General features: G+C 38.3%; 29 protein-coding genes, 1 long non-coding RNA gene and 2 other non-coding genes across 68 annotated transcripts in view; 20 read left to right on the top strand and 12 right to left on the bottom strand.

The window, feature by feature from the left end:
* The window catches only part of LOC6564343, a 46,879-nt gene extending 31,217 nt beyond the window's left edge, over positions 1-15,662 (top strand). The window contains exons 5-14 of the mRNA XM_032737025.2: positions 3,783-3,893; positions 4,032-4,893; positions 10,463-10,553; positions 10,611-11,668; positions 12,290-12,466; positions 12,533-12,725; positions 12,798-13,062; positions 13,123-13,300; positions 13,970-13,981; positions 14,045-15,662. Of these exons, the coding sequence (XP_032592916.2) occupies positions 3,783-3,893; positions 4,032-4,893; positions 10,463-10,553; positions 10,611-11,668; positions 12,290-12,466; positions 12,533-12,725; positions 12,798-13,062; positions 13,123-13,300; positions 13,970-13,981; positions 14,045-15,224 (4,127 nt within the window). The 3' untranslated portion in view covers positions 15,225-15,662. The remainder of the gene's footprint in view (positions 1-3,782; positions 3,894-4,031; positions 4,894-10,462; positions 10,554-10,610; positions 11,669-12,289; positions 12,467-12,532; positions 12,726-12,797; positions 13,063-13,122; positions 13,301-13,969; positions 13,982-14,044) is intronic.
* Positions 203-2,095, top strand: LOC116805497 (trichohyalin). The gene has a single exon (XM_032737730.1). It carries the CDS (start codon positions 271-273, stop codon positions 1,876-1,878), a length of 1,608 nt encoding a protein of 535 aa, XP_032593621.1. The 5' UTR covers positions 203-270; the 3' UTR covers positions 1,879-2,095.
* Positions 15,663-17,602: 1,940 nt separating the features above from the next.
* On the bottom strand, positions 17,603-21,508 carry LOC6564344 (cleavage and polyadenylation specificity factor subunit 6). Its single transcript, XM_001990705.2, has 4 exons — positions 19,850-21,508; positions 19,737-19,781; positions 19,513-19,676; positions 17,603-18,313 (listed from the first exon to the last, which is right to left on the bottom strand). Exons 1-4 carry the CDS (start codon positions 21,381-21,383, stop codon positions 17,783-17,785), a joined length of 2,274 nt encoding a protein of 757 aa, XP_001990741.1. The 5' UTR covers positions 21,384-21,508; the 3' UTR covers positions 17,603-17,782.
* A 1,302-nt stretch (positions 21,509-22,810) lies between these two features.
* LOC6564345 (photoreceptor-specific nuclear receptor) lies at positions 22,811-23,732 on the bottom strand. Its single transcript, XM_001990706.3, has 2 exons — positions 23,081-23,732; positions 22,811-23,022 (listed from the first exon to the last, which is right to left on the bottom strand). Exons 1-2 carry the CDS (start codon positions 23,730-23,732, stop codon positions 22,811-22,813), a joined length of 864 nt encoding a protein of 287 aa, XP_001990742.3.
* Positions 23,733-24,842: 1,110 nt separating this feature from the next.
* On the top strand, positions 24,843-34,886 carry LOC6564346 (serine/threonine-protein kinase Pak). Of its 2 annotated transcripts, none has more exons than XM_032737729.2 (8): positions 24,843-25,327; positions 28,744-28,954; positions 29,019-29,173; positions 30,268-30,433; positions 30,637-31,269; positions 32,792-33,570; positions 33,647-33,865; positions 33,932-34,886. In XM_032737729.2, the coding sequence occupies exons 2-8, from the start codon at positions 28,807-28,809 to the stop codon at positions 34,013-34,015; spliced, it is 2,184 nt and encodes a 727-aa protein (XP_032593620.1). In that variant the 5' UTR covers positions 24,843-25,327; positions 28,744-28,806; the 3' UTR covers positions 34,016-34,886. The 2 variants fall into 2 exon arrangements, with proteins under 2 accessions (XP_032593620.1, XP_043071175.1); XM_043215240.1 differs by lacking the exon at positions 24,843-25,327 and adding an exon at positions 28,160-28,178.
* Positions 34,887-36,721: 1,835 nt separating this feature from the next.
* On the bottom strand, positions 36,722-43,141 carry LOC6564347 (transcription elongation regulator 1). 2 transcript variants are annotated; one of them, XM_001990708.3, is made up of 8 exons: positions 42,770-43,141; positions 41,119-42,698; positions 40,721-41,054; positions 40,495-40,645; positions 37,903-38,307; positions 37,472-37,836; positions 37,069-37,398; positions 36,722-37,006 (listed from the first exon to the last, which is right to left on the bottom strand). In XM_001990708.3, the coding sequence occupies exons 1-8, from the start codon at positions 42,952-42,954 to the stop codon at positions 36,880-36,882; spliced, it is 3,477 nt and encodes a 1,158-aa protein (XP_001990744.2). In that variant the 5' UTR covers positions 42,955-43,141; the 3' UTR covers positions 36,722-36,879. The 2 variants fall into 2 exon arrangements, with proteins under 2 accessions (XP_001990744.2, XP_001990745.2); XM_001990709.3 differs by lacking the exons at positions 36,722-37,006; positions 37,069-37,398; positions 37,472-37,836; positions 37,903-38,307 and adding exons at positions 39,601-39,767; positions 40,008-40,196 and having other exon boundaries at positions 42,770-43,076.
* A 393-nt stretch (positions 43,142-43,534) lies between these two features.
* LOC116805434 lies at positions 43,535-44,766 on the top strand. Its single transcript, XM_032737298.2, has 4 exons — positions 43,535-43,652; positions 43,707-43,963; positions 44,046-44,183; positions 44,320-44,766. Exons 2-4 carry the CDS (start codon positions 43,787-43,789, stop codon positions 44,710-44,712), a joined length of 708 nt encoding a protein of 235 aa, XP_032593189.1. The 5' UTR covers positions 43,535-43,652; positions 43,707-43,786; the 3' UTR covers positions 44,713-44,766.
* A 403-nt stretch (positions 44,767-45,169) lies between these two features.
* Positions 45,170-47,820, bottom strand: LOC6564110. Its single transcript, XM_001990710.2, has 3 exons — positions 47,701-47,820; positions 46,788-46,923; positions 45,170-46,726 (listed from the first exon to the last, which is right to left on the bottom strand). Exons 2-3 carry the CDS (start codon positions 46,920-46,922, stop codon positions 45,320-45,322), a joined length of 1,542 nt encoding a protein of 513 aa, XP_001990746.1. The 5' UTR covers position 46,923; positions 47,701-47,820; the 3' UTR covers positions 45,170-45,319.
* Positions 47,821-48,328: 508 nt separating this feature from the next.
* LOC6564111 (general transcription factor IIF subunit 1) lies at positions 48,329-50,432 on the top strand. The gene is made up of 4 exons (XM_001990711.2): positions 48,329-48,444; positions 48,515-49,431; positions 49,554-50,123; positions 50,201-50,432. The coding sequence occupies exons 1-4, from the start codon at positions 48,421-48,423 to the stop codon at positions 50,400-50,402; spliced, it is 1,713 nt and encodes a 570-aa protein (XP_001990747.1). The 5' UTR covers positions 48,329-48,420; the 3' UTR covers positions 50,403-50,432.
* A 680-nt stretch (positions 50,433-51,112) lies between these two features.
* On the top strand, positions 51,113-56,699 carry LOC6564113 (E3 ubiquitin-protein ligase RNF13). Of its 2 annotated transcripts, none has more exons than XM_032737076.2 (9): positions 51,113-51,464; positions 52,794-53,162; positions 53,222-53,400; positions 53,489-53,583; positions 53,929-54,122; positions 54,198-54,393; positions 54,464-54,811; positions 55,121-55,271; positions 55,336-56,699. In XM_032737076.2, the coding sequence occupies exons 2-9, from the start codon at positions 53,049-53,051 to the stop codon at positions 55,706-55,708; spliced, it is 1,650 nt and encodes a 549-aa protein (XP_032592967.1). In that variant the 5' UTR covers positions 51,113-51,464; positions 52,794-53,048; the 3' UTR covers positions 55,709-56,699. The 2 variants fall into 2 exon arrangements, with proteins under 2 accessions (XP_032592967.1, XP_032592968.1); XM_032737077.2 differs by having other exon boundaries at positions 51,131-51,210.
* Positions 56,700-56,895: 196 nt separating this feature from the next.
* Positions 56,896-79,481, bottom strand: LOC6564114 (transmembrane and coiled-coil domains protein 2). Of its 2 annotated transcripts, none has more exons than XM_001990714.3 (10): positions 79,186-79,481; positions 62,751-62,939; positions 60,441-61,085; positions 60,220-60,284; positions 59,647-60,155; positions 59,450-59,570; positions 58,390-58,494; positions 58,178-58,291; positions 57,924-58,099; positions 56,896-57,842 (listed from the first exon to the last, which is right to left on the bottom strand). In XM_001990714.3, exons 2-10 carry the CDS (start codon positions 62,893-62,895, stop codon positions 57,716-57,718), a joined length of 2,007 nt encoding a protein of 668 aa, XP_001990750.1. In that variant the 5' UTR covers positions 62,896-62,939; positions 79,186-79,481; the 3' UTR covers positions 56,896-57,715. The 2 variants fall into 2 exon arrangements, with proteins under 2 accessions (XP_001990750.1, XP_032593015.1); XM_032737124.2 differs by lacking the exon at positions 79,186-79,481 and adding an exon at positions 78,951-79,094.
* A 484-nt stretch (positions 79,482-79,965) lies between these two features.
* On the top strand, positions 79,966-81,952 carry LOC116805423. Its single transcript, XR_004365164.2, has 3 exons — positions 79,966-80,107; positions 80,723-81,039; positions 81,935-81,952. It is a non-coding gene; the product is annotated as an uncharacterized LOC116805423 (long non-coding RNA).
* Positions 81,953-115,072: 33,120 nt separating this feature from the next.
* LOC6564115 (histone-lysine N-methyltransferase, H3 lysine-79 specific) lies at positions 115,073-126,832 on the top strand. 2 transcript variants are annotated; one of them, XM_032737764.2, is made up of 8 exons: positions 115,073-115,608; positions 115,974-116,557; positions 116,617-116,789; positions 117,307-119,362; positions 119,447-121,266; positions 121,794-122,033; positions 122,103-122,573; positions 124,156-124,422. In XM_032737764.2, the coding sequence occupies exons 1-8, from the start codon at positions 115,330-115,332 to the stop codon at positions 124,338-124,340; spliced, it is 5,808 nt and encodes a 1,935-aa protein (XP_032593655.1). In that variant the 5' UTR covers positions 115,073-115,329; the 3' UTR covers positions 124,341-124,422. The 2 variants fall into 2 exon arrangements, with proteins under 2 accessions (XP_032593655.1, XP_043071194.1); XM_043215259.1 differs by lacking the exon at positions 124,156-124,422 and adding an exon at positions 125,108-126,832 and having other exon boundaries at positions 115,074-115,608.
* Positions 126,833-129,205: 2,373 nt separating this feature from the next.
* Positions 129,206-135,899, bottom strand: LOC6564271. Its single transcript, XM_032736993.1, is given in 5 exon segments — positions 129,206-132,447; positions 132,580-133,551; positions 133,700-134,150; positions 134,343-134,585; positions 134,639-135,899. Coding segments are annotated over 5 exon segments (4,137 nt in total). The 5' UTR covers positions 135,403-135,899; the 3' UTR covers positions 129,206-130,740.
* Positions 135,900-136,613: 714 nt separating this feature from the next.
* LOC6564272 (zinc finger and SCAN domain-containing protein 12) lies at positions 136,614-138,409 on the top strand. The gene is made up of 4 exons (XM_032736916.1): positions 136,614-136,841; positions 136,900-137,603; positions 137,673-137,807; positions 137,866-138,409. Exons 1-4 carry the CDS (start codon positions 136,698-136,700, stop codon positions 138,170-138,172), a joined length of 1,290 nt encoding a protein of 429 aa, XP_032592807.1. The 5' UTR covers positions 136,614-136,697; the 3' UTR covers positions 138,173-138,409.
* Positions 138,410-138,625: 216 nt separating this feature from the next.
* LOC6564273 (cytochrome P450 CYP12A2) lies at positions 138,626-140,621 on the bottom strand. The gene is made up of 5 exons (XM_001990720.3): positions 140,537-140,621; positions 140,087-140,466; positions 139,911-140,027; positions 139,407-139,845; positions 138,626-139,340 (listed from the first exon to the last, which is right to left on the bottom strand). The coding sequence occupies exons 1-5, from the start codon at positions 140,594-140,596 to the stop codon at positions 138,738-138,740; spliced, it is 1,599 nt and encodes a 532-aa protein (XP_001990756.2). The 5' UTR covers positions 140,597-140,621; the 3' UTR covers positions 138,626-138,737.
* Positions 140,622-141,436: 815 nt separating this feature from the next.
* Positions 141,437-142,468, top strand: LOC6564274. The gene is made up of 2 exons (XM_001990721.3): positions 141,437-141,491; positions 141,640-142,468. The coding sequence occupies exon 2, from the start codon at positions 141,677-141,679 to the stop codon at positions 142,376-142,378; it is 702 nt and encodes a 233-aa protein (XP_001990757.2). The 5' UTR covers positions 141,437-141,491; positions 141,640-141,676; the 3' UTR covers positions 142,379-142,468.
* An 82-nt stretch (positions 142,469-142,550) lies between these two features.
* Positions 142,551-145,487, bottom strand: LOC6564275 (ATPase family AAA domain-containing protein 3A homolog). Its single transcript, XM_001990722.3, has 5 exons — positions 144,937-145,487; positions 144,306-144,780; positions 143,414-144,238; positions 143,154-143,352; positions 142,551-143,088 (listed from the first exon to the last, which is right to left on the bottom strand). Exons 1-5 carry the CDS (start codon positions 145,148-145,150, stop codon positions 142,987-142,989), a joined length of 1,815 nt encoding a protein of 604 aa, XP_001990758.1. The 5' UTR covers positions 145,151-145,487; the 3' UTR covers positions 142,551-142,986.
* A 258-nt stretch (positions 145,488-145,745) lies between these two features.
* On the top strand, positions 145,746-148,679 carry LOC6564276 (protein asunder). Its single transcript, XM_001990723.3, has 4 exons — positions 145,746-146,317; positions 146,445-147,474; positions 147,844-148,134; positions 148,224-148,679. Exons 1-4 carry the CDS (start codon positions 145,792-145,794, stop codon positions 148,411-148,413), a joined length of 2,037 nt encoding a protein of 678 aa, XP_001990759.1. The 5' UTR covers positions 145,746-145,791; the 3' UTR covers positions 148,414-148,679.
* A 47-nt stretch (positions 148,680-148,726) lies between these two features.
* LOC6563748 lies at positions 148,727-149,562 on the top strand. Its single transcript, XM_001990724.3, has 2 exons — positions 148,727-148,841; positions 148,897-149,562. Exons 1-2 carry the CDS (start codon positions 148,775-148,777, stop codon positions 149,415-149,417), a joined length of 588 nt encoding a protein of 195 aa, XP_001990760.1. The 5' UTR covers positions 148,727-148,774; the 3' UTR covers positions 149,418-149,562.
* Positions 149,444-154,007, bottom strand: LOC6563749 (nucleolar protein 6). Its single transcript, XM_001990725.3, has 6 exons — positions 153,926-154,007; positions 152,482-153,860; positions 152,308-152,418; positions 151,003-152,243; positions 150,533-150,936; positions 149,444-149,906 (listed from the first exon to the last, which is right to left on the bottom strand). The coding sequence occupies exons 1-6, from the start codon at positions 153,956-153,958 to the stop codon at positions 149,508-149,510; spliced, it is 3,567 nt and encodes a 1,188-aa protein (XP_001990761.2). The 5' UTR covers positions 153,959-154,007; the 3' UTR covers positions 149,444-149,507.
* Positions 154,008-154,854: 847 nt separating this feature from the next.
* Positions 154,855-194,266, top strand: LOC6563750 (casein kinase I). 23 transcript variants are annotated; one of them, XM_032736798.2, is made up of 13 exons: positions 156,274-156,868; positions 156,987-157,226; positions 177,465-177,661; positions 182,182-182,292; positions 185,050-185,198; positions 186,291-186,405; positions 186,471-186,739; positions 187,664-187,834; positions 188,543-188,620; positions 189,199-189,279; positions 190,698-190,796; positions 193,481-193,587; positions 193,783-194,106. In XM_032736798.2, the coding sequence occupies exons 2-13, from the start codon at positions 157,201-157,203 to the stop codon at positions 193,850-193,852; spliced, it is 1,473 nt and encodes a 490-aa protein (XP_032592689.1). In that variant the 5' UTR covers positions 156,274-156,868; positions 156,987-157,200; the 3' UTR covers positions 193,853-194,106. The 23 variants fall into 23 exon arrangements, 21 of the variants coding, with proteins under 21 accessions (XP_032592695.1, XP_032592699.1, XP_032592698.1 ...); XM_043214821.1 differs by having other exon boundaries at positions 185,047-185,198; positions 193,801-194,106; XM_032736796.2 differs by having other exon boundaries at positions 185,047-185,198.
* Positions 194,267-198,267: 4,001 nt separating this feature from the next.
* On the top strand, positions 198,268-200,844 carry LOC6563751 (zinc transporter ZIP1). Its single transcript, XM_001990727.3, has 2 exons — positions 198,268-199,920; positions 200,503-200,844. The coding sequence occupies exons 1-2, from the start codon at positions 198,645-198,647 to the stop codon at positions 200,709-200,711; spliced, it is 1,485 nt and encodes a 494-aa protein (XP_001990763.1). The 5' UTR covers positions 198,268-198,644; the 3' UTR covers positions 200,712-200,844.
* A 3,139-nt stretch (positions 200,845-203,983) lies between these two features.
* Positions 203,984-247,337, bottom strand: LOC6563753 (extracellular sulfatase SULF-1 homolog). 2 transcript variants are annotated; one of them, XM_032737112.1, is made up of 11 exons: positions 245,683-245,795; positions 244,943-245,107; positions 235,117-235,162; positions 209,745-210,716; positions 209,353-209,679; positions 208,318-209,011; positions 206,109-207,085; positions 205,729-206,039; positions 205,047-205,247; positions 204,868-204,970; positions 203,984-204,795 (listed from the first exon to the last, which is right to left on the bottom strand). In XM_032737112.1, the coding sequence occupies exons 4-11, from the start codon at positions 210,590-210,592 to the stop codon at positions 204,681-204,683; spliced, it is 3,576 nt and encodes a 1,191-aa protein (XP_032593003.1). In that variant the 5' UTR covers positions 210,593-210,716; positions 235,117-235,162; positions 244,943-245,107; positions 245,683-245,795; the 3' UTR covers positions 203,984-204,680. The 2 variants fall into 2 exon arrangements, with proteins under 2 accessions (XP_032593003.1, XP_001990765.1); XM_001990729.3 differs by lacking the exons at positions 244,943-245,107; positions 245,683-245,795 and adding an exon at positions 246,616-247,337.
* Trnaf-gaa lies at positions 221,036-221,108 on the top strand. The gene has a single exon. It is a non-coding gene; the product is annotated as a tRNA-Phe (tRNA).
* Positions 221,235-221,307, top strand: Trnav-aac. Its single transcript has one exon. It is a non-coding gene; the product is annotated as a tRNA-Val (tRNA).
* Positions 223,730-225,846, top strand: LOC6563752 (putative polyol transporter 2). The gene is made up of 3 exons (XM_032737116.2): positions 223,730-223,879; positions 224,178-224,350; positions 224,417-225,846. The coding sequence occupies exons 1-3, from the start codon at positions 223,771-223,773 to the stop codon at positions 225,548-225,550; spliced, it is 1,416 nt and encodes a 471-aa protein (XP_032593007.1). The 5' UTR covers positions 223,730-223,770; the 3' UTR covers positions 225,551-225,846.
* LOC6563846 lies at positions 227,169-229,071 on the top strand. Its single transcript, XM_043215119.1, has 3 exons — positions 227,169-227,352; positions 227,562-227,773; positions 227,830-229,071. The coding sequence occupies exons 1-3, from the start codon at positions 227,169-227,171 to the stop codon at positions 228,967-228,969; spliced, it is 1,536 nt and encodes a 511-aa protein (XP_043071054.1). The 3' UTR covers positions 228,970-229,071.
* On the top strand, positions 230,524-233,294 carry LOC6563847 (probable metabolite transport protein CsbC). The gene is made up of 3 exons (XM_001990731.3): positions 230,524-230,789; positions 231,702-231,874; positions 231,938-233,294. The coding sequence occupies exons 1-3, from the start codon at positions 230,612-230,614 to the stop codon at positions 233,063-233,065; spliced, it is 1,479 nt and encodes a 492-aa protein (XP_001990767.1). The 5' UTR covers positions 230,524-230,611; the 3' UTR covers positions 233,066-233,294.
* Positions 247,338-247,411: 74 nt separating the features above from the next.
* On the bottom strand, positions 247,412-249,368 carry LOC6563848 (serine/arginine-rich splicing factor 1). Its single transcript, XM_001990732.2, has 4 exons — positions 249,079-249,368; positions 248,589-248,958; positions 248,190-248,305; positions 247,412-248,111 (listed from the first exon to the last, which is right to left on the bottom strand). Exons 1-4 carry the CDS (start codon positions 249,240-249,242, stop codon positions 248,003-248,005), a joined length of 759 nt encoding a protein of 252 aa, XP_001990768.1. The 5' UTR covers positions 249,243-249,368; the 3' UTR covers positions 247,412-248,002.
* Positions 249,369-249,532: 164 nt separating this feature from the next.
* Positions 249,533-255,329, top strand: LOC6563849 (alpha-protein kinase 1). Of its 2 annotated transcripts, XM_001990733.3 has the most exons (6): positions 249,536-249,954; positions 250,678-251,108; positions 251,170-251,908; positions 252,627-253,948; positions 254,639-254,810; positions 254,867-255,329. In XM_001990733.3, exons 1-6 carry the CDS (start codon positions 249,814-249,816, stop codon positions 255,134-255,136), a joined length of 3,075 nt encoding a protein of 1,024 aa, XP_001990769.1. In that variant the 5' UTR covers positions 249,536-249,813; the 3' UTR covers positions 255,137-255,329. The 2 variants fall into 2 exon arrangements, with proteins under 2 accessions (XP_032593005.1, XP_001990769.1); XM_032737114.1 differs by lacking the exons at positions 254,639-254,810; positions 254,867-255,329 and adding an exon at positions 254,139-254,279 and having other exon boundaries at positions 249,533-249,954.
* Positions 255,330-255,643: 314 nt separating this feature from the next.
* Positions 255,644-259,300, bottom strand: LOC6563850. 8 transcript variants are annotated; one of them, XM_032737122.1, is made up of 4 exons: positions 258,760-259,300; positions 256,770-256,924; positions 256,483-256,688; positions 255,644-255,834 (listed from the first exon to the last, which is right to left on the bottom strand). In XM_032737122.1, the coding sequence occupies exons 1-3, from the start codon at positions 258,861-258,863 to the stop codon at positions 256,507-256,509; spliced, it is 441 nt and encodes a 146-aa protein (XP_032593013.1). In that variant the 5' UTR covers positions 258,864-259,300; the 3' UTR covers positions 255,644-255,834; positions 256,483-256,506. The 8 variants fall into 8 exon arrangements, with proteins under 8 accessions (XP_032593013.1, XP_032593012.1, XP_001990770.1 ...); XM_032737121.1 differs by having other exon boundaries at positions 255,644-255,793; positions 258,760-259,293; XM_001990734.3 differs by having other exon boundaries at positions 255,644-255,936; positions 258,760-259,276.
* Positions 259,301-284,589: the final 25,289 nt, after the last annotated feature.

Genomic DNA, 284,589 nt, shown 5'->3' with positions numbered 1-284,589 from the left:
GCTCAAAATTCAAATTGAATATGAATATTGAATGCCATCAAGTTGGCTTGGATATATATTAACAAAAGTGAATATTGAATGCCATCAAGTTAGCTTTTGCGAATAGTACACAAAGTGAAAACGAAATGTGAATATGAAATGTCATCAAGCAAGCTTTTAGAAATAGTACTCGAAGTGAATAACACCCACATTCACACAAATTAAATTGACAATCTGATTGTGCTGCGTATATTTTTCTATTTATTAATTTGGCAACATTCCCATTGAGAAATGCAGAATCATGGCAAGGGTGCCGAACACTTTTGGTTCATGCAACTCACAGACCGGAAGAGTCTTCACACACAGATTGGATTGCTTGTGAAGAAGGCGCAGGAGACGGCTAGCGAGGATCTGCAGGATCGCTGCCGCCGACTGAAGACGCTGCTCGACGAGGAGGACAAGGGATTTGAGCAGGAGTTTGCCAGCAAGGTGAGGAATCGCCTCGACGAGAACATCCGTTTGCGTCAGGAGCAACTGCACGAGATCAAGGAGCAGCGCGATCAGCGCCATAAGAAGTTCGTCGACATGAAGCGAGTGCAACAGTTAATGGTAAATTGCTATGAGATTCGCGAGGCGTTGCGCCAAAAGGATTGCAACGAGACCAAACTGTGCCAGGAGCAACAGATGCAGGAGAATCTGCGCAAGAAGCGACGCGAATGCGAAAGGGACAACTATTGGCTGAAGCTGAACGAAAGGCGCTGGGCAGACTACGATCGTCAGCAGAACTGTGAGATGCACACACGCGAACAGGTACAGGAGCAGATCTGTCAGGTGCTGCAAGTGCAGCTGGCCGAGCATGAAGAGAAGCGACAGCAGGAGCGCGAGGAGAAGCGTCTCGATACGATCAAGGTAGACAAATTGATTGAGGAATTGCGTCTGGAGGAATTCGACGAAAAACATCGGGCAGCCAACAAGGATAAGGAGAAATACCGTGACGAACTGCTCGAGGATATTAGACGGCACAAGTGTGAAAAGCTCGCCGAATGGACGGCGGACAAGGCGGAACATGAGGAATTCATGCGGGAAACACAACATCTCGAGGCCGGGGCCAAGAAGCGCATCTGGTGCACCAAGAGGGAGCTGTGCCGTGCCACACACGAGTACATCGCCTATGTGCGACGGATGCGCAACCTGGAGCTGGGCATCGAGAAGATGATGAACGATCGCATCGATGATCTCTACCACGTGGACACCTGTTGCAAGAACAACATTGCCGAGCAGACACGCCTCAAGGGCCTGCAAGCGGCACGCTGCCATGCACAGCTCAAGCAGCAGATCTGTGAGGAAATCGAACGCAAGATGCGACTGGAGGCCGAGCACCGTGAGAATGGAATTATCGAGAATCGATTTGTGCATCCACCAGTCACACGGGAAATGATCCTCTGCAAGTACGCAAAAAATCGCGCCGATTTAGACACCCAAATCGTTGAGATGAAACGCATTCGGGCCGAGGAGGAGAAGGCTTTCGAGCAGAAACTGCTGAAGGCCGTCGATGATCCAGAGATTTGCATTCAGTTAGCAGCCCAGTACATGGAAAATGGCACAGACTATCTGCCATCGCATCCCAACTGGAAGATCCATGCCTGCCCCAAAAACAAGTATGTGCCCAAGGCGCCCATGGACCAGCAGCAATTCGATGCACTAATTGCAAGTGCGGGCATTGACAAGTGTCCATGCCCAGCGGCTGCTCGCCACGATTGCGCCCTTATGAATCAGGTGTGCCCCAATGCACCACCGAAAGCACCAGCAAAGAAATTAGAAACCGGAGCCGGGGACAGCGAACCTCAGACCCATAAAGATTCATTCAAAAGCTGCTTGTGCAAGCCACATTTTGCATAAAAAAAATTGTGTTTTAAGACTAGCTTTGAATCAGAAAAAAATACTTGTTTATTGTTAGTATTGTATCTAATTCCTATAGATAATTAGTCTTAGCTACTGATGTATATAAAAAATTATTTCATCCAGCACTTCAAAATAATGTGCGTCAAATACAAAAATTATGTGCTGCAATTATTTGTAACTGGTAGAAGGAATTAATGATAATAAAATAATAAGTTTTCCAAACTAGAACTCACAGTAAATTGCGTATTTAGGAAACGTCTTAAGTCAAACTTACCAATAGTTATTGAATCCTACGGAATCAGCTAATAATTTAATAATTTGCACAATTTCTTGAGGCTTATTCTTGACATGTTAGGATGAATTAGTTAAGCTCCACCACAAGTGCATGCGAGAAAGTTATTATTGATTACATAATGGAGTCTGTTGTAATCATTACAGAGTACTCGAAACGCTTCATGCAAGGAATAATTAGTAGTACAACGATTAAGAAAAAGTGGGAAGAAGTAACGAGCCGGTCTAGAGGGCACAGAAAAATATAATTGGCTCATCAACGCAGCTGAATCGATTTCACCAATTAGTAATTTAACTACAAAGCATAACAAGATGATTAGTTAAGGAGGGAAGGTTAATAAGGATCAGTCTATTTGTATATGGAGGCAGTACACACCAGTCATAGCGACGAAGAGCAAAAAGTAAGAAACCCTTCTGCACAGATTCCAATCTACTTTGTTGAATATGATATTGCGGAGACCACACACAAGATCCATATTCCAGAATTGTATGTATTTTATTCTATGTGAAAAGTGTCCTAGTCGTATATGGGTGATCAAATTCCTTTGACCAACGCTTAATAAAACCAAGAAAGGCTTTGTTGACAGTGAATTTTATTTAATATGACTATCGAATTTAAACTTATATTTCTTATCCGATATTGATAAAGCTTTTGCAGTTAATCAATAAGGTGTAAGGCTATGTTAAATACCAATTGGAAGATGATGTCTTTACAACTGTCTTTTATCGATTTATATCGATATCCGTGAATCTAGGGCAGCTATCAACAAATCAAACTAACTTGAACTTGAACTTATTTTCCATTATTGAAGTTTCTAGTTCTCACAGTCTCTGAGTTCGGCTTGTTCAGGTAAAATTGCACTGGTATATTAAATACAGATCCAAATTAGGACACTCCAAGCATATATTTTTTAAATCGATAATTTGAATTATGTTTTCCCAATTACACATAAGCAGAGTCTGGCATAGACTCAATGTCATAATCAGATTCATGTTAGGAAACACAATTATACATATAATTAAGTGCAGTATACCACTTTACAATACTAAAACAAAAACCTCCATAAACTGCAAAACTACTCCAGCTCACTTGTTCGAAAAATTGCACATATAAATTAATTTGCTGGAAAGATTTAATCAATTTTGCCCAGATTAATTCGCCTTAGGCACATCTTTTCCTAAGCAAGCCCAAACTGTCCCACTCCAGTTGCAAAAGAACTCAAAACAATTTAAGCATTCAAGTCACTCAAAAGTCCTTGATGCCAATTACCCAAACAACCTCCTGTCAAACCAAATTGCAAGCGTCTCCCAAGGATTTTGTGCAATAGAATTTGAACATGAATTTAGAGCAGAAATCGTATTGCTAAATTTAAATGCCAAGCCACAGGCTATTATCGCTTGAATTATAAACTAGCCACAGAAAAACCTGCAACACTCTCAATTTGAGACTCAGTAAACTGAAATAATTTGAAATGCTGTCTGCAACATGCTGCATGAAACGCGAAAATGGAATTTGGTTGCGTGCTCGCATCCGTAAACTAACCACAGAAATTGTCACAGCAGCTCAGTGCCCCACTCAAATGCAGTATGCCAATTCTCTCTATTTGCAGACGACAATTGGGGTCTACCACTGGCCATTGCATCCAAGTTGCATTTACCGTATCGCATCGAAGTTGGCGACACAATACGTGACCTGCATGAGCAGGATAAGCCGGGCAAAGGTACGTGAGTCTATTCTCTGGCTTATTGTCAGTGAAATTTGGCTAGTCGAAAAGATGAGAAACCAAAAATTAGCATACAACCAAACTAATCACCTCTCTTTCTCTCGACCTCTCACATCTGCCACTGTCTGACTTTAGCAATTATTATTACGGCACCGTTTAACGATGCCAGCACGCTGCGTTGGCTACGCAACTCCAAATGGGCAAAGGAGCAATCGCTGGCACAGCAGGAACAGCAGGAGCAGCAGGAACAGCAGCATGCCAAAGTATTGCTCATCGACATTGTGGCCAGTTCATTGAATGTCGAGCATCGACTCTACAAATATTTGGCACACATCAATGCGGCCACTCGCAAGGGGCATGGTAATCGTAATGGTAATGGTTATTGGCCTGGCAACAGTAGCAGCCAGCAACACTCGGGTCTGTTGACCAGCAATCTGTTGGTGCTGACACTGCTAAGCGATAAGCATCGCCACTTGCTAAATGCGGCCGGAATTGAGATGGGCATGGTGCACAATTTTCGCACACCAGCAGCAACGGACCAGCAACAGCAGCAACAGCAGCAGCAGGATGTGGGGAGTGCTGAGCAGGCCCCATTGGAGGCTCGTCAAAATGCCAGCCTCGATAAGCTGCTGCCCTTTATGAATCTGTTCTCGCTGTACGATCTGTTGCTTTCGCACATTGCCAGCGGGGGCAGCGGAGCAACGGGGACAGCCACACCCAAATACGATTTTGTTGTACTCGACATTGTTGTGGATGCTGCACTGGCCACATACAAATGGCGACCGTTGCTCATACTCGAACAGCATGGCATCAAGGGTATGGATGGCCGGGGCAGTTATATAACGCACTCCATTCAGCCCGGTTACGATGAATGGCTGCTGGTGAGCACCGTTCAAATGTGGCATTGTGGCGCCATCTGCTGGACAATTGCAGCCATTTGCATTGGCCTCCTGCTCATCATTGTGGTTGCCAGCGTCGCGGCTGGTGTTGCTGTCAGGTGAGTGACTTACAAATACCCTATATTCTATTGTATTGCATATCATTTTCAGTGTTTAAGACACTAAAAGAAATATGTAGGTCATAGTTATTATCTATAATATCAACAGAAATCAGTCTCAGACAAATATTTATTTTTCTTAAAATGCTTTAAGAATGTTATTAGAAATCATTTTTTATATATATATTATAATATCGAAACAATTGTTAGTTTTTCATTTAATCTAAAATATATTGATTACCATTGGTTTGTTACCGTTAGAAGATTTTGAAACTCAATTCACTGAACTGCGGTATTCAGAAATAAATTAAACAATCAATTCATTTCCTTTGAATAATTAAAATATTTGTATCTAAGAGTATGATTTTAAAAACATATATTCTCATAACCCAACTCAGTTTAAGTAAAAAAGTGTTGAAATATTATTTCATTAATAATATTCTCATTTTTGCTGGCTTAATTTACAGTAGGGTTATCTGTATAAAATTTGTGACCTTGAGACAATGAACATTATTCAATTTTACGTCCAAGCTTTGAAACCGAGCCAAAATGTTTTATTACGAGTATTTATACCCTGTACCCACAAGAAAGATATTTTGAACTTGTGCTAAAGTATGTAAAAGGCAGAGTTCAATCTATCGATAACTTTCCCCGTTTTGCGAATATCGATTTTTAACAAAACCATAACTATAAAGATATATCTTTTTAATCGAGCATATACATATATACCCGGATATCAAAGGTGCGTATGGTTGTTGCTAGGAAAGGAATTGGATTCAGGGTATCTTCCAGTTAAGCTCTCTCGACTGTAGCATTCTTACCTGTTTATTTTTTTACCTTTTGGCCTTATTTAGCATTTTCGGAGCAGATTAGCCTAATCAATTAGCAGACCTTAAAGGCGGTTTCAGATTTCGAGAGCTTCCCACACACAATCCAGGGCCATTAACCTGAGCGCAAAATATTTGGCGCGTGGCAATTTCCATATTAATTTTCATCATTAGGATTTTTCTCGCTTTCGCCCCCTTTTTCCCAACGGGGAGGGGAGAGGGGGCCTGTTAATTGCCTTATGTTATTGTAAATTGTAGAGGCAAAAAGTTAGTTAGTTTGGTTTTTGTATAGAGCATAATTAGATAGCTTTTAATGTGATTAAGTTAGCCCGAACACCGACAAGCTGTCATTTCAGGCATGCGCCAAATGAATAATTTAAATTTATATCTGACTCAGCAGACACAGACATTATAAATTTAAAACGAAATGTGGAGTTAGTGATTTCTTGACATACATCCCATTAGCATTATGTCACTTTATAATTTATATTAGTCCTTGATCAATTGTGTTAATTGCTCGCATCAAACAGATGCTGGTTGGCAATGCTCTCGTTTTGCGCATTTTAATTTGCATGCATATAAAAGCATTTAATCCACATTACAAATTGGTTAGCCAGCAATCATTTACAGAAAATCAATACACAAACCGCAGATGAATTACACCCATTCAAAGAGGGTAACCAACTCACTCACACACACACACACACACACACACAAACACACACACACACCGAAACACACACGCACACACACACGCATAGGTCGTCCATTTTAACAAGCATTTAATTAATTACTTTCATCAAAGCGTAGCATAAGTTAAAGCAACTCACACTCGAAATGCTTCCTGGCAGTTGACATTTATTCACCGCAATCACACACACAAACACACATTCACACACGCCAACACACGTTAACATTTCCATGGACACCTGCAATAAAAAATAGGTGAGAACGCTGCAATCGGGGGTATCCGACTGCTCAATACTCTGATATCTGTTTAATAACAGCTGATGGCAAAAATGCTTCTTGCAAGGAGCTGCCTCAACTAATAATAATAATAAATGTGGTGACTCTAACTCTTTTACTTTCTCCATTTTTTTGGGACTGTTATTTTAATTAGGATATTAATAGAATTTACCTTCCAAATTTAGTAAAAGTATCACTTAAATTGAGGGAGATAAACGCTTTCAAAATGTTTTGGTCTGAGGTGTTTTACAAATCTTTGGCAGAGATTATTATTCTAAAATTCGTTGCCTTTCTTGATTTTTTGGGAACAGTTATTTTTATTAACAACCTGCAGAAGAGATTATTAAAATCTACCTTCCAAATTTGGTAATTGTAGCTCTGAAATTCTGGCCTAATTGGGTTTTTTTCCATTTTCCCCTATTCACGCTACAAATTTCGGATCATTTTGCATTTAAATACCCCCAGAAATCTTATAAATATTTCTTATTTTAAAATATTTATTTTATTTTATTTATTTTTTATGGCCTACAAGTATAAGTAGAAACTCCATAATAACCTAGCTTCAGAGTTTAGTAAATTTAGCTATAATTTAGCATGCTATAATAAAGTGGGCGTGATCATATTGATCTTTGAAGAACTTAACCAGCAATTTACCCCATACGTTTAAGAGACATTTAAGAGACGATTCGCGTTTATCGATAACATATCGACTTAACAGCATTTCATGCATAGCAGATTATTTGTGTTTAAGAAACCTCTAGATTCAAAGTTTTTTTACACTGTCGCTCCGCATTGGAAAATACTCTCTTACCCTTGCTAACAGAGTACAAAAACAGTGTTAAGTGCGGTTGAACAAATCATTTACTGTTTGACAGGTTAAGAACTCTGCCCGCGGTAGTTTGAGTTACGCCCACCTCGCAAACTGAGCTCAATTATATTTGAGAGTGTTAGCTTAAAGTTAGCTACATGTTCAACTTTAAATCGAAACAATCATAAACCCACAAAGTGCAACTCATGAAGTTTTAATTAGCGTGTGGCGCACATAATAGCAAAATGAAAATGTCCACGGACATCAAACCGGAAAGCGTCAGGATAAACAACAAAAAAATACATGCAAGCTGAGGAGCACCGATTAGTGAATACACTTTCAAGCCGGACCACTGAGACCTAATATTGAGAATAGTATATAAATTAGCTATTGATAATAATGATAATGATAATAATTTAAAGTCTCATTGCAAAAAAACTGGAAAGTGCTTCTGCTAAAGATAACTTAACTTAAATGTACAACTAAAAACGACAACTAGAGTAATGTTTTGTGGCAACAGCTTAAGTAGATAATAGATGCTTTCAAAATAGCGCAAGTCATCTTCTGGCAGCAGCAGAGGGTGTGAGGAAGTAAGGCAGACGTGCAGGTGTTTTTATGCTGAACGATGCCGTTGATTATCCTGGCCTGGTTAACACAGCACAGGTAAAAATGTTGTCTATGATTAAGGCCGAAAGCTGTAAGGCGTAAATAGAAAAACTTTAATGGCTTTGGGGCTGGCTACTTAACTGGCGTTACACGTGTGTGTCGCCCTCAAAGAGTTTCGACTTGGTCTAGATAATGCCCATTAATGCGCATAATACATTTAACCTTACTTGGGGCTTTTGGCCACGTGGCAAATTTCCTTGTGGCTTAACAATTGTTGCCTGAATTTGCGCTTTTCCTGCCACCGAATGTTGTATTGCCCACCTTAATGTATGTATGTATGTCTTTACGTAACTAAATAAAGTTTTTATGCTCCAAGTGCCCACAGGGTTGACTATGCTAATAGATGCAGATTGCAGCATGGGCAAAGGGTGGAGGTGGCAAGTAGTCTGTCTGATTTCAAGCTACAGTTAATTGAGCAAACTGAAAAGTAGTTTTAAGCTCTTGTTTTTGCTACGAAAAGTTGCTCCAGGTCAAGCTTGGTGCTTCTGCCCCCTGACAATAGAAGCCAACTAGGTTGCTTGAAAAAACAATGTAAATAAATCAAGGAGCCATTGATAAGTTAAAAGCTTGATAAATGTTGATAAGCTGAGAGAAACTTGAGAATTATTTACATAAAATTCAATTGAAAGAAGATATATTTTCTCAGTGAGTCATGGGATTGCTAACTTCAAGCAGAAATTGATATGAACAAGTAAAAAGATAGTATTTCTTAAGATTTTTAACATTTTTAGTTAAATACCTAATGTGGAAATGTGAAATATGAAATTGAATTCCTCGTTATAACTGCACAATTAATAGTATATATTTCATTTGAAAAGTAAACAAAAAAAAAAACATCTTTAAAGTGTATTACTTATTATTTTGGTATTATAATATGAGATCCCTGTGATATCTCAAAATATAAATATTCTTGACCAATATGTTTTTATAAAACTCGAAAGTTATCGACAGGTTGACTCTGGTCTGCATATAATCTTAGCTTTTTAGCTACGAAATAACTAGTCGCTTATAGACGGTTTTTTTGCACACTCTTCATTAAACAATGTTTCCAATTTTTAATAGCTTCAGGGTCGAATAATTTACATTTACATGTGCTATTATTTATTTATTTTATTATTTCAAATTTCATAAAAATTTCAGCTTTCAGATTCAAATCAGCGGACTAAATTTCTTGGTTTTAATTAAGTCAACTGTTGAAATGTTACCTATAAAAAAGTAGCTGTTTACTCTGCATAGTTGAGGGTAAAATGAATAGATAAATAAGAAATTAGTGAAATGAAAGCGTTCAAACTTAGTCAAAGATAGATAAAATGAGTGAACCAACTGTTTAAACACTAATCGTGACTAGCTGCTCCGCTGCGTATGATTATATGAGTAAATAATGTTTCCATAATATTTTGAAAACTCTAAAAGACTTTCTGCAGCTGTGTAAACTGCTGGTTTTACGTACATGTCAGTCAACTAGAAAAAAGCCACATAAAAACAAAGTGTCTTAGCCATCAGTCTTGTCAATCTAACTCAAAATGCGAATTCAAATGCTGATCTTTTGCTGTGCCACTTTGGCCATGTGCCTCATAAAAAATGCTGATGCCGTGGCCTGTGTTTCAATAGCTCCAAATCTACCTTCTCAATGCACTGATTGCACCAATCCGACAAATATTGGACATGTTGACTGTACAGTGACAACTAAAGCAATAACAACAGTGAAGAAAACAACAAGAAAAACAACAACAGAGCCGACAATATATATACCCGCCTCTGAATGGAGAAAAATGGGCGTAATTATTAATTTTGGAAATATGGTGCTTGAAGCAGATTAAATTATTGTCTAAAGTCGAAAGAGTTTTGTATCCACTTTTTTGAGACAGTGTTTTTACAACTCTTTTTTAAAAACAATGCAAAAATAAAAAACAAATTTTATACAAAAACTCAAATAATCCTTAAATTATCGTCAGATCGATCTTAGTTGTATTTTATAACTTCACATCAACAAATTTATGAACAAGACGATCTCAGAGACTATAAGAGAGAGAAAAAACCAAATTTGATAAACAAGTTCTCAGCTTTTAAAACAAAATATTTCTAATTCTGTACCTTGACCTTAATAATGGTCAACACGAAGGAAAATCGTAATTCCATATTTACCAAAGTAAACAGCAGCAAGTGAATAATAAAGTTACATAACTAAGACGTATACGCTTTTGAATAGTTAAACACTTAGATTCAGGGTTACTTATTCTTACAGTTTTCAATTTAGTAAACATATTTAATATTTTCTTGCCAAATTGTTCTCAATTGACAGAAACTACTTTTTGCGCAAAAGACTCTCGAAGGGACCGAATAAGATTGTGCTCTCGGCCAGTGATTTTGTGTTTCCCGTGGATTCGCGACGAGTAAGCAAAACGTTTAACTAAGTTCAGAGTTCAAAATGCAAGAGAGAGAATTTGCAGGTGGACGAGGGCATTGAGGCGATGCTTTGCTGCTGGCTGCAGCAGCTGCAGGAATTCGGTGGTCCCGAAGTGGATAAGCCAGATCTGCTCAAGGGCTCCATTGGCTCGTTAAAGAATTTGGGTTTTGTGATACCAGGCGCGGCGCCAGCGGGCAATAGCGGTGGTGCCATTGCCGCTGGTGGTGGTGCTGGTGGTGGCGCCACAACAACGGCTGTCAATGGCAAGAGTGGCTCGTATGCGGCAGGCAGCCTGGCGCGCCACAAGCCGGCTCACCTGGACATGCGAGCGCGCTACAACGGTGACCTGGTCCAGCTGAAGGAGATCCAATTGAATGGCTCCGCAGAGTTGCGCTCCAAGGCCATGGATCTGCTGGTGATGGCACATGGACTGCGCCACGAAAATATCAATCCACTGATTGGCTGGCTCTCGGATCCGAATCGCACGGCTATGGTCTTTGACTATTGTTCGCGGGGCTCCTTGCAGGATGTGCTCATCATGGACGAGATCAAGCTGGACTGGTCCTTCCGGCTGAGCTTACTGACAGATCTGGTGCGTGGAATGCGCTACTTGCATGCCTCACCGTTGCGCGTCCATGGCGCCCTTACATCCAGGAATTGTGTGGTGGACGCCAGATGGGTTCTCAAGATCACCGACTATGGGGTCAGCTCCTTCTATGAATCGCAGGGCCTGGCACAGCTGCCACGCAGCACCAAGGAGCTGCTGTGGACGGCACCCGAGTTATTGCGCAACATGAAAACACCACTGCAGCCACAGCATCATCATCATCACCATCATCATCATCAGCAGCATGGACGCATTCAGATGGGCACCCAGCTGGGCGACGTCTACTCCTTTGGCATCATCATGCAGGAGGTGGTCGTCAGGGGCGAACCCTATTGCATGCTCTCCCTCTCGCCGGACGACATCATTGCCAAGATCAAGAAACCACCGCCACTGATAAGGCCCTCGGTCTCCAAAGGTGCTGCCCCACCAGAGGCCATCAACATTATGCGACAGTGTTGGGCGGAACAACCAGATATGCGACCTGACTTTAACTCGTAAGTCTAACAAACAATTTAAATATAGTTTTTATGCAACTTGACGTCATTGGTCTGAGTGAAAGAGTCATAAAATTAAACGGATTTTTTACATACATTTTTGGTTTCTATTTTATTAAGTCTCATTCAGAGTTATTCATATTTTCTTAAGAAAACGAGGCTTCCTATTGTAGCCTAGAATAAACATAGTATTATATTTAGACTGAATACAATACTGAATCTTTTTCTGGCTATTGCCTCACATTTTGTAAGAATTTGTTTATTAAACTACCTATAATTAGACTTTTGAGCTGTTCAACAGAATAGTTATAAATTACATTTGTGTAAAGTCAAATCCTCTCTTGAGCAAGGTTCAAAACTGTCGTGAAAAATGTATGAACAAAAAAAAAATAATAACAGTGGAAACTGTCTCAAGGCTAAGCCGATTGTCAAAAACCAAGGCTATTTGATCCTGATTTTACCTCTAGAATAAAAATGCATTTAAAGTAAGGAACGCAATTCTGAGTCAAAGTCTTGATAAATTTATATACAAAAATAATACTAATGGAGACGGTTCTAAACTTTCCGATACCATCAGAAGAGATCTTTAATTATGCCTGTTTATATCTATTTAATCGACAGCGTTTACGAGCGCTTCAAGATGCTCAATCATGGACGCAAAGTGAACTTTGTGGACACAATGTTCCAAATGCTGGAGAAGTACTCGAACAATCTGGAGGAGCTAATACGCGAGAGAACGGATCAATTGGATATTGAAAGAAAGAAGACTGAGCAGCTGCTAAATCGCATGTTGCCAAGGTATTAACTGGAGCCAAAGGACAATCAATATTAACAATAATGAAACAATTTTGTCCATTTTCACAGCTCGGTTGCTGAGAAACTGAAAATGGGTCTGGCTGTCGATCCAGAGGAGTTCTCCGATGTCACAATCTACTTTAGCGACATTGTTGGTTTTACAACAATCGCCGCCCATTGCAGTCCCGTTCAGGTTGTGGACTTGCTGAACGATCTCTATACGATATTCGATGCCACCATCAATGCCTACAATGTCTACAAGGTGAACAGCGTTTATAGAATAATAATTCCAATAGAGAGCAACTCAGATTTCAATTCCCACGTTTATTTTCAGGTCGAAACGATTGGAGATGCTTATATGGTGGTCAGTGGACTGCCAGTGAAAATACCCGATCATGCCGAGCAAATAGCCACCATGGCGTTGGATCTGCTCCATCAGAGTGGCCGCTTCAATGTCAAGCATTTGCCGGGTGTGCCGCTCCAGCTGCGCATCGGCCTGCACACGGGTCCCTGCTGTGCCGGCGTTGTGGGTCTAACAATGCCACGCTACTGCCTCTTTGGGGATACCGTGAACACAGCCTCCCGAATGGAATCAACAGGTATATACTGAAGACTTTAAATATGTTGTGCATATGAAAATCATATTCCGTCTCTGGTAGGATCCTCGTGGCGCATTCATATGTCGCAAGAGACTCGCGATCGCTTGGAGGCCCGTGGTGGATATTCAATTGAACCACGCGGACTCATCGATATCAAGGGCAAGGGCATGATGAACACATTTTGGCTGCTGGGCAAGAAGGGCTTCGATAAGCCGTTGCCTGTGCCTCCACCTATTGGGTAAGTTCATTATAATTAGGCTAGGATTGTTACGATGAGATAAATTTATCGATAATCAGTAGTTAAAGTTAAGGTCAGCGAGTCCCGACTTGGAATATAATATAAAAGTTTTAAAACATGTTTAAAAATGTAAGGTTATGTTGAAGAGAGAGAGAGAGAGAGAGAGAGAGAGAGAAGAAAGGAGAGACACCTCATCTGTTATAATTAATTTTTATCATATCATATTTAAGACAACACTAAAAACTATATAGCATATAATGCCCACGATATCTTAATCTTATTAAAATCTCTTGCAAAAATATATTAAAATTACTTACTTTAAGTACTTGTAAAACATAAGAAATCATGTGAAGCATCACGACTGCTTCAGATCAATTCACTTACACCTTAAACAGCAGCTTTTTGTCTCTTTAGATTATATTTTGTACATCCTTAACGCGATTAATGATCTACCGATCAAATGCAAGCCATAACTGAAGCTCTCTCTCACGCTTAGTCTTATTCTACTCTTGAGGAAAAAGATTTGCAGAATAATAGGAATTATATATGTATATAGAAACACTCATTGTGTGTATATATGTATTTATATATGGATAAAAAATATACCGTTACTTTAACTGTAACTTGACAACATTCTTTTGATTCATTTAATACGCACCACCAACTCAGGGAGTCGCATGGGTAGGTAAACGAACTCAATGACTAAACTCTTAATATGAAGCTAATTCAACATTTGGATCATAGGCTGGATGAGTCGCTTATACGCAACTCGATAACATTGAAGGCGCAGGCGAATAAATCGCGCACCAGCACAAATCCGTCATCATCGCAAAGCTCATCGCTGGCCGGTGAATCTGTGGAGGTCAAGGTGGAAATAACGCCGCCTGCGAATTCGGAGATGTGCTCGAGCCAGCTGCCAAACTCATATTCGCTGGACTCCAACTCCACCAATACCATTAGCCCCAATGCGACGCTGTGCCCCGAGTTTCCCAACAAGACGCCGAGCAGCACTAGTCCACAATCCCGTAAGCTATCGGAGCTGACGCCGGATAGTCTGCTCAATCCGAATAGCTTTAATCGTTTGCCCAGCTCGACGGGCGGGTCGAGTTCGCGTCTCTACAAGAAGATCGAGGAAATGATGGACCTCAGCTCGCCGTATAATCACTACAAATGCCTCAGTCCCAGCGAGAGCAATCTCACCCAGTTCTACGACGGCAAGTATCTGTTTAGCAATGCGGGCGGCAGCAGCGTCGCTGGTGCCAATGGACCTGGTAGTGGTGGCTGTTCCATCGCCGGCAGCACCTCCAAGTTTGACAGCAAGCCCGGCTCCAGCCGGCTGCTGCGTCGCCAGTTCAGCTTGGATCGCGACGATCAGCAGTCGAAGGTGTCGGAGCAACAGCATCAGCTCTCGCTGCAGGCCAACAACTATGCGGCACTAATCAATGCCAGCAAGAGCTCCATGCTCGACATACCCATGCTGCACGACGCGTCACGCAGTCCCAAGGTCACCTTGGCCCGCATCCACAAACAGAACTCTACCTCCATTGCCCAGGATCTGGAGAAGATCGAGGAGATACCATTGTCGCCGGCCTCCTCGCAGCATCACAGCAGTCTCGATAGCAATCTCAATCGCAGTCCACCCTCCACACTGGAAGTCCAATCCCCAACGCTACCATCCACCTCCACAGCGGCACCCCTCAGCCCGCCGCTGTTGTCGGCGCCTTCCTCGCCGTCACCTTCGCGCTCCTTGAACGGCCTCAATGCGCATAGTCGATGCACCAGCAGCAACAACAACAGCAACAGTAACAACAACAACAACAACAGCAGCAGCGGCAGCAGAAGCGATAGTCCAAATGATGCACCAGATAACAGCCGGCGGGGTCCAGAGATAACGCTCAATGTGGAGCAGCTGCTGAGCAGATAGGGCACAGTTTAGGCCCCAGTGCCAATTATATAATATAAACTACAGAAATTAAAGCTTTAGGTCTGAGAATTTTTGAGTGTTGTGATGATGATGTCAAGTAAAGTACCTCGATGCATGCAAACTTGGTTCCAGCTGCGAAATGAAAGTACAATTTAGTTCAAGATTAGTAATGTCCAAAGATCGAACACAATAATGTATGTATTCGATACCGCTTTCCAAATCTAGTCAAGTTCAATGTGGCACTTTAACCCCTTAACGTTTGAAATACATTTTCCGAATGTAGAATACAAAAATTCATTGAGAATCTAGTTAAAATTAGCGCAATTGATATTATTCTACAACATGAGTTCGCTTTATAGAGAAAGTGTGTTTGCTCAATCATGTTCCAAAATGAATTATTTTATTTAAAAAGTGTTTTCAATTTATAGTAAAACATTATCCCCGTATAAATTGAAAATATTTATATCGTTTATTATTTGCAAACCAATGTTCGTTAAAATTAATTAAAATTATATCTTCTATCTATAAGAAGTTGTATTGAGTTGATTCGAGAGCCGATTGCAGATTTTTATCCTATTCATAAATAAATTTCAGTTTGAAAAAGCATTTTTTTATATTAACTTAACTTCGCCGAAAAACGTTATTTGGGTTTATAAAATCTATTTATAGTCGGAAAATTTTAAATTTTTGAACGTTAATCGGTTAAACATGCCAAAATTATTTGTATCTGCTTCGTAAGTCTAGAAATTTGGGAATGAACCCAGCGTAAGTTAATTAATCAATTTTGTATAAGCCTAATCAAATGTATATTTAACTATAATCAAAGCATGAAACTCCTGAACTGAACTCAGCAAAAAAAGAACAAAAAAAAAAAAACAATATCTAATCAAAAAGTTTTGAGGGCTGATTCTTTCATCCACTACTCGCATGTGTTTTCAATTCTACGTCAAGTTCCTTTCAGATCTACAAATACCTATATATACATGCAATATATGTATGTATTTGAGTAAGTAAAATATTTAAGAAAGTATTTGATGAAAAGCATAATATCAAATAAGAATTATATACGTGAATTTAGTTTTCTAAAGACAATCGTTAATAATTTTATAAAAACCAAAAAGAAAAACCAAATATATATGTATAAAAATGAAAGCTTTTATTTATTGATCTACAGTAGTTGATGTTATTGTCTATATAAGTAATTTGTAGCAGCTCTACAGTAGTCTAGTCGGATTCTAAACCATTTATAATCTGTGTCAAGTATTAACTGATATGATAGCGAACAGCTAGAAAATCATAAATATCAGTTATCAAATATATAAGGCTATAGCTAATTGAACCGGAATATAATTCAAATTTAAATCGATCCCACTAAACTAAAATATTTTGTAACTTATATAGGCGTAGCTCTAAGATTAAACAAAAATAAACTGTTCATTTCAAATGTTTCTAAATATTTTATTCTACTTCTGTTCTATGTTCTATGTCAGTAATTTATCATTACAGAACAATTTTCTTTTCTAATCATGACACTGTCAATTATGTCGAAGCCAAAAGAGCATTAACTTTCTGTATTCTGTTCTGTATTCCAATTGTTCGAAACGCTTTTGTTTTTAATTGAGCTGTGTTTGTGTTCGTGTTAATTTTCTAAATACGAGTACTTACCTTTAATATTGGCATGAATACTAATAAACAGAAATCTCAAAATAAAACTACATAAATAAATGGAAAACGCAATTTTTAAATCATTTTACTGGGAAACCTGGAATTAATAATATAAATCACTCTTCATGATTTTATATCCACTGAAGATTAATAGCCACGGGTTCATATAAAGATAACTTTTGAAATAAAATACTGATAAGAACAATAAGCTTCCAACTATATTTTATTCCTGCCTACATTTTTTTAATTTAATATTTCACTCAAAACTCATCATTCGACCGATTCTTCATACGACAGCTATACGATAGAGTAATATGATCCGAAATAAGAAAATACGGTTATCTTATTATAGAAATAGGCGGACAAATGTCAAGAATATATATACTTTTTCGGATCAGAGACGTCTCCTATAATGCATTATAAGCTTCACGACATAAAAATAATAATAAACTATAATAAATCAATATAAATTTCTTCACAACACATTTATATAGAAATACTTTCCAATTTTCCATTCTTTCAGAATATATAGGACTGACATGAACTTCTAATCTGTATACATTAATTAGCTAGAGGAAAATTCTCGCTTACGATCCGCAAACAAAGCATCTTTAGTTACATGACAGATACAAAATTTAGAAGAGACATCGATTTCCAGAAAATATAAACAATGCTGAAAGTGTAAATAAAATTCGACTTAACAGTTGCAACAGTTTGCTTAATTGGTAGGATTTTATTATTGGAAGTGTATTTGCAGTGTTGTTAGCATTTTGGGTGTCTGTGTGTGTGTGTGTTTTGTGTATAAGTGCATAGGTGTGTGGCTGCGTGTGTTTGTGTGTGTGGGCAGCTCAGAGAACGGTCTGCTCGTCTTCCATATAATACCTAAATAAATGCTATTCCTCCTCCTCTTTGTCTTTGCGATGTGATTTTTTCTTCTCAGTTCGACTGGAAGAACCGGAAGTTGAGGAGCTGCTTTGCTTGCTATTCCGCTCGCTGCGTTCCTTTTCGCGTGACTTGGATTTCCGGCGGCTCGATTTTTCCCGGGATCGCGAACGAATCTCACGTCTTGAACTATCCTTCTCCTTCTCCTTCTCCTTGTCTTTATCCTTATCCTTATCCTTCTCCTTCTCTTTCTCCTTATCTTTGTCCTTCTCTTTTTCCTTCTCCTTCTCCTTCTCCTTGTCCTTATCACGTGAGCGACGGTCGCGCGTGCTGCGTTCCCTATCGCGCTCCTTGTGCTCGCGCTCCTTGCGCTTCTCCTCCTTCAGTATGTGCAGATAGTCCTCGAAGTACTCCTCGCGATAGGCCGATTCCAGTGCCCGATATCGCGGATCCGTTTCAAATTTCTTCTTAATGTCATACCAGCGCGTATGGCGCTCAATGTCGTGCCGCTCCCGCAGCATGTCCAGAAAGTCTTTGCGTAGCTACCGAAAAAAATCACACAATTAGAATATACATAAATAATTTTCAAGATTTTTGACTACAGCTCATTAAAGGAGTTATCAATATGACAATAATTTGTTTTTATATTATTATTGTCCTACAACCTAGTTCGATATATTCTGAGCCCAGTTCGATCCTTACTTAAGCTCAACAGCTAAATTTCAATATATGAAAGGCTTAACAGAATTTAAGCCTTCTAGAATACTCATTGGATAGAGAATTTTGTGTTTTCAAACATGAATTTAGCATTAATTTAGAAATCAAATCATGATCAACCACTTAGATTGTTCTAGGAGAGAGTGTTCGACTAGGAGTGATTTTATTTTGAGCTTTAACTTGAATTCCAACAAAAAAACAACAATTTTTAACTCAAATGCAGCGTTAATCATAAAGCCAAACCATGATCTAAAAGCTATTGCATTTAGAAATCTGTTCAGTTTTGACAAAGTTAAGGCTGTGGAAAGTTTCAACCCTTTCTCTAATGACAAGAACTCAACTCTTAACCGATCGTCCCTATCCTAGCTATATGACATAGAGAACTGATCCGATTCACTTTGACATATTTTAAGTTGCATCAAGTTGGCTCTAAACTGGCTCTGTTTAAGTTGGCTCTAGATACAAACAGACGAATGGATATGGCTATATAAAGAATATATATATATACTTTAAGGGATCGAAGACGTCTCCTGCAAGTGCATTACGCACTCAAACTAAAATATTGCATGAGTTTCACCAAAATAATAGGAACTCTCTGAGAGATGGTGCTGGCTACATCGACATGGATCTTGATGATCTATAATATATATATGCTTTATGGGATCGTCTGCTTCAGTGCATTATACGAATAATATGGAATAGTATCCAATGAACTACAAATTCGCCAAAATTATAAATTCTACATTTACAAATTTCCAGCGAATAAAACTCTATTAAAAAGACTGCAAAAGCTGTAAAAGGTAGCTCTTTAGTTGCTGAGATCGGGTTACTCATGCAGACGGACCTGGCTAAATCGACATGGCTTTTGGATGATTATCATCAATATCAGTAAAATAGTTTCTGAAGTCGTCGGATATGCTTTCTGCTGCCTGTTACAAACTTTAACACAGATTCAGTATATCCTTTTAAACCACTTTTAGTGGGTATATGGCCTCAATCGTGGAATCTCTTGGGGATTCTATACCTGCTCTTTTTTTAGCTGCTTGTCCTTCTCACGTCGACGGCGCTCGCGATCATCATCATAGCTATCGGATCTGCGATCTGAGGAAGACGACGACGGCATATTGCTGTTGTTGCTGTTGCCACTGTTGCTGCCACCAACTGGCATGCGTTGCTGTGGTCCCATATCTGCAAAATGAAATTAAATCAGTTTAGTGTTTTAGGAGTCATCCTCCTCGGCATTCTTACTCATGTTGTGCGGCATGCGTATCATGCCTGGCGGTGGACCCATGCCTGTAGTGAGAGGAATATATATCATAAATAAATAAATATGAATTGCATAGGAATGGATGAGCACTCACCCATGTTGTGCGGCATGCGCATGTTGGGCGGCATCATGCCGGGCGGCGCATGCTGTCCACGTAGCTGTGGCGGCGGTCCGCCCATTTGTGGCGGCGGTACATTCAATTGTGGCGGCATTCCCAGCTGCGGCGGCGTCTGCTGTTGCTGCTGCTGGGACGGATGGTGTGCGGGTCCTGGCGTAAGTTCCTTGATGCCGGTGGGCACCCAGCCGGCATTGTCATTGCCCCACTGGGACTCCTGTGTCGGCTCGTAGCCATAATCAAAGGGTTCCGGCTCGTGGAAATACGGCTCATCGGAGGCGCCTGGTGGCGGAAAATTTGGCGCCATTGGACCAGGGCCACCGCGTGAATACTCGCGACACTCGGCCGTCATCACCTGTATGGCGTTCTCCTTGACACCACCCGTTGTCGAGATGGGACGTGGCGGCCGGGCCATCATGCCCATGCCGGGACGTGGCTGATGCTGCATCATGGGTGGCATGCCTGGCGGTGGCATTTGCATGGCTCCATCACCACCCATCACCATTAGCGGCTGCTGCTGCTGTTGGTGCTGGTGATGATGCATGGAGCCACCCATGCCCATGGGTCCTCCCATAATGAGGTTACCGCCAACGCCACCCCCACCGCCGCCGCCTCCTCCGCCGACGCCGCCAGAGATGTTGCCACTGCCGCTACTGCTGCCGTCAGGCATCATCATGGAGGCGGCACTCTGATTCACATTCTGGGTGAGACTGGCCAAACCGACGCCGCTCTCCGCAACCCTAAAGCGCTTCTGTCGCTCACAATAGGCGCGCCACGTCTCCTCGTTGAAGCCATAGTTAAAGTAGTCGGTGATATCAGCGCCGGGCTTTCGCCACGGCTTCTCCTCTAGCGAATCGATGCTGAACTCGTGAACGGCAACACCATTAATTGTGCCCGCTCCCTCGAAATCCTCGATGCTGAATTTGCCAGCCTGGGCCGATGGTTTCGCCTTGTCCGCCGCCGTTGCGCCCGCCAGCAAATTGGGTCGCTGCTTAATGTTGTATGTGCTCGGCGCTGACTTGATATCGCCAATGACCACATTGATATCATCATCCGAATCATCATCGTCATCCTCCTCCGAACCGGAACCATTGCGCTCCTTGCGCTGCACCGTTGTACTGCTCGTCCCCTCCTCCGTCATATCATCGGCCATCTCAGCATCGATGTCCGGCGAGCCGACTTCGATTCGATCATTTGATGCGCCAGCGGAGCCAGCATCTAGGGCGGTTGCCGGCGCAACGCTGGCTTTGCTGTTGTCCGTTGTGTCGGGCAGCGCCTCCTCGTCCTCCTCCATTTCCTTGGCGGGATCCTCAAAGTCGTCGGCGAACTCGAGCAGCTCCGCCTTGGGAAAGGGGGGCAGCAATCCAGCCGTTCCAGGCTTCTCGCCGGTCACCGCTGCGAGCGCCTCGTGTTCCGCCGCCAATGGATCGCTGCCGTTTGTCATTTCGTTGGTCGTTGAGTCCGGATTTGAGGTGCCGTACAGCCAGCTATCCTCATTCGTATCGTCGGCCATTATTGTGTGCTCTACTTTTTGTTCGCGCGCGACCACGAGTTATTTTTTTTTTTGTTTGTTAATAGAAAAAAAGAAACTTGCAAATGCCGAGCGGCTAACTCAGGTAAACACTGTTTATCAAACTCAAAGACTTTTTTTGCGATAATTTCTCATTAGTGCGTTCTGGTCACACTGGCACACATACTGAAAATTAGCTCTGCTTTATAATTCCAAATGTATCGCTGTGGAATGAATGAAAATGGAACAGAACAAATCAGATGTTAAATTGGCGCGAATTTTGAAATAGTTCAACATAAATAAACCAGTTTTCACGTGTAAAACATCGAAATTTGTGTTTTTTAAGCTGTTAACTGAAGGCCTTTTTTCTGCAACAGCTTGTGTGAATTGAAAAAATATTTCAATTGCACAGGCGTGAATTTTGAAGTAACTCAACATATTTCAGTTAGTCTTTGAAAAAACATCAAAAATTAATGTTTTTAAGCTGCTAACGTAATTAATATCTGTATATTTTTACTAATGAAACTTTGATTAAAAAATTTACTTATTCAAAAGCTAGTCTAAATTGAAAATATGAAGAAAAAAAATTAAATATTCAACAAAATCAATTAAGAATTTCAATAAATGTGACTTTTACGTATGAAGAGTTTTCTTATACCACAACTATGAATTGAGAAAATATTTAAGTTGTGCTGGCGTGAGTTTGAACTAATTCAACATATTTATAGCAGTCATAGCATTTAAAACATCGAAAGTAATGTTCTTAAGCAGTTTATTTAAATAAAAACTGTGGCTTTTTACTTGTAAGACTCCAATTAAAGGCTTTTTGTTTTCAACAGCAAGTATGTAGTGAAAATATGAAGAAAGAAAATGTTTCAAATAATTCAATATATCGAAACGAGTCTTTTGATTTTGATAACTTCGAAATTAATGCTCTTAAAATGATAATATAAATAATAAAAGCATAATAACATAAATATTAGTAATATTTCGATTGCACTGGTGCAAATTTAAGTTAATTCAACATTTTTAAAGCTGTCTTAAATTTGAAAAAATTGAAATTTACATATTTAAGTTGATAATTTAAATAATCACTGTGTTACTTTGCCTTTGTTGATTTAATTGAGAGCTTTTCTTATTCAATTATAAATTGAATATATGAGTTATAATAACAATTTCAAAAATTCCAAATATTTAATTCAGTCTTAACATCGACAATAATTTAGATAATAATTGTGCTTTAATTGAAGTCTCTTACTGTAAACATAAAAATTTAAATAATATGTAAGTTATATAAAGCAGATTAATATTAATCATAGAAATAGTCAACATTTCTTTGTCGCATTTCAATCGAAATATATTTTTCAATCCATAACTCTTAAATTTGTACATTTTTATTTTTCAAAACTTTATTAACATGATTTCTACACTCAAAGTGTTTTCAGAATATCTCGCACAACATTCCGGAACATGCAGGAGAGGGCGCAATCGTAGCGCCGCAAACAGAGTTGCCGTAATCCGAGCAGCAGTTGGCCAAATCGCAGCCAATGGGATCGGTGCAGCGTATAGCGGGCCAGGGAGCAGAGTGCTCCATTCGAGTGTGCCTCCAAAATCACGGCATAATCCGCATTGAGGGCCAGTTCTGCAAGGATATCATTTATCAGAGACAATTAACTGTAAGTTACCTAAGTTGTGCAAACCTTTGCGGCACAAGATGAGCGTCTCCAGAAAGTTGAGTTCCATGAGATCGGCACGCAGCTGTTGGGCCTCGGCTAGCAGCCACTTGAGCTGAGCATCTCCACAGGTGTCGATCATGGCGCTGATGTCGAGGGACCAGTGCGAGGCACGCAGAATAAAGCACTCACTCCACACCACCTGCAGAATGGCATCCTGCTGCGCTCGCTCCAGCAGACGGAACTGTTCGTTGAGCTTCGCCTGGCGCAGACACGTGACCAGAATTTGGGCGAGTATCTGAAAGTGCAGTGTCTGCCCGCCAGCAACCGGAGGAGTAGGCGACGGGGTTGATGATGTCCGCGCCAGCAGCAGACGACGGCAATGATTCGAGTTGCTCGGTTGCGATTGGTGTTGGGTGCGTGGACCACGCTCCTCCTGGACGGCAGTAATGTTCATACCGGCGGCGAGACAGCGCTGGAAACGACAGAAGGGACACCAATTGCGACGTGCCTTGTCCACGACACAATTTCCCTTGCCAGCAATGCAGGCATAATTGTTGCCCTTGCGTACGCTCCGCTTGAAGAAGCAGGAGCAGCCATCGCAGCAGGAGACCCCATAATGTTTCCCAGAACTCTGATCTCCGCACACCTGACAGCCATTGTAGAGGGACATGGACATGCCAAGGATCTCGATGCAACTGAGCGAAAAGGACGAGCTATTGGCGGTTTTTATAGTGTGTGTAGTATTTGTCCACAAATGATATGCAAATCAAAGACACTTCAGCTCCACATGATTTGTGCTTTTTATTTATTTAGCGAATTCCTTTGCCAACGCCCACATCGCTGGAGGGGGGCGTAACACGTCAAAAGTGACAATCATCGTGTTAACAATTTGTAAACAATTATTGTTGTGCTCTATGATTGGTCAGCGCCAGCCGGCCACTTGAACTCTGAACTGACATGTTGTGTAAACAATAATAATACAAAAAAGGACGCGTCGCGTAACGTCAACGTCCAATATGACAATTAGGGGTTGTAACCAAATTTCTTGGAGTATGAGTGCTGCTTTTACCCCAACTTAAACATATTTATTTGTAAAATACTTAATTGTATGTCAGGTATTTGCCCGCCTATTTCTGAAGATAATTTAAATGGCTCAAGACTATTTATCAAATATAAGTTTAAATTGTCAACTGGCGCTCTTGTTTTTAAATGCGAGTGTTACCAGCATCAAGGGTTTTGCTATGATTTTTTCATATATATCGATAACTAACAGCAAGCCAACCAGGCTTGAGCAAAAAATTGATTTATTTTTTAAAAAATAATTAAAGTTTCTATGAAGACTTAGACAAAATAATTTATTTCTTAACTGATTGAAAATAATGTTCAAAAATAGTTTGGCAAACCATTTTGCTTGTTAAGTACCATTTCAAATTGTAAAATTAATCGATATAGTCTGTTCAAGATTGTTTTCCAATTGGGATAATATTGACAGAACTTCCCTAATGTATTTACTTCTCCTTATCAAAATGCTTTGCCTCTACTATTACTTTACATATTTCTAGAATCTTTTCTTTGTTAAGCCGCCCAGCAGCAGTTGACTGCATTTACGACTAAATCACGACACCCGTTTAAATAATAAATAAATTAAGTGATTAGTAGAAATTAAATGGGAGAGCGATGGTAAGCATGCTGTTAATAACATTGCGACAAAAAATGTAAAGCGTAGGTCGCGCATGTTACGAGCGACATTTTTTATGGGGTATTTTAACGACAACCGCTTGCGGTCACACCATTTACATGTGTCATGTTTTTTGTATTTATTACAAGAAACTTTTTTTAAAATAAAATGTAAGCTTTCGTATCGCCAATAAGCGGCAACAACGCGCGTATTTAAGCCACACAAAAGGTCAGCCAGCAAGTCGCGTCCGGATCCGTTGTCAAAACCAAGTGTTTGCTCCAGTTTTGCATCGCCTGCTGCCGCAGCGCTTTTCTTTCTCTCTTCCCATGTCGGCCATTTAAATCCAGAAACTACAAAATATTAGTGAAAACGCGAAAACGTGAAAAACACAAAAACGTTGCGCGGGCAGTTTTTGTTACACACAAATGCGCCCAGCAAAAGTGCAGATGCAGTTGTAGTTAAAGTGAAGCTCATCTAAATTATCAACACAAGAAGAAGAAAAGGAAGCAGAAGAGTTGCTTAGAGAAGGAGAACGAGGGGAAGTTGGGGCGGCTGCTCAAATTGTTTGAACGTCGGCAAACAACGGTTCTGCTGTGAGTTAGTTTTGTGTTTCTATTATTGCCTTAAGTTTCATTCATAAAAAAAACGCATACACTGCAACAAATTCCAATTGGTGGTGAATGCAGCTGTTTCGTCGACACCTCAGCACACACACACACACAGACATACGCACACATGTGGATTGATTTTTCCAACATTCATTTGAGTGCGCGCCGTGTGTGTGTGTGTGCCGTCCAAGTGGTTTTTATCTCATTTTAGTTTTGGATTATATGCGATTAATGCATTGCTGCTGCTGCTGTTCCATATCCATTTTGGTGTAAAAATAAACCGCTAACCCAAATCAAAAGAACAAAAAAAAAAATATGTAGAAAATGTCAACAAGCGTGTGATGCATACAGGGTGCCTACAAGCAACACCCACCCCACCCCCACACGCACGTGCAGCGTGAAGCGCCAGCAGTGCAAGCAAAGAACTCAAATAACAGCGAGAACAAGCAAAACGTGCCAAACCGCACCAAATAAAAAATACATTTAAATGTATATGCATGTATGAGTGTGCGTATGTGTGTACACACTTATGCACGTAATAATTATAATGCTAGACTGGCCACACTTTGCAGTCAATTTGGCATTTAACGGTTAGCGGCCTCTGCATTAACGGCATATGCCCATAAATCTATTTGTATTTGCCTAGGCCTAACACCGGACAGGTAAAACGTAAAACGGAAAGCAAAGCGCCAACTTGCAACACAAAAAAAGTAGGAAAGGAAGGGAAAAAGAAATAGTGGAAGACACATTTCCGCTCGGTAGCGAACAAAACCAAAATAGACAACAGCGCACAGTGGGCGAGAATTGTTCCCTTTTTCGATCATTTTGAATTATTGAAATACGATTTAAGCAAAATAAGTAAATTGCAATGAAAAAAACATATATTTATTTAATTAATTTGCATAAATGCAATTGGTGGCTAATTTTAGCAAGTGCATTTTTCTTATTGAATGAAATCATAATACCAATTATAACTAAGAAATTTATTAGCTGTGCATTAATTGTATAAATATTTTCTGTGCTTAAGCACGAAAATTCGAAATTAAAATATAGAATTTTCAAATAAACTTTGATATATTATATTTTATTAAAATATAAAAGATAATCACTTTTAAGGTATGATTACTATGACTTTTAGCATATTTTAGAATTTTTCATAAATTAATTGGAAAAAATATATTGTATCCATTTAAATAGTTTGATGATCCCACAATGCATTCATTGCTGACGTTGTCGTTGTCTCTCTATATGCCTGTGTGTGTGTGCGTGTGAGTGTGTGTATGTTTGTGGCTTCTCTCAGCACTTGGAGGCAGCGCACTCAATGCACTTGTAGTTGTTGTTGCTGTTGTGCTGGTGTTTTCTTTTTTTTGTTGCAACATGCACCCAACTACACATATATTTATGTATGTGTGTTGGTTGGCCCACTTGATCAGATATAGGGGTAACGAAGGGGGGCAGTTGGGCGTCTGCCATTCCACACACTAATCTGAATGCGGCAAGTGTTGTTGAGTTTCCTGTAGTGCTGTCGCTCATTAGGGAATAATTTGCATTAGCTGCAAAAACTGTTTGCCAGATATATACACATTGAACATATAAATATATATATATCTGCATATATAGAATTTATATATTGATTTTACTTGAACTTCAACATCATGAGCAAAAACAAATTATAAAACAGTATTTCATTTGGCAGCTCCCGACGGCGAAATACCCTGTTCTCAACACCAAGCAAAAATATCTTTTGTCAATATAGAACTTACAAATTATAATCAATATTATAATTTTCTTCGTTTTTCTCTCTTTCATATTATTTGTTAATTTCTAAAAATATTTCTTACTTTTAAATGCAAAGTTTTCTACAACTATTAAAACCGTTCAATTTAAAATGCTGTCAAACTTTTCTCTATTTCTAAAGTGTATTTGATTATCCAATATACTCTATTTCTGTGGGACCAGGTTACATAAAAAATAAAAACCCAACAAAAAAAACAACAGAAAATGTAACCCAGTTCTTGGCGCCCACTCGCCGCACTCAGGAGTTGTTTGGAGTAGCCGGCATGGATAAGGAAGGGGAGTGGCTGGGCGCGGGGGGAGCTTATAAACCAATAATTACCTATCGACGGTGTTCGTCATCATTGCGCTCTTGATGATGTTGGGCAGACGGCCAACAAACACATATATGCACATACAATCTACACAATGGGGAGGGGAGGGAAAAAAAATACCTTGTTTGCTTACAATTTTCACACCCCCGTCCCCCAGCAAAAGGCTTGCATGCTGTTATTGTGTTTGCTGCTCTGCTGCTGCTGTCTCTCAGTCGCTGCATTGACTTTTGACGCCTGACGTTGATAAATGAATCATAAAAGCAGCGCAGTCAACGGCAGGCAGTCAGAGCGCCACCGGCAAACTTGCACGCAAACAAGGAACTAGTGAAAACGGAGAGAGGGAAAGAGGGAGAGAGAGATAGGGCAGACAGGGGCGCTCTCAGCGTGAGTGATATATTTTTTGTGCCCACACATTATTTATCTCTTTCACATTCTGAATTGAGATTGAAAGGCGTGAGTCGCATTATTGTTGTTTTTATTTACGTGCTAATCGATAACAGCTGTGCCGCTATTGCTCTTGTTATCGCCCAAGTTTTCTCCGCTGCCCACGACGATCGTCCGTCTGCTGCGCTCTCTTTCACTCTCACCATTTGTCGAGCAGAGTTGTTGTAGTTTTTCTGCTGCTTCTGCTTCTGCTGCTGTTGCTGTTGGTTTTGCCGCCGGGCAGTGGCAGTGACACTCAAAGCGAGTCCGAGCAGCAGCAACTGGCAGTCAGAGTCAGTTCGTCGGTCAGTCCATATTGATATTAATTACATTTGTATATTTATTTTGTGTGTGGGTGTTTTCTTTTTTTTTTATAAAAAAAAAACAAAAATATGGTTTTTTGTGTGCCAAAAAATAAAATTGTTCAAATGAAGAGCACACAATATTTGAAGTGATTTTGCAGATAATCATAAAGCACAAAAAACAACAACAAAGCAGAACTCAATCGCGATATATATATATATATATTATATTTACTGAATATATTTTATAAAGAGTGTTGCTCACTGTTCTTATGACTAAAGCTAAAGTTGTATGAAAATATGAGAATACAACAAAAAAAAGAGCGTAGAAATGAACAAGTAAAAGGCAACCGTTGAAATCTAGTTAGATAAGCGTTGTTGCTGTAGATAAAAGGCCTTGTCCCTGCCCTTGCCTGTGGCTGTGTGACGCATGCCACCCAATGGATGAAAGAATTTGTTGTTGTTTTTGTTGTTTTTTTCCTTTTGATAGCAGCAGCGGCAGTAACTCAACAAGTTGAGCATTCTTTTAACATTGATTGTGTTTTATTATTGTTATTTATATTTGTAGCCGTAGCTAGCTTCTTGCTATCAATCCAGGCATTTCAATAGACAGACATCAACAGCAGCAGAGATGTCCAGTGAGGAGGATAAACCACCAGCGCCGCCAGTGCGTCTAACCAGCAATCGTGGCGGCGTCGGCATCGAACGTGTTCCCCTCCCCGGCAGCGGAGGAGCGGGTGGAGATGCGCCCTCAGTTGACATGCGTCCCTTGCCGAAGGGTAAGTATTACCATACTCAATCACATATATATTTATATATAGTTATTTATAATTGCCTTCAAAGAACCCGACGACTCGGATCGCAAGAAGAAGACGCTGAAGAACAAGATTAAAGGCTCGAAACCCTCGCACATGGATTCCAAACCAAATATCTCGTATCCCACAAACTTTGAGCACACCGTGCATGTGGGCTTCGATGCAGTCACCGGCGAGTTTACGGTGAGTTCATGTCCCCATTGCAATTGTTACAATTGACTATTGATTTAGTTTGTTGTGCGCTTTGCTTCCTGGTCTCGCAATCATTATTGTTTTATGGCCTAGCAAAAGCGTTATCACAAATTCGATTGCCAATCTATCTTTTGCCAGTTCCAATTGAAAATCAATGCAAAAAACAAGAAACAAAAAAGGAACTAAAACATTTCAATATGCATCACATTAAACGTAAAACTACAATTCAAGGATTAACTAAAAAAAAAACCAAATGTTAGTTAAAGTTAATTGGAATTTGAATAGCTTTCAAAACAAAGCGAAACTTGCAAAGATTTCTTAGGAATAGTATATGTAAATTGCTCTATGTTCAATGTTCAGCGTGAAAATCTAAAATCTCAGTTGATTTTAAGATCAAGATTCGACATGAAATTTAACTATTTACTCCAATATGATGGTAACTTTATTTTTATTGTGATTATAGTCAAATTTTTGCCAGAGCTCATTTCTTTTATGGCTTTTACGCTTCTCAGAATCATTGATTGATTTTGTTTGATATCATGCCCCCTATTTAAATACTTAATTGTACATTATGTAACTTAACTCGCGATATACCAATTTTGTATTATTCATTATTATTTCAAGCTGCCAATGAAAGTAAGTAAAACACCTCGTTTAAAGCAACGGTACTTGCCTTCATTAGTTTTCTAAGCGAAATTCCAATCATCTATTGTTGTTCTTCAGTTGTGTGTGTTTCAATCCATTTCCTTGTTTTCTGAAATCGGCTCTTCCATAGTTACACATTTCGTTTAGATTTGTTCCTTGAAGTTGTTTCTTTCTTTTATCTACACTAGTCTAGTCTACACCAACAAACCCCTCAACACACCACACACTTCAACTATCACTGAGGGCGCTGCGCTTAAGTATATATATATATTATGAATATACTCCCAATTAATCCCAGATATATACAAAACCAATTCACGCTTCTCCTTGCTGTTCTTCTTTCTCTCTCTGAGTGTGTGTGTGTGTTTTTGTAACTGGGTTCCTTTTAATTGAAATTGTTGAGATCTTAACCGACTAATTGGTATTTCTGAATTTTACAGGGTATGCCAGAGGCGTGGGCGCGTCTGCTGATGAACTCCAACATCAGCAAACAGGAGCAGAAAAAGAATCCACAGGCCGTGCTCGATGTGCTCAAATGGTTTGACAATACAACCAAACAGAGGCCAAGTTCCAAGTACATGACAAATGCGATAACGACGCATTCAGGTGAGCTCTTCTGCATACGAAACCCATTAATAATAGTTAACTGAATCAGTTCTTCAACAATCCCCGTTAAGAAATATATAAAAAAAAAAATAAAACAGTTTAAATTCAATGAATATTCATAAGCAGAACATTTTGTTTATAACTGATTCAGTGAACTAAAAGTTGTAAACATTTGTTATTAACATACTCTACTCCGATTTTAGGCTCATCGCTGAGCCGTGTGAGCAGCAGTAGTCCCAGCAGCACGCCCACAGACTCGGAGCTGCATGGCTCGAATAGTGGCGGCAACTTAATTGGCGTCCAGCTGGGCAGCATGACACTCGGCCCGAATGCCAACAATGTGTCCGCAGCGGGGCAGTTGCTGAGCAATCACTACCAACAGCAGCAGCATTTGCTACAGCAGCAACAGTTGCAGCAGCAGCAGCAACAACAGCAGCAGCTACAACAGCAACTGCAGCAGCAGCAGCAGCAGCAACAACAGCATCATCATCACATTGGATCAATGAGTCAATCGCATTCGTACAATTTCGTTGGGCACACAGCCTCCTCAACCACATCCACATCGCAACATTCATCTGCCAATGAGAACGACATGTATGTAGATATGGGCGCAGCGCCGCAGCCGGCGCCGCCGCCAGTTGCCTCGCGGCCGGAGCGCACGAAGTCCATCTATACGCGACCCATTGAGGAGCTGCAGCCAGCGCCAATGCCAATGCCAGCGGCACCGGCAACAACACCCGCAACGCCACTGCAGAACCACAAAGCGACGGCGGCATCATCACCTCTAATTCTTAACAATGCCACAACGACGCTGGACAAGAACAAAAACAATGAAAGTGAGTTTAAATGTCTGTTAGCTGTCAGGCAAACTCAGCCAAATTTAGCTCTTGATTTTACTAACAGTGCTTTGCAGTATGTAGGAATTAAATTGCTTTATTCAAATGCCTCAGAAGTCTCGATCATAATCCAAATGTCGTCTGCGGATTATTTTTGACAGTTTTTGCTCTGCTTAGAATTTTTTATATACATATATTATTATTTAGGCTATTGTATACTATAGTATCCGGGCACTAGTATCTCTCTTTCTACTCTGAACCCACTTAAAATAGGAAAGGGGATATAATAAATATGAGCAAAAGTAGGTAACAGGTAGAAAGAAACAGGTGTATATATTCTTGATTAGCAGTAATAGCCGAGTCGATCTAACCATGTCCATCTGTGTGCCGAGTCGATCTAAGCATGTCCGTCTCACCTAATATAAGATAAATATAAATATCGATATAAATCGATTATTGCTTTCAGTAATAGACTCAATTTTAAAGATATAGCATACCAATTGAAATAACCAGACATATATTAGATCTACATAAAACAGAAACACGAATTTCGTTAACCCAAAAACAGATATATCTCATACATATATATCAACAAATCTCCTACATTTGTATTCAGTAAAGAGTGACAGTTAGCTCATTAAATGAATCAGTTGAAAACCCACTCAATTTTCAATATTTACATTATTTTTGATACCCAATCTTTATAATCATAGTCATATTACAAGTTCTTGCTAACAAATGACAAATATATAGAGTTGATATAGATCTGTGAATACGAGTTTACATAAAATGAAAGCAATATCCATTTAACTGCAAGGGCATTAGGAGACTTCGGAGTGCAGTTCGAAGATGGTTTCAGTTTACCTTGTTGTCTTAGTTGAAGTAATGATGCACTAATGCATTGATGTGTAATGTGTAATGTTAATGTTATTGTCATTTGTCATTTGTATCGCCTCTGTGTTCTGTTTTGTTCTGTTTTGAAATTGCTTTTGAATTGCTGCTAAACAACCAACTGAAACATCAGCAACAAGTGTAACTGCAACAGCAGCAGCAGACTGCAGCTCAACAGCAGCAGCAGCAGAAACAGAAGGCACTGGGGCAACAACAACAACAACAACAGCAAGAACGACAACAACAACAGCTGCTACTAATGCTACTCGTATTTTGTCTGCTATTGCTACAAATGCTACTACTAATTGTCCTCCCACAACTCCTACAACAGCAGTTGCTGCAGCTTCTAGCAGAGAGGAGCGGCAGCTCGTTGAATGCAATGCAGCAGCAACAACAGAAGCAACAGTTCTAACCGCTTTAGCAGCAACAGCAACAACGACTAATCACCACTCTTCTGCTTCCTCCTTTTCATCGTTCACCTCGTTCCATGATGATGCGACGCCGCCGCTGTCCGCCAATGCCCTGCCATCGATCCACTGTCCAACGCCAACGTCTTCCGCACGCAACTCCGGCGCTGTGCCGCCCATGCTGCCCACAATAACGATGGTAACACCTGCCACACCTGCCACAGACCTCTACCATTATCCGGCGGCGGCCAACAACCTCAATGCCTCAGCGTTGGCAGCAACGCCTGCGGCGGGCACACAAATTGCAGTGCCGCAGCAGGCAGCAGCTGCCACAACAGCAGCAGCAACAGCAACAACAACGGCGGCGACGACAACGACGACGACGCGAGCCGCCAACGCCAAGAAGAAGAAAATGTCGGATGAGGAAATATTAGAGAAACTGCGCACCATTGTCTCTGTGGGTGATCCCAATCGCAAGTACACCAAAATGGAGAAAATTGGCCAGGGTGCCTCGGGCACAGTTTACACAGCAATTGAATCATCCACGGGCATGGAGGTGGCCATCAAACAGATGAACTTGTCACAGCAGCCCAAAAAGGAGCTCATCATCAATGAGATACTCGTTATGCGAGAGAACAAGCACCCGAATGTCGTCAACTATTTGGACAGCTATCTGGTGTCGGAAGAGCTGTGGGTGGTTATGGAATATCTGCCCGGTGGCTCATTGACCGATGTCGTTACCGAGACCTGTATGGATGAGGGACAAATTGCGGCCGTTTGCCGTGAGGTGCTGCAGGCGCTCGAGTTTCTGCACGCCAATCAGGTCATTCATCGCGATATTAAAAGTGATAATATACTGCTTGGCCTGGATGGCTCCGTCAAGCTGACTGATTTCGGTTTCTGTGCGCAAATCTCGCCGGAGCAATCGAAACGCACAACAATGGTCGGCACACCCTACTGGATGGCCCCAGAGGTAGTCACACGCAAGCATTACGGACCCAAGGTAATAATAACTTGCAATATATATCTGATAACAAAAAAAAAAAAACGATCTTTTTATGGATGTGAATTGATTTCAGGTCGATTTGTGGTCGCTGGGCATTATGGCCATTGAGATGGTCGAGGGTGAACCGCCGTATTTGAATGAGAATCCGCTTAAAGCCCTATACCTCATTGCCACAAACGGAAAGCCGGAGATTAAGGAAAAAGACAAGCTGACGGCAGCATTTCAAGATTTTCTAGATCAGTGTCTCGAAGTGGAGGTGGAGCGGCGCGCCAGCGCCATGGACCTGCTAAAGGTGACTAAAACTCAACTTTCATTTAATAATTTCATTGTGTATGCTAATTTGTTATAATTATTTTAGCATCCCTTCTTGAAATTGGCACGTCCATTGGCCAGTCTGACGCCTTTGATTATGGCCGCCAAGGAGGCAACTAAGGGCAACTGATTGACAACCAAAAAGCAGCAACTTATTTAACCATTACTAATGAATTACTATTACAAGCAACAGCAGCAGCGACAACAACAGCAACCACAATAACAATAGCACCAATTTATGCGTATGAATGAACAGATGAGAGATAAATGATTAGAGTTTATGATTATTTATATAAACGTATTTATATACATACACATATATATTCTTATTATATACATTATTAACTACTCTATAAAAACAATTCAATGGGCAACTTCAACACACATGTAGCCAAAATACGCGTAGTTCATTATTTAACACCACCATTCGGTTTCCAGTCGATTGCTGAAGTTTAAGATCATTTTAAACGACAACAAGTACTTTGTTTCGCATATATATATATGCAAATATATATTAAAAGCGGTCAGCAAACAATTTATTCAATTTTGACAGTTTTGCTGCTGATTTGTTATACCAAATTATCGGGCATTTTAAATGCCTTGGAAAGTTATTTTAAATAGTTTCGACACAAATTCATTGAACACATTATCGTAAAAAACACTACATTTAAAAATTGGCATTTGCATTTAAAAATCATATGAAACTAATAATAATAATAACTAAATATTATATACTATAACAATTGTATAAAGAGGAAAAGCACCTATAATTTCAATAATCGTTTTTCATTCATTTTCTTTAAGAACAAACTGAGTAGAAGAGAGAAAACACACACACGAAATTCTTGCGCAAAACGCTGTAACACTAACTTTAATCACTTAAGAGTATTATTTAAATGTTTCATTTGCAAACTTTTGCTGCATTCAGTAAAAGTTTCGACTAGTTTCTTAAACTGCTTTATTTAATAAAACAAAACGTAAATATATTTTTTTACATATGAGCTTGTGAATTTTTATTTTGTGCATCTTTTTATTTATTTTTTGTTTTTGTATTTTGTTTTTAGCTGCTATTTTGAAAAGAAATTTGAGCGTTCATTTTGACTTTCACAAAGGATCTGTCCAAAAACAAGTTGCAACTAAATACTACCTTATCACGCTTTGCCCATCGCTCGATTGCACCCAAGACAAAAAAAAATACACACACACACATACAACACCCACATCCCTTTTGTACTATGTCTGTAAATGTTAGCTGTAAATCGACTTCGTAACATTTAATTGTAAAAGAGTTTACCTTGATATTAGAAGAGCCTATATATTTTTCAAATAACAACAATGTGGTTTATTGAGATAACAATATGTAGCAATTTATTGAAATATTATAGACATAGCAAATAGAAAACTAAACAAAATGAAGAGAACCACTCTTAACTGTTCAATAAGTTGGTAGTAGCAACTAAATATAACTAGCAATTAAATAGCGTGTAAAAATGATCGTGAACCATGAGAAAAAAACAAACAAAAAAAAACAGTTACTTTGTGCCTAACCAATAAATGAAAAATCAAACAATTGAAATGCATTCAATAAGAGAAACAACAACAACAATTAATATATAAATAATTAACTAACTGATATAGATTAACATAGCACGTAGCGTAGGAGAGCTAACAACAACAAAAAAAAACAGCCACACAAAAATAATTTGCATTTCAAAATTGATTTAATTTATTTGTGACACTGTCATATGAAGTTTTCTACTCCCTTGATTATTTCTATATTTCAACTTTATAGGTTTTGAGTAAACCATATATGAAAAGCTGAATCCAACAATATGTTTCAACCCTTTCGTATTTTATATTTTAGAATACATATGACAGTTTATACAAATGTGTCCTATTTGCGGAAACCTTTTGAATTACCCTATGGGTGGCACGTAGCATATAATAGTTGGTAGATAAAATGCAATAATGAGAGTGGGATAGATCCGGGAAACAACCAACCAAAGAGATGGACGAAATGAATCATTTTCAAAACGATCAAAACGTTTATTTAGTGGGCTACTTTTTTATTATATCTAAAACACAATTTAGTTGAAGGAAATTGTTTCATTAAGTCTATGTAATTTATCGAAGAAATATAATAATCTTCTCATGATAACTTGAAAGATATTTGGTTATTTATTGATCGGGGTTACATATGAGTCGTCATTGGGAATAGTTTTACACATCCACAACTGTACATGGATCATTACCTCTCGAACGGTCCACAGCGGTCCGATTTGACTAGTTGAAATTTTCGTTAACAGCTCAATAACACCAAAATGATAAATCGAAGAAAACTGTGGAAATTATTTTGTACAACATACACGGTGCGCATTATTTTCGCTATTAGTTCCTAAAACAGACAAACACAGACATTTACATTGAAGTACATCAAAATGTATGGATGTATCTACAATAATTTGAACTATGCACTACGGAGCGAACGTCAAACTACTTGGCGCCGGCAGTTGAAAAACGAATATGAATACGAAAACATCAAATATAGAAATTATTGTATTTTTTAGTATTTAGGAACCAAAAACGAAGGTACAGAATGCATCTGTATTAAACAATAATGGTAGCGAAGAATTGGAATCTAAGTACATGCGTACATATATATAGAAATAGAGTTATGAAATTACGAAATGAAAACGAGTAAACAAAAAACAAATATATATATATAGATACATATATATTTATATATATATATGTGTTCATGACAAATACAAATCTAATATAACGTATTAATGATCAATAAAAATATATATACACATATATGAATACAAAATGGCTTTTGGGCTTTTCTTTTCATTATTTGTTTATTATATAGCACATTGTTGCATGCTCTTGAAGGGATTAATATATTTTATGTTTAGGTGCTACATAAGTTCAATGCTTAACATAAATGGGGCTTGAGTTATTTTGTTTGTTTATGAATATTGTTTTTCGGCTTTACTTATTGCGACGTGTGGACTCGGAGGCTGTTGGCGGTGGTGGAGGACCACGTTTGTTCATCTCCTCCAAGAAGCCCATTAGGATACTGCTGCGGTCCTCCTCCAAATGATCCAGCACCAAGTAGCTGCAACAATATCATACAATGATTAACTAATGCATTTCCGAAGAATCTGAATTTGAGCTTACCGCTTGTCGTTCTTGAGAATGTCCTGGATTTCCTTAAGGTGATTGGCATTTTCCTTGATGAGATCGCTGCTCTTGTGTGTTATGAATTTACACTCCTGCAACAATTCACGCAGCGCTGTTTTGGCCTGCATGGTTTTGTCCTTAATGTAATCGCGATACTCGCGCTCCCCTTTATCTGAGCTGTATTTGAGATATCGCGGATCGTCCTTGACTAATTTCTTGATCTCCTTCCAGGTGCTAGTCAGTTGCAGTGTGCCAATCTCGTCAAGCATTTCGCGGAACTTTTCGCGTTTCTTTTTCATCAGATTGTCAATATGCTCGTTAAAGATTCTGCGAACGGATACACGAGATTTAAGATAAAAAATGCCAATTTAACAGAATGTCGCTGGGATGGAAGACTTACCGCTCACGATCATCGCGATCGAGTGTCTCAATCAATTCCCAGCGATGATCCTTGCGTAGCTGCCGTTTGACCTCCTTCCAGGTGAAATCGGGCGTGCGCACCAGATCCGTCAGCAGCGCCATAAAGTGTCCAATGCACTCGTCGCGCTTGTGATGCTCACGCTCCTTGTCCCGATCACGCAGATGTCCAGCCAGTGTTCGATGCACCTCCTTCTCGCGTTCTCTGATGCTCTGTTCGGCCCGCAGCTTGCGTTCCCGATCCTTTTGCTTCTGTTCGGCTTCGCTTTCGCGCTGACGGGCCATTTCACTATCCTCGCTATCAGCCCGGTCCTCCGGATCAAAATCGTCGCAGTGTTCGCCCTCCTCCTGTAAATTTTGATTTTTGTTTTAGTTTTCTCCGAATCACTTTAATCTTAAATTATCGGTAATTACCGGTGATTCCAGCTTTTTGCGATCCGATTTGCTCTTTTCCCCCTTGTCTCTTGAGGATTTGCGCTCGCGATCCTTTGACCGACTGCGCTCCCTGCGACTCTCTTTGCGACCCTTTTCCTTCTCCTTATCCTTGTCCTTGTCTTTGTCCTTGTCTTTATCCCTATCTCGGCGATCAGATTTACGTTCGCGTTGTCGATCCCGATCCTTCTGGTCACGCAGCTCACGCTCTCGTCGCTTCTCTTCCTTCATGATGTGCAAGTAATCCTCGAAGAACTCCTCGCGATACATGGAATCTACAGCGCGATAGCGTGAATCCGATTCAAATTTCTTCTTGATGTCATACCAGCGTGTATGGCGCTCAATATCATGACGCTCCCGCAACATGTCCATAAAGTCCTTGCGTATCTAAGGATTCGAAAAAGGGAATTCAACATGACAGCCATGCGGAAGAGAAGAGAAATTGGTTGAACAAATGTATTAGTTACGTCTTTGGCAATGATGCGTATTTCACTTAAATCTTAGCTCCAACTTATTGCACTAACTTAACTTGCCTTAACAACTAGATATTCTTAAAACTTATAAACATAGTTACACGCTTTGCCTTGCTGTAAAAGAAGAGTTCGATTAGCGTTGTTTGAGACATAGCTGTAAGCAAAATGGTTGCGATTAGTTTTGGCCGTTTTATCCGTTTTAGAAGAGAATGTCTAGATCAGTCTAGGTCCAGGTCTGATTCGAGAAAACAGACTATAGCGGAAGGGAAACATCATGGCTCAATGAATATTGCTCGTCACTAATTACTTGTTTCCAAAAATGGTGTTTGTTTGGTTACTCCAAATTTATGTTACTGGTGTTAGCAAAAATGTAATAAGTCAGTTTTCAATAGCTTTGTGTTGATTTAACTATTTACAACCAATATTATTGGTGATGCTAATGGTTAAGCTAACGAAAAATTGTTGGTGCAGATAATTTGCAAACAAAATGTACTCAATATTGGAAAAGCGAGACGATCAGGTAGTTAGTTCTATTGTCTATGAAACCAAGAGTTTTGCACAGCTAAGTGAGTAATCAAAGGAATTTAGATTTTAAAAAAACTTTAAGTTCCAAAAAACAATTTACACATTTTGTGGTGCTAATTAAAAAATTGTTTTTAGCATTGATAAGATCAATAAATGACTTCATCTCGATGCGTGAGGGTAACTAATATTAATTTTAAACTAGTATGAAAGGCAAATGGGGATAAACTAGCATTAGCTATGAAAGATTTGTTGTTGTGGGATTTCAGTTGGCCGGGCCAGGGAATTAGCTTCAGCTGGGCCGAAGTGCACAATTCATAAAACTAAAGTAAACATACCAAATACATAAGATACAATATATAAAGAGACTGAGAGCATTTCAACGTTCTGTTGCCGTTGCCTGAAGCTTGTGAGAGCAATGTGAGAAGAGAGAGACACAGAGAGAGAGAGAGAGAGAGAGAGAGAGAGAGAGAGTAGGTGAGTGAAAGTGATTCTTAAATGCAGTTCTCACCACATTGCTCTGCACAGGCTTACATTTGGGGTAATTTGTTGTGCTGTTGTGGACGCTGCCATTTACATAATTTTTTTTTTTTTTTGGTAATTGGTAGAACAAAAAGAAATATTTGTTTAATTAAATTATGCATTATTCATACTGTTTGCTCAGCCTCGAAGCCACCTGTACGCGTTTCGTTGTTGTTGTTGTTGCTGTTCTTGCTGAATGGCTGTTGCTGTTGCGTGCTCATTGATGAGTGGCTGCTTCCGCTTCCAATAACCCAATACAATTGATCATCTTCCCACATCAACATCACATCTCAATGCACAAATAACATCATCACCATCATTGACCATCATCTATCATCATCATCAACATCATTCCAAGGCGACACGTGCGACGCAGGGCGGGGCGGGAAGTGGAAATCACACCAACGATTATCAGGTAATTTTTAGATTTTTGCATACCATTTGATATTTAGTGATTGAGATTGTTTTTTTTTTTTTTGTATTGTTTTATTCCAAATTTGTTTCTTATTTGCAGAAAAACAAATTTTTTTGTTTGTAAATTTTTATTTTTGTTTTTGGTTTTGAACTCACCACACAGACAGATTGCAAGCGTGTGCGTGGTGAACTTGGTGAACTATCAACTTTCTTGGCCTGGAACGGGGACCATGACGACGACAACGATGACGACAGGAACAACGGCTGTGTGTGATTGATTTGGTGGTGTTTGCATTTGTTGTTGTGGGGTGCTGTTTTGTGCTGTAATCGGTTAGCTAGTAGTAGCTAAAAAATTTGGATCGTACCGAAACCACACAAATTGGCAATATCGATCGATTGCAATTGTCAACCGAACCGGTCAGGGGCAATCATTCAGATCAGGGGAGGATCGGTTCATGTTGTCATAATAATTAACAAAAATCAATAACATTATGTAAATACGTTTGTATACAAGTATTATGGTAAAGTCAATAACACATATAAAAATAGATATGGCATATATATGAAATATGGATATATACGTAAGTGGTCACTGGCCAGACATCCGGCCAGACAGACAGCCACACGCGACGCCAACACATACCTGCTCTTTCCTCAGCTGCTTATCCTCTTTCTCACGCCGACGCACCTCAACGATGAACTCATTGAACAAACTCTCCCGCTCGCGCACCTTCTCAATAGCCCGATACCGCTCCTCCTTCGCATTGCGCTGGCTAAACTCCGAAAATGAAGACCTACAATCCAATCACAAAGTAATCAAATTAAATATGATTTCTAAATGCATGCTCAAAGATTTGACAACCACTTACTTGCCGTGCAGCTTGGCTTCCTCCATGAGTTTGCGGAAATCGTCACGTTTCTGTCGCATCTTGTTGCGCTTCTCTTTGCGCTCCTCCTCGGCGCGATCCTTCACATACTTTTCAAATACCTGTTTGCGTTCCTTCGATGTGAGCAGTAAATAGCGCGGATCAAACACAATTTTGTGCAGCTCCTTTTCCCAGGTGCTAAATGCGGACACATCCTTTTCGCGCAGCATCTCCTTGAACTGGGTGACGCGTGTCTCCAGCGGCACCAAAGCGCGCTCCTTGGCCGCTCGCTGCTCAGCCTCCAGCACGGCATCCTCATTTTTCTTCGCCTTGGTAACTGTGGATGGCAACAACCATTACATATAGCTATAAATTTCAATCCGGATGCCCATGCTACTTACATGTGCGCACTCGCTTTGTGGGCACCTCCTCTACGCTTGACTCGGACTCGGTGCGAATTTTAATGACCTCATCCTCGTCATCTTCGGCATCCAATCGCTGCACCTCCGGCTGCTGTGGCTGCGTTTGCACCTGATTCAGCTTCTCCAGTGAGGCAGCATTCTCACCAAGTTTCTGATCTGCCTCAACGGATTTCTCCTCTGCCGTTTTAAGCTGCTCGGGTCGGTCATTGACCGCCTTGTCGACATCCTCACGATTCATCAGATCCTCGGGACGATCCCAGACAGAAGTGCGCGTCGAGGGATTGTAGAAGAAGACCCGAGCATCGCCTGTCCAGACCACACACCAGGGTGTGCCTGCAATCGGTGTGCTCGTCACGGGACGCGATTTGTCTGTTTGTTTCGCAGTGGCTGCTGCTGCCACCGCCTGTTTCTTTTGCTCCTCGTCCTTCTTGCGCTTCTCATCGGCCGCCTTCTTTGCCTCCTTCTCCATGGCGGCTGCCTGGGCCACTTTGTTGTTCTCGCTGTTCGCCTTCATGGCTGCCGCTGCAGCGGCAAACGCCATTTGCGGATCGAAACCGGGACCAGCACCAGGAGGCATATGCATCAACGGATTGGGCAGCAAATGGGGCGGCATGCCAGCCGGCATTCCGACTGGTGGTGCCTGTGGTGCGGCGCCCGAATGGGCGGCCATGCGTGCCGCCTCCATATCGCGCAGGGCCTGCGGTTTTTCCCACACACTCTCGCCGCGTGCCGCATGGAAATAGTAAGGTCGGCCATCGGGCGCTCGATGCTCAGACCATTCAGCTGCACGGGCAATCACCGCCGGATCTATGACGCCCGGCTTGATGATCAAATTCTTAGTGGGCTTATCCTGTGACACTGAAGGCGGCGCATGCATATGTTGCTGCTGCTGTGGCTGTTGTTGTTGTTGCCATGGCGGCACGCCAACGCCCCAGGGCCCGGCTTGTGCAGCGCCTGGAAAGCCGTATGCGGGCGGCGGCATACAGAACGGTGGCGGCTGACCAAAGCCCGGCGGTGGCTGCATACCAGGTGGCTGCTGAAACATCGGCGGCGGCTGTTGTCGCACATTCGGTGGCGGCTGACTGAGCAGCGGTGCCGCTGCATTCGGCGGTGGTTGATTCAATAGATGCGGCGGTGGCTGCGACGTCAAATGCGAATGTCCTGGCGCTGCAACCACAGCTCCTGCTGATGTCGCTGCTGGCACATTGGCACGATCGTTCGTTTCGGGCTTGCCAACTGCGTTCGACTGACGTTTGGCCAGCTCCTCGACCTCGACTTGTGTCATGATTTTGACATTTGGACCATCGGGTCGTGTCCAGGTTGTCTCACGCGTCACAGCATGATAATAATATGAACGTCCGTCTTCGGCTTTTGTTTCGACCCAAATTTCTGGCGGCTGTGCCACCCCATTGACACCCGATAGCGGTTGGGTGTTGGCCAAATGCTGAATCGCCACCGCCGCCTGCTGCTGTTGTTGTTGTGGCTGTTGCGGTTGCTGCTGCTTCATCTGCGTATGTTCGCCAATGGGACGACCGCTGAACGCATTGAACGGCTTCGACCTACAGGAATTCAAGAGTTGACGCATCATTGGGCATATCAGCTGAAAAAGATGCGTTGTGAAAGCACTTACCAATGCACATCGCTGGGCTGATTTTGATTCTCGCTAGCAATTGCCACTCCGTTGGGGCCGTCTTGACAACCGACCCCAGCGCCACCAGATTTGCCATTAATGCCCAGCGGCGATTGTGTTTTTGAGTCTTGCGGACTTGGACATGCTCTATCCGCATCCACGTTTTCTTCTAAACTTGTTTCCATTACACAATTACCACTCACTCTACGCTCTATTCAATTATCATTTACAAGAAGTCCCGAAAATTTTTTCCACAACTTTTTATTGCCGCTATCGATAATTATTCGTTTTCCGACTCTTTTCGTTATCAATTCTAGGTTGTTAGGTGGCAGCCTTTCAAATCGATTTATACCTCAAAACTCATTCTCCACTATTGTTTGTTTATAGTGGTAGCACAACATCGATTTACCACTAATCGATAGCTTCCGATAACAATCAATCAAGCAAATAGTTCCGTTTACAAAAATGAATAAACCAATAAAGAAGTACTTGTGTATTGTTTTTAACCAAACAATTTTTTATTTTCTTTTATCAAACTGCACAACACCAAATATAGTTGCGCAACCACACAATTGATTAAATTTAAAATTTAATAGTGGCATTGTAAGTCGGACCACCTCTAATATTCACTGACATCTCTATGTGCAGAAAGTTTGTCAACACAAAACTAAAGACAAGCACAAAGTCAATTTAGTTTTAATTGTCATAGCGTCTACAAAATTATGCCAACTGTTAACAGTAAGCATTTACACTATATTTAGATAATCTGAAGCCTCTCACATTAGCAATCAACAGTCAACGCAACAGTTGACCCTGTATCACGCTGGGATTGACAAACTTGCTATCGAAATTGACTTGTTTGTCAACAAACAAGTTTGTTTTGGTATCGTTTTGTTGCTTATTTAAAAAATGAATGTACTAATTGAAATTCACTCAGACTTCGAAAACGAAAAGGATGAAACAGTGGAAAAGAAAACGAGGCGCGATAGAAAAGTGGATACGAATTGGTCTGACGAAATGTGCCATAATTTAATTGATTTGGTGGAGTCAAAGTCAAATTTGTGGAACGCTTCAAACAACGATTACAAAAATCGTAAGAAACGAGAGAGCGCTTGGGGAGAAATCGCAGTAAAAATGAATCTTCCAAAGGATGAAGTTTCCAATAAATGGAATCTATTGCGCCAACAATTTCGTGTAAGTGAAATACATTATTAATGAAATAAAGAAAATTTAATTAAATATTAACTTAAATTTTGTTTTTTAAATTGTCAAATAGAATGCTTACAATAAAGTGAAGGAAAGTAAAAGTGGTCGGGCAACTGCTATTCGAATGCCTCCAAATCCTTTCTACAACGCATTATTGTTTCTTCAACCCATTCTAAGAAAGGAAACGGTCGCTCGGACACCAAATAATGTGAGTTTTCTTCAACAATCGACAATAAAATTTTGAAAACTTCCAGCAATTCTCACAAACATTCGAGATTATTTTTTGTATTAAAAATCTAAGAAGAGTTTGTTTATTTTAAATTGTTTTTTTTTTTTCATCATAGATAATGAGCAAAGAATCGGAATCGAGTGTATCACCGTTCACCACTAAATCTGAAGTTTTCCATTTTGATCAGAGCTATGATGATTCCGACCCATTATCATCGCATGAGCCGATTCAATCACCATCATCCAATTCAACTCCAACGCCGAAGCGACGTAAAGTTGCTAAAACTTATGTTCATAGTAGAGCAATGATAAAGCAAACAAGACACGAAGACGAGTTCGAGCTGTGGGGCAAATCCGTAGCTGCCACTTTACGTAATTATCCGGACGAGCATGCTGTGCGTATAGCTAAATCAAAAATGAACCAAGTTATGGCATCTCTCGAGGCTGGAGATCTGGACGGAATTCGGAATATTCCAACCAAATTTACAAAACGAATAAAACGCAGTTAAATATAGCTGGATATACACAACTTTTTTTTATTGGAGTGTATCTAAAGTATATAATTTTAAAGGTATTTTTAATGAAAATAATGTTTACTGATTTATGTTTTTTAAAGAGTTGTAACTGAAGGCGATTGTAGCTTAAAATAGTTATATCAGATAGATTATAATCATTACTTATTTAGTTCAAAATAAAATGAACATCAAATGTAACGTTCAAAAAGTGCCTGAAGGAGATGAATGTGATCAGTATGCTCATAATTATAACCCAGGAAGTGGTTTAGCTAAGTGGCTTACGCTTCTCCGCCAGCGACGAAATATATAAATACTAAATTAATGAAACTGTGAATATATCTGTTTATACATTTATATACATCTATTGAAATTTATTAAACTTAAAATTGAATTTAATCTCGCTTGTTAATTTTTAGCATTTAAAATGCAATATATACGCATGTTTACATAATTGTATTACAAACTATACAGTTTATTTATATTTTTCACTCATACATATGTTTCTTAAGATTCGCTTTACTTAATGGTGTATAATTTATTCCATTAGTGTATTAACATTACTATTATTGTATACAATTACTAAATGAAAGATTGAGAGATTTCACAGACATATATTAGGTATTACGCCATCAATTGCATCCATGCGTAATCGTCCTTCGCGCAAATGCTTGAGCAATGCATCTGCGCTTAGGTCATCTTCAGATGTAGATGCAGGTGCAACTACTGACTTGCAAAGCATTATGTGACGCTCGAAGCGCCAACGTGTTTTGAATGTCTTGCTGCAATATTGGCAGAAGAGGTCCACATCTTGATCAGAATGCGGACTTTCTCGTTTCTTAATTGCTCGTTGTGTGCACGGCTCCGATTTGATGAGTAACTGGGTCTTGTTCTTGCTTTGCAGCTCCTCCTGATGATTGTGCCGTATGTGATTGTACATCTTAGGCATGCTTGTCTTGGTCCGTTCGCATAGGCTGCATTTTAAATACGATTGATATGGCAGATGTTTGAAGCAATGCTTTTGCAGTTCGGACCGTTTGGTTGTGTGCAACGGCTCGTGGCATTGCAGGCAAATGCTTTGTCGATCTTTGATCTTAAAGCTATTCTCAATGAAGTGCTCGAAATTATGCTTCTTGAACACGTGCGTACGCCAAGCATCCATGGAGTCAATTTCCTTGCCGCACTTTGGACACAAAAACGAGATTAGTTTCATCAGGCCAATGGTGGAAAACTCTACATCTACATCCACATCACGCTCTGGTGTTGTTGACAAACGTCGACGCTTATGGGGCGTTTTCATTTCTGGATGTGTTTCTAACTCCGTTTTCATTTTCTTCTTGAGATTATGCACTTCTTCTTCGCCTAGCGCATCGATTTCAATAGTCACCACTTCCTTATTGGGTGCGGTACTTGCATCAATTGGATTTGTGTCCTTATCAGTGTCCTCAAGGCGCTCCTCAAAGAATTCCTGACACAGTGCCTCTAAATCGACTTCATACTGCATATCCTTTTCCTTACGTACAATGTCATCGTAAGCATCCAAGCAGCGATCTAGCGCCTGTTCGCTAGCATTCGGCTTGGCTTTGGCAGCGGGCACTGTTGTCGACGCAGACTCATCGGGATCTTCTGCCTGCAGATCAATGTCCATCAGTGCCTTTTGCAACAGATCATTGCGCTTTCCTGGCAGCTTTACACTTTTCGCATTCGCTGCCTTCTTTTCCTCCTGACTACGCTTCACATGCTTCAACTTTGCCTCATAGTTTTCGATCTCTTTCAAATGCGTCGACAATAGATGATCATTGAGCGCTCGCCGCCGTGGATAAGCCAACTGACAGTATACACATCGGTACGTTTCGCGACGATCCAGATGCATGAAATAATGGTACTGCAGCAAAGCAATAGTCTTGTGAGCATTCTCCACCCATTGGTGGCAAATCTGACACTCATGAAACTGCTCATCGATTTGACTGAAATTGAAATCAGTGTGAGTCTTTTTGAGGTAATCGTGCTTCTGCAAAACAAAAGTACAAATTGAGAAAAACATAACAGATCAATCATTAACAGGAACGTACTGTATTTAAGTGCTGTCGCCACTCGACTTGTGTGCGAAAGGCTTTACCACACTCGGGACATATGTAGATTATGTGCGCATCCAGACGAGCATTCAGTTTGTTTTGCTCATCGGTCAGTACGCTACTTCGCGGCATTCTTAGCGAAAATTATGGCCAAAGAGAAAAGCAAACAAATATTAATTGTAATACACCTAATATTTATGGAATTTGGCTAGTAAGGCTGAAAGTATCGGCGTCAGAGGATGTGAAAAATATCGATATATCGCTGCGTGAATTGCAAGCTCACTTTGGCTGATGAATGATTGAATCATATGTTATGCCTTGCCAGTCGAAAGCACCAATATATCGCTCAGCCGGCTAGCTATCGGCTCAGGGGTAGTTCGACCGCGATATATTGGGCGGCAAGTTAACAAAAAATTTGTATTCTTTTATAAATAAAAAAAAACAAAGATTTCCATCAAACCATCGCTGCTGTGTTGGCTGTGTGGATGTTGTACAGCCTGCGTGTCCCTCCCTTCCTAGTGATTCCTCTAAATTTCCTGGAGAAATTCCCTTTCACAATTATTCCTTTCTCGTTTGTTTCTTATGCCCTCATCTCACCCAATCACATTCATTTACCACCTCATGTTCATTTTTTTCAGACTATTTAATTTACAACTCATGAGATACATGCGACATCGTGATCCCTCACATTTTGTTGGCCAACACTAAATTCGCTTACATATATTTAACACAAGTTCACCTATCTACTTAATTTAAAGCTTACAAAATATTTATGATTTTTCTTTTCTTTTTTTATTTGGCTTCAAAAGTGCGCATCACTGAGTGACAAATGAGCATCACTATTGCATGGGTTAGGGCCGATCAGCTGTCTTTGGCTCACTCTGCCGCAGTTAGGCGGGAACAAACTCACAGGTGTTTTGATTTAATCCGAGATGTCTCCGGGACTCCGGGTTTCGACTTCTTGGTTCCTGAGTCCAGTTGTCCCTGGCGATTTTCTTCTTGATGGCGGCGATGGATAGTTCCGACTGTTGCTGCAGCCGATTTGTATGTTATTTTTTTTTATTTTTATTTATTATTTTTCTTTTGCTCTATATTTATTTATTTTACATTATTTTATTTTATATATAATTACTTAATAATTTATTCACAATTAATTTATTTGAATTTCTTTTTAAATAACTATTTTTGCAGCGCATACGCATGCCGTCTCTCTTTCTCTCTTTTTTTTTTTTTCTTTCTCCTTTTTTCTTCCCTATTTTTCTAAAGATGGTCTCCCATCGATATCCCTCGCCTATCGATCTATCTGCCGACAATAACACATATTATGAGATCCTTAAATTTAAATTCACGGATTATTATATGGGAAAATTAATTGAAATTGAATGCAAGAACACATTATTTTGAAACGTGTAATGGCAAAACGCCAATTTTTGTTAGTTATTAATTTCAAATATTCACAGTAAACAGTAAATATCGATACATACAACAATTTCAAATATTACAAAATGGTAAATTCAGTTTGTTAGTATCGATACACAGATACGACATTCACTTTAAACTTATCGGCCGGGCAGCAATTTCATTTACAGAAGAGAATCAGTCAAATTAATATCAATTTCACAAATTTAGCATGTCAAGTGCTAGAAAATCGTCGGTAAGTGCACTGATAAGTTGATTTTGCTCGACAACTTTTCACATCGAACTCAATTTCATGCCAATCCCAGTCGAGCAGCAGTGGAAGTGCTAGTACCACGTCCGCAAATGCAATAGGGTCGAGCTCCGCATCACCATCGAGTAGCGGCAATGTGCAGGAGTTTAAGATTCGTGTGCCCAAGATGCGCAAGAAGCACCATGTGATGCGATTCAATGCCACGCTTAACGTAGATTTCGCACAGTGGCGCAATGTCAAATTGGAACGTGAGAACAACATGAAAGAGTTCCGCGGCTTCGACGAGGATCAGCCGAAATTTGGTGCTGGCTCCGAATACAATCGTGACCAGCGTGAGGAGGCTCGCCGTAAGAAATTTGGCATAATTGCGCGCAAATACAGACCAGAAGCTCAGCCGTGGATACTGAAAGTCGGCGGCAAGACGGGAAAGAAATTCAAGGGCATACGAGAGGGTGGAGTTGGTGAAAACGCCGCCTTCTATGTGTTCACACATGCCCCAGATGGTGCCATTGAGGCTTATCCGCTTACCGAGTGGTACAACTTCCAGCCCATTCAGCGCTACAAGTCGCTTTCGGCGGAGGAGGCCGAACAAGAATTTGGACGCCGCAAAAAGGTGTTGAATTACTTTTCACTTATGTTGCGCAAGCGGCTGCGCGGCGACGAGGAGGAGGAACAGGATCCTGAGGAGGTCAAACTTTTGAAGGCCGCCACCAAAAAGTCGAAGGAGTTGAAAATCACCGATATGGATGAGTGGATTGACTCGGAGGACGAATCTGAATCCGAGGATGAAGAGGAAAAGAAGAAGAAGGAGCAGGAGGACAGCGACGATGGAACTGGTAAGAAGGGTAAGGGTAAAAAGGGTGTGGACAAAAAGAAGAAAAAACGCGATGTGGACGATGAGGCGTTCGAGGAGTCTGACGATGGTGACGAGGAGGGTCGCGAAATGGACTACGATACCAGCTCCAGTGAAGAGTAAGTTGCAAGCAAACATAATTTTCAATATGGATTTATCATATATGTTTCAAGTTTGACTCTGAGCGTTGTTCATCTTGATGTTGAAATAACAATATTAATTCCACTTCAACTTGTTACAGTGAACCCGATCCAGAATCCAAGATGGTAAAGGATATGAAAGGTGTGGCTGAAGAGGATGCATTGCGTAAATTGCTCACTTCCGATGAGGAGGAAGATGAAGAAAAGAAATCGGATGAATCAGATAAGGATGAGGGCGATGAGAAAAAGAAGAAGGAGAAGAATAAAGATGAGGCCACCAAGGACAAGAAGAAAAAGAAGCAATCGAAAGACGATAAGAAATCAAAAACAAATGGCAGCGATTCATCAACGGATCTCAGTTCAGACAGCACTGATAGCGAAGACGATCTAAGCAATGGACCGTCCAAAAAGAAATCGACTGCCAACAAAGAGAAGGACAAGGATAAGGATAACAAGGCCATCGCAAGTGGCAGCAATTCAAATAAATCACGCTCGGCCACGCCAACTCTGATGAATGACGCGAGCAAACGCAAAATGAACAGCTTGCCAAGCGATCTCACTGGCTCGGACACCAGCAACAGTCCCAGTAGCACGCCAGCCAAGCGTCCCAAGAGCGAGCTGAGCAACTCGTTGCCATCGTCATTTGCCGGCGTTGTCAGCAACAAAGTGGAGTACGTATTGCATTGCAAATTGCGCTACTCGGAGTTTTGTTTTTTCTTTTTTTATGTGTTTGCATATATTTTTGCAGAGATTATGGGATCACTGAGGAGGCAGTGCGTCGCTATCTGAAGCGCAAGCCTTTGACAGCCACTGAGTTGCTGACCAAGTTCAAAAACAAAAAGACGGGCGTGTCGAGCGATCGCCTCGTTGAGACCATGACCAAGATACTGAAGAAAATCAATCCTGTCAAGCATACCATACAGGGGAAAATGTATTTATGGATTAAATGATTATATCGGCAGCAGTTTAAGCTGCTTGTATCAAATATCTTTTACTGCTAGCGGATGAGCAGAAATTTAACTTTAAATATTATCAATACTTATTAAAATTGAATTTTACAATTCAATGTCATTGCCAGCATTCTTCATTCGGTCATTTATTATGTAGCTATCAATGGGTACCCGTAAAAGTTTTTCTTTGCCAAAAATTTAATTTATTACAACAATGGCGCCAAAATATGTGACCAGACGAAAAAATACAATACATATTATGTAGCTTCCTGAGAATTGAAGTAGTCGAACATCCAGAAAACATCGGCAATAATTCCGATAGATTTTGCAATACATATTATGTAGCTTCCTGAGAATTGAAGTAGTCGATTCACAAATACAGAAAATTAATGCAACACTACAAAAATAAAAATAGTCCGTACTAAATCTAGAATATATTCTCAGAAATTACAGAATATTTAATAATATTATCAGAAATTAAAAGATACTTAATAATACGATTTTTATACAATTGTAGAAAACGATGTTAATAATTGCTTTTAGTTGTTCAAAATAAATTTACATCATTTTTATTTGTCTTAAAAAAAGGAACTTGTATAAGCTGGGTATCGAGCTAAATATTATTGCATAATATTAACAGTTATCGAAATCATTTCGTAGAGAGGGAGTCCCCATAAGACACCAATCCACAAAATACACTGCGATTGGTTTGGATGTGAAGTCATCGGTATTAAAATGGTCACACTGAACACTGCGGGCACTGTGCTGACTTCTAATCCACAATACATCTTAAAAAAGAAAAGTTAAGGTCCTGCGAAATGTGTAATCAGCAATATTACAACAATATTCGAGCCATTTGTTAAGACTTGCTAGGGATGGTGCGTGTTGTGTGCGCTGAAATCATAATTAGTTGCAACGCAATTGCGATGGCGACGAGTGCGAGCAAAAGCGAATGAGAGAAAAAAGAGCGAGTATTACAAAGAAAAAATAATACTATAACAGCGACTAGTAAAAGCAAGCAGCTAAATTCATTAGAGTTGTCACAAGAAACAACAAATACAAGTGAGTAGCAGCAGTGCCAATTGTAACGATTGTAAAACTTCAGTATCAGCTGCTTTCTTGGTTAAATTAAATCACACACCAAAACAGACACACACCCACGCATACATTCACACTCACTCATAAGCATGTACGTACATCTGAAAGCATAACAAAAGCATACGCAGTTGGAATTAAGCACTTCTGATCATTTTTTTTTAAAAATTGTTTATGCTTTTTACCTGTTGGTGCAGTTTTGTCGCTGCACGGTCCTGTACGGTGAAAACCTTGACGACAATACTTGTACGTGTGTAAAGTTCAAGGCAGTGTTTGCGTACAAGTGAGTGTGGGTGTGTGTGTGTGTGTATACAGTGGGTGTTGCTGCCTTAATCGTGTTGGTGTGCGTAAGGTGGTTTCAGTGCTGTTTGTTTTGACATGTCCAGCAGATTAGGGGTAAAGGGACAACCAAATTATATGCTTTCAAATGTGACCAGGTTTTATTTATGTTATTATAGCAGCGATTCTGAAGCCAAAAAAGAGTGATAAGAAAATAACGTCAGGCTAGGATAAGCTGCCAGCAACATATATATTAATTACTTGCTGAACTATTTTTTAAACTAACACGAAGTTACTCATGTATTTATTCGTGTATTTCTGCACCGATTGTATTGCGCTATTTGTGCATACAATAACTACAAAGTCACGTTGTCATCAATATTACATTTGTGTAGGTTCGATGTGTTAATTACATGTGAAATTCTTTATTTAATTATACATTTAATACACAAATTAGTGTCACTTTTATGTATGCGAAATTTATTATCAGTTGCGATTTTGATTTGAAATACAATTTTCCTAAATTTACTTTGGGGGTCCGTCCAAATCGGTCAATTAATAGTTTCGTTCTGAACCTTATCTTTTGACTGGCGATGATTCATTTAATTTTGCCGGTTGACCAAAGCACTTCACTTCTGCTGTTGTTTATTTGCAAAGAATTTCATTTGCAGACGTAATGGGAATTTGTGGCAAGATTTCAATTGATACAAATTAAGCTCAATCATAATAATGCTTCGAGTCGAGTTATCTATTAAAGTCGCTGCATAGAATTAAAATATCGCTCAATGTGCCAGCACTAAGGATTTGTAAACAAACATCAAAACAGCTGAGTGCCGGCCACGGGACAAAAGGAAAAAAGCGTAGGAAAAGAAAACAAAATATTTAATGCACACAAACAGAAAAAAAAACACACAAGAACCGATTATCTTATCAGCAGGCAATGCCGTGGCTCTGGTTGACGTTGATGTTTTTGTTTGCATTGAGTTCAGTTTGTCTTTAATGGACTTTCGTTTACAGGCCAGCACAAGCAAATAAAACGAAATAAAACACAGTCAGAGTCAGGCCCATATCCGCCCAGATGAGAAATGCGAATACTGCAAATGGTAACAATTACAAGCAGCAGCAGACGACGCAGCAACAGCAACAGCAATCAACCAAATCAATAACAGCAAATCGACAACTATTTAACAACTGCTCGCAGCAGCAGGAGCAGCAGCAGCAGCAGCAACGCTTTTTGGCTTGAGCAGCAGTAATCGCAGGAGTCGCAGCAGCATGGCTTGGATGCGTTGTCCCACTCTGGAGCTGGCTCTGCTTGGGCTCTGTTTGATATGCCATCAGGAAGTCGTTGCTGGCCATGTCCTCGTCTACAAACGAAATACGTCACAGGCAAGTTGATTTTAATTCCGGTCTCTGATTGTTTTTTAATGCCAATCTTTGCATCACAGCTGATTGAGGAGTTCAATGATTTGCCTTCAACATTCGGACCTTCGATCGTTGGCAATAATCTTCGGGTTTTTGCTGTGCCGCCGGAGCCGAAATATGCATTTGGTTGTGATTATTTAAATTTGCCACCACGCAACAGTGACTATCCCACTGGAGCCAAGTTTGTGGCGATTGTGTCTCGGTAAGCGAACTTCTAGCATTCAAAGCTAATCAAAAATCCAAATAAATATGATTATACATATATTTATATTCTTCTTTTGCTTGCACAGCGGCGGCGATTGCACATTTGAGCGCAAGGTGCGCGTGGCCCAGAATGCAACGTATTTTGCTGTGATCATCTACAACAATGAAGGCGACGAGCTAGGTATGATCTGCACTATTCATATTATTAGCTATTAGCAAGCAGAGACTGCAAGAATAGACTATAGACAAACAAAATTGTAAAGATACCATATCGTTTATAGCTATCCCTTATCTAGTTTATATCTATTAATCAGAGGCCTTGAATTAGTTACTATTTGTTGTTTTCGTTATAGTCAAAAGAGGGGATTTCTACACGAAAGTAGTTCAAATTATTTTGAAAATTTTGCATTGGAAATCTATAAATAACATACATGAATTTCAAATCAATTTTCTGTAACTAATTTAATTTTCTTTAACAAAATACACTAAGCGGAAGAATAAACAATTTGATTATTTATATTTGCAGAACAAATGACCGCCAACAATGCCTCAGGCATATACATACCCTCCGTTTTTGTTGGCCAAACGACCGGCAAGACATTATTATCGTTCTCTACGCCAGGGTTGGTGCTAATCATCAACGACGAGCTGCCCTTCAATATCAACACACAATTGATATTGCCGTTTTCCATACTGATTGCATTGTGTTTTCTCGTTATGGTATGTCGGATAACTTAACTTGCATTGATTTTGTGTCTAACCCAAGCCAACAACTGTTTCTATGCTTTTGTTTAGATAGTCTATATGATATATAGATGCATAAGAGAACAGCGACGTTTGCGTCGCTATCGATTGCCCAAGAGTATGCTCAAGAAAATTCCAGTGCTGCGCTATACCAAAAATAATACGAGAATTAAGTATGAGACCTGCGTTATCTGTCTCGATGACTTTGTCGAGGACGATAAGCTGCGCGTATTGCCCTGTTCGCATCGTAAGTGGAATGTGTACAGTAAATATCGTAACAGTTTCATGAAATTAACAATGTATTCTCTCATTTGCAGCATATCACAGCCATTGCATTGATCCCTGGTTAACGGAAAACCGACGCGTCTGCCCCATATGCAAGCGGAAGGTTTTTTCGAAGGGCGAAATTCGTGCGAGTCGACTTCGACAGCCTTCTTTAGATATCGTCACCGATACTGATGATGATACTACACCACTATTGCAACAACAGCCAGAGGAGGCAGCTGCAGCTGCAGCAGCGGCCAACGCTAGTGGCAGCAACAGCGCCAGCATCAATTCTGCTTCCTCGGCTGCCGGCACAACAAGACACGGCACATTTCGACGTGGCGACACCGTGCGAAATTCCACAGCAGCGCAAGAATATCATAGCTCTGATGATGAAAATGGTGCGTATTGAAGATAATACCAAATAGATTGGCTCTTCTTTTGCTGACGGAACAAATGTTGAAGTCGAAGTCAGAAAAAACCTAGCAAAAGTTCAGCTCCTGTATAAATAACTTAAGAATAACTTCAGTATTTTCGCAGCTTACTTTTTTTTTTGTTTCCGCAATATCTTTATACCTCTTAATGGCACTTTACCCATTGCGCTTGATTAACAATTAAGGGGCGTTTCAATAATTACGTTGCACCATATTTATAGTCATATATTATAAATTTGTTTTATAATTCTTATCATTTCTATGTGTCTAAAACAGCGCTGCTGGAGTCTACCATAACTCAGGCTAATACATCGTCATCTTTCCAACGGCGTGTTAATCCATTTGATCGCTCACCAAATTTACCTGCGCATTTGGCAGATCAACTAAACCAACCACGGCGCTCACTTTGGTCGCGTATTATATCCAGGTGAGTTGTTTTTTCTTACTCATTGTAAGCTTTAATGCTGATAATTGTTTTTATTACTCCTTAGCTTCCCATTTCGTCGTGAGCCGGGTGGCATCAGCGTGGCAGCGCCACCTTATCTCGATCATGTGGTGTCGGGAACAAGCGAGGTGACTGTTCGTGGTGTGGCAGCGATTGACACAACTGCTGCTATGTCCACGCCTTCATCGAACAACATACTAAACCCGAATTTAAGCGGCTCCTTCAAGGATGATGACGATATGCCACCGCATCGTTCCATTTACGAACCGATTGCTATCAATACGCCTGCAACCGAGCTGGGAACGCCTTCAGGTGCTGTCGCTGCTTCGGACTCGGCGTTCCTACAGACTCCCACACAAGGAGGAATAGGAGTTGCAGCGCTGCCGCTTAGCGCCGACGATCGCCAGTTTCTCATATGAAGTAGAGGCGATTTAGTGAGTTTAGTTTTCTAGGCATAGTTTCCACCCACAGCAGGCAAAACCAACTAAAAGAAATCCAATTTTTAGGAATAGTAAAGTAGATGTCGCTTGGAAGCGGCAAATCTGTGGCTGCCCGCTGCTTTGTTTTAAACAATTAACAAATGTTTATCCTTAATATACATATGTAAATGTAATTGTCTTTGTAATCATCATCATCATGCATCATGCATCGTTGATCCTGGATGATTATGGTTTGCATTGCAAAAAAATTACATTCATACATACACACACACATACATAAATATGCGTATACAAATTGTGATTTATTTTATATACCTACTCTTAACCAAATTGGCTTGAATAACTAAAGTCGTACAACACACAAAACTAAAATAAAAAAGAAATTAACATTTATCACCGCATAAGATTGTTTACCTGTTTCGAATTCCATATTCGATTTATGTTGGTTTTTAACACACTCAACTCTACACTCCAAAATAAATAAAAAATAAAAACAAAACAGTAAAATCGCTTGCAAGGAAAATGTTCATACAAATAAGTCAATAAATAGAATTGATAATGTGTAATTATACTATTTGATAAACACTAGTTTTATTAAGCACTTGCAATTTGTTTTCAGGCGTGAATATAATTTGTATAATGTTACTGTATATTATGCTGGATTTATCTAATTTTAAGTTTGCTGTGTAATATATCCAAATTCATCCATTCGTTTTATTTTCTCTGTAAATGGCAGGAAATAATACTTTTAATAATAGCTGCATGCAGCGAAGCAGTTTTCAAAATTTGCTATTTGTTTTTCTACAAATAATACAAATAAAAAAACTGCAATTGATAAAAACCTTTCACAACAATAAATATAAAGATGTGTAAAACGAAATCAATTAAACATAAAGACATAACTTGTGTGTTTCAACGTGTAATCTAAAGTTAATTTACAATAAATTAAACATAATTGAATACAAAACAAGCGTCATAAATGTATTGATTGCTCTCCTTTGCAGATGGTCCACAACGTATGAATCCAATTCAAAATATTAGTAAAACTAAACTGGGGAAGGTCCTTAACTGTTAGGTAAACAGAAAATATAAATGACATACCGAAGTAAATAATTAATAAACACAAAATAACTCCTTGAATCCCTTCAAACTAAAATCGTGTTAAGTAAGCTTCAAATTGCGAATCAAGTTTATTGGAAAATATATCATGTTTAGCCAGGAGCCCATTAAGAACGTACACAAGTTGTTTAAGTAAAGTTGATTCATTACAGTAGCAAGTCACATATTAACATAAATAGTAAACATTTTAACATAAATAGCTATTTATTTAATCATTTTTATCTATTTTTTACAGCTGTTGAAATCATTTTTAATATACTTATTCCCTTGTACTTGTAAATGTAGGCTTTTTAATCGGTTTAGTTGACTTGTATAGGCCACAATAATAATTGCTACACTGTTGCTACAAATGCAATTTGAGAAACCAAAATGAAATGCAAATAAAGTTTTGGTTTTGTACAAATACAAACGATTTTAATGTATACGATAACTATAAATATAGTTCATATATAGTATTTAGATATACATAGTATTTTATAGTATTGAGTAATGCACAGAAACATGTCAGCATTGCAGTTATTAGACTAAACCTTTAGCAGAGCTTTTATATCGAATTTCGCTATATAGATGTATACATTAATGTATATTTATATGTGTATTTGAGTGTGAGTGTGTTTAGATGTGTGCGATATCGTTTTCAGTTTTGTTTGTTTGTACAACTTGTATGCATCTCGCAATTATGCGTGTATCTATATGTATATGTATAATGTATATGTGAGTCGTTAATGTGATGCGCGTTTTATCTTGTAACTAATTAAATGTTAAACTATTACGTTTGTGTATTTATAAGCTATATACAAAATATGCACTTTTCAACTTAATACTATTAACATTAAGAGTCTACGAATTTTTAACATGAGAGGCTCTTCACTTGACCACCAGCGACTGTTTGAGATGCCGCACCAGCCCGGCGCCTATATCCTGCACATCCGGCCACTGGCGTATCACAAAGATTATAAAACAAATCGTCAGAAATGTAGTCAGCACACGAACCCTACAATTACAAGAAAGTTAATTAGTATGATATAAATAATACTAACATATATGTATTGTAATCATTGTCATCTTTAATCACCTCGTTTTGAGAAAGGGCATTATGATGCCAGCAGCGGTGGCAACCAACAGCAGCACCACTTGCAATATCGTTAACACCACATTGATGAGTTTCACAACCAGGGCGCGAGCATTCGAGTTATCAATGCCCTCGACGGTGACATATTGCTGCTGTGACATGTGCTCCATTTTCGATATCTGTGCGGGTGGGTGCGTTTTCAACATTACATTAATTGTCGGCTTAATGTCTCTGTGTGTGTGTGTGTTTGAACTTACCCTTGTTTGACAATTCTCTAGCACCTCGTTGACGTCACGTAGTCTTTCATCGCTTTGGTATTGTACTTTCTCTTCCATGTCAGCAATTGTTTGCTTCAGATTCTCGATTTCATTCTGCAACAAAAGACACAAGTATAAGTACACACATATATATAAATATAATATATATATATATATATAGTTGGCAAACTGCCAAGCGCTACTCAACGAACCTGATGCAATTCCGTCAAGTCATTAATCTGCTCCTCCAGTCCCTCGGCCCGAAAGCGTTCGCCTTCGAGCGTGGAGGTCAAGTTGTTGAACTCCTTTTGGCTCGTCTGCAAATTTAATTAAATATAACGATTAAAAACTGTGCGCTAAATTGCTATTGCACGAGCAGATATATTTAACACCTCTTTTTAATATCACTTCAGTTTATCCTAGGCAAGCATAGTAATTGAAAATCATTTGCGTCCGTCATAATGATTTAAATTCTATGTATTAAATGGTATTTGGTAGTTTGAATAATGTTTTGAATTTGAAATCTCAGATTTCTCCTACACTCAAAAAACTCAAGATCTAAGATTAGACCAGCCAGTTGCGTATATAAATTTCGCAATCTTGGCTGGTCCCATATTCGCTAACTTTGATAAACTAAGTAAATAGTGGCTGCCCAAGATTGAAAATCGATTCCTGCCAAGCGCCGGGCAGAAGCAGAAGTGTTCCTTAAATACTCTTTCTCTCTTTACAGCTTCTGCAGAAGTCATTATACGGAACCTGAAGTCTATTGACATGGCATAGGTTACTGCAGAGCAGTTTGTGCGACTGAGATTATACAGCTCTCTACTGTGTTTTGTATTCATATTGGACCATTTTTGCTGAGCTATGGGACCGCAGTTTGCGCTTCGCAATTTATCATTAGTCCTGCGACTACTTTCTTCCTTGATATTGAGCTTGCTTGGTAGCTAGAGACATACATAAGCCATCCTTATCTGTGAGGAGGGGTAATAGAGTTCCTTTCCTAGGTAACTCATCAACTTTTCAGTTGCCTTCAATGTCCTGGTGAACAGAAACCCATATCAGGCTGATAACATGCTGCTTAGTCATCTCGTGCTCAGATTTGCGACAGTTTTTTACCGATATCGAATTCGACGCATTCAGTGCTAATAGATTTGATTGCCGCCTGTCTATTAATTGACATTGCCTGGGCTGACTTTGAGCCTCTTTGGGCTCCAGAAGAAGACTCCTTTTCAATCTGAAGTTTTTGGAGTAAGCAAATCTAATCGCAATTACCTCAAGGCGTTCGATTCGCTCCTTAAGCTTCTCGTTTTCGGCCTTGCGCTCGGCCAGTTCCGTTAACAGCGACTTGAGCACAATGTGGTACTGACTGGCACCGGACTGACTCTTTCCCGATCTACATTGAAGAGAGAGCCATATTACAGAGATGTTTCAAACACATTAAGATAGTTAGTGCTTCGAGCACTACTTACCCCGCTGGTATGCTTTCGCTGGTGACGCTGCTGCACTCGCTGCCGTTGTCGCTGTTGAATTTGCCCGTGCCGCTGCCACCACCGGTGTTGTTGTTGTTGTTGGTGCCACAGCCAGAGCCAGTTGAGTTGCCAATGCCAGGCAGCTGCGGCAACCGCTCACCAGCCGCTTGCAAAGCATCTGCATTTGCCTGCATGCCCTGCAGCTCGGCCTCGCTAATCTGATTTATGTTGTCCGCACTGCCAAATTTGTTCTTGATGAGATGCGCAAATTCGCGCGGCTTGGACATCACCGAACCGGAGAACCCAGTGATGCCGTCACGTATATTGCCGCCCACATTGCGGAGTCCCTGGCCAACGTCGCGCAACACTTCGCGCGGCTGCCGGTGCTGACTCTTCGTCTGATATTGATGATTCTGCAGATCCTTGGCCCTCTTCGTATAGTTGTCCAGTTTCTTTTGCAGCTGCGAGATGCTGTGTGCGCTCTTCTGGTTCTTCTTCTCGAACACCGCCTGCAAACAGACAACGCCCATTAAAATCCCTTTTTTGGTATTTGTGTTGATGTTTCAATCTTACCTTGATGCGCTGCAATTGTTGTTTGTCGGCGCTGGCAGCGAGTTTGAGATACTCGTTGACATTGTCTAAAAGGGTAAATAATCAAAAATGATTTCTGGTTTTAGATGCATACAAATCGAATACTGTTTATTTTATCAGCTTTCTCTGGTTTTCATGGAATAAATGCTGCTCTTAAAAGTATGCTATGCTAAACGGATTCGATTTGGTCTCGCACTACTCACCATCCCGGGCAGTCTGCTCCTGTCTGATGGACTCCTTGGTGCACTGTATCTTCGTGTTCAGGCGGTCGATGGCCTGCACACTGGAGCTGCGCTCGTGAGTGCGTCGATGATGCAGCTTCTTGCTGCCATCGAATTCATCGGAGACGATCGACAAGTAATAGTCCTCGTTGCCCGATAAACGTGAATCCTCCAGACCGCTGCCAGTGCCGGCGCTGCCACCGCCACCGCCGCCACCACCACCGCCAACGATACCGATGCCACCAACTCCACCACCAAAGTCCGTCATATCGCCACCGATGATGCCGCTGTAGGCGAGCAGACCGCCCTGATCGGAGCCATGTGTGCGTCGCTGACGTTCGCGACTGCGACGCCGGTGCGTGGGGCTGTGGCTGCGAAAGCCGCGCACCGCCACGCCCCCGCTGCTACCCAGGCTGCCGGTCACCGTGTTGCCGCCGCTATAGACAGCCGCCTGTGCAGCTGCCACTGTGCTGGACGAGGCCGACGAATTGCTATTGTTGGCTGTTGTCGACGTTGCTCCTGCTGACGCTGCTGCTGCTGCCGCTGCTCCTGCTGTTGTTGCTGTTGTCGTCGTGGTTGGCGTTGCTATTGCTGCTGGCGTTGAGTCGCCGATGCGCTCCCTGGACACTGATGAGTTGTGGCGCATAGAAAATATGTATGTACGTTTATTGTAGAGATTATGGCTAGACTCGCTTCAGGCTTTCAAGTTTGTCAAATTGATGGATGGATTGGATTGCGGGCGAGAGGAGCGAACGATAACAACAAAAACAATAATAATAATGAATAAAAAAAAGGAAAAGAAAAGAAAAACAACGAATGAGCACACACAAAGAAGGAATAATAATTCAACTCGCTGCTGTTGCTGCTGATTTGGTTGTTGTTGTTTTTGTTGTTGTTGCTGTTGTAGCTGATGTTGTTGTTATTATTATTATTATTGCTGTTGTTGTTGTTGCTGCAGCGCTTGTAAGCTTTTGTGGGTGCATTTGTGAGTGTTAATGACAGCTGAACAGGCAGAAAGAGAGAGAGAGAGAGAGAGAGAGAGAAAGAAAGAGAGACGTACATAGAGAGAAGTGAGAAAGCAGCAGCAACAAAAAGCCAGCGATTAAATAGCGTTTAAAATCGCGTCAAACTGTGCCTTGCCTTGCGCTGTGGGGAAAATAGACAATGTGAAAAATGCAAGCAATGCATGTGTGTGTAGGTATGTGTATGTGTAGATATGTGTGTGTGTGTGTGTGTCTGTTATGTGTATGCAATTGCTGTAAATATTTTCTCCGTTTGGAATACCTCAGTTTTGATATGTATGAGTGCTGTTGGATGTATGGATTGTTGCAGTCGTAGTTGTAGTTTGCGTAGTCAACGTTTATAAAGCTGTTGCGAAGACAGAAAAGAAAAATAGAAAGAGAAACGAAAACAAAAGGATAATCAAAACACACAAGTTATAAGCAAATGCAATAAACGATAAACGATAAGCGATAAGCAAAACACAAAAGTCAGTTATAAATACATTTCACCAACAAATAATCGAAACAATGAAAGCAAGCAAGAAACAAACAAAACAAAGTCAAGCAAAACAAACAAACAAACGGCAGATACATCCACAACATGGCAAAGAGGGCAAAGAGAGCGCTTAAAAGCACACAACACATATTTGCACTTGCCACGAGCTTTTAAGCCATTTGGCTGCAAGCATGCAAACAATATGTTTGGCTGCCATATCTCTAAAGTACTACACAAAACAAGATGAGGGTAAACATAAATAATAAATAAAATAGGGGAGCTTAAGTGCATTGCATGAAGGGAGACATTTGTAACATGGCATAATTGCCCAAGCATAGCTTTGTCTATAGTTAAAGCAATCTAGTAAAACAGGTTTTAAATTAAGACAACATAGGAATTATCAACATATTTCAACTTTTTAAGTACAAAAAGAGGCTGCTTAAATCGATGGATTAAAATGGGCGCGAAAGCAAACACAAATACTAAAAACTCGCTTATCATAAGCATTAGCAGTGGCTGCCAAGTCAAACAAGCGGAAGTGCTAAGTGAATAAGTCGCCGACATTGGTTATCATTCCTAGCAACATGGATGCCACAATTCACACACACACACACACGCACACACAGTGATAAGCCTCTGTTGATGAGCATATCGTCAGAATCCAATTATGTGCCAAGTGATTAAAGCTATTAGACTACATACAACACACACACGGAAACAGTATTATCAGTTATCAGTTATCAGTGGATAGATTATGTATAGCTATTTAAATTTAATATATATTGTGACATTTACTTTGCTCACTGCTTCTGGTGGCTGAGGGGGAACGGCTGAGCCGTAAATTGGAATTGGAACTGGAGCCGCGAGACGAGCGAAGCGACTGCAACGTTAGCTGATCCCGGCACGTGCTCGGACCACTGGTCACTGGCAACGAATCCATTATTGCATATTGCTGGCAATAACCTCGAGCAGTTGCCTCAATAGCTGCAATGACAGAAACAAAAATAAGAAACAAGAAACAAATGCGGTCATTATTATTAAATATTGTCTCTTTCAGCGATTGAGATTGTGCACAGTGCAAAAAGAACAATAACAACAGCAACAGCTCGCAGCAAGGCGAGTCCAAAGTCAAAAGGTGAATCAACTTAGCCCGCTGATAATCCCAATCACAATCATTCAAAAGTGGAGCAAATGCTCGCCCGCCCCGCTGCCAATTTGGCATACCAGGCAGCTGAGTATTTCATAATAATATTTCATACTGAAATAATTAAACAAATTTCAAATACTTCGCATATTTGTGCGCCTGCTGGCAAATTGAAAACGCCAAAAGAGTAACGAGGGCAGTTCTTAAAGTACATATTCTTTGCTCGCTTTTATGATACTCGTTACTCAATATGGAATAATTCTTTTATGCGAGTTCACCTTAAATGTTGTGTTTCTTATCCGTTCTTAACTAAATTTTGTAAAATAAACTTGATCTGTGTATGGATTACGAGAACTTATATCTACAATTCGAAGCCTCTAGCTTAACAACTTCTTTATACCCTTTTCTTATTTCTTTTTATTGAGTTCATTGTATAATAAACTAACTATTTTTAGCATAGATCTAAAAAAAGATTTTCATTATATATTCCACACTTTGAATTAATAGAATTAAGTATGTGTATATAATATGGACATGCGCCTAAGAAAAATCCACCAGGAAGAAGCATTTGTCATATAAATATATATATAACTGTCTGTATATATATATTATATATTTAGAGTGAGTAAGGCTGTTCGATCAATACTTAAACAATTGGCTGTCGTTAGTTGACGTACGGACGCTCAAGTGTCTGATGCCAGATATAAATACAATCTAAAAAAATGTACAAATATGCACCTGATAAGGTTGTTGTTCTTTTTGTTTATGTTCACGATAATGTGATTATGTACATATAGGAGGTATACATATATATAGAAATGTGTGCACCGGAATGAAGCCTTATTTAGAGCGACTCTCGCATTCAATTTCAATTCAAGTGCTGAGCGTTGCATGTCGATGCGATGTGTTGAGGATGAGGAAGCGATTGCGATGATGGCATACAAAGATAACAATTGTTTATAATTTACTATAAATATTTATATTACAACTTTGTTCACCTCCCCTCTCTCTCCTTGTTGCGTTGTGTGTGCTATAATTGTGGAGAAGCATATGCTGTGGTTCCCAATACTTGAGTGGGTCGACAGTATTGTGGGCGACCCGACCCTTTGAGGACTCCCCAAATGCCATAAAAGTACGCTCAATTTTCATTTTAAATTAAGCTGAAAATGTGTGCTTTTTCTATCCCAAGCGACCCTTCAAAGAAATCCAATATACCTTTCTGTTTATACAACTCATTTAGAGTTCTAAACAGACTCGAACTCATTAAAATACCTCAACTGCACAACGTGTATTGTGTTACCGAAAAATAATGAAAATAATTACTCTCGAGTTGGGCTAAAATTAAGTGTGACTTTGAAACAAAAGTGCAGAGGTTCAATTGCTGCCAATATCGGTCAGGTACAAGCAGTTGTGTAACTTGTATTCCTACGACTGATAAATGAATACAAATCATTCCTAAAATAGCTAAACAAAACAATTAAGAACGCAATTCGCAGGCAGCCTTGTCGACAACAAATAACAAAATAACTTTGATAAGGTTCATGCTCTGAGTTTCATCTATTTTTAAATGTTGCTTAAATTTAACACACGCTGATAAAATGCTTTTGTTCCAATTAGCCAAATCCATGTCTCTTTTGTACTCATAAACAGTTGACTTGTCGCAGAACCTACCTCACTCTGACTCACTCCAGGCTATCTCTCCAGCTATAACTATGCTGATGTTTGGTAATTTTCCATTTCAAGCGACTAATCCCATAAAGCTCTTTGACTTGGCACACATTTCAAAAAGTTTCTCTATTTTTACTTTGGCTGCACTTGCAACCCAAATGCTCATCTGCAGTTCACTGCGCCCCAAGCATTAAAGCCAACTCTCCCAAACCAACCACCGACCAGCAACTTCACTCAAAGCCAGCCAAGTCTTACAACGACTTACTCCCATTTTTCTTTTACCTCCATTTCTAATACCCCATGCAGAGCATATTATAAGTTTATAACGCATTGAAGCAGACGGAAGTGATTTCTCCAAGAATATATATATATATATATATATATATATATATATATTATGAGCATATATATAATTTATAGCTTGACTTCGCTGTGTAAGGGTATGTAAACTTCGTTCTTACTTTTTTTATTATTTATTTTTTTTGTTAAATTTAATCATCGCATTTTGTAACCTTTTTTTATGTTGCTTTGTTGTTATTCACCACTCGTCAAATTCGCTTTCTTCGTTGTTGTCTTGTTCAAACAGACGATCGTAAAGAAAATTGAAAAAGTGAATAAGCAGTGAGGGGGGCATTGGAGGGAAAAATAATAATCAAACAAATCTTAAAATGTGAGTATATAAAATTGTGTTATGTTAAGGTTATTGCACTCGGAGACACAGCACGAGCGGGGTGGTCTCGGCTTGAGGTGGGTTTGAGGTGTATGTGCCATTATCACGAGCTAATTAGATTTTGGTTGCGTGATAAGTGGACGTTGTCAGTTAGTCAGCGATTAGGTCAGCCTTGCATGCAGTGCACATGAACTCAGCGAACTAGTTATCAATTGAATGAACGCAACTTCCGCGTGTGTCTCAAGGCTGAAAGGCATTTCTTGTTTATCGTTGTGAATGAGCCATAGTTCAGACAGCGACAGAGATGATAATTTATGCTCAACAAATATATGCATTTAGTTATATATTCGTACTGCATAAGTACACATTGTATATATATATATATACATGTCTTGTTATGTACATGTGTCTGCGATCAGGTTGATTTGCATTTATTAGATTCAATTATGCGCAGTCACAGTCATTTGCTAATGAGTGTCGTCATCTTAGGGAGACTTGTTGCCCACATCTGGTTCTATGTCTACAGATTTGTATTTGCCTGTGTGTGTCTGTGTGTGTGTGTGTATAATACGTATAATAAGTACTCAGCCAACTTGCGGCGCCCGCAAAAATAACAAAAAAACAAAAACCATTTGTGAAGGTCGCGACGGGCGTCGCTGTGTCGACTGTGGCTAGTTTAAAAATACAAAAGCAGCACAGTAGCTGATTATAAGTAATGCATAGCAGATCTATCATTAGAATTACAAAGTGCTAATGCGTCGTAGACGACGGCGAGCCAGAGCAACCAACAGATTACTCTGCCAAACCTCAAAGATGCAATTTTACTCAGTCTCCGACTTAGTCCGCAGAAAGTGTACGCAACTCGGAAATAATCAAGCTACAGTCGAGAAAGCTCGACAAGGACACAAACTGAGCTCAGTCAAAAGAGTTCGAATAGAATAATCCAAATCATTGTATACGTTCATACAAGAATTGCTTTCGATTGCTTCCGTGTAATTTGTTAAATATAAATACATTATTTATATTTATATTTAAATATGATAAATATTATGTCAAGCCATATACACTACCATACAATAGGATGTATCTTTAAAATTTAAAACCGGTAATCGATTTTTATCAATATTGCGTAAAAAGAGTAAGTTATCGATGCAATTAAATAACCTTCCTCTGCGTATGGAACGACAACTTTCAGTCTTAAGAAAGATAAAGTCGCTAGTCTGTTTCGCTTCTTGATGCTTCTCATAAATATATACATAATTCAGTCTCTATCAAGACCTTGGTGTACCTGACTGAAGTAGTTCCAATCCACTGAACCCACTGCTGAGATCACCAATAGAGAGAAGAGGGCCGATTGAAATGATGAAAAACATTTTTCTAAATTGTGATCATTAGCAAAATATCTCTTTTTTTTATTACTAAATTTAGTTAGAAAGCACATAAATTGCGTCTAATAACACTTATGGCCAAAACTGACATGGAAATTAAGGTTGTGAGTATTAACTAACGTGAATAAAATTGATTGTTTTTGCTTTTGTAATTCGATTCGCCATGTGATGATGTGATGGTCGACCTATTTACATTAAGTATACACATAATTAACTTAAGCACTTGACTTATGTAAGAGATAATAGTACAACTTGCATCTCGCTGTGTTGGCCATAACAGTTAGCTAGGTCAAAACATTGAACTTGGCTGGCACGTAGATGGAGACGTTAAATTGCTTAGCCAGCTGCTTTATTCAAGACTCGTTTTGGATGCTTATGCAAAACAAAATGCAAACTTTGCGCAACAGAAGTTCAAGCGGTTGTAGCCATAATTGTTGATGTTATTTCAGCTTTAAAAAGTAACTTAAATGTTTGTTGTGCTTATTATTGCAGGTGTTGAAACCTAAACAGAACAAATTTCCATTAAGTTTGAGGTATATTAAAGCAAATTCTCATTATTAATATTTGAGCGATTTTACTCAATTGAAGGCAATTGAAAACACTTAATTCCCAACTTCAAATCAATTGAAACAGATCAAGCATGTAATGTAAATAAATTAAGTACACAAGCAGCACATAGGAAGTTCATCATTCGACAAGTAAGCACACAAATGAGTGTTAATTAAATGAGTAAAAGAATCAATTGAGTTCTCAACGATTATTATTTAAATATCAAATGACAAGCTCAAAATGAATGGGGCTTAATATCATATTCTATTCATAAATGAAAAATTTCTATTGACAAAATATATATTTAAAGTTATACTTCTCTATAAGGAAGTTACTCTCAAGTTTGAAATAATTCTATTTTCTTATTAGCTTTCAAAAATATAATTTCATAATTTATCGCAGTGGACTAAATGTGTTTAGTTTAATTTAAATATAATTAGCATGTCGTGACTTTTAAGCTTATTCTCACTCTTTTGTTATATGTTATTAATTAGTTGACTATTTTAGATGCGACATGTCGATTGGAGTAGGCGTGGCATAGGCTCTGTGGCAGGTGTCAAACGTGGCTGTGAATTCCCCAGGGGGGGCACAGGCCACAAGAATGTTGTGCAACATTCTGTTGTTATTGCTATTGTTGTTGTTGTTTGCTGGTTTAGATAAGCACTTGAAAATGTTATAAGCGTCGCGTCGACAAAGTGTTGATTATGTAGCAAGTGAGTGTGTTATCACTAAAGAGAAATATTTCGCTTGCATTTCGTTGATATCTTTGCAATTGCTTTTTAATTACCCGCCTTCTTATCAATCAAACATTCCATGTTATGTTGATTTAGGTGGTATTCACAAAATGCTGGCAATTGTGAACATATTGAAAATATGTACAAAGGGTGTGATCAAGTTGTGCATAAGTGTGTAACAGTCAGCAGAAATCATTCCCAATCCCATTAAGCATATATATATTGTTGATCACAGCACCAACTTCCGAGTCGGTTCCGCCTTTCTGTCCTTCTAAGTTCTCGCATATAACATATCGACAACAATATTTAAGCCATGATATGAAAAGTTATAGATTTTTGTTTAGGATATCTTCTCGTCGATCACTCTTGACTCGAACACTCTTATTTGTTTTCAAATCATGTCGCACGATACCAATCACAAGGCATTTGTTGCTCACACAGTAGCCAAAACTGATTCACGTACGGACTGCAATTTCATTGATTGTTAAATGGATATTACTGTGTTTATGATTAATTATATAAAGATAGAGAATTGCGTAGCTGTGTGAATCAGCATTTTAAAGCGAAGAAATGAAGTAAAGTTATCTAGCTGATAAGTGGACTCTTTAATCCGAAAGTGTCTAGTTGCCATATACAAAACCCAAATGAGTCTGCGGTTTCCAAACAAATCGTTAGACACATCTTTCCAGCCGTGCCAGGTAAAAATGTAATTAAATCGTGAAATTCAAGAAAAGTTGGCAACCGGAAAATTTGTTGCTGGTAAGATAAATGGCTGGCAGCATCGTAAATGTCTAATGACTTGGGAGACAGTAGCGGAAGAGCGACAGAGACGGGGACAGCGAAAGTGAAAGAGAGATTTTGTGCTATGGAGATATGATATGCGAGTTGCTTGATAAGTCTGATGATTAATTGTGGAAAAAAATCTACATTTACTACACAGTAAACTGGTTCAGGTTAATTATCGTTATTTTTAAAAGTCTACCAAAACAATTTGAAAAAAAAAACAACAGAAAATCTAAAACAAAATAATTAATCTTATACGTATTTCTTTGCTGTACATATATATTTCGTTTTACTGCATTATGGAACTGTAAACTTTCCAATATTTACCAGCACCTGCCATTACCTAACCCGGCTGGCCATTAAAGTTTATTATCTGATTAGCCCTGAACACCTGGCAAGGGAACGCTTCTATAAAAGCGAAGAAATTGCCAGATTTAGTGGAATATGGCGCTGATTATAAAAACCATGCATTCATTTATGATAACAAGTTTTAATCAACCAAATTTATTGAATGACGAATTTGTTGCTCCACCTGCTGACACCTGATATCAGACAGAAATCGTGCTTCTGTTGTTGCATGATGCATGCATGATTCAGATCGCCAAAGGCAAAGCACCTTTTCTATATTTGGTCACAGTTATTTATTTACTTATTTGAAAAATGAAAACAAAACATTTCCTGTAAATAACTCGAATGCCAACAACACAAAGTGACGATTGTCGTGAGAATCAGTCAGAGTCGCCTCTATCCCCCTATCTCCCCCTATTTGGGGTTTCCATTATGTGGCAAACATCACTCAATGAGCGCCCACAGTATTGTTGTGAGCAAAGAGCCATGCCGACCACGCAGTCTCTGATTGCCCAGACAATCATCTTGACGAGGGCGGAACTACGCGTATCGGTCATTGAAATGAACAATTCATGTTCTGCCTAACAAAGAAACCTATATTATATAAAAAAAAAAAAACATTATTTATCACTCAACTTTCAACGAATCTCAAGCATTTTATTGTTTGTGGCTCCATAAAAGCAACAAATAAGTAAGAAAGCTCTTTTCGAGAGAGCTCGACTTGATCTGTGTGTGGCAGACTTGCAGAGTACTTGCATTCCAAATTTGGAGTCATACTGACAAACAGGTCAAAACTGACTCGCTTGTCGATGGTGATCGAGAATATATATACTTTATGCTTTCTTCTGCTGCTACAAACAATAATAAACAGTATATTCTCAATCGATATGCACACAATACACAATACGAGTTTCTAGAGCACGTTCAACCAATAGAACAATATTAACTAAGAACTCGCTCTATTTGCATATGTGTGTCAGCATGTATATGAATGAGTATATGTGATGATTCACCTTTCAAATCAAACACACACACACACACACACACACCTCGAAAGCAGAAACCAGCCAAAGTTGAGCTGAAAGTTCAGTTTCAGTTTCAAGTCATTTTTGTTGTTGTTGTTTGTGTTGCTGGGTGTTGCTTTATCATCATCACATTTGACAAATGTCGTGGCACACATTAACTGTTTCGAAAAGTTATTGACCCGCCTGCCAAGAGTCAATTAGCTGATCCGACAGTTGACGATGATGCAATGCGGCATCCTCTTCCTCCGACAATTAAAAGTGTTGCCAATGTCTCGTCAAAATTATGCATAATTTACTAGCTCACATATACATATATATATATATATATACAGTTACTACAGTCTCAAATTCCGAATACTTGTGCAATTTATTGTGTTGCAATAAACAAAAAAAAATGAAATTAGCTGACTTTGAAGTGCCACATAAATGGCGTCTTAAATTGTCATTGAGTTCGCTGCTTTAAATCGCTTACAATTGTTTACTTTGGATGCTCGGCATGCTTTCAAAACAATTAGCCATACACACTAAATAATGGGCAATCGAAGGCCAAATTGCGAAAACACTCAAGGTTAATTATACACAAGAGCTGCCGGGAGAGCAGAATATTAATGTTTAGGTATCGAAATATGTTTAGAGAATTCTTGCCTTAAATTTGCTTGCAAATTATATAAAAACTAAAATTGAATTTGAACTTGTTTAAGCAACTGGCATATGCATATGCAGGTAAACAAATAATAACACCCGTCTGCAGCACACCGAAGATTACACACCCTTCGAGTCAATCAGCCCAAAATCCGACTTTCATTATAAATATAAAAAAAAAAATAAACGATTTTTTCAATGAGAGATCTTTGACATAGTCGCCTGATGATTCAGTGACTAGTGAGCTTGATCTGCATAACTCAATAAGCAAAAAGATTGTGACCTTATGGAATCAATGACGCCTCCGTCAATTTATTACAAAATTATTCTGGTATATTTATATATATAAAAAGAAAGCATTGCGTTTAATATAAGGTTTTATTTTTATAGCAAATAAACCACTAAAAATGAATGCAGTTTATTGTTGCAGTCACAAACACTTGAAATAAATAAATTATTACTCATAGTAAATAATTTAAAACGAAAAGAAAGCTTACTTAACTCATTTACTGATTTTATGAACTCACAGTTTGCTTTGAAATTAAAATATATATTCAGACTTGGCAATCAACGCCTACAACTACGTAATTTTTACACTGCGCACAAACGATAGTAAAAAACAAATATATTAAAAAAATAATACTTTAGGAAAATTCAGTTTTAATTGGTTTTTTTTTTTAAGGCTTTTAAGTTGAGTTGTTTATGACCATTTTAAGAGTCTAAACCACGCAAAACCAATTTGGAGAATTAGCCTTGACTAGCGAGAAAGGTACAGTTTCATTTCAGTGCAGTTAGATGCTGTGTGGGTGATTTTCTCGATTTTCTTTCAGCCAACTCGCACAAGAGATCCAAGCATACGCTTATATATATATATATATAGATATGTTTAGCCACAACACTACCTGAGGTCAAGGCTTAGAAGAGCACGTACCTAAACAAGCTTATGCTACTGATTTATGGCCCAAGCAGATGACAAACGAAAACACCCACATGGCCAAGCATTTTTTACTACTTCTTCTTGTTGTTCTTGACCAGTCAGTGGCCGGCAGTCATAAACAAGCCAAACGTGCCAATGGCCAATGTCCAAGACAAATTTGAGAAACTGCAGCATCATTCAACAGCAGCTGAAGCGGGTCGCCTTTTTTTTTTAGAATGTGGCACAAACCAATTGCGCTAATAGACGAACAGACCGAACCGGTTGAATTGGATAACTATCATAGAGGTAATAATTGCCTGTGTTCTGATTACGCTTCGAGCTTATATCTTCAGTCAAAAATTAATGACGGCATACATTTCTCCAGATATGCTGGAGTCGAAGAGTAATAGAAATCAATTCGATTACATGCACTATATTCAGCATTAGCTGATTGAATTGCAATCTGTAATCGTGAAGTGAAATCGACTGGAAAATACTCTTTCCAAAAAGAAAGAAAGTTTATCTAGCAACTATCAGCCGAGTCAAGTCTATAAGAATTAGACTAGAGCTCTCTCGCTTAGAGCATCCTTACTTCTCAAAGTTGTTTATTAATATTTCACTATTTTTGAAAACGAAAATAAATTCGATTTGTTCAAAAGACAGCAACTCAAAATAGTAAAACATTTATATCTATTTAAACAAGTTTAGTTTCTTAATAAATTTGTCGTTTAATTTAATCAGAAATATTCATTCAAATCTGCCTATTCGAAAAACATGTTTCATCAGAATTTCTTTACTTTTGCGGAAATTCGTGCGAAAATCGGATACGTCAACAATATTTTGTCATCTGTGCAGACGATCGAAACATAATTTGATCATATGCAAATACGTTTGCAAGATATATTTAAATCAAAATACTCATTGAATTTCCCCCCCAAAGCAAGAAGAGCCATTTGTCGCGTCAGCTGCGTTGTCAGCGTTGTTTTTTGCAGATATATGCAGATTATACATATATATATCTATATAAAGGCGTATTCATCGCACAAAGATCAACCTGTTTAACATTTTTACACCGAATGTTGAATGAGTGACGCGGAAAAAAAGACAAACGACGCCCCATCGCATGACTGAAATGCAAATAAACACACAAAGTAAAAATAACTAAATAAATAATAACACATTTATAAAAACAAAGCAATAACAACAACAAAAAAAAAGGCAGCAAAACAAAAAACGACATTTTCAGTTATTTTGTCCACATCGTGCTGGAAATACAAAAAAAAAAAACAAACAAAACCGAGAAACCGGAAAATAAAAAACAACACTGCGAAAAAGTTGCAAAGTTTACAAATTAAATATACAATTACATAAAAACATACACATAAGCATATATGTATTTGTATATACATATATACGAGTATGTGTATATATAAATCAAAGCTAAACTCAAGCCACCGCTGGGGAGACCGCCAATGTGGGGTCTGAAACTGATACCCTGAACATGGAAGCACTGCAAACGGTTACAGTGCAAAGGGTATATTGAAGTTGTGCAAGCACATGCAACAGTTAGAGGGTAGCCACTGCGACCCCATAAAATATATATACATTTCTGATTATCGCCAACAGCCGTGTCGACTTGGCCACATTCGTCTGACCATCTGCATGAACAAGCTGACTTTAAATTTGCTATAAAAGTTCTCGCATATTAGAAGCAGATGAAAGATTAAAGATTTAGTGTTCTGATTGATGTACAACGTACCCAGAAATGTCATTAATCAACGCTGTGCAAAGTTCATCAAGATCGGCGAAGAAACACAGCTGTTGTTAACCAAAGCATAGTTTCATATTGTACAAACCACAATCAGTCAATCAGTCTACTATCTACGAGTATTTAAAAGGTCAGCTCACTCAGTATCTCCCAGTCGAGCTTGTCTCGCCCGCCTAAAGCAATCCAAGTTGCTGTTTTTTGTTTGGTTTGCGGCCCCAAAAAACAAACGATGCTCATAATGACGAATCATGTGAGTAATGCCTGAGTTGAGTAAAGTTGTTGTTTTGCCTTTGCTGTTGTTTTGCTATTGTTGTTACCCTTTTGAGCTGGCGTTCCGGCAGCCGAAGCACATTAATATTCTTAAATTTGAAGAATAAGTTAAGTCTTCATATCATTATTTATACGCATATCACTTAATAATGCTTATCTCTATTAATCTCAACCGAATGAATTGCACTTTTCATTCTTTTGCCAGTCACATACTTGTCGTACATTAAAAATATACATTTATTATTAAATTTTTAAGTAATTGTGTTTGGCAAACAAACACACGAAAAAAATGTGAAAGATCAAATGTTCCCAAGGGGAATAAACTTGAGTGCAAAAAAAAGGGAGACATTATGAACAGTTGGAGAGAAAAGAAAGTTAGGATATGGCATTTAAACAATAATATATAAATAGGAAAAAGTATGAAAGTAATAAGAATAAAATTTGTTATTATTCAAAAACTGTCTATCAGGCAATTTATAACAAAAACATCAATTCCCCCATCATTTGAAAAAGCAATTAAAATTCATGTTTAGTTTGGAAAGTTTATTTAGGTTTCAGCTAATATTTGCTATTTGCATTCAATTTTTACGCTTTATCTTCTCGCTTTTTATGCACATGTGTAGAAAAACAAAATTATTGATTGACAAACGAACTTGGCCCCTGCGGACTTCGCCTTCAATCGAATCAACAACAAACAAGCAAACGGAGCTGCCCCTTTTGGGGGCATTGCACAAAGGTGAAAGTGAAAAGTGGCTGCTCTTGTTGTTGTTGCTTTCACACACAAAGTTTTACAATTTATTTATTTTTTTTTGTGGTTTTTTTTTACACAAATTCGTTCAATTTGTTTGAGTGCATAAAGTGAGCAACGGAAGTTGTTTAAGTTGAGTGGCCCACAAGCTGCGTGTTGTTGTCGTTGCTGCTGCTGTTGTTTTTATTATTGCTGTTGTTGTTGTTGTTACTTATAAGGTCAGTGTCAGATTTGGTCATCTACTAGATGACGAGCGAACGTTGTTTCTGTTGCCGTGTGAGAATCGTGTGCGTGCTGATGAGTCACAAACCGACAATAATTCAGCGGCAATTAAGATGAAGGCACAGTTCGCAATATATATATGTAAATATATATTTACACGTATCAATGTATGTAGATAAGTAGAATCGTAAGAACTTGAAATACCTTTGCAGTGCATTCGATTGAGTCATTAAAATGTCTCAAGGGAAGCCAGCTGAGCAAAAATACAGCTAAGGATGAATAAATATAACCAAATTAGCAAACTGTCTTTGTTAACGCATTTTTTCGAGCGTTTGAAAACGACTAAATATTTATATAAATTGAAATGAAATATTATAAGACAAAGTAAACACACTAAAAATCAAATAAATGTTCGTTAAGTCGTACTAAAATTTACTCTTGTGAATAAAGATACACTTTGCTTATAGATAAATATTTACTTCGGGACAAAGTTCTTTGTTATTCATTGATCGGTCATCCGAGCAATGTTTTTTTAAAGTCAGCTCGAATTTGCTTTATGGAGTTTAGATCAGAAGATGCTATGGCGATAATCGAATGGTCTTGCTGGTATATTTATGATCGTTTTTCTGTTCAAATTATATATCCGACACATTACAAGTTAAGAAAATCGAATTAAGCTTCTGGTTTATTTCTGCATTCAATATTCGACTTACCTAAACCCAAAAAGCCAGCAAAACAAAGCTGAGGCCAACAGAAACACAGTTGAATTGATAAGAGTACCATTTGTTTAGCCGGCACTGTATATTTACGTACTGAGAAATTAAAGCCGATAAGCGGATTGAACGAGGGCGGTTCTAGTTATATTTAAGTCATTACTTTGGCAAAGTAAGGTTTGAAAGTATTTAACGATTAGTAAAAAGAACAGTCGACTTCTTATGACTTAAGCAAAATCTTAATGCTCGTTGATATCCAGTTGGTTTGTCAATTTTAATTGTATCAAAATTAATTTGTGTTTAAATTCATTCTTGATACGAAAACAGACTCAAACTGATTTTTCTTCTTTTTGTACGCACCTCGGCATAAATCTTTTCGGGTAAGTTCAATTTCCCACGAGAAAAGCTGATTAGGAAAACAATCAAAAAGGTGGCAATTGCCGATTCTGCAGAGTAATTTGAATAGATGATTTATTTATTTATTTATTTATGATTTTTCTGTATATAAATAGACACTAAATATTTTTCATATGCTTAGACATCATTTTCTATGAAACCAACCATTTGATATAATTATAATGTTGAATCAAAATAGAATCCATCAGTTGAAAGGACCCGCATTTTATTTACTTGATTAATAGTTGACTTCTTAATGTTTTTCAAAACTCAATACTAACATTAATTCAATGCAATTACAATTGTTGCTCAGTTTCACAAGATAAACTCTCAACTGATCGACGCTCATCAATCAAATTCAATTATTAATTGAATAAGCCCTCAGTTTCAGTTTCAGTTTCGATTTCAATTTCAGTTGACTTTCTGTTAGTTTCTCTAATAGTCTATTAAACCCTGCCCTCGTTCAACTCATATTTAGTGGTGCATTATACAATAATTTGAGCATAAGGCCAAATAAAGCACCAAAAGTCACGCAAATATTTGCCTATCTAATTAATTTTGCATAATTTCGCTGCGAGAACTGTGTGTTTGCCAAAAATCACAAACAAAAAAAAAAGGAAAAGAAAATCGAGGTTTTTTTTGCAGTTTATTTTTTTGTTCTTGAACTTTTTGAACGATTAAATTGTTGTTGCCTTTGTTTTTGAAATTGGTTTGTTTTCTTTTTTTAACGCACACTTTTGCCATGTTTTCCCCACACGTTGTTGGGCGTGTGTCCAAAAAAGAAACAGACGCAAATGAAGGGGCACCAATACTACATTAGAGAGAACAAGAGAGTGGCAGAGAGGGGGAGGAAAGGCGCCGCAGGAAGAAGAGGAAAGCGTACACGTGCTCTCCCAACTTCCAAAATAAACAATAAAAACGAGACAACAGAAATTGCTGCGACCTGGCAACAGTGGCCGCACCCAAATCGACAGCACACCTTTTACGGCATTAGTAAGTTGCCCCTATATAATATTTAATATTTCGCATTTTTCATTTTATGATTTCAATAAGGAAATTAATTCATGAGATATCCCATATTTGCCTCTAGTCTTCTTCGTGACTTTAAAAAGTAGCAGCTTGGATGAGAGTCTAATTTTGGATTTGCCAGTGAAATTTAAAATGAATTCATTTGTGGCAACTCTACTAGAAAAAGTGACTTGTCATATTTCTAATCTTACATTTTGATAACCTGGGGAAAGTGTATTTTGTAGTCGGTAGAATGCCACATAGGAAAGTCTGAAAATATGTATCATTTTTGTTTTCACGTTGAAAGTATTATGCATTTGTTGCTGGGTGGGGAATCTCGTGCGGCAAAAGTGAGATAAGCATACCCGATTAGATTTGTGCAGGGCAAGGTTTTTATAGAGAATCACTTCTGTTACATAAATTCGATTCATATTGGACAAGTTGCTAGGTCAATTTATAAAATGTGATTTATGTATAAAAATGTTTACGTATATCACTTTCATTCTTTAATAATATTTATGTATATGATATTATTTGATATATTATATATATATATGAGTCTGATTATTTTTCACTGATTATTTCTTATACTTGAAATCGAACTGTAATTTAATTATTTATTAAAGTTATATCGAATGTACTTAAAGGGTATCTGTTGCTGCGACTTTCATTTTTGTTTCCTAGCTAATGTTTTGGACGTCACACTCTTCAAATTATCACAAATTTGCTTTTAATACATATGCATAAGTAAAAGTATAAATATGTCTATATATATATATATACTCGTATATATATATATGCGTGTGTGTGTGTCTGTGAGTATGTATTTATCTACTTAAATCTCATTGTAGCACTTTTTGGCCAGCCGAGCAGCTCTTAGCAACTAAAATGATTTAATTGGCTGCCATTCTCAAATCGAATAACCAAATAAATGTCAAAAGAACGCATATATAACATATAACATATTGTGTTCGATGAAATATATGAATTCCCCAAACACACATACATACACACACATGCACATACACATACAGACGTGTTAATGGCCGCCCAAAACAGCATGAGAAAAATCTTTGGTGGGAGAATCATAAATAATTTCATCAGTTGTCAGGCGAAGAGCGACAAATGGTCGGATTAGTTGAAGGCGAAAAGATGAGAAGCATACACACACACACACACACTCATACATATATATATATATATATATATATAAGCACATATATGTTTGTGTATGTTTATAAATTAAATAATAAAAATAAAATGTACAAAAATTGCGATGCTCGGGCAATGAGCAAAAATAGCAGCAGCAACTAGCGCCCGTAACAACAACAACAACAACAACAGCAGTAACAATAAATAAATCTCTTCGCTTGCTGTTATAATTTTTATTTTTTGTAATTTAATTCAATTGCAGAGTGTTGTTGTTGCTGTTGTTATTGTAACTGTTGTAGAATAAAACGGTGCCTGGCTCCAAGAATATTAGCAACAACAACAACAACAAAGGAAGAGTAATCAAAAGAAAACTGACTTGAGACAGCTTCACAACACACACTCATACATAGCTATGTATGCATGTATGTTCTGTACTATTTACACTCGCATTGAGAGCAACTGCAGCTAATTCAATTGAGAGGCACTCGAAGATGGCGCGATTGTCCAATCAGACTGTGTATTGCATGCATTTCGCTATTGTGATGAATTAAATTGAAGTTGTTATTAACTGTAATTGTACGACCCAGGCACGAAACACAGATCGAGTGCAAGAGGGCGAGAGGACGGGCGTAGAAGAAGAGCAGACCAGAGAGATCTGGAAACAATACTAAAAAAATGCAGTACCCACATACACACACACGCACGCATGCATGCACGCACGTCTGTGAATGTGTGCGTCAAAGGTACAAATCGAGTTTGCCTATATGTGTATGTCGTGTGTGTGTGTGTGAATTCGTCTTAGCTACATCACGAAAAGCAGCGATTATAAACAATAATCGGCACGCACTCACCTTTGGTCCCTTGTGGTCGATGTGTATGTGTTGATTTGCTTTCGCTGCATACAATTTTAACTGTGACGCCCTTTTTTGTTTGGCACATGAACACACACACACACAGATCGACACACGCACACAGATAAACTCAAACACAACACTCACAGAGCAACTCAATACCTGAGCAACATGAGAACAAAAATCAAATACATATATTTATATTTATATATACATGTGTGTCTGTGTTTATTACCAATTATTTAAAATTTTCACTTGTGTATTCGATTTTCTTCAACTTTTCATTTGCAATATTTTTTTTTGGCCTTTTTCTTTGCGCTCAAAAGTTGCGCTCTGTGCGCATCACAAAATCTGCCGCACGATTGCCATTGAAGTTGGGAAATAGTATTGATGTTATTATGATATTATGTCGTTAAAGTCTTGGCTGCACGGCGCGTCGCTTTTAAATATTTCTTTAATACTATCTGGCTGCACTCAAAACTTTGAGCCAAAAAAATTTGTTATGCATTTCTGCTATGCGGACCGCAACGTGAGCTCCTCTCTGCGCTAGTAATCAACACACACTAATTACTATGTCAATCTATCGATATCGTTAAATAAACTTTCAAGAAGCAACCCTGTTGGTGCTGGGAAAAGTCAGTGTTGATAAAGATTCGATGTCATCCATACAGAAGCTGTGTGATATGCCAAGCAATGCCCTTAAATGCATGTTCATTTGTAAAAGACAATAACATAGCTATCTGAACAGTGTTATTAAATTAACTAAAGTATTCGTTGGTTGCCCAATTTGATTATTTTCAAGAAATACATGTTTTTCATGTTCAATAACAAACTAGTATTTTTATCGGTCATTTTTAGTAAATGTGTCTCATAGAATGTACGGTCACACTGCCATCCGTCTCTCTTTTTCACATTTTCTTTTGTGTTTTGTTTCTCGCTCTCGCTTGAACGGTACGGACGTGTACTGCCGCTGCGCGTGTGTGTATTTAACTTGGCTTAAGGAAAAAATACTTAATTATACAATACAAATGTATTTTGTTCTGAAATATGCAACAAATTGCATTCAATACACCAGTGCAGTGGGTCTGACATACATACACAACGTGCGGAATGGCAGGGAAATGCATCAATAAGCAAAATACATCAAGTTTAATTACGTGAGTGTTTTGTATGCAGTGCACGCGATAGAGCGAGTCAGCAAATCAGTGCTCATCATAGCCGCGTAGCCGTGTGAAAGAGAAGCAGCGCATCTAAATTGCTTGTGCTTCTTTTGCTGTAAATGTGACGACGAAAATGGCTTAAAGAAAAAAAGTAAAATATTCGGAGTCGACACGCGTGTGTTTGTGTGCTGTGTGTTTTTGTCTGTGTCTCTGCCTCTGTGTGTGTGTACGTTTCGAGTTCGAAATGAAATTTACAACAAATTGAAATACAAATTGCCCTAAAATGTTGATCAAATATATATATGCAGCATGAGGCAGCAAGAAGCAAAAGAGAAATAAGAGGCTGCGTCGTCTGTTGTTCAATAAGTGCAAGAAAAAAAAATTAGAAAAAGCGGTTGCCGCCGCCTCTGTCAACGTCGACGTCGTCGTCGTGTGTACGTGCGAGTGTTTTATATATATATGTGTGTGTCTATAATATCTGTGTGAATGTGTTAGTGCGTATATATGTATACAAAAGCAGCAGCAGCAGCTGAAATTTATTATCGCGGAGAATATCGGAAATTAAAATTTAGCCAAGCAATGTATTTCAATTATTGTGTCTCTTTTTTGCAGCGCATGCTAAAGCTAAATAATAATCACTTAACAACAGCAACAACAACGAAACAAATATAATTTAAGTGTAAAGTTGAAGCAACAAAACAAACTCGAGGTTTCGCCAATTCGTATTTTTGCATGTCGTCTTATCATCAACAACAACAACAAGGCGTAGTTTCGCCCGCCGAAAATGTCACATAACTGTAATTACGAATGGAATAAGCGCTAAAGACTGATCAAGATAAAAGTACTACAACAAACAGATAGAGAGAGAGAGAGAACGACCAGCAGAGAAGAGTTGGCTAGCGGAGATTGGAGCGAGGGCGGCGTGAAATGTGAGTACCACCCTCTCTCTCACACTAGACACATACATGTTTATGAACTGTTTCCTTTTATTTTTGTACGCGACATATCAGTAAGCGGTTCTCTCTTTAATTTTTTTTTTACATTGCCTATGCATTCGCGATCTGTCGATCAAATTGAGCGGAAATGAGCCTCTTTTTCTGTATATATTTTTTTATGGTTATGTGTTATAAAGTGGTGGCAAACCAGCTGATAATGATGAGCGGATGTGGGAAAGACCTGAGTGGAAATGGGCTAAACTGTTGCGAATGCGGCAACACTTTTATTTCTTTCAGTGTGAGAGGGAAAAGGTAAACGCGAGTTTGATTGCAACATTTAACAATTTACATGGAAAAGTTCTGTTACGCTGTCAATCATATATGAAATCCAATTAAAAGCCCAAAACAAACTAAGCAACAAATGCCAAAAGACCCAAGTACACACACTCACACAAAACACACCAAAATAAAACCAATTACGGCAACTAGTTAGACTTGCTCGCAGTGTTGTCAGTGTTGCTTACTTTTGCGAAGCAAAAACGGCTAGTTTTAGCGGGAAATTAAAGAGCGAAAGTGTTTCGGATTTATAGTATTGCCAAAATCAAATACAACAATTCAATACATACGTGGTTTTTGTTTTATAATAAAAATTAAAAAGAAACACACACACATATTTGACTTGGCAACACTGATCACAACACACACACACATGCGAGGCAATTGGCCATTTATGTTGCTTGATGGCCGCCTGCAGTCGCCTGTCAATTAAACGCTCGCAAATCGTTCTCCTTTTTTCTCTCTGTTTATTTTTCTATGCAATGCGTTTTTATTTATATTTTTTTTTTAGAGTGTGTCTCTTTCTCTCTCTCTCTTTCTCTCTCACACACAGGCACAACCCACGCAGCAGCATGCGTCGCCGTCTCCTTTTGAAAAGCCTTCAGCTTGGATTCAATTCTCTTTTCCTTTTTGGTTGGCTTTGCTTTGTTTGCAGCGGCTGCAAAATTCCAAGCCGAAAGAGAAATCCATAAAAAAAGCGTACAAAGCACAAAACAAAACCCGAAGAAGCAGACAAACAAAAAAAAATAAAAAATAAAACGAAAAACAACAAAAGAGAGCGGACAAAAAACGTGGCAGCAGCTAAAAAAAATAAGTTGCTCTGTTTTGTTGTTGGTGTTGTTGTTGGCGTTGGATACACACCAAAAACAGACAACGGCCTCAGTCGGCGTCAGCAGCAGCAGCAGAAACTTTACTTGCGCTCCGCTGCCTCCATTCTGTCTCCTTCTTTGTGTTTATCACTGCGTGTGTGGGTGTGTTTGTTGTCTGTAATGTTGCTTTGTTTTTTTTTTTTGCTGCTGCTGTGGTCTCTGCGCGCTTCGCTGCATTCGCTGCTACTGCGGCGACTCATCCTCAACAACAACAATCACAATAAACTAGCGAGCTTCAGACTTCAGTTAGATGAATACATATACATATATTATAATTATTATTATTATTACATATATATATATTAATATAAAATACCGTTGAATGTGCTTCGTTTATTATCAATCCATGTTTTTTTGGATTCTTTTCATTCTTAAAAGTAAAATTATAACAAACTAAAATAAAAAATGAATGAAAATAAAGCTTTAAATATGAATTTTGCTCAATGTTTACACGCCCCACAAAATGGAAAAGTGCGCCATATGTTGTAAGCATCTCTTGTTTCTGTATACATCTGTCTATCTATCTGCATATTAGAGTTATGTATCCGTAAGATACAAAAATAGTTTTGCTGTATCTCATTAGCATTTTGGAGGTCTGCCTGGCGTGAACTCGCCAGCAGCAAGCAACAATGCTGTAAAATATATATATTTGTATTTGTGTATATGCAACGAAAATAGAAACCACAAAAACAACGAAAAAGTTTTACACAAAATGCATTTGTAACAAAAATTATATAGGCGGGGGTGGGTGGGGGTTCGTGAGGGAATAAATCTCTGCCTGCTGCTGCTGCTGCTGCAAAATGTTGTTGACTGTTTAGAATTTAAAGTTAAATTTAGACAGGGGACAACATGTAAAAGTCAAAAACGCAGCTGCAAACAAGAATCGAGACTGAAAACAGAGCAGCAAAACTTTGAGGAACTGCGAGAAAAACAACAACAACTACAACATAAACAACAATCATTGAAATCCCATTAAAAAGGCAAAGCTCATAGAATATGTATGTGTGTGTGTGTATCTGTGTATTCATATATATATGTGTTTGTTGAGTGTGTATACAAATGGTTAGTGTTGCCAGCCAGCAGAAGCTGCTTTTAATTTTTTCTTTCTATTTTTCTTTTTTCATTTCTATGCGCATCGCGAGTGACTTTCTATGTGTGTGTGTGTGTGTGGGTCTCTTTTTTAATTGTTTGTATTTCTTTCTATTTTTTTGACAGTTGAATGAACTGTGAGCAAGCACAGCAGTAGCAACAACAACAGCAACAGCAAGTCTGGCATTTATTGTTGCGTTATTATAAAGAAGGAAATAAATAAATAGAAGCAATAGGCGAAAGGAAAACAGAAACAAAGCAAAAGCGGCATTAAAAATAAACGGCTCGACCCACCAAAAGAGTTGTAATTGAGGTGTGGGGTAAAGAGAGAGGGAGAGAGAAAGAGAGAGATGGAGACGAGTCAAAGCAAACCAAAAGTGTGGCTGCAAACTAGAAAGAAAAAAATCAGGAGAATAAAATACAAATGCATGCCGGTTGGAATTGGGAATGCTTTGGAAAAAGGAAAGGGGGAGGAGGGTTTAGATAGATAGATAGAGAGAGAGGGAGATAGGATGCGAGCAGACGTTAAATAAAGTTTACGTAAAGTTGCCAGACATATTCAATTAAAGAGAGTGTAAAGCATGAATGCAACTCTGTGTTTACAGAGATGAATAAAAAAAAAAAGCATAAAAGATATTCACACAATACAAAGAACCAATAGATAAGGGTATTATGCGGCATGAATATGCCAATGTGCATCCATACAACACACATGCAATGTGCAGCAACGTTGCCAGTTTTCTATTCAATGCAAAAATAAGTCGTGCATTTTCACTCTCTCTTATTTTCTTCATTTAGAAAATGCATTTGTTTCGGAAAATCGATTCGATTGCTCATGGAAAAAATCTTTTATTTTCAATTATCCATTTGCCATAATATTTGAAAGTATAAATGAGCGTTTAATTGCTTCTTTGTCTTCAATCAGCTGTTGGATAATCTGACTTCTTCTGTCTTTAATTATGCTTCGAATATGGCGAATATAATTGCTGTTGTTGTTGTGTGCTTTTTTCTGCTTCCTCTTTTGTGAAGTTACTCCAGTTATTGGCGTTCACTCGTTTCTTCACTCATCTATTCAATCAGCTTCAATCAATGTCAAAGCGAATGAGCCCCCCTCCGCCCACCTCACTCAATCTTAATCTCGATTCTCTTTCTGTCCTTCGCTCTACTATTTTTGATTATCGTCATTAAGAAACGTTTTGTTGCTTAAACCATGACGAGTACAATGCCCGTTCCATTCCACGGTATTCCACGCCATTTCGTTCCACTCTCAATATGGAGGTCAAGTTGCGCAGTTTTAGTCGCTCGAGAATCGCACGCGGTTTGCGTTGAGGTGCTAATCGATCGACATTTGTATTTTGTTGGTTTCTCACGCTGCTCGCTGTGTGACAGCGATATAGTTTCTCATATATCACACCTGCCCCAAGCAACGAGCTCTCAATTTGAGACTTTTGCTAATGTTGCAAATGTCTCTAGTTTTTCACGTTAAAAATTACTTTTCGTTTTTACCTTATTTGTTGTTTCTTTGCTTTGACAGCAGCTGCCAGAAATGAGAATAGAAATGTGCTCGAAAACGGAGCCAAGACAAACTGGCGACGCTATCACTCAAAGGGGAGACCTGACAATGGGGCTGCTTTATTTTGGGGACGCTTTCCTGGGCCAAAAAAAAAAAACTAATAAAGTTGCCTTTTGTGTTGTGTCCCTTTTTTTTTGCTGTTTGGCACGTGTTTTCTTGGCAAGTTATGCTCTATTTTTCAACGGGTTATTAATGGCATATTGGCTTTTCCTTTCTGTTTATCTTCTTCTTTGTCTTTTATATTTATTATTAAATTTGCGGCAATGTGGCAATATCTGTTTGTTTATTAGTCCTGTTGACCTTTGTTTTTTCTGTCCAAACGCTATTTGTTGCCATATTTTCGTTTCATTGAAAAAATGCCATGTAAATAGAAACAGGCAGAATTGATTGGATTTGTGCCTTGTGCTTTGGAGTCCAATGTTTGCTCGAGTTGCGTGATTGACTGTAATATGCCGAGTGTCCTTTTTAGGGTCAAAGTTGACAAGCTGACGCCTTGACAAACAAACAAGCCAAGATATAAATAGCAATTTTAATATAGAATGCCCTAAAAATGGGTAAAGAATTGTGCAAAATTGTGTATTAGGCACAAGGAAGCATTTTCGACCACCTTATGTATATATATTCGTGATCAGCATTAACAGAAGAATCGATTAAGCTTTGCTCCAATAATCTATCTTCTGACTGTCTGCTCTGAAATGACCTTAAGTGCCAGAGACTTGCTGTTTAGAATTTCATTTTATCAATGAAATTGATACTATGCAGACCGACATCCAATGGAAATAAAGATATAGGGTTCTAATAATTTGGGATAATATTGAACAACTGTAGAAATTGTATAATGATCGATAATGGATAAGAAACACACACTTTATGAACCAAGACATCTTTTCATAATAAACAAACTACTCAGTCCAGCTGGGTGCAGGGTAACTGCTAGTCGAGTTCTCCCAAATAGAGCAATCTTACTTGGGTCGTATCAAGTTTCGATATTAATATATTTTTTGATATATCGAATATAAGATAAATCATATTTTTACCAAGAAAATCCATTGTCATATACATATATATAATATATAAAAAGTATGTATAATAGACTCTTGTCATTACTTCGATAATGTTGCATATTTATTCACTAAAAAAAGTTTTGTTTATTTTGTTAGTTTCCTTATCCTTCGTGATTAATATACAGAAACTAAGAAAATATTGTCTATTTTGTGTGTTTTATGTGACTTCTTGTCAACTTTTGGGCTGAAAGAGGCACATCGAAATAAAATGAGTACAAAAAAAAAAGAATTACTGGCAATTAGCCCGCATGGCAACTTTGGCAAAGTCAAAAGATAGGCAAAGACTTACTTCACTTCACACACAAATAATGCTCGTCGATGCGAAAGATAGCAACTAAAGCTGACGGTTTGCTGCTGCTGCTGGCAAGCTATCCATTTGGATCCATTGTGGCGTGAAACGGTTATAACTAACGTTAGACACGTGTCCATGTATATATCCATGTGTGATAGTTATGCATACACACACACACACACACACACACACACATACACATACAAGCATGCATAAAATAATACCGTAAACATAAACACCATGTGAACCGTCAACGTGTGCTAGCAAACCCTAATAAAACTACCCACCCCCTCCTTCCCCCTCACCATCACCTGCTCTCCTCCTGAGCAGTTGAAATGCTTTTACATGGCAACAGAACAGAAAATCGATGGGAATTTACCGTGCGTCTGTCACTCTATGCATGTATTTGTGTGTCTGTTCATACTCGTATATACACATACACACACACACACATACAGACATATCTACGTACTTCATGTATTATGTATTTTGATGTACATGCGCAAAATTCCCACATCATAGAGAGCACAAGAAGAAGAGAAGAAGAAGACTGTGCAACTTTTTTTCGTAGACAAAACAAAACAAAAAGGCAGCCATCGACACAAAATAAGAAGAAAAAAGACAACATCAGCAGAAACAACAACAAAATGGCACAGTGGTCGTTAAACAGGAGTAGCAAGCAGAAACATACAATTTTGAGAATACTTTCACTTCGAAGCATTCGTATATTTTAAAAACCACTATTTAAAAAACCATTATTTTAAATTATGAGTTTTAAAATGCATAAGTTATTAAGTTACTAATTCGCAGCTTAAAGACAGCTCTAAGACCACTGTACAACAAATAAACACTAAAGAAAGGAAAAAGCAGAACAGAGAGAGAGAGAGAGTGAGAAAGGAGCACAGCTTAACACCCACACCCCTTACTACCCCCAACCCACGGCCGCAAGGCGTTTGCTTCAAATGCTGCCTACGCTTTGACTTTGTGAGCCGTCTCGCTTCGTCTCTCTCTTTCACGTCTCCTCTCCTCTCGCTCTCTCTCTCTCGGTGTGTTATCTGCTCTTCTCTTTCATGCTTTCTTTCTATCTTTTTGAAGCCTCCCACTCAACACTCTCGCTCTCTGCCCGCGCCTTGCTGCTACTGCTGCTGCATTATTTTCATTTTCAACTTTTTCTTGTTGACTGTCGGCGTCGCGGCCCCCTCAGCCATCACTTGGGCGGCGACCTCATTTAGAGGTAGGGTGATTCTCTCTCTCCCCAACCCAAAACCCCCCATGTCGTTTAGGGCCGCAGCTGGCAACGCACATTTTGATAACATTTGTGATAAAATAATGCGGCAACAACGCACAAGCGGCACTACAGGGATAGAGTGAGGGGGATGGGGAGGGGGGGAGGTGGTTGACGCAAGGGGCCAAAGAACGTGCCAGGTCAGTGGGTGGCATGGCGCAGACAAGACGCTAGCCCAGGCACTGTCTAAATGTATATGAATATATATGTGTGTGTGAATTTGTTTGTGTGTGTGCGAGTTTAGTAACTAGCATTTTTATTTTTTGCGCTCGTTTTTACTTTGGCATTCTTTGTGTGCAACGTTGCCAAACTTCAGCTCGATAGCTAAGCCAAAGCAGAAGTCGTCTGTTGCCCTCTCGCTCGCACACAACGTCAATAATTTTCATTCATTCTGAATGAAGATGAACGCGCGCTGGCGCCCAACCCAACATAACAACCCCCCCCCCCCCCTTTCTCCTCTCCCCCGAACTCCCCCTCTTTTCAACCTCTTCCACTCTTCGTGCCTTAATTTAAGTTGATGCTGATGCTGCTGCTGCTTTGCTGCTTTAATTTGTCCGATTTATTTAATGTCTGTGATCTGTTTACCTAATTGGAGTTGTCTGTTGTCAACTTTGACAACATTTTGGCTAATTAAACATTTGCTGCAAATTTACCGTTTTAGTTTGTCATTTGACACTTGACACTTGCGATACCTACACAGGTCGTCAGGTGAGCAAAACTTTTAAGCATTGCGTTTTTGCTTAAAGCTCCGAAAGTCAGAAAGAAAGTAAGTACAATTTAAAAAGGTTAAAGGGAGATTTGTGCAACATTTGTGATTGAAATTATACATCAAAATACAGTTTGGCATATTGAGAACAGTAGGTCGACTTTGTACTAAAGCTGAACTTGGCTTTAAGTGTCGGAAATCTGCTATTTGAATACAACTTTCTTTAAATAGTCTGCTTATTGCCCTGCTAACTGTAAACTGCGCTGAGTTTAAAAATATATAAATATGTTTAAAATATTGAATAATATGTTATTTAAATTTTGTTTGTCCAGTTTCGTTTCGATTCATCTAAGCTCAAAATACACATAGAAACTTGAGAGATACACATAATTATGTAATACTTTTCTTACATTAAACTTTGATTTTAACACAGAGTTTTTTTATTTTTCTCATAATTCTAAGAAATAATTTATAAATGATAATAAATAACATCAACTAGAGTTAAAATCCTTTTAAAACTTAATGCTTGATTAATTTACAAAGAGTTCAATAAATAGCAAATATTTTATCACACACCAAAACCAAAACTGAATCGATTTCCATGTTATATTTATTAATTCTGCTGTAAAGCTGGCTGAAATGTATAAATTTTTAGAAAATCGCTTTATTATATAAAGTTCAAATTCATGGTAAACTTTCTTATCTCTTATCATTTGTCTCACATTCCTATGCACAAATTAAGTCATAAATCAAATGCAATCAATGAAATCTGGTCTAATTATCGTCCCGGGTATAAGGATAATATAAAGTAAAGTAAACCTTTAATTAAAACACCTTGTTCCTTAAATCCACAGCTTTAAGCCGAAAGATGTTAATGCTGTTAAAAAAAAATAGCCTGACAGGCCACGCCCTATGTATAATGGGGGATATCGCATTACCAACCCCCTTCCCCCACTCTCCCCTCTAGTATATCAAACATTTGACAATTCACATTAAATTAATGCGCCACAGCAAAGGCAAAAACTTCAAGCACAGCCACAGAAACAATAACAACAACAACAACAACCTCATAAAGTCAATAAAACCAAAAAGGCAAACTCCCCCAATGCACACCCCCTAGCCCAACCCCGGAGAACGTCAGCCGACGCCCCAGTCAGTTCAAGTTTCGTCCTTGCTGTGAAATTTAAATGCAGACGCCATTTCTATTACTCCACACATTAAATTATACCACGCGCTGTTGCCAAACCATATCCTGGCAATACACCAACCCCCAACCCCAGTACTCCCCTCCCCCAGTACAACAACTCAACCCAACCCAACCCAAATGGCAGTCGAGCCGAAAATAAAATCATGACTCGCACAAAAAGCAAACGGAGAAAGAAACAAGAGGTGCTGCTGCTGCTGCTGGCGCTGGTTCTGCTGCTGCTGCTCCTTGGCTGCACCCAAAACGAGGCGCGGCCCCACAGGCATATATATATATATATATATATATATATGTATGTAGTTGGCTAAAAACCTACCATGCCCAAGCTTCAAGGGTTATTTACAAACACACACACATACACACACATATATGTATATATACAATGTTTATATATATATTCTTGTGTATATCCACATACATATATTAAAGACGGCTTCTATAGTTAAAATGTATTTTTGCCAGGCACCGCCCCAAAAAAAGAAGAAAAAATCATGTTTCTGCGAGTAGCACATTTTAGAAAGACACCCGAATTTGGGGGACAGGAGAGAGGGACCGATAGAGCGATAGATAGAGAGAGAGATGGGCAAGAGTAGGTGCATGATTATTTTTCATGCTTTTTCTCATTTCATTTTACTGCCTGCCTGCTGCCGCCTCGCACAGAGCAACTTTCACAATGCGGCTGCCTGTGGGGGTTGCTTGCTGCTGGCGTCGCACTCCAACCACCCCACCCCACTCCACCCACTCGCTCGGTGTGCAAGAAAAATTAAATGAAACAAGCAGAGAAGAGGAAAAGCAAAGAAGAAGCAGTAACAGAAGCCGTCGCCTCACGTGCGCCTAAAGTTGCTTTTGTTGTTGTTCTTGCTTGCTTGCTATCTCTCACTCTCTCCCTCTCTCTCTCTCTCTCTCTCTGTTTGTCCGTCGCCTAATGGCCGCCTTGCCGGCCCAACACATTGTCTGCCCTTGATTTTATCGATTTTTGCGCTCTTTGCTCTCTTCTGCGTGTTTTGTTCGCTCTTCTTTCTCTCTCTCTCTCTCTCTCTCTCTCTCTCTCTCTCTCTCTCTCTCTCTCTCTCTCTCTATCTTTCTCTCTCGCTCATACCCAAAATGATGGTATGCTCATAAAAGCGCGCGCGCTTCTGTTTTATGCTAAGCTTTGCTATTTCTTTGTTGTTGTTGCTGCTGCCATTAAATACAGCTGCGGTCAAAATAATAGTAGTGCACACATATGCTTTGTCAAATGTTCAAAATAATACTTAAAATTTGGTTATCAAATTATGAACACTTCATTTCAACACAAATAATTAACATAAGTAAAAAGTAAAAAATTTGTTAGCAAACAAAAATTAAAGTCCATAAATTTGATAATTTTTATATTTATTAATAGTATTTTAAAACAGTTCAGAAACAAAACATAATTTGTTTAGCGGAATTAAATTTTTCTTCATTTTGAAGATTTTGAAGTGGTCTCGATTTTATCAGCATAAAATAAGTACATTTTTATTAAATGCTTTAAGAAGCAGCACAACTATTATCTTGACCGGAACTGTATATATGTCTATGTATATATATTTATATATATGTATGTGTGTATGTATGTACGTACTCCGGCCGGCTGCTGTCGCTTGCACATTATGTGCTTTTGGCTTTTATGTGCTGACTGCTCTGCTGCGTTGTTATTTATTGCATTTAAACCCAAGTCCACCCACCACTCACTCAAATTGCTTCTTCGTATGTGTGTATACAGATACAGTTGAATGTATATATATATATATATATATATACATATATATATATTGCGTGTGGCGTGGCTTTAATCTTTCGCCGACCAATTTTGTACCATTTAAATTTACTCTTATTTCAGAGTTCCACTTGTGTCAATTTTTGCTGCATTGAAAGCTTAAATTTTCAACTCGACTCGCTTTAACTGACCCACACCCACTCACCCACCCACTGTACACCCACCCAGCCACACTGAGTTTATATTGCTGCTGCTGCTGTTCTTGTTGTTGTTGTGCGAGGTCGTCTTTTGGTCTTCTCAATTAATATTAAATTCTTTGGCTGCAATCTGTTTGTGATTCTGTCTGACCATTTTGGGAATTTATTTATACAGCTTTGCAACTATTTGTGTGGTTTAATGTTTATGAGTGTTTGCTGTGTTTATGTTGTGTGTATGTATTTTAGAACTTTAATTAAATTAGCATTAAATTTATGATTAGTATTAATTAATCTATGAAATATCAGTAAGAGAAGACTGAGTATATATTGTTAATTGCTTTTCTAATATCTTGTATTTCTACAATATAATATTTTGCGAGTTGGGCAGGGCCAGGAATTATATACATGTATGTCAAACTTTGAAGGACATTAACAACAATATTATACTACACATTTGTTGACTTATCGTTTTATCGATTTGCATTTATGACTGTTATAGATTTCCTAGCCCGGAAGTGAGTGTAGCAAACCAATATTTAAGGAATATATATATTACATGTTTCAACTCAGCTTTAAGGAATATGTATATATATACTCATATATATAAATATCAGCTTTCAGTTGGCACTCTTCAAAATGAGTTCAGTTCAACTCGCACGCACAATTGAATGTATTATCTTCCCATTGAACATAAGTCTTAAGTTATAAATTATTACTTGTTTTGCAATTTTTCTAATGCACTTGGAATGTGTTTCTGCATTAAGAACCTTTTAGAAATCCATATAAATCAATATTTCCATTAAAAAAGAGCACTTTGCTGTTTGTTTATTCGGTTAGCAGCTCTTTTGATAAATTATTTATTTATTCTAAGGGGCGCAACCATATTAAATACGCCACATTCCACATTATGTGTGGCTAAACTCAAAGGGTGTGTTGTAAGTTTGAGTAATGGGAGAATTGAAAGTGAGCCAAGAGAGTAATTTGGGACTGTAAATTCGATACGTTAAAAGCAAACATATGATAAATTGATTGACTAATAGAAATAACATTAAATGCAAAGAATTTGACAACATTAGCGATTATCGATGAGGGAAAACGTTGACATTTAGTAACTAGGCTGCACAAAAAAATAATAACTGGAATATGCCAGATCATATTATATGATGAGCGAGGGCTTCTTTTTATACGAGTTGCTCTACAAATGAACAAAAAGAACTCTTAACTTATTCACTAATCATCTACTCGCATATAATTAAGAACTCTTCCGACCACTCAATCTGTCTCTTTCCCTCTCTCTTCCAATTATTGTAATCAGTTCCCTTAGGTCATCTGCTCGTCGGTCTGTTAAATTCCATGCGACAATAGGAACTGTCTGCATGCAGAGGCGGTATACGCCCATTTGTACCAGGAAGGCTATTAGCACCGTTAAACTGTAGGCAACAAAGTGTGTACAAATACATATGCATTAAGTAGGTACTCCACTTCGTGGCTCAAACAGTCTTTAATTTTTTGTATTTTTTACGGCATTCCGGGGTGTGGCTGTGCGAACAACAAAATGAATGGTCGTAAAAGAGTTGTCGCGTGCTTAGACGTCATGAATTTAACAACTGGCCGAGAAGTGCTCGTAAACCACAACCCCCCTTCATCATCGTCGTAAGGTTTAACTCTTTCTGTCTATTCTCGGGTCACGTGAGATTTAAACATAGGAAATGTCCTTAAACTTTTAGCACTCAATTTGTTGTTATTGTTGTTGTTTCTCGTTTTTTTTTGTGTTTTCCGTTTTGCATTGTCAACAACTTTTGTTTTGTGCAATTCTGGGCGACGCTCAGTCAGCAGCAGTCATTCATTCGACTCGTTCGTTTAGCCGGCTAGCTGCCGGCTGACAAGCCCTTTTTTCACGCTGCCACTTTTATTTATGCGATAAAAATAAAGCGATAATAAATGGTGGACAGCAAGCGCCAAGTTATTGCACTCACTCACTTTGCGCGTCATGCTCTCGTTTTGGCTCTCTCCCTCTCTCTCTCTCTCTCTCTCTCTCTCTGTGTCTCCCTCTTTCGCTGTGTTTTCGCTCAGCAACAGCTGTTTGTTTGGCTGTGTCTTAAGAAAGTTGTTGCACTAAAAGTTCAATTGCCTTGCCCTCGTACCGGCCACCACCCCTACCCCTACCAGTGGCCCTGCCCGGGTCTCGACATCGACTGCGCTCTCCTCCACGCCTTCTCTTTGTCACCCTCTTTCGCGCTGCATTTGCATTATTTATGTATTTACATATTACCGTTGAATGGTTTTCGGTCTCTGCTTTATTTCCATTTTGCATGTGTTGCGCAATTTCCCGTTGCTAAAAAGTGCAAGAGCGCCTGAGTGAAAGACAGAGAGAGAGAGAGAGAGACATCAAATTGAGCGGCATTGAGGGAGTTGTAAATATCAATTCATGTGTGTGTGTATGTGTTTGTTGTAGGTCAGGTCCAAAAGCTAAAGCTAGGCAAAATGCAAAATGAAATGAATGAAATGAAACCGTAACGTGATCATCAAGCAATAGAATTATAAATTCTTACAGGGAAAATAACTATTGCTGTTCATTCAATTTAATTGGACTCATTTTAATCGGGAAATTACAGTTAATTATTCTCGATTCTCGATTCTTAGTTAACTGCGTTTATCAACTGACCTCAGCCCGATTTCAAGCCAAGTCCAATTTGCATAAGGGATGGGTCCACCAATTTTCCTTCCTTAAGTTTTGAAATGATGTATCATTATATATGTAAAAGCAGCCCTGAGTAAATATTCATTGATTAGACCTACTCGAGTTTTTTATACCCTCTTTTTTCTTACATAGCGGTCCCCTTTCGAAAATTACTCAGGTGCGTCAAACTCGACTCTTCTCAACTCTATTATTAGCACACAAACACACAAACACTCACACTCAAGAAACCTCGATTGCTTACTTTCCCATTTGTAGTGCTGTGTTACCAAAGTGAAATCTATTTTGTTTTTTATGTTTTCGCGCCTTTCAACACCCTGTAAAAACCGTATTTTTATGTTAGTTTTGAATGATTTGTAAATACCATAATAAATGATTTCTCATCGTGAAATTGCATAATGAAAGTAAATTGCAATGTTGTATTTGAAATAATTGTATAACACCTAGCTAGATCATACTTACGTAAAATAAGATATGGCATGCAGACTATAAATTCTTTTGTTATCTACAGAGATACAGATATCTCGGAATTGGAAAAAATTAATTGATAAAATGAAATAAATTAAAGCTGATCAAGAATAATCAAATATACTTTATGGATCGGAGACTCCGGAAATTATTGTAATTATTGTAATCGAGCAAATCGGACTTGCCCGTGTAGTAAATTGAATGGAATTTTTCTAGTTGTATTTGAATTTCTTATTAGTCATTGTTGGTTTGCTGCAAATCCGTAATTTGTCATTTTTGATTAAATATGCAGTTTTCGCTGAAAAACGATGAGTGCTTTAGAAAGCCCCCTTGGAAGACGGAACTAAACAGGTTGCAATATGGGAAAACTCATTGGAAATAACACTGCGGAGGGGTTGCCCTGATTATCCGGATTGACTGATTCAACTAGCTTTGAATAGCCGCATTTTAAATGATCTAATAGATTTTCTAGCTATCCAAACTCTCAACACTTCAAAACGTAAGAATATTTCATTACTGCTGACAATTGTTTCGATTCGCGAGGAGGCAAGACTTCCGTAAAAGATAATCGTGGCTAATCCAATCAATTCTTATCAACGATTAAACAATCGCATGTGTCACAAAGTACTTCAGAGGTTCGTTCCGCCTTTGCGATAGGAACTCAAATGAAAAAAATAAAAGGTAAATAAAAACAACAAATAAATAAACTTATTAATATGGCTCAAGTGCAAACAAGAAGAGTGGAAAATGCTTTTTGTTTTGTGGATTTAACACTCGGTTCGCTTAGCACTCGAGAAATTCGAGTAAAACGAATGGGGAAACGATTCTCCCACACGAAACTAACGGTAACGTAAACAAAAACAAACAGTACACTTTATGCTGTGCCACAATTACTACACACACACACATACATGCGAATATACTTTTGGGTATTTTGTACATATAAATAAAATCTGTGTCAAATAAACTTTGCATGTTTACGTCGAATTTTTCTGCAATGCCATTTTGTTGACATTTTTGTTATTATTGTTGTTTTTACTGTTGATGTTGCTGTTGTTGCGTTTTGTGTCTCATTTTGTTCGTAAGAGGCGGCGGGGATTGATGACCCGATTTTAAACGGACCGCCGCATGATTCATGAAGCGGTTCCAAGTTCAGACGAAAAGAAATGTGCAAATAAAATTGCAATAAAATTACATTTTATGTACTGTGTATGTAATGTGTGTGTATATAAATAAATGTATATAGGCGGCGGCAATTTTGTGTGCGTGCCAGCTGCAAATAAATAAATATATATGTGCATTCACCGACACTGAGCAAAAAGAAAGAGTGGCAAATGGGAACATCATGAGCAACAGTTAATTTTTATTGTTATTGCAAGTCGCTGCTGCTGTTGTTGGTTTATTATTACACCGGCTTGCAACGGTAAATATTAAGTGACGATTACAGCACACACTCTCTCTCTCTCTCTCTCTCTCTCTCTCTCTCGCACACACACACACACACATATGTGTCGAGAATAGACAGCAATTTAATGTGACAGGTGCGCAAGCGAGACGACACTAGAGGAAGAGAAAACTTGTATGCAACACTTTAATTGAAATGCTCTGACCAAGCAAAAGACAAACAAACCAAACACAAACCATAAAAGCAAAAGCAAAGCCAAACGGGAAAAACATGCAGAAGCAATAACAAATGAGTGGAGGCAATCATCGTCTGATTGAGCATGTGTGTGTGTGTGTGGAGTGCAGTGAAGTATTAGTATTAGTATTAGTGTATTAGTCGTGGACAGGTTGCGTTATTTTGAAAGTGGCTGACAGAGAGAGAGAGAGAGAGTGTGAGGACAGCGGGCATAGAGGAGACAGAGAAACACACAAAACTCCAGCTCCAACTCAAAATTATTAAATTGCAGACGCCCAGCAACGTGTGTTGTCTGTGTACCTGTCTTTCTCTCTCTCTCGCTCTCTCTCTGTGTGTGTGCGTGTGTCTGAGTATGTTAGACAGAGCGGAGGTGTGTGGAAATCGAGCGGAAGAGTCACGCACACTGATGAACACAACAACAGACAAAAGCGCTAAAAACAACGTCTGACTGCGAAACGAGTTGAGTTGCTGGAGTTGCTGTGGGGAAAAAGAGCAAAAAAGGAAAAAAAGAGAAGAGCGCCATACAAAAACGTGAGCGCATGTATCAGTGTATATGTGTGTGTGTGCGATAAAGGTCGTTGGCCATGCGACGTCGTTGAAGTCGCACGACTACGCCAGGAAACAACAGCAACAAACAACAACAACACGTTGGTTGGCAGAGAATAAATGTGGCTAGGCAGCAGCGGCGGCGACGTATTTAGCCTAAGGGCGGCATTAAATGTATTGCAGGTTTCTGCTGGCCAACACACACACTCACACAAACGCTTATTGTAGACTATGGCTAAAAGTTTATATGTCTCTGTGAGTGTGTATTTACTATAGGCGGCCTCATCAGTTTTTAGCTGCATTTAAAAATACTAAAAACACGTTTTGTGCACAGCCTGCGTCAAATAGACAAAACGAACAAAGCGTTGAGGGCAAATGTGGGCGGTTGTGCATATATGTGTGTGTTTATTTGTTTGCGATTGCATTGGTTGCTGCTGCTGCTGCTGTTTTGCCTTTAAGGCCGTTATCATCTGCCCTGTTGTCTGTCGCCTGCTGCCACTCGTCGGTCAGTCAGTGCGACAAGTTTAGTGGGCTTTACAATTGAAACAGAGACAACGAACTGATTCGGTGAAAACAACCAACGAATGCAAAGGAAGTGGAAGTGTGAATGTAGCTTTAAATAATTCAATTATAAATAGATTTTGAATTATTTATGTATGCTTGGGAAAAATCTATCTGTGGATTATTGTTGTGCATTTGAGAAAACTAATGGCGCTCAATTGAATACCATTTGCATGATCTAACACAAGTGTTCCTGGATCGAAAGATAAATAAAAAAATTAAAACAATATTTAAATCATTTCTGATGATTGTCAGAGTTGTTATAAATTTGAAATAAAATCTGAGTTGAACAGTATTTTAATTCCTTTTGAATTTGAATACTTTTCAATATTCATTGTTTCTTATAGATAGAAATATTGATGTACAGAAATTATAGTTTGAGAAAAGTAAATTGTTTACACCCTGCGCATCCATTGAAACCAGTTGCTTTAAGGTAAATCAACTGTTTATCTATAACTATAGAACCAAGAACATCAACTCTGTTGGAATTTTAAAAACTACCATCAACATTAATTTACTTTGTTTATTCTTAGAAAGATTGGTTTAGAAACTGGTTAAAGTGTTGACCAAACCGCATTTTGGGATGACCTCATGCGTAAATTTAAACACTTAACTCAATTTAGTTAATTATAGTAATAGACAGGGAAGCAGCTGTTGCAAGTTCACAGCCAATACCAAAACGATTAAGGGTTGACCTTTTGCGAAGTGCTTAGATTTAATAGTATTGCATAAGCAGCCTTCGCCCAATCGCATTGCATAACATTGCACAAAGCACAAATAATTTAATACCCCTGTGAGAGACAACGACAATTACAGCTAGAACTTGTTTTACTACTGTATTTTGCTTCTATCTTTGTTGTCATTTCCTTATTTAACGTGACACTTATAAAAAATTGCATTGAAATTGAGAAGACAGCGCTGATTTGCTCTCTTTCACCTCTCCTCCTCTCTTTGTTTGCCGTATATCTATCTTAAGTGAAAATGAACACCTGCTCGTTGTTGGTGTTGTTGTTGTTAGAGCTGTTTGTTTTCCTTTTCTTTTTTTCTTCTCTTTTGCTTATTTTTTGTGTGTAGTATGTTTGTTTGTTGTGGCGTACGTGCCTGTGCACTTCACTCACTCAATGCAGTTATGCAGCTATTACGTCGTCTATGCTCAGATACACACATATGCACACTCATGCACACTCATACACACACTAATAGACACGCACTGCCGAACACCTGTCAAACGCATGTAGGCGAACGCACACAGACACAGACAAAACTCACTCTAATGCCATCTACACCCGTCCCGCTTGTACGGCGAGAGGAGGCCACCATCAGCAGATGCTTTTTGTTTCATTTTGTGCGCTCTTCTCGAGCATAGAGTATGTACCGCTGCCTTCTAATGTTGCTGTGTCACGTTCTTCTTATGAAAATGTTTGAAATTCTGATTGGATATTATGTGCACGTAGATGTATAAACCGAAACACACATGCATACGCATTCAGCTCAGCCAAATGTCTACAATTAATAATGTGTGCGTTGTTGCCATATTTCACGCGCTTACTCACGCAATAGCATTAAATTGAAACAGGTTTTGTTTTTTGTTTTTCTTTTTGTTTTCTCAGACAGCTGGAAACAGAGCAACGAGCGGCTGAGCGAGAGAGAAGAGCGATCATGATCCATGATGGTCATGATATTATCTTGTTGGCTTTGCCAGCCTGCCTTTCATTGTGTTTCACTTGTTGTGTCTTTTTGGTTTTTTTTTCGGCTTGGCATTCTTTGTTAAATATGTTCACTGACCTTTGCCGAAATTTCCAGTTTTTATTTGTTTTTTTTTTTTGTCTGAACGACTTAAATTTGACGACGTTACATATGTTCAAAAAATACACATAAATATTTTTGCTATCGGTATTTCTTCTTTTGTTGCCATATTTGCTTTTGTTGTTAATCATTTACTACGAAAACAACTGTGAACAAGAGGAAGTAGCCGAGGAAGAAGAAGCGTACGGCATTATTCACGCAAATGACCTTCAACTTGATTTTTAATTAAGTTCAGTTCAATGAACTGAAACTGTCAACGACTCGTCGCCATCGTTGCCGACTTTTTCGATTGTTTGTATGTGTGTATATGAGTGTGTGCGTGTGTGTTTTATTTAAATGTTTTCTCTCTTTTAGCGTTTACACAATTGTTGAATGTTTTTGCTTTCACATACATATTTACCGTATGAAAACACTTCAATTTTACGTTCTTTGTCCTGGTTTTTGGTGTGTTTGTTTATTTATAGCTGTATACTTTATGTATGTTTAATGTGAGTGTGTGTATGTGTATTATATTAAAGAAAAAAAACAGACAGCATGACAAATTTAACTGTAATTGCTTAGTGTAAGAGATAAGTCTATATTGCATTAGAATTGTGTTTCTTTTTTTCAAGTCAGTTAAAGTCAGTCGACACAAAAAATACAGAAAGTAAAAATTAATTAATTTAAATGTAAAATAAAATTTAAAAGTATATATATAAATTTAAAATAATATTTCTGGCGGTGTTTAAATGCAAAATGGTCCAAAATTTGTTGCATGAATTGGGGAAAACCCAATCAAACCAAAAAATAAGTAGTTTGAATTAGTTAGTTAGTGGATAGGACATTTAAAATTCAGTTCTTAACTACAGTAATAGAGGTCTCTCAATTGATTACGTGATAGAATCTGTTGTAATCATTACAGAGTACTTGAAACGGTTCATGCAACGAATAATTAGTAGTACAACGATTAAGAGAAAGTGGGAAGAAGTAACGAGACGGTCTACAGGGAACAGAAAAATATGATTGGCTCATCAACGCAGCTGAATCGATTTCACCAATTAGTAATTTAACTACAAACATAACACGACGATTAGTTAAGGAGGGAAGGTTAATAAGGATCAGTCTATTTGTATATGGAAGCAGTACACACCAGTCATGGCGACGAAGATCAAAAAGTAATCTAATCAAATCTACTTTGATAAATATGATATTGCGGAGACCACACACAAAATCCATATTCCAGAATTCTACGTACAACAGAAGCGAAAAGTATCCTGGTCGTATAAGGGTCATCAAATTTCTTTGAACTACGTTTAATAAAACCAAGAACTTCAAAGGCTTTGTTGACAGTGGATTTTATTTAATGTGACTATCAAATTGAATGTTCATTCATTCAGTCTATCGAGTGGCATCCCATCGAGCACATTATTATGGCACAATAATTATTATTATGTTCATTATAAACTTCTTGGATATTTAACTAAGCTAAACTCTGTGTAAACGTTGCCATATTTATCTTGATGCTTTGTTGTGTGTACACAGTGACTTTGGACTGTTTAATGTCAAACTTTGACTTTGACTATTTTCTTGGTTTTATCTTTACAATCGATAAACTGCCAAGGGCAACGTTGTCGCATTTCACTTTAATGGCATTTTGTTTTTATCTGGCATCAGCTTAAAGCTTTCTTCTCCTTCAACTGTTCAACTCATTGTTCGCTTTTTTTCCTTCTTATTATCTATCATAGCTCATCTCGGGCCTTACAGCATCCAAGTATGATGTGCTAGTCATAATTTATGCAATGTAATCGCTTTTCCCCATCTACCCTACCTCCTCGCCTTTCGCAGTCTTACCATACTTTATCGCTGCTCGTTATACATAAATTTTAGTGGGTTTCCTTTTTCCCGGTATTTTTTTTTTCATCTGGCGCAAACAACAAATTTTTTTCAATTTACATTTTTATCATAATTCATTCGCCTTTTTTTGTCTCTTTTTCTTTTGGACGTCACTGCAAAGTGCCCAACAGCTTTTGTTGCGTTTCTCCAGTTTCAAGTGCGTTGCTCCCCCATCCTCTAACGCCCACCCCCCACGGCGTTAGACAGATTTTATTACCAGCTACCATTGCTACTTACCCGGAAATGCTTGTCGCACCCTTTCCACACAATAAACAACTAAACACATAAAAAAAAACAAACTCTGGCAACCCTCTGCGCAGCTATGTAGGATTTTTCTGCTTCTTTTCCATGGGTATTATTATTATTCAGGTTTGTGTTCGCCCGACTTGCTGGCTGGCAACCCTTGTGGCAGGTTCTTTCGTATCCACTAAAAATTGTTGCATGTCAACTCACCCGCACACCACCACCATCACCACACACATCAAGCATAGTTTTTTTTTTTTGTTTCCCATATAAATTGCCACAAGGAGAGTAGTTTGGGCAACCCACCCTCCCGCGGAGCAGACCAATCCTAAGCTAAATCCGCTGGCAGGAAGGATGTTTCAATTTCTATTTTGTTCTACAATTCTCTTCCCGGTTTTTATCGGTCGTTTGTGCTCTCAAAAAACACAAAACCTCCCCAAACCTCCCCCGGTCCTGCATCGTCTCTAGGCCTTTGCTTGTGAAAATTGGCAACGTCGCATTGCTCCTTCTTTTTGACGCTTTTGTTATCGCTGTATATGTATGCGTATGTGTGTGTGTACTATAAGGACTTTTCGTTGCGGATTCTTTTGCTACCTCCGAGTCTATAAATTAGATGAGCTTTTTATTTATTTAAGGCCCTTTGCAATTTCTTTGAGTTTAGCTCGAAATTGTTTCGTTTGTTGTTGTTACTGCTGTTTTTCTGTTTTTTGTGTGTTGTTTTTCATTGTTTCGCCAGTCAGTTTTTGTTTTCTTATGTTTTTGGCTTTACGGCAAAACTTGATTGGGTATTTGTCTGGGCTGGTTACGTGCCTGTAACCACGTACACGAAATAAATCCGCTTGTACAGTGAGCTCTGCATTTAAATTACACGTAATTGGAATAGGGTGGAAACTAAATTAAATTAAATTAAAGAAGAGCATCAATTTGAAAATGGTATTAAATTAAAATTAAATTCCATATGGAGGAGAGGAGGAAAAGATACTTTTAATAAACCAAAAATGTTTATAAAATCTATCAGAAAAATATCAACTTTAGCAAAATAGGGTTGCTTTTTTAGTAGAGCAACTAACTAGATACTTGTTGTTAATTATTAACTGGCTGTTGCCATAAAAATACTTCCATTTAATTTATAATTTTCACATTTATTTCTGATTTCACATTTGCACTCTGGTTTTGTTCCCAATTGGATTTGTTGCACTTTCTATGATGCATGTTTATATCATAGAACCTATCCTAACTGCCGCCGCCGACCTTTTCCTTTTCGTTTTGCGTTTGCAACACATTAAAGCCCGCAAGCGTTTCGTTTTAATTACTGACCCATTTTTGCCATGTTCCCCGACACGTTTCATTCATTGCACTGGCTGGTTGGCTGGCTGGCTTGCGCCGTTGCCGCATTTCACTGGCAAAAGCTTAAAGCGCCAAGCGGCTTAAAGAGCACCTCAAAACTCAGTTTAGATTCGTATGTGTGTCTGTATATATAAACATTATGTGCTGTGCAAGTTGGAAAGTAAATATAATTTTATATACGCAATGTACATGCAATTATGCAAATTTACATAAACATAACCTACTAACTAAGCACGCTATTGAAACAAATGCAAGCGCAGGCTAACAGTATACCCCCCCCCCACCCCCCCACCCTTTCCACCCAGTTGGTGGCGCCCTCTTGTTCGCGCCATCTCTGTCGGACACACACACACACCGCAAATAGTTGACCTCATTTTTTAGGACTGTGCACAATTTTACTGCAACTTTTTTTTTTCACATTTACTGGGGCGCCGCCTGGCGGGCGTTTTTGTTGTCGCTCTTTGCCTCTGCCTGCCCCGCCTCGCTTCACGCCTATCGAGCTGCGCTCATTTTGCATGCATGCATTTGGCAACTCTGTCGCTGTTTCTGCTGACGTTGCAGTTCGCTTCAAGCTTCAAGCCAGGTTGGGTGGATGGGTGGAGTGGGTTGGGTTGGGGGTTCGTGGAGGAAGCGCTGTCCTACATTTTTGGGCTTTGTTGTGTGTTTGAGCCCTTATATATGAAAATGCAGGCAGGTGGCGCAAAAAGCGTTTGCATTGCTTTTCAAACAAAACCGTCATTCAGGCAATGCACTTTCTGCTTCTCCTTCAGATACATAGTTGTTGTTGTTGTTGTTGCTGCTGTTACTGTTGCCACATTTCATTCACAATAACGCAACAGAAGATTTTTTCCATTTGTGACTGCTGTTGCTGTTGCCGTTGCAGTTGCTTTTATTTCACGTCCTTGTGCTAAAAACTCAACGTTGGCAGCGTGTAGGCAGAAAGAGGTTGAAATTCTGCAAAAATCGATAAAGCAATTAATGCAAAAAGTGGCTGGCAACCCCCACACAACACAACAAGAGTAGCTGTAACAGAGCAACCCTGCGTACAAAAATAAACAGCTAACCAACAACCATACAACCAACCCAACCATCCAGCCACCCACCCACAAAAAAAAAAACAAAAGCCCAACCCAAACCAATTTAGCAGCGAGCGCATGTTTTTCTCCTTCCATCTACTTCCTCATGTTCTTCTATTTGTTTTTTTTCTTCTCTTCTTGTTTTTTGTTTTTGTTTCTGTCTTGCACAGCGTGTTTATTACTTTCAAGCTGCTGTTGTTGTTGTTATTGCTGCAACCCTCGTTTGGCGGCGTTGCCATGCGGGCTGTATTTGCACTGGGTGGCCACATCAGCCTGAATGCGTTAGAAAAGGAAAGCAACAGCATTGGATACGCTAAAGCGCGCGCTTAACTTTAATAAACACTGCTTATAGCCACATAAGTGTCTATGTGTGTGTGTGTGTGTGTGTGTGTGTGTGTGTGTGTGTGTGAATATGACTTTAATATATTTTAATTCATATTGTTACTTCACTTCAGACACTGGCAATCCGCCCCTTAAGTAGCTCTCTCATTTCATTTTTGACTTTTCCTGTGGAAAATAGACAATTTTATTGCACACTCAAATTATATGTGTGCTCCTTTGGGTTTTTCCATATACATACTAAAATAAATATGTTGACACAAAAGTAAAAATAAACATTTTCAAGCTTGTATTTGTTGCAAAACTTGTTCCACGAAAAGATATTGCTTGCAGTCTTCTGCTGCACTAATTCATTCAGCATTCTTTTGGTTTATATTTTGTGAAAATAATGTTGCTAAATCCGCACATTTTCTTTGTTTATATTTTGGGATTTTCTCTGCTTGGTTTGCGTGTCTGTCAGTAATATTGATTAACTTTTTGCCACGTTGTAACAACAAAATCCCAGCTAACATTCATCCAATGAGAGCTGTCAACGCTGCTCAAACTTAAAGTATATATAAAACCCCAGTTTGTTTTTGGCTTTTATGGTTGCTGTGCTGTTGTTGTTACTGCAAATGACAAGTAAATTTTGCCGGTGCCCTGGCATAAAACCAAATATGAGAAAAGTTTTTGTTGGCCAATTCCCCCATATGCCATATGAGTGTGCTGCTCTGTTTCCCAGACATGGATGGTGCCAGCAGGAGGCATCCTTGCCACCGAAAAAGCGCCAACAACAATCTGTATTGGCACAGACATTTTATTTATTTTTTTGTTGGCAATGTGCCCAAAGTAACGGCCAAAACATACAACTATGCAACTATATTATGTGCTTGCACACATATGTCTGTGCCTGTGTGTGTGTGTGTGTGTGTGTGCGTTAGTGAAAAACCTACACAAATACCCTGAATGCAATTAATACTCGTTTGATAAGCATTCGGGCTTCAAATGTGATATCAATAGTATCGATTTGAATATAGTTTTATCGATAATAATCGGGAAGACCCACATTGTTAATATTAATGAAATAAATTGATCTTTTTTGTTGTTGTAGAATTGAAACATTCTAATTGAGTGTCAAAATTAGAATTCATATTTGAATCCATGTTAACCAATATGAATAAACTGATTTGTATCTACATAAACAGGGCCTTAAAACATTATTAGCCATCTCAAGAGAGCGTATTCGTTGGTCTGCAGGACCTGTGACCAGTGCTCCTTAGGCTCTCTCTGCACATGCTTGTGTGTATGTCCTACAGAGTTTGTTTCTAACGACCCTTGGTGTATGTGTGTGTGTATTCATGATTACTTACACAGATATATATATGTGTATATATACATAGTCTGTCAGACTTGGCCCAAACCCCAATTCAGCTCCTCCTACACACACACGCACACACAAAGGACGTCGTCAAGTTTTTATGCCTTTTGCTGTGGAAGTTTTCAACAACTTTTTGCATAATTCAAGTTAACACACACACACACACATAGAAACAGACACACACCCCTCCCATAACGCCCGGCACTTACCACCCACATGACTTGACTGTATACATATATTATAAGTGTAGCTCGAATGTGTTTGGAAGCCCTCTGGCTTTAGTTTAGTTATTTCTTATGATCATCATCATCGTCATCATCTGTAGCCTGAACATTTTACCATTCCCTCTTCGCACTCGTCTTTGTTCGCATTTTCTACATTTTTCCCACGTTCTCAATTTCGCGCGTGTGTATGTGTGTGTGTGTGTGTGCGTGGGGGTTGGGGTTGTGAAAACTCAACCCCCAAGTCAAGTGACTTGCCTTGAGATATGGCGCTCTTACATTCAGTGTATGTGTGTGTGTGTGTGTGGGTGGGCTGTGTGTGTGTGTATCTGATAATGTTTCACTCCCGCCCGTTTTATATCTTTTTACTTTTACTGCCATCTCGCTCACTCACTCTGACTCCATCTCTCTCGCTGGGTGCTTGGCGCGCTTTAATATTGCAATTCAGTTCGTTGCTTTAAACCATTTTGAAGCACAAAGTGCCAAGTTGAAGTCCAACTTTTGTTTGTTTGCTGTGCTTTTGTCAAATGTTATGTTTATATTCGATATATATATATATATATATATATATATATATATATATATATTCCATTTATACCCATTTTAATGGAAGTTGAAGTTTTCTTTTATTAAAGTTATGAATTTAGGCAAGTTTTAATGACAAATAACAGGCACTTGGAAAAGCTATAAGACAACTATGGAAATTTGAACATACATTTATTTGATTTAATAAAAAAAACAACAATTTCATTGTGCACACTTATTTTTATTGGAGTTTAAAGCCAGAAGTGTGACTTAGTTGGAACTGTCTAACCAACTGTACTAGATTTAAGACGATTAGCTCAGAGCGTAGAGTGAAGAGAGTGCTTATTATAATGGGGATACCCGCACTGCGACCTACTAGATCTATTGTTGCCCCAAGTAAAGAGAATAGAGATGCCACATTAAATCGTTGAGTTAATTATTTGACTTGATTGTCGAAATTCCCTTCGGTTTCTTAGATCATGTACATTTCATTGTGTAAAATAATACAATATTAACATATATTCTTGTATAATGCTGAGCTTAAAGGCTGTCTGCAGGGAAAATCCTATTTTATACTCAAGAAAGGAACCAAATTGAAATTGAAGTTGGCCAACAGATATATAAATTTTTAAAGCAACTCGACAATATCTAGTACTAAATAGAGGTTTCAAAATACGAATCGAGAACATAAACAATAAATTCAATGATTAATTCTGTGAATTATTCATGCCATTGCTATTTATATATATTTTGACCGCAACTTTGCAAGTGTAATTATTATGCAGAACAGTCGTTTTGGCCATGTCTCTTGTCAATTCTTGCACATGTTGGCATTAAATTTTCCTGTCAAAAGCCGTGTGTTTGTCTTTCTCTCTCTCTCTCTCTCTCCCTCCCTCTATCTCTCTCTCTGTTTGGCCCACGTGCTATTACCTGTTGCCTGACGTCAGTTGATGACTGCCCGCTGCACTTTTGTCAGTCAATGCAACTTGCAACGGGAAGCGGCAGCTGTTTTCGGGGCAACCGCAACACAAAGAGTATAAGTGGAATCCTTAACCTGGTTGCTGGAGGACGAGAAATTATATGTTTACATACATTTGCAGTGCCATGAATTATCTTAAACAAAACGATCGACTAGCAAATACCCTTTATGGCAGACCCATATTACAGCTAAATAATCATTCTGATAGCATTTGCTGCATAACTTTCTAGTTTTTCTATGTGTATAAATAATATATAATCTAAATTTTTATTCAAGCGCTGTCAAACATGTATTTTATTTATTTTATATTAAAATTTTTTTACGAAAATTAATTGCTGGGCTTTAATCCAATTTTCTAGAAAAACTTATCAAATTAGTATTATAGAGACTTTGATAAAAATATATAAACTAACGACCAGATTGTCTTATTGAAGTTGAAGTATGCCTCCATAGCTTAAAGGCTTTTAACTATGAACAATTATGAACCACTCAATTTGTTTCGAGTTGCAATAAAAGTGCGACTTTATTTGCACATGCAAATGTATTGTGATAGCTAAATATTAAATATATATTTTTTTATATATAAAATAAATATTCTATCTGCCATTTAATACCCTCTGTTTGTGTTTTCTGCCCAACAACACTTTTTATCAGCCAATATAAGTCAGCATGTGTGTATAGGGTATGTACAAAGAGGTTTTCCCCTCTGGCACGTACCAAAAATGATGTTGCCACTGCACTTTGTGCTCTCGCATCCCCTCATCGCCACATTGCCCCCCTCGATTCGATCTGTGCCGATCTCAGGCAGCGCAGGTGTTTGACTTGTTTGCTGCAAGCTGTTAAATAAAAAATTCAATAAAAATACAACTTCCAATTGCGGTTCGCTGTCACATGTTGGCTGTCATTGTTGTTGTCTTGTTTTGTGTACTTTGGATGACATCAAGTTATATGTATATATATATGCACATATATATATATATATATATATATATATATGTATATGTGTATATATGTTTGTGTGAGCAAGTAACTAGGTCAAATAATTTATCTTATCAGAGTGGCGTTTGTTTTGTGATTATTATTAGGCCGGCCGCAAACATTTGATGGCCTTAAATTCCAACAGGTGGCGCTCATTACGCATTACGTAAACACCGACATAGATAGATAGACATACTCTGGGCGTAACAATAAATTTATTATAAAGCCTTGATATTTTTTTTAGTCGCTTCTCATTTGACTGATTGAGTATTAAGTATATAAACACTACGAAATTGCATTAAGTCAGCACATTTAAGCCAGCTGACAGTTTTTGTGTTTAAATTTCGTTGCGAGTGTTGCTCAATGGCAGTGATAATTGCAAAGGCAGTGTATAAAAATGCATATGAAACAAGATTTGAAATACATGTGTTTCATTATGTGTACATATATATATTTATATATACATATATACATTTCAGTTTCTATAAATAAGGAGGCTTATCAGTAAATGGAAAGAAATCAGAGCGTTCTAATTCTTTTTTTTTTATTATTTTCATATATCATTGTGTACATAATACATATTGATTATCAATATTGAGCGCATGACCTCAATGATACCTTGTAACGTCAGTCAACGCCACACAAAAACAATAACAACAAGAACAAGAACAACAAGAACCATAACAAAGACAAAGGCAATTCGAATGATTTCCTTACAATCATATTTCCAAGGAATAAGTATGAATGTATATACACATAGATACATATATATATATATATATATATATACATAATATAGGAAATTGTGTTGAAGTTTATTTCGCAGCTGCTGGTTGTGTTAACAATTCAATTATTGCATATTTTTGGATTCTTGCGGTGCATTTTTGAAATAACCCCATACAAAAAACCACAATGAACAGAAGGGAATGCATGGAAATGAAACAGACGCAGTGCTGCTCAAACTGTGGAATGTAAAGCTGTTTGCTCCTTTGTTTATCATTTGTACGCTAAGTGTTTTTACACTGAGCAAGAACTTAGCGATTTGATTTGGATTGGAAGTATTCACTTACGCATTGGGGTTGACCCCAAAAACAACAGCCTCGCGCTAATTATCAAAACAAATCGAAAACGTCAGAATTTGCGTAACAACAATTACAATTATTAAGTACTGACAGCGAGAACAACAATTAGAATATCGACAAGAAACAAAAGCAATGCAAACCAAACAAATTAACGTGAAATCAAAGCGTAAACTTATTTAACCTTCAGTCATGCAATCTCTCACAACAAACACGTGACCATGAATAATATATTGCTGCCTGTGTGTGCATGTGTGTGTGTGTGTGTGTGGATGTAATACTATGTAATGTGTGTGTGTATGTAGAACAAAATATAAAATGTTATTGTTAGAAATTGCACGAGTAAATTATGAAACTGACAGCCAACGATTAAATAATACAATTACACCAATAGTAGCAATAAGTGCGACAAAGAGCGTGCTGTAACGGCATTTAATTGGCATGTTAACTAACTGACATTCACACAAACACACAGACAAACACACACACACACACCAACACTGGCCTGGCGCTTTGGCTCGACGCAAACAGAGAGTTGCGCTAATTTTAATTATTTGTCGCAAATGACCTTGACCCACAGTGTGTTCTCAGTGTTCTCACTCAGTGAGCGCTGAGAGCGTTCACGACAAAGTGAGCAATCCAAAATAAATTATAAAAATAGCAATGCACACGCTAAAATTAATGACAAATAAAAAGAACAAGAGAAAGAATTTTAAAAACAACAAAAGCATTGGAATTTGTGCTCATTTTGTAGTGCGATTTATTTTCATTGTTACTTTTAGTGTTGATATGAGCAGCAACAGCAACAACAACAACAACAGCAAGCAATAACTGAAAAACCCCAAAGCAAAGCACAGCACAGACTGCGTGGCAGGCGAATAGTCGTAAAACAAAAAGAAGGCGAGAAGGCCGCCAACAACAACAATAACAGCAGCTCAAGCGAAAATACCAAAACACACAGTGTGTCAAGACAGTGCTTGGACATTGGAAAACATTTATATTTTCTAACTTCTTTTGCGAAAAAGTATTATCTTGCACGATCAAATTTCAACAGAATATGGTCACCATGGTCACAGACAAAATGCAAATAAAAATATTAAGAAAATCGCTCAATTCTAACGGGATCGGCCGAAAAGGGAATTGCAAAATTGTAAACAGCCATTGTACAAAGACTATCTTGACAGTCTAAAGAATGTATAGTTTGGGTTTTTAAAATTTCACAATTATTTTAATGAATGAATCTTGTTCATTATTTTGTTAAATAGCTTTAAGAACTCCGCTTAATAGTAGAAAAATTAGAATAAAAGTCAATAATAAAATACTTGTTTTTGCGAAAGAAGTGAGAAATTATGAATATTTTCCTATGCCCAAACACTTTCTTGTCAGACTGTAAGTACATAAATTGTGCATGAAGAAGAAAATGTTAAAAACGTGGGCGTTGGCGGCGCTGCTTGCGTATGTCAGTTGCTAGACTCATACATATGTATAAATATATATTCTCTCCCCATTGAGGAGAGTAGAGAGAGAGAGAGAGAGTGAGCGTTTAGAGTAAGCATGAAGTGCGAGTAGTGCTGCTTTTGAAGTTGATTACAAGCGCGTTCTGTTTTCTGCGAGCAACAGCGTCAAAGTCTCTGTGCTCTCTGTAATTGTGTCAACTACAGCACGCGTGTGTTTGCCTCTGTGTGTGTGTGTGTGTTTGAATGAGTGGGCTTGCAATGGAAATGTGTGTCACGCCTCCGCAGGCATGCAAAACAATTAAGCTTTACATCGAGTATGCTTGACTAACGGATACCCTGAATATAACGGCTGTGGAATATCCGTAAAATTCAAATTCATACAAACAAATGTGCGTTCAGATTTTTTTTTATATATAGCTATAAATTGGGGACTTGCCCAAGTGGTCAACGGTCTGCTCAATGATACGTTGTTTTGTCCAGTACAGGGTATTGCATAGCGTATACAGCTATGACTCGTAGTTGTATTGTTGTCGTTTAATTAGCAATTAGAAATGACAATGGTGCGATAAACAAGCTCAGTTAAAGTCGGACCATTGATCCGAATCATTGGTCCAAATGTGTGTATTTTTGTGGTTTAGTTCCCAAGAGCATTGCTTAAATCATTTTAATACCCTTGTCAATTGTATGCAAATTTATAGGGGTTTTGCTATAGTCCAGATGTTAACTGAAATATAATCAATTGTAATTTAAAAATTCCCTTTTGCGTAAAATATGCCAAATCATTTTAGATAAAGACTTCAATTCAATATTGAGCCAGAACCGTTTCAGCTGCCACTCAACGGGGCGTATGTACAATTTGCCGCCCAAAGAGGTACAGGCCAAACAAAAGTTGCACAAAATGGCGCTGAGACTGGCAAAAGTTTGACCTCTCGACTGCCGCACCGCCAACTTGTTGGCCTCTGTCCGTGTGTGTGTTTTGAATATTAGAATAACGTACACACATTGTATACACACTCACTACATACACACACACACACACACACTAGGAGCGAGAGAAGAGCTTGCTAGCCAATAAAGTGAATCGATTACAATAGGGGTCCCGACAGATGAGAGAGAGTTCAGTCGACGATTGTCTGCCCTTTGATTTTGTAGTTGTTGTCGGGCAATGTTTGCATTCAGCATTTACCACAACGTCTACTAAAAGTGTTCATTGTGAATAGACTATGTATGATGAAAATGTGAGCATCGATGGTCAATGCAAATAAGGAAATGTTAAATCCTGAATTATTTCTCAATTCTCTGATTAATATTCGAATTATCCCAATGGAACACTAATAATTTGTGGAGTTCTAAAATACCATCTTTTAATTTGAGTTTTATTATTTTAACAGTCTGGAAGAACCTATGTTTTTAAAATGCGTTTCTGAAATTAAAATGATGCTTTTGTTATTTCATTTAAAACAATAATAATTAGTACCAGCCTTAGCTGGCCAATGACGACATGATTCAAGTACTTTCAGCAACCGAGAATAACTTTAAATTGGGTAAATTGCTATTAATATATATATATATATATCTATATTTATATATTGTTTATATATATATAGATAAAAGCCTAAATTGTAAAAAGAGAATTTGGTTTGCAGTTATTCACTAAAAAACCGCCCATTTTAACTCTTGTCTGCAAATACATCAAAGTCGCTTGAACTTTTAAGTGAATTTGGTTTTTAGTCGTTTTATCGATTAAAGCCAAGTTTGCTAAAAGGCTGATGTGATGCTGTCCAGGTGGTTACTTGATTGGCAGACCAACAGATAGACACACACATAGTCACATACACACACAGACGTAGCAGACATGGCTGGGATACATAGATGACAACGGTTAACCGCCCAAACAGGATGACTGTAGGTCGTCAGAGGCGATTGAAAATGGGGGGACTGACGGGGCTGCCACATGCAACACTCTTGCTGTTGTTGCTATTGCTATTTGCTGTTGTTGTTGTTGTTGTAACTCTGTCTGTAGTCGGGTTTTCATGGCAACAGAAACAGACACAGAAACACTGAGCACAGGAAGGATACACATATGTAGATATGACGAGACTGGCGGATATTCGCACACGTGCATGCATAACAAATATTAAACAACGGGGATATATGTATATATATATATATATATAACGGCACTTATGTGCAAACATATATATATATATAGATATATACATGTAAAATATAGTTGCTAGACAGGATTGGGTTGGGTTTTGTGGTGTTCGGAACAGGCTGTGTTTCAATACACACACAAAACACACCACACACAAGTGAATATTTGTTGTAGCATTGCGAATGCACAGCCAAAAAGCCATTCAATTTAATGTGGCTCTCGGCTCTTGTCTAGCCAAAATATTTCAACTGCCGAGCAGCGCTTTAAACCATTTCAATGACCCATAGCTTTAATTAAACCAACATTGCGCCACTAGGCACTCGACACTCGCCACTTGCCACTCGCCTTCACCCCCGTCGCCCGCTGCCCATCGCCCATCGCCCGCCAAATCGGCTGAGGGTTGTTATTGATTTTTCGCAGCATTTTCACACACCCCTTTCTCGTGTCTTGTCCATAGACGGCAGCATTAAAATGACTTTAGAAAGCTGTTGTCGGCATGTTGTGCCCATGATGCTAATGAAGTCCCATTGTCGCATTGTGGGACACGCCCACCCGCATGTACACAGCCATAGCAACAAAGACAACGCTCGAGAATTGAATTACATTTAACAGAAAGACAGTCGAAACGTGCCACGCATTTTAAATTAGCATAATAAACATTCAGAATGAGCCAAAGTAAATACAAAGAAAAATTAAATCTGCAAAAAAACAAAGATTGTGAGAGGAATTTAAAAGCTGACTTTTAAAATCTCTCAGCCCAACATTTCAAACAGGTCCTTCTAATTTATGAGCATTAATGTTTAAGAGAAAGTCTATTCAAGGATATTAAAATAATTTAATTTATTCATTTTTGTGTTTTGGGGCTATTGCTGCTAATAATACGTCAGTCTTAAAATTATACTTATGTATTGCTTATTATTTGTATTACAAACTCAAATTTCAATATAAATATTTATAAGCAATTTTAAACAGATAAATAATCAAATCTGAGTACAATATGCGATACAATATTAATGCATAGGCAACGTGTAGACCGTAAAAACAACAGCTAATACCAGAAACTGATTAAATTAGTTATTAGTAAATAGCAATTATATTGTAGCATTACTCTTTTTGCAACATTTCTTCGCTCCTCGCACTCATTTACTGATATCGCAACACTTTCGCATGAGACGACGCTACATGTTTTGATCAGTTTTATTAGTTTTAGTTTGGTAAAACATCAACTTGAAGCACGCTCATAAACAGCATCTCGAGTTTGATTATTTATTAATTTGTTTATTTGTTTTAGTTAACTCGTTAGATTTATGATTTTATCTTACGTTTAATGCATTCAAGCCTCGTTTATTTATGTTCTACCATTTCTCTCTGTTCTATCTCTTTTTTCTTGCAGACCCCTTCAAACAATAAAAAGCATTACAAACAAAAAAATAAAAAAAGAAACACAAACAGATAGTTTTGCAAATAAGCCGAAATCTCAATTTGAAACAAATTTCAACGTTTTGCAACACTGAGGAGAGAGAGAGCGAGAGAGAGACGCGCGCGCATCATGCGTAACGGTAGTTGGCAAAGCGCGCGTGCCGTGGAACGCAGTGAGATGAAACACAACTGCTGGAACTGGAACAACTGCACGGCGATGAAATGAAACGATCGCAGCCGCAACAACAAAAACCACAACAACCACAACAACAACAAGAAGAAAAGCAACCAAAACTGCTTGGCGAAAATGTTGTCGCATATTGAGGAAAATGCATCGTTTTCTTAACATACAGCAAAATATAAAACTACGCAACTATCATCAGTTACTTTTATATTTTGTTGCTGGTCCATTAGCTGCCACTGCTGCTGGAGGAAGACGACGAAGCGAAGGAGTGAGCAGAGACGGAGAACGAGAACGAGAACGAGAACGGGAAAAAGAAAGAGAACGAGATATATTTGCGGGTGGGAGCAGCAGCAGCAGCGCAGCAACAATAACGTAACGATCGTAACGTAACGTAACGCAACGCAACGTAACGTGACGCACACAGAACGCAACTAGAAGATAGATTGTTTTAGTTTATCTCTTTTTTTGTTTTAATAGTTTTCCTTAGCCCAATACAATACACGTACACATAGTTAACCCAACGCTGCCACTGTTCCTAAGACAAAAACAAAAACAACAACAACAACAAATAACCTATCAACGTAATCGTAATCGTAATTGTAACGTCTAAAGTAACGCCTAAAGTAACGTAACGCTTAAACAACACTGCTCCTCTGCCAACGTGTTTTGTTTTTTTTTTATTGTTTTTTTTTGGATCATCAGCATCAAAAACACATCTGCATCAATATATATATATACATATATATATATATATATCCATTATGCATAATATGATACACGATATATGATCAATACTGCGTCACACGCTCATATGCCAATCAATCTGCTGATACTGCAAGCAAATATATATATATATAGTTAACAAACAACAAGAACAAGAACAGGAAGAACAACTGCGAAGCATAAAACAACAACGTGTCGTTGTTTTGGTGTTTCGGTTCGCATTGACCTTTTGCCGCTCAGCTGGCAAGGGAAAAATATGGCAACACCGCAAGTCAAAGACTTGGTGTTGCGCTCGCCAGCTGGCTCCTCCGATACACTCACCTTTGCGTGGCCACTGCAGATTGGACATGGACAGGATAAGCATGACAATGGCATCGATATCATCGATACAATTAAATTCGTATGCGATGAGCTGCCATCCATTTCATCTGCATTCGAGGAAATCAACCTCAATCACATTGACACTGCCTGTTATAAGACTATGACAAATCTTGTCGATCGCTTCAACAAGGCTGTCGACAGTATTGTTGCATTGGTAAGTAAATTAAAATCTCCTCCATTGACTCCTTTGAATCCCCCGATTGCATTATAAAATCACCAAAATAATTCCATTAAATGATTTACGACTTTATCAAATTAACGAAACGTTGTTTTGAATTATTGAGAATTTGCATACTAATACAGAATATATTAATTGAAGCTTTGAAATATTATTGAGCTAGTAGATTTACAAAAAAAATAAAATAAGTCCTATTCAAATTCAGATGCTAAACTTCCGATTGTTACTTTTTACGAGAGTGTTTTAACAGTCTTGTCCAATCGATATTGTTAGCTATCCTTAATCAATCCCCAACCAATCCGATTCGATTCGAAACTAATTGTTTGCATTTGCTCGCACAGGAAAAAGGAACTTCACTGCCCGCCGAGCGTTTGAATAAGTTCGCTCACCCTAGCCTTTTAAGACATATACTGCAATTAGTTTACAATGCTGCCGTACTCGATCCGGACAAACTCAATCAGTACGAGCCCTTCTCGCCGGAGGTGTACGGCGAGACGTCATACGAGCTGGTCCAGCAAATGCTCAAACATGTCACCGTCAGCAAGGAGGACACGTTCATTGATCTCGGTTCCGGTGTGGGACAGGTGGTACTACAAATGGCTGGTTCGTTCCCCCTCAAGACATGCATTGGCATCGAGAAGGCGGACACGCCCGCCCGCTATGCGGAACGCATGGATCTGATCTTTCGCCAGTACATGAGCTGGTTCGGCAAGCGCTACTGCGAGTACAAATTGATCAAGGGTGATTTTCTGGTGGACGAGCATCGCGAGAAGATCACCTCATCGACGCTGGTTTTTGTCAATAACTTTGCCTTCGGTCCGACCGTTGATCATCAGCTGAAGGAGCGATTTGCCGATTTGCGCGATGGCGCCCGAGTTGTCTCATCGAAATCGTTTTGTCCGCTCAACTTTCGCATCACGGATCGGTGAGTGATAACTTGAATGATATAAACTAAAATATAATAATACGTTCTCTTTCTCACAGAAACCTCAGCGATATTGGCACAATAATGCATGTTAGCGAAATACCGCCACTGAAGGGTTCCGTTTCGTGGACCTGCAAACCGGTTTCATATTATTTACATGTTATCGATCGCACTATTTTAGAGCGCTATTTTCAGCGCCTGAAAACCAAGGGCGGTGATCACGAGCATGTCGGTAAGTAAAATTGGGAATGGTAAAATTGACCAGCAAATAACAATCAATACACTCACACACACACACACACATCACACGTTGACTCAGTCACACATCAATCTCAAGTATCAGTCATGATCAGATCAGTCAGTCAGTCAGTGATCACAATCATCGCATGATCACAATCACAATCACCTACGATCAGTCATAATTAATCACCATCTTTTTGTTTCCTTCTGATCTTATGTTAAACTAATTATAAAAAATATAAAATTATAAGTAAATTACAATTTAAATTATAGCTACTAAACAGGTTTTAGGTAATCATTATATATATAGATATATTTTATATTTTTAGTCCGGTTATTAATTAAAGATATATTTATATTTATAAATATCAAAGAGAAATCTAACATTTTCATGTCCCATGTTCAAAAAATTAAACCTAATAAGAAATCTATTAATTCTAGGCAGTAAAAATACGCATTTTTTATGGGTTGTTCGCACTCGATTAATGGTCTAAATTTGTCTCTTGCAGGCACTGTGCGCACCACACGCGATCGCGCCAAGCGTGAGGCAAATGTTGGACAGCACAACAACAATCACAGCAACAATAACAACCACAATAACAACCATCAGCGGGGGGAGTTGCACCGGGAACAGCAGCGTGAGCGGGAACGCGAGCGGGAGCAGCTCTTCAATGGTCCAGCCTCCCAGCAGCGCCATCAATCGCAATCTCCGGCAAATGTTAGCGGTGGTGGAGTAACCGCCTCCAAGACTCGCCAACAGTTGGCAACAGCCCAGCAGCAGAAAGAGCAACAGCAGCAGCAACAACAGCAGCAGCAGAAAGAGCAACAACTGCAGCAACAGATGCAGCAACACAGTCTGGACATGGACAGCAGCACGGACAGCGACGGCGATGGCGAGGTGAATAATGGTAATGGTGGCAACACCACAACCACCACAAACACCACCTCAACATCGAATGGACCAATGACGCGTAAGGTGTGGTCGGACTGGTGCAGCTCCAAGGGCAAGAGTTCGCAGTCCGATGACGAGGAGAACAACAATAGCAACAGCAACAACAGCAACAGCCACCAGGGACGCGTGCCGCCTCGCACTCTCACCACGTTGAAGAAGCGCAAGAAGCTCACACGTAAAGCGGCAATTGCCAGCAAATCGGCAGCAGCGGCGCAACGTGAAGCGGAAGAGGCAGCTGCTGTTGCAGCGGTTGCTGCGTCCGCCACATCCGCCTCGGCCAGCAAGGATTCGAGCAGCAAGGAGGATCAACCGCGGGCGGCTAGTGCGGGTCCCGGTCGCAAGGGACGATTAAAGAAGGGGCAGCGTGGTCGCAAGTGCCTAAAGATTGCCGGCCTCGATGTGCTGCACAAGCAGACAGTGCTGAGCACCTCGTTGGACTCGATGACAAAGAAGCTGCCCGCTGCACCGGGCACCGTTGATCAGCAGCTGACGTCGCTCCTCACCGGTGACATGTCGCACCGGGAACTGGATATACCCACTGCGCCGCAAGACACGCCGTATGCGTTGCAAATACTGCTGGATGTGTTTCGCTCGCAGTATATGACGATGATTGACTGTATGCGGTCGAGTGCGTATCTGCCGCAGGTGCAGAAGCAAATTGCCCAGGAGCAGGAGCGTATGGCTCAGTTGAAGAACCGGGCCAACCAGCTGGACAAGCAGATCAAGGTGCTGATCGATGACAGTGTGACGCTGCTGAAGGTGCGCATGAATGAGCTGGGCATCAATGTGAATTCGCCGAACGATCTGATTGCGCAGGCCAAGGAGATTGTCGGACGGCACAAGGATCTGCAGCATGCGGTCAGCAAGATGCGCAACGAGGTCACCGTTTACGAGAGCGAACAGAAACTGCTGCTCAGCAAGCAGCTGAAGCATCTGCCCGAATTCCAGAAACTCTGCGGCGTCAACAATGGCAGCGGCGGTGGCAACGGCAAAGTCAAATCCGAGTTGCCACAAGAGCTGTCCGAAACGGCCGCCCAAGAGCTGGTGCTCAAGGAGATTGCCAATACATTGAGTCAGCGCAAAAAGCTGTACGCCCAAGTCTCGACCATCGAACAGGAGACGAGCACGCTGCAAAAGACTGCCGAGGATCGCAGCACAGCTGCCGCTCTGCTCGCCCAGGGCACCAACATTAGCCTGGCTAGCAATGCCTCTGCTGCTGCAGCTGCTGCTGCTGTTGCCCCTGCGGCTGCATCGAATGTTGCCCTGCCAAATTGCAACAAGCTGCAAGCGGTCAAATCATCGCGTCGCAGTCGGGAGCATCGTGCACGCTCCCAAGAGTGGCCCGAGGTGCCGGAGGTGGGCAAAATACAGGAGAGCAATCCGGAGGTGCTGGCCCAAAAGATACTCGAGACCTGTCGCCAGGTCGAGGCTGGCAAATTTCAGGCGCCGCCAGCTGCTATCAATGCCAGCAGTGCAACAGTCAGCAACACTGTCAACTTTGTCAATGGTGGCAAACCCAAAATTGAGCTCAAGTCAACGACGTCTCTGTACAAGGATAGCACGCTGATGCCAGCGCCAAAGCAACAGCAACAACAGCAGCCACAACAGCAACAACAACAGCAGCAGCAGCAGTTGCTACAGCAACAACCCCAACAGCAACAGCAGCAACACCAGCAACAGCCAGCGACTACTGTGCTGTTGCCCAAGTGTGAGCTGCCTGGATTGGGTCGCAAACAGGAATCACCCAAGGTGGCAAACTTTGAGGATAGGCTCAAGAGCATCATAACATCAGCGCTAAACGAGGATCAGGAGCAGCGCAGCAAAGCATTGCCCATCATTGAAGCACCCGCAGTGGCGCTGCTCCAATCGCCCGTCTCGAAACGGAGCAAGCAAATGGCCCAAACGACGTCGGCCAACAACTTGCACAACATCATAACCGTGTCGACGCAGGGCTTGATGCATCTGAATGCGAATACGACCATATCGCCCATAACGCCACCATTGCCGGGCCCAAGGGCGGCTGCAGCTGCCTCGACGGCGCCACCACCGCCAGCCAATTTGCCCTATGCCAGCGCCTACATGAGCAGCAAGCAGCACCACCAACACCAGCAGCAGCAGCAACACCAGCAGCAGCAGCTTCAGCAGCTGTCAAGCAAATACGGCCAAACGGTATCGATCAAGGAGTCCAAGTATGCAGCACCACCAAGAGCTGGTTCGGGTGCACCACCGCCACCGCCACCACCGCCTCCCTCATCGTCAGCGCAATTGGCAACGCTGTATGCGGGACACAATGCAACAGCGGCAACAACGGCGACGCCTGCCGATTTGGGTTATCATCGACGACGCGCCTCCGTCAGCGCCAACAGTTACGAGCACTTTATAGCCCAGCACCAGCAGCAGCAGCAACAGGCGCTTATGTTTGCCCACGTAGCACAGCAGCGACTGCAACAGCAGCAGCAACAACAGTCGCATCAGGCACATCAGGCATCACTTGCATTACATCATCATCATCATCAGGCAGCCGAGTTCAAAGCGCCAGCTGAGAATCTGCTGCAGCGTTCAGGCAGCCGCGAGCAGCTAGCGGAGCAACAGCAGCAACAACAACAACAGCAGCTGCAGCAGCAGCAACACCAGCAGCAGCAACAGCACAGCTTGGAGCTGCTGCCTCGGGCCAGTTCGGCCAACTCGGACTACGCTGGTTACCGTGTGGAGCGTCTATCCGTGCGACCGCCAAGTCGTCCCAGCTCGAACAGCTCACAGCCTGATTATACGCAAGTGTCGCCCGCGAAAATGGCACTGCGTCGTCATCTGTCGCAGGAGAAACTGAATCAGCCGCCGCAGGCGTTGCCAACGCCGCCACCAATGGCACTGGCGCCACCAGTGACGGCCGGCAAGACGATTGGGGATCTGGTCAATGGCGAGATCGAGCGTACGCTTGAGATATCACACCAGAGCATCATCAATGCGGCGGTCAACATGAGCACGGGTGCCGGCAGCGGCGTCAGCAGCGCACACTTTATGGAACGCGCCTTTCTCGCCGAGCGGAATAACGATCGACTGCTGATCAATCTCAATGCCCAACGGCCGGAGCGCGTTCACGTGCGGCCCATTGGCGATGATGCGCCCGAGCCGCAGCCCACCAACTACAGCAGTCAGGCAGCAGCGAGCAGCAGCAGTAGCAGCAGCAGCAGCAGCAGCAGCAGCAATAATCTGGCCACATTGGCCCATGTCGCCTATGCCCAGAAATCACAGGTGGCAGTTTCCCGTGCAGCGTCATCGTCATCGTCACGTTCGGCACGCGACTATCAACCGGTTGCTTTGCCGCGTGCGGAAATGAACGGTTGCATTGAGGCATATTTTCACGAGGAGCAGCAACAGCAGCAACAACAACAGCAGCAGCAGCAGCAGCAGCAACAACATCACCACCAGCAACAGTACCCCAAATCGAAGAGCACTGGGGGTGGTGCAAGTGCATTGCGTGCACCACGCATGAATGGTGCCAATCCGCCACTGGAAGGTAAGTGCAAAATTGTGGTTGGGTGTAGCGTAAGAGCCAAAGCGATCAGGGATCGGGAAGAAGGTCCTCACCAACAATTGTAATTTGTATCGGTATTTAACATCTCCTTCAAAACTATAAAGCATTTAATAAAGTAAAACAATAAAAAATGTGAATATTTTTACTGATTTACGTGCTTTATGTTTGAGAAGATATGTGTCACTTGTAGAACATTTAAAAAACAAAACTGTAGAATATATATAAATAATAAACAAACTATTTGTATACCAATCCAAAAATGTAGAAAGAAGACTCAAAATGATGACATCAAACTGTATTTGAAGACACAACAAACTTTTTTTTTTTTTCCTAATTTCCCCATTTTCGGCATTGCTTTAATGTTGTGGCGCCATCTTGCGGATTAAAAGAGTTATTGTTATTCTTGATCTATTCCAGATCTCAAAGTTAGCTCATGTCACTCTAGATGGCGCCACTAACTTACAATTTCTAATGGTTCTTTACTAACAGTCTTCGTTCATTTGTTGCAGGACTAGCTGCCTCGCTGCAGGATCATGTGCGAGCACGCAAATACAAGGAGGAGAACGAGGAACGACAACGACGTGCTGCTGCCGCTACTTCATCTCTGGATCTGGCACCGCATTTCGCGCATCAGGCGCCGCCCGCTCATAGTTATCATCAGCAGCAGCAGCAGCAGCCGCCTCCGACGCAGCAGTCGCATCATCACACAGCCGCTGGCAACCTTAATGGCACGCCACACAAAGTGGAGCGTAAGCTGGAATAAATATATAGCAGCGTATTTAGCCAAGTCACTCATTTCGACATCTTCTTCTTTGCAGTGGGCATAAAACGTAGCTCGCCACTGGCGCCGCATCAGCAACCGTCGCGACCCGCCAAGTTGCCGCATTTTGATCAGCAGCCGCTTGCCCATGCGCATCAGCATCTGTATGTGAATAGCAATGGGGTGCAATCGCTGCCGCCGCCCGCACATGAGGCCAACACCCCGTCGCCGACACCGTCGTCATCGTCCTCATCCTGTGGCAGACGCAGCAAGGTGCTCGTGGAGCCGCCGCTGCTAATGAGTCCCGAGATCAATTCACTGATGGGCGATGAGCGACCGCTGCAGCTGTCGACGAGTAGTCATCAGCAGCCGCACCATCACCACCATCAGGTGAAAGCACATCAGCATGCCCAGCAGCAGCAGCAGCAGCATCAGCAGCAGCAACAGCAGTTGCGAGGCTCCCATCAAGGTAGCCACAGCATCACGCCCACCATTGTGGGCGGCCAGCGGTCGAATGCCGCCGATGATGGTAAGCCATTTGTATGCCCAGTTATAGCAACAGCATCACACACACAAGCATTCCATGCACCACACGCACCACATGCACCACACTCACCACAAGCACCAGCTCATGGTGCTCATGCCACATATCATCAATTGCACAGCTATCAAACCCGACTCGCCACCCAAACGATGGCTCAAGATCTCACCACAAAGTGCAGGCGGTCAAACGTCTCAGCTGCGTCGGATGCTGACTCCGACACCGAGAGTGTCTCATCCTCCAGCTTCTCCAGCTCCAGCTCCAGCTCGAGCTAAAGCAACTCCAGCTAATGCCACACTACACCGCTTCATAATGCATGCACCAATTTTACACATTTTATACAATTACAATTACAATTACACTTTGCATATTATTTTACTGTCGCTATTTACAAATACATAGAAAAATACACAAAAGCAAAAACCAGATTGTTGCCACATTTGAGTTGCGTCTAACGGTTTTGGTTTAACTTATGTTGTGCGTTGTTCGTAGTTTTGCATGTTTTTCATTTATTTTCCTAGAAATATTTCATATTTATTTATTGTTTGTCTTTTTTTTGTTTTTTGTATTTTGTTGTTTTCCTTCTCCTTTCTCACATGAAAATTACAGTTTAAAGCAACAAAAATAACAAGTTTTCTTCGGCTATTTACTAAGAAAAATACGTACAAAAAACGCCGATAATAAAATACATATAAAAATACACAAATAATTAAATATTTATCTATTGTTGAAATACCTTTTGGTTTTAATATTTCAATATTAATTAAAAACTATTACTATTTTGGTTTTTGTTAAATTTTAAAACGATATAGCTAAATATATGATTATCATCTGTTAATATATTTTAAAAGTATAAACCAGATTCCCCTCTTATAAACCAATCAAAAAGAAGAATAATCATTAATCTATAAAGTAGTTAACCTAACCGTGGTTAACCTATGACAAAAACGTGACTCCGATGTGTGATTTGTAAACCGAGTTGATGATGATGATAATGTTTGCCCACTTTATTTATTAGTTAATTAGCTGATGGTAAATGAATCTGTTTCTTTCTACAATTTATAAAATCGATAGATCATGGGCAACGTGTAAATACTTTGTATTCTGTAAATCGAAAACCGCCGAAAAATAAAATAGTTGTAATAAAAAATGAAAAACTGCCGCAACATGCAACATGCAACATGCAACATGAAACATTTTGCCAGCTTATATTCATACTTACTTCAACTTACCGAGTCAGTCACGCCAAATAAATCATTAACTTCATAAGAATCAAAATTACATACGACACACACACACACACACACACACTCACACACATACTCTCAAACGCTCTCTGTAAAAAAAGAAACATAAATCAACATATATATTTTTTTTTACTTGAACATTAACAATCTCCTGTGGAATGTTATTTTTGCATAATTAATTTTCAAATATTTACTAAAAACAACAAATATCGAACAATGGACAACATTAAAAAAAATATAAAAATAAAAATAAAACAAATCGTCGCGCTACTTATCCAAAACTCGACTTTATATCTCTTCTATTATGCTCTACTCCCATACAGTTACCGATTTGGCAACGCATCGTACTGTAACTAATTACGATCCCAGACGTCGACTTCGCACACCGACTTCGACTTTGTCTGGCGCCACGAAACAAACCGCTACCAATTGTAATACTCATAACAATGGATTTGTTGTGGCCGATAGTAGTAGTACCAATAATAACAATAATAATAACAACCATTGATTACCTCAAAAATATCTCAAAGCCAAACCCACAAAAATACAAACGAAACAAAAATCGATAAAGAAAATGAACACGAACACCCCGAAACAAAAAACAAAAAACAAAAAATGCCAAAACCTAATGTTGTTGTTGAGAAGCAGAGTACAAAATACAAAATATCTAATATAAAAAACAAAAAACAAAAAAAAAACATTTATAAAGACAAAACATAATTTATTTTTCGTTGAATAATTTAACCTAACCGAATTTAAAACAAAATTCAAAAGAAAAAAACAAAAAACAAAAACCTTTAGTATATTATATATACACATATATATGAAATTTAAACATGAGCATGAGGTAAGTTCTGTTGCGCCTAATTGGTTTACTTTCTCAACTTTTTTTAATTTCATTTTGCTTTGATTTTTTTTTATTTATGATTTTTAACCATCTTTTTTGTAACACTTTCTAATTTAATTTTCACACGCCGCAAAATACAGCTTACAACTTACTCACACACACACACCTTTAAGCATTCGACATTGCGAGAAAGCCTTCCAAATGTTTAGGGTTTGGTTGCCACACACGATGTGTGTTATCGTAATCGTTATAGCTACCTTTCATTGCTACTGTTATCGCTCAGCACACCTACCCCCAGCCACACACACACACACACACAGAAGCACACCAACACCAACAACAGCAGCAGCAGTTGTTGCTGTTGCCACTTAACTGATTATATATCACATTTGATTGCTAATCAACTGCCTATGTTTTGTCCACAACAGACGATGTGATCGCTGCCGACGAGGAGTCCCACTGGCAGCATCGTGTCAGCTCCGGCTTTGATCGTCTGGTGGCCTTTGCCAGCACTGAGCTGGACAAGACGCGCCGCTCCATTGATGGCGACACGGTGCCCGCCTCGATTAGTTGCAACACCTCACCGGATTCGGGCATCACGCACAGCAGCAGCAACTCGGATGCGGCGCGTACATTTTTGTCCACCTCGTCAAGCTCATCGCAACTGGAGCTGCCCATCAGCATCAACAACAGCAGTAGCAGTGGCAGTGGCAGCAGCAACAGCAACAACGGCCTCTATGCCAGCCAGGTGCATAATCTGAGTCATCATCCCTACCAGCAGCATGGTCATCTTCAGCAGCAGCAGCAGCCAATACAACAACAACAGCCGCAGCAGCAACAGCCGCTGCAACAGCAACAACAACAGCAGCAGCAGCATCAGCAACATTTGACAGATCATCTGAGTGACAGCAGCATGAAGTCAAGCACCTCCTCAACACTGAACGCGAGCAGCTCGCTGAAGACGGTTTCGCCGGTGGACTCGGGCGCCATTGAGTCACCGCCGCTGTCCGATGTGGGCCTGCCACGGACGCCCAGTCCCAGTGCTGCCAGCGTTGCGACACCACCACTGGCCCATGCACCGTCATCGCTGGGCAATGAGCTGCGCATACCGCTCAAGTATCAGCGCAAGTCGAAGAGCGGCTCCGAGAAGCACTACAAGAAGAAGTTCTGTGAGCGCAACTGGGAGTACGACTGCGATGAGCTGCTGTCGTACTCCAACTCCAGTGCACCTGCAACGGCGGCCGATGCCGCTGGCAATGGTCCGCCAACAATGCTTGATCCGACGTCCGTCAGCGTGGCAGCAGCAGCAACGCCGCCAGCTGTGCTGGGCAAATCGGGTAAATCGCCAAAGGAGAAATCGTCGCCGCACCACAGCATCAGTGCGAACAATGCAAATGCGAGTGCCAGCTACAATCATCATCACAAGTCGTCCAAGTTCCGGCCCAAGGGCAAGGACTGGGACTGGTCGCTGGACAGCAGGAGCAACACGGGCGAGCCGACATTGAACGGGGTCAGCGGTGGCGCCACCACAACGAGTAATTAATATAAATTAATTTAGTTAAATTGCTGAACAGAATGAAAAATACGAAAGTACGAAACAAAATGGATTAATGCAAAATGATGAGAATGAAAATCAATCCGCAGCAGCCACATGCGCACGCAACGAAAGAAATTTATGCAAAGTTTTGCTTTATGTTTAATTTAATTTGTAATTTATAATGATTCAATTCGAATCGAGTTGGATTGTCTTCTAAGGTGTAACTAAATGAATTGAGTTTATTTGTAGTTAACTTATTGTATAGCATTGCCTTGTTTTTTTTCTTCTAATGTTTATTTTTGCAAATTAGTGTCGCATATTTTAACTGACCACATATGTGTTAGACTCTTAAGGCACCATCCGAAAACAACCACAACCACAACAATAACATCAACAAAAAGCCCCCATTTTCTGATGAACAATGTTACTGATTTCATTATTACCAAGTTTACTATTATTATTATTATCATTATTACTATGAGTATGATTATTAGTTATAAAATGTATTTAAAATTTATTGTTTAATTGATTTGTATTCGTTTTTAAGTTGTGTGTTTTGTCCTATTATTTGGGAATGTGTGTTTTTTATGATTTTTAAATAAATTCTAAACTAATTACAAACTATTTCCGTTCATTTCAACTTGAATTCCAAAATTTCCAGATTGATTATTTACAGTTTCTTGTATTGGGACCAACACAACAAGCTTCTAAAATCGATCCGTTCCTGTTCGCAAGATGTATGTAAAATTGTCAACGTCGCTTCCAAAAATCCTATTACAAGCAAATAAATTAATATATGCAAATAATACTAATAAGATATTCAAAATGCAATACAAATATTTGAGCATACGGAATAAATGCATCTTAATAAATGCACTTTGAAAATTATTTTCAATTCTGAATCATTTTATTGCGCTTAGCATAAATATATACGAGCGTATAGGACACACACACACATACATACATACACAGACATATAGAACGTTTCGGTGTAATTTCAGCATTACCCAGTTGATACCCTAACCATAATCTAATACACAACTAACACTCAGAAACTTATGTAGCGCAACATTAGCAACAAAGAAGCAGAAAAATGCAGCTAAAGCAGCAAAATGGCAGCCGAACAACAAGTAACCTTATTAATTAATGAATTTTCCACCTCAGCGAAATAACAACAATTTTATATATATTATATACATAGCAGTAGCGGCATATACAACATATATATATATATATATATATATATATATATATACATAAATCTATATATACATACATTATATGTGTATGTGTGGCCATTCCGTTAAGCACTTTTTTATTTGTAAACCAACAGGCATGGAGTCCAACGTGTGTTATATATATATATAATATATATATGTATATATATGTATATGAAACGGGAGACTTTTAAAGTGAAAGTATTAACGGAATCGGTGCGATAATAACAGCAAAAACAAGTCAAGTATCAGGAAACCAATTAAACAGTAAAGTAACAAATAAAAATGATTTACAAGCATTTAACAACAACAACAAATAATAAAATAAATATTTAGTAAACATACATATATAAAATATATACGTAAACCATATTTAACAAATAGTGTTTTATATGTTACAGCAGCAGTAAAGAAAAAGAAAAACATACAATTAATATAAATAATAACACAATAAGGCCCATAGCAATTTAATTGGATTTTCAAATGTGCTATTAGCGTAGTGTAATATTAACATTTAACAAGAACAAGTACATACATGGCGCATAAACGATTTTTATACGTATACATATGTATTATATTTATATTTACCATCATATACAGAGACGCAGGGCCAAGCAAACAAAACCAATACATTTTATAACAATAAATGGCCCTGCAAGCAAGAATCAGTTGTAGCAAATGGAATATTATTTGGCGCTATTAAAATGTAATGTATAATGCATATAAAACAAAATAGTTAAATTTACATAAATAAATGATCATATAAGTATTTAACTAACGATTAAGTAAACGCAACTAATTAATAACGAAAAAAAAAACACAACAAGTAAATGAAAATATGACAAATTAAACAAAAAGCACACGCATATTACAATTAACGGTATTATTATGTATATTTAAAAAATATTTATTGCATATTAATATTATTATTTTAAACTTAAAAGGTTAATAAAAAAAAAGACACGAAATATTAATAAATTGTCTTTTCCTAATGTAAATTAATAATTCATAAATAGAAATTAATTTCCCAGTTGGCTTATCAGTTTTTTCAAATATTGAAATTTTTGATAAATCTAATAAGTAAATATTATTAGCTGATTTATTGCATCAATATGTCAAATGTCACCCTGATCAATCAATGGGAGTATTGATTGATAGTCTGCCGCCCAGTAGTATTTCAATTAAGACCACAATTTATATTTTGTTCCATAGATTTTTATTGACTTTAATTGATTTGTGTATTTCATTCAAATATCTTATAAAAAGTACAATTTGGTTCGTTTATCTTTATGTAACTATTGTATTGTATGCATTACGAATATTTTACGTTTGTTTATCAAAGTATGTTCCCGGTGAAATTATTATATGTGTACTCGTATTCCTAAGGGGCTATTTCTATTTCTATTTATTTAAGGCGGTAGCAGCTTGATGCGGGGATGTGCATATCCAGTTTCTTGGCTTCGTTTGCTTAGCTTAGCTTAAATATACATAGATACAAGCGCGGAGTGATGATTTGTTTAGGATTACAGAGAAATGATCTGCACTTTTATGCCTATGGTTGGGGGTTGTTTGAATAATTGTATAGATACGTATTGAATGGTGTAATTGCTGACTATCCTTAATCTTTGCTGAGACTGCGGTCTCTGCCAAATTCAATTGTTTCCCTTGTTCAATTGTTTTGTAAATGAGTGTATATTTTTATATAAGTATATATATATATTTATATATTTATGTATACGTTGCGATAACTTCGTTTTAATGCATTTGTATGGTTTGTGTGTATATGCTATGGTATATTGTTGTTATGTATGTATATAATTGTTTTACAATAAGCCTGAGGCACAGTTATAATTTTTCTTATTTTTCTTTTTGTTCGCTTTTAATTTTATCAATTTAATTGTGGAGAACGCAAAGATGCTGTAGATGTTCGTACTCATAATTTTTACTTTGTTTTACAAACAAATTAACGCTAATTCATAGCAGGGAAAATCGTTTGTGATTTGATTTGTATAAGCGAAATGTTAAAGCTAAACTTTGTTGAAAGTCGTAGAAATCTAAAAAATAGAATAGGCTAAACAGGATAGAGGGTTCAACAATAAGCATACGAATAACACTAAATGTACGGATAATAAAACGTGAATTTCAGCGGTACATAAGGGAATTAAACCTAAAGAACTATGGACAATAAGAGAGATACCTACTCCTATAATGCGTTAGCATTAAACAAAACACATTCAATAACAAACAAACACTTAATTCTAACTGCAAACCATTGAACATGGTTTAGTGATGGGGTAGAAAATATAATAACAATTAAATTGAATAGAACATTGAAATTACAGAGTAGCAAATACATAGGTTGTTAATAAAATCAAAAGAATGTCGACCAATTTTACACGCGCCTTTAATCAACTTTATCAACTTTGTTTGAAAGCCTGATTGAGTTTCAAATTGATTCGATAACAAATTGTAAAGAATTACGATACGCTATGATACGACACACACATTTACACACTTCATCTTGATCTTGATCTTGATAATTCTTAAAGTTAGAAGCTTGTTTTTTGTTTATTCAGGCCCTCAACACTTATTTGCTTAGAACTATCCTGCATGTATAGTTTTGGATTCTTATTGGTATCGTAAAACAATCTCGATCCCCGACGGGAGCATTTAAAATGTTACATTATTTTATTTCCTATGTGTATATATTTGTTTTTAAAACCGCTGCACGTTGAATTCATTCAGACTTTAAGTTCGTTTCATTTGTAAGGTTCTCTCTTGTTTTCAGTTTTGTTCTCAAATCGAGGGTCAACAGTAAAAACTATTCAACTACAGAAAATGGCAAACATTTTCCAGTTACTTCCCACTTTATAACAATATGCAGCATACACAGTACAGACAGTACATAATTATATATATACAATTACATATACATTTTTATGCACGCACATATAACCATATAACAAGGGCCTGAGGGATAATTGGTTGAGGATGTTGGTTTCAATACCATTGACATATTCATGAATTGCTTTTATGGACATTGTTGAAACCAATTGGAGCTTATCTTAAGAATATATATATATATATAAATGTTATATAGGCGTGGGTGCTGTGCTTTGCTTTAGAATTGCGAAGAGAAAGCTCTTTACAGGAAACACCGATAATTCTACAATAATTACTTAAGTAAATACAACAACAAATTCAAAATTTACAAATAAAGATACACGGACTACGCTTTCAATTTGTAGGCGACAGACAAATAGTCAGAAAGGGGGAGGGAGAGGGAAACAGGCAGATATTGAGACATTTACAACTTGTCCACATGCTGAAGCAGACAGTCTATCACCAGCTCTTCTGGCTGCGTCTCGTTTTCATTCTCTGCCTGAGTTTGAGCTTTCTCTTCGTGCAAATTCTACAAGCTATCGAGTATATTGGCGGCTCCAATAATGGCATCCACATCGCTGCTGGTTGGTGCCACATCATCAATCAGCGCATCGCTGCTGAGTGCCAAAACGGCGTTTGTGGCACTGCCAACGCCGAAAGGCACCATAGCCGGCGACGGCAGGCTATCAATCGTATTGCCATTGATTAGAAAGTCGCGATGCAGCTCGACGGGACTGTAGCGAAAGCACGGAGTCGTTATGGGCGTCGTTGGCATCGATTTTGATATATCGAGTGCCGTTCGCGAACCATACGGCTGACCATTGTATGACACATTGCTGCTGCCCCAATTGAAGGCTGGCGAGATGTTGAATAGCCCGTTGGCATCGTTGCAGTTGCCATTTGCGGTGTTCTGACTACTGTTGCAGCCCTGCAGCTGCGACTGTTGATGTGGTAGCGGTGTGGAGGGCACCGAGCGCGATACTATACCACCAGCACTGCCAGCGCTGCTGTAACCGCTCGAGGAGCCCGCCGATGAGCTGCATGTGGTCGTTGTTTGTATGCCGCTAAACTTGTTAGCAAAACTGGGCGAAATGAGCGCACTGACGTCCACATCATCGTAGATCAGACTAGCCGGCACATCAACATCGTTGGCGCCCAGCTTTAGTGCGCCCACAGACTGCTGACTGTTGCTGTTCTCGGAGAAGAACGCATCGTGGACAATGCAAGCGTTGACAACCGCCTGATTTAGCTGACGATTGTAGCCCGTTGAGGGTGAGTGGTTGCTGCTGCCGCGTTGCAGTTGCGACAGTGGCACAGATTGTGAACGTTGTGTTTCGTTAAGCTCCATACTGGCGCCGCTCAGAGCCAGACTAGTTTCCAAATCCATCGAGTTTTGATTGATTAGCAGCTCCACGTTGTTGTTGCTGCTGCTGTTGTTTGTGGTGCTCTCGCTGAACTGGTTGTTGTTAGCAGCGCTGCCGCTAAACGACCAATTGACGCCCATACATTGTTGCAATAGCGAGGGACTTGGCGGAGCCGAGGCGGAGCTGCTGCTGGGATAACTGTACACATAACTGCGCCTGCGCCTATGCGCCCCAATCATTGGGTCTCCATTGCCGTTATTGTTGTCAAAGTCCAGCGATTGCTGTTTGGTTAGCATACTGGAACGTTGTCGCATTCGTGTGAGTCCAGGACTGGCAAAGCAATTCTGAGTGGGCAGCTTTCCGGCTGTTGTTGTTGTTGTTGATGTGGTTGCAGCTGCTATTGATGTTGCAGTTTCTGCCACTTTTGTTGCTGCTGCTGCGTTGTTTGGGGAAATAGGCAGAAAAATGCAGTTCTTGTTGTTGCCATTGCTGGACGCGTTGCTTAAACTAATCTTGCGTTTGTTGCTGTTGTTGTTATTGTTGCTGTTGTTGCTATATCGCAGCTGCTGCTGCTGCTGTTGTTGTTGTTGTTGTTGTAGCTGATGTTGTTGCTGTTGTTGTTGTTGTTGATGCTTTCGTGACATTAAAGCCAGAGACGCTGAGGCAGAACCCACAACATTTGTTGCTGCTGTCGCTGCTGCTGCTGCTACTGCAGCTGCTGTTGGCAACGGCATTGAGCGACGCATCTGTTGCAGCTGCAACTGTTGCTGTTGTTGTTGTTGCTGCTGCTGCTGCTGATGTTGCTGTTGCATCGCTGCTGCTGTTGTTGTTGCTGTTGCCGTTGCTGATCGAGCATTTGCCATTGCCATTGCATTGGCTAGTGCATTAGCTGACGCAGCCTGTGGATTTCTGTGTTGTTCTGCATGAGCATCTAAGGAATTCAGTTGTTTTTCCTCAGCGTCTCCCATCTGAAAATATTGAAGCAACTCGGTATCCTGCCCCTCGGAATTCTCCTCCTCATCGTCGCCGGGCAGAAAGTAATCATCCAGCTCATGCTTATCCATATTGCATATGCTAATGACGCGCTCCCGCGGCAGCCCCAAATTCTCAGGCAGTCCAGAGTCCTCGGCAGCGGCAAATGCCGCTGCATTCTCGGCCATCAAGCGTCTCGTCCGCATCAAAATCATGTTGCGTGTCGAGACCTTGGGGTTGCTGTTGTTCGTCTCCAGACTGCTTGACGGACTTACTGAGCTGGGATTATTCAATTGGGCGGGCGGGCCCATTGATAGCGCTGTTACATTTACCGGCGAGCTGTCCGGTGGTGGCTGAGCGGGTGGTGGAGGTGTTGCCGCCGTTGTGGTTATCACTGGTGGTATTAGCAGAGCACTGCCGCTAGCGCCACCGCTACCGCTACCGCTGCTGGGCGAGTTGACCCAATTGCCTTTGGTCTGTTGGGCCTTAAGCACTTTTTTGCAGAATATGTTTGTGGTGTTGTACTCTTCCGCCTCGTCCTTGATGACCAGCCCAGTGGGTGACATCGGCTGTTGTGCCGCCGCTTCCGTTTGCAACTCTATTAGCTTCGGCGTTAGATTGCGGACAGCATTGCTCCGTGGCTCCGTGGCCAGATTCATAGGCAAAACTTGCTGATGCTGCTGCTGCTGTTGCTGAAGCTGTGGGGCTGTCGGATAGCTACTGGGCGAGTCTATAATCTCCTGTTTGATCTGTAGTAACTGTTCCGTTTTGTGGTCATCGCTGACCGCTTCCTGACTGCTGCCAGCATCGGTGGCCGCATTTGGCTGATTGCAGCTCGATTCGGAGGAGGTGGAGCCCTTGCGCTTCTTTTTGCGGCGCTTCTTTAGCGGCCCCATGTCCTATTTAATATAAAATATGTATGATTTAGTTTCCGTGGTCTTATTCAAATTTAATCTTTTATATTTTCATAGAAACGTATAAAAACCTAATCGTTGTTATATACTTCATCAAAATTTTCAATTTTCTAAGAGAGAAGAGAAAACTTACCGCAAGCAAGCGCTTCTCTTTGGGCTCCCTGGGCGTATATTTTTTGGCCGCCACTACTGGATTAATAACTGCATTGTTGCTTTTAATGCGTGTGGCTAGCTCAGTGACACTGTCCAGTTTAGTGTTGAGTAGTTTTTCCGCCCAACTGCGCACCACATCCCAGCTGGCGTCGTCATCTGCGCCTGGTACACTTCCCGGGGCGTTGGGTGTGCGCTTTAAATGTGCTGGGGCGGTTTCAGTGGGCACACTGTCATCGATTGGCTCATCCTTGCACAACTGCGGCAACTGTGGCGCCGTCAATTTTGTGGTCTTCCGCATGGCCGCATAGCAGTAACGCGAATTGCCGCGCGTACCCAAACGTCGCGGACGGACGCCGGGGAACACCTGCTTCATTACCTTTCCAAAATCAGCTGTTGACAGCGGCTTGATGTTCAGGCGCTCGCAATAGACGCTGCAAAGCGTAAAATGCCATAATTAAACATTTATTACACCTTATGCGTATGATATAAGAAATAAGTTTGAAATAAACTTTCAGACTAGTTTAAATCTTATATGTTGTATGGCTGGATTTATTAAAGCGGAATCAGCGATCAATATACGATATTTATGAACACATTTAAAGTGCGCCTCTCAACCAACTTACATGTAATCATTGTAAACGTCCTGTTTTGGTATGGAGACCTGAGCATCGTGCTCGAGGTGCGAGCGCACCCAATTAATGGTATGATTAATCTCTGAGCGTGTACCCAACGGATTCTGTGGCTGTCTCAATGGGTCAGTGTCCGAACTCTCGCCCGGTAATCGTAAATAAAGAAACAGTTTCTCAATGGGCTTCAAGCCTGCCACGTTTTCCAGAATTTGCGCAATTTGCAGCTTGGCAGTATCACTAAAAAGGCAATAATTAGTGTGAAGGAAGCTTTATGTTTAATGAATACTAACTCCAAACTGGACTCGATGACCTGCTGGACGCGTCGCATTCGCTCCTCGTCGCTGGTCAGCGCATTCATTACGTTCTCCGCAATTGTGGAGTTGATGACGCCACTGGGTGGGGCAGCGGCTACAGCTACTGAACCGCCTTCACTGGGATGGGGAGGTGGCGGATGTGGGTGCCTCGGCAACGCTGCTGCTGCCGCTGTAGAGGCATTAACATTTATCGCTTGCATTATCTTCCCCAGATCCAATTGCTGTGCGCTCTTAAAGGCATTGACAAAGGCCAAACCAGCATTGCCAGAGGCCGCTGCAAAGGGATTCGGAGTGAGCACGGATGTGGCTCCACTGGCTGCCGAGCCAGGGGCATTCAAATTTGTAAAAGCTGGCGACACAAAGCCGCTTTGGCTGGGAGCAGGTACATTTGTGGATGTGGGCGACACCTGGGACTGGGCGTGTTGCTGGGCAGGCGCCACAATTGGCGCAATGGTCAGCGGTGATAATTTCGCCGTTTGCAAATGGATGGACGGTGCCTGGAAACGTCCCGATGTATACGAGGGAATGTCCGAAATCTGAATCGGCACCGGTAGGGGAACACCACAAGCGCCATACGGATTTGTGTGTGCAACTGTTGTTGTTGCCTCGTATATCGGATTGGAATTTGGATTGGTTTGTTGCTGATGCTTCTGCAGCGTAGTTGCCGTTGTGCCCCCCACTGCTGCTGCTGATTTCGTCGTCCACTGCGCACCACTGAGTTGGCCATGCTTCTCGGACATGTTAGGTGGGTTTAGGCTGGCTTACAACAGACGAGCGCCACCAGCCACCAGACAGCAGACAGCAGCAACCTCTCGGGGTTGTTGCTGCTACTCACACTTTCGCCAATTGCACGTCACTCGCTGCTGCTGCTCCTAATTCTTGCTGCTTGTTATTATTATTATTATTGTTGTTATTGCCGATGCACGCAAGTTTGATTTGAATTGGTCGAAAAGCCTACGCACTAAATGTATGTGTGTATGCGTGTCGCGTGCTTTAGGAGATGAAGATTGCGAAGTCGATAACTGGTGCGACGAACATTTTGGCGACGACGGAAGACACGGATGTTAAAAACGCAAGATAATAAACCATTTTGACTGTGTTTACTGCATGGATAAAGCGAGTGAAAGGCGTATGTACGCCTTTGCCGCCAGATACAATATTATATTTGACTCCTGCAATTCCAATACGCTAGCTATTTTCTAATAAGATTACAAAATATATTGGAATAATCCATTTTTCGCGGAGATAAGAGCTCCGTTCCTTCTGCGTCTCGAAAAATACACACGAAAGTGACCAACTTGGTGTGGACGTAAATGAGCTAAAAAATACCAGATGATCTCAATGTAAACACTGTGTTGCTTTCCGATGGACGTCGTATTCAAATTGTGAGCTATGTTCAAAAATATTATATCAGTATTAAGTACTTCACAGTTAGTGACTATGTTCACTAAAAGGGCTTGTTAATTTTTAAAATCGATTTTTATTGGAAACCATTAAGTAATGGACAACTGAAACATAAACATGGCATATGCTAGTACTTGCTTTTAGTATTTTTCAAGAGCTCGCATACATATCTCCATTTAACAATATGCAATACATTCACCTTTGGCGTTATAAATTATACTAAGCAATTAAATACATTTAACATAAGTCGACTTATAAAAAGTTTTTTAATATATGTATTAGGCCACTTTGCTGTATTGATTTTCATTAATTTAATTGACGGAATTATCATTTGAAGTATTAGAAGCGGTAAATATTCAAGCCTTCGAGCTACTCAATGATACTGCGACTGGTTGAGCTGTGAATTTCAGTTTATTCAATTAATCTTATTTTATTTTTCCTTTGGTCCGTTGGATTAATCTAATTGTTATCGGTCTTTGACAATGTTCATGTTATCGATAGCTCGTGTGTCATTGAAATCGCTACTCAGAAAAAATGGCGATTTCTTATTAATACAGACGCTTTACCTTTACACAACACAGACAACAATTTTAACACTAAAATACTGTTCTAAACAGCAATTAAACAAAAAATGCGCGCTGAACTTGGACCAAACACTTGCCGTGTGTGCTTAGAGCCCAGCCAGCGCTTACAACGCATTGACGAGTCCCGCGAGGAGGATGAGGAGACTCCAAATGAAATGCTAATACTGCTGCTGGGCATTTCATTCAGTAAGGTGAGCAATTTATGTGTGATATGTAATTGCTTATTAACTCAATAACCAAATCCACCAGTTAAATGGCAAATACCAGATACCGGATGGTATTTGCAAGCAATGCAAGGTGGAGCTGAACATGGCTTTTCAGTTTCGCGAGAAAGCTTTGCGCAAACAGGCCGAAATCGAAGACTATTGTCGTGAACTGGGCCTGCTGGATGAAAGTGACGATTATCTAGTGAAGGACGAGTTGGAGTCACAACATAATCAACAAGCTGACGATGATGACATGAATGAGTTGGTGATGAACGAAGTGCCGAGTCCCGAGGGTGATGTTGTCGATTGTGTCCAGGAGGATGAGTTTGTGGAAGTCGATGGCACGAACGACCCAGAAGAGGTTATTACGGATGACATCGAGTACTTGGAGGACAACTATACCATAGAAATGAATCCCGAGCATGATGAAGTTATACTCGAAACTAAATACGATGACACAGTTGCCTCTGGTGATATTAAGCTGAGACGAGGTCCCACACGTATGGGCATGAGCACAGCCAAGTCCGGTCATGAGGAATTGCAACATTCTTATAGCCACGCAACTGGTGGACTTGAAATGAAAGCCAGGCGAGGACGGACCCGTACAGGTCTCAATTCGCTGCGCACTTCGGATGGCACCGAAAAAGGTGGCTACGTCTGCGATGTCTGTGGCAATTTTTACGAGAAGCGTGGACGCATGATGGAACATCGTCGGCGTCACGATGCTATCTGCCAATACCAGTGCGAGTAAGTTTGTTTTAACAATCATAAAGAGCAAAATGTGCATTAATGTCTTCTGCAAATGCTTTGATGTAGACTCTGCGATGCCAAATTCCAGGTGCGCGAACAGCTGCGCAAGCATATGTATTCCCACACAGGCAGCAAGCCGTATAAGTGCAGCTACTGCAGCCGCCAGTTCTTCTATGAGAGTGTGCTAAAATCGCACGAGAAGTAAGTACAAACTTGCCCATTACTTAGTCATCTTTACAATATTTCCATCATCCAACAGCGTGCATCGTGGTATCAAGCCCTATGTGTGCAAGGTATGCGATAAGCCATTCGCATACGCTCACTCTCTGACTAAGCACCAGCTGATACACTCGGACATTAAGCTATATCGATGCGACTACTGCCAAAAAGATTTCCGCCTGCTTCATCACATGCGACAGCACGAGGAGACAAAGTGTCATCAGAATGCTGTGATGCTAGCCGAAACACTAAAGTATGATCGTGAGGAGCAGGACAACGATCTGCTTGCTGTCGATGAGTTAAAGGACGTTAGGCTACGGTTAACGCAGCAACATATGCTTACTTAGATGTTCATACATATGTACAATTAGACCACTGCGTATTGAAGGTCCGTGTACTACTCTTAAGTAGGTCCTAAATCTGATCACATCAAAACATGATTTCACTATTCAACAAGTGTAATAATATTAATTAATTATCTAATAATATGTAATGATAATAAACTTGCAGCAGCGAGAAAGGGAAGTGTCTTTCGACCACCTCTGCATCCCCGTCATGATCGTACGTTCTCGTACGTTCTCTTAAAAAGAATTTTTTCTAATATGTACGCTATTAGCATATTTCAAAATCTGTTTTCGTAATGTTTTACTTTAAGTGACGCGTTGGTCCTGGGTCAAGCAGAGTGCAAATGTTTACCAAGTGATTGGTTCTTAGATGACCACAAAAATGTGCAAAGCAGTTCGAAAGAGTTGCTCTTTGCTCTTTTAACGATCCATTCTCAAAAAAAAAACTCCCAACGATTAAAACTGGTATAAATCTTTGGTATGTGATTTACTTATTTATTCATTTCTCATGGTAATATAGTACAAAATACATATAATCCAATCTTTATGATCGACAGCCGACCATGTTTCAATCTTCCACGTCCGTAAACTTAAATTTCAGAGGTATGTTCGGCACATTAATCAGCACGCTCTTAAAGGCATTGTCTGTGGAATAATTGAACTCAACATTAAAGTTTCGAATTAGTCGTGCGATTCCCAATTCCAATTCCATTTCAGCAATTCGTTTGCCAATGCACATGCGGGGGCCGAATCCGAAAGGCAAGTAGATAAATGGACTGCTCGCTTTAAGGGAATGCGGGCATTTTCCACTCGCAGCTTCCTCCTTACTTTGGCGAAGCCAGCGCTCGGGCAAGTATTCGTTGCCTCGGGGATAGTGCTGTTCATCGGTCAGCAGGCCGTGGGACAACATCATAACTTGTGTTTCTTTTGGAACCTGGTAACCATTTAGTACGAGCTCCGTCTTGGTGACACGACCATTACCCAATGCCAAAGGATACAGACGTAGTGACTCCTTGAGACAGGCGCGCAAGTAAGGTACATTCTTCATAGAGGCTTCTGTGAACTCGGAATCCTTGTTGGGTAAAATACGACGCACTTCCTCTCTCAGCTTTGCTTGTTTTTCGGGATTTTTGGCCAGACAGAGGAGTGCACCAGTAAAAGTAGTGGTCGTCTATAAATGACAATTCATTTATCGAAATTCTTTTTATATAGTCAATTCTGATGCACAGTTTCTTACCGTATCCACACCGGCCATCAGCATATCCATGGCCATGACGATGGCGATCTGTTTGTCGGTTTCCAAGAGTTTCTCCAGCACGCTCTTTTCATTCTCGGGTTTGTTGGATGGCGTATCCTTCAAACGATTTAGAGCCTCGTCAACATAGCCAGTTGTCACCTCCTGGATGTCGTCTAGGGTTTTGATTAACTTCTTGAACTTGGGAGTGGCTATGTAACGCCAAATTGTCGGCTTCATTTCAAGATCTGCCGACAGCTCAAAAAACTGATTAAGATAGTTAAAGAGTTTTTTGGCTTGCGGATTATCGCGATTTGTAGTCATTATTCCCAGGCGCTTGTCCAAAGCTACAACCGAAACGGACTCCAGAGTCCAGCGATTGATCTCATCCTCAAAAGTGTCGGGAACTTCAAAAGTGCTGCTATCACGTATCTCACGAATGCTAATTTCAGTGCAAGTAAATGTTTAGAGATCATAGCAACAAATTAGATAAAACATCTAGCTCACCGCTGCATGAACTCCTTGTTTACTGATGACATTTTTTGATAATATAGACGAACTGCTTTCGGCTGCATCAGTACGGGATTAACAGTGGATCGGAATTTTGACCATTGCTCCGCTTGTCTGCAAAAGGCTTCAATGTTTCTGTGGTATTTCGATATAAAGATTTACTGTTTTCTTACGATGATAAAATGCCCACAGTGCCCTTGAAAAAGTCATCGCGAAGCACGGTTCGATGGTGGTGTAGTACATGATTTCCTGGCCTCTCCGGCCAAGGGCCTTCTGCGCGGAGCACTTGCTCGAAATGATGGGGATCATGGGAAACAAGAAAGTCTTTCCTGCCAAGACCAGGCAATATGAAGAGAGGGCCATGCTCGTTCCGCAAATCCAACATAATATCCGCGGGTCCCATTTTACTGTACTTGCCACCGGGCATCAAATTACATATAAATTTCAGCATGGAAGCCTTTGGTATTTCATTGTATGGGCGCGCCGAATCCCAATTCGCAGGCTTTGCAGTGGCTGTCTCATGATCTAATATAGCAGCACTGGTTTGCTGGCGCTGAACATTTTCATAAGTGTGATCAGATATGAAAAATATGTACATATATACTAATCGTAGTGACACACACCTGCTGTATCGGTAGAGTTGTGCGTATTATTTGTTGAATCTTTAAACGTTGCCCCAACATTTTGGTTTCGAAGTTAATTGCATACTGAGCCCAAATTTTGTGTAAAACGCAATTTATTGTTCTGCTTGGAAGCTTTTTTAAGTGATATTATAGTTGTTGGTAATTCTGAGTTTTTGAGAGAGTCAGTCTATTATGTGTTTGCTATCACCGTGACACCGCAGTCTAGTTAGTGTTTATCTCAATTTCAAATTGAGCTAAAGCTTTGAGAGCAAGCTTTTTATTAATATTTTATTATGGCACAATCTTTCAATTGATTATACATTGTAAACAAAAGCAAGGGTGTTCGCTACTTTTCAGAAAGATTTGAACCGCATTTTCTATGCATATTTAGTTTCCTGTTTATGAACCATTAGTTTTATTTTTTATTATACTTTTTAATACTTGTTTACCAATAAATTTTTTTTTAACCTGTATTTTGTAGGTTTTTGGCGATGTTCTTCAAAGATCGGCATCGACGTCGCCAAACCCCTCGCCCAGAAAAATCGCATATCTTCCGCTGTTTTTAAGTTAGATCCATCATTTGGAAAGTAACCGCCCTTAAATATCGATAAGAAAATGGGAAGACCACGCCCATACCCCCTCCAAAATCTCCAAAGCGATATTTCTGAGAGTGTAAATTGATAAAGTCGCAAATCTCCCGCAATTTCAAAGATAGAATCACCGAGCTTGAAAAGTAGCTTTCTGGTAGCCTTCGTCAAAAATCGGCATATGCATTTTTAGACCACGCCCACACTCGCCGCCCCAGGAAAATTCGCGCGTCTTCCATTAAAGCGCTTTGCGCAATCTAATTAATTAATTAAAATTGACGAAAACAAAAGTTGGTGTTTTTAAATTAAGAACACACTATCATACTTTCATCGACACCGTCGAACAGCTGTTCACAAAATCCACAAAGGTAACAGTGAGTTAACAGTGTGGATTTCAGTTATGCTGTCTCAAAGCCGAGCATCAATATTCCGCTGTACATAATGCTGCGACCTGTTTTACACCGTTTTTTTATATGGATTTTTTCATTATCGATAACTTTTTTCGATCTTAAACAGGCAAATAGATGGAAACACAAGTTTAGTGGCCTTGAAAATGCCACTAAAGCGTACTAAAAATCCAGTTGACAATTATTTCACTTACAACGATAAAATCCGCAAAAGTACATGCACAGTATGTCACTTCGATATGGCTGGCAGGCACTCGGAGAATCTGATGCGTCATCTGAAGCGCAAACATCCGTCCACATACGCCAAGGCGTTGCGCCAAAAGCAGCTCCAACGATCGGCGGCCCAAAATGCGGGCCCCCTATCACCGAAGTTTAAATTCGTATCAGAGCCACAGAAATTGTTAATGAAATCGGAATTCAACGAACCTGGAATTGAACTCGATGACCATGGCCAGTACGAGAGCATCAACATTGTCAAGATGGAATTGCCCGATGAGTTGGAGCAATCGCCTGGCCAACTGCATGATTTCCGCGAAACATTCTCCGACAAAGACGGTGGCAACAACAATATGAGCCAATTTATTGTTACCAGTTTTCCAGACACAGAGACAACATCAGTGAATGCCATTGCTAGTAGAAGCAGTTACCCAGCCACGACTACACCCATTGCCAATCCCATGCAAGTGGCCAGCGATGACGCTAGCTTTCTGCAGCTTCTAGGTCACAAGTTTGGCAAATACAGTCGGAACACAAAATACACGGTCCAATACCATATTAACCGGATACTGTACAAGGCAGATATGGGTTGTTACGGTAATGCCGATGCCTCCATATTACCCGACGTTTAGTTTGTAGGCAACAACTATGTGATCCGTACAAATGCATTACTATTTATTTCATTATTATTAGAGCAAAAATAAAAAAATTGTATATTAAGTTCAAACAAATTCAATCAACAGTTTTGTTTTTTTTTTTTATTATTATTAACGTCTGTGGAAAACACTGGCCAAATTAGAAAACACTGGCCAAATTAGTAGAATTTCTTGGCAACGCCAGCGAGAAGTTTAATATAAATCTCTCACAGTGCTGGCGCGACCAGTTGAAAATTGCTGCTCTTCGCAGTTGGCATTAATTTTAAAGATTACATACAAAGCTTTGGATTTGCAAATGCAATGGCTGTCAAATATACTCTGTACAAGTAACAATTAAGATGCAATGCTATAGTTAAATACAATTATCAGTAGGTAAAACTTAATTGTATCTCTGCTTTCAGCAAGACTTTCAATATTTTTGTACAATTGTAAATGCATTTGGACACACAATGCTACGTATATATACATATATATATGTACACCCTAAAGAACCCAATGAGGCGTTTTGCACTTAATCCTAAGTCCATTTTAAAAACTAAACAATTTCTGAATGCTAGTCAACAGATACATCCAGCTAATCCTGCTCACAGTTTGTTGGCAGTGAGTGTCAGCGGAGGTTTAGCGGCTGCCGAGCCACCGGTTATAGATTTATGATCAGCGCGCTCCTGCTCAGACAACCAGGCCATCTACAAAATACAACAACACATTATGAATTGTATTATTTATGGGTTTATCATTTGTTGGCAGTCACCTTTTGTTTGTGCTGCTGGGCAGCGTCGGTGCATCTGTCGAGCACCATTTTCTCGGTAAGCGTACCGTCCTCAGAGGCGTATACAGCGGCTTGCCAGGAGACGCCCAGCTTGGATATCTCACGGCCAGACATGCCTTCGCAGAGTGCAGCCATCTTAACGCACGCTTGGCCATAGTCAAAGGATTCCAGTTTAAAACGCCTGCAGAACAACAGTTTGATTAACAACTATGCCCACTTATCAGATGGTAATTGAAACTCACTTGGCGCCTGCTGCCGCTGGCTGCAGCACATATTTGTCAAAGTAGAGGCGCAGGAGACGTTCGCGCTCCTCCAGACCGGGCAGCGTAAACTCGACCATCTCGTCGAGACGATCGTTGATTGCATAATCGAACTGCTCTGGCGTATTCGAGGCCAGCACAAGCATGAATTTCGGATTCTGTTCGGATGTCCTATACAAGAATGCATTCAGTGCCGAACGCAAATCCTCCGAAATCTTCTCCGACGAACGCTTGCGCAGAAAAGCATCCGCCTCGTCCACGAACAGCAAGAGACCACGCCTTGAGGTCTGCGACCAGTCGAACACTTTGTGTATGGCCGTCACCCCCTCCTTGCCCATGGGCGCCACATCACCGCCCGTCATAATGGCAAAATCCATGCCAGAATGCTCGGCTAGCTTCTTGGCAAACATTGTTTTGCCCGTGCCAGGCGGTCCGTGCATCAGCACGTTGCGATAGAGGCCGTGATTGATGCGCGTATTTTTCGTGGCGATCGCAATGTCACGCAAACGTTCCTCCAGTTTGGGATTGAGGATAACGCCCTGCAGCGCATCCGTTGGCTTCGCGCGCAGTCGCTTCATAAAGTTCACCGGATGCTTGAGTGCGTCGAGGAACGCAAAACGTGAAGTTTCGCCCACAAGCGTTGGTTTACCAATGCGCGCCTCAATGTATCGCGAGATGACACCAGTGCCACCCTTTGCAGTGTACACGCCCAAGGCGAGCAGCGACAGACCACCGGCTGCAGTCAACACCTTATCCCAATCGGTCAGCATGGCCTCGGCGCCAGCACCAAACACTGCGCCAGCAGTCCTGTAAATTGTGGCATTGGCATTGTGATTAGCCATTGGTGAAATCGGAAATTCGCATGACAACTTACCGTATGCCCTCCAGCACTGTGGTGCGATGCTCTTGTGCTTTCAGTCGAATCTTCTCGAGATTGAGGTCGCGATTCTCGCGATCCACGCGAGCCTTGGCGCGCAGCTCGTGCTCCAGCAGCTTGAGCCGGTTCTTCTCCTTCATTTCAATCTCATGCTCAATGGTCTGACGTCGCATGGCCTCTTGGCGCTGTACACTCTCCTCCTGCTTGCGTAGATTTTCCTCTTGGACGCGCTGCTGCTGCACAAGCTGATCCTCATAACGTTTGCGAGACAATTGATCCTGGTATTGGGCCCGCTGCTGCTGCTGCTTGGTCTCCTCAATGAGCGTTTTGCGCCTCTCCTCATGATCAATGCGCTTCTGTTCCACCTTGGCCTGCTCGATGTGCGCCTCGTATTCTTTAACCTTGGTGCTATATTCCTGTTGTCGTGTGCTCTCCTGCATCTTGGACAACTCCAGTGCCTCCCGCGCATGTTCTGCAACAGGTCACTCACACATTAATAAAAAACCACACACACACATATATATATATATATATATATATGTATGCACACACAATCAATGGCATCGGTTATGCAATATGCGCAAGTGATGATGAAATTGATGTACATTCTTATTGAACACACACTTACTTGAACGCTCTAGGGTTTTGGCCGCGTCTGCTGCACGTTCTAGGGCCGAGGAATCAAAGCGATATGCCTCCATTGCCTTGCGTTCAGCTTTTGTTAGCTGAGCATCGTTTCCACGTTCACCGGCAGTTTTGCCCTCTGGATTATCACCTCCATCTGCTCCACCGCTAAACTCCGGCGCCGGCTGCTGTCGATTTCTTCCCAATAACCAAGACATGTCAATGTGTTATTTGAATTCACTGTGTTGACACCCACTCAAAACGTAATTTTGCACGAAATACTCCAAAATGTGTGTTGTGGGAGCGTGTGTTTTTTCTTCTTTCAAACCCTCATTCGACAACGTGATTTTAGTAGTGATGTAAGAAACACTTACCGATATATGTATCTATATTTGATGACACTTTGTGAATATATCGATACAATTTAATCGACTGTTATTTTAAATTATTCATTCTATTTTGCAGCATACATTTAAAAATAATTGCAAACGTAACAAATATGTTAATGAGAAATTAGTTTATCAGTGTGCTATGTGAGCTTTCTGAATGATATCTGTCATGTTTAATATATCGATGACAATGCCATGGACTGCTTAAAAGCACAAAAATATAACAAATCATTTATAAAAATATATAAGCATTTAACTATGTTAATTATAAACCCATAAGTTCAAACAGTGACAGCGGACCTTTTTCAGCTAAGATATTTAATCGTTCTTCACAGTCACGATAACTTAACCGATAAGAGGATGATTTATCCCATCTCTATTGCAACAGCTGTTGTAAACAAACAATTTGTTCAGCTTTTCGTTTTCACATTCATCTCTTTGCTGCATGCTTAAATTCATATAGGTTAACCATGTTTGAACGCAATGAAAAAACCATATTTGTGTTGGACCACACTCGCTACTTTAGCATATCCAGTGAACAGTATATATCCATGGACTATCTGAAGGGCAAGCCGATGCCCGCCGAGACGCCGGCTGCGGGCAGCAGCGTCGGCACCCAGCTAAGCAAAAGTTTGTGGACCTGCGCCGTTGAGTCGTCCATCGAGTATTGTCGCATTGTTTGGGATCTGTTTCCGGGCAGAAAGCATGTGCGCTTCATTGTCTCCGATACGGCTGCGCACATTGTGAACACCTGGAGCCCGAGCACACAGAACATGTCACACGTCTCGAACGCCATGATGATGGTCAGCGTGCCATCGCGCAGCATTCCACAGTCTTCGGACTATTCGGTCATACATGGCCTGAGGGCTGCCATCGAGGCCCTGGCAGAGCCAACAGATGAGCAACTGCAAGCGGCTCAAGTCGGCTGCAAGAAAATCTCCAACGAGGGTCGTGTCATCTGCATTACATCGGCCCGGGATAATACCAGCATGAAGAGTATGTAATTGTGATCCAGCCGCAGATCGGCATTTTTAATGGGTTCATTAATTCTCATTTAATCATACAAAATTATATTAAATGAATATAAAAATATATTAAGTATATATTTTCTTTTTTGGCATAGGTTTGGAGGACATTTTCAACACGGTGCTGTTGCAGCAAAACGCTTTGGTTGGGCCGCCTGGCAAGAAGGGTCTGTCCATAGATCATTGTCATTTGGTGATATTGAACATAGTTCCATTGGGTGTGGAATCCTTGGTGACGAATCGCAGTCTGCTGGAAATATCACCGTTGCTGGATGTGGAAATACACACAGTACATGCGCCCAACATATCGGACAAGCTTTTGCATCTGATTATGGGACATTACGATCTGGCCAGTACAACGGTGACCAACATACCCATGAAGGAGGAGCAGAATGCCAATTCCAGTGCCAATTATGATGTGGAAATATTGCACGCACGCGCCGCCCACACAAAAGTCTGTGGGCCGGATTTCACGCTGACCACCAGCATAAAGCCGGGCACCTCCTACGAGACAGTTACCCTGAAATGGTGCACGCCGCGTGGCTGTGGCTCCTCCGATCTGCAGCCGTGTGTCGGCCAATATAATGTGACGCCCGTCGATGTCACCTCGCGTCCCAGCTCCTGTCTGATCAACTTTCTGCTGAACGGACGCTCTGTGCTGCTGGAAGTGCCACGCAAAACGGGCACCAAGACAACCAGTCACATGTTGTCCGCTCGTGGCGGCGAGATCTTTGTGCACTCCCTGTCCATTGCACGGTCCGCTATGGATGAGGCGCCCTCGATCACCGATGGCCCTGGTGGACGTGTCGCAGATTATCGCATACCCGAATTGGGCCAGCTGTTGAAGATGTCACGCATGGTGCCCCTCAAAGCCAAGCCCAAGGGCAAAATGTCGCAGGGCGAACATCTATGGAGGCGACTGCCACGCTACTTTCCCAGGACCATGAATGTAACCATACTGTTCAATTTGCAGCGGCAGCTGAGCTGGCTGCCACACTTTCTGCATCTGCTCGTCAAGGAGGATATGGACAAGCAGGACGAGGTGCGCTGCCAACAGCAGATCCATGAACTATACAAAAGCGCATCCCGCGGCGACATGCTACCCTTCACCAACACAAATAATACGCGGTAAGTTCGCAATTCAAATTCCTCGTATCCTCAAGATGATCCTCAATTGTTTGGACTCATTAAAAATGGGCTGGACTATTAAGAAGCTTTGCAAAGATATGTAAAAGGCAGAATGAAACATCTCCAACATCATATTATCAATATTCTTTATCAGCATTAAAAGGATTAGTCTGTAGCAATCTGTAGAAAAAGGAATATTAATATAATGAGATGGGAAATAAAACCAATAAAATGCACTTTGAGCAGATTTTCTGACTGTACTCAATTTGAAAATGATAATTTCAACATTTTTAGAAAATTAAAGTCAAATAATTAAAGGTTTTTCGGCTAACATTAAATAAATTAATCACTTTTAATGCACATTTGCAGACCGAAGATGAGCAAAACCAAGGATCAGTACCGACTTTTCTACAGGGAGCTGGAGCAACTAATTCAGTTGAACGTGCAAACGGTGCATCACAAGAATCTGCTCGAGAGTCTGCAAAGCTTGCGCGCTGCCTACGGTGATGTAACCAACAAATCCGAGCCAGGCGCCGCCCACTTGCGATCCTATACAGAATCGCCGCTTTCGCCCGAACGACTGGAACCCAACAGCACCAGCAGCAGTTCCAACAGCTTACTGAAAGCCAGCAAGCGACGCATGTCCAGCTCTGGACAGCGGTAGGTGTTGGAGATTCTAACGAATTTATTTCATTTAATAATCATTTCAATTATCATTATCAATTATCAATCATTTCAATTTCAATCAGCTCGCTGCTTGACATGATTAGCTCGGCGGAACGCAGCCAGTCGAGTAAGCGACTGGATTTCACTGGACGCCTTTGCACACCCATCGGTCAAACTGCTAAACTGTATCCCGATTTTGGCAACAAGGACAAGGATATACTGACACCGGGCGTGATCCCGTCGAATCTGAAAGACGATTCCATTCGCAGTTAGAACTGGTTGACCAGGCCACCTTAAGGCCCAAGCAGGAAAAGTTAATGTCTAGAAAAAAGACAATGATTTTCTCATCTATTTAATTGTAATTTTAAATGATACATTTATGCGAAAACAACTTGATATATTTAATTTTGTTAAGTAAGAATTTGTGGAAAGGAGTCATGCTATTTATTTATTAGACTCCCTTTAGAATAGTTTTCCACATAGAATGCTTTGCGTCAACTGTTTCTTTCTTATTTTTTTCATTTAATTGGTTATTTAGTCAGTTTGTAGGTAGTAAATAAAAGCAAAAACAAAAAAAAAAAACCAAATTGTTGTTCTCAGTTTCTGTATTTAAGACAAAATTTCAAATCCAAAAATGATTTATAATCCAACAGTCAAGAAGGTGATGCAAGTGTCCGAGGAGGCAGCGCCCGTTGTGCAAAGTAAGCGTCAAATTCTGATAATACTTGTCACATGCGAATGGTTCTTCCCATTTAGTACCCATTATGGTGGGCAATGAGATGTTCGTGCTTATCCAGCAGGACATAAGGCGCATCGAGGACACTCGCCATGTGAGCTACACTCGTTACAGTCCCAATGGCCAGATCTTTCCCTACGCCCAAACATTTGGTGGTGGTTTCTTGCCTGCGCAAAGTCAAGATTGCCCTGATGTCGAGATGCATGATTTACAGAAGACACCGCACCGAATTGTGGCCAATGTCGCCAACCAGCTAAGGTGGTCCAAGATAAACAATTCGACGTCACCATATCCAATTAGTTACAGCGTCGCCACTTCCACAACGGAAATACAGATCCTAAAGAAGGAACAACGGCGAAGTGGAGGTGAAAAGCAGAAAAGTTCATGTGCCTGCAACACCACGGAGACAAAAGCACAAACCACATCGCAGGCATGCAACACGGAGCCCATCAAGACACAGGCATCAACCGATGAGGACTCATGCGCATGCAGTCTGTGCCAAAAGGGAAGCACTGATCAAAAAGCAGCCAATGCAGTTTGACTTGCTCAGTTGAGAAAAGGATGGAATCAGTGATTTTATGTATTTAATATCTACATTTTAGTTCTTAGTTCTTTGTCAAAGTCTTAAATGTTAGCATAATGCACTCAGCGATTTACTTTTTATTAGACGCTTCTTTGAATCTGTTTGAGGCGCGTTTTTCTGTTTCTTTCGCTTCTTTTGCGGCTTGCTGGTGTCGTCCTCGGCCGGGCGATTGAAATAGCGCTTGGGTTCGGTGTGTTCCCGTCGCTCACGCTTCAGTTGCTCCGGTGTGCAGACGCGCAGATAAAAGTCTTTGAGCAGCAGCTTGAAATCCTCGAGCAGGATGTCCCGCGACACCTGCACCTTGCCGCCGGAGCAGGGCGTGCACGCCTGCAGCTCGTTAACCTTGAAGGCTTTCGGCGCGAATTCCGATGCGGGTCGCCAAACAATCGCCAACTCCTTGCCGCCGTGCGGATTGTAAAAGAATGCCGCAAAATCGGAGTACGCCGCCTGTCGGACATATAAAACAATTGATTAATAAATGTGATTAAACTTTGAAGCCATTCAAAATTGGTACGGAAGTACAATAAAATTGTGCAAGAGTATGCAGCAGGCAGAAGGGAATATCTACGAGCCCATCTCATATATATATATATCATAGATGCTTGATTAGCATCAAAAGCCGATTAGATTTGATATCTAAGATCTTTTACAACATAGGCATATCAAGTATATTTCATTCCATAGATAGCAATTAAAGACACTATTGTATATAATATTTTCTGACATATACAAACTTCATCAATATCAACCAAAAAGGGCAGATTTCCAACTAGTTAATCTAAAGGAGCTGTCACAATTTCAAGTGAGCACTTCTGAATTTTAGCAATCAAAAATATAAATCATTTACCTATGAATTTATCGAGTTAAGGAAATAATAAAGCCTAACTTTAAACTATTTTATGTGCAACTCACGATTGCTTGGTAAATTGTTATATGATCAAATTAAGATCGGTTTCAAAGCTGTTTTTAAAAAAAGGAATCTGAGACAACCCTCTTAGATAAAATACACGAGGTATTTATCAGATTCAGCAGCATAAGCTTAATAGCTACACGTTATGACGATGTTTACATACCCTCAGTTGCTCCACAATCCTGGCTAGCTGGTCACTGCCTGCCTGCGGCAAACGGAAATTGCGCTGACTGAATTGCACAAATGGCGAACCGAGATCGTAGCACAGCGTATTCGAGACCAGATCCGGTTTCAACTGTATGACTAGATCATAGCCCTCGCCAGAGGGCATAAACAAATGCGCGGGCCGCACAAATGTCAGTCTCTGGGACAACAGTCTCGTCTCGATCAGCTGCAAGGCATGACGGGCCAAGAGAGTGACCCGAGCCAGAACCGGTTTGCTGGGGCACTCATCGCTCGTCCAGAGGCGACCCGCGTGCTGCTGATCGTAGGCGGTGGCCAGACACAGCAGTGGATAGCTCTGGCGATCGCTGCGAAAACTGTGACCCAAATCCGATATTTGTTGCTCTGCAAAACCAAATTCGAATTCGAATTCGATGAGAAATGAAATGGAGGAGATCTCAGCTGACTTACCCGTCCAACTGTTGTTGAAATTGAGCAGAAATAGTTCCGCATTCCAGTCGGTGTGAGCGAGCAGCTGAAGGAAGCGTATGAAGCCCGTTTGTGGCGAGGCTGTTGTATGTGGCATCTGTCGCTGTTGGAAGAGATGCGCCACCAACAGTTCCGTTGCCATGTCTGGCCACAGACCATTGTCTAGCAGCTGGGTGGCCAGCCAACGCTTGGCAATGAGCACTGTCGCGCCAAAGGCGCCATGCATTTGATACAGTGCATGCAGTCCGCCATTGACTCGAGGCAATATATATTGGCGTCGCTCCAGCTCTCGACTGGCCGGATTGTCCACATAGGTGGTGATGCCACGTTCCGTTTGCTGTTGCTTGAGCAGCGCCAGCTCTTTGGTGTGCGCCAGCTCCAAGAGGAAACAATAGCCCTGCTTCAGCAGCAGCAAACCCTCTTTGGCCAGCTGCCAGTGGAGGCGATGCTGTGCCTTCAGCTGCTTGCCAATTTGGATGAGAAACGCCGTCTTCAGGCTGCGCAATGCGCCCAGTTCATTGGGCCATTTGCCGCTGGAGCCCAGCTGAATGATCACATGCAGCAACTGATTCGCATGCATGCGATCTGCCACCAGACGCGCCTGTGGCAACAACGGCTGTGGTTCGCAATATCGAAAAATAGGTGAAATACCCGATATCGTCACGATATCCAGTGGCAAATCCTCGAGCGAGTGCAGCTGACGGGCCAGCGCATCGTAGCAGTGGATGACGTGTGGTGTTAGTGCCTCCGCATCGGTGTCCTGTTTCAGTTGCAGTTTCGTCTGCAGCTTGGCCACCTTGAAGGACGGCGTCAGTGAGTGGACAATGTCCAGTTCAGCGCCGAGATACTGCACATCGCTGGCCTCCATCTGTAGCTGATGTTCGAGCAGATACAAAACGATTTGGCGCACAATTAAACGCTTCTGGCTGGGCGGATCCGTTGCGGCTGCCCACACAACTGACTCCGTAATGCTGCCATCCTGAAAGCGACGCAATTCCGATTTTTCACCCCAAAATCTACGAAATTCGGCAGCACCAGCGGCATCTTCATTGGTTGCCGGTCCCTTGTCCAGCACCTCGTATGCATGCTCCGGATCAAGGATGAGGCCGAGCTGCAGACAGCGACCAATGACGGGCGCCTGGCTGTCGACGGACCAAGGCGTCGTGGGCAACTCCACAGGCAGAATGGCATGCACCCGCTGACCCAAACCCTTCTCCAACAATCTATGAAAGATGATAAAAGATGAGTTGTTTTCCAGTCTTTTTTTTTTGGAAGCTCTATTCTTACTCTGTTAGCAATTTGAGCAATTGCGGATGGGAGTTGTTGGCATAATCATACTTGACATCCGGCTGTAGATGTAACTGAAGCAGCTGATCCACGCTGCCTGGTTGTGTTATTCTGCAAAGAAAATAATAGAAATAAGTATATATTTATATATATGATTATAGTAACTGAACTCACTTGAGCATGTTGTCCATGCGTGTGTATAGCGGTGATTTTTGCATGAAAATGTGCGTGAAACTGTTGACTTTCATATCGTTAAGGAGCTCCACGGCCAGCTTGGCCTCCGCACAAACAGCCTTGTAGACAGCAAGCGGTAGATTGGCGCACAAATTGTAATAGCCGGTGACATCCATGAAGCACACATCATAGTGACCAGCAAGCATGCTCAGCTGTTGGGGCTGCTCTTGGGCGAGGGTTATGCCTTGCGTCCAATCGCTGTTGGCCAATTGATTCCAGACTGTGCGGGCCACCTGATAACTGCTGCTGGACTGATGCAGCAAGCGCTGCTGTTTCAGGTAGACAATGTAGGCAGCCAGAATGTGAGCACTGAATCCACTGTAGCCGATGTCCAGCTGTCGCTGTCGTAGCCACACTTTCAGTAGCAGTAAACCGTCCTGGAAATTGCGGCGATCCGCAAAGGAGTCGAGCAACAGTTGCTGATTCTGTGCCAGTGTCAGATCAAATAGCACATTGGCATTGTAGTGCGGAGTCGGGGGTAAAGTTTGGCCCTGTTTCCATTCATCGCCGAAGAGCGATGGACGAATGTTGTTGTTGCTGGGCACAAAGCGGTTCAGCTTAAAGATCTGCTCTGGCGCCGTGATAAACAAACGTATTGACAAATGTTTCCCCATTTTACCGGCTGGTGTTAGCTCCAGGACCGGTTTCAGCGGATTATTCGCATGATAATTGTAGGCAAATTGAATAGATGCAAATTCGGTCAATCGCTTCAATTTGCTGGCCATTGTGGCCAAGTAAAGAGCACGCTTCTGGTCGTAAATCATATTGAGGTGATCGTCCTTTTGGAAGCATGCGGCAGGCATTTCCAGTGCCACATCCGCAACAAATTTGGGTCCCATCAGAGTGCCTGTGGCCGCTGCACCAATCAACATTGGCGCCGACGTTGGCGTCACGAATTTAAAGTTCAAATTCTCCTTACGCAGATGCAGGGGAACCTCCAGCTGGCAGGTGTCGAGCAATGCGTTCTCTAGCTCCTGCACAGCCGTCGTAAACGTCTCGAGAAAGCTATCGATGTAGCTACTGTATTTGGGCTTGAGTTGCAGTTCCTCCAGCATCTCCTTGACCTGCAGCTTGAACAGATTGGAATGGAAGAGATTGCGTGTGTCGCGCAGCTCCTTAATTTCTTCCAGTGTTGGCGGCTTAACGCTCGCCTCTGTCGTCTTGAATTTCTTCGGCTTCCCCTCGCCTTTGGCCGCCTGTGCTTTGCGCTTCTGTGCTGGGCTTTGACTTGGCTCATGGAAGCCATCGTCGCTACTGGTGACAATTGCGGTGGCATCCAACATCGTGTCATCAATTGATTTTGCGACTGGCGCGCGTGACTGCAGTTGACATTCACTATTAGAGTTGCTCTTCGGGTAGTTAGTTAAGTATATTTCAAGCTTACCGCCTTTTGTCCACTTGCTTTGATTTTACCCATCTTTTTTTTATTCAATCTGAAGAACAAATAAACAGCGTGCAGTCGACCGCACGTGTTGCCGGATTCGCGCAACTATCGACTACTTATCGATTACATAGTGCACATTGGTACATTCCGGCTTTGTAATTAGCGAATCACCTACAATGTCTTTAATGAAGTCAGTATATTAAGCTATAGATTTTAATGGTTAGCTTGAATCCTTGTAATAGAATTGCTTATTAATCTGGCGAGATTACGTCTGTGTAGCTGAAATAATTTTTTAAGCTTAAATTTTAAAACAATAGTTACAATAACACCCCATAAATTAATCGATTTGTTGGATGCTGCATATCGAATAAGTGAACTTCCGATAGAAATCATATTGCGGTAGCCGTTCGATATATCGAACATCGACATATCCCCAACAACAACATGATTATTAAAATATTAAAGCTGGTTACACTGGTGAGGAGTAATACAAAGCAGACTTTGCAATAGTTATAAAATATGTTTTTTTTCGCGTAGCAAATGTGTAAATGGTGTTTATTAACTTAAGTTATTATAGTGACGATCAGTTACACTTGAGATTCAGAAATACGCAAGTCATCGTCTGACATTTGTTGCTGACTGCGTGAGTGCATGGTGTATACATATCTACATATATACAGATTGTGCTATATGAAAGGTTGGAAGATGGTTTGTAATATCAAAATTTTATTGTAAGAACATTTACAAGTGTGTCAACTCGTCTGGCAAACGATTGTAGAGTTTTAAGACAATTTTTTGTTAGTTCAAAACAAGTTGCCGGCTAATTAGTTGCAAATTTTGTGTTTGGTATTTTTGGTATAAATTGGTAAAGCACTTTTCTACCGTTTTGTCAACTAACTGGTATTTTCTCACTACTTCAAGACAGCCACATTGCGAATCAGTGTTCAATTTGTGCGTGTGTGTGTGTGCAAGGCAGGGGAAAAGTCGCTCCATTTTTCTCGTGCTATCTTGCGAATGCTTGGCTTTTGCAAAACAATTTAATGGAGAGTCGCATAAATGTGTTTGAAATAGTGTTTGCTCAAGAGTAACGAAAGCAAAAGCAGCAAACACAAAAGCGAGCAAAACCACGCCACAAAATACATTTGTATAAAAATCGCAATCCGACTGCAGAAATTGAAAAAGCGCTAGTGTGTGTGTGCGCGTGTAAATGTATTTGTGCGCGCGTGTGTGTGTGTGAGCAATGAAAAATGAGGCGTAGGTGAGAAATATGTGTGCAAAATTGTCGAAAAGGTAAAAAGAAACAAATGTTAAACCACTGAATTTAATTCTAAGACGTTCAATTACAAACGAAACCAAATGACGCGTTGGCAGTGAACAGAAATATGGCCAAATTCGAACAGTTAATTGTGCACCCTGTAAAACTAAAAAAAAACGAAACTTTTGCGTGCCGCAAAAGCATAAAAAAAAAGCAAATGAAATAAAAAAAAATCACGTACAAATTTAGTTTTCATTATGTGTGTGGCCTTCTGGTTTTCAAAAAAAAAAAAAGCATGAACCATTTTTGCCCTAGGTGCAAAAAGTATACGCACTAATTGGCCTAATTTTGATGAACTTCCTTCGCAACGGCGACTGCTGCTACTACTATTTTTCGTAGTGAACTTTTGTCAAGGGCAAGCTCAGAGGTTCAGTGCGCAAATTGTTGGTCGTTGCTTGCTTGCAATATTATTGTTTAACACATATTGTTAACAAACAAACCAATTTGCAGCAATTGTGCGCAACGGAGACAGGCAGGCACACGAAAATCAATGGGCAAAAATTGTATGTGAGACAGGCCCTCTCAGCTTTAAGTGTGACCGTTTCAGAGCAAGCAAATATACTACAAAATACTGTTCTGTAGCCACACCAAACTACATTTTGCACTATTCATTTTTTTTCTTTTTAATATTGTGTTAATTGAAACAATATAATATAGAAAATAAAAGTCTTTGTGGGAATCACGTAAAGTTAGCAATATTTTAGCGATCAGAAGAGGAAAAATCACATTTAGAATACAATTTGAATGAAGTTTGAAAAAAAAAAAATGAAATTAATGCAATGCTTGATTTGTTTGTTTGCTTATTTTGATACCTTTTCAGCAGCAGGGTCGGCCTTAAGGTGTAACAGTAACAAAACAGGCAACAGTGTTGCTGCAGCCTCGAGACAAAAAAGGCAGCACACCAATTGCATTCATTCAACGTGCGCGCGCCAAATACAAATACGAGCAGCTGATTTTGATGACCGGTTAAATTGTATTTGACTACACGATCCAACGATCCACAAATAATAATAATAACAATAATCATTCGAAATAGAAGAATTGTTGTTTGCTGCTCTGCGTGTGTGTGTGTGAATGTGTGTCACATTGGCGTAACATTAGCCAAATACGTCAAATCATACTTTACGAAAATTGTTTGAAATTTTGTGGGGGAAAAATGTGCAAAAGTGTGTTTGTTAAATTGTTAGCCAAAATTATTTGTTTACCTAGTACTAAATAGAACATAACTGCCTTTCTTCATCCAACAATATTACAATAAACAACAATAATAATATTTCGACAGACCGGACAAGCAAAACCAGCGCACAAGTTACAACAAATATAACTACTCTGAAACAAAAACAGTACCAAGGGAAATGCTCAAATTAAATACTTAAATGACAAGCGACAGCAGTAGCACATTAAACACCAATATCTACACCAACAACAACAAAAACAGCAACATCAATAATAATAACAATAACAAAATCCACAACAACAATCAAACACAAAGTGTAACCACTGTTAGTTAACAGCAGCCTAACAGACAAGTAGTGCAGAGGAGAGGCGGAGCAGAGGAGTGCAACAGTGGAAGCTGCTTGGCGTATGCATTGTGGACGCATGCGTGACGCAGCAGTCGCGGACGTTAAGTGAGTGTGTGTGTGTGTGTGCGAGTGTGTGTGTGTGTGTGTGAGTGCGCGCGTGAGTGTGTGTGTGTGTAGCAGCAACAACAACAAAAAAGTAAAGTCCCACACACACATTCAACAGTTTGTGAAGCAGCAGAGCAGCTAAATTTCGCATTTCAACTTCGACAACGTTTTTCGGATTCGGATCAATCTTATCAACAACCAACTATAGCCGTTGCTATTACTTTCATTTATTATCTTTCAAAATTCTGTGGAAAGTGATTGCGTTTTTCACTCAAAATTCGAGAGAGCCTGCCGAATATTTCTCACTAACCAGTATCAGCAACAACAACAACATGCAACGACGCGAGCGGCAAGCTAGGTGAGTATTGAATCAACCCCGAAATTTAAATGCATCCAACAAAACTCTTACAACAAATCCACACATATATTTTGAAGCATAACCATCAACAGAAGGGTTTGTCTTCATGACAGCTTTTCAGGCCTAAATTGTTTGTTGTTCGGTTCCTGCTCCCTTTTGAAAATTGTGTGCTATCACTAAGCAGACAATGTATTGTCCATGTATATTTATTTTTCATTGCTTATGGATATTTTGAGCCAACATTGAAAGGCGCTCTAAATAATTCAAAATCAACATCAGTCCCGAACCCAGTTAAATAAAGACTCCTAATCATCTCCACAAATATTCGATTGAACTTCGATTTCCGGCCTTTCCTTTTGCACCTGAGATTACCAAAAAAAAAGAAAACAAAAAAAACCCGTCCATTAATAAACGAAGCAACACTGCCAAGTGCGATGTGATCATGTGAAAGGTTCTCAAACTCTTGTTTCTTATCTAAAAAAAAAAACTTAAATAACGTTATAAAACGTTCATTATTATGATTTATAAATATGTTCTTTCAGTATGTATTGTGTTATCAGACTGCTGCTGCTGCTGAAAAATATACAAAATGTTTGCCGATTAGATAATTTAAGACAACAATAACAATAACAAACTTTGCGATGCCGAATATCGAATACTCTTAAATAATTATTTCTTTTAATTAGTTTACTTTTTTCTGTGATATTAAAATGTTATAAATATGAAAATGTTACAGATTAATTTAATGTTGTACAGCTATAAATTTAAGTTTTTAAATACTGGCAACAATAAAATTCAACAAGTTGGCAACACTGCAACTCAGCTTTCTTATGTGATTGGCAATTGTACAGCAGACATACTTAAATATGACTTCAAGAATATATATATATATATATATATATAGCAACTAGTGACGTCCAAGTTTCTTAGCACACATACATATACGTATTTATGTGTATTTATTTTACTCAATGCTAAATGTATTTGGCCCTAAAATAGAAACAAAAAAAGCCGCCATTGTGGTCACTTAGTAAAAATTGCCGATACCCACCTGTATGCTCTGAATATTCTACTATTTATAACTGTATATGTATATATGTGTGTGTGTGTGTGTATGTGTGAAAAGGAATCGATGCTCTCTTTTAGATTTCCTCTTTACGCTAAGAGTCGCAACTATTATTTGTGTGTATGTGTGTAATATGTGTATATATATTTATATATATGGCTTTTTGTTTTCATTTTGTTGTTCCGTTAACATTGTTATTTTTAGCAAATGGCATTTCTATTTAAACTTTTTTTGTATTTGATTATATTTCGGCACTATTTGGGGGAGCTTTTATATATCTATATCAACTTTTGTAATGCGATTTCTTGGCTGGCAGGCGACAGTCGCTCGAGGGCTGAATGAAATTTTAAAATGGATGCTAGCCTATTGTAAGGAAGCGGAAAGTTAAGTTACGCAAACACACACACACACACGCACATACAGATAGTGACATATACCTGTGTATGTATAGTCATTTCAGATATCGGCCTTCTGTCCTGTCTCCGCCTGTTTGTAGGCTGGCAAAGCAGTTGTTGTTATTTCAGTTACCTTCTGCCTTATTCTATTGACATTTCTAGGTTGTTATTTGTTGTCTGCCTGTTTGTCTGTGGTTTTATCTCTGATTACCATATTCATTCAGTGGCTGTGGCTGTTCTAAATGTTGCACCATAGCCTGTAGTTTCTTGCTTTTGGTTTTTAATGATGTTCTTTTGTTTTTGGGGCTTTCCCTTTGCGCCCGTAGACAGCAAGCAGTAATGTTTTTTTTCTCTATATTTTGTTGGCTTACGGGGGATTCATAAGTTAGCGAATACAATAGGACCTTGGGGAATAATTGTTTGTGTAGGTTTATGGCTTCAACTGTTAAGTGAGAATACAAATTAATTATGTATATATTTTCTAGCATAGCTGATATATATATTTACAATGCTAGCTATGCTAGATATATATATATATATATATATATATATATATATATATATATATATATATATATATATATATATATATATTCATGTTTGTATGTCCTCCCTTTGACATTGAATATTTCATATTTGAAAGCAGTCTGGTATCTTGGCGTTACCACATTATTGAATGTTAATACTAATTAAATTGTGAATAAAAATTGTAATTTTTCTACTGCATGTGGAAAACATTTCCTATTTTAGAGTTTGTTGTTTTTGTTTTATTATTTTTTTTTTTTATTAAAATGATTAATTGAATTAATTTGAATGCGAGTTTACTGCAGAAATACTTAGATACGAGGGTGAGCTTAAATCCCTCTATTAATATTGACACGCACTCTAAACCTATAATTAGCCAATTGCACTCAAATGGTGAAATCAATAAACTCTTACTAAATTAGCCTAATTAGATTTAGATAGATATGCAATGGTCACGTAAATAGCACAATGAACTCTCGCCCCAGCTTTACAAAGAGACACAAATCAAGTCCAGGCATTATAGCCAACGGACGAACCTCCTTAGAAAATCAAGAGTCAAAAATACTTGGAATATATTCTTGGCAAGTCGCTTACATTTTGTATTTTATTGCTATTGTGTAATTGATTTTACACTTTTAAAAAGTCGGAAAACAAAAAAAAATGGTTCTAATCACTGCTGCATTCGGTATTATTGCTATAGTTTAATTCCCAAAAAAAAAAATGAAAAGAAAATAAGAAAGTGTCACAGTACAAAGATCTTTAAGTTTCTACTTTTAAATCTATGATTTATCGTATTTTTACAAACAGCATTGCTGCACACTTCAGTAAAAACTCAATGCCATAAAATCAGATTTATGGTTAGTAAATCATACCATAGATTAATAGATAGATTATATATATTATAAATATAAGATTCCTATCTCAGTTATATAGTATATATGTAGAACTGTTTATATTCTGTTTATTATTAATATAATAGTTATAAGTGTATTACAGAGAGTATTGAATGAGTTGTTGATGTTATCGATTCGTATTCGACTTTATAAAACAACGACTTATTTCCTCGAAGCACCGACAACTTTACAACTTTAGGTACTCGGGGCTTTGACGACTTCTTATTGATGATCTTAACGCTGCGCTTCACGAACTCAGCTCCTTGTTCTGCTCTTCTTCTACGATTAATGCTAACACTGCTGTTAGATCTGTTAACCAGCGTTGCCACACATCAGCACTGTAATCCCACTGTAACTACTCGTTACATATATGTATATATATAGACAGTCATTCAAGTTTCATCAGAATGGGTTTTAAACTAACGGAGACGAACAGAGCTATGTCGAATCGGCTTGAGGAATATACTAATACCTATTTTGTGTGAATGTAATTACAAACTTTTGTACATCATTAATTATATTCAAAACCATTGCGATTAAGTAATTGCTGGCCAAGGGAATTCAATTTTGTATTGAATGCAAAGAATTTGTGTTGCATCGTGTTAACAGCTGTTGCATTCATTGTAAATAAGAACAACAATATCATCAAACGCCAACATTCAGCTGTGTAAACATTACATACAAACATACATACATACACATGTACAAATATGTCTACATCTGGGTCTCTAAAGTCTGTCGTGAATGATGTTCATAATTAAGTGATTAAATATTTGGATAGTGCGCATTTAAGTGATTTAACCTTCGATCAAAAGTTTATGAAATGCATATTTCATATATATGTATATGTATATATAATGCATATGTATGTATATGTATATGTATAAATATACTTGTAATTATCGGGGCTAAACTCGAGCGAGAGAGCGGGAGAGGCATCTGCGTCTGAGCCGACTTGGCTTGGACTTGAGATTGGGATTATTGAGCTCTGCTCCGCTCAGTCGCTGATATGTGGCGCATTTGACCTCAATTAGAGTAACAGAGAGAGAGAGAGAGAGCCAGCGAGATAGAGATAAAGAGAGTATCAGATAGATAATACTCGCTTTTGTGTGGGTTATTTGGTTGTTGCTCTTGGAACTAAACAAAAAAGTAACAGCAATTGATTAATTAAAATATAATTTATGCTTATTTGTTTTTCCAATATCAAACTCCAAAATAAAAATGCAGATTCACATAGCAATAAGAATTAATACTATTGAACAAAAGAAGAGGGAAACAAGAAAAACACTTTGGTGGAATAAATCAAGTGTGCGTCTCAAGTAAAGGATCGGTTGATTCTTCCTTTTGTGTATCCATTAAAAATGACTGAAATTATTCTTGAACTCAATTTTGGTTCTGCGTTGCTTTTTAGCTGGTAAATTATTTGCTGCAAGCACCACAAAAGTTCCAGCTGAGAATTGAAAAAAATAAAGCTAAAAGCGACGGAAAACTTGACCAACTTGTTAGCGCTTCTAATGACTCAACGTCAACTATCGCAGAAGAAGAAGAGGAATTAGAAGCAGTGCCAGACAGTGATAAAGATGACGACGACGACAGCCAAGACAAATAGAGCGACTGCAGCAAATGAAGGAAGGGGTGGGGTGGGGGTGGGGGGGGGGGGGTTGGCTGGAGTAGTTTTCAAACTTTTCACAAGTGCTCGGCGCGTATGCTTTGCACTTGAAATCTCGAGCAGCGAAACGCTGCTTGAAAGAGAATTGCCGCGAGAATGCAAGACTTATGGTTGCGTATGGACTTCAACTGTAAATGCATTTGTTTTATTTCATTTTATTTTTTATTGCCATAATGAGTGCCCCAATTGAAAACGCAAGCGAAGCAAAAGCAAATTCCGCAAATTATAATTGCAAATCTAATTAAATACTCACGATTTTGTATAAGGCAAAACAAGAAAGAATTTTTGACCGCTTTCACCAGCTTGCCATATGAGAAATAAAATATAATATTAGTCGCTATTTAATTGCACGAAAAACGTTTAAGCGCTTAAAATATGCAAAAAAAAATATATATATATATTTACAAATATGCACGAAATATTCATTGATTATTATATTATTGTTTGTACACAGAATCCTTTAGAAAAAAAAAAACAAATTTCTCAAAAAAATATTTTCTGTACAAAAAATTAGAAAATTAATAGCTGGTACAAATTGACTTCCATAATGTATTATATTTTTCAAGTGAACCAATTTTCGTTGCCTTGGAACAAGGGAGAAAAATAACACTATGCATCAGCTGATCGAAATAAACTTAATTTGGAAACTAAAAGTAATGAAAAATTATTTAATACATGCACAATTTAACGAAATAGGTTTGTCTTTAAGATAGGATATACTTAAAAATATATTTTTTTAAAATAAGTATTTCGCTCTGCTCTTAACCAAGCAAATTATTCAAATGATAAGAATTTATCTTACTCTCAGATCAAAATATAGATAATCATTATTATAAGAATATAAATTGCAATTTATATATAATTTAACTAGACACAATATTTGTGAATTAAGATAATACTAAACTCAAATTAATACAAATATTCAGCAAACAAACAATTAAAATGTCTTATCAGTAAGAGTGTTCATTTAGATTTTGCTATCGTTTGGAAATGAGTCCAGATCCTAAGATTTTATTTTTGTTTTTTTAGTTGGGATTGTGTGTTGTATGACATCTCTTTTGTGCTTACGCCGATTACGTTTGTCTTTCTGTTTATGTTTCTGTTTCTCACACCACAATATTCTGGATTACTCGATAAAGTTGATGATGCTGGCATAAATATTGATATTGACGTCTGTTACGTACGTAGACGTAGACGTTATCATTATGGGAATGTGTTCGCTTGCATAAGTGTTACGCACTGAGAGACTGACTGTCATCGCCGCTGGGCGTCCTCAAGCTGGCAGGCAAGCAGACAGGCAGCTGTCATTAATGAACTGCTTATATCTGTCAGTCACTTGACACTGCCATTTGCCGCTTGCCATTCACTGTGAAGTGCCTTCTGCTAAACTGCTTAAAGGATTCAGCTCTTCTCTTTCTCGCTCTCTCTTCTCTCTCTCTCTCTCTCTCTCGCTATCTCTCTTTCGATGTCGATGTCGCTGTCATGGACACGTAGCTTGATTTAAGAATGTGTGTGTGTGTGTTAGATGAAGATTAGCTACCTTTTTTTTGCGATTTAAAATCTGTTGTAGTGATAATTAAATATTTGTGAGTATTGTTTTACTTTATTCAATGAAATATATGTGAGTTTACCTTTTGATTATTATTTGATTGAAATTTAAAATAATGATATATCACTTATGTGTGCATACATAAAAGTTTGCATTTGTATTTGTTTCCATTACATACTTGTGTCATTAATCATCTCTTCAAATCGTTGTGTGAGTCACACTGTGTGATGCTTTCCTTGCTGGACATTGGACATTTTTTTTATTCTGTTTTCAAGCTTTCTCGTAGCTGTATGTGTGTGTGTGCTACTGCTTGTCTTGCTGGTCGTTAAATCCCATCGATTTGTTTGACAGGCTTTTTATTTTGCACCTTGCCTTTGCCCGGCCATTCGTCCGTCTCTCCATACATACACATGTGTACATGTATCGTCTGTCCTGTTCGCACACGTTGAGCTTTTGGCTTCAAGCATGACTGGCATCTAATTTAATTAGATGAAATTTTCACACTACTGGCTTTTCTCCGTTTGTCCCTTTCTCCCTCGTCTTGTTCTTGTTATTCTCCGACTTCTTGTGACGTCGTTGTTGATGATGCTTTTGCTGCTTTTATTTATGCATTCTTCCTCTTCCTGCACTCGCACGCTTTTCGTCACACATCTCTTGGCAACAAAGGTGTTTCTGTGAATTGAAGCAACACAATTTCCTATATACTACAAACACACAATCACACACACACTTACGCATACTAAACAGAAGCCACCCACTCAAGAGACAATCATCGTTTACTTAACAACAATTGATTTCTGCTCTTATGCACACTTTATTTAACTTTTTGCGCTTGCTACAAGCACTTGCTGCACTTTCTCTTTCTCTCTCTATCTCTCTCTCACTCATTTCTTATGCTTGGCATCATCTGGTACATCTATCCATATGTTTTAACTAATTATTAGCATCTGATGGCCTTAAGCTTTTCTTTCTGTTTTCTGGGCTGTTTCTGAGTGCACCCACGCACAACAATCTCACGCACTTTAAGAGGTATAGAAAAAGGGAGACGGGCAGCGAGTGGGAGAGCGAGATGGACGACATTGACAGCCGCCAACAGCTTAATGACGTCATTGGCGAATAATGTTTGATGGGTCACTCGGTGCGTTTTGTCGTTCCACATGATTCCACCAGTCCACCATTCCTCTATTCGCTTGCTCTACTACAAGAAGAAGAAGTCATGTGCTTGACGTTTTTTATTATTTCTTTGTGTTGTTATTTTGTGTGGACGCTTTTACATTCACATTCACATTTTTGTTTTTTTGCTAAATCCGCAATTTGTCCTTGTTTTTATGTGCCACAGCTGCTACCCACTGTTGGTCGGTCTGTCGCTCTGTCCGTCTGTCTGTTTTTGACCCCCTTTTTGCTACCGGCCGAGGTGGAGGCTTTCGTCAAGTTTTCATCACCATTTGAGTCGTCTGATTATTATTGAAGCCACTTTTCCTGCTGCCACACGCAACTTGCTTACTTGCGCACTGTGTGTGTGTGTGGGGCAGGTGGCAATCCTGCCACTATTACAGTTACTATTCTTGGGATAGCGCAAAATTTAGGTTATGGCCCCCACAACTACTTTCTCACAATGCTATAAAAAAATTACAAAAGTTGTATTTTATGTGTTGCATGTGTGTGTGTGTGTGCTTGTGTGTGTTGTGCTTTGGTTGGTTGGCAACAATGTGACACCGGCCCAGTTGTTTCTTTTCTTTTTTTGTTGCCAACAGAGAGATATGCCAAGTTTTTCATATACATATTTATATATTTAAATGTAGTAAATAATATATTTAATAAATACAAACCGCATCTTTATTTTAATCATATAAAAATAGATTAGTAACTTTTGTAAGTAAATATTATATACAGGGTATATCGGAGTCTAGCATTCCCCCACATATCTGAGTGTTTCACTATTGTTGTAATTTTCTCCGAATTGGCAGAATATCGATATCGATCAATCATCGAGCTTATTCGTAATCAATGATAAGCCAATGATATGAATTTCATTTATTATATGAGTTGCAAATGAAATAAAATCGTTTTTTAAATTGTATTTGAAAATGCAAAACTATATCCATTTATATTAAGGATGCATCAGATCAGAAAATTATTTAGATTTATTGTGAGCCAATTATTTATTACGATTTGTTTCTCTTTTTGGTAAACATTTCAATTTTGTTGCATTGCATTTTCCGTTTTCCATTTTCATAGGCACATGTGCAGCACAACAGCTGCAGCCAATGTTATTTACAGTAATTATCTCACGCGCGACGAGTATTTTTTTAACCTCTTATCGTTGTCGCCCAGTTGTAGATGTCGTTGACCCATGACTTGAACCAATTTTTATTTGATGATTATTCACATTAACAGCAGCTTACGGCTTAAACATTCAACTAATACAAATTAAAATTCATTTTTCTGAAAGGGTTAATGCCATTTATATATACACACACATATCTCTGTTATTGACGTCGCTGTTAAAAAAAAAAAAAAACTAACAGCAAACAGCTGGTAACATATCACAGTTATGTCTGTCTGTGCGACGAGGCCAAGGCACCTGCGCATGAGTCACTCAACTTCAACTTCAGTTGAAAGCTGCAAACACTCTAGTCACATTCAATTGTACTGTACAGATCTCGGCTGCCGGCTTTGCTTGCTTTACTTTGCTTGCTGTATTTTTTTTTTGTTACATGTGCATGTGCATGTGTGTTTGACAGGTGCTCTCTATGTGTGTGTGCGTGTAGCGAGTTTGAGTTGTAGTTTTTTGCTCTGACGCATTTACACACACACACACACAGAGGCACACAGATAGACGTGCTCATAAATGTATACGCACACCGACAACTATTTATCATTATCAATACTTTTGTCGCTCGTTTTCTCTCTCTCCCTCTGCCTATATCTGTATACATATCTCCCCTACGGCGCGACGACAGTAACAGCAGTAGCAGCAGCAGCAGCAATAATTACATACTAATACAAAATGCTCATTTGCCGCATTTTAATTTTCACACGCTCACAGGCACAAGTGTTATTTTTTTCTTGCTTTTGTATCTGCAACAGCAGCGACAGCAGCAGCAGCTAAAGAAACGTTGTTCGAACTCACATTCCCTCTCTCGCTCGCACACTCTCTCGCTCGTTCGCTGCTCTCTTGTCTCTCGCAAATAGTTACTCGCTGGTTTTGTGTGTTTCGTTCATTCGCTCGTTCATCATTCGTGTTTGTTCTCAGTTCGTTTTCGATCGTGCGCCGTAGCAGTTGTCATTTCTTTGCGGCCATTATCGTCGCAGTTGGCTTAAAAAAAAAAAGCAGAAAAAACAAAACAAAAACCAAGTTGTTTTTGCAACGGTCGGTCGCGCGGAGCGCTGCGGGTGTGCATACATACAACAACAACAACGACAACAGCAGCAGCAACAACACTCACAGAAAGAGCAGCAGCAAACGCATGGAGGAAATTCTGTATGCCGTTGCATGCGTGGCTAAGTGAGTGTTGTCTGTATGCGTGTGTGGGTGTTTACCCACACATATGTACATAGATATTGCTGTGTGTGTGTGCTAATCACTTTATCGCTGTGACGTTCTGTTAATTTATGTTTGCTCCAGTTTATTGCTGTTGCTGCTGTTGTTGTTTTGTTCTCTTCTGTCACAGTTTAACTAAATTACTAGTTGGATGCACACGAAAAAGTAGAATAGACAAAAAAAGTATTGTTTTGTTTTGAGTTTTTTTTTTTGTTTTTGCTTCTTATGCACCTGAGTGTATTGTCAAACTGTAAAAACTTCTTATCTGTCTTTTACTAGCTCTGCTGTCACTATTAATGAGTCGTTGTCTCACTCACACACACATGCACAATAGCGTGTGTGTATGTATCTAGTTTTTCTGTTTTGAGTCAGCTGTCTGATTTTTTTTTTGTGCTTTATTTCTTCTGCACAACTTTAACGAGTTTTAAGTGTTATTCTTAGCTCGCCTTCTCTTTCTCACTCACTCGCACTAACTCGAACAGCAGCAGCAGCAGCACTTCTTGCACATTTGTTTATTGTTGATGTTGCTGCTGTTGTTGTTGTTGTTGCTGCCTCTGGTTTTGTACACCGGCAACATGAAACTGGTTTTTCGAGTTATTTATGACTTTTTTTCTTCAATTTATATTTTGCCTGTTGGCTATGCCCGCTTTTTCGGTATCTGTCTCTTTTCTTTCCACACACACACACACACGTAGTCCTCAGACTTTTGACCTGCAAAATAAACTGGATAAAATAAGATAAATAAATCCGTAAAGTGTTGTGGGCGCCTTGTCGCTTCTGCTCCGTTGCTTCTTTAATTTCATAATGTGGCGAAAGTTGCGTCTCAAATTGCAACATAATCGAGTATTACAAATGCTCCCTCTCTTTCCCACTCACTCACTTTAAAACACACACAGGCAGACAGATAAAGGCAAGCGAAACGGATATGACAAATTAAAAAGCATTGTTTTTTTTTTATTCAAAGAGAGCTTAAAACTCTCTTCTGTGGCTGTAGTTGAGCTTTAATTGTCGACAGCGAACAACAAACACAAAACAATAGCAAAAGAAACAGAAACCAAGGTGGAGACTACAACTATTGCTGCTGCTGCTGCTGCTGTCATTGTTGTTGTTGTAGGCTTGTGTAAAGTAGAAAGCGCGTTGGCGTTAAATAATCTCAATCGATGTGAAACAAAAAAGTTTATCTGTGGCAAAAAGTGAAGTGATAAAAGAAAAAAAAAAAGCGAATCAAAATAATGTTTGTTGTTTTTTGTTATTTTTAAGAAGAAAGGAAATGCCCAAAAATAAAGTTGAGCCAATACAAATGATGCAGTGCATGTGCAGTGTGCATTAAATGCAATAACAACAAAAACAACTAGTTGCAATTAACAATTAAACAAGTTTCAATTAAAACAAAAAGAAGAAGAAGCAGTAGCAGAAGACGACGACGACGCGGCCAATCAACAACGAGCTCTCGAGTGAACGCCCGCAGCAGCAGAAGAAACAGCTGTTGTGCTGCTCACAGTGCGAAGCAAGCGCTTGGCTTGGCTCCCCCGCATCGCGTCGATAGAGAGAGAGAGCAGCGTGACGTGTGAGCGAGCGAGCAAGAGAGAGAGGAGAACAAGCAGCAATATTAAAAGCGCCGTTTCACGAAGTTTGCCGGGTTAGTGCAACTACTACTTGCATATGTATGTGTTTTTATATATATGTGTTGTGTGTGTGGTTAACATGTGTTGTGCAGAGACCAAATTTGTAAATTTGAAGCGAACAGTGTGACCAGAGCAGAGATCTCGTTTCTGTTCCGAACAAGAAAAAAAAACTATGCTCAAATTGCAATGTGCGACTTTGACCTCCACACACACACATACGCACGCACACAAACTATTCAAGACAAGATGAGACATGCACACATGCACACACATTCATATTTATATATGTATCTATGCATTTACTTACACACTCGAAAAGTATTGTGCACGTGAGCTTTCTCAATGCCGCCATAAGCATAAGGGGGCGTGGCGAGGAAGGAAGAAATCGAGCGCCAGAGTAGTAAGAAGAGGTGGTGGGTTGGATGGAGGGGGAGGAGTGGGCGTGAGGTGTTTACAATGCTAACGAGCGACGAGAAGGTTGTCTATGCAGGAAGAAAACACTAGAAAGCAAATTACAGACAATTTATATGTATGAAAGTGTGTATGTATATATGTATCCATGTGTGTATAATTGAATTGAGTGGTCGTTTTTTTAGCTGCGTTTTGCTGATAAAGTTTGACCTCTAAAGCTCATTTACTTGGATTTTAGTATTTTGCACGTGTGCCAAATTACGGAATAAACTAATTAAAGCGCTCGCTCGTTGACGACTGGTGGTACGCCCCCACACTCAACCACCGCTGCGGATATATACATACATATGCATATTCATGTATTATGTACACCCATACAACAACAGTAACAAAGCACATGGAGTACAGATGCATATTCAATGTTAATCTAATATGCAAAGGTCAATCGGCCATTGAGGCGCTGTTCACACACCAACACCAACAGACATACACACACACACACTCACACTCATACATCAGCTGAGGCGCTGTGACGTACAATGTGCCTAACCCCAAAAGCTTACCCAAATGCAGTTGGCAGAGGGGCGGCTGCTGCGCTGCTTCTGCTGCTACTGCACTCGTTGCTATTTCTTTTTTTACCGGCGCTCTTTTCACTCGTTCTCGTTAATTTTGCTCATTTTTCTTTTTGTTGAAGACTCTCGCTATTGTTTTGTCTCTGTCATCGACGACGACATTGTCGCTGCCCCTAATCAACGCGCCCTTATCTAGCCAATTTGCTTTTGTATATATATATGTGTTTGTGTTTTATCTTATACTACAGCATTGCACAGTGGGTTGGTTTATCCAAATTGGATATTGTTAAAATATTATTTGATTAAATTGTTTTTTACGTAATAACATGTAAATATAATTAAGCTTAGATAAATTTCTAGTTACTTTTGTTGCCAACACATTTTAGTGCATTATTTTTGCCCCACGGTTCGTTGTCAATGCTTGGCATGTGCTTTTCATTGGATGTGTGTGTGTGTGTGTGAGTTCTTTGCTTATCATTTTGCTCTGCTTGTGAGTGTCTAAGCGTCTAGTTGACTTGTGCTGCAGAGGGGGTTTGTGGGAGGACGCAGGGGCTGCGGTGCAGGGGCAACCGGCTGTTCATTTGCGTTACATGAATCAAAATGTTATTGTTGTTGCTGCTTCGACGCTCGCTTTTTATTTGCTGCTGTTTTTTTCTCAATTTGTGTTGCTTTTTTTTGTTTTTGTTTTTATTGTTGTTGTTTTCAACGTCAAATGCCATTGAAAATGGATATTGGCATGTTATGTGCGGCAATTCGATTATAAACAGCAACAACAACAACGACGACAGCAACAAGAATTACAGACAATAATAATATACATACATAAGTAATAATAGCAACAACAATGAGCATTGTTGGCATTTTGTCAATGGAATTGAATTATAAACGTTTTATTACTTTTTTCTGCTCAACTTTTTGTTGCCTCTAAATATAAATGTGGTCCACGATGGCATTAGCATTTCAGAAGAGGTTTTTTGTTTGTTTTGTTTTTGGTTTTGAGGAGAGTTCTTCAGCGCCTTTCTACGCGTTATTGTTATGCATCGAGATTAACGCCACGACCGTTAACTAAAAAAAAAAAACTGTTTGCCTCAACGCAGATAAGAAAAAAAAACTGTTTGCCTCAACGCAGATAAGAAAACCTTTCCAATTGAGATTAAAAAAATATAAAAAAGTCACAAACAGGAAGGATGTAAACAGTTGGCATTAGTTCAATGTTTGATGACTAGAATGCCAAGTGCAGATAATGAACTTTAATCTATTAGAAACAGCTGCCAACGTTGTTTTTTATTTCCTTTAGATTTATCTGTGATTCGGTTGTTCAATTCTCAAAAAAAAGCAAAAAACAACTTGAAACATTTATAAATAAGCTTAATGCAATAATACAATTCATTAGGGAAAAAAGTATTTTGACTATGTAAAACATTCATATTTTAAATTTCGAATTTCATTTCATGTTTTGCTAAAATGTTTGGTTTTTAGAGCTAGTTAAAAAAATATGGAAAATCGAAACTATCCCAAATTTGCAATGAGGAAGGAAGAATATATATTATATATGTGTGATTTTGACTTCAACATCAATCAAAAAATTATATTGCTTATGTGAAATGTTCAATTTTGCTTTCCACTTATTAAAAAGTCGAATAAAAAAAATGCAATTAGGTTTTAAGATATAGCGTGTCAAAAAAGTACAACTATTTTCTTTGCAAAAAAAAAATATTTTGTGTTTTTGATTTAATTTCATTTTTTCCAACGATTCTTTGTGGTTTTGAGAACTATTTAAATCAAATAATTTAAATAGAAATAATTTCAATAAGTAGAAACCCAAACAATAGCTTTCGATTCTCGATTTAAGTTAAGAAACACAAACTTTAATTTTGTCATCTTCCCTTATTTTTCGTCTGTAAAGCAAAGTATTTCGCAGTCTTGAGATTCCGATTTCAAATTTCAGACCTGTCGTATTCATTTTTGCGTTGATTAAAATTCAAGTGCTGTTTGTCGGACAATTTTAATAAAATTGATTTGAGTCTAAAAATAGAAACAGCGCAATTATAATGCAAAAATGCGAAAGCAGCAGACAAAAAATAAAATAAAATAAATAAACATGAAAATAAAAAGGCGGCAAATCAATTTGGGATGATTGTGTCAGGGATTGTTTGTTGTTGTCGCCGGGAGACGACTGAGGAGCTCAGTTGATAACGACGCAACGAAAGCTGCTTATCATGATCATTGTTATTTTTCTATTCTACCCTGAAATACCATAGAAAGGGTATAATGCAGTTGTACTGCAGTATGTGACAGACAGAAGGAAAACCTAAGATATCTATCTATATATTTTTGACCAACACAGACAATTGGATCGGAATATAAGCTCTTGTTTACGATAGACAAATCAAGTTAGCATTATCTATAACTTTTCCCGTTTCGTGAAGATCAATAAAAAACAAAACTGTTTACCAATGGAAATACAAGTTACAATTGTAACTATAAATCTTTCTAATCGGCTATGGACATACCTTGACATAATATTAAACATTTAACAAATATTCATAAAAAAAAAAAAGGAAATCATATCGCAGTCATTTTCAGTATAAACACACATACACACACAATACGTGCAATCATATTTACGTAGACACTTATGCATACATACAATGAGTGTGTTGGCTTACATATCTAAAATACTTGAGTTCAGGGGTACTTGGGTTCTCCTCTCTCTCTCTCTCTCGCTCTCTCGCTTACTTGTTTATCAGGCTTTAAGCATGTATAGATGTGTGTGTGCTGCTAACAACGGTTTTTTTTCGGGAATTTTTATTGTTGTTTACTTTTTAGCGCCATTTGTTTTTAGTATGAGGTGCTCTACTCCTCCCCCTTCCCCTCTGCCTGCTACCCATCTTCTCTTATATAATTGCTGACTAAAGTTTTTTATAAGGTTTCTGGCTGGGCTTACTGCACATACTGTTTTTGTTTTTTCACTATTGCTTAATTAAATTGCAGAATGAGTCAAAAACTATAGTTTGACAAGCACTGCTCCAACCTGTCAAATCAATAATTTGACAAACTATGCAAATTGTTTTGACTAAATTTGTGACAAAAACAAAATAAAATAAAAATACAAATAGGTAGACGAAAAGCAGTTTGATTTATTTTTTGCTTTTGTTGCTATGAGGGAGGTGTTGACAGCCGCTTCTCGACTTCCAATGGCAATTTTGCCTATGCGCCTATGACGAGTTTTCAAATTCACTTTCGACCCAGCCCAGCCCAGTCCCACCCTTCCACGCCCCTTCTGCGTGACTCTTGTCGCCCGTCTTTTTACTTTCCGCTTTGCGTTGAATATTCGTTCAATTTGCGCTTAGGGTGTGTGTGTGTCGTGTTGTGTTTTTGTAGGTTGTGGGCCAAGTTAACTTTTCCATGAAAGAGTTTTATTTTTAAGCTGCCGGCTTATTTTTAATAATGTATCGATTTGGTTTCTATTTTTGCAATCCGCCTCGATAAGTTTTGTAAGCGAGTTTTCTTTTAACGAAACAATTCAATTTCTTCAAAAGTTGAGTTGTTTTTTTGTTTGAGAATAAAGTGTTGCTGTTGGCAGGAAGTTTTGTAAGCCAAACCTTGTGGAAAAATAAAACTGGCGGATTTACTTATTAAAAAAAAGTTAAATTAAAAATGCAAAATGGGTATGAAAAAAATAAACTCTTAGCAACTATCTTTATAATAAAATTAAACTTTTATTTTCAAGTTTTGTTTCAATATAAATAATAGAAAAAAAACACTCATGGTCATATGCAGTAATTAGATTATAGATAACAATATGTTGGGAAAAAACTATATTATTCATACTTGTAGCTTAAAAAATAATTATATTGATAATAAAACGGGTTTAGAGAATTTACCAAGTGAAACACATTTATTAACTCCTCTATTCTTATTGAGTATATAATATACATATATTAATCATACCTGTAGTTTTACAAATCATTTAAACAGGATTAAAGAACTTGCCAATCTATGAAAATTTATTAGCTTCTCTACTTTTATTGCGAGGTCCCCATCTACAGTTACAATTCGTCGTTGTGAACAAAGAGCGTGTGCATGTGTTGTGTGTGAGGGAGCGGTTATTTTCAGTTGGTCCGTTTTCGCAACCGCAAGCAACAACCTAGAAACCGGTCAATGATAGAGTGTCCCCCGTCAGGCAGAGAGAAAGACGGACAGACAGACCAGTCAGCCAGCTGTGTGCCTTGCTTTGTGTCCCGATCGCAGACTGTGTGAGCCTTTTTTCTCACATTTAATTCATAAAACGAACGGCGTGCAATTTGAGTAGAAGAACAAAGGCAAAGCATATCGAGAGCAGCGCAGCAGCCACAGGAAAAGAAGGGAGGAACAGAGAGAGAGAGAGGGACAGACTGAGAGAGACAGACAGAGAGAGAAAGATTAAGAACTCGTTTGTCAAGCAGCGGCAAGAAATAATAAAAATAAAGCAAAGTAAAACAAACGAATCGAAATTACATGTACAGTATGTCAAGAAAGTATTTGGACACAGGAAAAAATGCGTCTCATTTCTTTTGAAAAAACCCGTATGTTATTGAATTTTATGTTGTTTCTTATTTTTCTACTTTTGAGTGAGAGATTAACAAGATTTATTAATTTAAACAAATGTGAAACTTTATATATTCTTTGGACTGTCAAGAAAGTGTTTGGACTACCGACCTTGGCAAACATATACTGTTGAAATTTGTTCGTGCAAGATATTTTAAATAGTCCACTTGTTAGTAATAAATTAAGAAAAAATAAAAGTCAATAATAAAATACTTTATTTTGCAAAAGAAGTTAGAAAATTTGTACATTTTAACATTTTTCTTGTGTCCAAACACTTTTTTGACATACTGTATATAAAAGTCCTCAACTCAATACTCAATTGCGGAGCTGGAGCTGGAGATGTTGTTTTGTGGAGTTGTTTCGTCGTTCGTCGTTGCGGCGATCGATCGATGAACGGAATTGAACCAGTTTTGGTTGCAGGATATTAAGCCATAAAAAAAACAGCCGACAGCAATAATATCAACAACATTAACAACAACGAGAGAGAAGAGGAGAAAACTCGTTTCTTCTTTGAGTTTCCATTCGATTTATAAGTTCCCCCGCCTTCTCGCTCACACTCATACAGCAAATAGCAATTTGGCTGCTGCTTTTGCAGAAATCTTGTTGTTATTGCTTTGGGTTTAATTGTTATCGGCGCGTTTTATGCTCTTTTTCCTTTACAAGCAGCGCTTAACGGTATTTGTTTTTGTATATCTCTGAGTGTACTTATGCATGCCTGTGTGCATGTGTGTATGTGTGTGTGGTGGGTGTGTGTTTTTTTCGCGAAACTTGTGAGCAGATATGACTAGAAACTGATTTGACAACACTAAAAGATAAGTGTTTTAACAATTGAATTAATTTTTATTTCGCTTTAACGTTTTCCATTTCCATTTCTTAGAACTAGAGTTAAAAAATGTGCATACTCGATTCATTGATCCAAACATTTTTAAAAAATTGAAAATAAAAAATATATACCAATTTTTTTTTTATTGAAATATATATTTTTGACGTATTGTGATGCACAAGCAAAATCAATTACATTGTAAATTTAGATAAAATAAAAGCATTTTCTAAGAAATTAAATACTTCTTGCAAATAATTGTACAGTTTTCAATAATATTCATTTTCAACTTCAATTTAATCATATAAATGACAGCTCAACTTGCTGCAGAGAACTTTTATGCTTATGCTTCGGCGTGCCACATGTGGCATCATCGGCATACGTAACCTTTATCACAAAAATACCTTGACTTGGGGTCAGGGCAACTCACGACAAGAAAACTTTGGCCTTAGTCAAACGTATTGCGTTCCCCTTGAGAAAACGATTGCCTTGCATTCAGGCGTAACTGTGCCAGGGGGTGGTATGGGGTGGGTGGAGTGTGTATGTTGCAGATGTTGCAATAATTTGATTGATTGACCTGACATTGAACCAGATTTGCAGCAGAATCTTTGAAAGAAGGTTCCATTCATGCCACGCCCAAGACACGACAAAAATATATGTATATACATATTGTCTCTCAACATAAACCAGCCATATTGCTTGAAGCGACGCTCACCAAAATGAGTCACCCACCCACACACACACAATCATACATACACACACATTGAATTTTATGCACGGTTGAACACTCAACACATGGATTCATGGTGTCCGTGGAGCTGAAGCAGCTCTTGGTCAAAAGAGTCGACAGTTTCTATGATTGGTTTTTCCGTTTATGTGTTTTTGTTGTTGCTGTTGTTGTTGTTGTAGCTATATTTAAAAATGCAAGCGAAAAGTTTTGTGTCATTGTCCTTTGCCACGCCATGGCAACAACCACTCCAAGTTAGTTTCTCATCTACTCTTTCCTTGCCTCATATCGAAAATAATTTTGTCGTGTTTTAAGGTTATTTATAGACCAGCATTTGATGAAATGCTCTTGACTCGAATGTGGCTTTAGCCAACTAACTAACAGAAATGGAATAATGTTGCTAGGCTATGCGCTTGATTGTTTTCTACTTGTTTGAGTGTTATTTATGTCGAAATTTTAAATTACCTCAAATAAAGTTTTCTTCCTCTTCGAAAGATATAAACTAAATAAGACTTACCCCAGCAAGTTTTACCTTTATGTGGCTCACTAAATCTTAATCTTGATATTTGCAATCGCATTATTTTCTACATAATGTTATTTTTTATGTAAGTTGCCTTATATTGGGGGCTTAAGCAGCTAATCACTAGAACTAGACTCAAATATATTATTGATTTAAAATGCAGCTTTATATTTAGCTTACAAATTATGCGTTTGAGCTAAATAATAACTATATCTTAAAAACAGTTCTCAGTTCTTTAAATAGGTTTGTTGATATTTCATATAATATAGAATCAGTAAGCTTGGATGTTACTCACAGATATATATATATATATATATATAATAAGAGTAAGCTTTATCGAAATATATAAAAAGTTGAGGGACTTGGCTAGTGCTGTTGATCAGAAATATGTATACCATATGGAGTCATAAACGTATTCCTCAATAATAATAACTTTTAACACGTTTGCTGAAATTTGATTTTAGCTTAAACTTAAACATTGTGTTTTTTTTTTAATATTTAGTGTGTTATTCTTAATCATAAGATCAAATTTGACTCTCGCCTGACTTGCTACAATCTTTCTCCTACGCGTCTCTGCAACCTGTCTACAACCTGTTCTCCGTTTACACATGGCTATAGACTATCCTGCTGTATTTTATCAATCTTCATCGATATCGCTGATGAAATAAGGGTATCTAGGATTCAACAAGCTCAGTCGCAATATCGAATCAAGCACAACTACTTATTATAGCCAACACATTTCGCCTTGGGCTGAGTTAAGTGACCCCCTGTGTGTATATTGTTTACGGAGTACAGATTGTGGCAAACACAAACTCAATGATCAGACAGGCTTATAATAGTTGAAAGAGAGCAACACAGAGTGAGAGAGAGAGCCAGTGAGAGCGAAATGTCTGGAAACACGTTGCTTTGCGTTAGTCGTCTCTCTCTCTCTCTCAAAATTGAATGTATCGTAAATCTAAAAACAAATCGTACGTACAATTACAATTACAATTGAAACACAACAATAATCACAAAACAAATCAACAGCCAAGAGAGCGTTTAATTAGTATTCGCGATTGTTAAGTTAAGGTATATATATGTTTAGCAATATATATATATAAATCGCATTGTTTGCCCCAAGTCGACTATAAGTTTCGTTGAATGTCAGTTGTTTTATTTGGTTTGGTTAAACTTGTGATTATGGCGCCCAAGCTGATTGAAAAGTTGAAGACCTACCTAAGGTTGTTGGTTGTTGCATCACACACAGACACACACACACAGACATCTTTGTTTATATTCTTCTTTTAATATAATATTTTAATCGATTGCTATTCTTTTGTTTTCTATTTGCAGTGGTGGTGGTCCACAGACGACAACTGCCGGGCCATCCGCTGGTAATGTGGCAAATGCTACCATTGGTAAAAGCACAAGCAATAACATGTATACCACCCGCCAATCTGTAAGCACCACAACCGGTGTCCTTATGGTCGGACCAAATTTTCGTGTTGGCAAAAAAATTGGCTGTGGCAACTTTGGCGAATTGCGCTTAGGTAAGTTTTTGTTTATCAAAATGTAACAGAATATATCAACAGGCTGCAAATTGCAAGGAGAATTGGAATATTTTGTTTCTGTAAGTTATATATTATAATCATAATAGAGACTGATCTGAAGCAGATCCTAGATCTGAAGGGTATCTGAAACCACTAAGCCAAACGCTCAGATTTTTCATGTAGTCAGTTTAGTTTTTAGTCGACTTGAAGCCAGCCTCTATGTGTTGTCTGCTTAGTTGTAAAACTCCATTACAAGAATTTTAAAATTGATCTAAAAGCAACATTCTTTCTTCGAATGTTTCAGGTATCAATTTAAGCTCAACAATGAAAATGAAAAAAAAAACACTCAATTGAAATTTGATCCCTTGTGCACCTTTAAAACTGTAAATCAACGAAGACAAATTCACAAAGAGGAGAGTTTCGTATGCCAGTTAGTAGGTCAACATGACAGTCACTCTCTCTCGCGCGCTCTCTCTCTCTCTCTCTTCCTGTCTCTACAGAACTTATCATATTCCACATAAAATCTTGCGGCACATTAGTCAGGGCAATTTATTAGTGCAAAAAGAACAGATTGCGCCGGCGACGAGTGTTATTATTCTTTATAACTGTAAAAAAGTTGTGTAAATTCAGTTTATGACTCAAATCTAAAGCCAACTTGTTGTACACTCCCTTCCTATCTTTATCTCTGTCGCGCTGTCGCTGCTTTTTTTTGGCATGTAGGCGATGCGTCGCGAATATTTTGGATTGAGCATTTTCCTTTGTTGTTGTTGCTTTCTTTGCATGTGCATTCGCATTCGCATTCCTTTTCATGGCTGCCAACTGAGCAACAACAACAAAACGAACACAAGACAGCAACAACAACAACAATAACAACAAGTCGAGAAACCACAATGAGAACTTTTTTCTGTCTCCACAATACCCAATGTAAAATGTTCCATTCCATTCCATTCCGCCATCTGTTTTGTCGTCATCGTTGTTCTTGTTGTTGTTGGCCTCTTCACTTCTTCTTTGTTTGCTAAATGCGCTTTTATAAAATTGTGTTTTTCTTGTTGCAACTCCTTAATTTTTTTTTGTTGTCTCCTTGCCACTTCTTTTTATGCATTTGCATACATCTGTTGCAGCTGCTGTTCTTGTTGTTGTACTTGTCATTTTGCCAACAGGTAGTCAAGCATACTCACAGTGCTGCTTAAACTGTTAACTTGTCTCCCTATGAATGACAACTAATTGCGTCTGCCCCAAGCATTATTCTACCCATCTCTTTCGCTCATGTTTCTTACCTGCTGTGTTCTTAAAAGTGCGCTTTGTTTTGCATATTTTCTTTGTCTCTGTTTCTGTTGTGTCTGTTGCAACTCTCACAGCCAGACGATCTTTCAATGTCTGAGCTTTGCTTTTTGTGGTATGTATGCATGAGTCATGCTGTGAGTTACACACACACACACACACACACGCCTACCTCTATTTATAATTCAAATAATGAGCACAAGTAAAAGCTACATTTTTGCTGCTTGGTTTTATAAATGATTTAGTAGCTTTCCATGGAACTACTTATAAGCTAAGCAAGCTATTTTATCCTGCGCAAACTATAAATATATACAAATAGATAATAGCAAACTAAAAATGGCAAATTGTTACACCCAAAAGTAATTTTTTTTAAAAAAAGTCGGTTTTATTCAGACGTGAAAATTACACCAGAAGAGGAAAAGTTGATTAAGCTGTCGATTATCGAGTAGATTCAAGAAGAGTATCATAAAGTATGTTTACTTTTTTCACACTCGCATTCTCATGTTGCACTCTCAGTTTTGGTAGTTTCGATTGCACTGTGCTGCTAACATGCTGTTATTTACAGCGCGCTGTTAACGCACTGTCCCTTAACATAGATCGCAAAATTGGCACAAATTTGTATCGTTGATGACGTCGTGTCTGCTTTGTTGTGATATCATTTTTATAAATTGATATTGTGTACGTACACAAACACACACACGCATTACATTTATACATATATTGCTCATACGCATGGGTTTTTAGAGAATTCTTATGAATTCTTCATACATACAGATATGCAATTATTTTTCTGTTTGCTTTTTATTCTTTTAAGTAATCATTATTTGTGGTTTATTGTCATTTTCTATTTAATAAATTATGTGTATTTATAAACTGAAATTGACTCATAACGTTGAAGAAAACCAAGAAAATTGCCTTTTATTTTATTACATTGGGATCATTTTGCAATAGTCTGTTGTTATTGTTGTTTTTGTTATTATTTTCATTGTTGGTAAATTTCTTTCTTTTTGTTTAGTTTATTTTGGGAGTCTCGTGTCTATTGTCTATTTTGGACACCGCACAAAGCTTCTTTTTGTTGTTGTATTTGTACATTCTTTTATTAACACATTCATAAGTATGAATGGTGTACGCGTATATATATATATAAATATATAGATATATAATTCATATTGTATATTGCGTTAGGTCATGATAGTTTTAGTTACGCTTGGTTTATGGCACGCTTATTAAGTGTGATGAGAAAAATGGGCTAATAGTCATTGTGTTCTCTCTCTGCCTCCCTTCTGGTCCGCTGCTGTTAGTAAAATTGCATCATAGTTTGTTTTTTCTCAATTCAATTTTATTTAGATACACACCCAGATCCATTTTTTATTTGCATATTTAAGTATCTTTGGGTTGTAGACAAATTCTGTTCGCCGTCAATATTTCAAAATGTTATCTATATTTAACTAAAACTCAATATTATGAATTATGACTGCTGCTACCTTGATTTCTTTGCCTATAACAATTAACGTAGCTTTACAGTTTGGCTGGCGCCTCCACAAAATTCAATAGAACATCAAACTTTAAAGTGAAAATCAATAAAATTATTTCTGAAAACTGCCCAAATATAAAAAAAAGTATTGCGTTTAAGGGGATTTATTATGAATTCATAATAATTTTTCTTGTTGTGCTTCCAATAAATTAATGACCAGCTGCGAAAAGTCTTCTGGAGACACAGTCGGGAGGAGATCAAGAGAAAAGAGATGATGTTGTCTTGTTTACTTGCTGTGTGTATTCGTTTTTACAGCAAACACAAATTGGCAGAAAGCGCCGCTAAATGAGAAATGAGAATTCAGCTGGAAGGTCGTGTTATTAAATAAATAAACAAACAAGCCAAGCAGTGGTGGTATACAAGGGGGCGTGGCCAGTTTGTTGAATTGCTCTACATGCAAATCTGCTTTGTTGTAATCAAAATCATGCGCCCTTTTCTCGCACATCAGTATTATGAGTGTGCACAACTCTGTGTGTATATATATATATATATATAGATATAGATATATATGTATGTGTGTGTGTGTTTGCTTGCTTGCTTGCTTGATGACTCTATCAACGACGACAATGTTGTGGTGAACGATAAGCTCTGCCGCCTGTACCACCACCCACCACTCTCCCTCGCTCTGTTGTCCGTTGTCGTGACATAATTTCGCACCTGAGAGACTTTGGCGAGAGAAGTCAACAAATTCTCATTCTCATTCTCGTCTCGCTGTTGTATTTGATTTTCAAACATTGTACAACTAATTAGAATACAGCTCACCTCAGCTGTGGGAATATTACCAGAAATATTCAAATTCTGCGGTTTTTGTTGACAATTTTTATGTGATAATGGTAATGGAAAATGGGCATGGCATAATTATCCATATGTAATATACGTAAATGTACAATGGATGGCAACGCTAGCAGGCAGCTAAACGACGTTGGCAGGGATCGCTTAGAGTTGCCAGATTGGGCAAAAGCAGTCAATTAATTATTTAATACATTTAAATTAAACAATTAACAATTATTGCTAATAAGCCAAATCAAAATCAGGATCAGTTCACAAACAAAGATAAATAATTTTTGAAGGGGTTTCAAATTATCATCTTAAACGTTTAGCATGTGTTTTTATGTTCATACATAAATATTATAAATACATAGTTTTAGTAATTGTACATGCGCTTAAAATATCATTTTTCATGCAACAAATATTTATAATAATATATGCATAGTTATCGAGTTGCAAACAGATAAATTCAGATTCAACTTTTAGCGGTTCTTTCGGGAGAAATTCATGGGGATTTCCAGCTTTCTTTTAATCATCAAAAAAGCGGGTTTTTCCAGAACAATAATTAGTTGAATCTAATTTGAAATATGGTGTTGTCTTAATGGTTAGGTCGTCGCATGTGTTGCTTTGGAGGCGCATCAGTTGGTGGGCGTGGTGCTGAGAATTTAACAGGTATGCGGCGACAACTGCATGCTAGTTTGGTTTTGGCTTGGTTTGGTTTTGGCTAGTTAGTTAGTTACTCAGTTCTGGTCAGGTCTGGTCTGCCAGTTTCGCTCTTGAGCATGATGTGCATTTTATATATGTGTGTTGTGTGGGAGTCCAATCAGTTTTAGGCATGCGACGGGTTTATCTTATTTCTTATTTTTGTATGCTCTTATTCATATTTGCACAACTAATCACATTATATTCTCTCTCTCTCTCTTTCTCTCTTTTGCAGGAAAAAATCTTTACAACAATGAACATGTAGCAATAAAAATGGAGCCGATGAAGTCAAAGGCTCCGCAACTACACTTAGAGTATAGGTTTTATAAGCTATTAGGATCACATGGTATGTTGAATTGAATGTTTCTATTACATACTTTCCCCCTACCCCCCACCAATTACCCCTTACTTAAACACTAACAGCCATAACTAACAATCAAACATAATAAAATTTAAATCAGAAATATGATAATATATATATATATATATATATATATATATTTATATATATATATATTTATATATATATATATTTATATATATATATATATTCCACGCCCGTTTGACGAACTGCTAACCAAAAAACCCTACTACTCCAATAAAAATAAAAAAACTATGTTTTGCACCGTTACCACCTTCGTTAGTTTGACAAAAACAAACTCGTAATATCAACTATAAATAACACTTTGTGAGTGCTATAAGAATATACACATAAGAAGACATGAATAGATTTTCTCAAGCATATTTCGGAGGTCGGTGCGTGAAAAAATAAAAAGTATTGTATATTTTGTAGGCAGCTATATATTATATGCTGTGCTACCATTATATTCATCTGATTTTATACCCACCAACTTAATATGTATATGCTGATTTCTTCAACTCAAAACCTTTTAAAACATTCTTTTTTTACGTTATTCTTTCGCCCCGTTCTTATTTTTCGTTATCTGTTAATTGCTCTGTTTCTACCTTTATACAACCATTTAAAAAAAAAACACGATGAAAATTGTGCAAATTGTAACTGATAATGATAATGATCCCGATTCCTATATATCGATGCTGCAAATCCCATGAAATGTGAAATTTGAAACCGATAACGATGCCGATGCCGAATTATCGATACCAAATAATCATCGTGCGACTACCGATAAACAAAACCCACCAACCGATAAACAAATCGACTGATCTCTCACTCTCTCTCTCTCTCTGTTCCATACAAAACACATTGTGATGGCATGGCACATACCCTATAAAAAAAAAACCAAAAATAAAAAACGAAAACCAATCCGATGCCCGATCCCACAGCCGAAAACGCCCCAGAAGGCATACCACGCATTTATCACTTGGGCACTTGTGGTGGCCGTTACAATGCCATGGTTTTAGAGTTATTGGGATTATCATTAGAAGATCTCTTCAATATTTGCTCCCGTAAATTTTCACTTAAGACTGTATTGATGATAGCGAAACAACTTGTAAGTTAAACCCCCAACAACAAATTTGGCGCATTTCAAATTTCACGTTTGAGCAAAATTTACACGGATTTCATGTGTAGCAACAAACATTTTTGAAAAATTTTTCTTATACTGTATAACAGTGTATATATAACAGTCGTTGACCATGCGAAATCTGTGTAATATTTTATAGCTTAAACTGTTCTACACTTTATTATTTCTCGATTATAAAATACATTTTGAAGCCAAGTGTCTCAACGGCAAGTTATCAACAATTTTATATATTTTTTTTTCGTTTGTTAATTTTTTTGTAAATTGTCTATTAGAAACACAATGAACGCTGGTGTGAAAATTTTAGTTTATGTAGTGTGGAACAAAGTTGGCCAACAACAAACTGAAACCTTTGTCGTAGTTTTACAAATAAGATCTCGTTATTTCTTTTTTTTTTCTTTTTTTTTCTGTTCGTTCTTGGGTTGTAGCTTTATTAAAACCCAAAATCAAAATTAAAAATTGAATTTTAATAAAAACCACCAATTAAATTAAAAGCATGTAAACTAAGCGTCGTAAATAGGCAAAAAACTACTTACAATGTTCCTATGTAAATAATAAAGAACAACTTTCTTTCTATAAATATACATACATATATTTGTATACAAAAAAAAAAAGCAAAAGCATTTTAAAATAACAGTTTCTCGTTAGTTGCTTAAGTTAACGATTTTCCCCTCTTGTTTTTTCTTCTTAATTTCAATTATTGACAAACTCTTCTTGTATGTGCTGATCTTTGAGTATTACTTATTTTAACCAACTTACTAACACAGCTCCAAGAGAATATATTTTTTGCTAAAGTGGTTAACCAACACTTAACTGTTATACACACTCAATTCAACAATTATACACCTAAGTTAAGATTAAGTCTGGCCTGCCGCAGCAGTTAACGCGTTTAACTAGCCTTAAGTGTTATAAATTGAAAAATAATCTAGTTAACTCCCTCCTCCACCCGCCATGTAAAAAATATTAGGCATTTAGTTGACACAGGGTCGTTTAACAGGCTTCCTCGTTTTATATGCTTCGAGAAACTCTATTTTTGTTGTTCTTGTTGTTTTTAGCAGTTTTCCCCTGAAAAAAAAATTATAAAAAAAATAAAAAGAAAAAAAGGTGGTAATCAAAGTAAGACGCGCTAAACTAACCTCCAAAAGAGCCATATATCTCACTATTGTTCGCTCACTCTCTCTTCCTTCTCTCTCTTTCTCTCTCTCTCTCTCTCTTTCTCGCTCTCTATTTGTCTCCCTTTCTCACTTCGACTATGTCTTGTTGAACCCGGTGCTCCCCTCATAAAAAATTAAATTTTGCTGGAATTATACAAAAAAAAAATATTAAATATGTTTTTATATTTGTCTCTCTTACCTCAATCTTTCTTTCTCTTCTCTCTTTCTCTCTCTCTCCCTATCTCTCTCCCCTCTCGATTTTTGCATAAAACAACAACAACAACAAACGAACAAACAACGTTTCCCCCTCCCCACAAAAAAAAAACTACGTTACTTCTGTGCGCTGCCCAACACTACAAAAAAAAAACTTGATTTCATATACAAAAACAAAAAAAAAAAAAACAAAAAAAAACATTGAACATTTTCGAAATTTTTGTTGGCCTGTAGCAGAGGGTGTACCAGAAGTGTATTACTTCGGCCCATGCGGCAAGTACAATGCTCTTGTTATGGAATTGCTTGGCCCATCACTCGAAGATTTGTTCGATATTTGCGGCAGACGTTTCACTTTGAAGAGCGTACTACTGATAGCTATACAATTAGTAAGTACAACCAAAAACCACCCACACCACCACAACCACCAAACCACCCACAAAAATACTACAAAAAAAAAAAAGAAAAAAAATAATAAGAACCACAGCAATTAGTAACGTTTAATTTTGGTTTTTTTTTCTAAACGAGCACGCGCATTTCTCTCAGTACATTTCACATATCTGCTCTCACGTACAACAACACTGGTAGCAGAGCTATGCCCACAATTAACCAACACTGGCCTCAAATTTCACACATCTACCCCCAATTCCAATCCAATTTTTGTTTAAATGTGTGAGTGTGAGTGAGTGTGTGTGTGTGTGTGTGTAGGGGCTGCTTGGGTGAATTTGCTTAGTTAATTAACTATATTAATTTATCACCGAAATGTTTTTTTTTTGTTTATCTCATTATTTTCTTTTTATTTTGCTAACTAACAACAAAAACAGTAAAACGGATGCAGCGGTTTTATTTTCCTTCCACTTTCTTTTCTACCTCATATGTAGACGATATACCATCTGGTTAAGGATTTCTTTTCAATACTTCAATAATTATTTTTGCCTTAAGTTTAGCATTACATCATTGAAGCAATACACATTTTACTGACGCTTATTCTTATTTAGCCGAATTATTCAATATCCAGAATTTAGTTGTTAACTGCCAACGTTCATTGTAAAACAAAAAAAAAAAACAATTACGTACATAATATTAATAATAATAATTTGCATGTACATTTATTATGTAGCTGACTTGGAAGACTTTTGTTTTTTAGTTTGCGTTCACATTAATTTTTTAATTTCAATCCAAAATCGAATCAAATCAAAAAGATACAAAAAAAAAGAAAAATATCGTTGCCATCAAACCAACAACAACAACAATAAAAAACTTCAGCTAGTTGAGACACTACAAATTAAAATTTAATTTAAATAATTCAACAATTCATTTACACATTTCAACAGAGTCTGTCAGTGAGCAAGAAAATTATTGCATAATTATGAAAAATAATTTGTTTTTTTTTTTATAATTTAATTCTGCTCTTTGGGAGACTCTGCTTGAATTTGTTGTCAGACGGCAAGAAACTAATCGAAATTTGTATGTAATCATAGCTCCACCGGATCGAATATGTTCATAGTCGGCACTTAATATATAGGGATGTGAAACCAGAGAACTTTCTCATTGGCAGAACATCAACAAAACGTGAAAAAATTATACACATAATTGGTAAGTGAAAATGAAATTAAACATACATGTATATATATACATATATATATATTTTTTTTTGGCAGATTTCGGTTTGGCCAAAGAATACATTGATTTAGATACAAATAGACATATACCATATCGGGAGCATAAATCGCTGACAGGCACCGCTCGCTATATGTCAATCAATACGCATATGGGACGCGAGCAGTCGAGACGTGATGATCTGGAGGCACTGGGTCATATGTTTATGTACTTCTTAAGAGGTTCACTGCCCTGGCAAGGCCTTAAGGCTGATACACTCAAAGAGAGATATCAAAAAATCGGTGATACAAAACGTGCAACGCCCATTGAGGTGAGTTACGATTGTCTTTCTGCAGATTGCAGACGGATATAGTACAAAATATATATTTGAAGTTATTTCTAATTTCAAAGGAATATGCTACAGCAACATCGGTAGAAAGCATATTATTTTTTATATGTAATCCCTGGCCCCATTAAAAAAATAATATATGAGGAAGTTGTAACAGGCAGAAGGAAGCATGTCCGACACCATAAACCATATTCTTAATCATCATTAAAAGCCGAATCGGTTTACTAATGTTCGTCTGTATGAACAAGCCGATCTCAGAGACTATAGGAAATATAGACTAATTTGGAATACAAGTACTCGTATACCATTTATTTAATTTTACTGATAACTAACTGTCCCCGTTTTGCCAAGATCGATACGAATCGATTTCCAATAGCAATAAAAGACGCAATTTTAAAGATACGGCTTTCTTAATGATGTGTAATATACTTTGATATATTATTGATGATGAGTTGTAGAAATTTTATGAAGATAGGATAATAAACTCAGATTTTGATAAGCAAACCATATTTTCGTATAGATCAAACTAATAGCCTGATTAAATTTTGCCTGTGTAAAATCAGGTCAGGGTAAATTTGGCTATAAAACTACTATAACCTGTATCTGAAAAGTGAAAATATATTTAACAGCTGTGCTCGGGGTATTTCCTAGTAAAAATGAATTTTAAAAAAATCGTTGCAAGTTTTTTATAGATTATTCGATAAAAAGCACTTTCATTATAGAAACTTTAACCTCGGTCGACTTGTCGTAATAGTGCTAAGCACAAATCATCAACTTGTTTAGAAAATCATTTGTTTCGAAATGAGAAACAGTCGCCAATGTGAGGAGAATATTTTTAAACATAATTTTTAAACATAACTTTTGTGCTTTATTCGACTAATATATTTTTTTTGAAATATTTTACAGGTACTTTGTGACAGCCACCCCGAAGAGTTTGCAACATATTTGCGTTATGTGCGGCGGTTAGATTTTTTCGAAACACCCGACTATGATTTTCTGCGAAGACTGTTTCAAGACTTATTCGAACGTAAGGGCTACACCGACGAGGGCGAGTTCGACTGGACAGGGAAGACAATGGTAGGTAACCCAGTTGAAACTGATGAACAGACAAAAATCAACGCGTCTCGATGCTATTATTATTATTGTTATTATTACGATAACATACAAACACACACATTTGTCAAATGGATAATCACATTCGAAATCATGCATCTGTGCCGAATTCTAAATTCATATCTAATTTATAGGAGACCTAAGAAAAGCAAGACATATCCCACCCGTACCCCGTAACCCGTATCCGTATAACAAACTAACTTGAGTAATGCGCCTCCTCATCTAACAATCGAAAACAATCATTTTTAAATATATATGGGCAACGCATGGTAGAGTTAAACAGTTCAATCTCGATCCATGCCGCATGCAACAGAGCCAAAGATGTCTAATCACGATGCAGATGATAATGATGATGATGATAATGATAATGATGACAATGATGGGCCTAAAAATTGTTCACTTCATGTTGAAGCGCGTTTTTATTTCTTACATTCCGTTTCTGAATATACTATATATATTTTTTAAAGCGCAAGTTGCCAACTCAAATTTAATGAGATATACAAAAAACTGAAAATAACAGTGATAAAAATAATAATCCATCCCCACTCCCCCCAAAAAAAAAACAAAAAACTAAATGCTTTCATTTATTGCTTGTTTTGCTGCGAGTTTTGCTTTATTCGATTGCGGACTTTTATATCTGTGTATGTGTTTGTACTCGTATGTGTATGTTAGACCAAGGACCAGCTGGATAAAATGAAGATCATTAAAAATGCGCCGCCCTCGTATGTGGCCAAGAATAAGTCAGACAAGGTATATAAATATATGATCGGTTCTATATTGGTATTGCCAGAGAAAATTTGCCAACTTTCGTGCTAGATTTGCTTGTTGCAGTGTTGGTAAACGCTTGTCGCAAGCTACTCGCATTGTGTTTTTTTTTTATATATTATTTTTATTTTAGTTAAGCACACTAGCATTAAGACCCAACAAACAAACAAAAACTAACTGTAATTGAAGCCATTCTAACAGCACTCTCTTCTTTCTCTCTCTTTGACATATTTTTTCCTATCTTTTATGGTTGTCAACAACTACATCGAACAATAATTATAAACAAACAAACAATCAATCGAAAAACAAAACCAAACAAAACAACTAAAAACAATATAACAAAAAACACCGTTTCATGTGTCTATATGTGTCTAAAAATATAAAAAAAAAATTTAATCGAATCGATTCGATTTACTCTCTACTGTGTGCATTAAATATAATCTTAATCAAAAACTAAATCGACTGCATCCATATATATATATATATTTATATACATATATATGGGATACATATATATATATATATATGTCTACATATATATCATTGACCAACCACGCCCACAGTCAACGCCCGTCGGATCTCTGCAAACTGGCCATGAAGTCATCATTTCACCAAATAAAGATCGTCATAATGTTACGGCTAAGGTAAAGTATTCTAATTTTTCACTCACTTTGCGAGAAACTTCTTTTTAGTTATTTTCTGTCTTAACTTTTGTTTAATATATTCCGGTTAAAAGGCAAACAGTTTTCACATTATCTACTATTTACTAAGCTTTCAATTTTGTTTCGTTTTTTATTTTTGTTAACATCTTTCAATATGTTTATATACTCGAATTCTCTCTTAAATCTTCTTCAACCCCTACAACCTACAACAAACTCTATTTTATTTGATATAAGTGCTCTTATTTTGGTTTCTGCTTTCGGTTTTCTCTTTTACTTAATCAACAAAAACAAAAAAAAAAAAAAAACACGTTTGTCTATTTTTTCACTCAATTGTTAAACGTGATTTGCTTTAGGACGTCTCATATTTTGATTTTGATGAAATTGATAATGATAATGAAGAATATATAATACTTCAGGTTAGAGATTGTAGTTTTGCAATACTATATATAACGTATGCTCTTGATTTTGATATTACTGATTAGCAAAACTAATATCCGTATACGTATAATTTCAGTGAGCTAGCAGGATTAATGTAATTGCTAAACATACTTTTAAAATGTAATGTGAAATTTAGATTTTTAGTTTGTTAGAATTTCCCTTCGAGTATCACATTTGTGCAGCATACAAGAATTGAAGTAATAAATGCAAATTTCTTGCTTACCTTAGATACCCATCAATCTGAATCTGTTTTATATGTGTGTCTAAATATATATACATATGTATGTATGTAGTATGCTAGTAGAGTTGCATTCCAGATGCAATCCTTTGTAACGTTCGTAATGCCTGTGTTTTTCCAAGTTTTCTTAGCAAACTAATCGAATTTGAGAATTTACTGCTTTTTACTTTTTCGGGCCTTAGACATGTTTTTGGTGAACGGTTCTAACTGATCTACACTTTTAGCTACTGTTGCACAAATACACAAATACATAATACATCCTCCCACACACACACACACAGACACACACACAGACACACACATAGAACACACAATTGATAGCGTTGGATTTTGATTTTGGCTTTAAGTGTTATACTACTATAATTAACTTTATTTCCGTTGTATTAACTTAAGTTGTTTTGGCCGCACACACACTCGATTTGAAACGCTTTAGTTTATACTACTTTTGTTGTTAGCCACCAAAATTAGCGTCTAGTCTCTCTGTCTCTATGCAAACACGATAAACGATATTTGACAAATTAATAATTGATCAATTTATGCATTGCTCGCTCCCAAACAAAAACCACAACAAAACAAAACCAAAAAAAAATACCAACCCCATAATACTATCCGACAAACTGCAACCGATCCGATCCGATCCGATCCGAACCAAACTCGACTCAAAACGATATCGATACCGATTCCGATTCTGATTCGATCTCCGACCCAATCAATCCGAACACAGACAAATGCCAAAGGAGGTGTGGCTGCGTGGCCGGACGTGCCCAAGCCGGGTGCGACCCTTGGCAATCTGACACCCGCCGATCGGCATGGTTCCGTGCAGGTAAGTGCAGAGTCCTAGACGAGTAGCCCGAGGCGGAAGCGGAAGGCCAACAATTTGATTTGTAACCAAACACATCTATTAGTAACTTTTCCGTTATCTGTTATCTATCTATATCTATATCTCTGTTTATCGCTCAGTTTTAATATTCAGTTTAGTTTTCTATTTCTGTAAATAAATTCATGATCAATTACTCAACTACTACTCTATACTCTACCATATGGATACTCAATATCTATGAGTATCTCAATTCCTAGGGTCCTAAGAAGTATACATATATAGCATTATTGCATAATTGCATATAATAAATGTTCGGATATTCTCTTTCGTTTGCCGCTCGTTGAATGTGCCTCCCAATTCTATTATAGTGTATATCGATCGTTACATATCCAACAACATATATATACCATACGCATACTACATACTCGCATTATTTACATACATACAATCGTACATAATTCTAAATGATAATGATAATGATGATTACAACAATTACAATATCTATATATATACATATATTATATTCATTGAATTACTCGCAGACTGTTATATTTTTGGCCTTTTCAATTCTAATGTTTTCACTTGATTTACTCTACATTAGCTCAACAAGGTACCTGAATTCAATATATATATATATCCAAAGTGTTTCTATTCTACCTAAGTACTATCTATCGTTCGGTTTGTTTGTTCTCTCGTTGCTCCGTTTCTTTTTTCTCCCTTTTGCAATTTGAAATATCCAGCTCCGATTTGTCAAATGCGGAATGTGTGGAGCTTGGATTATAGTTTTTAAAATGAATGCATGTCAAATAGACCCAAACTACGAGATAAATATTGAGATCGATTCAATTCTCTCTCTCTCTCTCTCTCTCTCTTTGTCTCACTTCGTCACACTCAAATAGAATTTTTGACGCACACTCTGCATGGCGTTAACCAACACTGATCCTGAATAAGCATGTCTTGCAATAGAAACCCACCCACTCTGCATGCATCACATACCCATACAAACCTCCCACACTCACACAATCAATCACACACACACACACACACACACACAATCAAATAGCCTGCACAGTTTTGGAGAATTCGGCAATATTTGGTCAGATCATTATCTCTTCGCATATATCCCATTCATAGGCATGTCCACTTTAAAGGCAGAGACACAACTGCTAAAGAAAACCAAATCAAAAACAAATACCCAAAAACTTATTACAGAGATTGCCCGAAGATTCAAGCTCGGACGATGATAGCCCATTTGATGCTTATTATGAGACAAGCGATGGCGATGATGGGCCCAAGAAATGAGGCATCCACTTATACCACTACTCACTATCAACTACTACTACTACTATTATTACTACTACTACTATTACTACTACTACTTCTACTAGTACTACATCCAGCTACATGACAAAGCCCGCACAATCAAATTGTCTACCCCAAACAATATGCTATATAAGGTTCTATTCACAAAATGTGTAACTAGTGTCAACAAAATGAGCTCTCGAGGTATTTCATGCAATTCCTGTGGCCTGTCCTCCAGTTTGCTATGTCCGTGTGTCTCTGTGTGTGTGTGTGTGTGTGTGTGTATGTCTGTGTGTGAGTGAGTGTGCTTGTGTCTCTTGTGTAATTGGGTATATACAGTTAGAATCAATGGTGGTTTAGTACAAACAAAAGCAGATAAATGCAAACTAGCTGGATATATTAAAGGCAATCTCTGTAGTACGTCCAAGTGTTGCAACAATCAGCACTACTCTGATAATGCCGAGCGGCGGAACTACCACTACTAATACAATTCATTTACAATTTGAATTCGTTAAACCAACTTGAAATACTTTCAAAAACTTTTATCAGACTTTTAGTTGTTCCTATTACTTAAAAAAATCATGCTATATTTATATAATTTTGTTTAATATAAATTGTACCAAAAATTATATGTTTCATTTCAATTTACATTTCGCTTAGATAGCAAAATAAATTTTTAAAATATTTAAAAAAAAAAATCACAAATTAAAAAATAAATTTTTTTTAAATAATGCAAAAGTTAATTTTAAAATAAAACTATTTTTATGTACATAAAAAAATCAACTTTAAAGACGAGTAAACAAAAAATAATAAAACAAAATGAAAAAAAAAAATTTAATTTCTAAAAAACATTTTAAAAATATGAAACCATGCCACGATAACTGTACCTATTTATGCATAGTGCCATTGGTATATATCAGAAGCTTGTACTGATTTTTCTTTTTAACCATCATTGCTAATTAGTGTAGGGTCGTTTGCAGGCCAATAGTAGACGCTTAATATGCCATATCGATATCGATGAGGTCATTTGGAATTTCCAGACACTTGAAAGTCTCAAAATTTGCTCACTTGTAGTGTTGTAGTGTTAGCCACATTTCACTTGGAATTACCACATGGTAGTCGCACAAAAGTAGCAATAACTCATCAATCTCTAGATGGGCCATTGTTTTTGTTCATTTTTTCCGTTAGTATTGTATTTGAACATTTTTTGACTAGCGCTATAAAAACAAAAAGGTTTTATGAAACGTCTTAATATGTATTATCACCAATTAATGAAAATGCAGACAATATGTATACTCTATGTTTAGTGTAAGTGCGTTAAGCGAATGGAAAAAAAACGTAACTAATGCAAATCAATTTCATGTTTTCATGTGTCGTTGTTACAGGTTGTGAGTTCGACAAATGGCGAACTGAATGCGGACGATCCCACGGCCGGACACTCCAACACACCCATCACACAGCAGCCCGAAGTAGAGCTTGTCGACGAAACAAAGTATGCTATCCAAAAAATAATAGATCGCTATCGATTCGATTGTCGATTGTCGATTGTCGATTTATCGATATCACACAATCGACTCGAATCGAAACGAAACGAAACAAAATTGTTTTGTTTTTGGTGTTTTTGCTTTGTCGTTTTAATGCGCATCTCTCTTTTTTTTTTTGGTGTCTCTCTTGTAACTGTTTCTAGTGGTTCCTTATATTCCAGATGTTGTTGTTTCTTTAAACGAAAGAAGAAGAAATCAACGCGCCAAAAATGACTAGAAGGTGTACAATGTAGTCCAGAACGCGAGGCAGTCACATTGCTGCGCGCCACTTCACATTCAAACTCACGGGATAGCGTATTGAATAATCCGAGTCAGGATTACATACAACAAGCAACGTCGCAGCACACGTTGCGTTATCCTCCATCCGCGTCGATGTTGACGCCAACACCAACTACAAATACACCGACACTTCCGTTGTAATTTATATATATAAATACAGAAACCGCAAACAGAAAACAGCAAACAGAAAACAGAAAATAGTTAAAACAAAAAAATCAACAAAAAATTATACAAAACAAATAAAAAAAAAAAAACAGAACCTAAACATTAAACACCACATAAACAAAAATAAAATAAAAAAAACAGTAAAAGAAAAATTGCAACAAAAAAATACAAAACATAAGAAAAAAACACAATTTTATTATTATTTTTATTATTTACCAATTTTGCGTTTATGTTTATTATATAAATTATTATAATTATTAATTATATTATTAATAAAAAAAAGAAAAGAAAAACAAAAACAAACAACAAAGGAAAACAAAAGAAAATGCAAATAATATACATACACAATTATTGCAAAATAATAATTACAAATCTGTCATATTAAATTTCATAACTCAAAGCCAAGGCAGCTCAGACTCGTGCTAAAAAGCTGAGAAATATCCAATTGATCTTAACTAAAAACAGAACGACACATTTACACACAACACACACAACACATAAACACTTAAATATACAGAAACAACAACAACAAAGCATTACATATACATACGTACATAAATATTTATAGACAAACAAATTGTACATTAAAATACGCGTATAACAAGTATTTCATTAAACAAAACAAAACAAAACAAAAAACAAATAACTATTGAACATATGAAAGAAATTATTTAATTGTATATTTATGTGTACGCATATTTCGTATATGACTCAAAAGAACTCTCAACCAACCCACACCAACACACACGCATATACACTAAACTCCCCCCCTCCCCCCATTTGTCTCTACCAGCCCCTCCGGCCCCTCCTGGAACCACACTCGTATCTCTCTTAGCGTAGGCAGCTTTTGTTTAGCTCTGTTTTTGGATGCACTTTTTTCTTTTTATATATATTGTATTGTATCGTATTGTATTGTATTGTATTGTATTGTATGTTTGTATATACGGGTTGAGTATATGCTATTGTACATAATTTTTATAACTATTCGCCGAAGGTGGAACTTAAAATGCGATTCATGTTTTTTGTAGTTGAACTCATTATTTTGTACAAGATTAGTGCATTTATTTGATTAGTGTGTGTGTGTTTTTTAGGTCAATTTTATTTACATACGTAATTTAACGAAATTTAGTAGAAGAAAAAAAAAACAAAACAAAAATGAAAATGAAAATGAAATGAAAATGAAAGATCGCATGCAGTGCAGCTGGAATTCCACACGTAAAGCCTTAAACAAAAATGTAGCACACTCTCCTTCTAGGGCACTATATAGACACTATATGTTTTCCAATAGCTAAACAAAACAAAATACAAATATATGAGAGAAAGAAAAAAGAAAGAAAACAAAAACCAGAAAGTAACTAAAAAGAAAAGCTAGAAACTACTCAAGATCAATCACTTTATAGTTAATGATAAAACTGAAGGGGACAAAAAGAAAAGAAATGGAATAATATATTTGATGAAGGGCAAATAAAAACAAAGTACTGAGCTATTTATTTTGATATTACGTGATACTAAACTTACATCATACTCTTACTACACTAAAAGCTGCCTGCAGCTACGCCTCCCGTACCCAAAACATGCATACAAATACAAGAACAACAACAACAACAACAACTGCAACAACAACAACAAACAACACACATCTATAAAGAAAATCACAAAATAATTGAAATATGAAAAGCTAAAGAAAAGAATTACTTTAAACCCATCTGAACGAATTTGTTTTCCTTGCCCCTCTCCCCCCTCCTCCACCAGCATATGCAGAAAGCGTAAAAACAAGAGCAACTCTATGATATATATTTTAAACAAATTTTTTATACTTATTAAATATACATACTATGACAAGCAAGAAGAAGAACGATAAAAATAGTGTTAACTTTACAACAACAACAACAAAAACAACAAGAACAACAAGCAAATTAAGAAAAGAAAAATATAAATTTAACTTTAAATGTGTTTTTGCGATTTTCTTCAAGCATGGGTAAAAATAAAAATCAAATTTCAAAACATTGAATAATACATCATAACAAAAATCATATAAAACTTACCAAATTTCTTGTATAGCTAAATGAAAATCATTTGTATTATATATGAAATCTAAAACGTAAAACACACACAAAAATTAAAACAAAACAAAAAATATAAAAAAAAAACAAAATTATGCTAAACAACAATAATAAGAAAGCGATATTTCTATAAACAGTCAAGTATAACAAATTATACATACAAAATAATGTACTTTAATGTTGATAAAAGAAACAAGAACATAACACAAGAAATTAAGCGGATGCATTGATAATACATATATATATATAAAGATATATATATATATATTTACCAAATTGATTACAGAAAAAAGGCATTCAGAACAGAACTTAACATATTATACAGAAATCGAGATCGAACAGCAGATGGATGGGAAGGAGTAAAGAGTAAGGATTAAGGAGTACGGAGTGCGGGGGATGTTGAATCGTGTTCGGTTGGCAAGCAGTGCACGCAAAGCCTTTCGCTAATTGCAGGTAAAGCAGTTAACTTTGTTAACTCTGGCAAGCAGTTTTAAACAAATTTAACATTTAAATTTATTGCATACGCGAGCGACAAAAACAAAACCAACAAAAAAAAAAAAGAAACAAAGAAAAACAAAACATGAAAATTATTTAAGTCATTTCCAGCTGAAATGCCTAAGCGCCATTTCAGTTGACAAGTGAAATACAAGTATGTAAAAGATAAATATTGTATAAAAATGATTTATTATTAATTATAAGTAACAAAACATAAATGATTTAAGCGAAAGAAAGAAAACCCCTAAGAAACAAACAGAAAAACAGAAAAAAACAAGCTAAAAATGAAAACAAAATAAAAGGAAATTATTAAAAAAAAAATGCATCTTGTTTAATTTACAGGCAAACCACAATTATCCAGTGTTGATACTAATATATTTGAATTTGATATCTGCAAAAATACTTGGATATATAACGAGTATTAGCTTTCAAGTCATAGTTATTTGTTATAAATTTGTAATTGACCTATATTAAATTAAATTAAATTAACTTTAATTTGAAGAGGAATTCATAAATTTCGAAACTTTTGCATGGTATCAAATCTAATGGGAGTTTGCAATAACTGAACGATCTCTTGATGTAAAATTTAATATATTTTCATGCCTAGCTCAGATTATATATTTGCACAATAAACTTGTAACGCTTATGTAAAGTAGTTGTGTGTAATCAAGAAAAACGGGTATTTAAATTCATATAACTTAATAAATGCGGACGGGAGAATAATTAAGCGAATAAATAAGCGAATGACTCAGAATATTTACATATGCATTTAACTTGTGAGCGTCACTGTTTGTTGTATAATTAAACCTTGCAATTTTGTGGAGTTTCCGGAAGCGTGATCATTTTGTAATTATTTGGAAGAGCTCCGTTAAAGTCGTATTTATAGCGATTGCTAATTATATTTGAAACTGCTTTTAACAAATGTTTGTTGCTAAATTTTAGCCAAGACAAGCACCGCGAGCTTTTTATATTCGTTTCATGCAAAAGCTTTTGGCAAATCGGTAAATTTGAGCGGCCGCTGCAGTCGCAATAAAATAAAGCAGTTTGATCCTAACTAGAGCTAACTAAAGGTCAAATCACCCCCCTCCCTCTCACTCACTCCCTCACTCTCTCTCTCTCTCTGTCTGTTGCGTTCATACTCCAGTGATGCGAAAAGTGAAGGTATGCAATGAAAAATGATTCGCCAATATTAATTCCATTGGCCTTTATGCATTGTACAATCTACTGTGTGTGTATGAGTGTGTGTGTGTGTATCTGTGTGTGCTTATTCGCTTTATGCTTAGCCCAAAACAAATTGTATTTGTTGAACGGCACAACAACAGGTGAACGTTCGAGTATGCAGAAGAGAGCAAGAAGCTTGAACGCTAAGAGCATTTCAGCTGTGTTTACGCTTACTTAATTTGCTGCTCACGTAGCGACAGAGCGACGGCGACGTCGCGACGGTGCGAGAGTTGGCTAGCGTATGTTGCAGTCCAACAGCCCAACAGCAGCAGCAGCAGCAGCAAAAGCAGCAGCAGCGAGCCTGAGCGAGAAAAGCAAACAACTGCAAGATAGACAATCGGCACTAAAAACCGCTGGCAGCAACAGCTTCAACCAGACTCGGTTTCAGCCAACGTCAATCAGTCTGTGCGATCGCCTCAAACCCTCAAGACATATGCGGCGCATTCAACTAAAAAAATATATACAAAGAGGAAAAAGTAATTGAACATTATAAAAAGTGTTAAATATAACTTCGTCAACCGAATCCCGTTTTGTGTTTGTGAAAGAAAAACTTTGCATCCGAAAACTTGAAAGTGAAAATACAACAAAATAAATCGTTGAAATTCAAAGCAGACAATTTGGAATCCCCCCCACCCCAAATGAAGTCGCACTTGTTGTTGCTCCAACAACAATAACATTTTGTTTTTGAATTTTGGGCGATTATAGGCCAAAGACAAAGAGTTGGAGTGAGAGAGAGAAAGAGAGAGAGAGAGAGAACGGAAAATTACTCCCAACGCGCAACAATGAATCAAACACAAGTCAACAATTTCTTGAAATGCTTCCTGCAAATTGATGAGCCCGTTAGCCACTTAGCGGCTCATCACGCTCGTCACGATCACGATCATGATCACGATCACGATCATGATCACGACCACGAGCACGATCACGATCACGATCACGATCATGGGGATGAGGACTCCGATGGTCTGCTGACGGCCAAGATTACCGCCATGCTGGTGCTCTGCTGTGCGAGTGCACTTTGTGGCTCCGTTCCGTTCCTGCTGAATCGCTTCTACCACTGGACAGAGAATCAGACGAATGCCCGTTCAGCGACAGTTGTGAAGTGTCTGCTGTACTTTGGCGGTGGTGTCCTGCTGTCCACCACTTTCCTGCACCTGCTGCCCGAGGTGCAGGAGGTCGTCGAGCAGCTGCAGGAGTGCGAGATCATTGGCCAGCTAACTTTCCCACTGGCCGAGCTGCTCATGTGCTGTGGCTTCTTTCTCATGTACTTCATTGAGGAGGCGATGCATTCGTATGTCCACCGGCATCATCAAGATGATGCTGGTGCCGCCTTTGAGCGTGGTCACAGCGTCCGGCATAGTCATCTCGTAAAGACAGGCCAATCGGCAACGGGTGCGGAACTTGCCGCAGCTGGTGGCAACAACACTGCGACAACGCTCTCCGTGCAGGATCTCATGCAAAACGATCTGGAGCAGCAGAAGTATGGAGCAGTGCATCATCATCAACACAATCACGGCCACAATCACAGTCACAATCACAGCCACAATCATAGCCACAATCACAGTCATGGCCACAGTCATCTGCCCATTGGAGACGGCGAAAGCGATTCGGGAGATATGCTCACCTCCTCGCTGCGAGGACTCTTCATTGTGCTGGCCTTGTCGCTGCATGAACTCTTCGAAGGCATGGCCATTGGCTTGGAGCGTTCGGCTAGCTCGGTGTGGTTCATGTTTGGCGCTGTCTCTGCCCACAAACTGGTTCTAGCCTTTTGTGTTGGCGTCGAGCTAATTGTGGCCCGCACCCGTCTCAGTCTGGCCGTGCTCTATGTGCTCACATTTGCCGTTGTCAGCCCCCTCGGCATTGGTCTGGGCATACTGATTAGCCACGGCCAGAGTGGTGGCGGACCCAATCTGGTGTCGGCCATACTGCAGGGCTTCGCCTGCGGCACACTCCTCTACGTGGTCTTCTTCGAAATATTATCGAAGAATCGCTCCGGACTGCGCGCTTATCTGGCGCTCTTCGTTGGATTTCTGATTATGTTCGGATTGCAACAGATAGGTGAGTAAACTTCCAAGAATGTGTGTGTGTGTGTGTGTGTGTTGATCTGCTCTAGCTGACTGGCTTTAGGAAGAGATTAAGTCAACTCTGTGACTCTTGAACCGGAATCGTTTCTACAGAAGCGGGAACAGGTTCTTTGCCACAGCATTTGCTTTTAAAATGGTTCGACGTAGTTGTTTTTCTTTTATTTATTATCTTTTTTTGTTGTTTTTTTTTTTGTATATACCTGTGTTTTTTTTTATCATATTTTTTTTGCGGTTTTAGCCTTGTAACAGGCCTTGTTGCTCTGCGGTTGGGAGATACTGGTGCTTTTGCTGTGTGTGCTTGTGTACACTGCAAACAGGTTGAGAAAAACCCCAGTAGTTTAATCATCGTTGCAGCAACTTGGGGATGCCCAAGTCCGAGCACTGTAAAGAACCGCCCGTTAATCTCGCATGACTGTCAATCAAGCGAGCAAAGACTTATATTGCAAATGCAAATTTATGACACCTTTCAATTATCATTTAATTTGCTGCGTAGTTGCCAACATTTTTTAATAGCTCAATTAAAAATGATTTCTTGTTTTGTGTTGTACCTTTGCAGGCGCCAGTGGTGGTCATGGACACAGTCACGGTAGCTGTTCCGGTGCTGGAGATCATGATCACGATCACGATCACGATCACGAACATCACACGGAGACTGAGTCCGGCATCAGCGAAGCAGACCAGTTGGCGGAGGCCCACAAATATGAGGAGAAGTTGAAGGTGTTGCGCCAAGTAACCCAAAAGCTGCTCGAATCGCACCGCAAATAGAATTAAGCCAACCATCTGGACGTGTCCTTGGGTGCACGCTGATATGAATACATTACTAACTGCTAAGCAGAGATTATATTATATATCTATTATATTTATTTAGCCTGTAAGCAATAAAGTTTAAAATCAAAGCAATTATAAGAAATACACAAATTAAAAAACCAAATTTTTAACAATGCTTTTTATTGTTGTTTATAATCTGACAGAATCGGCCGAACAAAAGCAGATATCTTTTGATATTGGCGCAGATTAAATTGTCTTGTCGACAAATATATGACACGATATTCTGATATTCAGCAGTACTCAATTTCAATCAAGTGTAAATTCATGCAAAATATATCATTTATAATATATAATATAAAGAAGGTTCTGATGGGATCGTTATTTGATATTGTAGTTTGATGATAATACGATTTTGCATCTACCGATCTCAAACTGAAAGCTAACAGATTGATTTAATATTCCTTAAGCAAAGGTAAATTCATAAAGTTGCAACAAGATATTGCTTTTTAGCAGATATGCAGACAGAAGTACAGATTTCGATTGTTATGCAATACTTGAAATGAACTTTTCAATTACTTTGATCTTTTTCAGGAACACAGTTCTAGATCAAATTAGAATACTGTATGCAAGTGGAGCAAGTGCTTAACTCTTCGTGTTTGTTTGAAAAGTAGAAAGAAACTGAATTTGATAATTTACTATTACCAAATGAAGAAACACTCGGCGTACAAGCCATAAAGATAGGGGGATTTTCATTTTAAAATGTTACATTATTCGGTATCAGAAAATGGTATTGATTAGGTGTTGTCGGTTTCGACACGACAGACACAAATACGTTGCACTTTAGCTTTAAAATTATGTATACGTATTACAGAGGATTTGTTGACAGTTGTGACAAGTATATGGGAAGTTGTTACTAACTGAAATTTTATTTTGAGCCAGTTTAACTTAAGTATCCACGTGTGCTAAGAGATTACAAAGTCAACACACAGATAACACATAATATTTACCAATTGAGCAAATAACTACATTTATTTACAATATTATATCATAATATTGACAGTTCCTGTGTTCTATTAGCCGCACTGTTAAGGTGTGTAAATCTATAATCTTAATGAGCCATGTAAATCTGTCAAATATATGATAAATGACTGGCGCCAGAATATCTAAGATGAGATATTTCATAACATCTTCTAGTCTCTTCTCTTACACTTCCCAAAAAATTTGTATATAGCAATTATTCTCCGATAACATCTGCACATCTTATCGTCGCATTATACGTAAATGTAAAGAATTTATTCTATTAATATAATAAAAACCGATTTGCAGTTAATTGTTGTGGGGGAAGTTTTATTTCGGCTCTAAGATTGAGTTCAGTCTTTTATGAGTCTCAACTGCTGGCCAGTATAGTCTTTGTACGTGCCTCGAGAGTTCAATCCGCCGGTCATAAAGAGGCCCCGGCCCAGGTGAGGCAAATCTGAAATTGTGAAATTTCAGCACGATATCTCGATTGAAGTGCGCGAATCGTAAAGTGGCCCCGTACTAACAATAAACGCTCGTTGCTATTCCAAGATCGAGCAACGGCTGACTCAAGGAGAAAGGGGGACGGACGGAGGGGCGGAGTGACAAGTACAAGTGTGGTGGAGCAAAGGCCTCGGATACGCACCCAAGATACTGTTGCTGGAGGTATAAATACATATATATGTGTTTGTCAGTCGTCTAGCAAACAATAAATAAATTTCAAGCTGATAACTCTGCTGGTTGCGCAAAATTTTAACACGATATCTCCCCATGTACGCTCCGAGCGGATGTCTCTCTCTCTCTCTCTCTCTCTCTGTTGGCACACTCATCAACACTCTCTCTCTCTCCCTCTCTCTCTCGGTTTGAGCTCTCCATCTCTCTCCCGGGTGGCGACTTTGTTTTGATCATGATAAGATGGGGCCGTAGCTGCAGCGAAAATTAGCGAGTCCATGTGTCAAGTGTGAATTGCCAAGTGGGTAACAATATTTGACAACACATGAAAACATCTCGGCGATTTAATTAGCGCATATGGTCACAGCTTATTTACTTCTGAATTTGTAGACACCTGCCGCACCGCACCCTCCCCCATGGCCCTAGCTTTTCTACTTTGGGCAAGTAGCAACGTGAGCCCATGGAAGCTGGTCACGATTTAGATTCAAATTCATCTAAATTTCCAGATCAGTCTGTGGCTCACACACACACACACACCACCATGAAGCAATTACCGTTGTGCGAATTTGTTTGTTATCACTTGTTATCAGCTTGTGTTAAATTTTAATTTTTCATGCATACAAAATACATTCGCATACATTTACTTTAGTGATCGCATATTTGATGTATGTTTTGATTAACTCTTTCTGCTCGACAAAGTTGCCAATATCGGTCAATATTTAATCTTTATAATACGACTCGATAGCAACACTCGAGCTGAGCAATCTTTGAATCTTCCTCTGATTTATGGCTGACCTGTTTAACAGATTCGGAACAACCAATTGACTTAATTATTTGATATCTTTTCTTTTAAATATTAAATAATTCAGGTTAAGGTTACTTTTATTCATACAATGAAAATACAAAAACAAAAACAAAAACAAAAGAATTCTAGATAGTTGTTTTAGAGCTCTTGTTTACGACAGCTCTGAGCTTATTGTATACAACTTTGAAATGTATGAAAAACGCATCAAAAGCCAATTATATTAATTCTCCTTACAAATTGTAACCAAATATTTGGAAGGCTGTCAATAGGCAGAAATGTACGAGAACATTTAAGCCTTTACGTAAATCAAGTTTCGTTCAAAGTTTGGGTATTTCACATTGTTTTCTTGTGATTGTTGTGACAACAAAAGCAACAATTTGTGTGTGCACATATAATATAAAATATAATATACACTTGATTTACGGTACACTGCAATGCAGATTATTTACCTGCTCCATTCCTCACGTTCTCAACGTTTTGCTTCGTGTGTCTCAAAAAGTATGCTACAAAATCTTTTCATCTGCTCAGACAAGTTTCGATTTCTGTAGCATACTTATGGGAGCTGCGATTATTATAATTAATGGGATAACTGCCCTACGTCCTACAATATCTATTGTGCCCTTAAATTCTGATGCAAAAGGATTTACGTCAGCAAAAAGGGTTAATTGGGATGTGTTGTTTGTTTACTGACAAGTTCTGTTTGAGTAAGGTGTAAATATTGTGTTCAAATCGACAATCAATAAATAAAACTATAAATTACGTATGTAGTCATTTTTTTTACATATTTATTTATTTTGTTAGAGTATATTTTTGTTAAACGCTCGATATTAACTTTGCCTCAGCAGATACAATAAGATTTGTTCATTAAAGTGTAATGCCTGCTAATAAACGAGTTGACTTAATTATTACAGCACACTGTCAATAAATAACTATTGTTTTTGTTTTAGTTTTAGTTTTTGTTCGTTTTTATTTGCATTAAAAACAATAACAGATTAAATTGTTATTTGCTTAGCGTTTTTAGCAATTTCCAATAAATACAATCACTACAATTATGTATGTAAATATGATCTCTATTTTAACTTGATTTCTTGGCTAAGTGTAGTCATCTACTATATAATTAAATTGTAATCCAATTGCGCTAAATAATTTATGTAGTGTGTAAATATTTTTTATCATTCTCTTTCAAAATGTATATACAAATTAAATCACTTAATGGCTAATTAGAGTTTATTTATATTTCAATTTAAGCCAAAGAAGCAAAGAGTCGCGGAGAGAAAATGAAACTAAACATAAGTTGAATAAAAAACACAGTCTTATTTACGCTGAAAATATACCAGAACGGATCTCACATACATCCATCCCTACATCCGTGTATGTAGACCAGAGCAGTGCGCTGAAGGGTGTGGTAAGCTGGATATGCATTGGATATGTGCTCACTGGGTACTGGGAGTGAAGTGCAACATTGCCGCTGCTTAGGCGGCAATTGGGGGCACTGGCTGCTGGTGGGGCTCTGACTGGGGCAAGTATCTGTGGGATTGCTGCTTCCAGGGGCGACGCTTCAGATGCGTATTCTGCGAGTTAGTCCATCTGTGGCAATTGTCGAGTAAAATAAATGCCGATCGTTCTCAGTTTTCAGGCACCTGGCACCTGGTAGCTCACCTGTGATATTTGGAGAGCTTGCGTCGCTTGGCAGGTGGCACCACATCCATATCCGATCGGCTGCTCACAAACCCAAAGTTGCCCACGCTGGCCGACAGCAGCGCTGTAAGGTAAAACAAATGACCAAATCAAATATATGCAGTGAGTTTGCAACTTGTTGCTTGTTGCTTATTGCTTACCATGCTTGCGTTTGTTGTTGCGCTGTACGTGATTGACAGCGGTGGGCTGCAGGACGGCTGTGGCCATGCCCACTTGTGGCAGCTGTCTGCGCACGCTGCAGTTGCGACCACGACAGCCCTTCAGGCGCTCCAGCCTATCGTGCATGTAGGATCTCTCAGCGGGCGTCAAACTCGATGCACGATTCTGCGTCTCAAAGCGATCTGTATATATATATTTATATATATATGAGTATAGGGAAAGTAAAGCAATTCTTAATGTAATCACGATTGAGAAAGTGTCTTAAGGAACTGTTGCAACTGTTGACAGCAAGTGTTCTATTGTTACTAAATTTATAAGATGTATGCCTCCAGGTATTTAGTTATAACTATTCAAATAAATTGTAATTCTAGCGGTTCTAATTTTACATATTTTACATTTTTACGTATTTTAACATTTTATTACTCACAAGATTTCTAGATAGATGTAAAGCTCCTCAATTAATTAAAAATATTGATTTTAGGCTCTAAAAAAAACGAACTTAACCAAAAGATAATCTTATTATGGTGGGTAATATAATGTTACCATTATGATTTTTTATATTTCGGTACATCTGATCTTAACTTAATAGAAAACTAGATGGCCTTAAATCTTTCCTTCTATTTAGTTTAGCATTGTTTTAGTAATACATAAATAGGACCTTACCTATGGTTAGATTGTAGAATGTAATCAGGCCCGTCGTAAATTCACAGTAGAGATAATCATGGGTAGCATTGATGGTCCGGAGACAGGAGTAGGTGTTGTTGTTGGCATTCATGCAGAAGCAGAAGGGGCTGTCGTTCCAGAAGGGTGCCGTGCGCCAGTGCTGATTGTCATGCGAGAAGCAGTTCATCTTCTCCGACAGGCACTCCTTTTCCAGGCGCGCCTTTTTGATGCGTTTACGCTCCTTCTTGCGCTGACGCTCCTCTTTCAACTTGCGGCGCGCCTCGCGTGCCATCTCCTTGGAGTCCGCATGGCTAAGGTTGGAGAATGAATCAGTTAAATCAAATGAATCAGCAGCGATTGCAGTTTGTGTATTCATTTACCTTTCACCCGCGTCCGGCTCGCAGTAGCACTCGGCACGCGATGCAAATTGTGACATGGGATGGGATTGCTCCAGGGATTCGTAGACAGCAGCGCTGCCAACACCACGCAGGATTTCCTTCTGCCCAGCGCTATACACATTCGGCAGCAGGATGGAAGGACGCGGTGTGCTATTCATGGTGCTGAAATAACTCATATTAAACTCGGGTCCGGCACCCTCCTGGGCAGCAGCTGCCTCATTGCGTCGCCGATTGTCGCCACGTCGGCCACCTGCTGCAGCAGCTGCTGCTGCCGCTTGTTGCTTGCTCTCTCGCATCTGTTTCTTCATGTCCTTCAGTGTGCTGATCTTGTCCTTGAGCAGCTTGATCAGCATGTCGATCTGATTGCGCGATGTGCGCCAGGTCTTCTCATCCTCATAGATGACATCCGAGCAGTTGACCTTATCGGTGCTCTCCTCCACATAGCAGCGAGTGCCGCCCTTCTGAAACTTGCCTCCGCGCCCCACCGGAATACTGCTGTGCATCTTGTGCTCCAGTGTATCCAGCGTGCTCTGGATTTGCTGTATGACCGTTGCAATTGCATCATTGGAGGTGGTGTTGGAGTTGGAGTTAATGTTGGTCACATTCTGTTTAGCAGTCGCCTCTCGTTTGCTTCGCCTTCCATGCTTCACAAGCAAATCAACTGATTTGTCGAGATCGAGCAGTTCCTCCATCTCGTAGGGCAGCTCTGTGTGATACACCTCCAGATCCGAAGCGTGTCGTTTGTGGCGTCGCTTGCCCAGCTGCTGATGGAGATGGTGCTGATTTTGGTGCTGGTGCTGGTGCTGATGCAGATGTGTACGCTTGTGGAGCCGATGCGAGTGTAGCGTCGATGTAGGCGCCCTTATCTTGGTGTAGACCAATCCATCCGAGGTGAAGCAGGCGCAGTTGCGCTGATACTGTTTTCGTGGCATCATCGCCAGCTGATGCTCTAGCTGCAACTGGAAAGGAGCAGTTTTTAACAATAAGTCACAAAATTACTTTTACTATGTATATCGTTTCTTCAACCTAAAACGTAACTATCGGAATACGGACATATCCATCCTATCCGATAGTCAAGCAGCATTGAACGCTATAATGGGGGCTAAGATAACATCGAAGGTAGTCCATGAAGTTCGTTCAAAGCTAGACCTACTCGGGACTCACAACAGGCTCACCCTACGATGGGTTCCGGGTAACAGGGACATAGCGGGAAACGAGGCGGCTGACAAGCAAGCAAGAATGGGGGCAGAAAGGCCCCTAACAGGACCAGAACCGTATTGTGGCATAGGGAGACACACTATACGACTGGGAAAGAACAGCCTTAGGATACTTACCGGTCTATTGACAGGACACTGTAGACTAAGAAGTCCCTAACAAAATTGGGTATATAAAGTAGCGATCTGTGCAGGTTTTGTGAAAGAGAGCAGGAATCCTCGATACACATCCTGGCAGAATGTGTCGCCTTAACTAGGGGTGCAAGTTTTGAATTGCAGAGACATAGAAGACCTCAACCCAATAATGATCCTCACATTCGTGCGGGAGCTGGGGCTGATGGAAGAGCTATAGGCCCAGGGGTACAATAGATCAAATAGGTGTAGTTTGCCCCAATAATTATGTTAGTCGTTTAAATACGAGGGGTTGACGGTTGAAGTTTTTCTCGCATATTAAATTAAAGTTCATTTTTAAATATACGGTTTTTTTTATTGCAGTTTAACTATTCACTTATTATAGCTGCTGCTATATTTTTATTATTACTCTTTATTTAGATAGTTTAAATATATCTCAAGTGCATCATCAGCTTGCAGTTTTTTTAATTTGTTCGCTTTAATTTCTAATCTACGCATTAGAACCACTGAGCTGCACTGGAATTACATTTCCCCACAAACTCTCATCAGGTGAGAGTGACTCTATTTTACTCCTTATTAATATTGCGAACTTCTTGGTTCCGTTGTGTCTAAGCAAACATTTTATGGCTCTCTACTTCTCAGTTTGCTCACAAAATTATAATATGTACTTTTAGCTATCTGCCTTTGATTGTGTTATTGAATATAATAATATTATAATAGTTTAATGAACTCTCTTTTGTCGTCACTGAGTGAGACTTAAATTTGGATTCTTTTGAATAGATTTGACAATCAGTCATAGCTGCCAAGGTTGAAGTCATTATTTAATCTTATCATGGCATACTCACATGGAACTTGCACTTGTGCTTGCGCCAGCGTCCATCCTCATTGACGCACTTCCACTTCTGGCCGGGTAGACAGTTCTTTAGCAGCGCCGGATCCGAGCACTCCGAGTTGAGTCGCATCATTTTGGTGATGTAGGGTGCTAATGGTAGATTGTTGTCATGCTGCTGCAGCAGCAGCTCTTGCTCCTCCAACTCATCATCTTCATCCTCTTCGGCTGCGCCATCTTCCAGTTCGTCATCGTCCAGTGCAGGCGCTGAACTGTCCATGGCACCCTCTCCATCCCCATCGTCATCTTCTGTGTCGGTGTCGGCGTCATCTTCAAATTCATCCTGCTCCACTGCAGTCGCCATCGAGCTCAGCATCGTGGCTACAGTGCTGCTGCTGCTACTGCTGCTGATGGTGGTTGTGGTCATGTTGTCCCTGCCCAGCAGATCCTCGAGTAATGTGCTATTGACTAGTTTCATGTTGCGTCGTTCCGCCAGCAGACGCGCCCGAGATTCGGCAATCTGGTCCGCCGTCTCTCGACGACCTGAACTCTCGATAAGGAAGCTGTCCGGCCAAGTGTCGCGCACAATACGATTGCGACTGAGCAGCAACGGCAGAATGCTGCGTCCATCCATTTGGGGAGGCGTCGGCACTCCGCCCATGTCCAGAAAGGTTGGGGCCAAATCCACATTCAATACGATCTCGTTGACCCTATAAAAATACATTCAAAAATATACAGTGTGTTCTCGAATATTATAACACTTTGCTGCCAGACTTGTTTCTGATTAACAAAATAATTCTCACTTAAAGCTTAAATGTAAGCTTATTAGAAATGTTTTACGATATTTTAATATATATTTAAAATATGATTTATTTGATTCCAGATTAAATTTGAAGTCTTTTCATTTGCAGTTTGAACTTTGTACGTTTTTTCCTAAATCAAAATATGTTTAGTAAAAAGTTTTTATGAGCAGAATTGATGTTCAATGTATGTTGATAACTTTCCTTATGTAATAATTAAAAAATGTAATCCAAGTAGGTAGACAACTTACACCTTAGATGCCTGTATGCCGGGACCACGGATGAGGAAGGGCACACGCACATCGAACTCGAAGGGAAAACTCTTGCCCTTGATCAGACCAAATTGACCCAGATGATATCCATGATCCGAGGTGTATACAATGTACGTGTTGTCCAGTTCGCCCAGGGCCTTCAGCTCGTTGTAGACACGCTCCACGGCCACATCGACGCTCTGGAGTGTCTGCAGGCGCTTGGTCATGAGGACGTTTGTGAAACGCTTGTGCACCGGCAGCATGGGATCGGTCACTCTCAAGATCCACTGCTTGTCGGGATTGGGAGCGTGATCATAGCTGGGAGTGCTGAAGTATAATGAGAATTTGAAAAATGATGTGAAAGTTCAGTTTCGATGCTGTGTGGCACTCACTGATGTGTGGTCACATTGTAGAACAGATGACTGTACTGCGGGGCAGAGTCTTCGGGTCCGTGTGGCGCTGGAAAACTCATGGTGAGCAGGACGGGTTTTCTTTGGTTTTGCTGCTTGGACGAGCGAAGAAATGCAATCGAATCGTTCGCAATCAAATCGGGATAGTAATCCTTGGCATAATCGAATCCATGCTTTATCTTCTGCCCATTCAGATTGATGCTGTAGTTGTAGTACTTGGAGTTCATGATCAGACCACCCCATTCACGCCACCCGGGCGGTATATACGATCCATTGTACTTGTTCAGATACTTGCCAAAGTATCCGGTGCGATAGCCAGCATTCGATAGATATGTGGCATAGGAGCGCGTCTCGTGCGTCGCCTGCCACTGCGGACTGGAGCAGTTGTCGTTGTTGGTGAACACCATATGGTTGTGCACATACATGCCCGTCAACAGCGACGATCTCGCCGGACAGCACATCGGCGTTGTGGTATAGGCATGCCGAAACTCCGCACCTCCGTCCCGCAACAGCCGCAGGGTGCGGGGCATAAAGTTAAGGGAGCCCAACTCCACATCCTGATCGTCGGTCAGGATGAGGATTATATTCGGTCGCCGCTCGCGGGCCGCATTCGAGTCGCGGGAGAAGCGCCTGGACTTTGACGACGATCCACTGTTCGAGTGGCTTCGATGCTGCTGCTGATGTTGCTGGTGTTGCTGGTGTTGCTTGGGGTGCAACTCATCCCCCGACTGCTGCTGCTCCTTGGCCTCAGCTATGCTCAGCAGCAAATTGAAGCCGAAAATAAGCAGCGCCAGGCAGCCAATGGCCAGTTGTAGCTTGAACTGTGGCATCCTCTCCTATATCTCCTATAGGATGGAACCTGTTCCTGCTGCGCGTTTGCTAAAGTTCGCTACCGGGATTCGCTTCAAGTCATTTGCCACATTATGAAATACGCGTTATATACATATATTTATCCTGGAAGTAGTAGAAGTAGAAACAAATTAGTCCTTTAATATGTCAAGGAAAATATAGTTAAAAGTTAAGTGTACATTTTATAAATATATAAATTATTAAAAAAGAAATATAAAATTGGTGCTTGAAACTTCGGTGAATAAATTGGGATATTTGAATATCATTTAATTTGTTAATGTATTTTCAGCAATATTTTTTTTTTAGATATTATTAGAAATAATTAATCGTTCGTGTGATAAATTGCAAAAGGTAATGAATGTATAAAATTCAACGATATACATTTTACCATTGAGTAGATTGCAAATAAATTAGTTAAGACTTGAATAAATATATTTTCAAATTTTCTTTTAAATTTTGCATGTGAATTGGTTTATCAAATATTACATTTTTTTATTTTCATATTTGAAAGTACTTCTTTAATATGATGTCAAAAATAAAAACAAACAAATTGAAATAATTTTTTAGTAATAACTACAAGTTTTGATAATCTTCAAAAACATGAAAAAGACTTGCCAAGAATTTAAATATTGAAACTACTTGAAACTACTACACGAACTCAATTTTTCAGTGAGCTTCTCAGGTCAAATGTGGGTTAAGATCCTGCGCCCTAAATTATTTTGCTGGTTAATCAAGTGGCTTTTGCTGCAAGGAAGGGCAGCTGCTGCACTTTATGCAGCTGCTGTTGCAAATGTTATGCACCGATTGACATTCCGCACAGAAGACGACGATGACGACGGGGATGACAAGGACGACAAGGACGACAAGGACTCGAGAGCTCTTGTCACCAAATATTTGCAAAGATTTCTGCTCTTGGTCGAGCGAAAGGAAGAGCCCAGCCGAAACAGAGCGTTGAACAATTTTGCTCACTTATCTGAATATGCCGTTGCTGACAACGCTATCGTTGTTGTTGTTGTTGTTGGTGTTGTAGTTGGTGTTGTTGTTGGTGTTGTTGTTGTTGGTGTTGTTGGATGTTGTTGGTGTTGTTGGTGTTGTTGTTCTTGTTGGTGGTTTTCTTTATATTTTTGAGCTGTTCGCTAAGTGTGCCGGTGTCCTTGCTGAAATTTATGTGCCACTTGCCGGTTAAGTGAAAACTGCTTTTACTGCTGCCCATCGCCGTCTCCCTGTTTGCCCCTCACCCAAGTTCATCATGCAGTTTATTTTCGCATGGCGGCAGCAGCACGACCAAGTAAAAGGCGCAACCTGCATTTAAGTAGGGGCTGCTGCTGCGGCTTTGAATTGGGTTGGGTTGGGTTAAGGGTTGGGGTCGCTTAAGTGTGATTTATGCGCTACAAGCTGCAGCAAAGAGCTTTTTGCCATTGTAATTGCAACCAAGGAAGTTGGCTTTCAAAAATGTGCACTTTTATTAACCGTAGAAAGGGAAAGACGCCACAAGTTTATTGGCCAAGCCAAGCGCCAATTTAAAGCCAAACAAGTTTTAAATTAGCGAAAATAGCGAAATTTAAAGCATTTTTACGATGTCGTTTTTGCAAGTCAAGTTTAGCTTTGACTAGCCAAGCAAACACATTTCATTTTTGCCGTTGGCCTTGATAAGAACTGACTGTTTGTTCCCATTCTTGGCCAACAATTAAATGTCGAAAAGCTGTGCCCTTCACTTGACAACAAAACGGCGTAGCTCTCTTTACACCATCTCTCTTCAAAGTCGACTCTTAAAGGCCAAGCTCTTAAAATAGCTCTTTTATTTTAGCATTCTCTCAGATTTTGCAACGTCTTCAGGCAAACTCTTTGGTTTTTGAAACTCTTTTGTCTTATTTGTTCTCTTGGTAATTTTCTGCTGGTTGTTCTTCAGTACATTAACTCCCCAAAGCCTCTTTCAATTTATTAAAAAGCAGACTGTGCACCAGTATCTCCAGGGTCTATTTTACCTCTACCTTGTTCATTTTGTTTATTAAATTTAATCGTCTAATATAAATTATTTATAGTTGTCTCATCTTCTAAAAGCCCATTATAAACAAAGGAAACGATTTATTTATCAGTTAGAATAAGATATATCCTTAAGCTTGTTTTTTAATAGGCAAAAGCATAAAAAATATGCTACTCAGAGCCACCATTCGGCCAAACTCATCTCAACTATAGCATCATCAATCATTGTTTATATTACATTGTATCTTCAAATCATGCAAATCGATTGTCCGGCTTTCTGTGGAACTGCACACTGGAGGGAAAAACCAAATTGCTGTTGTTATTTCGCTTTGAAATATGCGCTCATTTATGTGAAAATGCGAAAACAAATAGCAGATGGGGCAGACGCAGGTTGCCACAAAAATAGATAGCACAAAATGAGTGGAGATCGAAGGCGCCTCAATGGGCCACTTGACGGGGGCACGGTACAAGATTCATGAATGTATGAATATATATATGAATGTATGAGTGTATGAATGTACCTTTTTGTATATGCATGAGTAAGTACTTCTAGTTCGAGTGTCTGCGCCTCAGCAGCAAATGCAATCTTTTTTGCCTGGCCTGCATTTATTTATGCCCATTTATGCTGCATTTCTCGATCGAGTGGTAGGAAATTGCAAGCAATTGTAGTAGCTGAAAGGAAAGCCAAAAACAGCTGAAGTGGCGTTTTTGGAAAGCAGCTGGAAACAGTCGGAATCAACATCAACATCGGCATCAACATCGGCATCGGCATCGGCGTCAGCATCTTTGAGTCCAACATCGACTTCCTTATTCCCCAAGGTTGTTTAAAATGCAGCAGCGACGACGACGCAAACCAGAGAGAAGAACGAGTTTCGCGTAGCTGCTGCCCAGCATGACCCAAGTCCATGGCCCTAAAAAGGAAACATGTTTCTGGCCGCACCAAAAAAGAAAAAAAAACAAAAAAAAAAAGGAGCCACAAATACAAAACGAGGCAAGATCTGCTTCTTTTTCTTTTTCTCTGGTTGCGGCACCTTCCAACCATCCGCAGGCTTTGACAGGCGTCACGCATGCGCAAACGCTTTAGCCGGCGACCTGCACCAGACCAAAATCTTGTAACCAGCAACCTGGACCTGGACGACTTCAGTCTGCACTCGGACCAGACTGAACATGTTCCCTAGCAACAGCAAACAGACTCGTTCTCTATCGCCAGAGCGAAGAGCCTCGAAAAATAAACAACAAAAAACAAAAAAAGCAGCGACTAAAAAAGGCAACACGATTTTCTGATTCATTCATGAATTTCACGATATTTATTTGTTTTGTGTCCTTTGCTTGTTTGGCTCTCGACTCGGTTCTTGCAGTCTCCTCCAGCTTTGCCTTGGCATTGTTAGCTTCTTAGTCCGTCTGGTTATTATCTTCTTTTTGTTCTTTTTGTTCATTTCGTGTTGGTCTTTTTTTGTGGAACTGGCCATAAGGTCGATTCTTAAAAGCCGTGTCTCTGTTGCTAGGCACTCGTAAAATTTTATTACAACATTTTAAGTGTAGTAGCTTTTGTACATTTCAGAAGGGTATTCGCCATTTGTAAGTATTTCTGTTGGAGTGCTGGAGTTAAATGGTGGAAGCGGCCAATGATTTCCAATGTGATATCAAATGAAATTTAACAAGAAAAGATTTTATGATTAAGATTTACTATCTGTTCCCTATTCAGAGACGAATCCAAATAATGAAATTCGTTCACAACCACTTATACATATTAAATGTATCCATTGTAACTCCGCATCGATTGTTAAAACTATTTAATAGCAATTTTATAGCTATTTATAGTTTTTGCATTTTTCTCGTATTTTATTTAACTGGTTATTCGAATGATTCGCATTGCTTTGGCTTTAATATTCCAATATTCAATTCCCTGTCCATAAGGGTATTTTATTTAATTAATATAATACATACAAAGCTACAACGTATAAGTTAAGCTTGTCTACAAATATATTGACGAGATAATATAGATATTAGGTAACACACATTTAATTCTGTTTGAAAATGCATTTTCAATGATGCCACCATATATGAATTATACATTAAATTATACCCATTGAAATACAAATCGAATCACATCACCGCCAGTTACGAGGATAAGGAAGGTCAACCTGCCAACTACCAATTAACAAATAAATAAACTGTGGACAGTCAATTAAATTAGTTTTAAAATATCGTTTTTTGGCACTATTTTCTATTTTCATTTTTATTATATAGTCCGCTTCATATTCAAGAAGATTGGATTTGATTCAAATTTGGTTTATTTCATTGACATTTATTGCTGAGCATATAATTTATTTGGGAGGTTTACTTTATTTTAGTGAAAACACATAGTGAGTCATGAAAAACTCAATAATTGGAATATTGGATGTCCTTTAAAGTTTAATAGCATCATCGATTGCTTTCATCCAGCTTTCATCGTTCAACTTCGAAGAATGCATGCTGCCTCACCAAAAGAAGAGCGACTTCAGTTATTATTTTACACATTATGTGGTTACTTGAGGATTGCCACGGAATATAGTGGCAATCCTCAAATGAGCACAGAACCAGAATAATGATTACTTTTGTATATGTACTAACTTATGAAGTATAAATAAAAGCATATAGAAACTATCGGCGAAAATAACTTGCATGCAAAATTCCGTTTAAAATTGGTGATTAATACTAAAGAATTACATATATATGGAATATACACTTGCCAGACAATTCAAATCAGTCATGTATTACAGAGTCTACAACTTTGGACGGGTTGTGTAAAACAATGCTTATCAGATTATACGATTAAGCAAGCATTTGAAGTGGAAAAAGGGATTGGAGCTGGACATTGTGCAGTAGTCAAGTCAAAACAGGCAGCAGACAACTGCTAATGGAACAGCAGCCAGAGATAGAGACAAAGGCAGACAGATGAACATTCAATTAGAAGTAAATAAATGCATATTTCAATTAGCTCGCAGTCCAAGCCAATTGAGTGGATGCATTCTGGACACGCAACGCTGATCCATCAGTTGCAGTTCTGCTGCTCAGGGCTTAGCGCTGATTTATGGATGCAAATAAATGGCAGTTGACTTCTTGACGCCGCTAATCCGACAGCGAGGCGACAGTTCCAATCCAATGATAAATTTCGCTTATAAGGCTGGCTGCTGGCTGTTGGCTGTTGGCTGTTGGCTGTTGAGTCTGCACTGGACTTGGACATGGCTCATTAGCGCACTCGCATGTGCAACTAGTTGTTTGTCCAAGAGTGGGCAACGTGCATCCGTCGCTGAGGCATCCACTTGGACAATCTTTGCGGGCACAGACTGACAGACGAGCAAATCTGCAAATTTGGAGCAAGCTGTGTGGGATGCGGTTAGGTCCAGGCCCGTTCGACTCAGCGCTTAATTAGGCAATTAAGTCAGTTAAGGACTGGCTTAACAACTGCCTCGGAATCTCAGTGCCAAGTCAATTTAACGCTTAACTAACTATTTAAAAACTAAATCATGCGCTGCAAAAGCAAAAGCAAAAGCAAAAGCAACAAACATTGCGTACTTACGCGGGAGGAGTGGGCCTTTAAGCATACCCACATACACACACACACACACACACACACACACACACACAACATCTTCCACTTCTAACTTCGACTTATGCCAGCCCACAACATTCATGAGAACAAGACGTAAACTACTTGGCTACATGTGGTAAATGTCACTTGGATGTAGCTCAGCTCATGGTTTTCCGAAGTGTGGACAAAGAGCGGGGCGGAGTGGAGGGGAGGATGGGCTTTTCAGAAAACTTTGGACACGCATAGGAGCTAAAAAGGTGCACTTCATGAGACAGTTACTAGCACGTTGCCATGAATACTTAGGTTGAGTTAGTCGTTTTGAAAGATTCATTTCATATTCAACTGGTGGCCAAAATGAAGTAGTCAAACAGCTTAAATATTTTATAATCGATTTTAAATTTAGCTTAACTATTTGATAGTTAATTGAATGCTTAATTAATTTTTCTGAATTATGTATGATTCAAAAATGCTAACCAAATTTTGTTTAACTATTCATAAACCAATTGATTCTGTTTTTAACTAGTCATAAAAAAAGGCTACTAAAACACAGGAAACACAGAAGTCTTTCGCTAAAACAATAATCTACTCTGTTCCATTTGACAACAGAGTATAAATATTAAATGCATTTTTGCAGACGTTATTTGAGTTACACTAAATATATCAACACTTGATCATTTAAATTCTTTCAAAATAATGCTGTCGATGCAAAAAAAATAAAAAATAGCAAATGGAACACGTCGGCATCGAGAGTGCTCGTCTTAGAGATACCGTGTAATATTTAAATGAATATTGTGCAATTACTAAAATAATCTGCATATCGACTCTGCTAAAATAGTATAACAACTTTTACCCAATTTTTATGTTTGTTGGGTATGCAAATTTCCAGTTCCGCAAGCCAAAAATATGAATAAAATGTATTCAATTTGGTGGGTAATTCGTGTGAGTGCAAGCACAGAAAGAGACACTCAAAACTCAAAACCTGCTCGATGTGAATGACTTTGGCGCACGTTCGGATTGTCGGACAAGTGTCAGAAGGCGAAGTGAACACAAAACAAATGTCAAATGCGCCTGTGTTTGTGTGTGTGTGTGTGTGTGTGTGTGTGTGTGGGGGCAACTCGGCAGCGAAATTAATTTGTGAACAAAAATAAAACATAAATACAAATTGAATATATGAATAGATTCAAAAAACGTCGCTGCTAGGGACTCAACAATAAATTTTAATGGATACAAATTGTTTTGGAACGCGCACAAATAAATCTTTTGTTGCAGAAAAAACACATCCAAAATTTGCATAGTCATGGTGGATTCTGAGACACCCTAGGCCAAAATCGGAAATCAAAAAGAATTGTAATTAAAGAAGAGTTCGACTATAATTATGAATTAATAAGATTATCAAATTAATTAATCAGATTATATTCTGCCAATATTAAAATATACAAATTTATAAATTCCTTTCAAAAAATTACATTTTTGGATTAAATTAAGATAGTTAAGCAAGTTAATTAATAATAGCCAGTTTTCATATAGAAACTAAGGGCTCTGAACTATTTATTTCGTTAGTCTTAATTTATGGAAATTGTGACAACATCAAAGATGAGTAAAAATAATTCACACGTTTAAGCTTTAAAGAAAATCTTTTCACAAATTTATATTTATGAGTTGTTAATTTGTAAGAGAGAAAAAAAAACAGTTTTGAATAAATTACTCGTTGGCAGTTTTACGCTCACGTTTTGCCGCTTTTGCATATAAAGTTTATTAGCTTTGCTTACAGCTGACATTTTGAAAAACTTGTTAAAAATTTAAAAAAAATATCTGCATAAAGATATATAGACATAATTACCACTGGACTGGTATTGACCAATTTACCAATATGCCAGTAGGTTTCGTAATAATATGCCTACTAAGATTGGCAAAAGGTCAACAGCTGCAACTATTTTTTCATACTGTGTAAGCCAATTCACAGATAATATAAACCACAAACAGACGGACAATATTTTTCCATGTCCATTTGCCACAACACAATTGGCAAATTACAGGCAAACATTTAGACATAAATAATGCCCAGCAATGAGTAGGACAAGCCCTATTTCAGTTGCTGTTGCTGTTGCTGTGGTGATATAAACAAATCAAATCAAATTGTGACCCACTTGAAGCTTTGACAATTTTCTGCAGCAGCGAATCAACAAAAAACACACAAACACAAACAGTGACAGGCAAAAATCGTGTTACATTTATCCAGTACAAGAATTGAAAATAACCAAATAAAAAAGAGAAACTGCCAAAACATTTGGAAAAACTTTGCAAAAGCAACAAAAACCAAAAAGAAGTTTTGTAGGAAACTGTGCTGAACTGCGGTTTTTGCTGCACATTTTGTCAATTTACATTCAAAACGAAGTTTGCCTGCCAAAGAACTCTCGAAAATTGCCTGACATTTGCATATTGCCGAGCTGAGGTTTACATAGTTGAGACATGTGACAAATGTGTGGGGTGCATGGACTATCGATCACTTGTAACACAATTTAAAAATTGTGACTTGATACAGGGTATTTTTGACCTAACCTGCTAACGTTGTAACGTTCTAATGGATATATCAGCATTACACACCAGCACCACAATCAGGACACCATCAACTACAACAACAACAAAAACAAACTTCAACTTTAAACACGTAAAATTTAATTGCGCATAATTTCAAGCAAAATAAAGCGAGAAAGCAATTTGCACTTGTTGGGAACGCCTCAAGGTCTGGCAGTTCAACAAAAAAATAAATAAATTCAACAGAAACGATTGCGAAACAAATCCAAATTGAAATATGCGGTTCACGTCAGGTTGGGGCTGGGAGCTGGGAGAGCAGGGAGGGAGCAGGAGGAGACGCAACTAAAATAGAAATTGTAGTGCAAATGTTAAAAAATTCTCGTGACATATCACAGGAATGTTGTCTCGCTGTCTCCACTGCGCTTCTTGCCGTTGCAAATAGTCGCAGCCAAAAACGCTTCCAGGCCAGAATTGGCCACAACATACTAGCCTGAATATTCTGTTGATGGCACCGAAAACGAAACGAACAAATTCGACGACTCTTGAAAAGTTGCTTGCCTTGGACTAAATGCTGTGGTCAGCAACATTGTGCCTCTGCTGTGGGCAGGCTATAAATCATATTAGCTGGCTGGCTGGCTGGTTGGCCGGCTGGTTGGTTGGCCGGCTGGCCAGCAGGGCGTGGTGTCGGGTTTTCTAAAGAATTTCGACTGCTACTGCGATCAGCTTTCAAGAATGTGAATCATTGGCAAAAGGTGAAGCTGCCCTGATGATGACGACGACAACAGCAACAACAAGAAACACCAACAAAAGATTGCTTCAGCTGGAGAATGCCAATGGCCGTCGGGGCTCAGCTTTCAACACGGGGCGTCAAACGGAAGCCGCATTAGTTACAAAAATATATATATATATATCAGGAGAGATGACCGACCAAAAAATTATCATACAAACTATATATACGTATATATCGGGTTATTCAATTACTTGTTGACACTCTGCCCCTAGTGAAAGGCCAAGCTGCAGGGACACGAGCCGCAATTATCACAATACTCAAGGCAGCGCATTGGGATTCCTGTGTTGCAAGCATGCCACATGACGAAAGCAAATATAATAATGACTTTAAAATCTATGTTTTGCTTGTATTTAAATTATATTTTTTACGTTTTTCACGTTGTGAGAAAACGTCTAAATTCTGAGTAGTTTTTAATTAAATTCCCCAAACATAAATATTTTTGAACAGTTCTCACTGTTGAAATTTTGTTGCTCAGAATTTATAGACACTGGAAATTTCGGTTGCTCAGAATTTATATTGCATGATAAATTATTTCGTTTTAGTAGTTTCGACTCTTAAATATTTAAAGAAGTATATATAAAATGCATGGAAATTATTGTTCATTATTTTGAAAATAGAAAAACAATTTTTATTAATGGAATTTAAATCATTCTTATAAATTAGCCAAGGTGTTCTTCATTATATTATTTGTTGTTATTTCATTATTTTAATTACTTTGAATAACTTAAACTTATAATTTGCAAACTGAAAATGTTTTTAGCCTGATGAAAGTTGAAAGTTTATTTTGGCAAAATTTACGTTTGGTCTACCGAGACAGATTTTGAAACATTGCCAAAAAGGTAGCGCCCATTTCACTATAATATCGGACACGTTTCGTGGCAAACGCCGAAAAGCATTAAAAATGCCATATAATGTTTATTTGTTTGCGTAAGCATCATTAAATTTACAATATAATGTAATACGCTTAGCGTAATGTGCAGCACTATTCAGATTTTGGTTCTTCTCTCACAGTTAAACTTTGCACAGTATAGTTTTAAAAACAAATTATTTCTTGTATTCGAATACAGTCGGAAATGTTAAATTTTTAAAAGTTCGTTTGATGTTCATAAAATGAAAGCTATGTTAAACAGAAAAGGGGAACATTTTGGTGTGTGCATTTTGCAGCTGCAAAAAGTTTTCCAACTGCACCAAATTTATAAAGACGTGCAACTGTCAACGCAATTTTCATGGCTGTCTGTCAAACAAATAAAAAGTTGCCAAAACTTGTGCGCATAAATAAAGCGAGCGAATGCGCGTTTTAGTGATTTATATGATGTACGCGGAATATAAGTAATATTCGCAGTGTGTATGAGAAATGGTCTCACTATTTATAGAGCAAAGTGCAGTGAGCGTTTCTTAGACTTCAACTTTGTTGTGCAGTGTAGATTATTAGTACGTTTGTATGTATGTGTAACTCGTAGGTTGATAGTTTATCAGTTGCACTTGTGAATTTATTCTATATCCGCTTTTTTTGCCGCGTGACTTGTTGGAGATCGGACAACAGCCGAAATAGCTCAGTTGGGAGAGCGTTAGACTGAAGATCTAAATGTCCCCGGTTCAATCCCGGGTTTCGGCAAGTCAGTCACTTTCCTTTATAGGATTAGTGTAATTTTTTTTTAAAATTATTTTATATATATTATTATTCTATTTATTTATTTAGACAGTCTAAGAATTTTTCTTTGGAATTCTAAGAACTTAATGTGTTTCCGTGGTGTAGTGGTTATCACATCCGCCTAACACGCGGAAGGCCCCCGGTTCAATCCCGGGCGGAAACATTCGGCCCAATCCTCATTTGGAGTTTTTTTTTTGGTATTTTATGAGATTAATTATCTCGTTATAAACAATATTAGAGCATACGTCAATTAAGGTTAATGACCTTCATGAGGCAAATGCAACTTTGGGTAATCTAGAGAGAGAAAGTTTTTACACTTAAGGATACTTCTCAACCCCCCACAGTCCACACAGGTCAACAGCATATCATGCATGAAAGAAAAACAACTCTCTCTGTCTCTGTCTCTGTTTCTCACTCTCTCTCTCTCTCTATCTGTTTGTCATAGGTTTTCCTGGACAGACCGAAATGTCTGGAGCTATTCGATGTTTTAGCAAAAATAGCAAAACCAAAATAGCAATAGTTGCCGGAGCAATCTGACGGTCTAACGATCTGCGGTCTGGTCGTCATTTGAGTAGTACAAAAATAAATAATGAGCAATAGTCAAGCGCCAAGCGCCAAGCGGCAAACGCCAATGTTTTCCATCTGTCTGACAGTCTGTCTGTCAAGCATAGATACATATATTAAGAACGACAAACGCTTTAATATGCTTTCATTAGTCAAGGCAGGCAATGGGAGGGATCAGCATCGGTCGTCGCCTGTCGGTCGGGGTAATTAGACTCCATTAGTGGCAATGGCAGACACTTCCTTGAAGCATACAGAAATTGATGCAAAGTGCTCAGCTGTCTCCAGCAATAGCTGCGCTTGTATCTGTGTATCTATATCTATGTATCAGTATCTGTTTGTGTATCTGCATGTGAGTTATGCGCACCATGTGCTAATTTTGAAATGTATTATGCATGCCTGTGTCTGTGTGTGTGTGTATGTTTGTATGTGTGGGTAATGGTGGCACTTGATGCGGCGCTCATAATTTTTGAGCCATTAGACAGACTGATGCATAAACTCATTAAAATATACTTGAATGCCTCAAAATATGAGGCGACGCGTTGCAATGCTGGATGCCATGGCCATTTGGCGTCGCATTTGCTTAATTTGTCGAGCAGTGACAAATGACAAGGAGCAGCCAGCCAACAGTCACCCATTCCCAGACGTACACTGTTCCTCCCTCCCCCACCCATCTCCCAACATCTGCCCATAGAGACATGTATACAATGTGACAGTTTGATGCGCAACAAGATAGATTGGCTTACAGCGACGATGGAGATGGAATTGCATGCACCGGAGATGGAGTTGTTGCCGGAGCTGGGGCTGAAGCAGAAGCAGAAGCTGGTGTTCGAGTGTTCGAGTGTAGCCATTACGCAATTTGAGACAACTCAAGCAAACACTTGAGATTGTTGCCTTAGGGATATGTTGGTTGCTGCCTGCTGTTGTTGTCAGAGTGTCGACATTAATGACGTTGGTTATTAGCGCTGCCAGCTATTGAAGATGTTGCACAGCGTCATTCACATTAGTAGCTGCCACATCTTAAGTGGCCTATCCGGCCAGCCCATTAGGGATAGGTCAAGGTGTGGCAGCACTGAATCGTTAAAGCCACAAGTGCCATCGTTAATTATTAATATCTTTAATAATAATCTTGAACTGTGGTCTTTTGCTTTATGGGTGTAGCCATTATAATCTCAATATTCTACGGGTTTTACGGGTAGTACGAAAAAGAGGACGCCCAAGCTTTTAGCCTATAGAGACTCAAAAAGACAGACAATACTTAGGAAATTTAATATTCGTGTAGAGATTTATATAGTAGATAAACCATATTATAGGCTGGTATTCCTCACTCAAGATCGTTTCTTGACTATACGATATGGACGTCCGATGGCCATAAAATGTTGCTCAATACACTAAAAATTTAATAGACTTTCCTAACACCAAAAAAGTAGTGTGTAACTTTTTATATAAGAGGTATATTTTTGACCAATCGTTCTCGTTATTTGTAATAATTTGTAGATTAACCAGACAGAATAGATTGTGGAAGGAAGACAGGAGCAACGACAAGTATTAGATAACAGTTAAATATTGGCGTATTTAGATATATGTATTTAAACATCAAAAACGTTCACTAATATAATTATATTAGATATATGGTGTTCATAAATCATACTTTCTTCGATTTATCACTATGACGGCTTATCACTAAGATATCAAAAGTGTGCTGAATCAGTGAAGGAGTTTCCTAAGGTGATCTTAGGAATTTACAGTGGCAAAATGAGTCACAATAATTATGCACATTGTGAAATGTATCGTCAGGTTCTCACTACCAGTTCGCCTTATCAGGGATTAGGTCAATGTGGGATCGGCATATAAAAATGGTTGGCCACACGTTGCCATGAATCACAGATACGTAGAAAAGTGCCGCCGTCTACTATCTATCAAATCAGTGTAATTCCAATCTAGATATATAAACATATTTGATATCAGTTTGCTTTAAAAACACAAGAACCTGTCCATTCGAAGTTAGTTTGGGCATAGCCTCCGAATCGAACGAACAGTCAACTAACTGAACCAAGTGAGCAAAATGGCAATTGGAGACGTCATCACAGTGGAGGTGGAACGCGACCCGCGGCCGGATTACAGGTTTGCCGGCTGCTGTGTCAATCGTCAGAGATTGCATTCCTTGATCACAGGTGAATGTTGGAGATTTATGTATCTATAACAGTAGCGGCCAACTTTTGCGAATGTGTTGATCAATGCAAAGCTCTCCATTATAATTGCTAGTGTATCGTATAAAGCACAAAAGCTTTCTTCGTGTATGTGTGAAAGCTCGAGCAAAAGCTTGATCGACACTGATTTAAAACAAAAGTGCTGGTGTTGTGGAACATAATAATTATTATAATTTATGTAAAGTAAATTATTATCAAAAAAACAAAAAAACATTTCCGTGAAGTGCGAAAACTTATTTGAAATTTTTGTGTCCTTTCGCAGGCATGGTACTGTTTTCGTACGGCGGCATGGATATGGCTCAGGGCCTGGGATGGAATATGTACACCGGCAACGCGGACACACAACAGTTTTCATTCAGTTGGTTCATTGGCTTCATTATTGGAGCCGTTTTGGGTGCCCTCGCTGTGACCCACGTGGCAAAGTTTTATTTCTATGTGAGTTACAAAACATCCATCTACATTTAAGATTGTTCGATTCTAATGCTTTGAATATCCATTTAGTGCGTCGCAATAGTGACGAATCTGGTGGATGCGATCATCTGTGTGAGTGCACCATATAACTATGATGCTATGGTGGCAGCTCGATACATTGGCGGTATTGGCATTGGCTTTGCAACCATCGCCTTTCTCATACACAACTCGGAGGCGGCACCAGACACAGCCCGTGGCAAATGGTGTGCCGTTGAGCAGTCCGGCATGGGTCTGGGCATTGCCGTACAGGTGATCATGGACTCTGACTGGAATCCGTACAATAACATTGCCGCCAACCAGGTGCACGGCATCATAGGAATTGTGTTTTCCCTCGTTGCCATAGGCATACTGATATTGTCCGTGGAGTCTCCCATCTATCACTTGCGCCGCAACAATTACAATGAGGCAAGCGACTGCCAGTGGCAACTGTTGGAAAAGAAGGCGACCTCAAAGGACTACGATGCGGCCTTCGAAGAAAAAAAGACTTACGTGTCTGAGGGTGTACATGAGAGCATAGGCCATGATCTAGCCGTCGCCGTGGTCCCATTTATAAAAATGTTGATTTGCCGCTGCTTGGTCGCATTCAGTTTCTCAATTCCGCTCACCCAAACAATCATTGCAAGCACCATCGTCTGGCAGGGAACCATGTACGCCTGGCCAATCATCGTTTGGAGAGTCTTGCGGTTTCTCGGAACAATCATAGGCATTGTGGTCATGGATTTCCTGGGACGCAAGTTGCTCACAATTGTCGGACTCGCCTGCATGGGTGGCCTAATGCTTGGCATGGCTTCCATCTATTCGAACGTGCTCTTTACCATCAGTACGTATTACATGGGTGAGCTATGTCGCATATCCATGGTATTCCAAATGTTTGCCGGCCTCTTTGTTGCCTGTACGCCCGCATACTTGGGAGAGGCGTTCCCCATGCGCATCAAGCCATTCCTCATTGCCCTGATTGTAATCATTGAGCAGTTGATTCACATCATTGTGATTTGCACATTCAAAACCAGTCTGCATACCTTCTACCAGTACTATTTGGCTGTGGGCATCATCCTGCTCGTATGCATGGTCTTCCTTTTGATAACACTCCCGGAGACGAAGAAGACGACGCTGCGAGAGGCTGGCCATAGATTCCGTCGCCTGCATGACATATTCGCCCATTAAGGAGGTGTCTCGAAAAATACCTTGTTAGACAACGTAACCAATTTGTAGCTATGATATATATTCAAAGTAACATCAAACATATCATATATTATATAGCAATGATTTTCAACCTGAGAGGTCTTGTCTTAAGTTTTATTTAAGAGCAATTTGGGAATCATCGTAGCTTTACTCGCGGCTAAATAGACAGTTAGCAATCTAATGTATTATAACACGAAAAATAAAATGATAAAAATTAAACAATTTGAAACACAAAAAGTTCAAGTTAATCCAAATGCAACCAATGCAATATAATCCAATCAACAGAATTAAATGGTATTTTTAATTCTATAATAGGTATTATAACCACTTAAATAATGAGTAATGAGTAAATGTATATAAATATATATTTATATCATTTAATTTAAAATACAAAATATACAAAAATTCATCAAAAATGTGTTAAATAAATTATGATTGATGAAGTATGATTTAAAATACAAAATACAAAATACATCAAAAATAAAGTATGATTGCTTTTTTTAATTAAAATATATAATACTTTTATTATAATATATTTAAATTTAATATATCACTAAAATTGCGCTCACATTCTTGTAAATAAAATATACTACATTAAATTCGATTACAACTAAGTATAGAAAAGCATTTTACAATTTAGCCTTCAGTCGCAGATATTTGTTTGGTAAATCAAAGGAACACATATAAAAAAATCGTAAACGTGTTTTATTGTTAACTAGTTTGTATTGGTAAACACTGGAATCAATTTATGGCATACGCCACTCTATAACGAAGTGGAATTAGTGTTATCTCTACTTGTGCAAACCATTGGTAAAGTTGTGCAAATGAATAAAGCAGGTAGAGCCAAGTTGATAAAATACCAGCGCAGATATTAAGTTTATCATGTCAATCAAAATGATAATTTTCAATTATCATTTATGTGTTGCGATTATTGAATAATGTCCGTATCAGTTTTTGGGGGCGTGGCGGATGTAGCCAAGAAATTTTTTCCAATTTTAGAGATTACTCGTAATCTATCTTCCAAGTTCGGTAAACTTGGATAAAAATGGAATATATAGGAAATTCAGATTTTTGTAGGCGACGTCTTCTTTTTGAAGTGTGTTACGTGTAAAATACCTACAAAATGTGGGACATCCCGATTTTTGGACCTGACTGGCTTGGTGTTCTCACCGTTAAACTAACATCAATAGTATATCGAACAAAAATTATATTTGCTGATTCCATTAAGGTTTCTCCCATGAGTCACAAATGTCAGTTGTCCTCTCCGTCATTGATAACAAACACAGCACTTAAAATTAAATGTTCGTTATCAGTGCTCACTTGGGGACTCCGCATAAGAAAGATCGGATGAATCATGACCATATCTGAACTGCCAACTGGTAGCTGGGCCAAAAAGCAATGAAATTTATGGTTTAGATATCGAAAAATTGATTAAAATATCTATACTTTATCAAGAAGTATATATCGTATATTTAGATAACGTGCTCTCTGCTTTACTAATGAGTACAACTAAAAGGTATCTATTTTAAATTAGTGTTGAACAAACGTTAAGCAGTTTAAGTTCGCTTTGCATGCGAGTTGTACTTTAACATTGTGCAAAATGACAACCAGCATAACAACGGGGCAAGCACCGCCGGTGATTATAGCCACAACTACAACTACAACCACAACCACAACTGGACAACCACTACCAACCACCTACGTTGAGGTGATCGAAGAACCACAATCCCAGCGCATTTCCAATCGCTGGACAAATACTCAAAATGCTCACGCTGCAACCCTGGGTGAGTGCTGAAGTAAAAAAAATATATCCCGATATAAGTTCCTGATAAGATAATTTATTTTTATTTTTTTTATTGCGTTCCATAAATACGTCTTTTTAATTTGAACCTTCATAAAAATGTCTACAATTATGTCTGTTTGTAGATGTAATTACAAAGTAACTTTTATTATGCATAATATTGGAACACAAGTTATTATGTTAAAATATTAGTTTATAATTCAAATACAAATGAGATTTATTGGCCATCAGGACTATTGCTATTTGCTTATGGCGGCATGGATATGGCCCAGGGCCTACAATGGAATCTGAACACGGGAATCACGACAACATATCAGTTGGAGTACAGTTGGTTCATTGGCGTCATCATTGGAGCTGTGGTGGCCGCTTTCACGGTGACCCACGTGCCAAAAAAGTATCTTTATGTAAGCAATAAAGGCAGGTCAAAAAATGTAATTTCTAATCTTTGTTGTGCCTCTAGCTGCTGGCCGGAATATTGCAGCTGATCGATGCAATCATCTTTGTGAGTGAGCCCAATGACTACACATCAATCGTGGCAGCTCGCTATGTCGGCGGAGTGGGCATAGGACTCCTCACGGTCGCCTTCATCATACACAACTCGGAGGTTTATTTGGGCTTTTCGCGTGGCAAATGGTGCGGCCTGGAACAGTTTGGCATGACACTGGGCATACTCATCCAGGTGCTGATGGACTCACAGTGGCACTCGTCCTCATCCTCGAGCATTACTATTAATGAGGTACATGGCATCATTGGTATTGTGTTTGCCGCATTTGCGACGAGCTCCGTTGCCATGTCAGTTGAGTCGCCCATCTTTCATTTGCGCCAAGGTGATGAGAATGGAGCCCGTACCAGCCAGACTCATCTCTTGGGCACCGCAACGCCACAGGATGTGTACAATACCCTCTTTGACGAGTACAAGCGTTACGTTATGGAGGGTACTAGCCAAAGCTTTGGCAAACAGCTCGCAAGTTCCGTAGTGCCCTTCATTAAGATGATCTTCTGTCGCTGTCTGGTGGCATTCTCCTTCTCAGTGCCCCTAAGTTTAACCATGTTGGGCAGCACGCTAATCTGGAAGGCATCTATGTTAAGTTGGCCAATGATTTTGTGGAGCATTTTACGTTTCATTGGCGCACTTCTCGCAATCTGCTCGGTGGATTTAATTGGACGGAAGTTCGTCTCGCTCGTGGGACTGCTGTGCATGTCGGCTCTAATGCTGTCTCTGGCCGGGATCACTGCCCATGATACCTACTACACAAACACGTACTTTATGTCGCAGGTGTGCCGCATCTCGATGGCTTTCCAGTTCTTTGCTGGCTTGTTTGTCATCAGCACCCCGACATATTTGGGTGAGGCGTTTCCCATGCGGGTTAAGCCCTTCCTCATTGGCCTGGTTGTGTGCATCGAGCAGCTGATCCACATCATTGTGATTGTTACATTCCTGAAGGACGCCTACTGTTTCTTTCAATACTTTGTTGGTGTTGGCATTATCTTGGTTGTGGGTCTGATTATCTTTGGGGTACTTATGCCAGAAACACGAGGATTATCGCTCCGACAGGCTGGCGATCGTTTTCGTCGAGTACATGATATCATAGCTTACTAGGACTACAGCATATCATAGCCTACCAGGAGGAAGGGTATATCCAAACATGCCATTTGACACATTTGTGACCAAGATCAAAGCTTGTATTACGCCAATTTAGATTTGCACTCGAAAACTACAAAATGTGTTCTGTTCATTTTAAATTAAAGCTTTTGAAGCTTCTTTTAACATTATTTTTAAAATAGTTATATGTAAAATGCAGTTCATTTATTTTCTATTTACATATATGCAATTTATTATTTTAAAATTGTTTTAAAAGTAAATGAAACTGTGCACCAATATTAAAAGTATATTCAATTCTGGCTTTAAATATGGCAACAACTTTTATATAGCGCAACGTGTTTTATTTTTAAAAAATTAGGAAAATGGTTTTCACAATGGTTATCAATCAATGAAAAAAAAAAATGTTGGTCTGCAGACAAACTAAGGAATTTTAAAGCAACATCATTTATTGTTTAAAAAAATTATCTCCACTTTACTTTATCTATTTCCTTATTGAGTCATCGATGCTGCAGTATAAATCATTCATTGCCACAAGTCATAACAGAAAAATTGATGAAAGGGTTGACACACGGAAGTCCATTCAGATAATGATTGCTTTGAGATCGTGCAAATGTCTTCCTTTATTCCTCTAAGCGGCTCTGTCATATCCCAAGAGCGACTTTTAAATACCACGAAAGAGTCACATTTCACAAAAAAATCAAGCAGTTGAAACAACTAAGAATGTTTTACAATTTAACTTTAGCACAGCTATTAAATATAATAAATTGATTAAAACACTTCACAGGTTCTACCTATATAGCCAAATTTATACTTAAAATGGCCTTCCACTTTAAAGTATAAAAAAATGTTAAGCCAGCTTTTACGACCTTATTTAATTTACATGCCAAATTTGGAGTCTGTAGCTTTTATAGTCATACTGTCTGAGATAGTATATGGGCTATCAACCCATAAAAATAGAAATGGATTTTCTACACATAAAAACTTCTGGCAATATATAATTGCCTAAAAGGATATCAAGCTATGGAACTTCCATATCGATTTTAATTAATTGCAACGATCTAGTAAAGTAAAATAGTTATATATTTGATATGTTCACTGGAGTAGAATCAATCCTGCATTGGTTATAAAATTGGCTCATTCGCCACTGACAAAGTACAAAATATAAAAAAAAAGTAATTTAAGTAAATTAAGGACTTTTTCATGTTCAATGACCTCCTAAAGAGGAAGTATAAACTAATTCCGATAACAATGAAAAAGTTATAATAAAATTCATGAATCAACAGTTCCTTTGCGTGCAAAAAAAAATCCCATAATTGGCTAAGTCCAAAGGTTTTGCGTTACATTTTGTATGGAAAGCGTCAGTACCTGGAAAAATGAATCAAAATCAAAGCTCAACTGTTTCGTATCAGGTTTCGACTGGCCAGGGGGCAAGTGAAGAGTACTCGTGTATAACTTCTGATTACAATAAATATATATATATATATACATTATCTACAATTAGATACTGGTATCTCCAGTCTTTTTAAGCCTATAAATGAAAAAAACCTTGTCAATTCGAGTTCAGTTACGGCGTAGCCCTCATATCGAACGAACCTTAAGCGACCAAACTGCCGCGAGTTAAATAAAAATAGTGAACAAAATGACAATAGTCGTTGCCACGACGGCAGCACCGCCAAATACAATATATGTGACCACCGAGAAAGGACAAGTGCCACCACAAACCAACTATATACCTCCGCCACAAGTCACCTATGTTGAGGTCAACCAAAGACCGAGGCGATATGCCTTCAAGCAGCAAACGCACTCAGGAGCTGCAGGTAAGCAAAATATTGTTAATAATAATAATCAGCAAAAGGAATGGAAATGTACATCATATGCACTGGAATACCTCTTTTTAAGTTTCAGTTCGTACAGAAAAAAATACCGACGTAAATCGAATTTTTCACATTTAGAATATTATATTAGAATATTTATTTTATAAATCAAAACAACGCTCAGTTGTTCGCGTACCATTTTAAATTATAGCAAATGAAGTCAAGTTAAACGCACCCCAACCATATGCACAACTAATTCTTCTTCGTTTATACGACAGCTGATATCTCGTTATTATATCAGTATTTTCTCCACAAAGTGTACATTCGTGCTTGAGAGCTTAAATTAATAATTGATTTATATATCGAATATTTAAGTATTTTTATAAACGTATGTTTGTACACTTGTTCATTTCAGAATGGTTCCTATCGTGAATAGATTGATTGATTCCTATTATCGAAAAAGTTAATCAGAAATGAGAAAATGTGAATGTTGTCACTAAATTCTTGAGAATCGAAAAGCCTTTTTTGCTTCAAGTGTAAAAGAATGTTAATATTGATAATTGTGACTGGAATTGTGCCTTGAACTTGCAGCTCCAGAATCTTTCCTCGAACAAATTAGATTTAATGGCTTAACAATTAAATGTGCGCAAAATAGCACTGAAACCCATAAAATGTTTCCTATCTTTAGAAATAATTAATGTATATGTGAAATCTTATGTTTTTCTTAATGTTCATAATAATGCAAGCAAAAAAAATAGTATTAGAAAACAGCCAGAAAACTAGATATGGATTTTCTGAATTAAAAAAAAAAGGAAGAAAGAAAGACGCGAGCTTTTTTAAGTGTAGATACAGGGAGATCTATTTTATTTTTGTTTTAATACAATTTATTAATTGAGAACTATATTCGGTTGACAGGCACTATGCTGTTTACCTATGCTGGCATGGATATGGCCATGTGCCTAGGCTGGAATTTAAATGCAGATGTATCGTCCACTCGTGAATTAGATTATAGCTTTTTTATTGGAATCATCATTGGAGCTCTTGTAGCAGGTCTTTCTGTTAGCTACTTGCAGAAGTGGATTTTCTACGTGAGTATCAGATTTTATAATTAAAGTTCGCATGAAATTATCAATTCTGTCTCAAATTTATAGAATTTGGCCGGAGTTATGTTGATGATTGATGCCATCATCTGTGTGGCCAATCCCACCGAATATGCCTCAATGGTGGCGGCTCGCTACGTTGGCGGAGCGGGCCTTGGGTTGCTCACCGTGGTTTTCATCATACACATAACGGAGGCATCGACCAGCAATGAGCGTGGTAGATGGTGCGGCGTGGAGCAGTCCGGTTTAGCGTTGGGCATTGCCATCCAGGTGATCCTGGACTCACAATATTCAAGTTATGATGCTCTAACTGTCACTCAGGCACATGGCATCTTTGGCATTGTATTTACCGTTTTTGCCACATCCCTATTGGCTTTTTCCATCGAGTCACCCATTTTCCTACTACGTAAAAATAAAGAGGACAAAGCTAAATTATGCCAGTGGCAGCTTATGCCTCCGGTTACAAGCACAGCAGCCTTCGAGGAGGCCTTTGCCGAGGTCAAGCGATATGTGGAGGAAGGCAATAGCCAGAGTATCGGCGTACAGCTCTCCAAATCCGTAATGCCCTTCATTAAGCTGCTCTTATGTCGGTGCCTGGTGGCATTCACCTTCTCCCTGCCACTGAGCCAGGCAATGCTAATAAGCACAATTGTTTCCGAAACATACCTAAACTGGACCGTTGTTGTGTTTGGCCTTCTGCGCTGGATCGCCTCCTATTTTGCCATAAGCCTGGTGGATACTTTGGGACGCAAACTGACTTCGGTGCTGGGACTGGTGTGCATGGCGGGTCTGATGCTGGCCATGGCGGGCATCTTGTCGGACGGGATGAGCAGTTTGTATTACATGTATCAGATATGCCGCATCTCGATGGCCTTTCAGTTCTTCGCTGGCATCTACGCACCCTGCACCTCGGTCTATTTGGGCGAGGCATTTCCCATGCGTGTTAAGGGCTTCCTCATTGGTCTGATTGTGTGCATTGAGCAGCTGATCCACATCATTGTGATAGTCACTACAGTCAATCTGAGCATTGACATGTTCTACCAATACTTTCTGGCTGTGGGAATCATTCTGGTGGTGAGTCTACTCATCTTGGCGGTACTGATGCCAGAGACAAAGAAACTAACGCTGCGGCAGGCGGGTGAACGTTTCCAACGTGTACACGATATCAAGTCATACTAGGAAGGAGATCACATCAATGTACATGAATTGTTCAAAATACAAATGACAAGTTTGTTTCTTCATGCGCCGCATCAGCTGCAGCAGCAGGCTGAAAATAAATGTAAATTACTCTGCATCCAAATAGGATTAAATGTCTCAGTGTCTTAGACTAGTTTGCAGCGGATTTCTGCCCATGCACTTACAGCAAATAAAGTATATCATAGTCGAGCATTTGCTCGCAGCTGTTTCATTTTTTGACTTTTATGAAAATTTATGTCTCCTCGAATGTTTAATGCTGTTAATTTTCACACAACGCCGCCGACGAAGACTATTTTTATAAGCTTGCGGTCGACGCGGTTTTATTTAATTATTTATCATTTGTGAGTGTGTTTTTTGTTTTTTTTTTTTTTGGTAACTTTATTATGATCTAATTTATGTATCTGCTGGATAAACTTCCTTGGTCTCGTGAATTATGTGGCGTTATAGAGCATTATAGTTTGTCTAGCAGCAATATCGGCTTATGGCTGTACGAATTTTGACACATCGCCGTCGTTGTTCCGTGAACTTTGTGTGGAAGTCGAAAATGCTGTTTTTAATCTGCTGCCCAACACTTCATCAGTCTTTATCCCACTTTTCTGGATTGTATAGTTTTCACGCATAGTTTAATATGGTTTTTTTTTTATAATTTCTGTTGGCAACAGCTGCCGTTTCAAGCTGCACGTATAAAGTAGACTTGGACACGTGTCGTGTTTTCTTTACGTGATACGAACAAGCATACGATGATATCACTAAAAATGAGAATATTCCCATTTTGCTCAAGATACATATTTATTTTATGTAACATTTTTGACACACATACATATATTTTATTCAAATAATAAAGTTAGAATTAAAAAATTAATAAAACCAGACTATAATCTCTATGGTTTTTGATGAAACACAACACGCTTTTAGCACTAAGAAATGCGAAAGTTATTTAGGAAGATCCCAATTTGTACTAATTAAAAGAGATCGACAAATAAGAATAAAATAATCTTAAATAATAAATACACAAATTAATAAATATTAATAAAATGAAAGGTCAATGAACTGAAAATCTTGTCATTTTTGGCACAATACCACTTTATGACATTAAGAATTAATCTGCTATTCTTTAGCAGAGATACTTATGGGCATAATAAATAAAAAAGCATTACGAGTTGAATTAAGAGCAAACATTTCAAGAGATTTTCTATTTGAACAAAGGAGACAACGACAATACAGAGCATTACATGAATCACAATTAAAATAATTGTGAATTGGTTGTAAAAAAGATGCCTGGCCTACCAAGAAACCAGGCCATTACATTGTGCAAAAATGCGCATAAAAATTGCATTAAAATATCTTGAAGATAGAAACCTAATGAAGGAATGGCAATAAAGGACAATTGCAGCACTAACATTCAACAAACACCCCAACCATGGCCGGGAAAAAGTTTCCAATGCCCTTAAATGGTCCACACACTCGTAAATACTTAAATGCTGACAGAGATGGGGTAACACATTCTGTTGGCCAATTGAATTCAATCGACAAGCTGCAAAATGCGTGCAAAAATGGTTTGTGCCACGATATGTTTTTCCTTTGGTAGCTTTAACAGCATTTCCCATGCGAGGCAGCTAGTGAATTAAATGCAAGTTCGTGATTTTGCACTTCAATTAATAGAAATGGAAAATGCCACTGGCACAATGCACGTCTCCTGCACAAAGTGACAGATCAGCCCCAATCGCCTGCCCCTGCAGCTGGTTGTAATAAAGTTCAGCGAAATGGAAGGAATCTAATAGATTTGAGCTGGGGTCTGCCAAGGAAACTGCATTTAATTGAGCGAATGTGCGTCCACCGGAATAGCACAGTAAATTAACTGAGCCAATACATTCTTGTCCTGAGTTTACATTAGAAAGTCATCAGAGCTTGTTTTGGTTTCTTGAGGATTTACCTCCTAGCTAAGTCTTCTGAAGACTAAGTGTATTATTCATAAAACTTATTCTTTTATTGGCAGTCAGCTTACAAAACTAAATTAAACTACTAAAACTTACTTGATTTAACGCCAAATTTGGTGAAATTTTATCCCCGTAAATAAATCTGAGAAATAAATGAAAGGCAAAAATATTATTTATCTTTATAAGCTAATGGTAAGTCTATTTTATTCACTCTGAAAAATAATAATTATAATGTTAAGATTGGTTTATATACTCTGAAAACTGTTAACTATAAGTTTACGAATGGTAAACTCCTGGTAAAAGTTTATTATATATTTATCCGAACTTGAATAGTTTTTTATATCACTAAAAAATTATATTATATTTTTATTCAATTAGTAGAATTGTTGGAGTAAAAAAGGAACGCAAAATATTTGTATAGCTTTAATAATTAAATATGATTTTATATAGATGAGATCGATGGGTTTCTAATTGATGCTAATTAGATGTTTACAATGTATTAAGAAGACTTTTGTGTTATTGTTTTGGAGTAAAAAGAGCTGTGGATAAATTGGTCTTTGAGATGTACGAGGAACAATCTAAACTTGAATAAACAACTGTGTTCACTCACACATTAACACCAATTGTTAAGCTTATTATAAAGTAATGCAATGCAACAGGCTACATTCGATTTAATTTAAGCTACTAGAAATGCCTACTTCAATGGCAACAACATGTAAGCAGCAAATAATAATAATAATAAATAAAACTACTTAGCAAAATGTAAACTGCATAGTCTGGATTTACAGTTGTCAGTTTGACAGCTGTCACAAATCCCTTGTGTGTCTGATTTGTATCTAGAACAGAGCAGAACTTTGTACTGGCATCGAGAAATCTATAAATATAGCAATTAACAGAATCCTATGCCCTGCTCAAGTTTTGTTAGCACAACTCGAGTGCGAGTTACAAAACTCTAAATGTTATAGGTAGAATACTTTTGAACTTTGGCTTATTTGGGACTGACACGTTTCGCACCTGTTTCAAGCGAGTTGTGGAAATACAAGCGACATGAGCCTTGAATGATTGATAGTTGGTGTGAGTGACTGTGTGTAAGAGACTAACTGAGTGAATGAATGAGTGAGTGAGTGAATGTGGAAGTTTGTTAAAATGTTGACAGAGCCCATGACCCAGCACAGGCGCTTTCCATTTGCCTACAACGTCTCCATCTGTCAGCTGTCAGTTTCGCACGCTGGCAGGCTCTCTGAACTTGGTATTTTAATTGAGTTTCGAGTTCACAAAACTCGTGTACCAACTGTAACTGCAAGCGAAGATTTATGCGATTTACTTAGGCCACTTGCCACGCATTCAACCAGGTCATAAAACGCTACTTAGGCATTTAAGCAGCTGAACAATTTTATACTTTTACAGAGGGTGTGCGAAATATGATATGCTGTTGGGAAACCAAAAAAAAAAAAAATAAATAAATAAAATACAAGAAGAGATTATCGCACAGATTCTAACTTAAAAAACTTATACAAATTAATAATTTAAAATATGGTAGAAACACGGAAGTTTTAGTTGTGACAACTCTAAGGCTTTACAGGCGTATTTAAATTTGCATAAACGGAAAAGTTTTCCGTTTTCATTTCCAAAGCGAAAACTAAAAGCTTTCCCTTTTGAAAAAAATCACAACTAAAAGAATGAGTAATTTCCCAATTTGTAGAGAAATATGTATTTGTTTATTTCATTACAAAACTGAACGAAAATAAATGTATCTGATTTGTGCAGGTAGCTTTTTTTGTCATAATTTACAATTGCTGCTGATATTCAGCAGAAAATATAGAAGAGTCCGATAAGTCACATATATAGATATATATATATATTAAAGTTCTGCACCCATACAGAATCAAGAATCTTTCTTCTTTTCTTTGACTCTAAACATCAAATCGAGCGAAAGAGTATGCATGATTCTATATTGTAAGAGTCATAAAGTTTTCCTAGTTTAGCTGCTAGCTGGTTTAACTTTTATTGAACAAACAGTTGGAAATGGTAGATGCCGTGTTGAATTGGTTTTTATGGCTTTGCTGCAACGCTGCGTATGCGCAATGCCTGCCCCAGCTCGCCTTTAACCCAGTTTGTTTAGCCCACAGCTTGTTTCTGTTATCATTAACACCTTTTGTTGTTGCCGTTGGGCTGCTTTGCCTGTGTGTTAATTGGTGAAGCAGGTCATAGGAAAATTCGTATATGAAAACACTTTGGGACGGTGGCAGGTGACTTAGCAACCTTGTCCTTCTTGCGAATCATTCGAATCGAATCGAATTGAATCGAAATAAAAATGTAACAAATGTCTGTGCCTGTCTCGCTAACTGATAAGATGCACGCATTGCGTATACGCAGCGTTTGCCTATGCAAACAAACAAATAAATGATTGTAAATAAGTTTAAGTGAGCTATAGAAAAGTGAGTGGCTCGTCCGTCGGCTTGTTTGTTTCTCGCCAACTCGACAAACACACCGACAGCCATGTAAACACAAACATTTCAAGTGCCAACAGAGAAGGAGAATAAAAAGATATAATAAACTGTTGTGATTGCAGGTAAATAGTCGAGTACTCAGAGTGAAGGCAGGCGACAACAGCATTGAGACTTGTTCAGCCTGCAGCTTCTCATTATTGATAGCTGTTCATTTATCATGCCGACTGTTTTATCTATATTCCCCCCCCCCCCCCCAACCCACCCCAACCCCCATCTGATAAGCGTTCCAAAAGTCAACGATCTTGTGTTGGGGCTGGGTATCATATTGGTATACGTATCCAATATCACTATCACTATCCATAAAATCAGCTGCCAAATTGCGCACTGCACTATAAATAGAATGGGATGACTGGCGAACAGGTAGTTCTATGATTCCATAAACACAAATGAGTAATGCAAACATATAACAAATAAACAAACGGAATGACAAAAATGCTATAGTTAACGCTTCACTGGACAAGGGGGAACATCTACATATATATACATGCTTATAGAGAATGCCTGAGCATGGGAATCAAAAAGCTAAAGATACGTCTCACTGGAGCGCAACTATTTGCGATGGCTGCCAGAGAGCTGATGGTATTTAAATTTTAAAAATCCTTAAATGCAGATGATTCCGAACAGAGATCGAAATAAATGACAAAAAATATATCAGATAATCAGATATAGATAATTACGGAAATAGGATAATTATAAGAAAAGATAGAGCAGTTTGTATTTGAATTTTTATAAAATAAATGTTGGAACGTGAATTTCTGTTCTGTTCTGTTCTGAGAAATATATTAAATGAATAATCCGCCAAAATTATGGCAAATTTGTAAGATTCAGGGCGATGTTTCATCTAACTAAGAATTCTAAAGAATTCAAGTCGGAGTCAGCTGTGGTAGACTTTAACTGGTTTCTTTACAAGTAATGCATTTGCTTTGTTGATCCGCGTTTGCGAATATGAATATATAATTTAAATAAATTTTATGGTATCATAAATAACTTATCCGTGTTAATAGCGATAACAAGTAAGGGAATATTTATATATACATATTTAATGTCAGATCTGCGCATAAATTACAATTAAAGGCAATTGCAATAACCGTGTCGGTTTGAAATTAGAGCTGCAACTGGTAATTAATTGATTTCACGAGTGAGCCATAACCATAAGGCACAAAGTTACATTAATTATTCAATAATAATAATTCATCGAACATTGGCCAAAGCAGAGAAATTATTTATACCACGTCGGCCAATGTAATTGTCATGTTTGTAAGCAGTTGCCGGTCTTTTGTTAACGGCCTGTCATTTGTTGGTTATGACAGGCTCGTCACACACCCACACACATCCACACACACACTATGTACATGTGTGTGTGAGTTTGGTAGTTGAATGGAGCATGACATAAGTAAATGTGTTTTTGGTTTTCGGCTGTCGGCTGTCGGTTGTCGTTTTACCTTTCCTGCTGTTGACTTTGACAAAATGCTGGCATACATATTATTATGTAACATGCACAAAAAGACTTAACAGTTCTAGCAAAGCAAGGTCTGGAAATGATATATTTAATTCGATTTATCACAGCAGTTCTGAAGACATGGGAACAGGCTGAAAATATTCGAAGGGCACATTCCATTACTAAATGTGACATGACGAGCTGAGGCGAATCGATTTGTTATAGACAGACAACAGCATCAGCAATAAAATGGCTTTTAATAATTCTTTATATAATGTGATGCATTGCATTTCACTCAGATGAACAATGTGCTTTGCTGAGCTGGAAATAAAAATGATTTTTAATGTACCTATTTCCGAGCGAGTAATGCTAATTGCGACTTTGATTATTTCATGACTATCGATTCATTTACTTAATTATTAGGCGTTAGGCACATCAATTTAATATTCTACACTTTGTATTGCTTGTTATCACTTTGAAAGTTTATTAACCAACACGCTGATTTATGGCCTACTTTCTAAGAATAAACGAACAAGGAAAGAAAACAATTGAACATTATCGATTCCCACAGACCATTAATAAAATTCGGGCAACACATTAATATTTGAAAACTCATGTGAAAAAAATTTATTTTCTATAAGAATGTGCGAAATCACCGCAAAATGCATGTGATGAAAAGTAGAAAGAGCAACTATCTGGTATATACTACATATATATATATATAGATACGTATACCCATCAGCCTGTTTGTTGATGTTGCTAAATTATCTCGAGCTTGCTATCGCCTTGATTAATGATTCCAAAAAAGCTTACCTTAAAATATAAAATAAATATTATATTTCTGCGAATTTTATAAAGTATCTTTAGGCAGCTGCAGTTTGTTAAAACAAAAAAATACTGCGGCACACTTGATAGATGTTTTTCAAATTACTCCGATTTGAGATTTGTAGTGTGCTTCAAATTGTTTAAAATTATTAACTGTTCTTATAAATGTTTAATGAAGTGGTCAATTTAGCCATGTCGGTCTGTATGAATAAGCTGATCTCAGAGACAGTAAGAGCTCGAGAAAATTTGGAACATATTGTATATCGTACTAAATCAGACTAAATTTATTTCACTTTATAGATATTTGCTCCCGATAAAAATCTATGTCTTATCGCAATAAAGGACACAATGGTCTACTTTTGAATGAAGGACTTAAATCTGAAGCTATTAAAATGTTATATTTATTAATTGTAAAAAGACATTAATACAGACAAACTCATATAAGCAAGCCTACTAGTTTGTAGGAGATTTTAACAGGTTTTTTCTTCGATTTAAATTGTGTTGAAAAACAGCATTTATAATCCTTTATTATTCGTAATGCTGTAGACATAATCAGGTGCAAATTATGATGTAGTTCAGGTCTCTTATAGTCTCATCATTTGTTAATTATCGTAACAGATTGTTAACGTCTTGATTCTGTACTCAAAATCTCAATGAGCTCGGCAGCTAAGCCTACAATTGTTTTAATGGCTATAATCTTAAGGAATATTGTTGTAATTTATATTCGTATAATCTGATTGCCTCAAACAGTCTGTTACAGTCTGTTTCTATATACATAACAGTACATGTATGTGTAGATGTATTTGTTGTTTTCTAGCCGCATTCGCTTTTCATCCTGGCCAGACCAAGTTGGTCTGACTGGCTTTGGTTTGCTCTCATTTTGCTTTTTTCCACGCTTATTATGTGTTTTGTTGATTTTTTCTTTTTTTTTTTGTATTTTTTTTTTGCTTAGTTTAAATGCTGTCAGACAGGATTTTCCACTTTAATGCAGTCGGCGTCATCCCTGCTGCGCCGACTGCTGCCGCTGCTTTAGCGCGTTTTTATTTATTTCTTTTTTGCAGCTCATCATGCAGCAGCTGGATTCCGTATCTGAATCCATGGCCTGTGCACCTTCAGCTTCAGCCGGAGTCTGCCTGCATTCTATTTGTTAGCTGGCTTTGTACGCATTCAGGCTAATGCAGGCTTTCTGTATAGCTTTCTAAGCGCATTATGCGGCATGTTTTGCTCAAAATATTAACAAAAATTATGTTAAGCCGCCCCAAGGTGCACGTTAAACAAATAAATTCAGCCCATTCCCCCTAACTGGCGCGCCGGCGCAGGCCCATTATGAGGCGCTTCATTTCCAGAGAACGAGTTGAATTATTTTAATAGCCACTGCAATTACGAGCATCTACATAATAATTATGCACAGAGAACCACCCCAACACCCCATCCCACCACCACACACCCGTGCAGCCCTTTCGTCGCAGATTTTGCTCCTCTTAATCCTCGTTAATGTATTGCGTGATTTTCTACAGCGTTTTTAAACGATAGAAAAATTGTTTGCTTAATGCTGGGTAATGGCATTTAATTTCTATAATTATTGTAGAGCTGAATATAAAAACAAAATAACAACTTTTAGAACTATTCAACTATTCCATATTTATTATATTAAATTCATATTTTTATGTACGCATATATAACAACAAAAAATTTGAAGTAATGTTCCAATTTACATGGGAGCTGATTAAAGCAAATGAAAACTCCAGACTTGCCAAGGATATGCACTTGAATTAAGAGCTTTAATAATTAGGGAATTTAATCGCAATCTTTCATACACAAATGAAAACGCACTTATTTCGAATAGTTTCAAATGAAATTAAGATAATCTGGCTATGATATGCGAGAGGTTGTATTTCAAATTTGAAGTGTCTAAGACCGGATATAAATCGATTCGATTTGTGAAGCTGATCACGAATATGTATACATTATGGGAGATGCTTGCTTCTTGCTGATACATACTTTTGTACAACTTCATTATACCATTTTTACCATTTTAATGGGTATTTGAAACTCAGACCACAAAATGGAAAACATGTAAAAAGTGAAAATAATTACAACAATAAAAATATGCATATGAATCACAAAATTATCTATTATCTTTCTGTTTTTATCTCTAATAGAGCTGTAAATAATTTAAATGTTATTCGATGCTAAGCATAGCTTTGAAATACTTTTAAAGTATCTCAAATATCGCAAGCATGCAAGCAAAGGAAAACAAGTTTGAGAGCATAAATAATAAACGTGCCGCCTTTGACCCCAGTGTGTTGACTCGTTAGTGTCCAAAAATAGAATTCATAGTGTTCAGCATATCAAATAAAAAACGACGCCAACGCCTTATCAACAAAAATAGAAAAAACAAAGGGAAAAAAACACAAAATTTGAATTGAAATTGATTTCAAACTAATTAGTGGCTGTCAGTTTATGCATCTAATACGTGTAAATAACAAATGTAAATTAACACTTGGTATAAAAATGCATAACAAGCTGCGGCTGCTGCTGCCATTAAATATTCATTCACAAAATGTCGCACAATATGCAACCGGTTAAAGTCGCGCTGAAAACGCGTGCGCGTCGCAATTAAACGGCGCCCAAAACGCTAGCGTCGATTTATGACTGTATTCAAATGTGGGCCAGTCTGCATAATTATAGCCATACACAGCATTGGCTATTATTATTGCTAATGACTGGACAAGTCGAGCTGGTTAAGAGGAAATGCAAATGAGAGAGAGACAGCTGCAGAGACAATGGTCAATACGGACCAGGCATGTTGGCCAATTAGCTGTTTGTCTGCCTGTGTGTATCTATCAGTTGTGAGGACAGTTTGATGGATTACTTAGCACGCAGAATCCATTGTCAGCAGACTTTTACTCATTTACTCATTTATTCATTCACTCATTCAATCGCTTATCTATTTATTCGTTTGTTGAACAGCTAATTACGGTAAAAGTTTTTTGGGTATAGAAGTTTGGCTAAACGCCAAATTCTCAAAACCAGTTCCAAAGCTGTTGGGCTTCGGGCTTGGCTAGCCTATGTGATAAGCACCATCCAAAAATGGCATGGAGAAATTTTTGCAGTCAAAACAATTAGACAGCCTGGCGGCGGGCCGCTCACATCTTGCCACTTACAACATACAACTTACAACTTGTTGCCGTTGCCGTTGCCGCAGCGACAGGAAAATCTCTTGTCAGACTCTCCGGGTTGAGACTGGCCAAGTCTAGCTTGGCTTCGTCTTCTACTCCCCGGCTGTGGCTGTGGCTGGGTTACTTGCAGCGGGAAAATTAAAAAGTGTGTAATTAAATGCGTTGCAATTTGCCCCAGGGGAAAATGCGACAAGGTAAACAATATAATACAAATGACACCAAAGCGCTAGCCGACTTTCCATGTTCTTCAGTATTTGTTCTAAGCCATTGATATTACCGAAGGGAATTGTATACCACTTAAATATCCTTTTAGAGGGTATTTTGAACATGTGTTCCATAAAGTATATATTTAAAAGCATAACTAATTTTTTTAATTGGTTACTAAGCTTTTTACCAGATAATGTACACCTTTGTACACAAAAAGAAATAAGCAAAATATTTTTTTATTTACTGAAGCGGTAAAGTAAAAATTCGAAATTTAAACATCAAAATCAGATTTAATTTTTTTGTTTAATGTTGACTTGTTTCAGTTAACACAAAAATACAAAATTAACAAATTAATTTAAAATAAAAATAAATTAAAATGCATATTAACATTTCTGGACATAAATGTTGTTGCATAAATTGGGAATAACCCAGAAAAAAAACAATATATTTTATTACAAATGACTTCTTTTTTAATACAATAATAGAAATTTTTAATATTATTTTTTCAAAATTGTATATTTTGTGTTTAGAAAATGTAAGTCAATCAAATTGTTTTCGAAGAAAATTTAATATTATAAATATTAAGTATAATTATTGAGTGACTGCTTAAGGAATATTTAAGTTGAAATACGCGAAACGTTTCTAAAAGCCATAACTCTTGCTAACTTGATCATTTAGTAAAACTACTTTTTACTCTGTACTTATTGAATGGAAGTGTATTATTTCCGAGAATAATGTTTTCCAAATGCAATCTAGCAAATGTAAATTATACGTTTTTCTTGTGACTGTTTTAAAAAGCAATGCTTACAATTAACTAGCTCAAATTAATCGAATTACTGCAACTTGTAACTTTGTCACTGTTAAAAAAATAAAATTTATAAATTTGAACTGTGAGCTATCTAAAATATATAAGTGTGTGTGTGTGTTCACTAAAGCGTTGCCAACATGGTTGTAATGCCAGTGTGCCCAACAAAGCTAAAGAAAGAAAATGGGCCTGGGCAGCGGCGCACAAGAAACAACAACAACAGCAATTAACATAAATTGCGTACGCGTTGCGGCTCATTGACTCTTAAAGGGGTTCTTCTATGGTTCGGGTTCGCATCTGGGACAGCTGCCCGTCAATCATTCGCACAAATGAACTCTGACATTTCGGCGCAAGAAGAGGAGGTGGAGTTGAGTCATTGCCGCATAGGTAAATACAAAATACCAAAATGTATTTAAAAAAATAAAAAGTTGCGCTATTTGTCAGTGCGACGCACCTGTCGCAATGGCAAACATTTTAGCCGCAGCTGAGCCGACCTACAGCATGGGGCAAGAGCGCGATAAGCATCACAGCATCCTCATAACAACAAAAGATTAACACGCCGGAAAAGTAAGAAGCGTGCACAGATGGACAGCTCCGATTAGGGGCAGCAATCCTACGAAAAAGAGACAACAAAAAAACGGCCACACACAGAAACAAACAAAGGAGAAAGGAAGAGGGAGCAACACCAGGTAAGTAATTGAGCAGGTAGAAATGCCGGCGGTTTTTTCTCTGTTGTTGGTGATGTTGCCACAAGGATGCAGCAGCAACCGCAAGTAGTATTCCAGCATCTCGTGTTACAAACTCAACAACACTTCAGACACCCAAGTGTCACTCAAAAAAAAAAAGAAGAGGAGTGTTATTAATCGGTAGCCGTTAACAGATCTCAAATACACTTAATTGTAACAGTGATATGTGTGTGAGTGTGTGTGTTGTGTGTGTGTGTGTGTGTACGCACCTTGTAGTGTATTTTTTGGTTGGCCTTGCTGCTGCTGCTGAATTTGTTTGCCTTGATTATTTGTAGTTGTCTACTTTTATTTTCACTGCTTAAAATTCACTTTATTTATATTTATATTTGTTTTTTGTTTTTTTTTTAAATATATTTTAGTTTGGTTTTGTTAGCCTGAAATTTCAATGGAAATAATATACTTAATTAACTCAATGAATAGAGACCAATAAAAAAACAAAACATAAACAAAAACAATAACAAAAAACCCAACGATGGTCATAAATCATTTAATCAATGGTAGTCCATAAAAATGCCGACTATGATAAGCAGGCAGGCTAAGAGGCTGAAGGAGAACGAAGGCCAAACAAATCAGATGCCCAATTCACCTCCGCCATTCTTCACTCTGCGTTCCCCACTCTCCTCTAAATGCCGCCCCCGCTCATCCGTTCTGCGTTCGCCGGTCGCCCACACGCCACGCTTCTTGTTCTCGCTCTCGTTTTTGATTAGTTGCCGCAGCTCAGCTGCTTGAGCAAGCGCCAATGCACTCCACGTTATTAATAACAAGTTCATATGTGTGTGTGTGTGCGTGTGTATGTGTGTAATTTGAAAAGCCCGCGGCAATTGTGAATGCATTTATTTTGATGACACAAAACATGCATTGGCAACTGACACTCGGTTAACCGTTTTGCTAACTAATCACTTGTTGTTTTTTTTTTTGGCGCACTTTCTGCTACCTCATACACACGTACTGTTTGTTGTTGGTGTTTTTATGGCCGCGCGACAATAAAACGTTTGTCATCATTTAGAGCTCATTGCGTTGCTGGCGTCCGCGTCACAACCACAACGTTCGATGTTTTACTTTCGACTGAGCGCGTTCAACGCGCCACAGTCGATGTATTTGATTTTTACGCGTCTGATATCGATAAGTGCTCTTTTTTCGATTTCTGCATATCGAATAGACGAACTGTTAAGCGAATTGCAACTATGCTAAGTGGGGAATTATTAAATATCCCTACCTAAAGAGAAATTACCTTGATCTGCTTATTTAAATAATTTTAAAATAAAATATAATAGCGCATACCCATCCTGAAAAGGAATCCCAATCGCAGAGGAGTTGAAACACTAATACATTTACTGTTGCTTTTTTGTGGTTTATTCAATTTTAAAATATATGCCATTTACTTAAATGATTTTAAGACTATCAAGGTGTTTTGTGATCAATAGTAAGAGTTAAGGTTTAGAATGTGGGCAAAGAGAACGCAGTATGTCGTTCGAATTTCAATTAGTGGCACTTCAATTCGATTGTTTTCTTTGTATTTTTGATATCTTGGTTCTCTGCCCTATATATTATTATGTATGTTTGGATATATATATAAATTTATATATATATATATATAGACAAACAAACCTCATGCAAAAGTTTAACGCTATATTTTGGGTTTGAGTGTTGTATTCAAAACTTGGACAAAATCAAACAAATACACATCTTATGGCAAGCGATCTTTGGCATTATCGTCTATAAGTGATTATATACATGCCCAAAGTAGTCGCCATAGACAGACAACACCAATATAATGACAAGTGTTAAATTTTAAAAAAGAAAGAAATAAAATAATATTGGTTTATGTAAAACATAAATGGAAAAAATTAAACTCAAAAAACAGTTGCTAAATCGAACATACCGAGAGAGGTAGAGAGATAGAGGAAGATCACAAGGACCGGGCACTATCCAGCGTTGGGCGCAAGACAACGTTGGATGATGCGGAAATTCCATTGATATGGGCGAAAGGTTTTTTTGGCCACAAAATGTGGTGAGCTGTGAGTTGACTGAATTGTTATCCAAAAGAGTAGCAAAATGCGAATTTAATTCCTAATCCGAGATGTGAAACGAACGATGTGCCGAAGTGAACGAGTGAAGAACGAAGTGGGATGCGTTTTCCAAAAAATCCTCGCGTATCCTGTCCATTTTTTGTGCACACGTTCATCATCCTCCACACATCTGATACCCAAAAATTAATTACATTAATCCATCAATCGAAAATACATGACAAATACACCCAAAAGATGTAACGAAGCTCTCAACCGGATGGATTCCACATAGCCACAAGCCAAGAGCAAACAGAGATTAGAATCAAATTCATTCATGTCCTCCAATTGAGTGCCGTGGGAAAACTGCATCCCACGTAGTCCTAGCGTTCTTTTTTCGAACAATATGACTAATATCCAAATGCATTTATGAAGAATTCCTGATACCATTTTTCATAAACAATTACGCTTTCCAAATTGCCTGCCTCCACTAATTTAATCCAATTTCATCTTTATCCTTTCCTCATTTCCACTTCACTCCAACATCAACATCAAAATTATCCTTCCTCCTCATCCTCATCCTTATCCTTCCTCCTTCTCCAATAATCCTCATTATACTCCAAACATAAACGCGCAAAATGGGGAAGAGAAGAAAATAAAATGAAATATTAATAATTTGTTAAATGTCTCCATAGAAATTATTGTGTTCTGATATTTCTTTTGTTTTGTTTACATTTACATATATATTTATTTTGAATAGATGTGGGGGTTGGTATTCTTATTGACGTTGTTGTATTTGCTCTTGTTCTTGTTAAAATCCAACCGATAAATTCCAATAAATTACGAATGCAACCAAATCGTAAATACACGGGAAAGTGTAAAGGACCTTCCTTGAATTATCATAATTAGTTAAGCTTAATTTGTCAGTTTTTTTTTTTTTGAATGCATTTCATAATTTACATGAATTTTTCGCATTGGTGGAAAAGCAAGTGTAATTTTTGTGTGATCTGATTTTTTTTCGATTGGATTTCCATCAGTATTGATTGAAGAGTTCCTTCTTCTTCGATAACTGATTAATCGATCGACTGATTAATCACTTGACAGGCAGTTAGCATGTATTGATTTATAAGTTAATTATGTGGATAGTAAGACAGAGTCTTTTGGGGGGTTGAGGACATTTTTGATAGTTAACTTGCTTTTCCTAAATTTTCCTGCTTGTAAGAAACATTAAGATTAATGGATAATGATTGTAGATTTTTTTTTTTAGTAATTAGAGCGTGAGCGAGACCTGGAATAGGATTGACGACGCACCGGTGAATATGTGGGTGTGCCCCTGCGACGTGGACGCGACGAAAATGAACGCGATCGCGATCTGCAAATTAAAAAATGACCGAATATTAATTACCAAACGATTTACAACAATAAATTTTTTCATTTAGAGTCAACCTACCTATCACGACCATAGTCACGACTGCCACCACCGCCGCCGCCGCCGCCTCCACCGCCGCCACCACTACGCTCATTATCGCCGCTGTCCTCGCGCACCCGAATGTAGGCAACCTCACCCTAAAAATTACACAATTACAATGAATATAATTACAAATTACAACTATGAATACAATATCTTTCAAATAAATGATTAAAATAAACAAACAATTGTTTAATGAAATTAATTGAATATAATGAATCGTTTAGATAGATCAGGCGATCAAAATAAATTGCTTCTGTGGTTTTCGTTGCCAGGCAATAAGTCACATTATGAAGTGTTAATTAAGGGTTGATCTCGTTGACATTTTTGTTATTATTTTGTTTTCAGGCAATAATAATCCTGTTCGATTCTGGCACTCACCTCATGGGAACGAAAACGCGAGTCGTCCAATTTCTTAATGGCATACTTCATGTCCTCGTGTCGCAGAAATTCGACGACGCCGGAGCCATCCTTGTAGGTGTCTGCAAAGCAGACATCGCCCGCCTCCCGCATGTGATCCTTCAAGTCCTGCCATGACCCAGAGCCGGGCAGACCAGTGACCATGACACGGTACTGTGAACGCTTGGCTGGTGGTCCACGGCCGCCCATGCGACCCCCTCCGTCACGGCTGCGATCGTTGCGATTGTTCCCGCGATAGCTGCCGGGGCCACCGCCGCGTGGAAACTCGACGCGCAGACGATAACCATCGTAGTCGTAGCCATCGCGTGCCTTGACTGCATCATCCGCATCGCTGTTTTTGCCGCCAAATATGAACCAATTAATATTACTATTCCCCACTTTATATTTACACACACACACTACACACATAAGCGTAGACGTATGTATGTGTGTGTGCGTGTGCATTACTCACCGCGCGTCTTCGAACTCAACAAATGCAAATGGCGGACCACGCCGATTCTTCAGATCGACAAATGTGACTTTTCCGAACTTGTGGAACAGGTCCTGTATGTCCTTGGTGCGAATATCGGGTGGCAAATTACCAACATAAATACGACACTCGTTACGGGATCCCATTTTGTTAAATATCTGCAGCAGCTAATTTCCAATTATAAATAAAAACCAATTTTTCTCCTCAGAACTTTTGCTGTCACGCAATTACACACACAAGAAAAAAAAACATATACATACACAGCGTTGCACGCCTTCTACGATACTTATCGAATAGGGCACATCGATAAATGAATACTTTCCACAAACAGGTTGGCAGCTCGATGAATGGTTTTTGGTTTGGTCTTATTTAGTACGATACGACATTCGTAGTATTGCGGCGTTTGTCTTTAGAAAACAACTTTTGGTTGCAAAAATAAAAAAATGAAAAACAGCATAATTATAGCTGGAGCAAAACGAAAAACTTAAGGCAAAATACTTGACGCGAGCGACGTTATTAGAAAATGTGCAATAGTTGTTGAGGCGGCCGCTTGTGAAGCTGTTTTTGCTCTGCAATTTGCAGACAACAACCTTGAATACATATGTGTGTGTGTGTGAGCGAGTGTGTGTGTGTGCGTGTGTATTTTGTGTATATAAACAAAGTGCGAACGCGGGAATCGCCACGGTTAAAAATTGTGCAGGCTGCCAAATAGAAAAAATGTCCACAGTGCGCTGCATCAATTTCTGGGATCTGTGCCGCATCTGCACGGCGAGCAGCGAGCACAAAATCAACATTTACTCAGCTGACGGACGCGCCAAAAATCTCTGTCAAAAAATCACAGAATGTCTGCCAGTTCAAGTGAGTTGCCCCATACGAAAAAATCAACTGTTGTGGTTGCATATTCCTCGAATATACGATAAGCGATTTCGATTCTTATTCATTCTTTTTCGCATTTTGACGATGAATGCTCAAAATTATTCCTTGTTATTCCCCAGTTTGGTAAAAATATCTCAAAAGACAAAACTTTTTTGAAAACCAATCTATTTGAGCGATTGTTGTAGAAATTTAGTAGATATATAATATCGTATTAATTTCGATTACTTAAGAAACAAAACAGTTTTTCGTACAATAACTTAATTTTCCACTGATTCCTTTTATACAGTCTGCCGTTTATATTATCTTTAATTCCGATTAATTGAAGAAACAACAGTTTTTGAGACACGAACTTGAGTTTAGAAAGATTCCTTATATATATGATATAGTCTGAAAATTGTCTTATCATTCGTTTTGTAAATTATAAAACCGTTTTTCGTACAATAACTTAACTTTTTACAGATTATCTTATTTTTAAATTTGATTTCTTTAAAAACAAAAAAAAAACTTCAATCAAGAACTTAGCTTTCGAATGGATTCTCTTACATATATGATATAGTCTAATTTAAAATTTCCGTTTCTTGAAATAGAAAAGAGTGTTTCAGATTAGAACTTAACTTTCGAATATCTTTCTTTTATGTTGTCTAAATTTACCGGGTTTATATAAATGTAAATCATATATTAAATTTGAAATTTTCGCCCACACAGATCGATGAGAAGGATCGTCTGCCCAAGGTGGTCTGTGCCCAGTGCGCCCAGCAATTGGATCAGGTCTACGAGATGCGGAACATATCGCTAAACTCGCAGACGATACTCAACAATTGGCTCAATCATCGCACGCTGCAGTCCGATGATAAGGTCTTCATAAAGGATGCCATCAATAACACCGGCAAGAGTCTCAGCGTGCTGGGCACTGCATCCAATAACAACAACAACAACAACAGCAGCAGCAATAGTCAACCAAATGATCTGCTTAGCAGCATTATGCAGGCTGTGGGCATGCAGGTGCAACAACAACAACAACAACAGCCCCAACATCAGCATCAGCAACAACCACAGCAATACACAATCACTGTGGATAGCCACGTGCAGACGCATTCACTTCCTGCCCAGCCTGACATCAAGTCAGATAAGCAAAAGTTAGTTAAAGTTAAGTCAGTCTACAATATTCTCATTTATAATATGTATGTTGTCCTTTAGCACTCTGGAAGAATTTATACGCCTAAAGCCGGACATAAAAATCACGCCATTGGGCAAGAAGGACAATGTACACAGTTCAACCAGCAGCAGCAGCATGTCCAATCTTAAGCAACAGCAACAGCAGCAGCAACATCAGTCGACGCAAGTGTCGCATTTGCAGACGCAGACGCAGCAAACGTTGACAGCGCTGCCGGCACCTGCAGCACAGCTGCAGCTGCAGCCGCAACAGATAAACGAGCTCAATGCGCTGCTGCAGCAACAGGCGCTGTGGCAGCAACTGCAACAGCTGCAGCAGTCACAGACGCAGACCCAGTTTACGAGCTGCGGCGATGATGGACTCAACTCGACGGACAGCAAGAAACCCAAATTGAATTTCGTGATCTCGTCACCGGCTGCAGCAGCTCCGCAATTTACTAGCAGTCTGACACCGTTTGGCAGTGTCTCTGGTGGCCAGCCCCAAATACAGCTGCAACTTATGCCTGGTGGCGGTGGTTCGGGTTCAGCTGGCACAACTGGCAGCTTGTCTGCCACGCATCCGACGCAGCAATTAAATGCCGCTGCGCTGCTTTCGCTGGCCGGCACTCAGCTGGTGGGCAGCAATGGTGCCGCCAATATGCTCTCGCCCAACAAATGCTTCTTGCCGATCACCATACGGGATGAGAACTCCGATCAGCAGATTGTCGCACACATTGACACCAAGAATCTGGTGCTGCCCACCACATATCAAGTGCAAATGAAGGTGAAACATTTTATTTTTATAATTGTAAACAATTTAAGTAAAATACCATGCAAAACTCTACCTTTAAAACTAAAATCATAATTTATGAGATTAGCAGTTAAGCAGATCAGCATTAACAACCGAGTCGATTTAGACATGAACAATCTCAGAGACTACAAGAGCTAAATACTTCAAATTTGGAATACAATTTCTCGTATATAATTTTTCATGTTATCGATAACTGCGCCAGTTTTGCGAATATCGATACAAATCGATTTTTCATAGAAATAAAGTAGAGATATGGCCTTCGAACGGATGTATAACATACCCCAACATATAATTGATCAACTGTAGAAATTTCATTAAGATCGGCTAGGTTAGGTTAGGTTAGATCGGCTAAGAAACATAAATTTTGTTAACCGAAACGTATTTTCAAATTGAACGAACTAATATCGGCAAGATTGCTATATATTTAAAAGCTGACCAAAATATTTAAACTTGTTTTAAAATCGATTTGTCATATACTGGATTGTGATTTCTATCACCCATTTTAAAGGGAAATTTCAAAAGTGTTTCAAACACTTGTTTAAATTTGAGTTGTTGGATTGGACTTTGATTTGGTTTATCTATCTATCTTGTAGCTATTTTGTCGTGATATTTTGTATATTTTTGCATTATTTTCATTTATAATATTTGTTACCCGTTGAATTAACATATTTGAATTGCTTTCAATTTGCAGCTGCAGCCACAATTGGCCACTGCTGATGGTCAGCCAATAATGCAGTTGACGCCGACTTCCATTCCAGCCACATTGCAGTTGACGCCGCAAACTTTGAGCAATGCAACAGCGTTCACAACAGCGACGACATCCCATCAAAATCAGTTCCTTGTGCCGCAACAGCCACAACAGCAGCAGCAGCAGCAGCAACAACAACAACAACAACAACAAAATCTGCAACAACAACAACATCTGCAACAACAACAACATTTACCGCCTGCCACAGCGCAAGTGACATCCCAGCAAATAATTCGATCTCCGCATGGAAGCGCAATTAACCCACAAGTGGTTATACGCAACATCAGCTCCGAGCCTGGCACACCGATAAGCATTGGCAATGCCGAGGGTTCGATTACCTTCAAGATGCCCTCGCCACGAGAGCAGCAGCGCCAGCAGCAGCAGCAGCAGACGAAACTTAAAACGTCAACTGCCAATTCAACATTTGGGACAGCTGTTTCGGCTGCAGCTGCTGCTGTTGCTGCACCCAGTGCAGATTTAAGCAAGCGTGTGGCACAGGTCAAACAGCCATCAAATGTGCCGCCCAGCAATGTTGCTGCCCTGCAGCGACTCTCTTCCAACACAACCATCACCAAGCTGCCCAAGCAGCAGCCGCCGTCTGTGGCAGGCAATAAAATGCCGCTGCTGAATAAACAGAATATAACCATCAGTCGCATCTCAAATCAAGCGCCGACCAAGCCGGAGCTCAAAGCGACAGCCACATCACAGATGCAATCACAATCGCAACCACAACCACAACAGCAACCACCCAAACCACAGGCGCAGCCTCAGCCGCAACCGGCAGCAACTCCAGCGGCGCCAGAACCAGCATTCCCAAATATTCTCAACCAGCGGAAAGTCATACGCAAGCCGCCCGAGGTGCATCCAAAGGCAAAGATTGCACGTCCACCGCAACAGATTCTGCCCGTGCCTGCCCAGCAGCAGTCGTCACCACTGACCCAGCAGCAGCAGCAGCACCAGCAGCAGCAGGTCAGCAACACTGCTGTCGCTGTGCTGCCAATTACGCCGACGGCGACGCCAACGGTGACCCTCACCTGTCCCACCTGCAGTCGCGAGTTCAAGAAGAAGGAGCATCTGACACAGCACATCAAGCTGCACGCCGGCCTGCGTCCCTTCAAGTGCACCGAGGAAGGCTGCGACAAGGCGTTCAGTCGCAAGGAGCACTTGTCGCGCCATCTGGTCTCCCACTCGGGCCACAAGATGTTCACCTGCGACGAATGCAAGAAGCCCTTCTCGCGCAAGGACAATCTCAACAAGCACAAGCGGTACGTAAAGCCAGTTGAAGAAATCTTTGAAAGAAATATGACTAGCCAGGCAGGTCGAGATATCTAAGCATGAGATATAAATACCCAGCTCAAGAAATATGAATATGGACGTGAATCTATGAATGAGATATGAATAGCTATATAGAAAAATGTATTTTTAATTTATAAAAAGTAGAATGAAACTCCACAGCTGACTGGACGACTGATGTGCATCTCTCCCGACGGGATTCGAAATATATCGGAATGTATACAATAAATAATACACTTGAACTGGTGCCAGCGATAAAACGCATATAAAGTAGAATCACAAAGATATATCAATACCAAAACTGACCGTTAAACAAAGTTAATTTTTATTTTTTAAATTTTGTTAATAATTTGAAATCTAATCATTGTTGTAACTTATCAACATTTAAACAAAAGTAGGCTCACAAACTTATATGTAATCCAAAAATGAACAATAAAAGGTAATTTATTTTAATTTAACTTTTTTTTAACTTTGAAAACAATTTAAAGAGAGACTTGAATTAGTTCGTCCGCAGCACTTTTAAAAAAAAGTAGAAGCGCTAAGTTATATCAATATCAGAACCAAAAGAAGAATACCATAAGCGGATTAAGTTACTTCTTTTTTTTTTTAATATTCTTAACAATTGGAAAACTAATAATTAATTATTACTTATCCATCCGCAGCACTCACAATGCACCGCCTGGCGAGACGCGGCTGCACAGCTGTGATATATGCAACAAAAACTTTTCATCCAAGCAGCAGTATGAAAAGCACCGGGAAATGCATAAGAAAACGCCCGTCGGTAATGCAGCGTCATCCACGCAACCCGCTGGCGCCACCCGTCAGCCTGCCAAGGTAAGAGTCTGTCAGCTTTTAACTGTTTCATATTTATTTACCTCCGTATTTTTTAGGATATCTTTGAGGTCAAACGGGCAGCGCCCACAGCACAGCAAACGCAGACGACGCAGCAATCGCAAATGCAGGTGCAACAACAGACGCAACCGGCGCCACAGCAGCCACAGATCATGCATGTGGATCTGGATGGAAGTACCATTACCATCACGCAGGCGTCCGATGCCAGCATGCCAACATCTCTGGCCAACTTTGTGCAGCTGGGCTATTCTCAATTCCAGAACTCCAGTGGGCCCACAAGCCAAATAGTTTGTAAACTTGAGAAGTAAACACCCAAACTATTTTGGCTGAAGTTCATTTTCTAGTCCTTGCCTGGGTTTCATCATGATTCTCCTTGTCGCTCTTCGATAGCCAGTTTCGGATATAAGTCCCATATTAATTTTATCGTTTTATTTATTTATATAATCCCATGTTCGTTTTCTCAATTTGTGCAATAACTGATAGTTTTTTCTTATTTATAATTTTTGTACAAAATTAATTAACATAAATTATTTTCATTTTTTATTTATATTCAAAGCCAACCATTCCCAGTCATTCTTAGTCTTGTTTTTATATTTTATTTTTATTAAATAATATATATGTGTATATTCAATGACTTGCCAATTTCAGTAGTACACATGGATGTACATCGATTTTATTAGCATTTAACTGTAAATATTTATGGAGGTCAAATACATTGTAGTCGTATACTAATACTAAAAACCTTTGTAATATCCACACCTGTTGGATAGAAATGCGCAAATGAAACCAAATCGGAAATGAAAAAATAAATGGTATTGTTTGTTTTATGGTAAAGCTCATTTATTTTGGTTTTGAAGCGCTCAAATCGGTGCGATATATAACACATGGCATTATGGCATTCCCACATTGTTTATCCAAATCGATTTGGGTGAGATTTTCGATTTTCCATGCGTGGACGACTGCAACTATAAATTGGAAGAAATAAAAAAGAAGAAAAATGTGTTTTCTTCCATCCTTAAATCATTTTGGCTTCCACGAATTGAATCGAATGCAGGCGCAGATGCAAATTCAAGCACGTTTCGAACTAAATATTAGGCAAAACAATTCTCTGAAAATTTGCAATGAAACCAATTTTGAGAAAATATCAAACAAAATACATAAGATTTAATTGTAACATAAAACGAAGCCAATACTTTGATATGGGTTTTATTAATACTTTGTATGGGATGTGAATGGATGGGGTCACTACTAGAGCAGTGCGATAAATAATAATAGCAAATTCTTTGGCTTAACTAAACATAGACAAATGAATATACTTAAGACGGGAAACTACATACTAAATAAATACTACGATAAGGCACTGGAACGGTTCAAAGGAGCAGTTCCTCTGTGGTAAGCAGAAAGCGATGCATTCGAACAGGCCGCAGGATAATTCAAGATTTGTAGCTGCAAACTGAATGATTGTGAATACGAGTTACATATAATTTACTAACTGTGAATAACTACGTGCTTGTTATTTGGTTACATGACGAGCAGAACAAACAAAACCAAACCAAACCAAACCAGACCAAAAACAAATGGAACAAAACAAACCCAACCAAAACCAAGCAGGCACCAGAGTAGTGCATAAGAATTATTTGTGTGCAGGGCTAACCTTTAAGCTCGTTTTGTTTGCGGTTCAATCGTAACTCAATGAGAACTGGTTTATTTTTTGAACATCGCCCCACACTTGAATCGACTGTATCTCCGACAGGGAGAATAGTGTCTCGAATTTCGTGACAAAATTATGACCCTGTCCCTGGTAGACGTGTATGGTGGAATCGTCATAGTCAAATCGAAACTCTAGTGAAAATGCCGACTCTGTGAATAGTGAATAGTCAAGATCGGCATCGATGCCATCTATAATACTGGATATGCTAGGCACTTTCATATCGCCTTTACCATCGAATATATTCAAAATCGTTTCCTGATGCGATGAACTCCACTCGCCATTACTCTTGTAGTTCTCGATGATTGTCTGTGTCGGTATCCTAACTTTAAAATGATACGTTATGTTGTCTGTGCAGTTGGGACTGTTTACGAAATTTATGGAAAATCTGTAAAAGAAAACAAAAGGGATATATTAATTCAAATTATTGGCAAATGATTGATTTATTGATTAACGACAAATATTTCGTGTAGCTGTGAATTATCTATTTTGGTATCGCCATAAAATCCAAAAAAGAGGTGTGAATTATCTATTTTGGAAACCCTATAAAAAGCCGAAGCAGGCACATGGTCTTCAGCGTGGGCGTCAAAAACGTGCTCACCATTAGGAATCTCCGGCTATGAATATGCTTTCTAACCGGTATTCCAAATACTCATGAATGATTCATTGTCCAAATATTTGCGCCAATTTGTATTCAACGTTAGGTCTTGGGCAATTGTTCCCCAACAATTAATTATTATTAGCTTTTTCGAGAATCGTTTAGAGAAGGCTCTACGTCAAAGCTTTACGAATTTTCTTTATCTTGTTTTAACAATAGACAATCTAAGGTACTTTCAGTTATTCGTATACGTAATGGTATTCTCTGGAAATATTATGACTATCACTGCTATTTTTGAGCTCAAATATTTGTATTGGTGATTATGATATTTGTTAAACAAAAAACAGACTTCAATTTCCGATGATGAGCTGATGAAGAATAAATTCCAAGCAATTTAAAAAATGTGTCGTCACTTAAGATGTGCAACATGCATTTATCCACAAATAATCTTTAAATGTCTGTGCTTAACTTATCATATACCATAATATATAACCAAGTCAACAATTTTCCAAATTTAATATTTTAAGTTTATTTTTATGTTGTGCTAATATATTATGGCACAAGATAAAAGTAATATATTATGGCACAAGATAAAAGTATATTTAATAGTATTTTCCCTCTTTAATCTAATCTAATCAGACTGCAACTACAATTTTTAAATTTAATTAAACTATTTTTAAATTAAAATAAAATGTTTTCTTTAATTAATAATGAGAAATTCGAAATACCAAAGACAATTATATCTTACTCTTAAGTCATTGGTGCTAAAGAATTCAACCTACTAATTAACTTGTTTGCCAAAATTAGTCATTTTGTTCTTGTATACGTGGTAAGGCCTTATCAACATAGAAGCAGCAACAGTAAATATCGTGTTATCAACGCGACAAGATAACAATATGAGATATCGATAGCTAGGTCTTGTCAATAAGTTCCCATGACAGTCTTGTAATCATATTGGATTGGCTTGCCTCACAGCACGAAGCCGGATCCGCCGCTTGTGGGAATAGACAAGCACTAGGGCCATGATGAAATCAGTTGAATTGTGATTTATTGACATCATTTGACCATTGACCATCGTCTTGAAAAAGAATTTCCGAAATTAATGCTTGCTCACCCACAGAATAACGACCTGTTGATTTGCCATAATATATATGTATATTGTCTGCTTGCCCACATTCTTTGCGCTTTATGTGTTTCTGTTTTGAAAAGATTTTTTTCTTTTCTTTCGCTTTTGTTGTTTTGCTATCTGCCGGCAATTTAGCGGCATCTTCAGCGCGTGTCTCCTGCTTTAATTTTGTTTGTGTTGATGATGTCATTGATGGGAACTGATATACTTGTATAAATACACAAAAAATCTTAACGATGCTAGCGATGGCATTTCAATTAGCTACTCATAAAATCGCAAACTGTTTTTAACAGTTTAAATTCCAATTGTTTGACTAAAAATTCTTAAAATAGTCCACCCATCTGTGAGCCATAAATCACCCCAAACTAAAATTGCTGCACGCCAAAATGTGAATTTCTAGTTCTTGGAAAATGTTAGCCCACTTAAGGGACGCCCAATCGATAATCTTAAATGGTCTTTCGTTCGTGGTGGGTGTAGCTTGGTGTGTTGGCCAACTTACTGATTTGGCTGCTGACGCATAGTTCCTACTATCGTAAATTTATTCATCCTGTCCGATTCGTCGGGATTTGTTGGTAGCACAAGCAAGAATCTCACATTAGCCATTTTATTTTTGATTTGGTTATTTAGCTGGAGAAACGTTGCTGCAATGGGCTGGCGGACACGTTTAAACAATTAAGCCGACAGAAATATTGCTTCAATGTAGCAATAAATTGTAAAATATTTTTGCAACTAAATGTAAACAAAATGCTTTGTTGCCTGGTTGTCTAGTTGCCAACGGTAACGAGCAGGTCGTAGAGCTCTTTACAGTTTGCCAGCACGAATAATACTGTTCGACCGATGGACTCAACGAAAATATCGTGTCAAAGATCGCACAACTACGTCACTGATTAAACACTCTCGGCTGAAGACGAAGTGCATATTTGAGGGTATAATTTACGTATATTTCTCGCTGTGTACATATATGTGTGTGTGTGTATGTATTGGACCTACGAACTAGACGCGACACGCGTTGACTTGCTTCCGCCACGGCGACTAAGTAAATACTGAGCGAACGAACGGTTTCGGGCTGGCCCACATTGCTCGGAAGAAAGAAAAGAACAGCGTGCCGAAATCCCATATACACTTGCCGTCAGTTGTTTATTTACATTTTGTTTTAAGTGAAGAAATACATTTTGGACATTAATTTCTTTATAATTATACAATGTTTGTATTTTGTTTTCCTTATTTTGTTTTTTATTCGAAATTAATCTTTTATTTAGACGTGTGGAATGCCCTGTTTTTCCCTGTTTTCAAGCTAAAGAACATATAGCCAGAGAATATGTATATGTATGAAACGTCAACAGCCGTATCTGCGAGCTGTTTAAATATATAATCAGTAAACATGTAGATTTCGCTCTCCAACAAAATAATCCCAGGGTTCAAACGTTTTTTTTTTTTTTTATAGATCCATAAGATTTTTTGTTTCTTGTAGTGTACTTTTGGGCTGCACCAAATTCTTAAATTAGAACCGGAACCGAATCAGTTAACCGATCTTAATGGATGGATTTTAGTTGCAATTAAATATATAAAAATATTGAAATATATACCAAAAGAGGTGGACTTGTTCCTAAGCATAAAAATAAATATATATCCCTAAATAAATAAAAAAAATTCCTCATTATGGAATTAAGGCAAAAAATTAAGAAATGTATGAAAAATTAAAGAACTTTGGAAAAATCTTACTCCAATGTGTTTTTTATGTAGATACTTACAGACCCATAAGAGTATAGACCAGAGTTAGCAAGGAATTTTCATAGTCAGTTTTTCTTAATAATTTGAATGGGATATCACGTATATTATATATACATATATTTGTGGGTCCCAAATATTTTACTAGTAGTAAATGACTCAGGAACGACGTTTATTATTATTATTATTAATGTTTACTTAATATTGTCATCGGGTTTCTCAAATAATAACGTTCACTTCATGATGCGATTTTGCAACTTTATTGAATTGCTTGTATAATTTAAATCTGTATGCCTTTCTGGAGAGATCTTGACATCGAATGCTCGCCGAACTCACCACTCTTTGCGCTCTCAATGACTACCTTGTTTAACGATGAACACTTCGCGTTTCTCTCTGCTCTCGTCTCTCTGGATCTATTCCCATTCTTGCAACAAGCAGTACTACTATTATTTTGACCTCAACTGTATATTAATTCTGCATCAAAAGTTGATAAAAATTCGAGAAATTCACGTTTTAAGTTTATTTTGGAAAAAATTCAAACTCAAATTATTCAAACCCTTTTTATATATATTAACATTGCATTAAAAGTTGAAAATACGTCATCTTGAAAGTAATTCGGATTTTGGATAATTTTTGGCGAAGTTACAACAGCTTAGACTTGAATTTAATTTAATTTAATTTACTTGAGTTCATGCCTGAAAGTATGCCATAAATAACGAACTGCCGCTCTCATCTTCCGCAACTTCTTGGTCATATCCATTATCCCGTAGCAACACAAGGGGTATTTGCATCATGCAGCTATCAATTTAATTTAGAAAGTGATAACGAGAACAAGTGTTTTATTTATCTTAGATTAGTGCGTTGCCCTTTTGTTTTTGCTTTGCTTGTTTCTGTACCGCTGAGTTTCCGCCGAGCTCAAACTTTGATTCTCCAGTCCCATGCCATGCACTTTTCGTAGTGCGAGTGCTACAACTTTTTTTTTAACAATCTTAGGGGGAGGTTCCTAGATATATAACTTCTAAGTCTGGTAAGTCCAACTAAAAAAATCCTAGAGTTATAGGATTTTGTGTCCTGGATATATAGGAATTGTCAGAGATATGTAGTCTTGTTTATCGATTTTCATTTTACATTTTAAAAACCAATATTCTCCTATACCTTGAGTATCAGAGTATAAAAAGGAATGGTGAATGAGTGCGAAAGTATAAGTCGAGTTTGCGGGGCAATATTATATATATTTACTGTGAATCGCGCTTATTTTTTGTGTCAGTGTAGTCTTTTTTCGCTACCGAGAGAATGAAGTACGCTAGCTGTACTCCTCGCACTCGCACTTGCAATTTTAGTATGGTGACTGCTTATTTTCGAGGAATTGCCTTTATTCCCAGCAGATCTTCCCGAGCTGAGTTAATTGCTTGTGGTGGGCTGCTGAACTGAGCTCAGCCACTCAGATTACATATGATAATAACATTCTTTTATTGAGTGCCTTTTACAAAATGGACACATATTTGAAATTATTATATTATATATATTTATTTATAAAAACAAAACATATTTTTTTTCAATTTTACCAAGTTGGCCAAACAATGTCAGATTTTTTATTATTTAATAATGATTTATAATAATAAACGTTTGTCTTTAAGATGGAAATACGGTTCATATTTGAATTGTAGCTATGTTTAATTATGGCATCATCTTCTTACTAACTATTTCGGAGTACTCCTTAATAAGCGTTGCTATCTGAAAAGCCTGAAAGAAAAAAAAGGTTAATAATTAATGTGAAGTTTCTTAATAACTCTTGTTTAATGTAAAAAAAAGATCAAGGTTACAATAATAACTCTTGGTAGTATTTCTTCTACTTGCTTGATTTCAATGATCTTTTTGTTACATATTTTCTTGTGTTTAAATTGATTGTATATTGTTAAGGCCAAAATTAATATATTAATTGCTGTTTATATTTTCTTCTATTCTTATTTGTAATTTGGTTTCATTTTTCATTTTACATTTTTCGTTTTGCAAAAGTTTGTGAATTACTTAAAGTTAATGTACAAATAGTTTCTTGAATATCGTATTATATTTGTGATATATTGCAGTGTTAGCTCTCTTTGCGGATCTCTCTCTTTCTCTCTATCTCTCTCTCTTTCTCTCTATCTCTCTCTCTTTCTCTCTATCTCTCTCTCTCTCTCTCTCTCTATCAATCTTTATCTAAAGCTCTATCCATCTCTATCTCTATCTCCATCTCTATCTCGATCGATCTATCTATCTATTTCTATCTCTATGTCAATCTCTATCTGTATCCACCTCTCTCTCTCTCTTTAGCAACTGTAGCCTTACAACAAATTTATATTTTTATAAAGCAATTTTCATTTTAGGATGAATGTAGTCCTTCACCTGCAGCAACTAGTCTGTTAGAGTTGAAGAACGGAGTGCAACTCTTGCGTTCCCCAACCCGAGCTCTTAAAGTGGACGTCGATGCAGTGACCACTCCTTAGAGTGCTGCCGAATTGACACGAATTTTCCATTGGGATAATACCTTATTAGCAGCATCAAGCAATTCAATTTGTTTGCTTGTATTTATTTTGAATTTGAGCATTAAAAGCTCTCGATCTGATCTTAGCTAACTATCTAACAGCTGTATCATTTTCGCTTGGTATGATTTACAAATATGGCTACCAAAATGCTGTCACGTTTATATTTTTAAATGTTATTAATATCATTAATTTAATTAAGATAAACAGTAGTTCATTAGTGAATAGTATCTTAAATAATAAGATTAATTAATAACAGATCATAAATAAGTTTGTAGACAGAAACATTTGAACGTGTGTTTATATGCAAAAGACAAGTAATAATATAATATTCTTTCATAATTACCTGGGAAGTGCTTAAGACCACTTTAGATTGTTTTTTTTCCGAGCCAGTAAATATCATTAGAGAGCTCATATTCGGCGAGAATGATATTAATGATTCATACTCATGTGAACACAAAATATTGCGTGAGCGGTGTTCCAACAAGTGAATACCACTTTGGTCAACTGCCAACCATAACATCCTTGGCCAATTAGAAGTAAACGATTGCTGAAATACATAATTTGATATTAAGTTTGTTACTTGTATAAGATAAATGTAAGTGTGCTGAAATCAGGAAGGCGTTAATACATCGATACAATAATTTACGCCTTTGCTTTTATAACATGGTCAATTTAAAAATAATACAAAATTGCATCTGATGGTTGAGCAAGCAAAATATACATTTTTAAAATTTAATAATAAATTTGGGGCCAGCTTCCACCATGTCGATCTCAGATGACCAACATTTTATTCGAATTAGGTGCTTAATATTCTTCAAAACGCTCAAAGGAATAGAAATGCTGCGATATATTTTTGCTTGCTTCAGTTTTATAAATAAAAAAGATGGAAGATTTTGATCAGGCCATCGCCCATAAATTTATTTATATTTATTATACAGATACTGTGCTCATGGTCTCTTAAAGCCTTTACTTTCTTAACAATCCGTGAAGTTATGCTCCTATCCTACAATTTGTCATAAAAGAATCATTTACTAATCCTCTTCATAAAATGGAAAAATATCAAATTTTCAGAATTACGGAGTTATTTAAGATTTTACCTTGCCAGGAATGGATCATGAGATATAGATCTACTTCCACTAACTAGACTAAATTAATAATTTATGGGATTTCCAAATAACCTAATTTATTTATTTAACTCTTAGAACCTTTAATGCTTATTTTAGAGGAACTGTCCCTTTCCCTCTCTCTTTCTCTATCTTGTTATTCGCGTTATTTATAAATGATCTTCCGTCCGTTTCAAGTCACTCTCCGGGCTGATGTACATATGTATGTCAACGACGTAAAACTTTGCCTATCGCCTACTAACTCTTTTCCTGATCAGAGGCTACAAACTGATTTCCACAATTTTCAAACCTGCTGTCGAGTAAATTTATTATATATTAATTGTAATATAAGCAAATTTGTGTCTGTTTATAGGCGAATGACCTTTTTAAATAACTAATTTCTCTATGGCAAGCCACTGGAACGCGTTGATGACATTGATGAAGGCGAGGTGGGTATGTCCAAGTAATGTTATTGCCAATCTTTGGAGGAGGTTCCCAATAATCGGCCTCCCAAGGTTGGTGACTCAAGCTAAAAAGCTATGAACAATATGGGCAATTTCGATTTTTAGCACGAAAATCCTAACACTTTTTCTGACCTGGTTACAGGCAAGTTTTAAGGACATGACGGAAATCGCATAAAAATATATACTCTTACATTTTGAACACAGTATGAGCAAATTTATATACATTTTACTTTGTTCAGTGCAACTCGGCCAATATATACAAATAAAAAGTATTGTTTAAATACAAAAATAATATCAATATATATACAAACCATAACATCAAATATTGTTGCCCGGTGAAGAGGCCAGCTTTGTATTAAGTTTAAAAATGATTTTTTGGCTTCTGCAGGTAACATTCCTTTCAAGCTCTGATGATGCATGGCAACTGCTCCGTGGGGAATGTTGGGGATAAACCTCGGAGGCAAACAATGGCTGGCAACAGCTTCATAATTATTAACATTTTCAGAACAATCACCCAGCTCCAATTGCCCTTGGAGAGCAGTAAGCATAATTGCTTCCATTTCTGTAATGGGATAGCGCTCGCTTCTTAGGTTATGAAGTACTTGATGGTAAAGCAACTCCTTTTCAATGGCATCGTTGAGGTTAATATACGCATCGCAAAACAAATGTTTTTTGAATAAAAAAACATGATGCTGCTGTAATGCCTGTAAATAAAAATGTTTAAAATATTATTATTAAACTACCGCAGGTAATAAGTCTATACTTTTGTTTTAATTTTTCTCCAAGGTCTAGAATCCTAATGGAATATATTCTTAACAGTTTATCTTATGTCTAAAGTGAGTGGCATTAAGGTCAGTATGCTGGTTTGTCGTCAGATAGCCTGGCTCTCGTTTGTCAATTGGAAGCTGAGTGTTGAAGATTTGTACCAGTAATAAACAATCGGTAATTAAACAATTTAGCTGCGAATACAAAAAGAGTTGTAGAAGTGCACAACATAATAATCTATCGTTCAATTAAATATTGTTGTTGCCAGTAGCAGCAAAGAATTTTTCATTGATAATGAATTGTTTACATGCTTTAATTTGGAGCCCTGCGTGTCTTAATATTATTGTTAGTTCTTCCGGATGATGCAGCTAAGCAGTCGTTTCAGAGAGAGTTATGCTCTCGCGTATCGATTGTGTCAAATTTAAAATTTATAAAAATTCACCCTGAAAAGTTTATAATTTTAGAAACATACTTTCTGAATAACGAGGTGAAGAACGATTGGCGCCAGGTGTGTGGCGAATTTCTAAAGTTCGGGGCGATTTACGAGTATATCTGAATGTAGATTGATTGATTATATTAATCGTTTCTTTGGTTTCTAATCTGGCAATTTCAGGCTGTGAAATCAATTAGGTAGAGAAATAATGAGTAAGTTAATCAAAAACACTTACCTGATTTTGATATTCTTTTTTGGAGACACTGCGAAACCTCTCCCATTTAGCCATTACGTCACAAATCTTTTCTTCCGCTGATAGATTTCTTTCAGTATTTCCTAACACTTCATACAATGCATATCCTCGAGAATTTTCCTGAAGTCCAATTGTTTTCTTAATAATTTTTATAACATCATTAGCAGTCGAACTAGGCTGAAACTCAAAGGAATAGTATTGCCCATCCATAAAATAGATCTTCGAATAACATGGTCTTCTGTTGGTTGTGCATAATATTTCTTCACAGCTCGGAGTCCATTGCCGGCGTCTAGTGCCTTGAGTTCTAAAAAAACACTATTTAAAAACACACCAATTATGTAATTTAATATTGATCTCAATACGCTTATTAACATTATATTAATGTATGGAGAAAGGTAATCATTTGAAGCCTCAAGTGACAAAAATATGCATTCAGCATCTCATTAAAGTCGCTTTATGTCACTTTTCAAACATTATCAAAATTATATATAATAAAAATAAGCTCCAATTAAGTGTTACCATGTGACCTTTCCAAGTTAATGAAAATATGAGATTAATATGTTCAACTTAAAAATCAGAAGTGAAAACTGAGTTATAGAAATTTTGAGTAAGCCTAATAAAAAGCCCAATCGACTGAATCTGAGCTATGCATAAGATACATACAATTATGACTGCACTCCTCTCTTGTATAGAAAAGTTTAATTAATTGCATATTTGATATTCTTATTATTGAGAATATCCTTGCGTAAAAATACTAAGTACGTAATTATGCAACTCTAAAATATCTATCATGGAATATGTTCCCCTTTTGTGAGACAAATGTTAACTGACTAATTATAGCTTATTGTAATTATATATAATATTTTGACAAGTAAGATATATACCATTCGGATGTTTAAATACTAACGAAGTGACCCAAAGGTCAACCAAACAAGCAAAGGATTGTTAACCTTAGGTCCCAGGCAAAATGCGACCCATCCTCCGTCCCACAATGAATTGTCTACGACTTTATAAAACAACGACTTATTTCCAAAAATGTCTGTGAAAATTACTTACTTTTTCGGCAAATCGAGCATATTTGCCTTCTTCATATATAAAATCACTGGAACACCTCTTCAAATGGGCCATCAAATACTTTCGTATTGATTTTGTGGACGGCAATATAACACTACATGCAACCGATAATAAAGACCAATTCCGCAAGTTTACCCTCGAGTTAGCATCAGGGTGATCCGTTGTTTGTTTTATAAGTTGAAGATAAAGCTCGTCTAGAAGAGAGTCTTTTCGCATACATTTGTCCAATATAGACTGAACAATCCGTGTATGTTCATCTTCTGCTCGTTTCACTGTGTCGCCTGAAAATATATATAATCATTGTTTTAAAATAAATTATCATCTTTTAATTCACTTCCTATTGCTAAATTACGACTAAGAAATCTGGGAGAAAGAAGACTTAAGCCAATTCTTAATTCTCTGAACTTCGTTTCCTTTAAATAAATATGTAAACACAAAATAATTGTGCGTTGAATTTTATAAACAACAAAATGGGAGATTGGCAGACAACTAAGACTACACTAATACCTAAAATTGGTAATACAAATATCACAATCTCTTATAATTGGTAGCCCCTGTCATCTTAAGAGCAAGTATGCACATTCACTTTACAGTTTGCTATAACTAGTGACCCCTTTCAATTTAAGAATACGCAAAGTAGCGTTCCGGCACACCCAAACCCAGTCACCCCAGTGACCCAAACCCACCCCCAAAAGACAAAATGTGCAATAACAGTATTGGCTTAGCAACCCCGCTTCCAAACGAGCAGATTCCAAATAATAATTCTGAAAACGTTACAAACAATGTTAATTTGGCTTTTTGCAATATGTAGTTGCCACAAATATACTCGATTACAAATATTGAAATGTTTTTCACCAAAGTTGAAACTGATTCTTGCTCGGTGCGTGAAAAGAACTCGGAATGAACCAATTATAATTTTTAATTTATACGTTGACTAATGACTCCCGCAAATTTGGAGCTTAACTTGGAAACTAGATTACCTTCTCCTCGTAGAAAGGTTTATTTTATATAAATCAAAATCAACTCACCAGATGTTCCAAGGCCAGAAAATTTCAGTATTGAATCAAAAATTTGAATCATTACTGCTTCATCTTGATCCGTAAGCGAACTTAAGCAAAAAGCAATTTGTTGTTTGCTGAACGCCCAAAAAGAGTGAGAAAATCCCTTATATGTCTCTCCATGGTCTTGAGGGCTAGTTCTCTGCTCTGTTCTCAATTTTTCAATGCGATGTTTTGACAGGCGCCTTAAAGTGTTTCTTAAAAATCCACCAGATTCATGAGGCTTTCGAACCACATTCAAGTCTATTAATAATCTTCGACATATAATAATATTTTGATATAGTCTTGTTCTATCTTCATTAGTAATTCCTTTTCCTCTTTTTGAGCAATCAAAGTTATTCAATATCCAATTGGAAAGCGGCGGGTAGTACGAAATTATTAAGGATCCGATTTCATTCTTTTGCAGTGTTTCAAAAACAAAACATTTTTGCAAATCCATCAATTTGTTTTCATCTTTTAAGACTCTTGCCGTTTGATGACAACTTCGATGAAGTGACAGAGTGATAAAACTATCACTTGGATCTATCATAATGGATTCAACTTCTGTGAACTTGAATTGATATATAATAAGTTTGTCTTCAGGTTGAATGAATAAAATTCCATCGCAATTAATTCCTAAAATAATGTTGTTGACAAAATTCCAAAAGCCTTTATAAATAACATTGTACATTGTCGTTCCATAAAGTGGGTACTGCATTACGCAACTTAAGTACAAAACTTTAGCAGTTAATTCGTTTCTTGATGATCCATATTGCCGATGTGCTTGGGCAAGAATCGGAATCCAAAACTGTTGTTCTCTTGTTCTAGATATGCGGCTCGGTAAAAAGCTACTGATATCGCTATAATATTCGGGCTTAGGCTGATTAGAAGGGTCGCCTAATGCAACTTGAGCTTGCAATCCCGCTAGTTGTAGAGCAACTTTTTCACTTACGGGAAATTCATCACACTGAAATAAACACACAAAATAATTATTGTTAATATACTGTTATTAAAAGCTTGAAACAGAAGCTTAACAGGCCTTCCATCGTAAATTTGTATTATGTGATTTGGGCAAAGCAATTATCGCAAAATCCTTAAAAACAAGTGAAGAGCGTCGATTAAGAAGCAATGCTTATTTAGTGGAGTACTTATAAAGGAGATCCTTGAGTGTGTATCATGCCACAAGAGAGTAGTGGTTGGGCTCCGTTTTAAAACTCGATCAGCAAATGAAGTATATATCGACGCGATCCACTTTAAAGTGAAGTTTCATTGGATTTTTTGGACTATCTATAGTGGATAGAGTAGTGGTCAACCACGTGACAATTCCACCCTTACACCGTAAGAGATCAGGAGAGGGAGCGAGCAAAATAAGTTACAAGGCATCTGTATATGATTAATTAAAATTATATTAAGCAATATATCTTGCAATAAACAGTGAAACGATGGAGATTTTGTGCTCCCGTTCGCCGTTTCCATTTTTACACCGACATTAAACGCATTTCATGTGTAGCAGAACATTTCGATTTAGTATGAGTGCCCAATTCATTCAATTGCTTTAAGACTAATACAAACTTTAAGACTAATACAAACTTGTATATCGATTCGATCGTTGATGCTTAATAATATAAATGGCTTATGTATTATCATACCTTTACAATGCTGTAAACTGCTTGTGCGTACAACATGCCGATTTCCACTGGATCCTGTGATAGTTCCCGAGTAGGTTTAAACAGTCTTTTTTTGAACACAAATCTATTTTCTCCATATGTAGATCCATTGGGAAGTCGCTTATAGCTATTAGGTATCGTTTGCTTATTCTCCCATTCAGAAATAACATCGTATAGATACTCGAAGCTTTTTATATGCTCTTCATTGTCTGGGCGTGATTGAAAAATAGCCCAACCTTCAATTGAAGCCAAGTTAAGCTTATCGGCAAGTTTTTGTACTGCATCGATAGCTGTATCTGTGGGATGAACATCAATAGCCTTTGTACGTGAGTCTAAAAAAAAAAACCTGCAGACAATAGTGCCAAGGCGTCGCATAGCCTAAAAGAAACAAACAAAAATATATTTTAAATTAAATACGTGTTTAGACATATGTATATATTACACAATTAGTTGTATTAAACCGGAATTTCAGTTCTTTATGAGTTCCTTTCTCAAGAATTAAACCTTGGTGACTGGCTGTATAATATTAAAATCAACTTTTAAAAAATACAGAATGTCTATTTTATGTACGTCGTAGATCCCAGTCAAATTGCCAATATCTCAATTTCACCACAAATTTATGAAAGTTTTCTTGTATACTGCCTCAATCTTCGGTAATCATATAAAACATTTTTGGATTCTTTTATATACCGATTGTTTTACAATTTACGAGTTGTATAATAATGTAATAAAACAAAATATTCGCAATACTTACTGCAACTTCCACACTTGAAGGGGGTTGTAATCTGGTCGAAACTTTGGTACATTTGCAATTATCAAAACACCACTGAGCGTATTGTCTTAGTTTTCCGTCCAATGATTTCAGTTGTTGTTTTAAGAACGAAACGTAATATCTGAAAATTTTGTTAAGAAATATTTTTAATTAATATTTACTACTTTAAACACATTTACTTGTACGCACAAATGGGAAATTTACAAATATATATACATAATATATCATTTTGTCAACAGCACCAAGCTTAGTCTCTCATTTTGAAAGTTATCTTGATGAAACGAAATGTTATACGTTTTATAAATAAGCCTGATCGCTCCACTATATCATATATTTGCCGTAGAAAATTTTGGTTGAAGGATACGATTTTTATTGTTCACCAAATATTTCCGGCTAAGCTCAAAAACTAAGCGAAGATTAATATATTTTATGGCTGCAGTTTCCCTCCGGGAATCTTTTCAACTAAATGAAAGCAACTTTTGTACATAGACTATAGATTAAAACTTTGAATAAATAATTACTTTGACTGAGTCAGACAAAGTGCTACAATTTTGGGAGGTAAAAATCTATATAATAGTCGGTATCTCACGTAATTTTAGAGATTGAGTTATCAAATTTGAAGGTCGGTAAAATTCCTCAACATAACCCTCCACGCCGACTGGTAATAGCAAACACAGTAGTCCACAAGGTACCGATGCTAGCGATGACTTGTAACCTGAACCTCGGACATGGTCTGTTCCGTAGTCATGATTCTGGTAATGGATTAAGTTATGGTTCGAGGTAACGGGCCGGGCTAAGGTGTAATGCGACCCGTACTGACAGTCAGCCTGGCTGGGGGTTCGTAAATAGCCCAGTCGCTCACGGAGCTCCGAAATGCTCCTACCGACTTCCCATATTATCAAGGATTATCTGCACATCGCAGATCTCGGTGTAGGTAGACCTCTTTTCTCCCCAACTCGTGGGAACAGTGCCGATCCAAATAATCACAACAGAAATAGTCCGGCACTCGCCCAAAACCGGAAAGGATAATTCTAAATAAAGCGGGAAAGCAAACTGCCAACCATTATTGCCCTGGCACGGATTCTGATGCGGCAGAACGTGGACAACAGCGGTAACCGCCTTTAAGTATCGATAATAAAATTCGATAGCCACGCCCACTCTTGCACATATAATAGCCAAAAGCGAGTTTTCTTTGTCCCTTAAAGTCTGAAATGCGAATAACTTCCACAATTTGTAAGCTATAATTTGGAAAGTATGTTACTGGTAGCATGGTAATGTAACCAAATGTGCAAGGTATATTACTAGGAACCTCCTTCAAAGATCGGTATACCTTGGCTATACCAACTCTGTTCTGTGCCTGCTGTTCTCAAATGGTATTACTAGTTGGTAACAGAGTATTTTGCAGTCAGTTACGTCCGTCTGCAACTTTCTCACTTGATTTATTATACATACATATATAGTATGTATATACCTTGGCATTGATTATCTAAATTTATCATTATGATTATCTGTGTTATCATTTCGTATTTAAGACTTGTTATGGACCAAGTAACATATTTTAATTGCTGTGTGTGAAATATAAATATAAAAATAATATATGTGGATATTATTATAACAGTTAATATTATTATATATTCTATGATAATATAATGTAATTAGTAACTCATCGATGTTCTATTGTATTTCACATCAACGTCTGTATCTTCTTTGTGATAGTTTACGTCTTCTTCTTTTGGGAAACATCCCTCACAGCCTATTCCTTTAAGGGTTGAACTAAAACTGCCCTCCTCGTCGTAATCGCAAGCTACTTTAGATCGTCTGTATTTGAATACGCTACCAAATTGATTTCTCTTTAGTACAATCAAATCTCCAAAGTTTTATATTCCAGCTGCCTCGTAAGTTGAACGTCTTTTTATTTTCGGCTTTTAGCTTGATTATCTGAGATTTCGCGTTACCTAGTGGATTATTGCGGGCGTTTTTGAATACAATAATGGTCTCTCGCTTAATCAAATCCTAACGCATCCTGACTCCAACCAATATATGGTATCGATGCTTCTGGAGTACACTGAATTAATAGCTTCGCTAAAAACTCGAAGAAGCGTCAGTTACAGCTGATCATAGATACATTAAATTAGAAATTTCTCTAAGCTTCCATATGCCAGCCAAATTCTTAAGCCCAAAAAGACTAACTAGAAACCTTTTAAAATAGCAATAATCAAAACTTGCGGCACGCTGCAGAAAACCAACCTTGATAGAACTCTCTGCTATCTCCTAGATCCGTTTAAAAAAGCTTGTAACAAACCATTCCAGCTGGCATAATTCATCAGTAGATCCACGTTAAAGAAAATTGCCTCTGGATGGACGCCCCAACTAAGCACTGTTCATGAACTCTATACTTGTAGGAAAGCCATTAAATATTATATCAAATTTATTGCTGCCAAAAAGCTATCGCAAATCTCTGCACGAATTTACTCGATAATTGGAACGCTTATACCTGTTAATACGCATAATATGAGTTGAGTCTATTATTATAGAATATATATTTGAATGTAATCTGTAATATTTTTATTTAGTTGTGTATTTGGTATTTACCTGAATAATAATTTGCTTGGCTGAAATGCAACAATAATGAGGCACATAAGAAGCCACAATCGGTCTGTCCACTCAGAATTAGGGTTATTTGTCATTTGCCGCAAGCATTGAACAAATATTTCATCGCGAAGCTCCTCTCTTTCAATTCCCAAGCCAATAATATATTGTATGCTTTGAAGTTCTCGTTCCCCATTTTGTTCACCACGCATATATTTACATAATTCCTAAAAAAAAAAAAATTAAAAATGTTAAGAAATTTATTTTATACCTTGAACACATTAAAAATGGGTAAATATGTAGCTTTTGGTAAAAGTCTGTAAGAGGTGGAAAGACGCAACTCCGATCGCAAAAAAATGTATATATTCTTGATCAGGGTCATCCGTCAGGGTCAGCGTCTGTCCGTCCATCCGTCTATATGAACGCGTAGATGTCTGAGACTATAACTGCTTGAGAATTTGGAATATAAGCTCTCGTATGCAAATCAAGTTTATTTTATTTTATCGATAACTGGCAATAATGTTAGAATATATTTTACAGCTGTGTATGAGCTAACTCGACTACAAGATTCCAATAAGTTCAAGGCACCATATGATTACCGATAAGAAATCGATTATCGATAGCAAAGAAAGATACATTTTTTCAGATAAGGCCTTCCAATTCTGCTTTATCTGTTGTTCCGAAGTTTGGGAAATCCTTCCTCCCAAGTTCGTCCTGTTCATGGGTTTTGATAGATTCTGAATAAAAATATTTTTTATTCTTTTCCACAAAAAAAAACTAGGTACATCCGTCAGTATATATATGATATAGTTTCTGTGGTGGCTGTAAAGGTGTTGTACATAGAACCTGTGTGACCCTTCATTACTGTAAATTCATTTTTATATTTGATTTGATAAATTCCCTAAAATTGTTATCTTTTATTTTCGCTTGTTTGCTATTCTCTCAAAAACTTTAAATATTTATTTCCTATTTTTTTTTTACTACAATATAATTATGAATATTTACTATTAACAATCTTCTTTTCTGCCAACCATTTGTTTTTGACTGCTTAACTCCATTGGCAAACTTTTATACCTTTTAACTAGTCTGGAGACATTTGTGACCCAGGCACTTTCGAGACGCGGAGCACCGTCGAAATAAACAATTAAATATACATCCGTTTCGAATGTATAATATCGCAACATAAAAATTGCAAACATTAATCAGGTGAGTAACTGTGTAGTAATAAATATATATAATTTCTTAACCGATCACAAAATAATTACACATATCAAGTTATATAAATTCCCAATTAGAAAGATACATTTTAAAAATTTTGGCTTTAATTTCTACCGGTAATCGATATTTATCGACGTTATTAATAAAATAAGTTACCCTTGATCTTTGTATAGAAAAAATGATATCCCAAATATACAAATACATTTGGTTTACTACGGCCGGCTATGGCTGTCATTTCAGAAAAATAAGCTGAGTGACTAACGACGATACATGAGACACCCGATCCACATATCGAGCAATCTCATTAACCTAATCTTACCCAACATAAGAAAGTAAAACTCCCTTCCTTAAAAACTACTTGCTTCCGAAGATCAGCTGATATTACTTTGCTAAAAGGCAAATACTTCTTCGATAACAATAAATTAGATATATTTTAATATTAAGTTCAATAAATTATTTTAAATAGAGTTTTTATTACTTACTCGAAATGTATTACAGGATAGTACGACATTTTCTGGATCATACATATGAATGTGTGACGTCGGAATTTTTTCAATTTTAGTGAAACTAATCATTTCATGCTTTGGCGTTACATCCGCGACTTTCTTGCCTTTTCTAGTTAATGTTGAGATTAAGGTTCCATCTATCAAACGCTCATGTACATTAAAGAAATTCTCTGCAAAATCCAGAATATTATAAAAGGCATCATTGTTAAAAACTTCGTTCTGAATTTCATGCTGATGCATTTCTTGTAATTTTTTTTCAACTCTAAATCTCCGCCGTTGTTCTCGTTGATTAGGTAAAGGTGATACAATGGCTGACCCATTTTCTTCTCGTGTTGTGGATAGTTGTGTTGTATTCAATAATGGTTTTTCCAAATTGATTGTCACATCTGTGATCATTTTGATTTCTTCCGAATGCGTCAGTGCTTCATATATGGGTTCAGGTCTTAATTTCTGCCAGGAGTCTATAACATTACTTTCCACTGGAGGTGGCGGTGGTGGCATTGAAGGCTCAGGCAGGGAAGAAATTCCTGTACCTTGGGTTTTCTTCTGATCGTCGATGCAAAGTGACGCAATCTAAAAGAATATAAATTTGTTTACGTTAGAGCTCTGTAATTAAATGGGCTGATTGAAAAAATTACGGCTCAGCGACTGTCAATTTTATTTGATATAATTTATCAAAAAAGAGATGTTGACTAGATTGAGTTGGCGGATGATCTTCAGATTATTGTTCATTCTCAAGTTATCACCAATCAAATGAGTAAAAAAAAAAATATCAACTATCGCATCTGTGTGCGTATATACTTTTATACTTATATACTTTTTCAGAGAGCTCTCTTTCCTCCTGCATTTTTTATACTCTGATACTGATAGTTTTTGACACCCTTAGAGAAAGAGACTTGAAACATACACTGGTATGTGTCCGCATCAGAACAAGACAAAAATAATATCGATACTTGTAAATCAGTAAAGCCAAATATTTCCCACAATTTTAAAGTCACAAAATTTGGTTCTCATTTATAACGCGGGACTATAAGGGTTTGGCTTGAGTCAATGTTACTTCGGGGGAACCCATATTGATCTTTCTCTTTTCAATAATGACTCCTCGGCAATCTTGTCACGTTCTTGAATTCCTATGAATGCTGAGTATGTTAAATTAATTCTGTCGTACGTCGATCTTCATTACCATATTTGTCACAACGTTTTGAACTCTTTGCAGCTCTGGTGCTGTCCCAACCAGTTGGATCTGAATTGTTCAAAATGTATGTTTATGACATGCTTTGGTCCCCTTGTTATAACTTATACGAGTGACAACTTTCCACTGCATATAAAGATCTTGAAGTTCTCATTAATACCAAACTAAACTATAACCTTCATTTGTGCACAATGAGCAATAAGCGCAACGGTATTCTGGACAATAAAAACCAATAGTCGAAGGAATTTAACTACCTTTTTCAATGTCTGCTTTTCTTGAATAACGCTCCTTAATTTAATCTCCTCAGAATTAAAACTACCAAGATTGAATTAAGTCAGTTCAGACGCAATTTCTTCTCTTAGCCTGTGTTCACCATAGTATTCATTCTTCTTCATCTTCATCTTTCATCTTCCGTCGTTTATTAATGAACGAATTGAATTTCGCAGAGTATGCTTTATGGAGTAGAGATGCTTTCTTCTGACGGTTAAATTCCTTTGCACATATTTATTAATTCCTTTCAATGAATTTGTATAGTTTTTTTTTGCTAAGATTGAATCTTTTTAATAAAAAACACGTTTTAAGCAAGTAAAAAGATACCTTGATTCTAATTGTTAAACATTTTATGCTAGCTTTAGCGTAGCGCACTTAAATCAAATTAATTACGCTCACATCGATTATCATGCTGTCAAATTCTCATATATGCACACGCAAATTTTTATTTAAATATATCAGAGAATATAGTGGTGTACGAAAATTTATATTATAAATGTAGAGTCTGTTCGTATAGTCTCTCAGATCCTTTTGCTCATAAGACGGAAATGGCTATATCGACTCGGCTGTTGATGATAGTCAGGATTCCTTTTATCTGCTGCATACCTTTGCAGAACTACATTGTTCCATTTTTATAAATATAATTTTTTTTTTTTTTTTTTAATATATTTTATTACTTACTTCTTCATCTATTTCCGAATCCAAATCACAGATTTTATCATTTATTTCTTCAATGAGTGGATTGGGTGGAGTACTTGTAGCGTCGGTCAAAAATGCAAATAAATTATCTAAATCGAACGTGTCTAAGTTTTGTAAATTTCGTTCTTCTGTTAAAATGGATTCAGTAGGACAATTTTCAACAATTGTTTTTGCGGTAGAGTTCTTTAGTTGCTGTGTCATATTTGCTATCGCCTTAATTTCCTCTTGCACGATTCTGCAATGATAAGTTTAAAAAGTATAAGTTGGGAATGGTTTCACAGATTGAGCGAACGTTATAATGAGTGATTTAACAAAATTTAAATTCCGTATTAGTGATTTGTTTGGTCACTGTGTCATCATACAGTCACAAACTTATAATTTGTTAGGTACCTAACTTCTATTCTTTATAGATGTATAAGTTTTCAATATGATTTTAGGTGGAGGTTCCATGTCAATTTTTGATGAACGTCACAAGAAATCTAACATTTCTGTAGCTTTGAAATTGTAGGAGATTTCTGATTTTCAAAAGTAAAAACCGAAAACTGAAAACTTTAAGTGTTCAGATTGAGGTGCAACGTCTTCAGGGGTCTGGGAAATCGATAATATCGCAAGTGCAATTGATTATCCCAAAAAGGTGGAAAATATATACAGGGTAGACTGCTGGTGCTGTTCTTTAGATATGGTCATTTAAATATCCCGGTGTTATATACGGCAATAATTTGTCCGATCTTTGACAAACGATCATGTATCTTTAAGCTCAAAAAAATCCAACGTCTGCATGGGCAGTTTACTGACAACTTCAGGTTATGCCACGGACACACTGCTATACATTCTCCTCGTTGAACCTACGGGAAAATATCCCACAATCCTAGCTATATTGGAAATGCGGGACACTGAAGTGTGGAAACGATTATGGTTTGACCACGCCAAGATATTGCCCACAATTTCAAGAAGGCACTGACTATAAAGAAGTTTTAAGAGTATCTTTTCATATTTCCATCCATTCTAGGGACGAGAGGATCAACGATCTCCACAAGCGCAGCAGGCAAATACATATTTATTTATGTCCAGTTGGGCCTCACATTAACTACATTTTATATAGTACGGTATATACTATGCTTATATAGTACGGTTTATACTCTCCCGCACAATCGCAGACACTTTTATAGCTATAACAAGAAAGAGTAAGCAAAATATCTCATAAGCAAAACTACTGTAAACATTTTGTTGAGCAGCTGCATAGGTTTTGAGCCAATGATAGCTTAAAATTATTTTTTTTTTCAATTATGAATAAAGCGAATATGTAACTCTATATGTACGCTTACCTCTCACAATCCTCTAGTTCAGCAGTACATTGTATTGTGGCAGTTTCATTTATAATTCTTTCGCGCTTTTTCATTTCTTCATCAACACGACGCATTTCCCGCAACGCAGCTGCGACCTAATAAATACATTGAATTTATTTCATATTAATTATAGCACGAAATCTTATACGCAGCAGACGAAAAATCCATTTACAATAATTTTAATAGATAGTTAAGCATATCCACCCATAATAAAACAAGTGAGAACGTTGCAGTTGGGTGTAACTCACTGCCAAATAGTCAGATACCATTTGCTACCAGGTATCACAGAACAGAAAGAAGTTTCTAGTAATTTACCCTCCAAGTTTTGCTTTAAAATTGCGGTAAATATGGGCTTGTGTGAATTTTAGAGGCGGGATAGGGTGTGTCCGAAAATAAATGCTGGAGAACTTCTCTTGGGCGGAAATGGGCGTGGTCTTAACAATTTTTGGAGGACGATCTTAGCAATCTACTTTTCAAGTTTGGTAACTTAATCTTAAATTGCGGAAGATATAGGCTTTTACCAGTTTTGGTGACGGAAGTGAGCGTGGTCAAAATATGTCTTTCGCCTTTTGAAGGTGGTTACTAACAATATACTTTTCAAATTCGGTGACTCTAGCTTTCAAATTTGTGAGATATATTATTTTTATCGATTTGCCCCATAAGGTTTTATTGGTATTGGGAAGAGGAGTTGGGGTGCCTAACCAATTCTTTTATTGATCATTAAAATGTTGAGACTACAAATTGTGGAAGATGTGAGCATTTCAAATGCCAATAACCGAAGTTCCTGTGGCCGGCGAGTGTGGGCGAAAATTCTTTGCCGTGCATTAAAAAAGATTACCAACAAGTTACCTTCCAAATTTGGTAACTCTCTCCTTAAACTTGTAGGAGATATGCGGTCTTATCGACGTAGACTTTCAGAAATATCGCCTTTGGCTACTATATAAACAGGTGTGGGCGTGACCGTACAATTTTTTCAATCATCATGTCTGTCTTAGCCTATTTTGTGTTCGGTTGCCTTTTTGCTGTGCTCTGTTCAGTTTGTGAATTTAATTATCTCTGATTAAAATAATATAAAATTTCTCTTGTGAGCCTGTGCGTGTGTTCTTTCATTTCATTTTTATGTAAAGCTTAGGTTGTTTTTTTTTTGTCAGCCATTTTTCTGATTAACAACACATAAAAAACTCACTGTTTCGGTTAAGATAATATAATATTGTTTTAGCTACGCTAATTTTTATCTATTTACGTAGATTATCCGCGTTGTTGTTTCTTATTTCAGCTTGCTGTGCGTTTTTAGTTTTTGTTATTTTCTCTGCCGAGTCTTCGCATAGTTCTCTACTTTTCGTGCATATCATTTTTATCTTTAAAAATGCCTGCGTGCTACTTAAAAAGCTGCAAGTGCCAGGCTGACCTGGCAATATAACAACGCGATTATGAACAATATCGCAAACCAAAGACGAGAGCAATTCAAAGGATTTCTTGAACTTTTAAACTGTTTGTAATACTTGAACTTCACATTTTTCAACTTGGCTAATTCCTGTGAGATCCAAAGAGGACTGTCAGCCTTCACAGGTTTCAAACGGGGAACAGAAGCATCAAAATGTGAGTTTATGGCAGTATAGAATATTGATATGATAATATTCATATTGGCACAGAAGTATACTTTTGACCAATCAGTGTCAAAAATTGATTAAGTTTAAAAAAAAATTAGATCCACGAAATATCGTGACTTAAGTGGAATAAGTTCCCAAGGAAATTGGCAGTTCTATAATCACATCGAGCGTAGGATAAATGAGGGTCTCAGCAACTATAAAAGCTAGAGAATTACAGTTCGGAATGTAAATTTTTGATACCATACGCAGATTAAGTTGATTTGATTGTATGCATAAAGTTGCTCATAGTTGACTTATCTAATATTTGAGATAGAGAATTTCAAGAGTACTTAAATACGTTAACATAACAATAAAAATTAAAGAAATGCGAATCACCAATGTGTATAGAAAAAGAGTGTAGATGAGTTGAACTATTTACTTACCTCTCTTGCAAATACTCCGCGTAAGCGACTTTGTATTATTATGACGCTTCGACGTATTCTCATAAAATGAATTCTTAACTTCCATCCTCTATATGCATGCTGTATAGTTAGGGTTGCTTTCTTAACACGCAAATAATATTTATTGTTTTTATAACATCTCCAGTTTTTCTGTATTATAATCGATTTCGCACATCTAATATGTTGTCTTAAATCCTCTAACAGTTCATGTGCTGTGCCCCGTAAGAACATTTTTGTTTTACCAAGTTGCCATTGGTTATTTTGTATTTGAAGTTCCTTTAATAAAAGTACAACATCATCGCGGGTACTGCAATATGACTTGCTTTTGGTCAAACATATATATTTTGACACAAATTCTTCGAAACTTAGATGTATTGGGAAACCTTCTCTTCTAATTCGAATTATATCTAAAATGCCGAGATATCGAAGTTGATCCTTTACCAAAGATTCATTGTAACTATCAGCTTGCTTAAGAGAATTTGGTTTTATACATCGAAGATACCTGTAAAATATTTTTAAACAACATTTTTGATTATGACACGTACTGTATACCGTTAAAAATATATTTATATACATAAACAAACCCATGTAGAGGGTAGTCTAATTTTAAAAAGAATACATATATTTTTGATGCGCACAATTGTCTGTTTTTCTGTTTCTCCGTCGTCTTCCTGTAGACATTATATAAATCGGAGCTGACAGGATCGGACCACTTATTTATATAGTTGCCTTCAAAAAAGTCAGTCAAAAGTGCGTTGTTTTATATGCATATGTAGTTCGCACATAGTCAAGATTGGTTTATAACCTTTGATCAGAAAAATACTATTATTCCTTGGTTAATTGGAATAATCTTAACAAAGGCATTAAGAGACCATTATCACAGTACCTTATCACGCAGCCTGGTACGCCAAAAGACGAGTTTAATAACCTTTAAATGACCAACTAGTTAACTCTCGTGCATCAAAGGCTTAAAAATGGAATATGCTTATAAGGCAAAACCAATTGATAATTTTGAGAGATATAAGTAGGTTGACGTCCTTTTTAAACAATTAAAAAGAGTAATTAAAGAAAAGGGAATTGTCCGTAAAACGGAAAAGTAGTCTATTTGAGTATTACAAACTTATTAGTGCTCAAATGTAATTTAAAATGATTTGCCAATAGACTTCATCTGAGCATTGGCGTTGGCGATGTTGCTGCTGCCATACATACAATAATAAAATAATTTAAATCTGATAGGCCCAAAAATATTATATGATTCAAGTGGCACTGTGGAGTATGAACTCTAGATTATAAAAAATAAAACAATTATTAAATTATTGATTGCTATAACAAGCATCCAGAACTTAATTCTTTTATCCATTGTTGCTGTCCATTTGTAGGACTTTTTTTGGTCGCATGCACAGACAAGTATATGTTAAAGTGTCGAAAATGTTGCATTCATACAGCTGAAAAGACAATGATATCCCTTTCGGCTATCCCGAATACAAGCTGAACTAGATTCGGTCGAGCTTATGGTTAGTGGGAACAAATTTTAATTTTTGTGCTAAAGCGATATTTACAAGCAACAGAACTATACTTCAAAATAAGTTTATTTGTAATCGCACTTATTTAGATTTACTGATTGTTTAGATATTTAAGCCTTAACACTCACAATGTCCCTCTCAACCTCCATAATTGCCAGGATTTGCTATTGACATCTTTGATATTTCAAGGATTTGTCTCTAGCTCGAGGTATTCGCTTGATTCGTTGTTTTTGCAGAGCTACGCGTTTACCAAGAATATAGCGAAGCAAGGGTTTGCGATGTGATTCCACAATTCACGACCTTGGTGTCCTGATATACATTCTTTAAAGACTTTTCTAACGCAGGTGCACTTTGCACTTTTAGACTGCGCACTTTAGAGTCACGCACTTTGTATTATTATACTCTGATACCGACGGTATCCAGGAATCGATAAAATCGATAAGGCAAGAATAAGCTACAGTCACCAAATTGATTGGTATGTTGTTGGCAATGTCCTTCAAAGATCAGCATATGTCACGCCCACCTCCAGCACCCCCAGGTCCCATGCCTTCAAAAGTCGGAAATGGCTATATCTTCCGCAATGTTTGAGTTAGAGCCATTAAATTTGGTGAGTATAATACTGGTAACCTTTAAATTATCGATGAACAAATTTTATTGCCAAAAAAAAGTAAAAATCAATTAGACCGCATATCTCGCACAAGTTTAAAGATATAGTCATCAAAGATCAGCGGAACAATTTTTGATGTCCGCCCACTCTCGCCCCTAAAATGTCCAAAAGCGTATATCTAGCAATTTAAAAGCTAAAACTACCAAACGTTCTAGGTAGATTACTAGTGTAATCTCAGTGTGAGGGGAGCATATAAAATTGGTTTCAATAGCCACCTGTACTTAGAACTAATTATATGCAACTGCAACCGTTTATATGGTTAATTAAAATATCAAGTGCCTGTTAAACAACAGATCTTGTAATCCCCTTGTTGTAAATTTAACCTTACTTCAATTGCTTCGCAAAAGCTAATCATTAAAAATATATATCCCAAATATTGTAACGCGCTAAATTCTGCTAAGACAGTGTAACCATTAGATCAAATAATATATAAATGTAAATACATATAGAATATTAGACAGATAAAATAATATATTGTTACTAAGTTCAACTTTGATCCCGACATATTTCATTGCAATGATGCAAATTTTGATTAAGTTATGGAAAATTTGTATACTTATGTAAATGAACTTACCAAAGTTTTGTGTTCTGAAGTACTTCAATTAAAGACTGCAATTGTTGGCGAAAATTATCACTGACTGTTGATTTTGATTTACCGGTCCCACGCTGAGTTGTTGATATATTTTGTATTAAATTCGAACAGGATGAATCCTAAGTAAATTAAATATCCCATTAGATGATGCAAATTGAAATTTGACACACAGTCGAGAAACCGACTCTTATCTAGGTATTATTTTCGCATTTCAGAAATAAATAAGACAATATTTCTATGTTTCAATTTATTTACAGATGATTCGCTTATTGAGAAAATATCGTTTGATATAGTTTGATTTTAAAGTGTACTTGAATCATTTCAAGTTAAAAATATGAATTTAAATATGCAGGAAAGATTTCTTAATTACTTAAGGGCTTTTGTTTTTCCCTAAACCTGTATATTCGAAAGCCGAATTGATTAAACAATGTCTGTCTATCCATCCTTACGAAGCCGAGCTAGGGCACCACCATTGGGCTTGCTAGCAGGCGACTTCCTGTATAACTGCACAAGGAAGTCCACGAGGTCTTGCATTCAACTGCTCCATGATAACTATTACAATTAATTAAATTGTTTCTCGTCTTAAAGTGACTGCGCGCATTTTTTCACATACTCTAATTATTTGCAATGAAGTCACAATGTTTTTTATGGCTGTCATATAAGTTCACTTTTTCTTCACGGTTAATACAATTCAATTTACTATTTCCACTTGCAGCGTTCACCGCCCCACATAGTTTTGGCTTGGTTTGCCGATAACCTTCGCCAAAGTATATAAATTATACTATTGATATCATCTAACAGCTGTTTACAAAATCCACACAGGTTGGCTGTGCGTTTAGAGTATGTATTTCAGTTTTGCCGTCTAAAAACAAAAACAAAATGAAATACTTCGCTAGCTGTCTTACATCATTTATTTTTATAATCGATAACTTTTTTAAAAGGAGGTTTTTAGAAGTAATCTACCTTCTAAGTTTAGTTACTTTAAATCTAAGATTCCGGAAGATGTAGACTTTTTCGATATTCGATTAAAAGCCGCTGCCTTTAAAATTGTGACTTTCATTTGTACCGAAAACAATAAGTTATTGACAAAATAAATAAACTATATCTGAGCGTCCTATACGAATAATTATATATATACCAAGTTTCTAGGTTTTATAGTCTCTCAGATCCGTGTGTTCATACAGACAAACCTAGCTATATCGACTCGGCTGTTGATCCTTATTAAGAATATATATACTTTATGAGATCGATGCTTCGTTCTGCCTATTACATAAATTTGCACAAAACTATTATACCCTTATTACACATTACTAATGGGTTCAGAGTAAAAAAACAATTGTGACTTTACTGCATAGCCGAATGCTTGTTTCAATTTTGGAATAAGGCCCGTTCATGTTACTACTAGTCATTGACTTCAACTTACACAACAAATCCACCGAAAATATATTAAAAATCATTACTTACATGGTTTTTAGAAAGATCGCGAAGAAATGCATGTTCACTGCGACTCATAAAATCAAAGAATACATCTTGTTGCATATCTCGATTTTTATCAACAAATCCGTCTACTGAATAAATAACATTTCCCGCGTAGTGCTTTATACCAAATTCTGTTTCCCAGTGCCGTCGATCCAATCCTTTTACATACATCGGATTGTATTCGAATTCTGCATGCAAGTTATTCAAATAAGCTGAATCCGAGCCTTTGGGCATATGACATTGTTCAGTCAGAAGTTTAAAAATACATCTAGGAGGCTTTTCGATTAGTTCCAAACATAACGAATTATCTGTAAACTCTACGTGAGTATAATCAATCTCTTCTTGTTTGTACTGTATATAGAGATAAATAAAATATT

Source organism: Drosophila grimshawi, unplaced genomic scaffold (genome assembly GCF_018153295.1).
Source record: "Drosophila grimshawi isolate 15287-2541.00 unplaced genomic scaffold, ASM1815329v1 contig_311, whole genome shotgun sequence".
NCBI classification, from domain to species: domain Eukaryota; kingdom Metazoa; phylum Arthropoda; class Insecta; order Diptera; family Drosophilidae; genus Drosophila; species Drosophila grimshawi.
Note: the sequence above shows the minus strand (reverse complement) of the source record. Positions and strands in the feature narration are given on the sequence as shown.

Excerpts from the sequence above, each read along its gene's own strand:
- LOC116805497 (XM_032737730.1), top strand. The coding sequence starts at position 271 with ATGCAGAATCATGGCAAGGGTGCCGAACACTTTTGGTTCATGCAACTC.
- LOC6564344 (XM_001990705.2), bottom strand. The coding sequence starts at position 21,383 with ATGGCCGACGATACGAATGAGGATAGCTGGCTGTACGGCACCTCAAAT. Across the intron at positions 19,677-19,736 it reads ACGCATGCCGCACAACATGA|ATATGGGACCACAGCAACGC; the intron begins GTAAGAATGCCG and ends TTCATTTTGCAG. Across the intron at positions 18,314-19,512 it reads AGCAGCTAAAAAAAGAGCAG|CTACGCAAAGACTTTCTGGA; the intron begins GTATAGAATCCC and ends TTTTTTCGGTAG.
- LOC6564345 (XM_001990706.3), bottom strand. The coding sequence starts at position 23,732 with ATGTCCATGTCCCTCTACAATGGCTGTCAGGTGTGCGGAGATCAGAGT. Across the intron at positions 23,023-23,080 it reads GCTCATCTTGTGCCGCAAAG|AACTGGCCCTCAATGCGGAT; the intron begins GTTTGCACAACT and ends ATATCCTTGCAG.
- LOC6564346 (XM_032737729.2), top strand. The coding sequence starts at position 28,807 with ATGTCCAGTGAGGAGGATAAACCACCAGCGCCGCCAGTGCGTCTAACC. Across the intron at positions 29,174-30,267 it reads CAGTCACCGGCGAGTTTACG|GGTATGCCAGAGGCGTGGGC; the intron begins GTGAGTTCATGT and ends TGAATTTTACAG. Across the intron at positions 33,866-33,931 it reads GCGCCATGGACCTGCTAAAG|CATCCCTTCTTGAAATTGGC; the intron begins GTGACTAAAACT and ends TAATTATTTTAG.
- LOC6564347 (XM_001990708.3), bottom strand. The coding sequence starts at position 42,954 with ATGGAAACAAGTTTAGAAGAAAACGTGGATGCGGATAGAGCATGTCCA. Across the intron at positions 38,308-40,494 it reads AGCAGCTGAGGAAAGAGCAG|ATACGCAAGGACTTTATGGA; the intron begins GTATGTGTTGGC and ends TCGAATCCTTAG. Across the intron at positions 37,007-37,068 it reads ATTCTCAAGAACGACAAGCG|CTACTTGGTGCTGGATCATT; the intron begins GTAAGCTCAAAT and ends ATATTGTTGCAG.
- LOC116805434 (XM_032737298.2), top strand. The coding sequence starts at position 43,787 with ATGTGCCATAATTTAATTGATTTGGTGGAGTCAAAGTCAAATTTGTGG. Across the intron at positions 43,964-44,045 it reads TATTGCGCCAACAATTTCGT|AATGCTTACAATAAAGTGAA; the intron begins GTAAGTGAAATA and ends ATTGTCAAATAG. Across the intron at positions 44,184-44,319 it reads TCGCTCGGACACCAAATAAT|ATAATGAGCAAAGAATCGGA; the intron begins GTGAGTTTTCTT and ends TTTTCATCATAG.
- LOC6564110 (XM_001990710.2), bottom strand. The coding sequence starts at position 46,922 with ATGCCGCGAAGTAGCGTACTGACCGATGAGCAAAACAAACTGAATGCT. Across the intron at positions 46,727-46,787 it reads GGCGACAGCACTTAAATACA|AAGCACGATTACCTCAAAAA; the intron begins GTACGTTCCTGT and ends TTTGTTTTGCAG.
- LOC6564111 (XM_001990711.2), top strand. The coding sequence starts at position 48,421 with ATGTCAAGTGCTAGAAAATCGTCG. Across the intron at positions 49,432-49,553 it reads GATACCAGCTCCAGTGAAGA|TGAACCCGATCCAGAATCCA; the intron begins GTAAGTTGCAAG and ends AACTTGTTACAG. Across the intron at positions 50,124-50,200 it reads GTTGTCAGCAACAAAGTGGA|AGATTATGGGATCACTGAGG; the intron begins GTACGTATTGCA and ends ATATTTTTGCAG.
- LOC6564113 (XM_032737076.2), top strand. The coding sequence starts at position 53,049 with ATGGCTTGGATGCGTTGTCCCACTCTGGAGCTGGCTCTGCTTGGGCTC. Across the intron at positions 53,163-53,221 it reads ACAAACGAAATACGTCACAG|CTGATTGAGGAGTTCAATGA; the intron begins GCAAGTTGATTT and ends TTTGCATCACAG. Across the intron at positions 54,812-55,120 it reads TAGCTCTGATGATGAAAATG|CGCTGCTGGAGTCTACCATA; the intron begins GTGCGTATTGAA and ends TGTCTAAAACAG.
- LOC6564114 (XM_032737124.2), bottom strand. The coding sequence starts at position 79,038 with ATGTGCCAAACAAAAAAGGGCGTCACAGTTAAAATTGTATGCAGCGAA. Across the intron at positions 61,086-62,750 it reads CACCAGAAGCAGTGAGCAAA|TGTCCAGGGAGCGCATCGGC; the intron begins GTAAATGTCACA and ends ACAACTCATCAG. Across the intron at positions 59,571-59,646 it reads AGCGAAAGCATACCAGCGGG|ATCGGGAAAGAGTCAGTCCG; the intron begins GTAAGTAGTGCT and ends TCTTCAATGTAG.
- LOC6564115 (XM_043215259.1), top strand. The coding sequence starts at position 115,330 with ATGGCAACACCGCAAGTCAAAGACTTGGTGTTGCGCTCGCCAGCTGGC. Across the intron at positions 115,609-115,973 it reads TCGACAGTATTGTTGCATTG|GAAAAAGGAACTTCACTGCC; the intron begins GTAAGTAAATTA and ends TTGCTCGCACAG. Across the intron at positions 116,558-116,616 it reads AACTTTCGCATCACGGATCG|AAACCTCAGCGATATTGGCA; the intron begins GTGAGTGATAAC and ends TCTTTCTCACAG.
- LOC6564272 (XM_032736916.1), top strand. The coding sequence starts at position 136,698 with ATGCGCGCTGAACTTGGACCAAACACTTGCCGTGTGTGCTTAGAGCCC. Across the intron at positions 136,842-136,899 it reads TGGGCATTTCATTCAGTAAG|TTAAATGGCAAATACCAGAT; the intron begins GTGAGCAATTTA and ends CAAATCCACCAG. Across the intron at positions 137,604-137,672 it reads ATCTGCCAATACCAGTGCGA|ACTCTGCGATGCCAAATTCC; the intron begins GTAAGTTTGTTT and ends GCTTTGATGTAG.
- LOC6564273 (XM_001990720.3), bottom strand. The coding sequence starts at position 140,596 with ATGTTGGGGCAACGTTTAAAGATTCAACAAATAATACGCACAACTCTA. Across the intron at positions 139,846-139,910 it reads AACAAGGAGTTCATGCAGCG|CATTCGTGAGATACGTGATA; the intron begins GTGAGCTAGATG and ends CACTGAAATTAG. Across the intron at positions 139,341-139,406 it reads TGATGGCCGGTGTGGATACG|ACGACCACTACTTTTACTGG; the intron begins GTAAGAAACTGT and ends TGTCATTTATAG.
- LOC6564274 (XM_001990721.3), top strand. The coding sequence starts at position 141,677 with ATGCCACTAAAGCGTACTAAAAATCCAGTTGACAATTATTTCACTTAC.
- LOC6564275 (XM_001990722.3), bottom strand. The coding sequence starts at position 145,150 with ATGTCTTGGTTATTGGGAAGAAATCGACAGCAGCCGGCGCCGGAGTTT. Across the intron at positions 144,781-144,936 it reads CAAAACCCTAGAGCGTTCAA|AACATGCGCGGGAGGCACTG; the intron begins GTAAGTGTGTGT and ends GACCTGTTGCAG. Across the intron at positions 144,239-144,305 it reads ACAGTGCTGGAGGGCATACG|GACTGCTGGCGCAGTGTTTG; the intron begins GTAAGTTGTCAT and ends CACAATTTACAG.
- LOC6564276 (XM_001990723.3), top strand. The coding sequence starts at position 145,792 with ATGTTTGAACGCAATGAAAAAACCATATTTGTGTTGGACCACACTCGC. Across the intron at positions 146,318-146,444 it reads GGATAATACCAGCATGAAGA|GTTTGGAGGACATTTTCAAC; the intron begins GTATGTAATTGT and ends TTTTTGGCATAG. Across the intron at positions 148,135-148,223 it reads ATGTCCAGCTCTGGACAGCG|CTCGCTGCTTGACATGATTA; the intron begins GTAGGTGTTGGA and ends AATTTCAATCAG.
- LOC6563748 (XM_001990724.3), top strand. The coding sequence starts at position 148,775 with ATGATTTATAATCCAACAGTCAAGAAGGTGATGCAAGTGTCCGAGGAG. Across the intron at positions 148,842-148,896 it reads GGCAGCGCCCGTTGTGCAAA|TACCCATTATGGTGGGCAAT; the intron begins GTAAGCGTCAAA and ends CTTCCCATTTAG.
- LOC6563749 (XM_001990725.3), bottom strand. The coding sequence starts at position 153,958 with ATGGGTAAAATCAAAGCAAGTGGACAAAAGGCG. Across the intron at positions 152,419-152,481 it reads CGCATGGACAACATGCTCAA|AATAACACAACCAGGCAGCG; the intron begins GTGAGTTCAGTT and ends TTTTCTTTGCAG. Across the intron at positions 152,244-152,307 it reads TTGCTCAAATTGCTAACAGA|ATTGTTGGAGAAGGGTTTGG; the intron begins GTAAGAATAGAG and ends CATCTTTCATAG.
- LOC6563750 (XM_032736795.2), top strand. The coding sequence starts at position 157,201 with ATGCAACGACGCGAGCGGCAAGCTAG. Across the intron at positions 187,835-188,542 it reads ACTGGACAGGGAAGACAATG|ACCAAGGACCAGCTGGATAA; the intron begins GTAGGTAACCCA and ends TGTGTATGTTAG. Across the intron at positions 193,588-193,782 it reads GAGCTTGTCGACGAAACAAA|TGGTTCCTTATATTCCAGAT; the intron begins GTATGCTATCCA and ends AACTGTTTCTAG.
- LOC6563751 (XM_001990727.3), top strand. The coding sequence starts at position 198,645 with ATGAATCAAACACAAGTCAACAATTTCTTGAAATGCTTCCTGCAAATT. Across the intron at positions 199,921-200,502 it reads GTTCGGATTGCAACAGATAG|GCGCCAGTGGTGGTCATGGA; the intron begins GTGAGTAAACTT and ends GTACCTTTGCAG.
- LOC6563753 (XM_001990729.3), bottom strand. The coding sequence starts at position 210,592 with ATGCCACAGTTCAAGCTACAACTGGCCATTGGCTGCCTGGCGCTGCTT. Across the intron at positions 206,040-206,108 it reads GAGCCGGACGCGGGTGAAAG|CCATGCGGACTCCAAGGAGA; the intron begins GTAAATGAATAC and ends CTCCAACCTTAG. Across the intron at positions 205,248-205,728 it reads ATTCTACAATCTAACCATAG|ATCGCTTTGAGACGCAGAAT; the intron begins GTAAGGTCCTAT and ends ATATATATACAG.
- LOC6563752 (XM_032737116.2), top strand. The coding sequence starts at position 223,771 with ATGGCAATTGGAGACGTCATCACAGTGGAGGTGGAACGCGACCCGCGG. Across the intron at positions 223,880-224,177 it reads ATTGCATTCCTTGATCACAG|GCATGGTACTGTTTTCGTAC; the intron begins GTGAATGTTGGA and ends GTCCTTTCGCAG. Across the intron at positions 224,351-224,416 it reads TGGCAAAGTTTTATTTCTAT|TGCGTCGCAATAGTGACGAA; the intron begins GTGAGTTACAAA and ends ATATCCATTTAG.
- LOC6563846 (XM_043215119.1), top strand. The coding sequence starts at position 227,169 with ATGACAACCAGCATAACAACGGGGCAAGCACCGCCGGTGATTATAGCC. Across the intron at positions 227,353-227,561 it reads TGCTCACGCTGCAACCCTGG|TTTATAATTCAAATACAAAT; the intron begins GTGAGTGCTGAA and ends TTAAAATATTAG. Across the intron at positions 227,774-227,829 it reads TGCCAAAAAAGTATCTTTAT|CTGCTGGCCGGAATATTGCA; the intron begins GTAAGCAATAAA and ends TTGTGCCTCTAG.
- LOC6563847 (XM_001990731.3), top strand. The coding sequence starts at position 230,612 with ATGACAATAGTCGTTGCCACGACGGCAGCACCGCCAAATACAATATAT. Across the intron at positions 230,790-231,701 it reads AACGCACTCAGGAGCTGCAG|GCACTATGCTGTTTACCTAT; the intron begins GTAAGCAAAATA and ends TTCGGTTGACAG. Across the intron at positions 231,875-231,937 it reads TGCAGAAGTGGATTTTCTAC|AATTTGGCCGGAGTTATGTT; the intron begins GTGAGTATCAGA and ends TCAAATTTATAG.
- LOC6563848 (XM_001990732.2), bottom strand. The coding sequence starts at position 249,242 with ATGGGATCCCGTAACGAGTGTCGTATTTATGTTGGTAATTTGCCACCC. Across the intron at positions 248,959-249,078 it reads GTTGAGTTCGAAGACGCGCG|CGATGCGGATGATGCAGTCA; the intron begins GTGAGTAATGCA and ends CGGCAAAAACAG. Across the intron at positions 248,112-248,189 it reads CGTGACTATGGTCGTGATAG|ATCGCGATCGCGTTCATTTT; the intron begins GTAGGTTGACTC and ends TTTAATTTGCAG.
- LOC6563849 (XM_001990733.3), top strand. The coding sequence starts at position 249,814 with ATGTCCACAGTGCGCTGCATCAATTTCTGGGATCTGTGCCGCATCTGC. Across the intron at positions 251,109-251,169 it reads ATCAAGTCAGATAAGCAAAA|CACTCTGGAAGAATTTATAC; the intron begins GTTAGTTAAAGT and ends GTTGTCCTTTAG. Across the intron at positions 251,909-252,626 it reads CATATCAAGTGCAAATGAAG|CTGCAGCCACAATTGGCCAC; the intron begins GTGAAACATTTT and ends TTCAATTTGCAG.
- LOC6563850 (XM_032737119.2), bottom strand. The coding sequence starts at position 258,863 with ATGGCTAATGTGAGATTCTTGCTTGTGCTACCAACAAATCCCGACGAA. Across the intron at positions 256,925-258,759 it reads ATGCGTCAGCAGCCAAATCA|ATTTTCCATAAATTTCGTAA; the intron begins GTAAGTTGGCCA and ends TTTCTTTTACAG.